Below are 278989 nucleotides of genomic sequence, written 5' to 3'. Positions count from 1 at the left end.
TTTCTCTTAGTAACAGATTACACTGCGCCTCCACCTTATCAGAGGAGTTATCAGGATCTAATCCTTTATAAGCACTGAAGTTATTAGAGTTGTGAGACTATTTTCCTCCCTTCCATAAGTAGTGTGTTGTAAAGGGGAAAAAATTAATAAATTGAAAATAAAGGGGGGGGAACTACCTGCATATTTGTTCCCCCAGTCTATGGCCCTAAACACAAGGAGCAAACCTGCCTTACCCACTCCACCCAGTAGCTACAGAACCCAGTAGCAAGTAATCCCCTTGCCCTCCAGTAATGGAAATTAATATATATATATATATTTTCATATACAGAACTCACACCCTGTGAGAGAAACAGGAGCAAAGATTCGGGGCAAGCAAAGCAGCCCCACACAGGCAGCCCCTCGGGGTGATGTGAGTGCCCCACACCCTGGCAAGGGGCTGAGGATGGGGATTACACACCAATGTAGACTGAGGAGCAGGCTGCACCAGAGCAATGCTATGCAAAGCGAAGTGTTCCCACCAGAAAGCATAGTTTGCAAGGGAAACACCATTTTAAGCCGGTTTGTCTTTGGTTTGGTTTTGTTTGTGTTTTTCATTTTTCAAGCAGAATCTTCAGTGCAAATTAAAATTAAAAAGAAAAAAAAAGAAGGAGGGGTGGAATGTGTTAATGCTCCAGGTAAAGAGGAGTCTACTCATCCAAAAGGCAGTGCCCATGGGGATAAGGAGATGCAGGGAAGATGGGGGAAATTTGCTTCCCATTTTGCAATGGCTCCATCTCTTTCCACCCCACAGAAAACCACACCACTCCACCTGAGCTCCTGCACCTTGCAACTTCAGTCCCACTGCCTTCCGGGCAGCTCTGCCTATGGTGAAAGCTATTTCTGGATAGTTTGATAACAGGTAACAATCCTCCTCCCTGCTCTTCCCCTTCTCCATCTCTGCCCTATGAGCTTGCTGCTTCTCTGAGCAGCTCAACTTGGTCCTGGCACGGGATGGAGGCTGGAAAGGAGAAAACGGGGTGGGGAGATGGAGATGGGAAGGCAAAACCTCAACGTGCACAATAAGGTGGGCAAACACCATCTCCACTCTCCAGCATAGTGGGCTACTGGACAGCATCCCAAACACGTGCAAGGACATCTTCCTCCCTGGGTCTTCCCTGTTTCTCCACCCCTGCCTGGGCACTGAGATGCTGGAGCATCCCATCACCTCCCACAGCTGCAAAACATCCATGTTCTGAAGTCAACATCTCTCAGCGACGAAATGGCAATCCCTGAGCAGCAGGGAAACAATCCCTGCACTGGAACAAGGAAGTTTCTCCTGAGACACCCTCACTCCTCCGCTTCCCTGAAAAAAATGCGTTTGCAAAAGGCAGTGGGAAGGGCACGAACAACTCCCTGCAAACTCCTCACCAACTCTCATTTAGTCTCTGCAAAAGCTGCTACTCGCCTGCCCCCCGTCACTGCAAAAGAGATGCTCGTTGCAACTCATGCTTGTCAGCCCAAATTTCAGTGCACAGCAATTTGAGAGCATTTTTGCTGAACAACGAAGGGGGGGGGGAGCACATCCCTGTTGATTGTCGAGGGAAGGTTTGACAGCTCCAACAGGACATCTCATCCCACGACATGTCTACTGCTAATGCAAAATAAATCATCGCTACGTCTCTCGGCATTTCCCCCCCCCCCCCCCATCTCTCTTTCGTGGCACGTCTGCAATTTCGGCATCCAAAAGCAAACCGGCCTCGCTCCGAAGTCTGCGTGCTCCTTCTCGTGGTTTCCTTCCAGCACACACAAACCCCCTCTACTTCTCCCACCGCTGTGCCCTGCGGGGGGGGGGGAGGACCCCGAGGACGGATCCCATCCCTCTCCCTCCGCACTGAATTCCCCAGCGCACCTCTCCGAGCAACAAAAGAGAGTTGAACCAAACGTGCGGCACCTCGCTTCCCTCCTTTCCTCCCCTCAAAATGTTTATTTCCAGCTTTTAAAAGACACCTTAATCCGCCATGTTGAGCCGACAAGCTTTATAAATATTCATTTACCGCAGTTCGGGAGCGCTACGGGGAAACGCGTAGCGATCAGGGCTGCACATTTTGGCACAGCCGATTGCTTTCTTTCCTTTCTTTTCTTCCTCTTCCCCGCTATTTGCGGCAGCTTGGTTCCCCCCCCACTCCCCCCCTTTTGTAGATTCAGAAGAAAGCCACTCGCACACCCAAAATAACTCTTTCCGAAGCACGCACCAGCCTAGCAAATGCGAAAGGAGGTCGCGTGAGAACGCAGCAGGAAAGCACCACGAAGGCAGATGGTAGTTTCAAGAGGAAAAACAAAACGAGAGGAAGGAAAAACAAACGAGAAAAAAAAAGAGAAGAAAGAAAGAGACATGAGCGCATCCACAGCGCGACGGAAAAGAAAGAAAAAAGAGAAAAGAAAGAAAGAAGAAAGCTCCGCACGCCCGCGGTGCCGCGGAGGGAAGGCGGAGCGGAGCGGCAGCCGCAGCCCCGAGCGCAGGTACCGGCACGGCCGGGGCTGTGCCCCAGCGGCCCCGCAAACACTTTACAACAACTCCACCGCAAGCAAAATTCCACGCCCTACTGTCACCTCCCGTCCGCTTTTTCTTTCTCTTAAAAAAAATTAAAAAATAAAAATTTAATATACCTTGCAAAAGAAGAAGCGACTCCCTACACCCTCCCCCCTACACCCTCCCCCCCCCCCCCGCCACCAAGAAAAAAATAAATAAATAGAGAAATGCCAGCAGGGAGAGCGCAAAAGAGCTGCAGGGCGCGGTGCTTACCTGAGCAAGTTTGGGATTAATTTTTTTTTTTTTAATTATTTTTCTTTCTAGTTATTTTTTTTCCGCTGCGCGGAGCCGACCCGTCCCTCCGCCCGCACCCGCGGCAGACTCATTCCAATATGGCATCCGCGCAGTGCGCATGCCTGCCGCTCTTTTTAGGGCTTTCTTTTTTTTTTTTTTGAAGCAGCCAACTCCTTCAGTGACCTTTTTCAGCAGTTTCAAAAGAAAAAAAAAAAGAAAGAAAAGAAAAGAAAATTAAACAATAAATCCGCGCATCCTCCCCCTACGGTCGGCATCAGCGCGGTGCCGCCGGGGCAGCGGTGCGGGGCAGCGCGCAGCGCGGTCTCTCCGTTGCGCGCAATTTTGAGCGAGAAAATGCCGAAAAACCATCGAAACCTTCAGCGCAGTGGGAATTTCGCTCCGATTTTTCCTTCCCCGCCTCTTTCCCGCAATCTTTTCGCTAGGGTTTTATGGGCGTTTTTGCGTGGCAAAGAAACTTTCGGGGAGGATGGGGATTACGGAGATAGGGAGACATAAAAAAAAAGCACCGCGGCTCTTGCAGTCCCTTGTCCTGGCACCCCCTGGTTCCCTGCACTGCCGTATGATCTGCTTATTCCCCATTGTTGGAAAGAAAATATAAAGCACGAGACAGCACCAGAGCTGGCGAGGAGCAAGATGAGATGCGAAATCAACTGGTGCGCGCCCTCCCAGCGCACAGCGCACGCACAACTTTCATGCCGTCAACGACAGCACCTCAGATCATTCTCTTTTTGGTTTTTTTCTCCTTTTTTTTTTTGCTATTTTTTTTTTTCCTTTAGTGGCTGCAGGGGATGAACGGCAGAATCGCGACGTGCGGATGTGCCGGTGCGGGGGTTTGCGCTTTCAGCCACACTGCGGATTTTTTTAGGATTTGCGGGGTTGTATTTTTTCTTTCTTTCTTTTTCTTTCTTTCAAGCTGCTGAAATCGTCCCCGACGCAGTGCTGGAAACCGCCCCGTGCCCCTCGCACCGATGGGTTCTGCTTCCCTGCGGGGTGCCTGAAAAATCCCCAGGGGAAATAAAAAAACCCCTCTGTACCCGGGGTTATTTGGGATGCCCCGATTGGTGGTACCCGGCCAGCTTCCCCTGTACAGGTTTGCTCTGCAGCGGATGTATTTTGCAGGAATTTTGCTACCTGCCTTGCAGCCGTGGCCAGAAGCCGGGCAGTGCTCCTTTGCTTGGGGATTTTTGGACTCTTTGTAACCCCGCAAGCATTCCTGATAGGGCTGAGGATGCTTTGGAGCATCCCCTGGGATCAGTGCACACATTCAGCAGGAGAGCAGAGGGAAGAGGTTTCCTTGCTTCAGGGCTTTGTTCTTTCTGCACGGAAGATGTTCTGACACCTTGGGACATGTCAGAGCAGTGGCAGTGATTTCCCATAGTTAACCCCAGCCCTCCCCTGTCCCACTGCAATCACCAGCATCCTTTCACTGGTCCTTACCCAGAACTCAGCGCTGAGCTTCCCCATCCCCTTTCTCCTCCACCAACTCATCCCCTTTCCCTTCCACCATTTCATTCCCTTTTTCTCACACCTCTCATAGGTGCATCAGCACAGCATGGTGCGTTTGTGCCTCAAAACAACTGAGGCAATAGAGATGAAGAAAGGAGTGAATGATCTTAGTACTCTTCCCAACCTTAATAATTCTATAGAAAGTATGTGGTTGTTTTTTTGTTTGTTTCGTTTTTGGCATGTTTTTGTTGCTGTTGTTTTTTGTTTTGTTTTGTTTTTCTGGGATATATTCATGGAGAAAACAACAAATGCTTCAGACTGTGAGTTCCTTCACCACCTTCTTGCCATTTGTGGTCCATCTCCAAAAGGTCATGCTTTGGCCCCTCTGGCTCTGGCAGAGTTGCTGTGAAACAAACACATCAAGCAATTCATATTTTTCAGGCTTACAGGTTGGATGGGATTTCAAAATAGAAAGGAATGCTGTCAGAGCTTCAAGATAAGATGAAAACTCCAGCAGATGCCAGGAAAGCACTGAAGTCCCATTTCTCCAGATGACCATGGAAGTGGTTGACATTTTCAGCATGGTGACATTTTGTATTTTCAGCATATTTTTGAGAGGAAGATGCCCTGCAAACATGATACCTGTGCTCTTGCTCCTTTTAACCTGCTCTAAATTAGGTTACCCTGAGGCTTCTTTCAGTGTGGTGTATTTCATTATGGCTAAGGCCGTGGCATGTTCTGACACTGCAGTCATTCAAGGCAGGGACACAGCAGCAGATCTCATTGCATTTCAGAAGTTTTTTTCCACCTCCCTTCCATTAGATGCATCTGTCTTTTACTCCCATCCCCATTTAGAATCATAGAATCATTTTAGTTGGAAGGAACCCTTAAAGGTCATCTGTTCCAACTCCCCTGCAATGTACAGGGACACCTCCAGCTACACCAGGTTGCTCAGAGCCCCTTCCTGCTTGATCCTGAATGTCTCCAAGGGCAGGGCATTCACCACAGCTGATTTAAGGGCTCTTTGATTTCACGGAGCTCTCTGGAGTTTCTTTCTCCCTCTTGGCCCTCTCTTATTTTTACTTAGAGACCATTTCTGAACAGCTGACGGTATGTTTGGCCACGTACAGAGAGATGGAAAAGAAAGCATTATCCATGTACAAAGAATTTATTATCTAAATTAGCTCAGTGGAAGGTGCCTAAAATAAGATCAAGTCTGAGGGAGAAAATCCCTCTGAATTTTTTTCTAAGTGGCTGTTTCTATAAAACTTATGGATAAAAATGTCAAGCATGATCTGTAGATGACTGTAACAACTCCTGCTGGTGGCTGAGATGTTGGGTCTAGCTCATACCTGGGAACACAAATTGGTTTAGTGGGCATGAAGTACAGCGATATCTGAGTGATTTCATTTTAGTTCTACCTTTAGAGCACTACTAGGAAAAAAAAAAACAACTACCCAAAGAAATACTGAGTTGTCCCAGTGTAGTACTCTATAATTGTATGATAGTATCCCAAGATTTAGAATAGGTTTAATCTCTGGGGAAAAATCATACCAAACTTAGCTCCAGTTCTAGTCTCAGTAGCACTGTGTTCTCAGAGATGTATCTTCAACTATTAAGTTACATTAATTTTGCTGCTATTGATACTGCAGAGTGTCACACCTGTTGGCAGCCACCTAACACCCAAACTTGTATTTTAAGTTGAGAAGTTTTTCAATTTTTGTTTTGGTTGATGTTTTTAAGAAAAAAACTTTTATGCAGATAGTACTGATAAAACATTTACCTGAGCACTGAGTATCCAAGTTACAATTATCATCTAATTGTTCTTGTTTATGATATTTACCTTCTGAGAACATTCACACTCCCAAGTTTTCTCTCTGAACAAGAGAAACACGTACAACCCAGTGACATTCACAATCTCATTGTTTTAGATTAGGAAACAGTGGTTTCTGAGCTTCAGAATAAGCTATCAACACACAAAAATGCATCCACTTTCCAATCTGGAGCCTTTAGCAGGTCTAGGTTTTAGAGAACAGGTGGGGATGTAAAAAGACTCCCCTACAAAATGAGATGCAAGGACATGTGCATATAAACGTTATGGCATTAACGTTCCCAATTTGCAGAGTTGCAGTGGGGAGGGGCAATGATATGTAGCTCACAGTGATGAATTAATTGGGGATGCTTAGCAGCATCAAACCTGACTGAGTTGTTGGACTAGATGATCTCAATGGTCTCTTTGAACTTCAGTGATTCTATGATCCTATGAAGCATGGAGACTGCCCAGCAGGAGCTTGGTGTCAGAGGAGACCCGTGTCTGTTCAGTTCATTCTCACCACCATGTGCATCTTCTGCCACAGATACCTCCTCTCTGCAGGACTGCTTTTGGGTTCATGATGGAGCAGCTCTCCATTGGGGATTGGAACTGGATGATTCTTAAGGTCCCTTCCAATCTGTTCTATGATTCTATGATTTCCTCCCCTCCGTGCCTTCAGATGTAAGTTTTACAACACTCAACCCACTATATGCTCAATCTTTACACGAGCAAAAGACATCCCAAGGCTGTTACTTCGTGCCAGCTGATGCCCATGTTGTGCCGGGGACTGCTGGACTTACGTACACCTTTGTCTCCATGTTATTCATTGGCTTCAATTCAGAGAAGCGATCCCTGTTAGCTGGCGCCGGGATGCTCTAAGCCTAGTTTCGCAGTGCCACCTTCTGGAGAAAAACATCATGTTTCCACTGCATTTTGTGGACTCCTTTTTCACCTGACTTACCGTTGAATTTTGAAGGAAAATGAAATCCAAAATTGGCATCATCTAAGGAAGAGATTAGCATAAATGTGGTTAATCCAAAATTTAAACTCTCTCTTTATGCTTCACAGCAAAAGTCCTGCTGCTCAGATACCATGAGCTGCACTGAGATTTCCAGCTTGGGATTCGTAATATGTTCTCTTTGGAATGGGAAAAAATGTGGTTAATATCTCCCACCACTTTGCACCACTTCACTGACAGCACCAGCCCTGTCCGTGGTGGTTGCAGACTAGTCTCTACTTCAAAGCAAAAGCAGTCATCCTTGGAGGTTACTGGCCAAATTTTATTTTTGTACTGCTTTGTAGGTTCTGTGGCTGTTCTGCAGAGGGAAAAAGACTGTTTTTAACATTAACTGAAAAATCTGAGCCAGTGCAGCGTGTCTGCAGTTCAAGGGTGCTTTCAAAATGTGCTGAACAACAGCTCTTCCACCTCAGCAGTAAATGAAAAGGAAGCACATGTTATATCCAATAAATCACAGTGCTGAGGTTCAATACTGAGGCTCATAGCTATGTCTTATTGATTATACTTGTACTGCAGAAGAGATCCACTCCCACACCAAGAACTTGCTCGTTTGTACCATTTATAGCAGATTCCTTATTTATTTTGATTATTTACACAGCAAGAAAACACCTCTCAGTGTATTTAACCTCTAAGATGTGGTGCTGGTAAGACATTCTGGGGAAACTGAGACCGAATCATCTGACTGACAAGCATGACCAGGAGCTATGGCCTATAAACAAAGCTAAATTCTACCTCACATCTGCATTTCTCATCACTGCTGCTGTACCCCAGTGGGGATCAGAGCCTTATGCTGCAAGCTGAGTGCATTCTGTATCACAGTACGAGTTGTCCTAGCTCTCTGTGTTCTCAGCTTTGCTACTGAATCAAGTTTATGAACTTGTCAGTTGTGGGTATCTTTCCAAGCATGACATGCTTCATGCTGGACTGTTTTCCAGTGAGCAGCTCCCCTGTCCAGTTTTCAACGAGCTGGACAAAACCTGGAGGAGAGGATGCAGCATTCAGAGGGTTATGCCAGAAATCACACTCAAGTGTAACAAATACTCATTTTGCCATTACACAGCTGGTCTTTTCTTCCCTCTCTCCAGCCTCTATTTGCCACCCCTAAAATAACAATGAAGTGGCATGCTGGTGATTTTGTCGATCTACAACAGTAAGTTGAGAATGATACATTTAGAAGCATGTCTCTGAAGCTGACTGTGAAGCAGGCATGTCAATGGCTCTCACTGTTTTAACAGATCCTTCTGAATTAAGGAGAAAGATTAAGTGTAAAATGCTGCTAATTGCACATAAAGGCATCAGTTTCCACAGTAGGGTAAGTGTACGCTGTATCCAGCTTAATCTCCATCTGCCCCCTAAGAGCATAATTGATTTTTTATTTTAATTTGAAGAAGCTGACACTTCTATTTCTTCACTGCCAGGTTGCTAAGCGCATTTAATAAGAACACATACAAGTGGGGGAGTCTACAATATGCCATTAAAAGTAATAGGTAACATATTTAAGGTCATAATGAGCTTGGAACTAAGTACCTCAGTCCAGGGATCAGGAGGGAAGGCGTATAAATACTTTTCTTACTAGGATTCTGTTAAGCAAGATATGGCTGTTGGTTAATAAACAAAGAAGGGATTTCTTGTGGAAGTTTTTCAAAGGGATTTCCATCTCAAAAAGTGGATTTTCTGGTCTTTTTGACAAGAGATGGTCTCCATGTCTCTTTTTCTCCATCTCTAAAATAGAGAGAGAAATAGCGCTCTGACTTTACAAATTTCCTTGAGATTCATGGCTGAAAACCACCAGTGCTTTTCTTCTCTGTTCAAGATCTGTAGTTACTTTCCTCCTGTTAGGCCCACATCTGCATTAAATGTATTCTGACTTTTAACAGAAAATAAAACACATCCATTTTGAACAAGATGCTTTCTCATCATTTGAAGCCAGAAACACACAACAGGAAAAAAAAATACAACCAAAGAGATGATATTCCTTTCTCTGTTTTCTACCTCTTAATAAGCCTCACCAGGACACATCTAGTGATGTTACTCCAGGCTCACACTGAGCAAACAATTTGGTCAAAGCCTGAAGATGCAGTGAGATAGGACATGGTCTCTTTTCCCAGGTAACAGCAATAGGATGGGAGAGAACGGCCTCAAGTTGTGCCAGAGGAGGTTCAGGATGGATGTTAGGGAAAAAATTCTTCTCAGAAAGAGTGGTGAGACATTTGGAACAAGCTGACCAGGGAAGAAGCAGAGGCACCATCCCTAGAGGTGTTTAAATAAAGGGCAGATATGGCACTGAGGGACATGGTTTACTGGGCATGGTGGTGATGGGCTGATTATTGAGCTAGATCATCTTAGTGATCTTTTCCAACCTGAGCCATTCAATGATTCTATGAAAAAAAGCATCCTGGCCACAAGAAATAACTTTAAAGAGTGTGAACTACAACCTCAAGACTCCACTGTAGGCAGCCCCAAACATAGGCCTAAATCCTGCCCCAAAGCCAAGGAGCAGGGCACGAGCAACTTCTGGCATCCATGCTAGCCCTGCTTTTCAATGTGTTCAGCTCAACTGTGAAATAAGCTACTTGCAAGGCGTATTCCCATCTCTCTCTGATCAGCTACGCACCATAAATATTAATTCCCTACGGGGTTTTCTTTTGGATTGAACCATTCAGTTCCTATGAGATGAAACCTGGTGAGTTCATGGGTCACTTGAAGGATTTCCCTTTGCAGGCAATAAATTTCTCTCCCTCTGTCCTACACAGTCCTCTAAGTCTACCCCAGCACAACCCCCACCACAAATGCCCTTAGAATACTTCGCCAGTACTCCGTGGGAGGGATGTGCTACAAAAGTTCTGCATTTTCAGACTTGGTGTCCTGAAAATTAATTCTTATCTTAAGGCCAGAGAGATGTCACGTGAACCCCAGAGTAGACCACAGTCAAGTACCAAAATAGAATAGACATGACCAGCATCCCTGGGAAGAGGCCAGCCATAAATTAGATGTACATTGCTTCAACTGGAGGCTGGAGATCTCTCCTTATAGCAGATGACACTAGAAGGGTACACACAGTGAAGATTTCACCAGCACTGGAGGGGCCTTTTGTGGTCATTTGCAGGGTAGGTGCACTGCCAGAAGCAATTGACATTTTAATATGAAAAATTTCTTCTCCATCCTCACTTTTTGACCACCTCTCATTATAGATGTGAGGTACAAATCTGGAAGTTCTTTCAAGAAAAAATAGGTTTTAGTACTGTGAAGTTTTTCGCCGAAGGAACACATCTCTTTATACAGCACAAACAACTTCTCTATTCATGTTTCCATCTACAGTTGCACGTTGTAAAACAAGAGTTTTTAGTCTGACAAATCTTCTTAGTGCTTGTCTCAGAGTCCTTTAATTTGCCTCCTTACAAATAAAAGGATATCACCCTGTCCTGTCAAGAGGAGGTGTCTGCTGAGAAGCATTGGGTTTAAAGCAGTCTTTCAGTAAACAAATCATGTTCACAGTCCACAATTAATTATGTTACTGCTTATGAAATATCCTAATTCTTCAGGATCCACAAGAAAAAAGGAAAAAAGGAAAAAAGAAAAAAAAAAAAAACCAGCTCACCATGTTAGCACAAACACAGAATGAAAAGCAGGAACTATGGCAAAGCGTGGTAATGTAAGAGATGCCAACAGGACAAGGCTGGGGTAAACATCTTGCATTTGAAAAATGGAAAGATGGAAATGTCAGGGATGAAAGCTCATGTAACGGAGCCTTCTTAAACTGCCAAATGTAATGTCACTGTCACATAATTGGGATGCACTGTTTCCTGGCACTGGAAAGGTTTATTTGGGTGCATTGCAATTTCCTCCATCAGCACCATGCAGGCTTTATTGACATAGCTCTTGGCTCCCATTTGGCTTTACAGTAAGTATACCTACAAACTTCACCAGGGTTTATAATGATGTATTTTAACAAGATTTCTTCAAGCATAATTATGTGATAAGCAGCGAGTAAGTTTCATGCATGTAGAACCAATGGAGAAAGAGGTTTTTTAGCATGACCATCCCTAATTGCACTAAGAAAATCTTCTGGACAGGGAGGCAGAGTGGACAGAGAAGTAGAGGTGGTGATGCTGGGGTGTTCAGGGCCAGATTGGATGGGACACTGGGCAGCCTGGTCTAGTGCCTGATAACAGTGGTTAGCAATCCTGTCCACAGCAGGAGAGCTAGAACTAGATGATCTTTGAGGTCCCTTCCAACTCAGGTCATTCTGTGATTCTATCAACAGGTCATTCTGCACAGCCTGTCTCCTTCTGAGTCTGTTCAATTGACTCTTATGTTCTTCTGTTCCTATGAAATGACTAGGGAAGGTTCAGGTTGGATATCAGGAAGATATTCTTCATCAGAAGGCAGTGGGCATAGAACAGGCTTCCCAGGACAGTAATCACAGCCCCAAGCTGTCAGAGTTCAAGAAGCCTCTGCAAAGTGCTCTCAGAGATGGGGTTTGGATTTTGGGTGGTCTTTTGTGGAGCCAGGAGTTGGACTCAGTGATACTTACGAGTCCATTCCAACTAAGGATATTCTATAACTCTATGATGTGTGCTCAGCCAATCAGCATGATGAGATAGATGAGCTATATCCATGGAGACACATAGCAATCTGATCAACCTGACAGCACAGGGAAGAGAGGTAGATAATTAATTTGCTTTTCTACATGACAGGCTTTAAAATGGGCCTGATTTTCAGCACAAACATTAAAAAAAAATCTATCCGCTAGGAATACTTTCTAGCTACAAATGGGACTGCACCTCCTGGCAGGTATTCCTCCAGTTGTTTCAGAGCACTCTGCTTGAGCAAAAGACAGAATACACAATGATGACTGGAAAGACATGCCAAGTCATTCAAAGGCTGTGCAGCAAACTCGTACTTTTCAAAGGGGACAGAGCAAATTCGTACCCAGTGGGAAAGGAATAATATTTCCCTTGGTCTGCTTGGAAAATTCTCAGAAACGTGGTCCTTGTGAGGGCAAACCATGCATTTACAGATCAATTTCACAAAAGGGATAGCATCAGCACCTGCTGGTTTAAGACACAGAGAGGTGACTTTGCCATGTGACTGCTCACAGCCCAGTAATCCATCACTAGACCATTCTGCTTCCTCATTTTTCATTTCACCTGGTAGTTTTAATGCTAATCTTAAAATGCCTTTTTCTAGCCAGTAGCTGGAGGTTAGTTGAGTTCAAAAACCTTTACAGTTGTAAAGTTGTTTACAGGGCTGCTTTAAGACATTACATATATTATGAATGAGGCTTTAGAACAACCAGCTGTATCAGAGATGACAGAGAACATGAAAGCAATACAGCAATGCTCCTTCCTACAGCACTTTGTTAAGTGTGACAAGACATAGGAGATCCAAACCAAATTGTAATAGGAAACTATTTTCCCAAGAGTATCCTAAAGAATGTAATGGTAAATATGCTTTTTAAAATTATTGAGAGACTAAAAGCTCTTTAAAAGAAATGTGTAAAATGTTTTAAGTTATATTCATCTGTGTGAACTAGGATATACTTAGATATCTGCCTTTGAAGTATCAATCCCCTTTGTACCCAGTGGAGAAAATCAATGCAGGGAGTTGACTGGAAGGATCATATCACTCCTGGGTACATAGCAAATGTTATATCTATGCCTGAGACTTCCTAGCTTCAATGTCTGAGTATTCTCTGCCTCCTTGCAAGGAAATCTGGCCCCTAGGACCAGACCACTCTTCAAATCCCGTGGTCTTGACCCTCAAGTGAGAAGAATCCTAAACGTGAAAAGCACAGAAAATGTGAGAAGCTTCCTTTTATCAAGCAAAAACTAAGAAGTCTTGGCCCTATGGGAGCAGAAGTTCCTCACTAGGGTCATGACTCACATTATAGCCTATATCTATCAGTTTTTCTGTATTGGATCTATACTGCTTTCAGTCTTCTTAGATCAAGCCCTAAATTCCTGTCCATGGGGAGTTTTTCTCCCAGAAGACTCCAAAGAGCTTAAAAGAACTTCATGAGAAAGACATATGGTGTAATTGGAATTGGAGAATTGGAGAAACAAGAATTGGAGAGAATCTCCTGTGCCTTGATCCCAAGGACTTCCATATGTATCTCATGCAAGAGGAATTTCATGGCAGAGGCATGAATGTCATTGAATGGAAATGCAGTCTAAGCAACAAGCTTAAGGTAGCTCCTCAGCATCTCCTTGTTGATTCTCAGTAAGAATCCACCCGAGTCTCTACAGTGCCTTTGTGGTGAGGTTTTCTCTTGTGATGGCACTCTCTTCATGCTATAATCCTTTGTGGCGTGTTGGTATAGCATAGTCAGAATTTTCCACCTGAAATATCTGTAGGAAAAAAAGCCTTGTGAATGGTACTTATATACTTTATGAAAAATACATGGGCATCTTTCCATAGGTGTGGATATGCATGTTCACTTAATCATGTTTCTGAATGACCCATTCAGGCAGTAAGCCCTGATTTATCGACAGACAACTTTCAGCTTCAATGATCCATGTGTCAGATGAGTTCCTAAATACAACCACCTTTGCACAGCTTCCCCAAGGTATCAAACACTGGCTCAGAAAATCAATACCTATTTATCATCAATAATCAGAGCCTGGTTTGTGAGCTCTGCTTACCTGGCTGAGAATTGGGGTTCCCTGTAGACACTTTAGAGGATCCTTCTGTTCACTCCAGATGCTAAATTCAAGGGATGAGGAGACAAAATTTGAGCGACCTTAGAAAGCCATCTTTGAAATCAGTTAACTTTTCAGAGAGCTTAATCTGGTCGAGAGCAGTATACCTGATGCCCTGGACCATGCTCTTTGCCTGCTCTGTTCAATGACACCCCTGGGAGATGTGCTTCCTGAGAACAGGCTTTGTGTGTTTGGGGTCTGGCTGCCATCACTTCCAGCTCCATCCACAGCATAGGATTTTGGACACGGATGGGGCCAGAACCCAGCTCAGCATGGACTGGCCCAGGAGAAAGGTCTTGGAAAGTGCTGGGGAGAAAGCAACCCTATGGTCAACCTCTGCCCAGCTCAAGAAAAGCAGAAAAGAATGAAGTTGACAAATGAGTGTGAGGTCGCGCAGTTTTATTGTCTTTGGCTGCTGGGGACCAGGGTCAGCAGGTGGGACTGGCACATGGCTGCTCCTATGCAGAGTTTGGGGCAGGCTGTGGGGATGTTCACTCCGAAGATGGACTCAGGAGTGGCTTCATGCTCAGAATGGCTCCCACTGTCTGGACCAGCTCTCACGGTCTCCTCAGGGCCAGCTGTGGGAATCTGAAGCCTAATGACCCACTGGGGAACAGCTTCGTGTGTGGGACCGTCCTTGCTGGCTGGGCTGTAGTCTGCCTTCAGGCAGCTGGGACTCCATCGAGGGCATCTGCCTGCTGCCACTCTGTCTTCTGGGCCAGCTCTGTGAACTTGAGGCCCATGTGTGTAAGGGGGAGCAGTTTTGTTTCCAGTCTGACCCCCGCATTCTGTGAGCAGCTGCTGGGGAACCTGTGGAGGAGGACTCCTCATGCCCTCTGCCTGGTGGAGGTCTGGAAGCCACTCTGAGCTCTACCAGGCCTCACCTGGCCCCAGCCCAGGGACATAGGACTGTTTGCATCTTACCAGCACCCACAGCAGCACAGTGTTGTCTGCCAAGGAGGAGCAGTGCCAGTGTGTGCCTTGAGCAGCACAGGAGCTGCAGAGGAGCAGCTGCCAGGGCCTGGGGAAGCAAACAAGTTGTGGCTGTGAGGACAAAGGGAGACACGCCAGAGAGTACCCAGCACATCTCCAGTGCTCAGTCCTTGCTCCCTTGGGCTGTGATGAGGCTGAGATCCTCTGCAGAGCCCCAGAGAATTGCTGAGGTCACTCAGCCCTCTCCTGCCTGCTCCTTGCCTTGTGGGTTAAGGCACATGCTGACATTGCAGTGCCCATGCCTCTCTGGCAGCCATACAAATGCGTTAGTGTCCTCCCAGGGTGGTGGTCTGCCAGAGAAGGGGGAGAAAGTGATGAGCCCCCAGTGCCCCAGGCATAAGGCAGATCCAGGGCATCCTTGCTCATCCTCAATGAGCCTGCTTCCAGCTTCTCTGTGAAGCACTTCGGGACTGCAAAGGGCCAGGCCAGCCGGGACAGTCCCTGCGCAGGCCAAATGCTCGAGCTTTAGTGACCATAGAGCTGGGCAGAAAGACACCCACTGTGACAGGATTTGGATCCCCAGGATGGTCATTTCTGGGATGAATTGTTTCTTGTCCCTACACATGGGACACTAGAAGCACCTGGCATCGGCACTCATGGTGTATTGCTGCAGAAGCACAGGCAGTGTAAGTGTGAGCGGGGCTGCTCTCTGCACAGTAGATGGCGGCCCCCTTCTCATCACAAACAAAGCATTGCTGGAAAGAAAGGGCAGAGCAGGCCCATCAGCGGCAGGCTCAGGGCCTCCATGGCCAGCCCCACACTTCTGGACAGAGCACAGGTGTGGCTACTGCTGGGTCACATTCTGAAGAGGCTGCTGGCAAGCAAGACTTGTCTGCTTTGGGAGGACATTGTCTTGGAGCCATTTGGAAGGGCTGCGACTGCTTTCTTTGGGTCCAGACAGAGCTGGTGTGAGCCTCTCCTGGCACAAAGCTCTGCGCTCCATTCAGGTCCTCACCTTCTGCTTTGCCAGCTTGAGTCTGCGTCTGATGGCAGTAAGGGAGAGGTGCACATTTTCCTCCTGGGGTGGTCCTTCTTCAAAATGGATGGTGGCAAACATCTGTAGGAGAGAGAAGGGCGGATCTCATTGGGAGAGAAAGGAAAAGAGTATCCTTTTTTGGATGATTTTGATTGGTTTGTATCAGATCTCATCTAATGATCTGATCTAATGGCGGCTCGAGTCCATAAAATGCATCACCTGAATTCAGAAAGCATGGGTCTAATCTAAGCAACCTTGTCACAGAGTTCACTGACTGAAAAACTATGGGATATCATCATGAACGAGTGAATGAAAATTAGTAACGGCCAGTTGTATATGTTAGAGCAACTTGCTCTACTACCCACCACCAGATTTCGGGTTACCTGTCAGGGGTAATGAGTAATTCCCTTCTTGATATTTTCCTTGTGACTTTTGCTACTTGTCTAAACCGAGGAAGTCACTAAATAGGGGTTGAACCCAAATACCTAACCAAGATTCCAGCACTCATTACTCTAGGAGAAGATGTCTTGGGTTGTCAGAGTTCCAGCCCAATTCAGCCTGGCTCTGTGACTAAATAAGGCAGGGGAACCCAAGGACCCCTCTTTCAAGGGGAAAGGGGAAAGTGGAAAGGTAGGGAGATGGTCCTAAAAACAAAACAGTGGCAACAAGATAAGGGAGAAAAACTAATTTACTAAATATGATAGTGGAATGCAAAAGAACTCAACATAATACAATATAATTGGAATTGAAACTAATAAATCAAATAAATGGTAGACAGAGTGTCCAAAACTGAAGGCAGCATTTGTCTTCTTGTGTACAAAACTAATGTTCATTTGTTGGATGATGTACTGGTCTGGGACTCATAAAGATTCTAAGAAATGTAACACAGTTCTCATTGCATTTGTTCCTTCCACTCACTTTACTTCTAATATGATCATTATGGACTGTTCTGTGCTTCTCACAAGCCTTCTTGTGGCAGTCTCCACACATCATTTTAACCATAAAGAATGTGTATGCGTGTTTCTCATCAGAGACGACAGAGGGGTGTAACAAACACAACTTCTCAGACAGTCGATGGGTTTTTTAGCAATCCATGGGAAGATACTCTGGAAGTTAGCATGGGGTAGATTTCATGGATGTTTCCAGGCCGAAGTCAGGCTTCTTCGTGATTCCTAAGTTGCAGTATTTATTGCACCGGCCTGGAACAGATTGCCCAGGGATGTGGTGGAGTCACCATCCCTGGAGGTTTCCAAGAAAAGGATAGGTGGGACACTGAGGGACATGGTCTAGAGCAGTCAAAGGCATGGGTTGATGGTTGGACTAGATGATCTTAGTGGTCTTTTCCAACTTTAATGATTATATGATTCCATGACTTTCAATCCCAAGACCATGACCACCCCACTTCCTGCACACTCAAGTGTTTTTCTGGAAGGAAGCACCCCCACTAATCCAACAAGTGAAACCTAGCCAGGGAATCAAGCAATCTTCTGAAAGATTTTCTATATCTGTGTACTTACATCATGCTCCTAAACCCTACTTCTGTAGCTGAGATTGCACTGTAAATACAGATGGAGCCTTCTTGCAGGCTATTAGCTTAAAGTTAGGTAGCATTTGTTGCTTTAGAAATATCCCATGGGAGGTAACTGAGGTCTCTTCTCAGGATAAGAGTCTGCAGCCAAAGGTGTTCCAAGACACCTTTTAAAGCCAAAAGGTGTTCCAAGACACCTTTTAAAGCTTTTTCAAGAAGAGGGAAAAAAAAAAAAAGTACATTGTCTTCAAGGAATAGGGAGAGCCTTTTTCAGTAGATGGTTAAGTACCCAAAGTCAAGAAGAAAATAAATGTGTATTCAATATCCATAGGGTAAAATAGAGCAGGATCACGGAGAAACAGAAAACAAAATAATAAAATAAATAATATTGATATTAACAATTATAATTATAAACTTAATCTAGTTCAACACCAAGCACTTATTTTATGCATTTTCAGATCTGGCAGTCCAAAACACTTTAACTGAACCATGCTGCTGTATCCTCCTTTTGTTGATGTTGCTCACCCACTGCTGTGGGTGTAGATGTGTTCAGCCCACGTTATGCTCATGTAGCATGGGAATGGCATGGAAGGTGTCATGGCAGTCATAGAATGGCTTGGGTTGGAAGGGACCTCAAAGATCATATGATTCCAGCTCCCCTGCTACGAGTAGGGTTGCCAGCTGCTAAATCATGCACCGCAGCAGGCAGCTGTATCTTGGGAAGCAAGGTCTCAATACAAGTAACAATTGTATAGAGGAACAAACATTTTTATTGTGATAGCTGCCTTCTTCTTCCTCTTTCATCACTTTTATTGCTGAGTAGAACACCATACAGTATGGAATACCTCTTTGGTGGGTTTAGATCCCTCCCCTCCCCTCTTCTTCCCTTGTAAATGGGACCCTGCACCTATTTGCCTCTTCAGAGAGATAGAAATTCTTGGGGGACAAAAGGTGTAGGGACTGCTGTGGTACATCTTAGTTGCCAAAATAGTGTAACAGAATTTAGGAGCCAGAGCGCACAGATCTACCACTGGCACAGCCAAGCCTTAAGGGTTGTTTGCACAGGTTCAAAAAATCCAAGTATTTTGAAGTGCAAATCATGCTTTTGGTAAGCCAAGGCTGTGGTTTCACAGCGGAGTGTCGAGTACAAATAAACACTAAGGGATTGCTGCCTCTCTCTGCAATGAGGGGCAGGAAGGGGTGAAATCAGGATTTTCCTCTTTATCTCTTTTACAGCCTGTGTGTTTTCACACATAACTGGGCTCCCTTGTAAAAGCTGCAGCATTTGAAAATAAAGCTTCAGATAACTTTTCATTGCTGAGTGGAGCAGCAGGGAGAAACCACCACTACTGGTTGGCAGGAGGACAGGATGAGAGGGAGCCTTGGGAAAGCTTCCTTTGTACATATATACACAATCCACTGATGCATCCCAAATACCATCTTTGATGAATAATTAGCAGGATATCGATAGAGAATGACATTTTAAGAAATATCCATCTAATTCAAATGTCTGTGTATGTGTTCTCCAATTGTTGTGCAATACTTGGGCAAAGAGAGCCTGAGGCAATTCCCAGATGCAAAATTGTCATCCAGCAACCAGTTCTTGCAAATAGTTCTTTAAAAGCAGATGAGGAAATGTAAGTAAAAGTAAAACGTGTGAGCTAAAGTAAATCTGTGTTAAGATACATACTGCTTAATAGATGCCAGCGGGGTGTTCAGCTGGCTTATGTAATAATATCAGCTTTCATATTTAGTTTAGAATTTGATATAAAGGCAACTGATCACAAGACACAAATAGATCTACCAACCCAGGGGAATTAACCTTCTTATGAAACTACGTTGCACACATGAAATCAGCTGAAAATGACTTTGCAAGTTCAAACTTCCAGCTTGCTGATTGAACTCATGATTAAATCGTGATTAAAGCTGGTGACTTGAGCATCTGCCAGTCCACAGTTTGGTTCACCCTTGAAAAAAGGAGGGACTATTTCTAACAGAGGCTATTTCATCACGTTGGTACCAGGGGATGTGTTGACTCAGATGAGGAGCAGTTCTCATGATTTTCTTTAGTGTCCTGTAATGTTTACCATTGATTTTAAAGCTACTGCTTGGAGTCATATGATATGATGAGATTTGCAGCCAGCTTGGTTTTGTAGCTAAACGCAAGTTCCTAAGTCTTGAAGTCAAGGAGGAAAACTCAGGCGCGTGACCTCAGTGCTCTCAGAAGATGACGTGAGTGTACTGAAAAGAAAGAGAAAACGAAACCTGCCCTCAGGGGAGGAGGCTGCAGAGGGGGAGGGGAATGGTTAGGCAGAGCAGCAAGTTTGAGGCAACAGTTTAACATACTAACTCCATCAGTAGACCCTGCAGTGTAGCAGATCATCCTGCCACAGATTAAAATCCCCCCCCTCCTCAAAATCCTCCCCCCTCAATTCCTCCTGAGACCCCCACCTTCCTTCCTGATTTGGCACCAAAAAGTCCTCAAGGGTGCTCCATGTCCTTTCCATCCCTGTACCCCCCAAACCCATTAGGACCCTCATTCACTCTTCCCCAGCCCAGCCCCCCAAACCCCACAGGGGCCCCACCCCAAACTCCCCATCACTTCACCACAACATTTACTGGGACCCCCAGCCTAGCAGCTCAGTCCCCAAGGGGATACCCACACTCCCTCCCTATCCTGGCATCCCAAACTCTACCAGGATCTCCCCCAGCCTGGCACCCTGATCCCTAATAGCATTCCCCAGACAACTCACCCTATCCTATCCTATCCAACGTCACTGGGAACCCCTCAAACTGGCACCACTGGGACCCAGGTCCAATCTCCCCATCCCAGCACCCTAAACCCTGACAGGACTCCCACAACCTAGCACCGCAGTTCCCACTAGGATACTCAACTACCCTATCCATCCCAGCACCCTAAGCCCCATCCCCCCCCAAAAAGCCCCAATCCGCATTCCCAATCCCGACGCTCCAAGCCCCAGCGGAACATGCAAAACCTGGTACCTCTATTTCTACCCCTGCCCAAGCACTCCAACTCCCGCCAAGACACCGGCGTGAATTTTCCACCCCATCACCCCCAAACACCAACCGAGTCCCCTCTACTGGACCAAGCCTAACCCCACACCCACTCTCATCGCTATAACCCACGCCACTCCCCGTGCCCATCTCCATCCTTATGCCCCTCCCCCCACCCCACCCCACCCCACCCCCGGGTGTGGCCGCCGGCAGCGGATCCGCTTTTGTAGGCGTCGGGGGCGGCCGCGGTCCCATTCCTCGCTCCGCTCCGCTCCGCTATGGCCGCGTCCCGTCCCGCTCACGGCTGCGGCAGCGGAGCGCTGCTCGGCCGCTTCGGAGTGCTCCTGCAGGCACTGCTGGCACTGTGCGCCTTCAGCACGCTGATGTGTGAGTACCGCGCTGCCTCCGGGGCTCTTATTTGGGAATGGGGGAAGCCCTTTACCGGCACGGGCTGCCTGGGGAGGCTGCGGATGCTCCGTCCCTGGAGATGCTCGAGGTCAAGCTGTGCGGGCTTTTTCGCTTACCCTTCAGCTAGAGAGATGATCTTTAAGCCCTTTTCCAGCCCAAGCTATTCTGCGATGCTGTGCGATCGCAGCCCTTTTCTTTGGGCATCGCAGCCCGTCTGCCGGCGCTGCTCGGAGCTTCGTTGTCTCTTCTAATTCGTGAAGTTTTTCCTGTGAACCTATAAGGTTGGGGAAGGGTCGGCGGCGGCTCGCACCCGGCGGTTAGGACGCCAGATGCTCGCTCGTAAAACTGTTGTTCCGAGCCTTTATCTGATGGTAATGAGGCACCGCGGAGTCGCGGCTCTGGTGTGCGAGCTCAGTGGCTTAGAAAATTTTAATGAAGGATGGAAGCCAGCGGTGTAAGCAGGGCGAATGTGACAAAAAAATAAGATGGGCATCAGGTATAACAGCTCCTCTGTTGCGTTGTGGTGTTGTTTTGCTTAACTTTCCCTTAAAATGCGAAGTTTTCGGGTTGTGTGCCGCTTGCTGGGAAGGGATGGTAATGAGAGAAAGCAGTGAGAAGAGGTGGGGACACTGGTGCTGTGCTTGGAGCAGTGGGTGCTTCTCCTTGGGGTTAAGTGGTGTAACACTGTAAGGGGTGAAGTTACCATTTGATATTAATCATGTTATTATTGTTAGCTGATACGTTTTATAGATGGTGTAATTAGAAAGATTATTGGGATGGAAAAGAGACAACTGATAGAGAGATGCTCACCCGCCTCTGAGGATTGAGGCTCACAGGGAAAAACCCCACAAAGGAGGAATCTCCAACAAGAGATCCTTCCCCAGTGGTGGTCAGCCCTCACATGGAGTATAGGAGAGGTGGAGTTGGGCTCCACTCCTTCTGCTCACACAGGTGAGTTGTCTTCACCTGCACTCCTACAGCTGACTCAGTGTTCCCTTCAGTGGTTCAACAGTTCCCATACAAACACAAGATTTGATCTGTTGTCCTTGTTTTAATAACCTGCAGTGACAGTAACTGAAGATTTAAGTTAAGTTGAGGAGTCACAGATCTTGAATCTGTGCTTTCTGGGCTTAAGTGCTTAATGCCAGTCAGCTTGTGAAAGAGTTCTTCCTGTGATAGCTGATAGCATTTTTCAATGGGAGTAATGAAGTTGCAGTGCTTCACAGCCTTTATTTCACTGAATGTTAGCAGTAAGAACAGCCTCGTGGCCTCCCCTCAGCCTCCTGCTCTGGGCCAAACAAGCCCAGGGAGCTCAGCTGCTGTTCATGTCCTTGGACATGAGCATCCTCTCAGTTAATTAGGAAAAAAATTCAAAAGCTCTTCTTAAGTGGCTTTCTTGTGAATCTGTTCAGTGGCTGAAGCTGTGCCCCCGGGTATGAACAAGTTTCCAGCCCTAGGCTCCTGATTACAGCTCATCCCTTGGCTGCCTCTAATTCACATCAGGTGTCTGTTACCTATGCCCCACTTGCATGCTCTCAGATTTTTCTGTTGAGCAACTTTTTGCAGGGCCTGATAGTGACAGGACAATAGGAAACGGCTTTAAGTGGAAAGAGGGGAAACTGGCTAGATGTTAGGAAGAACTTCTTTATTTGGGAACTGTTCAGGCACCAGCATGGGTTGCCCTGAGAAGCTGTGGGTGCCCCATCCTTCAAAGGGCTCAAGGCTGTGCTGGATGGGTTCCTGGGCAGCCTGATCTGGTGGCTGGTGATCCTGTCCATAGCAGGGGGTTTGGAACTAGATGGTCTTTACCTTTTTAACCTAAGCCATTCTATGATTAGGATCACTACTCGGAAAGTATTCCTCTGACCTTACCAATGCTCTCAACTACTTACTCTATCCTGTCTTTAAGGTTGTAGTCAAACCCATCTGCAGTGTTGTCTGGGGTTTACTCTGATTTAGTAAATCAAATGAGAATCAGTTGTAATCCTTCCTGGCTGCCTATTGTGGTTTTGGTAGTGCCTGGGCTGGAAGGACTCTTGGTAAGAGAATTAAGATGTGAACGCTTGAAAAAAGCTGCAGAGCCTTGTAGCTGTGGTTGGCAATCTAGTTTCCCAAGCAAGAACTTGCCCTTGGGAAGGTCGTGATGTGATAATTGAGCAATTCCATCTGAAGTAGTTGTCAATGCTTAGCTTTTGTGTGGATTTTGCAGTTGCTGCATAGGGGTTGCCCAAACTTGTCACTTGGATGCCAAAACCCTCAGAGATAGAAGATAGAGGTCTTGCGTAGGTATCTTACTCGTGTCTTTATTTTTAGATTAAATGGGGCTCAAGTGAAATAGATCTGGGGAGTCACTGAAGAACGTTGCTTCTCTATTTCCTCTGTTTTTAGTAGCAACTGTGCTAGGGCAGTGTTTTGTGGTTCTGGCCCAAGTTGCTGGTCCTGAGGTAGGACTGTGGAATAGGAGCTTGATCATAAAAGCAAACAGTGCTTCTCAGTTGTGGAGGGAAGCTCTTGGAGAAATCATAAAGTGGCTTGGTTTGGAAGGGATCCCAAACAGGATGCCCAGGGCCTCCTCCCACCAAGCATGGGACATCCACATGTATGTCAGGAAAGAGAAGAACTAAATGATAGATCACTGGATCTATGTAGACTTGCATTCTCTTCTTTTTATACAAACCTGCCCAGGATATGAGAGCGTTACGCTATTGTGCCTGGGACAGGCTCTGCTGTCTTTGCTTCTTCCAACATGAGCATGTGACTTTGATTTGATTCATCATACTGAAGTGAGCACTTTACCACCCCTTCTTGTGGGAAAAGTAAAACCACAAAGATTTGCAGCCTAGGAGAGGTGTGATGCTTGGGGCTTTGACTCTGGTAGTCCAGATCTGCTTGTAGGTTAAGCAAGAAGCATATGGCAGAAGTCCTGAGACTTCTACTTCAATACGTTTGGGAACTGAGCTTGAAAATGCATGTTGTGCTTTCTAAGCTGTAAAAAAAAAAATGTGGCATTTAATGTGCTTTGTTAAGCAAAGCACAACTTTCTACTTTTGAACTTTTAAAGCTGTTATGTTCATCTCTTCTTGGAAGTCACCTTCTGAACTGCTAAACCAAGTGGTGTAAGCTGTGTGCTAAATGATGGGGAGAAGTAAAATTGAGGAGGTTCCTGCTTGCTGAAGGAACAAATGGGTTGGGTAGCAGATGAATTAGAGCTGCCTGAAGTTAAGCATAACCCAAGGGCTGTGAAGCGCTGTTGGACAAGTTCTGCTGCATCTGGTGGGTGACTGTTAAGCCTTCTTGCACAGAGTTCAGAACCACTTACAAGGAAGTTTGTCCTTACAAGGGGTGGAGGAGGTAAAGCTTTAGGGAGAAGTCTGTTAAGATTTCCAGTTGGTTTCTTTTTTGGTATTTGTGAGAGAACTGACAAACTTGAAGCTTAAAAAAAAATCTGTTACCTAACTTCATTTGTTAGGTGTTCTCTTAATTACATCATCTTAAGAGATAAAGCATTCCCATGTTTAAAGTGTGTTTAAAGGCGCTGACCTGGAACCTGGAGTTGCTTTGTGTGTAGAGCCTCTGCTGCCTCTCCCAGGCAGAGATAGAATGACACTTCAGCTGGAGTCCAGTCCAGGTTTCTTCTAAGACCTCCTGGTCAAATGGAGCCTGTTCCTAATATGTGCCTATCACTAATGGTTTTGTCAAAAATGGTTTTTGATCACTTGGCCCTTGAAGGCACTAACATGCATGTGTTTGACCCACAAGTTTTGCTGCTTTTTTTTTGTTTTAATGGAAATATAAAATCAGAAGCTTTATGTATCTACATTAACTATACTTATATGTGACTCAAGGCAGTTCTTCACTCAATGTGGTGGAAGGAAGCAGAGAGGATGGACACCCATGCTCTAGTGGCAGCCATAAAAATCCATGTAGGAATGGGTAATATTGCATGAAGTAGGACTTGAAACTGAGTACTGCATGACCTTTACCTGAGCAGTTCATGTTCCCTGTTAGTAGCCTGCTCCAGCTGAGCAGGGTGAATGATGGGCTGATGCTCCTGCTCTGAGTTTCAGAGCTTGTCCAGCAGTGTGCTTGTGGATGACTAGATTTGTATGAGGGATGGGAATAGGTGGGCTGAACAACACTACAACCAAAAGGGAAGAGTAGCTGTTAGGTACAGTTTTGGGGAGGAAAGATGTCTGAGTGATTTTGTTTTGGAAACTGCAGAATTATTCCTTTTTGTAAGATCTGTCTGCACTGATCCGAAAGCTCCAGTACGTGGCACTGTGCAGGATTTGGAAGGTTTGCTTAAGTCCATTGCTTTTGCAGAACTTTGAGTGCATGAGCCTGCTACTGATGAATGCTTCCCTTGCAATTCAGAGCACTCTGTGCCAGGAGAAGCTTTTTTCCTCTAGAGCAGCCTGGTAATATCCAGATATGTTCAGTAGCAGCTGGCACCATTTATTTCCCTGTTGTATCATGTCTTGCACTCCCAGAGGTAATCCAGAGCATATTTGCCCATTGTTGTGTATAGATTATTTAGCCTACTTTGTTGAAGGTATGCATGTTCTTGAAGCCTTCATACAACAGTGCTTGGGGAGGAAGCATATTATGCAAGTGGCAGAACATAGGTTTGTAGCATACCCCTTCTCAAACCAGTGATAGGTCCTCTGCTGCTGAGCCCTGCTCTGTGTTGAGGTGGAATGTGTTCTGAGTTTTTCTATCTTGCTGGCAGCATGTCTGTGAGCAGTGACTGCTGCTTCCTCCCATTGTGTCTGCAGTCTGAGTAGCTGCAAGCTCACGCTAAAAATAGTGCAGCCTCCATAGCTTTGGTCTCTGCGTCCTGCATGTTGGCTTCTTCCTGTCTCAGGCTTAGAAAAAGCCTGGGAAAGGGTGTGTCCTGCAAAATGGGTTGAAATGTGTTACTGGAGGCCCTAGTACCTATAAATAAAGTGGAGGATGGCAGAGGGAGAGTGTTTCCTGCGTAGTACAGTAGTTCTGAACCCTCTTCTGTGAGGCCAGAAATCAGGTGGTGTGATGCTGTTGCAAAAAAAGTAAGCTTCCAGATTTCCCTGGTAAAAATCCCTTAGCATGAGGTAAGCTTCCCCCTTTAGTTTTGTAGATACTTTACTTAGGAATCTCTTGATGTTCTACTTTGCTGCTACTCTACTTAAATCAGGGGTTTATTTCCACAAGGGGTAATAGGCAGATGTGTACCTGCACTGATGTTGTCTGAATGCAGTGTGTGGTCAGTGGGGATGTAGAGAAGGTGCTGCATAAGGGATTGCTCCACTGCATGGGCAAGGTGTGAGGAACAACAGAAGATAATCTGGAGCTGTGCAAGTCTTAATTAAAATTGGAAAATTAATTAAAATAAAAGTAGGCTGTAGGGGAGTACTGCTGCCATCCCATAGCTTCAAGGAGCTATACATATCCAGGGCAGACCAAGCTGCTCCCATTGCACTGCATCAAGAAAGCACCACGAATGCCCACCTTCTATTACTCTGCAAAAGAAAAATGTTTGGAAAAAAATCAAAAGGGATGAGGGATTACCTTACCTTGTTGTTTCCTGACTCTTTGCAAATCTATAACTAAATACTCTTCTCTCTTTTTTTTTTTACTTTTCATGGATTTCTATTTAGATGTCCAAATTCATCCTAGGGAATTTCAAGTGTCTGTGATCTTCATCCTCTTGACTGAAGAGGAAGGGTCTGGGAGCATTTTGTTTCCTGCCTTGCCCATTCTTGGCCATAGGCAAAAGGCATCTCTCTCAAGTTGCTGTTCATCTTCCTTTCCTCTTGCTGAACTTCAGGGATTTTTGTCTGCTGTAACTGGAGCCAAATAGGAGAGGATGTTAACTTGTAAGGGCACCAATTCAGGCTGTCACCTCAGTGACTTGATTCCTTTAAGGAGACAGATGGGGATCCTCTTTTCCTAACACTTCCTTTCCTACCTAATCTTTTCCTGTGATGCTTTAGACCATGTGGTGTAAACTCTGCTACAGTTCCTTGGAGTATCTTCAGAGTTAGGCTTTGTAAGGTGGCCTCTTATTCTAGAGGACTGTCTTCAAAAGCCTTTCTGAAGGAAATGTTTTTCCAGTGCAGCTTATGTCCTCTCATGTTACCATTTCAATGAAAACTTGTAAGGCATCATTAGGGATGTGGTTGAAGTACCTCCCAGTCAAGGGATAAGTCGCATAGGAAGAGTCTGGACAAGCAGACTTCATCTCCCTCTCTTTATGTCTATTACAAGGATCTCTAGCTGTGAGCATGGGGAGTTGGTTCTTTGTTTAGTATTGTCTTCAGTGAGCTGGCAATCCTCTCCCTTCTGTCTTGTGCACCTAGAGTTGTAGAGTTGCTCGAGTTGAAAGGGACATTCAGAAGACACCTAGTCCAACTGTAGGGTGAACAGGGACATCTGTATCTGAGCAACTTCAAAATGCTCAGCCTGGCCTCCTGCACTAAGTGATTTTAATTGGTTACAGGTGCCAAAATTCAGATCACAGTTTTGTTTGTATTTCCATGCATGAGCATGCATAACTTGTCCTATAAAAGATCAGTCCACTATCGAGATTTGCCAGAGCTGTGGTTGCAAACCCATGCCTTCAGCTGCTGGGGAAAACTCAGTGGCCTTGGTGAATAGAGATGTACTTAGATAAGAGCAAAAAGATACTTCAGTTGTTCCCAGAGCCAGTTGAGCTTGAACATCCATCTGAGGATCTGTGCATGCCCTGGCTCAGATCCCCTGCAGGAATACTTGGAGGATAAAGTATATCCAGGGATACTTGGATATACTTTGTCAACCCCTTGAGGTTTCAGAGACCTGCAGTCATTTGTACGTGGATTTAAAATCGTTCTTAACCTCTGGGTCATGGCTACTGAGCTACTCTGCCTGTTCAAGCTCCAGTGATCTTGGCTGGCTGAATTCAGAGACAAGATGATGCAGCTCTGAGCAGTTAATGCCCTATTAAGCAGTTAATTATTTCTCTATAATACTAGCTTTTATCTTTAATACAACAGTTTTACCGTCTCTGATAATTACATGGTCTCAGATAACTCTCTTAAATCTAATGAGGCATGACAATCCATGTTCAACAAAGCACCACGCCATTAACTTCTTACCTCTTACTTGTCATCTTATCTCACTGAATTACTGTATCTCTAGCCTGAGTGGCTGTAGATACGTATATGTCACTTATCATTAGGACAACAGTAAAAATCATCCCTGATGCTCTTGTGGTTGGGCTGCTGGTCAGCTTGGAGCTCTTCAACAGCTTCTCTGTGGCACTATACTCCTTGCCCCAAGTTAGTTCCAGCTTGAAGACTTCTGGCCTCTCAGCTTTGTTAGTCTATAGATTTTTTTTTTAGTTTGTGTGTGTGGAAGAGTGAGATTCTAGTGCTTGTTTGGATGTGCCTGAAGTCCTAGAGCTGAAGGATGTATTTCTTTTGTGTGTCACCTTGTCATTGTGCCAGTAAGAGGTACAAAATTCTACTTCACTGAGGATCCAAGCAGGGGAATGCCTAGGTCTTTTCAGGGTGGACCAGGCAGGAACTTCCCAGGGAAAGCAGCCCGGAATCATCCCTTGGGGGCAGATGGTTGGGCTCAAGCTGGCAGGTTGAATACTCAAGTACAGTGAGACTCAACCAATGCATCATTTAATTACCATCTAGATGCAAGACAGGAGAAAGCAGTTTATTTGGAAACAGCTGTTTCCAGCTATTGTGGTAATATTTTCTTGCCAGCCTTTGCTGAGCTTGTTGCTCTGTTGGTTGATCTTTCAGTTGATGAGTCTGTGGAGGAGCGTAATCTAGAGCTGGATACGGAATGTGTCTGTTCTGCTGTTTGGTTGACTTTTGAAGTCACAGAGTAAGCACAGAGCTCCAAGAGTAGAGACTTGATGATAAGCTAGATAGCTGGTGGTCCATTCGGGCTTCAGCAGCCTGTTTACTCTTAGCACTCATCATAATGACCTGCTTACTATTGAGCAAATCTGGGAGGTGTTGAAGGGCTTAGTCATTCATGATCACAATACCTTTGAGATAAACTCCCTAAAGAAGCTTTATGCTGATTCATACTCGTGTGTGCTGTGGCTTTCAGGTTCTAGGTTCCACTGGGTGGCACCTCCAAGCACTGCTGTGCTCATGTCCCAGGGTGGATTGTCAGGAGAGGAGGATGTATTGTGTTTTTTTTTCAACCTCTAGGAAGAAGTGACAGCTTAGTATTTTTAAACTCCAAGTTCTTGTTGGAGCTGGTTGTTTTTCAGGAATTGATCTCTTCTCCATTTACATGGAGTTTTGAGGCAGCAGCTGGAACTGGAGAGCCTCTAGACTTGTGAGATGGCTGCTTGCACCTACACCTAAAGCAAAATGATGCTACTGAATGCTCTTTTATTAATTATGTTGGGGGGGGGAAAACAATCTCACAGGTCTCCTGGCTACACGGCATTAATATCTTAAGATTAAGGGAAAAGGACTTGTCCTGGTAGGTGATGCTTTGTAATTACAAATTCTTAGCTGGATTGACAGCAAAGCAGTCAAAACTTCTGCACGTAGTATAGCACTAGGAACTTTCAGCTCCTATTTGGGCATGTAAAAGCAGGCTGAATCCAGAAAGAACATAAAATCTGTAGACCAAGCAACCTGGGACCTTTGAAGGTGCTTCTGCAATGCTCAGACCACTGTGAGCAGAACTGAGATTAAAAATGAGGAACTTAGTGTTATCTGCAAGCAGTAGCAATGATAGGCAGCATTGGAGGGTCCTGGAATAGAGGACCTGAGGGGCTCTGAAGAGGGAGCTGATCTATATGCAGAGAGACTTCATTTAAAGTATTCAGGTATCTCTTCAAGTCTTATGGTTGGTGGCACTGAAACCACATTTCTGACACAGCCAGTGGACATCCAGAATGCTGTGTAATAAATCAGTGTTTTCGTAGTCTCCAGTTTGTTGGCATGAACTTGGAGCCTCATCTGTTTGCAGTTTGGTCCTGGCACCTTTATGCTGGGAGTACTTCCTGACTTCTGGTCCTGTGAGCTGTAAGGAGGGATCACAGAACTGTAGGGGTTGGAAGGGACCTCTAGAGATCATTGAGTCCAACCCCCTGCCAAAGCACTCCCTTGCCCAGGCTGCTCAGGTAGATGTTTTAAGGGACATCTTGAACATCTCCAGAGAAGGAGACTCCACCACCTCTCTGTGCAGCCTGTGCCAGTGCTCCATCACTGCACTGTGAAGAAGTTGCCATGCACATTTGTGTGAAGCTTCCTGTGCATCATTTATGACCAGTTCCCCTTGTCCTGTCACCACACGCTGCTGAAAGATGTCTTTATTGTGCTTCTGGAATGCCAAAGCTCGATGGACTGACTACTGGGGTACATGGTTTGATGATTGCTACCATAACTTTGATTTGCCAGAAGAACTATGAGGGCTAGGAGATAGTGATGAACCCTTCCAGCTTCCCTGTGGCCCCTTGACAAGGTATGGAAATACATGTCTGTTCAGCTCTGCTGGTTAATATAATCTCTCTAATTTTCTTCACAGTAAAACGATTTAAGGAACCAAAAGAAGAGAGGCGTCCCTGGAGGATATGGTGAGATTTCTAAATTTGTATGTTAAGAAACCCATGTACTTCTAATATATTTTTTTCTACTATCAGTCTTCACGGCTCTGTGACTGTTCTGTTGGTATTTAGTCTTTAAAATGCTCTGCTGGTACTTCTCAAGACAAGCTTCCTAAAGCAGCTCGTACTCCCTAGAAATAATTCCCTCCCTAGCTCCTCCAAAAAAGCTTGTTTTCACTATAAATGACTGATGCAAAAGGTTATGGCCCTCTCATATCTGCTGACACAGCTGCACATGGGCTGTCTTTCAGACCAGGTCAAGCTTTGGTCCTAAATTCAATTAAACAGGTAATTACATCTGATGGGTTGGATGATCCCGTGGATTGGCTGCATGGTCAGGCTGGCTTGCCAGTGTTAGCAAAGAAAAGGAGAGCTGTCTCCTGACTTTGGTTCTTCCTCTAAAGTTATTTGGGGATAAATGGAATACATAATTCAATGGAATCCCCTTCTTGGGTATCAGAAATACCTCTTGGAGCAAAGCAGGTCTGTGCCCTGCCTTGGCCTGGCTGACCTCTGCTGATGCTCTAGGAAACTAATACTACCTTTTTTTTTTCTAGGTTCTTTGATACCTCTAAGCAAGCAATTGGTGCTCTCTTCATCCACTTTGCCAATGTTTTTCTGTCTGATATCACTGAGGAGGACCCTTGCTCTCTGTGAGTACTGAATGCGGGACAGGGATGGAAGTGCCTCTTCCATAAAGTTGACTTTGTGAATCCTCTCTAAGCTCCAAAATGCTGCTTAAAACTTCCTGGCCCATCCTCTTTATGTTAGAATGCTGCACTTCAGCCACAAGTTTGGCTGGGACTAAATATAACCACTAAAATGATTCATGATTGCTTTTAAACTGACGTTTGGAAACAACCCCATATGTGCTTATGCCTTGCCCTTCAGTTTCTCTTAATGTGCTTGGTGTTTCTGTGGCCTGATTGCCTTCAGTCCTGAACTGGGCAGCTTAGGACTCTGCAACCCTGTCCTTGGGCTCTGACACTCCTACACTGTGCATCCTGCCCAGTATGAACTACTGGAGTCCCCTGTTTGTATTGGGAGTGCTCTGGAAATTCTAAGAAGCTAGTTTGAGCATCTAGAAGTGGGAGATCCTAATGACTTTTTTAGTAGAGATCAAAAGCAGATTGTTTTCAGTATCTTTGTTCAGATTCAATATCAAACTCCGAAAGAGGAATTGTTCATTCCTGTAGCTCTGTGCTTGGTGGTGTTTTCTCACTGTAGAAGCATCAGACCTACTGTTGCAGAATGAGATGCCAATAACACAAATCTGGACAAAGAAAATGGTATGAGATTTTTTTTGAGAAGTTCATTAAAATACCAGGCCCTGAGTTAGAGATGGATCCTTGCAGTCCCCAGAAGGTTCCTTCAGGTCTGTCTCCCTCATTCTTTCCAGTGAGGCTTTAAACCTCCAAAGCTGCAGAGCAAACTTATCAGGCCTAAATCTTCTGATAGGGATTGATTCTGCTGCTGGACCTGCAGTGGAAGCCCCAAACCAGAAGCTGTCAGGGACCCCAGAGTGCCTTCTGTTGAGCCAGAGCTTATTGCCTCTCTTTAAATTTTCTGTGCTCAGAGGAGCATTTTACAGTTGCTCTATGAAAGTGACTTTCAGCCTTTTCAGTGGAGCACTTGTGATGTCCAGCAAGATTAAGTTTCTCTTGTGTAAAAATTCTGGAAACATTTAGAATTATTAAAGTTGAGAAGACCACTGCAATCACATAATCCAACTGCCAACCTATTACCACCATACCTACTAAACCATATCCCTCAGCTGCATCTACTCTTTTGTTGAACATCTCTAGAGATGGTGACTCCACCACAGCCCTGGGCAGCCTGTGCCAGTACCTCACCACTCTTTCTGATAAGAATTTTTTTCTAATATCCAACTTGATACTCCCCTGGTGTAGCTTCAAGACATTATATTGGTTTAGTTATGCTTCTCTGAAGCTTTGGTTTTAATCTGAGTAAGAAAAGAAAATGGTGTAAGTGGAATCCTCTCTTTTTGGGGAGTAAACCTTAAGCAACACTAACCCAAGAAGTGTTTGATGCTGTGTGAATAAACGAGCAATGCCAGGGAAATGATGGAGCCATCTTCTACTGCTGGCCAGGCTTGTAAGTTGAGGAACTGCTGATTAGGCTATAGGTAAATTCAGTAACTTGGAAAGGTAGGGAAGCTTGGATTACAAAGTAGATATTTAGATCATGGTTTTTGATGGATATCCATATTGAAGGTAAAGTATACTGATGCTTATTTTATACAGACTTGAACACATTTGAACCCTGTGTTTTGAAGCTGTACAGAGTGACTTTTTTTTCTTCTTAGCTACCTTATTAATTTCATCCTTGATGCCACACTGGGGATGCTGCTGATCTGGCTTGGTGTGAAGGTGGTCTCCTGGACTGTGCAGCGTTGGAAGTACACACACTTGGTCTTTGGAGAATATGGTATGTCTACAGCTTTGCATAAAGGTGACTTGTCTCTTCTCTGAAAGGAGAGAAGAAAATGGTGGGTTTAGGAGAGAAAGATGAACAGGCTACTTCTGTTATCTGTCAACAATCAGTACTGAATCATTAAGGCTGGGGGGAAAAATCATGAAGATCATCTAGTCCAATTGTCAAATCAGCCCTACCGTGACCACTAACCCATGCCTCTCAGTGCCATGGATGACCTTCCTTTGAACACTTTGAGAGATAGTGACTCCACCACCTTCATGGGCAGCCTGTTCCAACGCCTCACCACTCTTTCTGTGAAGGAATTTTTCCTATTCTCTAACCTTAGCCTCCCCTGAATGTTAGTTGTTGTTTTGGGACATGGCTAGGTTGTGGTAACTGCTGTTAGCCATGCTTGGGCACAGAAGATTGGTGATAAAAGGTTGACTATGTCCTGAGGTATATAGTCCTTCAATTACATGCGTATTAGAAATTATGGTGTTTGGATGTCATGCTGTTTTTAATTTAGGACTCTTTTGTGGATGTTTTGTTATTGCATCCTCTAGCCTCTGTTTGAAGTATGCAACTCTTGCAATTGTCTTGAGCGTGGGAGGCATCAACAGGGCAACAAGAGTGGGTTATCAAATGATGCAGGTTTTTTTTTCAAATGACTTCTGAAAATCACTTTTAAATGCACAAAGGCTTGTCAGCCTCTGCTTCAGTTCCTGTGTTGAGACTCAAGGAAAATGTTTCTGAAAAAGAAAGGCTTTCTCCAGTGGCTCCACTAGAGGGTAGCACTTCTCTTCAGAAGGAGGAGAGCAGCGCTGCTCTGACTGCAACGAAAAGAGGAGTTAACCCTTAAGGATATTTTTTATTTAGGAAGTACACATTATTCATACGAGTAATGTGAAGTCTATTTAAGTCTCACTCCTTTGTATTTTTAGAAGCTGGTGAAGCTTGGACTGAAGTGGGATTAGTGTGGAGACCACACTGATTTGTAAGCTTTAGCTGAGGCCTGTGTTTGCTGCATAAGAGAGGGAGTGCTACGTGTACATGAATACGTTTCAGCACAAGATGGAGGGGATGGTTGGGTCTGTGAGGTGGCTAAGGCTCCAATGTTCTAAAATCATTCAGATGAGACAGCAGAGGAGTAAGTATTCCTGATTCAGGCACTGGTGTTTATTCCCTTTTTGAGCAGTGAGTGCTCCAAGCCCAACTGCAGTCATCCCAGAGCACTGCTGCACATGCCACGTCTGCAGCTGAACAGAAGCAAGGAAATGTTAATGTGTATTGACAGCTTTAGCCTTGCAGAGCAGTAATGAACTTCTGCTGACGTTTCCTTCCTCAAAGTCTGGCTTAGACTACAGAAACAACTTGTTCCTCCAAGGAAATCTTGGTTTTGTTAACAAAAAAGTTTCTGCTGCTGATTGAATTTAGCTCTTGAACTGGTAGTGAAATCCCATCCACCTGGCACTGTTCTTAGTGCAGGTCTTTGGCTGGGATGACTGTGATGGAAAAGTAAAATAGGACTGAAATAGCACATCCAGTGCAATCCTGCTGCAGAGTAAGGAAACAGGACTCATCCTCGTCTCTGCTGTGAAGTAACTTCCAGACTAGTTTGGAAGATGCTGGCAAACTCTGCGTGGTTTGATATAGGCTTCATTTTCTGGACTAAATGCTGTACCAGACTTGCATTGCTTTCCTCAGTTATCTCAAGGAACAGAAGCTTGTGTGTTCCTGCAGAGGATGATGGGCAGGATATCACAAAAACACCAAATCCATGACGTAGCTAGAACCTACACTGTTTACTTGGGCAACCAGCTGTTCAAAACTGGTTGTTTAAAGTAGATTATTCTTATATTTCCAAAAAAAAAGACACCCATTCTGAGATCAGTCTCTTGAGTCCTAGCCAGAGGCTGCTGAGGCCCAAAATGACCTGTTTTTAGCTAGTAAGGAGTCAAAAGTTCCTACACCTTTATGCTTCTCCATCTTTGTTAAGCTCTTTGGATTGCCTTTAATGCTTGGCTGCCATGAATGAAGACTGGCAAGGTTCACTCTTTGTTTCTTTCAAGTAGGTTTTGGAAAATGGTGGTTGATAAACTCCAGTCTCCAATCTGCCAGCCCTTTATCCTCTTTCCAGTTCTCAAGCCTATAAGTAGCTTGCTAAAGGGAAATCTCTTGATGGCTGCAACATCCCAGCACTGTGGATGGACCAACTCAAATATTCAAGTACTTCTAAAATAGTACTTTAAGGCAAATAAACTCTATCGACTTGTATTAACAAGTGAGCCAAATGCTGAAGAGCAGCATCATGAAATGGTGAGAAGTGGATGTCATGGCTTGGAAAGCTGTGTTGGAGCATGGCTGTGGTCACTAAATAGTCTGCTTGATGCTCTGTGTTCATTTGCTGCCTGGAAGTAGGAAGACAATTGCTTGGAGGCCTCCAAAGTCTGTTCAGTGGCCTGTTGAACTCTGCTGGTCAAATTTAGTTATAGCAGAGTGTGCTGTGTGCCAGCTGCTGAGTTGAACTGAGGACCTGTGTAGGCTGCTCTTGGCCCTGCTGTGATGGCGTACAAAATTTCCATAATAAATATTCCCATGAACTGAAGCAGCCAAGGAAGCTGGCTGCTAATGCTTGAGGAAATATTGCTGAAAATAGCTCTAACCTAGGGGACTGTTTTGTCCTTAGCATGCAATTCAGATGCTTTACTGATATTTCTTACTTTGCTCGGTACCTGGTGTTGATAATGATGTAGATATCTTTGTCTTGGAGGTACAATTTAAGTACTCCTCACTAAGAGTTCCTATTGACTCCCTGTCCTCACCATCTAACCCATGCAACTTTCAGTGTGTCAGATACTCTCTTTCTCTCAGCCTCCCTGTGCAATCTGCTCTGGCTATGGTTAAGCATTTTTCCACCTGCTCAGTGCATGCATAGTCCCTGGAAGACCATAAATAAAGCTGTCTGGCACTAACACGTGGGCTCTGACAGCTTAGTACGTTAGACAGCTTGGATTAAAACTAATCCAGTTGTATGGTAACAACTCGCATACCTCGGGCAGTGCTGCTTTTGCGCTGCAGGCAGTTGGGCTCCCATGCACAAGCAGAACATGGGAGATGTGTCTGGGGTTGCTGCAGGCACTTGGGATCCTGGGTATGTGTCAAGGAGGTGATGGTGGGGTAGGGTGCTGGAGGAGAACAGTCAAAATGCAGTGTGCATCCTTTCCAGGGAGCTGCTCAAAGGGAGCGTGATATGTGGCTTTCTCTAGCACGTCTGCAGAGGTCTTTTGTGCTTGTTCTCTTCCTTGCACAGAAGGAGAAGCTTTGCTTGCAGCATAGGGGAGGGCACTGAGTTGGTTTCTGCCTCCAGGGGCAGATGAGGTTTTGTTGGTCAGCATCTTGTGTGGCAGGAACAGCCTTGGAGGCACTGTCCCAGATTTGCTAGTGGTAACATCTGATATAGAATCATAGTGGTCTTTCCAACCACAGTGAATTCAAGATCTTCTAGTCCAACCATCAACCCATCACCACCATATCAGGAGAATCTCTCACATCCATGGACTAAGGCATTTCTGGGCAGCACTTGGCTCACTGAAGACGTAGTGTGTCATCTATAGATGCTTCTGGCTGTAGGAATCTGACACCTAAATGAGCACCACTCTGTCACTGGGAGACCAGGATTCTGGGAAACAACTGCAGGGATGCCCTGTGATCTTCCTGCTGGATAATGGCAATGAAAACATTTAATACTGTGGTTCAGGATGCGTTCCTGTACAGAAGCATCCCATGTTCTGAAAACAAAGCTCTTTCTTAAGAGGAGAAAAAGGTTCCAAGACAGTAGCAGTGTGAGGCTGCTGAAGGTGATAGAGCAGATGGAAAAACATCTGACCCATAAGTCTGCAGGTCTCTGCAAATCCTTTTGCTGTTCATCCTAGCCATGTAAGAGTTGCCAATAACCCTCTGACTGCAGAGATGTGCAGCTGCTGCTTCAGGTGATGCAGGAAGGATCAGAGTGAGAAGCTGATATTTGATGCTCCGGAGGTGGGGGCACTTCTGACAAGGTGAGGTCTGGTGGGTAGCAAGGAAAGAAGTGTTTCTTTGAGACTGAAAGCGAGGGAGAAAGGGTTTAGGGGAAACAGAGGGTGAATCTGCCCTGTGCTGGGTTAGGAAGCAGGTGGTTTCTCTTACTGTTTGGATCTTGGCCTTGTTAGCCAAAGCCTGAGTTGTGGAGGGTGGGGACTGCGAAGTGTGTAGTATGCAGAACTAACCTCTATAGCTGCTTATGATAATGAATGGTAGTGACCCATTGCCAAAAGGGTGTGAGGGAGCAGGTATTTAGGAGGTATCTCAGGCTTGCTGCTGCTTTTGGGGAGGGCTGAGACTGTGCTGCAGGTGTCATTGCAAGCAGAGTGGGACAGCTGACACGCAAAGGGTGCTGTGTCTGTTGGTCCCTGTTTTCCTGTGTGGGATTGTCTGAAACAGCTGATGACACAAAGCAAAAGGCAAAGAGTTCAGCTGCAGGAAGGAGCCCATGGCTATGTTTGTTTTCTTGTTTTGTTTGTGTGAGCTCTGATAGATGATGGCAGCCTGGGAGCTTATTGATATGGGGGTATCAGGCAAAAAGCCCCACTAGGCTCAACCAGTGCTGAAAAACAGTAGGTACCAGAACTTATCAGGAGAGGCTGTGTGTGCTCCAGGAGCAGTAAAACCTCTCTGACCCCAGCCTTTAACTGCAGGCTGCCAGCAATGCTGCACAGGCCACCCATCCAGCTGCTGCCTGCCAGGGAATGCAGATGTGTACTTTCCAGAATCCTCAGTGCTGGTTGCACTTGCACGTAACCTTCCCAGCTTCTTCTCCGTGTAGTTCCTGCTGGTCTGGCTCTCAGCATCTTAAAACCACAGCTTCCACTTCCTTCTCTCCCCTCTTCAGTTGTGGTGTGGGCAATTATAAAGCTGGAATGCAAGGTGATCACATGCAGCTCTCTGGCTTGGAAACATGAGCTGGATGCCTCTGTTCTTAGCAGTGGCTTTTCAAATATTTTGGTACACTGCTAACAAATAACAGGAAGGACAAACATGCATGCAGACCTGTTTTTGGACTCCCTGGTAAGCACATTCTCCCAGTGCTGGACTTGGTCAGATAGCAGCTCTTAGTAAATCCTGGCCCGTGCTGCTGGTTTCTGTGACCAAAGGTATGCATGATGATTTGGATAGAGGTTTGCAAACTGCCTGTGTGGGCTGTCTCAGCAGCACTGTGCTGAGAAAAGCAGGGCAGAGCTCCCTGTCTGTTGCCATCCAAAAGTAGCTTGAGCATCCACCCCTCACAGTGAATTTCTTACACAAATGCAACTCCAAGTTCTGGCCCAATTCCTCTGCAAGCAAACGTTGCCAGGGATTATCTTCATCTTTGGATGGTAAGAGGAAGTGCTGCTTTTTTTTTTTTTGAGCCAGATCCTGCAGCTCAGTTTTGCAGACCCAAGATATTCTGATGACCTGGGAAGATGATAACCAGCTGGGAGGCTGCTTACAGAGGGCTGAAGTGAGCACATGTAATAGATACAGTGCCATTATCACTGCTAGCAATACAAATATGCTTTTTTATTATTACTTGGTAAGTACTCCATAGGAAGCATTCATATTTAATCAGCATTGATTATTTTTTTTAGCAGATCCCTGTAAAACTAAGGGGGATGGAGCCACTGTCTCTCACTCAGACAGTGTCACATAACCATTCGTTCACTCAATCAGCGAAAACCTAATTGAGTTTAGGACTGAAAGCTTTCACTTCTTGTGTCAGAATCAATGACCAGAAAGTTTTGGAAATCAGGCAGGTAAGATTTGGCAGGGGAGCAACTTGGAGGCGATGCATTTTAACTATTCTTAGCAGAGCATGCAGGGTATTGAGTGATCTTTGTGGAGAAGAGTTTTTGTCAACTGTTCCTATGAGGTTATTATTCCATAGAAAGGAATGGGGGTGCGAAATGATGTCTGTGAAGAAAAGTTTCAACCCACCAACTCTAGGTTTGCCAAGATGAAGAGAAATTAAGACTCTGATACCTTGGCAATATCTACTGGGGGTTGAGGGAGAAGGAAAAGATGCATCTCCAAGGCACTGTGCATTCAAGGCTCTCCCCAAGAGGAGGAGAATGTCACCCAAACCAGAATCCATCAGTTTAGCCAATCTCCTTGAAGTTATTGGGAATGCTTCTTTCAAGTGTGGTTCCTGAGTGTATGAGGGCTGCTGGATAAGCATGGGCAGATCTTGGACTGTCTCTCCTCATATGCATAAGGTGAACATGTGCATTGTAGGACACTTGTAGGGCTTCTGCTCCAGTGGAGCAGTTGACCTGAAAAGGAAAGGCAAGGGAGGGAGACATGAGGCAAGGAAGGTTTTAGTAGTTTTCTGCCCTTGGTGGATTTTGTGGGCAGGCTGATGGGGCATGGTTTAGTGGGAGTTAAAACTGGGTGATCTTAAAGGTTGAAAAAGACCTTTATGATTGTATTAATGGAGAACACAATGGGATGTGGATGGTCGTGGGCAGTGATAGCAACTGAGAGAGAATTTTCCATTGGAGTTTTGTGGTATCTCCTTCTCTGGAGATGTTTAAGACATGCCTGGATGCCTACCTGTGCAACCTGGCCTAGGGAGCTGCTTTGGCAGGGGGTTGGACTAAATGATCCCTTCCAATCCCTACGATTCTGTGAGATAAAGATATGAGGCTCTTTGAGTTTTTGGAAATGCCAACCAGAGTTTTGGTGAGCCATCTCAGAATCTGTTCTCAAATGAGTAGAAAGAAGTGGTTTCTAGAATGGAAGGCTGCTGGTGGTGTCTTGTGAGACAGCTCTCTTGCTTATAGCCAAGCTCAGATCAAAAGCATGAATGCAGTACAAAAGCCAGCTGTTGTATTATAGCAAACCTGCACAAATGGAGTGGAGTGCACTTCTCTTACTTCTTTGCATTAATTTGCAGAGGTTCAAAATGGGCTGCAAATAGAGATGGAAATCTACAGAAGCTTCTCTAATTCTTGGCATGTTTTGATCTTCAGAGGAGGAACGACCTTTAGATACAGCAGAGATGCAACCTTTTACCTTGAGTGTGCCTAGCAATGCATAACCTCTCTTCTAATTAGAATTGTTCTCTTTGCTGGTGAGCATTGGTAGCACCACAGAACTTTCAGTATGGGCACACTCTCCTTGTCCTGATGATCAACTTTCATGTCAAGCCTGAAGTAACTTATCTGCAAGGCTGTTTTGTCTTGTGTCTATGTACTGTGCTGTTTTTTTCCAGGTGAACCTCCACAAGCTGCTGCTTGGATTGGCCAGTGTGTCCTCTACCTGGTGATAGTTGCTGTGGAGAAGACTCTGATTAGCTTTGTTCTGCTGATCCCTGGTTGGACCAAGGTAGGCTCCTAAGCTGTGTTTTTTTTTCTTGTTGGTTTTGGCCTGCAAATAGTCCACATCACCACAGGTCTTTAATCCTTTTGACTTGTTGACAGTTCTTTGTGATAATTAGCTATTAAGTTTGAGGAAACATGATTTTTCAGAACAGCTTGGCTTCTGATATGTTCTCCTGCTCATCAAGATCTAGTGGAATATGACTGTATATCTTCAGCTTTCTTTTCCATTCTTGGAAGGATGAAATGGGCTGGGCTGGTGGCTCAGCTACTTCAGATCTGCCAGGGGATTTCCACATTATCTTGTCGAGTCAATGTGCTTGTGGTCTTGTGCCTAAATTAGAGAAACTGCTGGATCTTTCCAAATTAACCCCTACCAAAGTATTGCCCCACCCTTCTCCTCGTGGTTGTGTATGGTATCTGGAGGGAAATGTTAGTTTGTTGGGATTGTTTTAATTAAAGCATGTATCTTTTGGCAGTTGCCACCATTTATATGGTGGCAGGCAGGTGTCATGGGTAATTCACTGATATAAATGCTATTTAAGTAATTAAGGGTTCTTCCCAATATTGAGTGCATTTGAACTTGATGTCTTGTGCCCAACAGGCTGATGTGACCTAATTGTGTCATCACTTGGAGCAGTCTGGGAGCATTTATCTGTTCCTGTTCAAGGATTGTCTTTCAAATGCAGCAGCCTCCAGTGCTCAGACTTGGATGTGAACACTGATCTAGCGTGTGGCTGTGCAAATACATGGACTTTATTTTGTAGCTAGGCTCAATATGCCAAGAACAGTCCTACCAGCTGTTGTCACATCTAGTTTGTAAACAAAGTCTATCTGTACTCATTGATGAAAATAAAGTGCTTGGCAGCTGTGCTACAGGAATAGCCTAAGCCACCTCTGGTTTAAAGCAAGGGATGCAGGGCCTAGGACACAATGCATCCTGTTAGCAGCAGGCAGCTATTTGAGTAATGCTTCTAAATGCTTTTTCTTTTCTCTGCAGCTTCAGCAGATCCTCTTGAGTTACATCCCAAACCCTCAGCTGGAGCTCGTCCTGGTCATGTTTGTTGTGCCTTTTATTGTAAATGTAAGTAATGTCACTTCAAGTACAAAGTGAGCTGATTTGGGAAATGTGGTCCTTTTCTATGGGAGGAATGTACAGGACATGACTTGAGGCGGCCTTGAGTAATCAAAGTGGATGGACAAGGTAAAAGGGAGTGGAAGCAAAGACACATTACAAACACAAATCTGTAACTACAGCCTACCAAGGACTCTGTTCCTAACTCCCACTCCCTTATCCAAGCTGCTGTGTGGCTGATTTGAGGACAGTTGAAACATGTCAGCTGAGAACTGCATCTAAACAGCAAGTTGCAGGCACGAGGGTGCCCCAAAGTTAAAGTTCCTGTAGGAATGTGGGAACCTGCTGGGCTTTCAATTGCAAGTAGAAGTTAGTGGAAGGAGTATGTGTGTATGAGAAGAAAAAGACAAGATAATTTAGTGGCCTTTAAGGGCAAAAAAGGTCTCTTCTTGCAATGATCCATCTCAAGAAAGCTGTCCTTGATCAAGGGAGCTTTTTTTTTAAGTGTACTGTAGCTGAGGAAGGAAAAAACAACTTTGTCCTTTGTTGTATATGCCAAGTAAAGGGTCCCTGCAAACAGCACAAAGCTGCAAATATCTCAGATGCCTTATTTGTACTCCAACCTTGAAAGGAAAAAGACTTTCTTGATTACATTCACCAAGGCTACAAGAGTGAGCGGCCAAAAATGCATGTTTTCAGCAGAAGCAGAGACTACAGTCCCAATAGAGAAGGAATCTGTTTGTTCTAGGAGTGCATCAGTCCTGTTGCATGACAGATCTCTCTGCAGGTGTAACATGTATTTAATATGAGGGCACTGGATTGACCATATGTTGTACTTTTATACCCATGTTGCACTGCAAAAAAAAAAGCACTGCTAACTCAAGAGACTTGGGTCCTTTTGACAGTTGGGTGTTGTCAGTAGACCTTGAGCCAGGCATGGTCTTTGTTGATCTGCATCATTTAAAGCTGTGATGTTACTTAGATTGTCTGTCACTTAAATCTACAAGCATTCATGGAAACATGAACAGAAGTGCTGAAGCTCTAGCAATAGGTGTAGTTTCCAAATTCAAGCAGATTTGCCTTCAGTTGGTATTTTGGAGGTGAGGAGGTATGCATTTGTTCATTAACAGTGAAATTGTTGAAGAAGCACAAATGTGGTCTGTGACAGCTGTATCTGAGACACCATTCTTCCACTTTTTTGGTGGGAAGTGTTGATCCATTCCCAATGCCAACTGAGGGAGTGAACTCTTTACATGTCTTAATAAAGATGGAGCATTGGGAAGGATAGGTTTACCTTCCTGTGCTACCAACCTGTCCTCCTGCTCTCACCGCATGGTGCTCTTATTTGTAAGCAAGCTCTGGTTCTCTTAAAGTGACTGCAAGGCAGAGCAAGTGAACATTGGATGATGTTGGTTCAGAAACTTGGTCTATCGTGACCTGATTTCACTTGGTCTCCAGTGAGTAGGGGATCCTCAGAATTTGTGAGGAAGAGACCTTAGGAACTTGCCTCATCCACCCCAACAGATACATTAAACATGGGGTTAATTTGGATATTAGATTACTGGAAGACAGAGGTTTTGAGGATCCAAAAGGAGAAGAAAGCATTAAGCTTGGTTAGCATGACTTTGCATTTTGGTCCCTGCAGTCTATTCATGAAACTTCTTTCTCCCCAAGGCCATTATGTTCTGGGTTGTGGACAGCTTGATCATGAGGAAATACAAGCAGAAAGACACCCTGGTTATCAATGGATCCACAGAAACCCCACGGGCTAGGAGGAGTGAGGAATCTCGGGTAAGACCAAAGATGTTCTAAGTCAAAGACAGAACTGTGTGCTTGGGTATGGCTTTGGTTGTACCAGAACTGTGCTGTAGACCTGGACTGATGCTTCACGAATGTGTGGGTGTCTTCGTGCAGTCCAGATAACTTCCCTGTTTGCAGCTGAGGTCAGATGAGGTTCCCTGGGGGGATTTGATGTAGTATCACAACCCATATAGTAGTGCTAAAATACTGGTCTGAAGGATCACAGCAACTCATGAGGGTGGATCACAGGAGGGGCAGGCTGAAACTGGTGGGCACGTCTGCCCTGGCACTATTAACTTTAGTTTTATTAATTGTAATTGATCTTGGCTCAGGACTTGCTTTCCTTGCTGCAGCCTCCCTTCTTGGGGGACAAGGCCTAGCTGGGAATCCTGCTTTTTGGCAGTATTTTGAATCATTCAGTCTATAATCTCGTAGCTGTAGGAAGCTGTTCTGCATCATCTGAGCTTGACTTTTGAAGTTAAGGAGGGTGGGATGGGAGTGGAATGCTCCAGTACCAGCAGGCTTTGTTCTTATAGTTAATGGCACATGGACTGCCGGGCAGGTACTGCCTGTGTTCCCCATCAGGCTTTTGCAGGAGACACAATCTGATTCAGTGGGTTGAATTCCCTTCCTTCTCCTGGCTCCCAGCCCTTACTTGAGTGCTCAGTGCCTGACTCCAGGTATCAGGAGGCTCTGTGATTGTATCCTGCAGCTCACTGGCAAGAGTTAAGGTTAAATCACTTCTGGCAGTCGTAGGCTGGCTCCTGCAGTAGCTGAGGAATTTGGGATGAACAGGAATAGCTCTTGCTTTCTGAGTGCTATTTCACAGAGTAACTCTGTTCATTGTGATAATGAACAGGGCATTCAATTACTGTCAGTACTGTGATGTATGCATAGGTAGTGTTGTTCAGCAGCATCCTTGCTGGTCTGCCCAGTAGGGATGGCTTAAGGGTTCAGGAGGACATGGCATCTGCCCTTCTGGCAGGAAGGGCATGCAGATGCAAGCAACTGGTGAGACAAGTGAGTCATTCTTCTTGGCCCAGCATTCACATAAACAGTTGTGGCTTGGCAAGGCTGCTGAGAACACGTGAGCAATGTGTCCCATGGAGTTTCCTGAACTGTGGGGCATCCTGAAGGAATCTGTATTGATCTGGGGAGGGAAGAAGAGCTCAGCTAAGCAGTGCCAGCGTGTCTTAATAGTTGTACATTGAAACTAAGGACTGATACCTAAGACATAAAGGTAGTGTATTCTAGATTGTCTGTTCTAGATTGTCTAATTCTGGACAAGAGCTTAGCCCTGGCTGTAGCACAGTCCTGGTTTCTTGATGTGTTCAACAGTGGTGCATCCTGAGCAGGCCTCCAACCTAGCTCCACTTGTATAGAACTGATGGCGAATATCTGTTGTACTGATAGGATGTGCTGGAGTGTTCCTGAGGTTTAAATTCAGCTAATACTGTATTGCCTCCGTGCCCTTGTTTTGACTGGAGAGCAACTCTGAAGCTACAAGCTGTTTTCCAACCCACTGAAACCTATGCTTGGGTCGCTTGATCTCATAGATCTCATAAGCTTCAGGCTGGTGTAGATACACAGGTGGTGTTGAAGTTACTGAATCTCCATAGAAATAATGTTGTCCCCTCCAGTGGAGTGAGGCAGGAGACAAGTGTTCTGCAGCCTCTAGCTCAGTTTTTGGATAACCTAAAGGGAAGATGCCTGTTAATCTCCAGAAGCTGGGAAGGCTTTTCTGATAGCTTGACCTGGGTAGGGTGTTTCCAGTGGTGGATATGGACTCTGAGTCCTTCTGTCAAAGGCTTTTCCCATCCTCCAAGTATATGGCTCCTTCTCTCATAGAAGCTCTTGCTGAAACCTTCCTTGTGCAGGTTGTCTGTCTATCCTAAAAATCCTGCTCCATCACCATAGGTTAGCTATCAAGGTGATAGGTTTGTACCTGGAAATGTCTACAGGATCTGCTCAGATACACTCCCGTGCCTCTTGTCCAGCACTATACAAATAATTTGGGTGGGGAAGGTTGTTAATTACTAAAGACAGACATGAATGACGTTTTTTTTCCAATTCTGCTTCTTATCATGGGGCCTTGAAGTAGATTCCTGCGTTGTTACTTTAATTTCATGCTATTAAATACATTGTTGGATGGTTGAGTGCTAGAGCTGGGTTAGCTAGAATTTAGGCTCAAAAATCAGAAAACGAGGGTTTTCAGGGCTTGTGTTGGCTAAATTTCCCAACCTGAACAGGTTATTCTTCCCTCCCTGCTGCCTACTTGTCTAGGAAGAGCTGAGAAGCATCTATGTACAGAGCAGGGCTGACGGGAGCTAATGTGTCCTGTGGTTTATCAGAGTTCATCAGCACTGTCTAGCAGCAGGCGCCAGTAGCTCCCCATCATGCTGCCTCCTTGAATTTCAACCCTCTGTCTATCTCACCAGTAGTGTCATTATTTTCACTTGAACTTGCAGTCCCTCTGGAAAAGAAGGGGGAGAAAGGAAAGCAGTGGGCTGAAGTTAACCTGTTAAACACTGACCATAGGGATAGCAACATCAGGTTGGGTATAAGGGTAAACTTATTCTCAGAGTAGTAGTGCATTGGCACAGGCTGCCCAGAAAGGTGGTGGAGTCTCCTTCTATGGAGACATTCAAAACCCACCTGGATGTCTACCTGTGTGACATACTGTAGGGAACCTGTTTTGGCAGGGTGGTTGGACTTGATCTCTTGAGGTCCCTTCCAACCCCTGCAGTTCTGAACTCTGAAAGGCCCAGTCTTAGTGCAGAAGAATATCACTCTTGCTTCCAAGTGAACCTTAAACCTTTATTCTTTATAACTTGTGTCCTACCTTGGTAAATGTTCAGTCCATTTTTGCTTTTGTGAGGGATGGATAGGGGACTTCAGAGTGCCAGTCTGAATCTGGTGCTATTCAGGGTAGGGAAGAGCATTCATCTGCTTGGCCCTGATTTCTGCTTTGCATGTGTCCTGCCCTTGACCTGTCTGTTTTCCCTTGTTCAAAAGAAAAGTGTTGATAAACTTCAGATCTTATCTGTGGTTTCTTTGTTTTCACCATTTAAGAAAACAAGTCAGTTTTAATAATGTTGTATTTGATCTTTTTGGACTTGTTTTAGTTTTTTCCTCAAGGAGTAAGTGAGCTTCTGCTCTTTTTTTTTTTTTTCCTCTGCTCTTTGAAGGGTTACACTTTCAGAGGCAAATTATAGCGAAATTTGGTCTAATAGCAGTGGTTCTTTGCAGGGAAACTGGAGGTTAGCTTAAGGTTGAGAGGAGAGCTGATTTACTGCATGGACCTTCGTGGTTCTCGTGGAGTTCAGCACCAATTCTAATCCCTTCCATAGGAACTATAACTTCTGACAAAGTGGTCGATTGAAGGTGATAGTGAATTGTTGAACTGTTACCTCCTGCTTTAAGAGTTGAAGAGCACTCCAAGAGCAAGTTTGACTGACTTATTGGTTAGCTGAGCTGGTTTTCAGTAGCTCAAGGCAAAATCAAGTGTTTGCTCTTTAGGAGGAAGTTAAATGAAAAAGGGTGTAAAGGTGCTTCTGGAAGGAGACTGTCCCACCTGTCAGCTCTATTGGTATATGGGAACTCATCTGAACTCAGATGTGAGAGGAAGGTAGGATGGTTCCTGTCTCTGTATGTGACTGGTAGAGTTTCAGACCAAATTCCATGTCTTGTGTGGAAATAGCCCTTAAGCTTTTCTTCTCAACTTGTTCTTCCTGGTGTGAGGAGGAATGCATGAACTATTTGAGGGCTGAGAGGAGCAGTAGCACATTGTCCTGGGACTGGGAAATATGGTTAGTTCCAGCTGTACCACTAATCTGTTGTTGATTCTGACCTGGAAACATCTGTAGAGGAAATGCCTTGACCAGGGCTGTGCTGAAACATCCCAAAGTATTCTGTCTGGGGAAAATAATGGTCTGTACCATGACCCTCATAGCAGTGAGGTGCCTTCTTGTGATGAAGCTCACCAGGGAGTTGTGGAAAGGTTACCAGAGGACTGCTGGCTTGAGTGGTTTTGTATGAGCTGTAGAGTGGGCAGATAGCAGGCACCGAGTGCTGTGCATCCAGACCCACTTGGGCTGCTATGTCTGCCATGGGTGGCTGTGAGAAGGTCTGAGTTTGCAGCTGAAACCCACCTTAATAATCAGTTCATCAGACTCCAGAGTTGACTTGTTGCAGCCTGTCAGAGTCAGGCTTGTCATGATTTTCTTTTTTTTTATAATGCTGTGTGATTGATTGGCCATTTTTTCTGGTTCTGGAGTATCATAATATTTATATAATAAACAGGAAATCTTCACGTGGAAGAGATGGAAACTTTCCCATGTTGTCTGGAACAAAAAAAAAGTTGTGTAGGCTAACTTAAGGGGATAGAGGAGAATGAGATCTTAATCTGATCTACTGCTATCCTCTGAATATGTGATGTGCTGTTGTGAGGATAACAAAATCAGATGAGGTGTGTGTGAGTGGGGAGAATGTCTTGTCATGTGGCTGTTGAGCTTCTTTGAAGTCACTGACTCATTGCTGTTCGTTGTTCCTGTTTAGCTGTTTTGTTGCTGTGGTGACTGGCCTGGTGGTGCTGCCTTAAATAAAGAAGTGGAGGAGATATTCATAGCCATCTCCAGACACAGTTGTGAATGAATAGGGCTGTATTCTTGCTCTAGTTTCTTTTCCACCAAGGAATGCTAGGGTCTGGGGTCTGGCTGAGCTATTAGTGGGCCCATTGGGCTGAAAGTTTATAAGCTATCCTATAATTGGTGTTGTGGAGGTGGAAGGGTTTGTGGGATGGACACAGGAGACATCCCAGTTCATTGGTTCCAGTTCCATCACAAATTGATGAGGCGCTGTGGAACAGGCTGCTCAGGAAGGTGGCGGAGTCACCATCTCTGGAGGTGCTCAAGAAGAGGGTAGATATGGTACTAAGGGACATGTTTTAATGGGCATGGATGGATGTGTTGATGGTTGGACTAGGTGATCTTAGTGGTCTTTTCCATCCTTTATGGTTCTGTGAAATCAGGGTCAGATGGGGCTGAAACTTGAATGGGAAGCCTTTGCTGGGTGAAGCTGCTGCTTTTCTTCTTCATTGGATATGGGGGAAAGCTTTAGGTGGCTCTTTTCCCCTTATTGGACATGATCTAATGATGCTGACTGGGTACTGTGGGGCAAGTGAAGGAGAGGGAATGAGCTTCAGACATCACTCACCTAGAGAAACAAAACTGAAAGTGCTCGGCTGTGCTTCTAAACTTATGCCCATCCATAGCATAGAGTCACAGCCTTGAGTGTCAAAGACCTGGTTGTGCTTCTGACGTTGGAGACCAGTGCTGACCAGAAACCTTTGGCTCCCAGCTACTGCTGGGTTGACTGCACATCAACTGTGCTTAGATATTGTCCTTAGCTCCAGCAATAGGGCTGCTTTTGCTCGAAGCTAAGCTTTGAAGGAGCCGGATGGGGTTGAGCAAACAATCTGTCAAGCTGTGAATAGAATAACAATACTACCCATGCAAACAGCTTGTCTGGCTGGCATTAGGGTGCAGCTCTTCTGCAGGGCTGTGCAGCTCTAGCCTGAGTAAAATTCAGCCTTTTTCCTCTTCCAGATGATATGGCTAAAGGATGTCCCATCAGGATGGTTCCGTCTGCATCGAGCAAATGCTCCGGGCCGGTGGCACCCACTTAGCTCAGAACTGCCTCTTGGTAGCTTCAAGTCTGAGGTTAGCAGCTGAGAGCATAGGTGTTGTTCTGAAGGTGATGGGCAGCTTTGTGATTGTGCAGTGACCTGCTCTTATCAGGAGAGGTACTGGTGGGAGGTGTTGATGCTCTGTTCTGGCTCCTACAGTTCAGATTGTGCTGGCTAGAAATAATACAGTGCCAGACTAGCTCAGTATTTCTGAGCCTGCTGGCTATGGCTGAGCTCTGGAGATCACAAGCAGCTGGGGGCCTGGGAAAATGTCTCTTTATTACAGCTGTTTGCAAAATGTGGCCTAGTTTTTTGTGCCTCTCCTCAGAGGCTGCAGCCTGGACTGAATGTGAGTGTTTGCAAGTCCTGTCCTATGGTGAGCAGAGCTTTTAGCTGCCAGTTCCACTCCTGAGAGGGGTTGGGGGTATCAAAGGATCTGTGCTTGCATCCATACAGTCCTGGCAGTCATTGGAGTGGTCAGGGTGACCTTGAGACCTCTAAGCTGTGCCAAGGATGTTAGATCTTGCAACAGATCCTTCTACGAGTGCTTGTCCCCTCCAGCAATCCCCTGCTAGGGGATATTGCCTGTGGTATTAAGAGGAGAGAAGGAAATTTCAGCTGCATCTGGTTGAGGACTCTGATTCCGTGAACATCTGTCTGTTCTCCTCTCCAGGTGTTGCTCTCTCCAGACATGGATTTTGACCAGTCTGAAAGCGACCAGGATATCTCAGGACTCCAGGGAACAAACCAGAAGATGAAGCAGCCCAGCTACCACGTGGTCATCTGATGGCACTGAGACAAGGGAGGTGGAGGGAGGAAACAGGACTGTGATTCCTGAGCTGGCTGAGGAAGGATGCAGAGTGCAGCTGATCCCTAGGGATCTGTGCAGGCTTGCCTCATGTAGACCTCTCCTTCTGCAGTTACCTCTTTGGGATGGTGTCCATGCAGCCTGTATCTAAGCAGTATCTGCTTTATCTGCCTGACCCTGCCGTGGATGCATTGCAGACACACTGAGGTTAGGGTAAGGATGTGTACTTCCTCTGGCTGGCCAGCTGGGTGTAACTTTGTCAGGGCTAGAGTCTGCAATCAAAACGTTCTCTGCTTTTTATAGACCAAATCTGTAACACTTTTATATGCACAGATACACAACAGGACTGGTTTGTGATTATATATTTAAATGCCTTGAACTGAGAAGATTGTCTCAGTGGATCTGATGTTTGGGTTGGTTTTTTTTTACTATTTTATAAGGAATGCAATAAAGGTTTGACTTAAAGCTGCATCATATGTGAATTGTTTTCTTATGCCTTGTTTTATGAGATCCTAACACTGTAAAGGAAAGTGGGTGGGAGCTGTTGGGCCCTCCCAGATCCTTGCACCTTTTTGCTATGAGTTAGAGGTGCATGGCTTTTCCTGTTCTCTTGTTAATATTCTCTTGTTAACAGGCTCTGATAATCTACAAACAGCAAAAATGCAGAACAAGCTGCCCCTCTCAGGGGGCAGAACAGCTGCTTACTGTGTTCCCAGCCTGCTTGCAGATAGCTGTGCTGAAACTCAGTCCATGGTCTGAACAGGTAGACCCAGGCAAGCCTCACGTACTACTGAGGTCTCAAGAAGTGTTGGACAGGAGTTGTTTTAGTGTTTTCTGGGTGGGGTTGGTTTTCTGGGGTCCTCCCCTCCCTTGTTTTCATAGGGAAGCTATTCCTTAATCAGGCATGTAAGTAAAGGACTTGGATTTTCTGACTTGAGAGAGCTTTAGTCCTTTTAAAAACTAAGCTGAGCGGATGTGGATTTCCTTGGGTAGCTGTTTTTTCCAACTTCAAAGCAGTTTAGAAGTGTTAGATGCAAGTAAGTGTTGCATGCCCCTGAGTGAACTGGATATGCTTGGCTACATTTGCAGCTGTGCAGCCCTATGATGTATTTCTAGAGGTTAAGTCCCTTTTTGTTTCTTCATTCTTTAATGGTCAAAATCTTACTTGTGCTGGTATGCCAAATGGCTGTTGGAACAAATGACACACAGCTCTCTCTGAACAGCTCATTTATATTGCTTCATGACATCACTCATTGCCAGACAAGCAAAAGTTGCAGAGTCCTCTGCTGGTGAGGGCTGAAGCAACCCCTGTGCTGCTTAAGGTCTCAAATGAAAGCAGTTGGGAACAGGTTCCTGTTAGAAACTTGTCTGGGTGAAATGATATTTCAGTTTGTTCTTGCTGGAGCTGTGTAATGCCATACTAAGCCACAGCACAGCCTGCATTCTGAAATGGGAGCGATGCAATCTTGGAGAATAAACCTCACAGTGCTCAGCTGGCACAACGGTCCCTCATGAACACGAGGGGGGTGAAACATCCTTAATTTGAGGGGGGGCAGAGCACTGGAACAGGCTGCTAAGAGAGGTGGAGATGTTAAAATCCCACCTGGAAGTGATCACTTCCAGAGTGATTGCTCAGCCCTTGTTTCTGATGTTTGAGCAGTTTGTGAACTTCCAAGCACATCAATGCGAAGCAGAGGTGGAGGTGAGAATGAATGTATACTTGCACGTGCACTCAGCACAGTGTGTTTCCTGGGGGTATCTCAGCTATTGCAAGATCAAGCCTGGAAGATTCTCCTTCTGAGGGAGGAAAAGCATTAATACCCCTTTTTTAGATACTGGCTGCCCAGAGATGTGGTGGATGTGCTGCCCTTGGAGATGTTTGAGGCCAGGCTGGATCAGGCCCTGGTCAACCTGATCTAGCTGTAGGTATCCCTGTCTATTGCAGGGGAGTTGGATTAGACAGCCCTTATAAGAGTCCCTTCCAACTCAAATGATTCCACAGAAGGGGAAGCTGAAGTTTTCAGTCCACGACCTGCCTTTGCCCTTCCTGATCTTGGAGTATCAGGAACGTGAACTCTGTTTTGGAGTGGCTCTTTCAGCCATCTGGTAGCGTAAGCAGCATGAAGCATACCTATTCTTAGCTTCAAAGTTCATTTCATCTTTGGCAAATGAGAACTTCATGGTAGCGTTCACTGTAAAATATTTATTGTGAAATGGATAACTGGAACCTTAAGGAGAACTTGAGTACATTGCTCCAGGTGCTTCGCGTGGTTAGGAAGCTGGACTTGATCACTGTTCTTTTCAGACCCTGAAAGAAATATTTTCTTGGCTGGGGAAGAGGATCAACGATGCACCTGAAGCATTAGCAATGCATGCATCTATATGTACATACCTATATACAGGAGAGATGAGAGCCTAACCAAATCGCTCCCGCTAGCAATACACTTCAACAGCAAAATGTGGGAGGAGAGTGAAAACGTCAGAGAAAACCCTTTACTGCAAGGACAGCACAAAGACACCCACTGTCTTGAAGTCTGAGGTCACTCCCCTCTTCATCTAGTGAAACGGGATGTTATTTTGCAGTGGATGAGGTGATGTTTCCCCCATTTGCTTGGGTAGAGAAGTCAACCTCATGGACTCTCCTTTCATTCCTATCTTGCGAGCGTTCTGTCAAGTCTCTTTAGTTACTGCGTGCTCAGGACTGCCAAAGGTCTTGCCTTCATTTCTCCTTGTGGGACAGCTGTTTTCCAGGACAGCCAGGCTCAAAGCAGCAGTTTGGAAGAAAACATAGAGATAAAATCCTGACCCTTGGTAGAAGTTTTGCACTGGCCAAGCTCTTTGGAACGATCTTGCAGAGCGCAATTAATTCTAGTTGCTTTGGGCTGTTTCTCTCTCCCCATGTGGTGTAAAAAAAGCAGCCACGCTCACTACCTGCTCTGCTGCTGCAGTGCTCACTCATTGATCAAGCAACTAGAAAACAACCCCACCCAACCCACGCCAGCAGCTGGAGCTCCCACAGCAACAGTATGACTTTGTTTTTAAATATGCAAAAAATTAGTCAAGATTGAACCTATTTCTGTCCGCCTCTGGCAAGTACTTATTTTTCTCCTCACACATGGATATCATTTAGCTGCTGGGGATGCTTCCATCAGCCACCCGCCTTCCTTCCTCTAGAGAAGGCAGAGCGTGCATGAGTTCAATTTGGCCGTAAAGACTTCAACTTTGTGGTTGTCAAAGTCTTCTTTGGCCAAATCCTCTACCAGCAGACTCCCCTGTAGCATTGTTCAGTGGTGCCTCATTTTCAAATAGACCACAGCTTTGCTGTTTGGGTTTGGAGGTTTCTTCACAGAGCAGCAGCACCACCTGCAGTGGGGGTGGCTGGCAGACCCTCCCGTAAGCTTCTGCTGCCAAATTCCTGCTGCATACAAATTCCTGCAGGGCAAGGAAGGAGGAGCAGCCAGGGAAACTGGGATGAAAATTTTTAAAGATTTGGAATAAATAAATACTGCTCTTGATTAGAAAAGCAGCTACAACTGTCCGGTCTAGATCGAGGCACTTTTTGTAGGGTCACAAGCTATGGAGGGTGCAGGTTCATCATCTTTTAGCAAATTTAAATCTCTGTGAAGCAGAAGTGATATTCTGCTCAAGGAAGTGGGAGGTCTGTTGGAAGCCCTCAGTGGAACTTTGCTCTTCTCCCAGGGACTGATGAATCAGGATGAAATCACTACGTTTATAATGTCATTTAAATGGGATGCTTTCTGGAATGATTGCTGGCACCGACCCTGTTTCTGCTGAGGACCACAGGTTCAGCCTGTGCTCTAAGACAGCAATAAACTGTATAATGGCCTTCACCACTGTATTAAGAGTCTGTGGTGATTCAGGACACAGTATGTTCAGTGACAAATCCAGACCCTATCCCAACAGCCAAGAAAGCGATACCTTATTATGGCCTGTTGATTTAAAGTTTTTATTTCTTTCTTACCTTTTTGATGCTAATGGCTCTCTGAAGATGAATATCCACCTATCTCTCCTCTCCCTCTTCTCTCCCCAGGGACTGTGGCTGGAGCATGTACTCCACGTCACTTCCTTGCAAAGTATGGTCACCCAAGGTTGCCTCTCTATGTAGGCACTGTATGATTCGTGTCTTTCATGGGTAACCCACCACCCCCTGGAGTTATTGCACAGATCCCTGAATGGGCTTAAGGCTGGCAGCTCTGCATTGATAGGAATGCTACCCTCTTTCTCCCTCCTGACCCACTGGGAGAGCACCAATCACACCCTTAACTGTATCCTCAATCCTTTCCTCCCACCTCCTCGTCTTCAGGAATTTGAAGAACCCTGTTCATCTATCATGAAATAGAGACAGTTGATTTCCAAGGGCAACAAGACTTAGTTTCTTTGGCACCAAGAAGTATAGAAATATTCATACATTGCCTATCTCTAGAGGCTTCAGAAGGGACCCGCTGTCACACATGCTGCTGCAATGCATTGCTATGATCAGTCTTAAAGGCTGTTAGTCGTCCCAGGGCTGGTCCCAGTGTCAAAAGGATGAGAAGCCAAATAGTCTTTATAGCTGCCATCAATCAGTTTGTCTGCGTTGTTTTTGGCAAACCAGCAGTCAACTTGCTGCTGGCCATTGTAGATCCTCCTCTGCTTCCACACAACAGGAACAAGCCGGCCCTTCACTTTCAGAGTGTTTGTAAGGTTTGGCTGTAACACTTCAGTTTGGTTTTGGCCAACTTGCTGATGATTTGTGTTTAGAGATTCCCGAAGAAGTTTAACTTCATGGTTCAAGAACTGACCTGCAAGGCAATATGAAACAGACACCTTTAATAGCTGCTTTGTGCCTATGTATAAGTAAGTTTTTAAATAAGCTGTGTTTTAAGGGCTCTCAGAGTGTGGAGTTGTTTACAGCTTCTCAGTAATAACATAATGAGTCTAGGTCCTGAGATTCTTTAATAAAACTTGCGAAGACAGGCATTAGAATAAGACCTTAGTTCTCGTCCACATGTCAAAATATACTGTCTGAGCTGAAGAGATTCTTGAGCTGCTAGTAGTTTAAGTTCCCCTCTTTAAGGAGGGTAAAGTAAAGGAGGATGGCCTACACAAAGCCCATTAGCAAGTGGAAAGATGACCTAGGCCTGCAACCACAACTTCTCTTCTCTAAACTTCTTAGAGTCTTTTAGGTAGATGCAAGGGGCCTGAATCCAAAACTCCATACTTGAAAGATCATCTCCTGCTTTGCCTTAGAATGCCTGAATGTCATGGAAACTATGGCTTCAGCCTTAGCTCTGCACATGTGTACGTCCACAAACATCACAACTTGTCATCTGAAAGAGCCTAACTGTTCAGACATTCTCTGAACCTTCCTAAAGCCCAGTTGATCTCAGAATGTGGGGATGGTTCATATTCAAAAATTTGAAAGAAATACTAATGTTTCTTAATCTCAATCTGGCTTACATGTAAGCAGCTCAGTCCCACAAAGACAGACCTTCTGTAGTATGGAAGCACAGAACTTGAAGATTGTAAGCCAGTGATCTAACTCTGTGCACTAACTCTGTGACCAGAACTCTCTTTCGGAATCTGCAAGACCTCAGCTGACTCCTTTCTGCTTAGAGAGAGTCAGACCCAACTCTGTTAGGTTCCTGAGAACACGTAGCTGCTGATCTATTCTAATTTAGGACTATTATTGGAGAATGTTTTATCGATGCCATATTAGGGGTTCTTGTGAAATACTTGCTTTCTCTCTCTGTATTATTTATCTCTGGGAGCTTCTATTATGTGTATTCAAATGACAACTGCATTAAACAGTTGGTAATGCAGGGTGGTAATGGGAAATATAGGCACAGACATAGCTGGGATAGTGAGAGAGTGCTCATACAAAGAAAGATGGGAGAGGAGTTGGGAACGCCAGCAACAGAAGTCATTTTCAAGAAGGAGTAGAAGTCAGACCTGCTAACTCAAACTCCACATAACTTTTTCATCACCTCCTGTCTCTGTCCTTTACAACTGTTTGGAAGAATCATTTTTCCCTGGTTTACAGCTCTGAACCTGAGCACCTCTTACTTACCCAGTAACCCGTGGGAGTCAGAAGAGAGACCTTTACTGTTGGAGATGTAGAACCCCAGATGATCCTTCTGGTATGGAGCTGGCTTCTTGTAGTGGTGGATGAGGATGACAAAGCTGATAGTGTCTCGTATCGTCACAGTGATGTTGGAATTGGCAGAGATGGACACCTCCAGACTGCTGCTCCGCACAGCAACACTCCTGTCACAGGACAGAATAAGTCTTTCCCCATCATCCAGGATAATTCTGGTGGGTGTGATCTCCAGGTAAGATCTCTCTGGCTTATTGCTGAGGATAGTGATGGTGTTGAAGTAAGTCCTATGTTTCTTGTGGCCATTGGGTGGTGCAGGAGCTCCAATCAATTGCCCGTTCACAGTTACACCTTGGCAGGAATAGAATCAGTAAGTGAAAACTGGAACCAACAACAGGTCTATAGCCTCAAAGATATGAGCTTTATAACCAAAGACATGCAGATTCACCACCTCATGCTTTATTTATTTCACTATTCAGTGTTCAAAAGAGTTCTACCAGTGTGTTACAAGTTGATAAACTTATGTAGAGTACCTGAATTTATCCAAGATAAGAAATACTGGCTTGCTCTGAAGTCAAGTGACCCTTGCCTCTTTAGTCCCTACCATGTGTATATAATACCCAGGATAGGATAAGCTGCTTCTTGGCACAGCCACATCCTAAGCTCTATCCAACTTCAGGACAGCTTATAATCAGTACACTTACATGGGTTTTTTGACCTATATAAGACAAATATTTACCTTGCTGACTACTATAACTCCACTGGCCATGGTATGATTTAACTAAACTATTTATTTGTTGCTAAGATTTGGGCAAACATAGGGTAAACACAGATCCTAGAGAACTAAGGCAAGCTGCCGGCAGGCCTGCTTTTCCTCAAATCACCAGCTGGCATAGACTGAACTTCTTCCAGGAACAGGACCTGAACATATCCAAAAGTTGCTGTATCAAAGGATCTCATGGCAGTACAGGTTTTGAGACTGATGTCCCTCACTATCTGACTCTTAAGAAGAGATCAAACTTGGGTAGCTCCAGAGTAATGTCCACCACCTTGGCCACAACATTAAAGATGGAGTAGGACCTACAGAAAGAACAGCCTGAACTACAACAGTGTGATGTGCTAAACCTTTTCAGGTGCCAGTGTAAGAAATCCAGGCTCTCTTTGTGTGGCTGCAGAGGAGTACCCTGAACCTGCACTCTGCTTGGGTTATTTTCAGTTTGGCCAGCAGTGCCCTTCCAGCTTCCCTCAGATTTGACCCAAAAAAGACCACTTTCAAGCAGTCCAAGATGCAGATCGCACTGAGCCAATTGAAGCCTTGAGGTCCACAGCAAGATTCCCAATCATTTTAATTACCTTTGAGACTTCCTGTCTGTAAAAAGTGGCTTATTTCCCACAGATCTTTGCACATCTACTATACAGAATTGTGGAACTGTTAAAAGGGACCATTAAAGATCCTCTAGTCCAACTCTCCTGCAACAGGGAGATAACAGGGACATCTACGATATGGCAACAGTAAGGGGAGAAGCTTGTGGCTAATTCAGCCTAGACTCACGACATCAACATACAGATGAAATCTCTCTTCCTCTCATCATTCCTGAGGGATTTTATTGTTTGCATCCTTATAGACTCAATATGCTAGTTCTACAGAGTCTGCTTTCCTTAAACTCATTCTGGATTTCAGTCACAGAATCACTCATGTAGTAGCACATATATAGTCTGCAAAAGAAATCTATGGGGAACACTGCCAGGATCTGGATTTTATTTACCAAGGTAGGCATGGGTGCTATGGAGGGTAGGCCGCAGAAAAGAATTATTGTGACTTTATTGTTGAAGTTGTTTATCTCCTTTGTAAAACAAGTATGAGTTATCTCCGGTTTTGACAGCCCCTGCCTCCCACCATTTCCTTGCCTAGGACATAATCTGCTTATTAGCTGCCATGCTTAGAATTCCACATCAGATCAGACCACAGTTTGGGCCTCTGGTTATCAGAATGTCTCCTGCAAAATAGATCCTGAACTGTGGGGGTTTTCTCAAGGCTGTCCTGACTTGGTAACCAGTTTGGAAGTCCCCTCACTGAAAAAGCCTCACTGCTTGGTTAGCTTGTTTGGATACTTCACTCTGTCCTGGAGCAATCAATCAGTGCTTTAAGTAGAGAGTGAAGTTCCAATATACAAGGAATCTTGATCAGTCTATGCTGCTAAATCTTCCTTTTGCATATTGTGACCTCGTAACTACAGCGTTAGTGAAGCTGTGCTATCATAGGTTTATAGGTTCATAAGGTTGGAAAGGACCTACAAGATCATCTAGTCCAACCATCCTCCTATCACCCAAAGAAATACCCACTATCAAAGAAATGCACTGCCTCTGAACCAAATAGGTGAATCCCCTGTAGGACCTCTCAGCATTTGAGCATTCAAAATGCCTGTGGCTGTTTACTCAGCTGTGCCTCTTCTTGTTCTAGTGCTGGTCAAGTACAGTCCCCAGCCCTTACTGGATCCTCATCATCAGGACCTGAGCTCTCCAATCTAGCTGGAATGAAGCAGTACATACACTTGAAAGGGTCTCGGCTGTTTTGTACATGATTGCCACTCCCTTGCTTCTAGCCAATGAAGACCTTAACTTCCTTAGCTGCTCACCAGATTCCTTATGATCAGAGACCAGTCGAAGAATGTCTCCTGGTTCTCCATCAATATTGAAGCAGACAGAGAACTTGCTGGAGGGAAAATCAATGACAAAGTGAGGGTCTCCATCCGCTGGGAAGACATGGAATGGAGACACATGTGAGAGACATACACACAACTCCAGAGTTTAAGAGTATAACACAATTTCTTTTCAAAGAGCTTTTTTTCCTGTTGTTTTTTTGTTGTTGTTGTTTTTGTTTTTTGCTGTTTGTTTGTTTTCCTAAGGCCTGCTTCTTTATTGTTTTTAGACATTTTGCCAGGAAACACCAAGCTTTGCTTTGTTTTTCACAAAGATTGTTTTGTTTTTCTCACAGAAGGCATTGGGTATTCAATGAAAAATTGAAACCTGAAGTAGCCTAGGAGAAAAATAGGGTGTTTTCTTCCTGAAACAATATATCATATGGGAGTTACCATGCAAGTGTCTAATATTCCTGTTTTTCATTGGCTGTTCATGGGCATCATCCCTAACAGCATATATAAATATACCTTCTAACCAAAGATTGCTGGATGGGCACACCTCCCACTGAACCTGCCTGGCCACCATCAGATTGGAGCCAACAATAACAGATTTTAAATGGTCCCATGAACATCAACTTTAAAAAATCTTTTACCAGCCATCAAGTACCAGATAGGTGTGATTATAAGACAAGCAAGAACGCTCCTCTGTAAGGTAAATTTCATCTTATCCACTGAAATTCAAGTCTACATTACTGATCTGGGCTTTTTCTTCAGCATTTAATTATGACAAGAACGTTAAGTAGAGCTAAAGAAGCAACAGGAAAATGGCAGAACACTATAGAGTTTTCTTTTTTTCTTCTCCAGCAATACTGTTATGTTTCAACAGCATTATACTGCGAAAATCTAACATTCTTTGACCAATTCTGTTACAGAGAAAACACACTTCCTGTTCACTAACTTACAGTATTTTCAAACACAAGGATCAGATAGCGTAGAAAACTACCTTACTGTGTTTCCCAACACTTATCCTCATTCCTGATGCCCTTTGTTGTTTTGTTGTTTGTTTGTTTGTTTGGTTGGTTGTTTTCATTTTCCTCCCTGCTCAGCAGATCAGTAAATTGGGTTTTGGCTGATTTTATTGGGGTGGTTACACTGTGATGGTATGCAACTGAAGTTTCGATAAACCAACTGCTGTTATCATGGATTACAAAGATCAGGAAAACTGGCACTGACCTGAAGTTTTGGAGATTTTAATTCTTTGTTTATCTTGTTGTCTGCGTATACCTAGGAGTGAGGAGAGAAGGCTGTTACTTAACTGAGCATCAGAAAGAGCCATAGTATACTAATGCTCCCAAAAATTTACTCAAAGAAACTATGGGACATATTCCTGCAGCTACTTCAAGTTTCTTTCAGAGATCCAGATCTTCTTTTGCAGTTTCTAAAAAGCAGTATGTGCTTCCATGTGGTGAGTTGTATCTAAAAGGTCTTACTCATGGTTGCCCATCCCACAGTTATCAAAATCAATATGAAAACCCCAGTTTTCTGTTTACTGCTCCTCAGTTCATTGGCTAGATCATCCCTGCTATCAAAGTCAGCCATGAGAGATTAACCATGTGAAAAGAAACTCTTACCAGCACATGGTTACTTTTACCTCGTACCTGGTGGTGCCTTGTGTCCTTGCAAGCTCTGCAACTTTTCACCAATGCCATCAGTAGAAGGGCTGATAAGCTCCTCGTGAGGTGGTTCTGAATGGAGCCCAGCCTCTCTCATCTTCAGATAGGTGAAGGGAGTTACAAAATTGTAAGCCAGGGCCATTGACTTGGCTTTCTCAGTCAAATATTCTTTCTCCTGATTGTCATTACTCTTTAGCCGAGAGTTAAGCAGTTCCTTGATGGTGAGGTAACTCCATGCCCTCTCAATGTAGTTTTGATCACCTTTGCCATCTTCCAGACCAGGGACAGCTCTGATGTCATTCGTGCTTGGCAAGTCAATAGCCACATCTGTTTTGAGGAGGATGTACTTCTTGGAGTTGCTAGCAGTCACCTCCACATGGAGGCTCTCTGAGGTGCGGTTGATGAGTTTGCCAGCTATTATAATTTCAGAGCCATTGAAGTAGTTGGGGAAGAAATTCTGAGTGACTTGCTCCACGTTGTCTTCAGGGTAATCGATACGGATGTCAGAGAGGAGGGGTGTTTTTATCTCATCATAGAATCTGAAATAAAGGTATGTTTTTCACTGCAAGTACTACAAATTTAACCATCCACTGTGTAACTGGGCTCCCAGAGGTCGGGGAGTCTGTAACTTTAGGAGGTTTTTAAAGCTTGATGGACAAGGCCCTGAGAAACCTCACCTAAATTTGCAATTAGCTCCTCCCTGAGCAGGAAGCTGGATTACATGACCTCCACAGGTGCCTTTCAGCCAAAGTTATTGTTTACCCTTTTTTATTTTTCAGCATTGAACAAACATCTAAACAGAGTCACTCAAGTTTGTTCAGAAGAATCCAGCACAATCTGTCAGTCACCTAACTTCCTCTACAGTTCAAGAGCTCTGCAAGGAGATATCTCTGTCCACTTACATGCTTATTAAAAATAAATTCTTGGTTCCTCAGGTTCACAGAAAGCACTGCATTTATTTCAAAACATACACAGAAAACATACTACCTGTAGCTTTCCTGTGGTACTATGTGTGTTATTCCAGAGCCAGAAATAATAAGACCAAGATGCTAGGCCCTCAGAACTGTAGAGTATCTGAACTAAAACTTTTGCATTACTGGAAAGAGCCCTAGCTAATACATTTTGGGATGATCAGTGTGGGATAAACAGGAATACTATTTTAGCATCATAGAATCCTTAGAGTTGGAAGGTCATCTAGTCCAACTCCCCTGCAATGATCAGGGACATAGGCAGCTAGATCAAGTTGTCTCTGGGGATGAGACATCCATTCCTGTGCCTCACCACCCTCACTGTAAAATATTTTTTCCTTATATCTAACTCAAATCTACCCTCTTTCAGCTTGAAATCATTTCCCCTTTTTCTATCACCACAGACCCTGCTAAAGAGTCTGTCATGTTCTGAGGAGACAAAGGGAAATAAAAATCAAGAATATTTCAAAGGACTGTAGGAATCTTAACCACTAAATAAAGGAGAAAATAAAGATCGGTGCTACCTTACTGTTAATTTTGTTTTGGAGCAAGCAATGGCCTCCATGGAACCAGAGAGTTTAATCCTATAATGCTCTGTTAATGTGTCCCTATCCTGCTCCTAAGGCCAGAAAGCATTCTGGGGTCAAGGCTGATGTTTACAGTACTGTGTTTTTCCTGCAGCATTGTGCTTTTGATGGATCTTCCCAGGCTGCTCCAAGAATGCTAGATTTCCTATTTAAATATTAGCCTCCACATCTCTTGGCAAATCATTTCAGCCTGATTTTGTAAACAAACATGGAGCTGGCTTCAGCCCTTCTTTAGTTTGGTTTAGCATTTATTTTTCACATCTGCTTATACAGATTGTTGGAAGGCTGAGTTGCATTTTATATTCTGTTCTCTCCCAAAAGAAACCCAAAGCCTGAATCAGTTGGCTTTCTTTTAAAGTCTTTCTGAAAACTCAGTGTCTTCATTGTGTAGACCCTGACACATTTTAAAATATGACCAAATTAAAACTGAAAACATTCTGTGATATAGCTCCTAGAGTATAAAAAAATTGTGAAGGGCACAACCATTCTGATAATACAGTGCAAGGAAGTATATGCATGAAAATAGAAGCCACAGAAGTCAGAGCACAAAAGTCAGAGCTGATTTTGGTACTCACATAGATTTTCCCTCCATGAGTGAACTGGCCTCCAGTAAATTATTGTACTTCTTCTAATAAATTTGGCACCATCACTGAGCTTGATAAACAGTGAGCTGTTTATCAGATGGAGGTGTTTGAACAAGTACTTGCTATGCTGGGTTTCTGCAGCCCAGTCAGTCAGCAGATCCTTCATTTGCCAGGGAATGCCACTTGCTATCCAAAATACATATTTTGAGAAGCAAATGACACGGGTGGAATGGCAGATGGCTCTACACTGCCTGATGTTTCTGACAAAGCTATGATTCTATGAAATACCTTTGCAATTCCTCTCTAGGGTCTTCCCTTGGACTAAAACTGATGACAGGAGAAACACGATCTTTAGTCCTGCTAAATGTTGAGGATTACAAGAAGCCTGCTGGGAGTTTGAGTCACAAAGAAAAATGAAGGAATGAGATGACTACACAATCACATTGAGAATGACCCTTATGTTTTGTTTTGTTTTTTCCAAAGAAGAATATTCTGGACTTTGGACATGAGGTTAGATTTTTATAATATAAAGGAATCATTTTCTGACCCAAATTGGTATATCTCTATTCCTAAGCTCCTCTGTGCTTTTTATGTTGTCCATATAAAGTCATCAGTTCATCCTTGTCTCCCTCTATCCACCTGAGGAGAGATGACAATTGCCTTCTGTTTTTCCAGGCTTACGTCCCTAAATGAGTGTTCTAAATAAAGGGAATATTCTATGGAGCTAAGAAGCTCCAGTACACCTCAGAATTTCTGCTAAGAAACAATTTCTGGATAGAAAGAAACTTGCAATCTCAATTTCTAAGTATACTTTGCATCCTTTCATCCAGAATTGAGCCTGAGACAAATTCCTGTCTCTTGCTATGCCCCTTTAGAGCATTTTCTTCCCATAATGCCCCTAGAAACTGATGCAGACATCACTGAATCATAGAATCGTTAGAGTTGGGAGACCTTTAAAAGTCATCTAGTTGAACTCCTCTGCACTGAACATGGACACCTACACCTTTCTTTCTTGTAGCCTCCCTTCAGATGCTGAAAGGATGCTCTCAGGTCTTTCTGGAGCTCCCTCTTCTCCAGGCTGAACAGCCCCAGCTCTTTCAGCCTGTCCTTGTAGGAGAGGTGTTCCATCCCTTGGATCATCATAAAGGACAAATAAAACAGAACAAACCCTTTCAGGTGGCTGGCTGCATCTTCATCCTCCTGGAAGTGCCTCATCATGCCACAGTTCTCCAGTGCCATCCTCTCTAGCAGCTTGTAGTCCACATCATTTCCAATGCCAATGGTGAAGAGGCAGAATTTATCACGGATGGCATCCTTGGTGTTGCTGAGGATTTTGGATGACTGTGTTTCCCCAACAGTGGGCCTCCCATCCGTGAGGAAGATGATCAGAGAAACACTTCTGGCATCGATGTTGTTCTGAGCAGTGTAATCATTTAGCAGCTTTGCACCCGTCTGGAGAGCACTATTAATATTAGTCCCTGGGAAGGCACCAAAAAAATTACCTCATTTCCCCTTCTAAGAGCAGTGCAAATAATTTCCCTATGCTCCCTTTAATAGAATGGGAGCATCTCTGTTCAACAGGATGCTCTTTTTCTCAGCATGAGGTTGCACTAGCACTTTAACTCAGCTCAGCTCTTTTAGCTCCATTTTGGGTTAACTGCTTACACTCTTAAAAATCAGTTTACAAATTGCAGCTTACTATGAGAAATCACTGTATTTTAGAGTGTCTCAATGTACAACAGTCAATCAGCCATGGAAGCAGAGTCACAGTGCATACCACACCCTGCCAGTGCATACAAAAAACAGTTAAACTTAATTATGGGTCTCTCCCAGATGGTATCTGAACTAGGAAAACAAGTTCTGCCCACTTTGTCTGAAGGGCACGGGATTTGGAGAGACAGAGAAAAACCCTTCAAATGGGAACACAAAACTAGTGGTCAGTACAACTCTTCAAATGTAAGTGATCATCAAAGTTTAAAGAGAGGAGAAATGGCTTTGTTAGTCGAGGAGTGTATTTTCACCAGACAATTTCCTAGTGACGAATGGAGCTGCCTGAAGTGGAGAGAAGAGAAAATAGATGAGAGCACACAGGTATGTTATAGGAATAGCTGTGAAAAGCATTTGAGCCTAGTGCAGGCTCAGAAAAAAAAGAAAGCTGGAAAATGAGTAAAGGTGTCACCTTGCTCCAGGTATTTCCTGTGCTTGTCAATGCAAAGAGGGGTTGGTTGTGGAACGTTTGCAAGATCAGTATACCTGGGTTGAAACAGCTCTCAGAAATAAAGTAGCTGAAATGGCATAAGAGCTGAAAGCAACAGTCTGCTGTGTGTCCAGAGAGATCTGGGGAGGTTACCAGCAAAAAATGTGCTAGCAGGTCTGGCCATGCAACACACACAGAGAAACTTAGTGTTCACAACTGTAGTGACTGCACAAAGACAAAGAATAGGGATGGGTCTAAAACTTATAAAAAATCCTCAAAATCCAGGTGGTGTTTCTGCAAAATTACTGAACCAAAATCATTCACCTCAATGTTTTAATATTCTCACAGGTTCCCATCCAAATCCAAAATCTCAGAAATAATTACTAGAAACAAATGAAAAACCATCTCGTGGCAGAGAGTATAATTTCAAATGCAACCACAGAGCTACAGAGGACTGCCTCCTGCTACATGCACAAACACTGTGCCACAATCTTTTATTCCTACTTATTTGGCATGTGAGTATGACAGCAGTGTAAGCACAGTACATGCTTTGAGCCTTTGATCTGTGAGCCAAAGAGCATTCACGTTCACGGGAAGATACTCTAGCCACAAGCATATTTATAAGGAAAATGCAGAGTTAGCCAAAACTGAAGTACTGCTGGCCTGCAGTGGACTATCATTGCACGTTCCTCTTGAACCTCAGAGTTAATCATTTCCTTTTGCTTTTGTTCTCTGTTAGGTTCACGGGCAAACTCAGCCATCCCTGCACTTTGGCATTTCAGTAGTAGAAAGCTTTGTACTCTGAATTTAGTTCCACTATTGGTAATTGTTTAACTGGGCAGGTCCCTAGAGCACTTCCTAAACTCTTTTCCTCTTAATACAAACAGTGTGGCCAACCATCCTGTTTGCTGTGTTTTTCCATCAGAGTGTTTCCTTTGTTAGGAGTGGTCACTGCTAAAGGGCAACTATAGGAAGACCCTGTTCAGCCTTCAGCCATCTGTGATCCTTTGCATGAAATACAATTTGCACAAAGTCATTCTGTGTCTCTTTGTCTACAGGCAGAGTTCTCAGCCAGGATGGACACAATTGCCCAAGTAATCTTGATTATAAACACCTATCTTAAAATGGTTTGGGTTGGAAGGGAACTTAAAGATCATCTAGTTCCAATCTCCCTTCCATAGACAGGGTTGCCACCCACCAGACCAGGCTGCCCAGGGCCCTATTCAACCTGGCCTTGAGCACCTCCAGAGATGGGGCTTCTCTGGCCAGCCTGTGCCAGTGCCTTACTGCTTTCTGAATAAAATATTTCCTCCTAATATCTAATAATCTCTCCTCTTTTAGTTTAAAATCATTCCCCCTTGTCTATCACTATTAGATTGCATGAAAAGTTGGTCTCCCTCCTGCTTATAAGTTCCCTTCATGCACTGGAAGGCCACAGTAAGGTCTTCCTGGAACCTCCTCTTCTCCAAGATAAACAAGCTCAGCTCCCTCAACCTTTTGGGGTTTTTTTGTTTATTTGTTTTGTTGGTTGTTTTTTTTTTTTTTATACTGCTGTCCATAGAGGAGATTGAGGTTGACTGAGGAGACTACTGATTCTAATTCAAAATCATGCCTGCATTCCTCCATCACTCTGGAGCCTCCTGTTCTCTCTTCAATCCTGTCAGTAAGGCACAAGCAAGAAGGGACAAAAACTTCTTGAATGTTATTAGGGTGCTGTTTGTTAGAAGATAGAGAGACATGAAGGAGGTACTAGGAAGGAAGCCATCATTTGCAGAAGCCAATCTGACAGCACAAATTGGCTAGTGCAGTGCTGGGGTTCACATATCAGACAAAATCATGTGACTACTTATATACAGGTTTTCAGAAACTGTACAAGTACCAGTCCTGTATGTTCTTCATTGGGATATATTTTCTTTTTCCTTTGTTCTTAAGAAAAGATGTTGAGAGCTTTCCCCCTTACATATTTGAGGGAATGGGCCCAATTTGTCTATAAGAAGTATATGAGATCTTATAACCAGCTCTGGGGACAGCTGCCTATCATACAAACTGGTACAGGACACATAACCTGTCACCTAAATTTGAGTGACAGCAGGGAACAGGCTCCCTTGATGTCCCATGATTAAGTGCCAATTTTTTTTTTACTACTACATGCTACAGGAAGAGTGAATTCTGAATAGTAAAATGAATCTCGTTCCTACCTCCAGTAGGTGACATGTTATGAATGTATTTTTTGGCATCTCTTATATTATTTGGAGTAACTGGCACCAGCCGATCCTGCTGCCAGACCTTTATTCGGTTGGAAAAGCCAATGATATTGAAGTGGTCTTCGGGCCGTAGGTCCTGCAGGATTGTGAAGAGAGCCTCTTTGGTCTGGAAAGAGAAGAGAAAGGAGATCAGTAGGTGCAACATTCACTGCTCTAACAGGCAAGATTCAATTCTTAAGACGTTTACTGATCTTACAGATGCTTCTGTGTTTCCAGCTTGGCTCATGAAGACATTCCCCTTAGGCTAAAGGATACTGAATAATGTTAAGTAATGACAAAAACCTTCTGGATTTCTTCTAGAGCCCTCTAGAATTGAATAAAGCTCTAAGTGCCACTGCAGATAAGCCAATAGGAAGAGTGCAGGTGTGTTCAGTCTTCCCACTGTGATCAACTTTGATGCATCATCCAGCCAGCTGTGTCCATGTGGAGACAAACTTCAGCTTATTAAGACCAGCTGAGAGAAGATGCCCAAAACTGCTCCCTGTCTGTGCAAACATACCCTGTATTTATATGCAAAACACATGAGAGGAACATGAGGCAACAACTGTAAGCAGAGGGATCAGCAGCTTCTCAGCTCTGCCCATTTTTGGCCATCCATCACTAAGCCTTTGAAATTCCAAGGAAAGCTCTGTGAAGGATAATATGGTGGACCCATATTGGCATTTAAAGGTTTCTCTCATGCCTATCAGAGAAATGCATGAAGGATTTGTCCAGCATTAATAGAAAGGATAATCAGTATTGCTGGAAACCAGATGTTTTTAGGCCTGATGTTGCTATGCAAAGACAGTTTGGAAAAGTTCTCAAGGAGATGATCAAGCTGTGCCATCAGTATCCCTCTGGATTCTGCATGGAAGCTGATGATGCAACTGCAAACAAATTACCCACAACAGAGGAATCTTTAATCCTCCCAACTGGAGACTTGGCTTCCAGCCTGAGGTCCATCTGAAGTTAAAGAAAATATTTCCCCTAGCTTCCAGCATTTTGGAGCCAGGTCTGGATTCCTCCCTGCCTGCTTCTGTCCTCCATGTATGCTATTTTTCCTCTAGAGATTGCAGGACTCATCCTTCCATTTGGCTGGAACTTTGCCCCACATCTTACCACCATGCATTTCCTGCACATTTCATGGACAAGATTACTAAAACAGATCCTAGTAGAAGTTTTTTCAAAGAAGAGAGGAGAACCCCACCAGGTTCACATCATGATGTGCACCAAATAAACTTTCAAGATTAATGCCCACCTCAGACATAAAGGCTGCCTTTGGTCTATGCATTTGTCCCCCAAAAACTGAAAACAAAGTAAGCAGAAAGTGAAAATGAAGAAGCTTCTATCCTGCTCAGGTGTGATCAGGTCTTCATCTCAGCCTCTGCTGAGGAAAAGTTTGGGCATCATGGGGAAAAAATGAGACCACAGCAGCTCCCTGCATACAACCCCACAGTGTGGCCTAGAAGGAATAATTTAGTGGGAAACCCCCCAAATCTCATTAGCCATGCTGTAGCTCTGATTATAATTAACATCACTTGACATTTCCCATTTCAAAGATCCTTCTTTTGGTTGCTTTCAAATCTGTCAAATTGCTCTTTCCTCAGAGGGATTTATTGGGCCCCAAAAGCTTTGGGTTTTTTTAATTTTTTTTTCTGAGAACAAGGCAAGAGGAAAATAATCTTGCTTTGGCAAGGTGACTGCATCTCACTTCTAGCATGCACAGAAGTTCCTTTTGTCTGAATTCAGCCAAAAGAAATTGAAAAGGAGAAGCAATGCAGAGCAGCAGTGCAGTCTGTGTATGCACATCACCCAAGCTAGAACTGCTGAACTGAAGCAGACTTTCCTGGAAAATGCAGCCTGTCTCCACACCCTCACACAGCATCCAAATGTGGGGCTGAGACCATCTCTCTCTCCTTTCATATTCTCTTTCCTTTTTGTCTCTATTTTTGGTCACAGTTAAGCTGTTTCCATGGAGTTTGAGTCAGTTTTTCCCAGGAAAAAATTCTAACATGTATTAATGCAAACAGGCAACCCAGATTCTGGCATCTCAAACATTTGCTTGTTTCTGCAACTTCAATTAAAAACCCTTTGATTTCAACTAATATAGAGAGACACGTCTTCACAAACATACACATACAAGTGTTTATGCACATGGTTTTGCTCCAAAGCAAGGAGAACATGGATGAGGCCAAATGGTTCATTCTCCTGTAGCTTTTACCTCATCCTCAGTAAAAATGAAGGGTGGGATTCAATGTTCCTAACTCAGTCATCAGAAAGCTGGGCACTTCATCTAATTCCTCTCAAAGGCAGGGGGAGAAACCTCCAGAGAGTAATTCATCCCATCTGTTCTGGATAGGTTTTAGGATGGGCTGAGTCACTGTCTGGAAGTGCCTGTCCCCCAGCACTGCATCCAAGAGGCTGAGTAGCTCAGCTATAAAGAAGGTGAAACTCACCTCAAGACCTAATCCTGTCCAGTTCTGAGCACCACAGTGCTTCCTGGAGCTAGAAGGAGGTGAACTTGGCACTCCATCTTTCCCAAAGTGCTCTGAATTGCCTGGCTCATGCTGTTTGCTTCCATCTCTCCTCCCAGCCCATAATGATCATAGAATCGAGGAATGGCTTGGGTTGGGGAAAGGGACCTTAAAGATCTTCAAGCTGCAATCCCCTGCCGTGGGTAGGGTTGCCACCCACCAGATCAGGCTGCTCAGGGCCCCAACCAGTGTGGCCACGAACAGCTCTAGGGATGGTCTCCAGGTTTATCCTGAAAGCCCTTACAAGGTGGCAACAAGTGCTTTGCTGGCCATATCCCTCACACATTAGTGAACTGAAAGAGAGACGTGACTTCCTCCTGGAGGGCTGGATACGGTTCTGGAGCTGGCAGGCAAATCGAGCTTTAAACAGGGAGGATGTCGTGGTAAAATTGCTTGAAATCCTTAAGTGCATTGCAATGACTGAGTGCTCTGGAGGCCCTTTGCTCCAGTCTCCCCAGCCTCCAGGAGAGGATTTAGAGCTCTTCGTGCAAGGAGTGCCTGGCAGCGGCTTCACTCTGGACACGGCAGCAGGTTTCTTGTTCTGGCCTTGTATGGCCACAGCTGGAATCTCTCCTGTCTCCAAGCAGCCAAGGAGTGGGATTCCCAAGCTGCTCTATGGATGGGGTCTTTGCACTTCGCCGGCCCCAGTGAGTCATTGCACTGAAACGCATAACAAAGACACTCTCCTGCGAGGCAGAAAATTAACTATTTCTTCCCCGGTGAGGGTCAGATCATTCCCCCACCGCCGAGCAGACGACACTGATCTCATGATGGGGATAAGCTGAGCATAGATCCAACCCACTCACAACGAGGGTAACAGTCCTTCATTCTTGTACCAGGTGCTGTCAAGTGTAACTCTTCCCTCCAAGTGTTTGCCCGGCTACATGCATATTTGAATGGAGGATGGAGCAAGGATCAAAGAGTGACAGAAAATAGCAATACTGACCAGCTGAAAAAAGAAAAACAAACACTCTTTTTGCCAGCTGGGAATCGTTTCTAGCTAACATCAACATGTTTTGAATGGGGATTTAAAGAGGATAACATGGTCAGAGAGTTTCCTCTTATTCCCCCCCACAGATGAAACTGAGCAGAGAGGTGGAGACTGAATTGCCATACCAGTGCATTTGAGTTAAGAAACTGTGATGCTGAAAGAGCTGTTAGTAAAGCTTGAACTATGGGCTTGAAGCAGCCACCTACAGGGCTCTGTCTGGTCCAGATCTGGACCAGAAAAATGATAATGTAAAGACTGAATGACAGTGAGTAGCTGGAAATTGATCACAGTTCATTTCTGTGCTTCAGAAATGATGAGAACCTGAATATGGTCTCGCACTTATAAATTGTATGTGCAGGTAATGTCTTCTCAAGCACATGAGGTCAGAGATGAGCCAGCTCCCCGTCGCCATCCTAGCTGCCTCCATTCTGATGACTGGACATGCAACACAACTGCTGCTCTCTTAGTTTATTCTTGCTAAGGGTGAAGGATTATTTGTGGCTGAGATGACTCAAGACTGTCACAGGTTGCCCAGAGGTGTGGTAGATCCCCCATCCCTGGAGACATCCAAAGTCGGGCTGGATGAGCCTCTGAGCAACCTGATCTAGCTCTAGGTGTCCCTGTTCAGCGCAGGGGAGTTGGACTATGTGGCCTTTAAAGGTCTCTTCCAAATCAATCAGTTCTGATTCTATAACCCTCAACATCAGCAGGGTAGAGAACTCCCTGAGCTACACTCCAGTTCAGCTGCTGGTTGCTACCTTTCTGTCTAGTTCCTGGGGCTAGCTCCTCTTAGCTAAACACTGTTGGAACAAAGTATGGGAAAAGAAACACTCCCTTGGGGCAGCTGAGAGCCTTCAGTCCTTTCTTTGGTTAAACAGCTCCCTCAGAGACATCTGGGATGATGTCAGACCATCTGGGCACCTTTTAGGACGAATTTGAGCCTTGGTGACATTTCTTCCACAGTCTTTTGGTTGTTTGAGGAGCAGGGTGAGGGTGAAGTCTGGCTACCCTGGAAACTTGCAGTTCAAAGGGAGACAATGTATGGTTGTTTGGTGTCACAGCACTGACAGACACTGGCTCTGCGTTGAAGCAAGCACACAGTTCAAACACCTCATTATAATGCATGTCCCAGGCCCACATATTTAAATTTTCCATTGCCTAGGAGCACTTGTAAGTGTTCCATCCCAGTCCTACGTCCTCTATGCCAGCCCATAAAAATCAAAACACTTTCATTGAATGCGGAGTCCAATTCTGTGCAAATAACTCAGACCCTTCTGGAAATGACTTCCAGATGCAGAGAGAGCTCTTCCCAGCACCCACCAAGTCACTGCCTCTGAGATCACTTTGCAACACTCAGTCATACCCTGCATGCCCAAACACAGCTGGCATCTGTCCTCACAACAGTAGGACAATGCAACATCAGAATCGGTGATAGCCCTTTTCCAGATTTCCTGCCAACATTAGGGAACCACATGGGCTTGAGATCAAGAAGGTTGAAGAACACGGACAGCAGAGAGGAAGGCATTAACTGAGGCCAGGGACCATGTTCAGAGAAGGGCAGTGAATGTGTGAAGGGTCTGGAGCATAAATTTTATGGGGGATTGGCTGAGGGCACTGAGATTGTTCAGCCTGGAGAAGGGGAGGCTCAGGGGAGACCTTAACGCTCTCTACAACTCCCTGGAAGGAGGTTGTGGTGAGGTGAGGGTTGGTCTCTTCTCCCACATGACAGCAACAGGAAAAGAGGTGACAGCCTCAAGTTGTGCCGGGGGAGGTTCAGGTTGGATATTAGGAAAAAAATTCACAGAAAGAGCAGGGAGGCATTGGAAGAGGCTGCCCAGGGAGGTGGTGGAGTCATCGTCCCTGGATGTGTTCAAGAAAAAGTCAGAAACAGCACTGAGAGACATGGTTTATTGGGCATGGAGGGGATGAGTTGGTGGTTGGACTAGATGATCTTAGTGTTCCTTTCCAACCTTAATGACACTATGATCTGCAACCATATATTGAAAGAAGACACAAGTAGAGGACAATATTTTACAGTAATTTCCTGTATTTGGCCAAAGAGATCACAACTATCTAGGCACATCTGACTCCTATCTACCCATTACTTTGGGATCTGAGTGCATCATGACCTCTATGCTGTCCTTCTGGAAAGGACTCCTGAGAGGGTCTGTATTTGACAAGGAAGCTATGGCATAAGACATAAACTCAAAGGGAATTAGAAACCCACAGCTCTGCCCAGTAACTTGTCAGAGTGTAACAGATGAAGGACTCAGAAACCAGATCTCCTACAGTGAGAAGGGGAAAAGTACAAGTAAATATGTCATTTGGCAATGCACAGTAAGGAAGCGCAGGGAAAGAAAACATATCTGGCCTTTCCCACCCCAGCATCCTCCATGCTTTGGTTCATAATGTTCCCTTTCCAAACATGAACAGGCAGATGGTGAAGGGCTCCAGTGGTGGCTTTTCCAAGATGTTTCTAAATCAGAAATATCTGATCCATTTGCCGGTGATCTATCGGAGGGATTCATACTGTGAGATCAGGAAAGGCCAGCATTCAAGATATGCCTGAAGTTGAAGCCAGAGAAGGTACTGCTACATACTGGCTTTGGAATCCAGTTGATGATCCCAGTAGCCAAGGGAAAGGCAGTGGGAGCACTGTTGTCATTTTATAGGGAGGAGCTGATGTGCCCAGTGAGCAAAGTGCTTTTGGCAGTGTCACTCCTACTGACGTCTGATGCTGATTCTTAGGAGGCCTTCTTTCCTCTATGGTCCATTTTCTTTCTGCCTACATAATGCAAATCATGTGCCAGTTGTCAGCAACAAGGATTTTTGAACCAAAAATGGGTTTTAACCCAGAAGTGTATCCTTGGATTATTTTGCCCTCCTCCATCCCCCTCTTAGAGGAGGACAATCTGCCCTTTCTTTCTCTACAGGGAATGTCCTACAGTTCAGGGACTGAATCTCACCCCCTCCCCAACAATGTATCTTTGTGCTTTCTTCCTGGCAGACATTGATGGCGTAACCAAGGAAAACTCCTTCACAATTCTAGACAACAAGCATTTTGTTTTATGCTGTGTGAAAAGAGAAGAGTTTGGTTGTAGAGCTTTGGACAATAAATGACTGTCTCTAGTGCATGTACCAGTCTCTCACCCCAAATCATCATAGACCTTTGCTAATCAACTGACATTGCTGACTCCCTGTCTGACCTTAGAAAAGGTGCACTGCAGTTTCTCTCTGCAAAAGAATTTCTCCATCATTAAAAGGAACTGTCTCTATTGCCTATTCTACCAAGGAAATCACGTTGCACCAGCTCTGCCCAGGGTACTGAAAAATTCCTGTTCCGTGGGAACTGTACTCTAGGATGTGGACAAACTTAGCTATCATCTGGGGGTTCTGCATTTCTCTAGCACCCAATAGCATGGTGAAAAACGGCAAGATGATCTGATTTCTCAGGAACTGTCTTTGCAGCCTGGCAGCAGTGTTGAAGATATAAATAAATGTCTGCACAAAGATTTAAGGAGGCAAGCTCCTATCAGTATCATGCATCATTACTTCAAGCCCTTATCAACAATGCACTGTGGATTACACCTGGAGCAATTTCCAAGGAGACAGAAGCCAAAAGGTCAGTGTCAAGGGAACAGTACCTCATGCCCTCAATACAGAGTTTGATGCCTCTCCCTCTGCCTCTGTCCTCAGAAGTTGCATTAAAATCATTCCAAGAACTTGGGACTTTCATTCCCTGCCCCTGTCACAGAGATAAGCAGTGTTGGGAAGATCTGATATGTCCAAGAAGAGACTGACAACAGCACAGGCCCTGTGTTTCTGCAACAATTAGCTGTTAGCTTTCGTTTATCCATGAAAGAGCGTGCTGTACTTCCACAAAGATGAAGTTATCCCTCTAAAGAGATCCTAATTCTGCAACCACTTATAGACCTTGCCTTTTCCTTCAGCTGCGAAACTTCTTACTTTTTGATGCAACTTCCTCATTTTCAGCTCGAGTGACAATGATTGGTTGGTGAGTGGTTGATTGGAGCAAAATCCCTGTACTTTTGCTCAGGGTTAACACTGAACAATGTAAAAACACTAAACAGGTGTTAAAAATAAAAATAAGAATAGCAAATTAGCCTGCTTCCACCTCAGAATCTGCCATACAGCCCTCACAGTCCTCCAGCACCTTCTCTCCTCTCATTCCATTTCCAAATCTCCTCAGCATCTCTAGCTCCAGGATCCGCACTCTCCTAAGTCCTGCAGCTTTGTGTTTCCAACCCTTTCCCTGCCCACCTCTATCCCAAGCCACTGCATCAGAGATGAACTCAGGCCAAATTTTTGCCCCAAAACTCTGCAGAGCTGAGAAAAGAGCAGATACTTGGAAGAGTATCAAGTCACTGCATCAGGTATTAACTATTTAAGCAAAAGCTCTCTTCATATAACATAGATTGTATCACCCATCCCATCCAGAAGAAATCTCAGATTATAACATGTCTCCTGAATCAGAATCTGCCCGTGAACACTGCTTGGTGACTGTAGTACCTCTTACTGCAGTAGCTCAATAAGAAAGACCTTCTTATTGTAAGCTTCCCCAGAAGGTCCCAGGCAGTTATTTCAGAGCCTTGGCTGTTCTTTACAGTTAGAGACAGATGGTCCCAGTTGGGCAATGCATACATTATGCACTTTGTAATAGGGTAAAGGGGTATTGAGTAGGAAATAGTGTGTTCCAAGCAGTGTTGGACTAATAGCTCTTTGCCAGTTGTCTTTTAGTCTCTGAGGATCTTGTACAGCCATAAGCCCAGCCTGTACAAAACTCTGCAAGGAGACAAGCAGAGGCAAAGAAGATAACCCACCTAACTTCAAAGAGCATATTCATGATGAAAACATGAACGAAGCCAGCTCTGACTCACAGGTATTGCTCCAGCAAACAGAAAACAGTTCTGACTTGGAAAGGACTGTGAAAAGGAGATCTAGAGCTTCACAGCATGTAAATCCCAAGGTCTTGAGCTATTACTAGGCTTCAATGGTTCTGACCAGACTCCTGTGAGGCCTCCATCCAGACCTCTACCCATGGGCCAGGTGTCTCCATTTAAGCTCCAGCCTGGGCTTTCAGTCCTAGTCTGAGCTTCAGGTACCTGTCTTTAGCTCTGTCACAGCTAGTCTTGTGCCTGGTCATGGACCCCATTGATCCTGACCCACAGACTGACTTCCCAGCTTGATCACTGGGTGATCACTGGGCTGTGTGAGTCACTTCTGTGGGTTTGGCCTATTCTTTGATGAATTCAGCAAAGGGTCTGTAGAAACCTTGTGGAGAACTCTCACTGTCTTCACAGGGTTTCAGATCAAACCATAGCAGCACCTCCATGACAAACTCTGCACTAGCTATTGCTTCCTATTTGCTCTGAACCCTGAATTCCAGGACTTGATGTTTACAGGTGGGCTGGGGTCTTCTTAGAAAATTATGTCCCTACTTGTACTGCCTCAGTGTGGAGAAAATCAGCTAGTAGTTCTACGACCAGAAAATGATGCTTCCTGTCCTCAACACTGTTCAAGAAGTGTTTAGATGAGGTGCTAAGGGATTTGATTTAGTAGTTTAGTGGGTAGGGATGATGATAGGAGGATGGTTGGACTAGATGATCTTGTAGGTCCTTTCCAACCTAATGTACCTATGAACCTATGAACATCTGATGGCATCCTGCTCTGAAGCTTGATGGTTTCTTTGTGTGACCCTGTCATTCCAAGTTTTGGAGTTTTGGAAAAGTAGATTATTCTGCTGCATAACAAGTATTTGCACATTTTTGGAAGCTGGGAAGTCAAGGGCTATGTGGATCTGACAACCTATTTAGTGTAGTGGTTGTTACATTACATATCCACATCTAAAGAGAGGAGTGAGATAACACTGCTGTTGTGCATTCCTGAGTAAGTGGCAGCTGCATCAATTTAGCCTGTGCTGGATACAGTGCATAAAGTTCCTCTGCGTTAACTCAGATGGTTGCTTTCTAATGGAAGTGGAAAAGCTGACAAATCCTTTCTCTTCGCAGAGCTTTAAAATCACTAAAGGCTCTAATTAGGATTAGCATTTTTTCCAGAGTTCCCTGTTGGTTCAAGGTTGTTCTCCTGGACAGCAGCCATTATTTGGACTAGTAGTCAACAGGCCCACAGCCAGCTCTGAAGCAACCAGCAGAAATAAGTGGGGCCTGAAGTGAGAACATTATATGTCGAGGTGCTTGTCTGCTCTCTTTCCACCCTGAAACTACTCAGGAGAGCCTGGGTGTTGAGTCTGAGAAGGTTACATGCATGTACAAGTCATTCAGGCCTCTAAAAGGGGCTCAGATGGTGTAGGTCATGAATCAGGGGTACCAACAGTGTTCTTTGGTTGGATGCAAGCAAATAAACTAAAGTAGTTGCAAACACACAGCAGGTCCCAGCTTCAGTTGAGTTCCTCCTAGCACAATTAACCTCAAAGAGAATTACAGCCTGGCACGCTACCATTGACAAGCTGCCAGGCTCATGGTGCGGCCAACTGCTCAACTAAGTGTGTGGGCATTTGTTGCCTGTGGGAAAAGTAAGGTGAAATTAATCCATGGTTGAAACAACTTCATTTTACCAAGTCTTCAAAACATCTGCAAACTCATCCTCTCATGGGAACATTCATAGCTTAGAACATGCCTGATGTGTAGTGCTGGAATTCAGGCTGATAAAAGTCCTTTTTTCCATGCTGTCTGAAGTTTAGGATAACCATGACAGTCACAGGGAGGTGAACCTATGCCTGGCACATCTTTCTCCTAATTATACTGTTGTAAAAGTGAAATGTCCTCTAGAACAAAACAAACAAGCAAGCAAACAAGTGAACACACAAAAACCTCTAAAACAAAAGGTGTCCATAATAATCAGGTCAGGTTGCTCAAAGGATGAAACTATTTTGCTTCCTGGTAAAACTTTAAGATACAACTTGTTCCCCAGGCTCTTTGACTTCCATTAAAAGCAACTATTCCACACAGAGCTTACTTCCTCTCTGCAAAGGAAGGAACAAAGCTCTTGAGGACAGAAATAGTATTTTCCTTTCCAGTGGGACAGCAATAATGACATGCAGTCTTGAACCCATCAGCACTTTTTTCAGCATCATACTCATGAGTTTTCTCTTCCCTTCAGCTTCATCTCCCTACCAGTGCTATAAGGTGAATGTCATAAAGGCACAGATCCTCAGTGGGGGAGCTGTAGCATAGCTAAATTCACTAGACATTACCAGAGTTCAGAGGCTGTAAAAAACAAAGGAGAAATAGGCACATGACCTAGTCTTCCCCACAAAGCTAATATATACTCAGTGTTATGAGGAGGATGTCTCAGGAGTCTCAGTGTTTTCATTTAAGTTGATCGACCAGTCCCACTATGTGTATTTGCAATGAGGCCTGAACATCTTGTTGCTTCAAAGACTGAAATATCTGAGAAATAAAAGGATGGTGCAAACGCATTAAAAAATGACATAGGAACTGGAAAAGCTTGGGAGATGAAAAGAGGAAATTATTTTGTTTGTAGAACTGCAGGAAGCATGAAATACTGACCCATTTGAGTCACATTGCTGTTGATGTTATGAAGGGAGGTTAGTGAAGATTACAAAATCTTGAGTTGCTATGGAAAAGGGCGCACAGCTGATGTTTCTCACCCATGCTTTTACAGCCCTAAAAACTTTGCCACAGTTACCATAACTGACCTGAACAACTTCTCTTTACAAGAGCTGAGTGTATTTTTAGCTAATCATGCATGTGACTCAGCAGACAGAAATGAGGGAACACCATCCCACAGGGATTCCCAGCTCTCTATACAACTACTGCAGATTACCACCACAGCTGCAGGAGTGTGAGAGAAAAAGAGGCATTTCCCCTGCTCAGATTTATCTTGTCACCAGGGAACATGTCTGTAATATAACAAACATCTTGATACCAACAATTGGGTAAAAAGGCCATTGAGCAAACACAAATCAAGGCCGTAAATGGTTTACTAAAAGAGATCTATTATTCACTCAGTCCCAGATCTTGGGTATTCCTTAGTTAATCTGCAGTCTGAATTGTAGTATTTGTTTGGGTTTTCTTTTCTTTGTTTTCTTCGATTGATTATTTATGATTCAGGCCATAACTTGGTGAAGTTTGGGGTTTTGGAGCAGTTCAAGTCAGAGGAAGAAAAATGCTTACTGAACACAGCAGTCCTACATTACATACCCATAGCTGTCCGTAAAAAGAGTTTATCTGAGACAACAGGCAAAGTGTTGATGTTGAATACACCATTCGCAAAAGACCAGGCTAGACACATCTACTGCTTCAAGCTTAAGAGGCATTTATTTCTACTTAACTGTCCAGAGGTTTATGTATTTTTAGCAATAGAAGCTAGCTAGGCTATGAAGTAGGCCTTCAAGGGTTAATCCCTTGCCGTGTTGTTTCTAGTAAGTATATGAAAAGAAAAGCTAATTAGCTCAGGAGGAGAATAAAAGTTTTCATAGTACGGGGTTAATCTGCTGACCCAAGGAACAACTAGTACAGCTCACCCCTGCACCAAGCCCTCCAGAGTCCTAATCTCCATGGTTAAGTGTTGTACTCCTGATTGCTTACAATATGCAGAGCTGGGTGCATTTGGGAAATATCTGTTTATTCTTCAAGGGAAGGCTTGACATTTTTCAACAGGATAACAGAAAGCCAAAAGCCAGGCTCTGTCCAGAGGAATTTGTAATGATTCAAAGGTATCTTCATTCAAGACCTACTTCAGCACAGTGCTAGGTGTGTTTGTTACTATTTGCTACTCCAGTCACCACGTAATTAGGAGCCATAAAAGTCATTTTAGCTTAAAGTGGAGATAATTTAATTTAATAGAAGCTACAGCTTCTAAATGAAGATTTATGACCACCACTGAAACCAGATGGTAAAGATTTCAGCAGAGATGGAAAGGCATAAACACCCACTATGTCCTTGATCAAAGACAGAGAACTGTCAGGGAATTACCATAATTTGTGTTCATGAAGGACATTTAGGCTAGTGTTAATGGCCAAGGGAAAAAAAATACAAAAACCCCAACGCTTCCAAATGACCACAATTTCCTTATTTTTCCTATTCACTCCATGTTCTAGGAAGGTGACAAAGGAGCCTGAGTGGAATAATTAGAGCTAATTAGTGTCTTAGTATCATAGAATCATGGAATCACTTAGTTTGGAATAGACCTTCAAAATTGTTAAGTCCAACCATCAACCTGACCTGCCAAGTCCTATCACTAAACTATGACATTTATGCCACATCCACATGTCTCTTAAATACTTCCAGGGATGAGGACTCCATTATTTCCCTTGACAGCCTGCTTGACTACTCCCTCTGTGAAGAAATTCTTCTTAATATGTAATCTAAACCTCTCCTCGAGCAACTTTAGACCATCTTAACATATGTGAAAAGTGACACTTTCCACTGCATAAGTAGATAATAAAGTAGAAGGCAAAGATGTGAGCCTTTCAAAAGAAAGGAGACACCTAATGTCTCCATATCTCATAACTGTGGAGCAAGTCTTTAAGTGGAAAGAAACAGTACTAACTCTACCAGGGTTTTTGCACAGACTTATGTAAGCTTGGCTTGTGTCTGAAGTGTGAGTGCAGACATGAGATGTATCTGTCAGACCAGAATTGAAATACTGATGTCTCTCTGCTTCTTTGTCACTTCAATTCTTTACTGAAATGCAAAAATTTATTTTTAATTACAAGAATTCTCCTGACTGATGGGTAACAGGAATGATAGAAACTACAGATCAAAGGTTTATAAAGATTTAAAATGTTAAAAGCTTTAAATATTCTTTAATTATTTTTTCTAACTTCGTATATTAAGCATTTAGGAACTAAATAATAACCTAATAACCTCATGTAGTCCAGATAGGTGTGTCTATGTCTTGTGTAATACTTCATATTTTTTGCACCAGATTTAACTGTTACAGATTCCAATTAGATTAGATTTGATGGTTTGATGGTTGGATTAAATGATCTTAGTGGTCTTTTCAAATCTTAATGAGTCTATGATTCTGTGATTCTAGTTTGGACTGATAATATCATGTTGAGAGAAAGACTATATTCCCCCAGAAACAGTACTCCTTCCAAGCCAACTAGTTGGATCCTGGACTGGAGCTGGTTTCCATCTAACCCAGTTCAGACAAGGAACAAAAATGTTCAGACACCAGCCTGAATCCTCCACATCAAAAGCCAGTTTTAAGCACTGGTAATATGGCCTTCAGTTTATTATGTTGTCTTACGTCAAGATCTGTGTCCTGGAAAAACGTCTGAGATCTGCAGTGAAACAATCAGGTTCTCAAACAGGGCAAACTGACTTTTCTTCCAGAAGAACTCAGTGAGTCATACAGCATTTTTCCAAGGGTTTTGTAATGTAAAGACAGAATTGTATTCTCTCTGCTAAGACGGACACAGTGGTTTGCTGAATGCACTTTTCTGAGAGAGCTCTCTAATCTGCTTCCCTTCAAAATGCACAGAATAGAATTGACCAGCACAATGTTCTCTGTTCAGTTTTGACAGCACTGACCTATGCTGAGTGATATAGGACCCACCTGGTAAGATGAAGCCTGAAACAAGCCCCCTACAACATTAAAGTCAACCAGTCCATAACACAAGCAAGTACCTCACCTGCCTTAGTTTTGTTCCCACCATGGATGCACTGCTGTCAAGGACAAAGACCACGTTCTTTGGTAAGGGAGGCAGATCCATGGGTGCGAAGTAGTGTACGAAGTACCCATTAAGAATCTGTAGAAGAACAATGAATTTAGGAATGAAGGGAAGACTGTGATTCAGTATTCCAGACACATCATTACTGACTGATCACACCTGATCTTGCTTTCAGTCTGTGTGTCTGCACTGGAGGATGAGTTCTCTTTATTATCTCTCTTGTTCCTTGTCCCCTGTTCATTAACAGTGGGGGCCTATTGGAACTCTCTGCATCTCCTTCCATGGTGGACACTGGTTTTCTTCCAAATGCAGTAAGGATATAACATCCACCCAGGGATCAGAACCACTACATGCATGTGGATACCTGGCCCTATATCCAGATACATGCAGCCCATATACTGAAAAACTGAAAAGCAAGTACAACAAAGGAACTCAGTGAAGCATGCACTTTTTTTTAAGTCCATCTTGCTGTTGCAGACTTATTGGATTTATTTTGGATTGTTTTTACAAGCCTTCACTTAGAAAACACTTGCTAGGATATGTGGAGTGTGCAAGGCAGTCAAACAATTTCAGGCACAGCTAATAACATGGAAAAGATCAGCCACGTAAAGTACCTGGATGTCTCCAACACTCAGCTCCCGGTTGACATCGTATCTAACAATGAAGTCTCCCAGAATGCCATTTCGGGCAATCTTGGTTTGCTCAACAATGTTGGGGCTGAACGTAACTTTAGCTAAAGTTTTGGTTTGTCCAATTACAGTAGAAGGAGGAGGAGAGACATCACCTGTTGAGATAAAACCACAATATTGCAAGATTTTCCTATGTTTTTAATTATATCTAAGAACTGCACACAGTGTACTACAATGAAGTTAGGTCTACTGGCACAGTTATGTGCTGAGATTAAAGATTCATCTCACCAGTAATAAAATAAGAACTCAATAACCCCTATCCCAACATTGCCATGTTATCAGGAATAAAAACAGTATTCCTATGCTCACTGCTTTTTGGAAGTCACTGAACTCAAAGGCAAGATATTCTCTGTATGACTTCTAATCACTTTCACAGAATCACAACAGGGGTTGGAAGGGACTTCTAGAGATCATCGAGTCCAACCCCCTGCCAAAGCAGCTCCCTAGCCCAGGTTGCACAGGTAGGCATCCAGGCGGGTCTTGAACATCTCCAGAGAAGGAGACTCCACCACCTCTCTGTGCAGCTGTGCCAATGCTCCGTCACTGCACTGTGAAGAAGTTCCCACACACATTTGTGTGCAACTTGCTATGCTTCAGTTTGTGGCCATTTCTCCTCGTCCTATCACCAAACGCTGCTCAGAAGAGTCCAGCCTCATCCCTGTGCCTCTTGCTCCTTAGGTATTTATAGATGTGGATCAGATCCCCTCTGAGTCTTCTTTTCTCTAGGCTGAACAGACTCAGGTTTTGCAGCCTTTCTACATAAAAGAGGTGTTCCACGCCCTTTATAATCTTTTTAGCCCTCCGTAGGACTCTTTCAATGAGATCCCTGTCTTTTTTGTACCAGGAAGCCAGAACTGGACACAATACTCCAGGAGAGGCCTCACCAGGGCAGAGCAGAGGGGGAGGATCACCTCCCTTGACCTGCTGGCCACGCTCTTTTTAATGCACCCCAGGATCTCATTGGCCTTCTTGGCCAGCAGGGCACACTACTGACTCATGGCCAGCCTGTCATCCACCAGGACACCCAGGTCCCTCTCTACAGAGCTCATCACCAGCATCATCCCCCAATCTGTACCAGTGCAAGTAGTTATTCCTCCCTAGGTGCAAGACTCTACACTTGCTCTCGTTAAACCTCATCTGGTTCCTTTCTGCACAACTCTCCAGCCTGTCCAGGTCTCACTGAATGCAGCATAGCTTTCCAGCATGTCAGCCATTCCTTCCAGCTTTGTGTCATCAGCAAACTTGCTGAGAATGGATTCTATCCCCTCATCAATGTCAGTGATGAAGATGTTGAACAGAACCAGACCCAGCACCGACCCCTGAGGAACACCACCACGTACAGGCCTCCAACTGCACTCTGTGCCACCAATCACAACCCTCTGAGCTCTGCCAGTCAGCCAGTTCTCAACCCATCTTACCATCCACCCATCTATTCCACACTTTCTCATCTCCATTGTAAGGGTGCTCAAATGCTTTGCTGAAATCAAGGTAGACTACACCCAGTGCTCTCCCTCCAATCCACTCAGCCAGTAATTATGTCATAGAAGGCCACCAGGTTGATCGAGCATGACCGTCCCCTGGTGAACCCATGCTGACTACTCTTGATAACTCTTTTCTCTTCCAATTGCCTGGAAATGGCATCCAAAACAAACTGTTCTATCACCTTTCCAGGGACAGAGGTGAGGCTGACTGGCCTGTAGTTCCCTGGATCATCCTTCTTACACTTTTTGAAGACAGGAGTGACATTGGCTATCCTCCAGCCTTCAGGCACCTCTCCTATTCTCCGAGACCTCTGAAAGGTGATAGAAAGCGGTTCAGCGATCACTTTCTGTGAATAATACACATCCAGCTTCAGACATGTAGACGATCTTAATTCCAACCAACTCAAGACATCTAGAATTCAGATCCGATACCTGAGCTCCTTCCAGACAATATATGATTCACCTGACTTGTTCAAACATTCCTTCTAGGGTATGAATCATACTGTAGATTTGTCTCTGCAGATTATAAAGAGATCTTGAGGTGACTTGTTCAGATATTCTGTAAGCTTGTGAGGTGGGATTGATGTTCATAAGTTCATAAGTGTCTATGTAATGTCTGCATCTGAACAACTCGCCTTAGATCCCTTTATGTTCAGCAAAGAGTTGAGTATAGTCTCTGTAATTTCAATCTGACTTGCTGATCCAACACTTACTAGTGCAGTCATGCAATCTGCACCCCACATAATTCACACTAATCTCTTAGAGCCCTTCCGGGGTCAATGGAGACAGGCATGCCTTTCAGAGGGCATCTCAGAGAAAGACAATTTCATTTTCCAAAGTGATATGAAGACTATTTGCTGTCTTTTAGTGTGGGCCTTACTGTCTTTTTTCTATGCATGAACCTACTAAGTATATCTTTAAGTCCTGTATCCAGTATTCCTCTCCAGGGATTCCTATAATACTGTCCTGTAATGAGGAGTGGCACTTCTCCACCTTTTTAAAGTACCTTGAGCAGTATTAGAAGAACACGACGTGACAGCTGTATGCAAGACTAAACATCATCCACCTCACATCCAGATCCCACAGTGATTTACAAAATCGGATACATACGATTATGTCCATTTAACTAGTGGGAAAATGGAGGCATGAAGTGGTTACATAGCTCTTCTGACTTCTCACAGGTTGAAGTTTATAGAAATGACAAGAATAGGGTTCTCACGGGTTTATAGAGTGGTTAGTTAAAACTGTGACATTTACCCTCAAGTATTACATACAATCTAGACTTCTCCAAGCAAATAAATGAAAGTAAGAGCCATAAATCAGTAGCACTCTAACATTTCTTTTTCATGTTCATTTGGCTTTAGTTTTATAGCTGTCTTGTTTGAGAGCATACAAGAGCATACTACTGGGGTAGGAAGGGGTTTCCTCTTAAGACCAATTTCTACACAACTAAATTGTTGTTGGAGGACTATGATTTGGAAACAAACTCATCAGCCAAATTCTTGAAAAAAGGAAGCTGAATGGCAGATATTACTCAACTTCAGTAAAGGCAACAAGTAATTCTGCATCTTGGGGGTAGATTTAGCCTAGATATTCAAAATAAATTCTTTACTGTGAGGGTGATGAGGCACTGGAACAAGTTGCTCCGTGAAGCTGTGGATGCCTCCTCCCTGAAAGCACTCAAAGCCAGGCTGGATGGGGCTTTGAGCAACCTGGTCTAGTGGGAGATGTCCCTGCCTATGGCAGGGGGTTGGAAACTTAGATGATCTTAAAGGTCCCTTCCAACCCAAACCAGTCTGTAACTGTGTGATTTTATGGCATCTCTGACAAAGCCACTTCTAATTCATACATCCCAACAGAAACAGAGTTCTCAGCTAATGCATATAGATCACTTAAGGACTCGAGTGTCAAGTCTTAAAGGAGGCTTATGAAGTGACTGCCCAGAACTTTGACATTTACAGTACAGTCTGTGTACAGTTCACATTTCTCCCGACAAAGAAAAATCATAAATCACTACCACTACAGTATTTTATCTCCACCTGGATTTAGTTTTACTTTTCTAGCTGCCCTCTCATCTGATGAATCAACATGTGTGATATTTTTCTAATACACAATGCATCTGATTTGCTTGCATTGGCTTTCCTAGATTTTTAACCTGTCTTCTATCACTTTCAGGGTCCCATTTAACTGCCAGAGTGCAGGAAATGTCCAGAATTCATAAAAATAACTTAACTGTTCATTTACATTTTCTGATTTATTTGAGAGTTTCACATTACTTCTCCTCAATCACTGAAAAGCAATCATTGCCATCAGCTGGGCTGCCTGACCACATCAGGATTAGTGAAAAGCAGTCTTACACTGAAAACAGAAGCTCTTCCCTTTTATGAGCTGCACACAGATCTGTGTCTGTGACCTTTGGACTTCACTTCTGTTTTTATCTGCCATAAATACATTGGTGGGTTGAGCACACTATGCTTTGCATTATCACAATATGAGTTACAGTTCTAGCATCTCAATCTTTTTGACTGTCTGAAATTAGCTCCATGCTCTACATTTCCCCATCTTTTAAATGGGCATAATCATATGCATTCAGGTTTGTAAAGCACAATGGAATCTAGATGGGATTATGTGGATCACACTGCTTTCCTCAACTACTCTCAGAACACTGCTGATGAAAGTGAGAAGTGTCATTCCCTGCAACACAGACAGGTCTTTAGGAACTCTTAGTGAGGAGCTTGCCAAGGCTGCCTCACGCAGTGACAAGAATAGCTGGGAAACCATCTACCACCATCTTGACCATCACTCTTTTCCCATCTTTAGTATATTTATCTATCTGTATCTATATCTATATATCTGTATATCTATATCTATAAATCTCTATCTATATAATCTACATCTGTTTCTATAAATGGACTGACAAAAAAGATCCAAAATGTTTGGTTATTTTTTTCTTCTGGAATAGAATAACAGAAATCAGCTCTGGAAGACAGGCTATCTAATCCATTCCATGCTCCCAGGCTGAATCCCTTCCTACTTATTTTTATCATATGATCTGAAAATGCTACAGTAAGAAAAGCTCAATACCTGCCCTTGCCAGCCCTTGCTAAAACCTTAGTTTTTCACTCTTAGAAGATGTTTTCAGTGTCAAATTTACATTTTTATTTCTGTATTACAAACCTGTGTGGTTGTTTTTGTTTTTGGTTTTTTTGTCTTTTCTGTTGACATGGTAAGAATAGTATTTCTTTTCTGCTTGGAGCAGCCTTTTATGTCTTTGAATACAACTACTATGTCATCCCCCAGCTTTCTCTTTTAGGCAGCACTTGATATCTGAATCACAATTACTCTTCCCTGTTTACTGGCCAAATTCTTTTCAGTTAAGTGACTGGGAGGGAAAAATCTATGAAATACTGCAGAGTTCAAAGTATGGATGAGCTCCAAAGACCTACACTGATCTGTTCTCATGTTGAGGTAATTAATAGTCTTCAGGGAAATTTTCCATTAAATTCAGCTAAGTAAGCAATGCAAGTAAAAGCATTTTTCATGTGAAAATATATTCTCCACATGATGAAAAGTTAAACCCAAATTATTTTGGAAACTGGCAGGGTGATGAATAGAACTTAAATGCAAAGTGTATCCTCTGCTAACAAATGGTAGCTTCCAAACAACTGTGATAAGAAATAAAAACTGACTTGAAAGAGATATAGAGTCATTTTCAAGTAACTTGGTGTCTCCCTACCCAAGATAATGGCTAGTTTTCACATCACTGTTCTGGAGGAAGAGGATGAGAACAGTCAGCCCCAAGGATTCTGGGTAGGACATCATCCAGAAAATGGCTTCACCCTGAGGTGACCAGTGGTGGCCAGCATCACTGACCTCAACATCTCCTGTTTTGGGCTTTGTATGTAACAGAAGCAAACACCTGTGCATGCCAAAAGATTACTTGCCAAAACTCACATTTCTGTCATCTTCCTTTGGGGAAAATACAACTCCCAGATGGAGCTGTGTGTGAAGAAGTCACTGACAAAATAAATATCCTGGAAAGACCTGTTATCACCTTGTCTCTGCTCCATATTCAGAGAGGATATCACAGCACTTTCCTAGACCAAAGCTCAGCTGACTTTGCATAAATACTTGGAAAATGTGGAACCAAGTCCAATCTTTGTATCTTGGGCTCTACTGTCAGCGTGTAGAAAACACTACAAATCAAGGATGATTGGTCATTTCTCCACTTTGGACCATCAAAAAGGTTTTTTTTTACATTAGTTTTACCAATGGTCTTGGGTCTTTGGATGTCATACAAGCAGGTAGGCTTTGCAGGGACTAATGGCTCAGATGATTTGCGTTCTGGATCAAGCTAAAGAGATGAAAATAGACTGGAGTACAGTGGATTTTCAAATGAAGAGCTCCTTCCTTGAACTTGCCCTCTCCAGGAGTATTCTTGTGGTTCCACTTACATTCAGGAAGCAGGAAGTTCCTATTGTCTGCTCCAAATGTGGTTGATCTTGTTGGTCAGAAGAGGTCACACGCAATAAATCTCTCCTATTTAGAACTAGTTGTCCTTCTCTGAGACCTAGATGAGAACCTTCCGAGACCCTCTGTAAGGTCTTTTTGTTTTTGCTTATTGTTTTGGCTTTGTTTCGGTTTTGTCTGGCTGTTAGTAATGTCCTTATTTCCTTATTTTTCTTCAGATCAGAAAGGAGCTCTGCAAAATTACCAGTTTTGTAAACTTTACTCTTTCATCAAAGTGTCTCTCACCTGCATACCGATGGAGTCCAGTTCTAAGAGACTAAACCCTCTCCTGCCTGTTCACAGTGGACCCCAAAAGCATGTTTATCACTTCAATAACTTCCACAGCAGTGATTTCACCTCAGACAACACATTTCACAAACTATATATGCTGATTGCAGATATTCAGTTCTGAATAAGGATTAAGCAAAGCAATGTGAATTTCAGTTGCTTTATACTCATTTTGTAATGTCACATCTATTTATATACTTTTCACTGGATAGGGAGGATTTTAGAATCATAGAGCTTGGGACCATTTTAAAAGCATTGTTTTGAATCTCAAGCACAGTGCCAAGAATTATCAGTGCCAACAGATTGTCATTTGGAGAGCAAGTTACATAATTTTTCCCTGCATATCATTTACACAAGAACTTCCACACTGTGCTAGACCGACAGTGTGTCTGCTCTGCTTAGACTATCTGCAACACTGATCAGTGACAGATGTTTTGCAGGAAACTATATGCCACAATGCACTGTGATACAACCTGATAGGAGGAAAAGGATTCCTGTCCCTCCTGATGAGGTACAGAGCACATTTACTACACAATGCATGAATGTACAGAGGAGAGACTAATTAGCTGTATATAGCTTGACCTGAAGTCAGTTCAAGTCACCAGGGGCCTTGACTTCATAGAGTCATAGAATAATAGAACATCACAAGTTGGAAAGGATCCACAAGGGGCATCAAGTCCAACTCCTAGCTCCACACAGGACTACCCAAAATTCAAACTGTATTTCTAAGAGCATTGTCTAAATACTTATTTCAGTGCTATTTGGATGAAATCAGTAGTACCAGACTGAGTGATCAGTTTAACTCCATGACCACATGCTTTAGGGTCTTCACTTGGCAGACACAAACTGCTTCACTGATTTCACTGGTATTATGTCAGCTAGAGTAATGGAGGTCAAGTCTCACAAGCCTCTACATCCTGCTTCTATGTCAGACTCACTCTTTAAACTTTACCATTTATTTTTTGCCAACATGCATCAGTCACAGTATCCTGTGCTCCTCGCTGTTAGTTTACACTAGAAAATTGTTAATATATGCTTGACGTTTGGACAAGTCCAAGGATGGTTGGGGTACGAGTAGATACTTGGAAAGTGTTTTTACCTCATGGAATTTCCCATGTTCTAAAAAGCAGGATTTCCTATCCTTGCCTTGGCATGAGTGGATGGAAAAAACAATTCAGCTAATCAGTTCCCAGTAGATGTTGAGCCAGGGAAGAAGCTGCTCAAATACTGAACACAAGGCCTGAAGGCCCAGTTCCAAGCTTCTAAAGACAATAGAAAAAAAGTCCTATTGAAATGAATGGTATCTGCACTATAGTCAATAATCTTCAGAGTTCTTATGAGCTTATGCACAGATACAACACAGTCATCTCTAGAAAATATGACAAACGCCATCAGCCTTTGAGGTAAGCCTAAATTCTCACCTTCAAACTTCACAGAACTGATCATCCTGAAAACTCTTTCCTGTTGTAGTCATTATACCAAGTTTCTCGAAACTAGGGATCACTGTCAATATAATTGCTGATAGTCTGCAGTGTTTGGAGACTTGCTTGTCACAGAAATGCAGCCACCTCTGGGTACAATGTACCTGCCATACAGTGACTGCTGCAAGAGTTAAGAAGGGAAATTAATAATTAAAAAGAAGTCTCCTAAAAATTAGTTATAGTTGGAATTTTTCAGAAAAACACACATCTAATGAGTTCCTAGTGTTTATTTGCCATGTCGTCTTCATGTTCTTATGTGTTTCTTACAATAGTCCTGATCCTGGGCAATGAGGCTTTGATACAGTGTTGGGGTTTTGTTTAATGGCTCATTTGGAGCAGAAGGTAATTGAATGAAACCCTAGTCTATGCAGTTATTCAAGGATGCCCCAGGGAACTCCCAACACTGTCAGTCCAGTTCCTAAGAAATTATGAGGACCTCACAAGTAACAAAATCACAGATCATAAAATCGCGCCTTACCTTCAGCTTTGCCATTGCCTTTATGCTTGCTGTTTCGAAGGGGAGGCACTTCTAGTGAAATTATACCTGAGTTCTCCAGAATGTTCACCTCCACTCGTAACCTCCCCACCAGTTGCTGGGGCCGGATGCTGACCATATACTCATATTTTCCCCATCGTCTTTGCAAGAGCTCTTCGTAATGCAGTAGGAAGTTGGCTTGCATCTTGCGCGGAATGAAAACAGAAGCTTTGAATGTCTCATAGCCATTCTCTCTGGAAGAAAAGAGGAATATGACAAACATACAGCATAGAGTAGGACCAGAAGAAAGACTGACTCTTGGTTTCTAACCACAAGGACTTGTAAGACCCATATTTATTTATTTCCTTTGCCGCAGTGACTCATTGTAGTACCTGAGGCAAAGTACAAATGATTTTCTCTTCCCTAATATTAGCTATTTATCACTACATACTCAGTAGTGATAGGAAAATAGGACCCCAAAGACAACTCCATCTCTGGACACTTCTAAAATGACACTTCTAAATTCTGGCTCTTCTCTTCCAAGTGACTACAATGTGCCAGGTTCTGTCAGTTTGTGTCTGGATCTTGATCGTCCTTTGTTAAAAGCTCGTGACAGATTTTTTTTTACCATAAATTTGTGTAGTCACATTTTGAATCCACATTGAGTTTGACATTCATAATTCTTATTGGCAAGAAATATGATTTATGGGAAGAACACATTATTTTGTCTGTTTAGAACCTGATACCTGATCTTTTTTCTCTAGTTTTCCTATGAAAGACAAAAAACAAAGATGCTTATTCTCTTTTCACATCATCTATGAGTTCAGATCTCTGTCAGATTTCTCCCTCTCTACAACTCATCATTTTTCTGATACAAGAAGCAATGGTCTAGTTATGTGTTCTTGATCATGTTTTCACATTGGAGTAGTGTTACTATCACAGGTAATGAGAAGTAATGAAAGATTTTCTGAAACAGAAAAATCCATTCAGTCTTGCATCTCTTTGAGAGATATTTAGGGGACCTTGGGCACTTGTCAAATTAGAGGGGGAAAATAGCCTGCAGAGCTGCAAAAGTACCTTCAGATGAACACAGGATTTCAGATTGTTAAAGATATGAGACTGTCTGCCAACACACGGCAAAAAAATAAGACTACACACAGTCAAGCACTGAGAAAAGGCAAAAAAACATGACTTCAAAAGGGTACTTGTGGCTCTACTACTGAATATCTTTGCAGTCTTGAAGTTTTAAATTACTAAAGCTCAGTGTGCATTAATTTTACTGCCATTTATTCAGGAAGTAACAAGATTTCTTTCCTTCCCAAGTATATCAGTTTGATATCCTGGACCTCCTTGGAAGTGAAAAAGTTATGTAATGGAGCTGAAAAAGATCACATACAAATTTATGTTACTTGGAGCATGGGAATGACACCAGGAAGTGAAGATAACATTTTGTTTAGCTCCTTCCTCTTCCTGTAAATCCATACATGGGTATACCAAAGCAGACAAAAATAAATATGGGAGGAGAATACATTACTTCTCAGAACATAGTTGAATGCATGACACTTGCCTTCCATTCAAAGGGCTTGGAGGTTTCTTCATCTTTGCTTTGTCATCATTGCTGTGCTTCTTTTCTTTTCCTGTGACCTCCCCATAATAAGTCTTGTTGCCAATGCTCCTAGAAAGATCAGAGATGTCAGCATGACTAATCTATAGTGAGGTTCAAAGTTGTGGCAGTAATATCTACCCATAGTGGGGAATCTTAGCATGACCAAAGTAAACATTTTTAAAACCAAGAGCTTAATTTATTTCTTAGTGAGTTATTTGGGTGTGAGCTGGTTGCTCTTTGCTTGCCCTGCTTTCTGCAGAGAATGACTGGCACCTCCAGCAACAGGTCAGCCTGTCTTCTATTTTGATTTGACTCTTTTCCTCCATTGAGATTGTGGAGAACATGGAAAAAGAAGGAGCTTCTGAGGCACCACAGGCAGAATTAGGAGGTATAACTATGCTGTGATAGTGTTGTTGAAATTTTAATTGGAAAGGTTTCTGAAGGTTAGAAGAGTTCTTCTGGTCCAAATCTGAGAAAGAGGAGGAGAAGGAAAGCACTAAAGTGTACTTAGATGGGAAATAGAAGAATGCTCTTCTACACGTACAGTGAGGGCTTGAATCTTTGTATCCTGTCCTCCAAGCATTTGTTCTGTGCTGTGAGGCCATGATAAGTCTTGGATGCAGTATACCATGTGTGTGTTTTTCAAATGAAACTATTCTAAATGCAAAAAAAAAAAAAACATTGATAGAATCGAACAGCAGACAAGCCAGTTCTTAAAATCTCAGAGACCTGTCTGTGAGATGGAAAAAATGTTCACTTAGCTGTCAGAACTACTTACGTACATGGTAAAGTTGGAGATGAAAGCTGCAGCTGGGATCTGCATTTCAAACACAGCTTCTCGTGCCTCAGATCCACTGTTCACCATCGTGCAGAACACCGTGGTGAATGCATAGCGAGAAATGATCGTGGATTTCACAGAGAATTCAGACATCCGAGGCCTAGTTTCCTGTAGATATTAAAGGTTACCCATTAACAGCAACAGCTAGGTAACTCTCCCCTTCAATTTTACACTGGGTTTAATATTTAATATGCTCAAAGAATGAACCCTTTTACAACGAGTGTTTGACTCCTTGTGAGACAGCGAGCAAGGTGAAGATTGCCTCCAAAATATCAAGTGAGATGCAAAATTTAAACTAAACACGTGACAGTATTTTTGTTCACACACGTGGTCGAAACCCACAGTCATTCTCCAGTTCTCAGGAAGGGTCTGGGCAGCATGAGATCTCTAATTTTGCCAGTGTCTATCTTGTGAAATATGCTGATAAAATCCATCTGTATCCTAAGTCGCACCCTTCAACTCTGACTATTTGAGACAGTGAGGATTAGTGCCTTCTGGCCTGGAAGAGAAGCCCAAAATATCTCCCCATTGGGTCCAGAACTGATGTCAGAGGAACTGACTCTGTACAAGAGCAGATGTAAGACCTCTTGAAAGACTGAGATCACTGTGAGTTGAGAATCATCTTAAAACTGACAATCAGATCTGTAAGTTTTGTAAACAGAAAAACTGCTGTCAGTGGAGTGGGTTGAGTCCTCCTCTGCTGAGAATCAATCCTGGAAGCCTCAGCCAATGGGTGGAAGATATTTAATAAGAAACATTGACACAGTGACATCTCGAACAAAATATTTTAAGCCTTTTAGCCCATGTTGGATTCCTTCCAGCAGAGAAGCAGCAGAGACTTCAGAGAATGACACACGATGTAGCAATGGAAGCTGAAAGCCAATTTCTGCTGCATGGGAATGTGTCCTGGGTTGGAGCATTTCTCTAGTCTAAGATGAATTTTGACAGCAACATTTCCATGGAACTTAACAGTTTTCATCCTAGAAGACTTCAGTGTATTTAACTATAAGTAGCCCATTAAAAAAAAAAATCTATCTGCTGCCTTAAACCATTGAAGTCTGAAACTTCAAAAGCAGAAGGGAGCTAAAGGGTAAAAGACATTGCAAGTAAAGAGTAACTTTGCTAAACCAAATACACCAAGAACTTATTCCAATTGAGGCGAGTAAAAAGCCCCAGCCCCATGAAACTTGTGAAGACACAAACATTCTCTTCAGCTGCACTACCAGCCTTTTTTTTTCCCAATGAAAACAATTTTCCCAAATCGGTTTAACAAAGGGAGCAATTGTTGTATGAGTAAGTATGAAACAGAAAATATTCCGCAGTAGCTGATGGCATTAGAATAGCAATAAGTGAGCATCCAAGTAACAAAACTGCTGGGCTAGTGAATTCCAGGCAAATGAAAGGATGAGGATCCATTATAAAATAAGGACAAAACTATCAACAGGTTTGAAATTAAAGCCCCATCTGCCTACACTTTCAAGGCTTGGATATGTCTCAGTTGGACCTAATTGTGAGAGAGATCTTTAACAGCTGGAGAATGTCTGACGTGCTCTGACTCCGTGTACGTCCTCCTCAGCACAGGTTCAGCTCCCATGGAGCACAGTGAAAAAAAATATCATTTTTAGTGTGACCTGGTTTACTAATTGCAGACAGCTCAATGAGACAGAATTAGACTAGAATACATCTACTTAATGCAGACGTCCACTCTGAGGCCACAAGTGGCTTTTAGTCAATCGGTGGTGACTGGGACAATATTATGCTGTTCTTAGGACTTTCCCTCACTCATAGGCATGAATTTTCAGTTTCATTACACTGAAAGCGGAGAGGATGGGGAATTATGATCCGGAGTGATGTTGCAGGCACATTTCCAGACCTAATGGGGTAATGTTCAATTCGCCCTTTTGAACTATCAACTGCCTGTGGCCTGTCAAGTGTTAAAGAGGATTTAATTGCAGAAGTAAAAGAGAAAACATTAAAATGCAGCAAATTCCTTAACATGTCTTGCATTCACTCCCATTTTCTGCATTTCCTCACAAACTGTGGGTACAAACCTGGCTTGACAGCCCAACAGCAAATACCTGAGATACACACTGGTTTTGCAGTGACATCTTGTCTTGTTAAGAAGAACGTAGCCTGTCACTGGCAGAGATCAGTAGCACATGAACCAAGAACTTTCTCTCACCCTTCTCTAATGAGTGGCTGAAGGAATTCCTACACCCAGTGTGGTATTTGTGAACACCATTCCTGTGGTTGTTCAAGAGATGTGAAGATGTGGTTCTTAGTGGTGGGCAATAATGGTGGTAGGTGGGCAGTTGGACTAGATGATCTGTGAGGTGTTATCCAGTCTTCAGGATTGTATAATTCTATTTTATATGAAGAACAACATCCTTTAGATTTTTTTTCTACCAAGTCTATCTTCTACTAGTTTCAACTGATCTCTTTCAAATCTCTGTATCCAGTTCTAATATCCTCACAGACAAATGGCAAAAACAAATGGAAAAAAAAATTACATTCAGCACTTCTTCCTCCTTGTGGTGGAAGCAGACACCGCAGAAGGGCGTCATATACAACTGAGGATGAAAGAGCCTTACGGTGCTGGAAGGGATCTGCCATTTCTTGTGTACAGAAAATATAAATGCTGGGGGCAGAGGTGGTTTCCAAACAGGTTGCTAGGTTGGGCTTGGCGGGCAGCCCAAGTTCCAGTCTGTGATTCTCACACGTTCCCCGGAGCCCTTACACAATCCACCAGTGCTTGATTCTCTGACTTACAGCTGCACAACTGCCTGTTTGTTTCCTCACTTTTTATTAAGGTCTTCAGAAGATGAGAGACAGCACAAAGGAAAAACAAAACAAAACATAACAAACCGTTTGTTTAATATTATTATTGCTGCAATTTATTATTCCTATTAAAAATAAAGCTAGGGAATGCCAAGGCAGTGGATTAGCACTTTGCTACAATAAAGGTTGGCTGGAGGCTTTTTGAAGATGTCACGGTTATTATGCTGAAGTGGGAGCTGCAAATTTTCTGCCAAACATATTACTTTATGTTTGTTTATAACATATGTTTGAAAAGACAGAAAAGAGCAGGAGATAAATGAAATTCACTCCATGTTTTTGCCTCTATCAGTTGCTTTCATCAAAACATATTGACTGCATGTCAGATTAGAAGTTGTAAACTAGTAATAAGACTGAGGACTGCTCTCCCTTAGGGTGCTGATTCCAAAGTGTCACAGATCAAAGGAGCCAGAAGCTACCAATGGCTGTTCAGTGTGTGAAATGTGTTCTTCCAGTTCTCAACTGAGAAAAGAAACCAGGAAAATAACTGGCCATGAATAGCAGTTTTACTGGCTGCCTCTGTAGCCATATTTTTAACTAAGCCATGCCAATCTCAGTGTAGCAATATAGCCAGATCACAAAATTGTAGGGGTTGGAAGGGACCTCTGGAGATCATGAAGTCCAACCCCTTTGCCAAAGCAGCTCCCTAGACCATGTTGCACAGGTAGGCGTCCAGATCTGACAAATTTTCTGTATATCTTAAAGCTTAGATTTCCCTACCAAAAAGAAGATACTGGCTTCTTTGTTCCCTCTCTTTTTCAATAAACTCTGGCCTCTGTGTATACAGAGAACAACAAATTTCAAAAGGAACTCTGTCGCTTGAAATTCATTGAGATTTCATCAGTCTCATTCATGTTCATTGCATGGTTGATGATGATAGCACTGGATGCTACCCACATTTGTGTCTGAGAAGATGGACTGGAAAGAGTTAGAAGAACTTGTACCTGTTGGATGACTCAAAATTGAGATTTCTTTTCCATAGAATCTCACCCTGCCGTCACTGACTGATACAGTTTACTCTTGGGCACATATATACACACAGAGCAAGTGTAATTCTCATGAAATATTAGACAGTGTGATACATACCAGCCTCTGCAAAAATCTGGTCTGTCTTGGAACACGACGCACAACCTGCAAAGAGATAAAGGAGTTAATGGAGCCTACTCAGCTTACAGAAAACTTGTCATTTGTTTAAATCCAGACGTGAACTTGAATGACTGATCACCCATGGCCAGGTTCAAATGTTCCTCTGGTTAAAACTAAAACCTAAACCTCTTCTCTACCAGCACATCCATTCATCAAAGCTGAGCCATGGAATGCAGTTCTCATGAGTGAGAAGGTACTGTGTGTTTTGCAAATGCTACCTGTCCAGAGGATCTCTATTTAAAGGCAGGGACATCAGCCCTAGCTGTCAGTACTGTGTCTTCATCCTCAAGCATGTTCTCTGATGGCTTCCTATGGAGGTACACAAAGGCTCTGTACCACTGTTTTTCCAGTTGCATGGTATGCGATGCATGATCAGCTCTGCTAAATGGTTTCCCAGGAAAATAATGTCCATCTGTTTTTATGTTGGACATTATAAATGCACTGTTTTTATTAGAATTTTCCCAGCCCACATCCTCTAGTCTCTGTTAGGAAGAGAAGGCTGGAAGTTAACTGCAGGTCAGATGAACTGACTTCCTATGTGAGATATGGCTGTCAACACAAAGTTGGGCACCCTTCCTTCAATCCTTTCTGCCTTAGGATCTCAGGAGGCCCAGCAATTAATCAGACCAGAGCAGTGCAAACTAAGGCCTGCACTAGTTTCATTTGCTTATCAAATGACATTCTGAGCCCACTTAAGTCATCAGATAAAAGCCAAAGCCTGTTCCTCATCCTTACTTGGGGATTTCATTATTAAGCAAAGTGTCACCTATGGCAATGCAGTCATACTCATTTCATCACCCTTCATAACAGCCCCTCTGACTTTTTTCCCACATATGGTGTAAGTCTTGGCTTAACAACATGTCCAAATCCAATCCCTCCTCAAAACAGAGAGTACGAGCCTCTTGTCAATGAGGAACAATAAGAGAAACCAAGTGACTTTCTAAAATGTCAATGAAACTCTAGAGAATAGAAGAATGAAGTGATAATATTTTACCTGATTTGACCTTTCTATTGATTTGCAACAAAAAAACAAAGTTACTCCTTGCCAAATATATATTTTTTCTGTTTATTCATGCATTCCAAATCTCATAAAAACCCAGTAAATAAATTAAACAGTCTCCTCTGTTAGAATCTTCTTTTTCTTCTTTATTTTAGCCAACATCTTGTAAAATTAGAAACTAGGAAAAGCATCCCCCTTGGGAAATTCTAGAGGAGGGAGGAGGAGAGGAGAGGAGAGGAGAGGAGAGGAGAGGAGAGGAGAGGAGAGGAGAGGAGAGGAGAGGAGAGGAGAGGAGAGGAGAGGAGAGGAGAGGAGAGGAGAGGAGAGGAGAGGAGAGGAGAGGAGAGGAGAGGAGAGGAGAGGAGAGGAGAGGAGAGGAGAGGAGAGGAGAGGAGAGGAGAGGAGAGGAGAGGAGAGGAGAGGAGAGGAGAGGAGAGGAGAGGAGAGGAGAGGAGAGGAGAGGAGAGGAGAGGAGAGGAGAGGAGAGGAGAGGAGAGGAGAGGAGAGGAGAGGAGAGGAGAGGAGAGGAGAGGAGAGGAGAGGAGAGGAGAGGAGAGGAGAGGAGAGGAGAGGAGAATGATGCGATTCTACGAGAAAGATAGCTTCTGAAGTCTTGGGAACAACTGGCAGATAGAGGTCAGTAGCTAAGTTCTGTTGGTTAGGACTTCATGACTACTGCCAAAGCACTGCTGTAGGGTTTATGACACCAATCAGTCAGTCAGAGTATTTTTAAAACACCCTACTTCACTAACATCATCTAATGGAACAATTTCCAACTTTCCGTCAAATCTTCAGCTTTAAAGTCTTCCACTTCTGAAGCACTCATTGAAGCACTCATTAAAGCCCAATAATTGCTAGTAGGGACTCCTTTGCTGCTGACAACTTATCATGGCATACAAAGAATAAGCTAGGCAGTAGCAACCCAACTACCACTGAAGACCTGACCAGTTCTGCCTCTAGTGCAATGGCAATAAACAGTGATCTTGTCATCTGCCCTAGCTTCCCAACAATTTTCCCCATAAGCAGATGAACGAGTGCTCCCAGATACTAGCTTGTACAGCTGGGTGTGCAAGACAGTCCTGTTTTGTTGCTAATTTTCCCAGCAAGAAATATGTGTCCAGCAAAAAAAAAGTTGAGATCCTCCCAGTGGAGAAAGATAAACACTCTTGATGCTTCCCATGCTAGTATGAGAGGAATGGACAGCTGAATGCCTAATTCTAAGACAGGTACAGATACACATTCAAAGTTTCAGCCTTCCCGTATGTGACAGAAGATGCCAAATACAGACATCTAGTGATGTATACGGCACTCTAGAGTATCCCCCTTGGTGACCAGCAGGATCCATAGAGCCTGCATCACATCTGTAAGTCTTAGATACTACAGAGCTTCTCAGATCTGTCGAATTTAGGTAACTGCCTATTTAGGTAACTTATGAAAAGTCACCCATGATATCCACTACAGACCTGAAGGATGTGAGCACAGATTTGACATTCAGTTTTTTAAACCACAGCCTCCCAAACTACCACTGAGATGTTATTCTTAACTTGCAAAAAGTTCATTGCCCTTTTGGGCCCATTTCACCAAAACATCTAAGCTGCACAGCGGCAAAATACAACTGTCCTCGCTTGGGGAATTTATTTATTTTTTCTCCCCTGGTCAAGAGGCATTTTACAAGCTGAAATACACGGAAATTTCATTTCATCCAGTTTCAGTTAACTATCAAGTACAGTAAAATCGAGACCATAGGACAGGGCAGAAAAACCCTCCTCCGAGCCTGAAATACTCTGAATTACTCAGACTGGCGCAATTCCAGGGGGCTGCATTAACTCTCTTGTCCCTCAGCACATGCTTTTTAACACAGCTACCAGGATGCCAGCTTTCCAGAGGCAGTAAGACTGTGTCCCTTGGCAGCACAGGAGGGTGCTGGGGCTTTACCTCAAAGTACTGCCTGAGCACTCAGCTGTGGGGACAGCCGAGAGGTGTGCTGCACAGATAGGTGCAAGAAATTCACTTTTAGCAGCCTGCTGTGCATGTTAATGCCAAGCCCTGAAGAAAGTGACAGCAAACGAGTGACAAATTCAGCACATTTTTCACACTGTCATTTCTCTCTCACCACAGGGGCCGTCCAGGCAGTTTGTTCACCTGACAGCGCTTGACACACACCAATCCGACAGCTCTCCACCTGGCTGCTTTCAATTAATCCATGCCAATTAACAGGGCACGAGCCACCAGATGTCCCCAAATAACAACTGTCTTAACACCTACTTGCTCCACAACGCTGTAGTCTGCCATCAGCTTCTCCTCCAGGTACCTCGCCATCAGCTCCGAGTCGGGCTGCCCCAGGGCAACAGGGAAGCAGCAGCAGAGCCATAGCCAAAGGATCATGGTGGAGGGGCAGCAGGTAAAAGGAAAGCCCCGCTGCCTCCACTGCTGTTTGTGCTGCTTGTGCTGTGAGGAGGCTGACAGGAGGCGAGCCGATCCACCCTCTTCTCCTCCTTCCTAGCTCGGGACCGGCCCCTTTTCCACTCAGGGTTTCTCTGCCTGCCAGGGTTTTCTATCCTGCAGTCAGTTCCTCTCAGTCGGAGATTACAGGCACAATCTCCATGCCCTTCTCAGTGCTGCCCTCATCCCCCATCTCACCTCCAGTGGGCAGAGTGGGGGTCCCTGAGGTGCTGCCGCATGTCCTCATGCCACCCCAAGCATAGGGACAGTTGAGGAGGTTTCAAGAAACACGGGAGACGTGGCATTGAGGGCATGGTGGGGATGGCTTGATGGTTGGACAAGATGATCTTGTAAGTCTTCTCCAACCTTAATGATTCTGTGATTTCAGTGGCACAACACCCCAACCCTGCTGTGGCTCTGTGTGAAGTGCCACTTTTTTTTGCTGGGGCAGGACTTAAAATGGCTGCTGCCACAGCACACTCTCTGAGGTGCTGGTGGCAGCTGAAAGAGCCTCGATGTGTCTTATGCCGTTATGCCAGGCAGCCCTCAGTGACTTATGCCACAGTTTGTATATAAAAACATTCTTCTGCCCACCCTTTCGGGAGTGCGATCCAAGCACATACTTGAAGATTTGCCCAGGAGGAGTACAACTGTACATTTTCACCCTCTCTAAAGGGATTTTTATGTACCCTCTTCCCCTCCAGCCTCTACCGAAGAGGCAGTAGGGCGCTGAGGGAGGTACAGGCGAAGCACACCGTGAGGGCAGCCATGAGATGAGCTGAGCCCCACGTCACTGAGCCCATGGCATCCTCCTCCTTCTTGGTGCCAGGATCTCTGGTTGGTTGGTGAAAGCAGCCCCAGGGCCTGGTTTCCCATCGCAGGGCAGGGTTCTCTCCGCACCCTCACTTTGGCCCCCTGCCTGCTGCCTCGCCGCGGGCTGCCCAGGAAAGCTGTCAGCATGGTGTCAGCCTGGCACCTTATCTTGGCACCATCGTGCCCCAGAGCTGTGCTTTCATCCCTCTCTCTCATTGTCTCGTTGGTAGTTTCTCAGCACCAGCAGACCCCATTTTCCTCTCTTTTCTTTCACACACACAGTCCTTTCAAGATTCAGACCATTGTGTTCTCACTTTCCAGCTCTAGGACATCAGAGACTGAGGCCATTTTGCTTCTGCTCCAGTCCATGACAGTGGAAGTCCAGTGGGTGTCTCAGTAACAGAGGCTTGGCACCTTTCTTTGGTGAGGCCACACCTCAGTACTATGCTCAGTTCTGGGCCCCTCTCCACAAGAAGCTCTGGAGCGCGTCCGGAGAAGAGCAATGAAGCTGTGATGGGTCCGGAGCACAACTTTATGGGGAGTGGCTGAGGGAGCTGGGATTGCTCAGCATGGAGAAGAGAAGGCCCAGGGGAGACCTTATCGCTCTCTCTATCTCCCTTCAAGGAGGCAGCAGCAAGGTGAGAATTGGTTTCTTCTCCCAGGTAACAGCGATACAATGAGAGGGAAGGGCCTCAAGTTGTGCCAGGGAAAATTCAGGTTCGATATTAGGAAAGAACTGTATTCAAAAGGAGTGGTTAGGCACTGGAACAGGATGCTCAGGGAGGTGGGGGAATCAGCGTCCCTGGAGGTGTTCAAGAATCGTGGAGGTGTGGCACTGAGGGCATGGTGGGGTCGGGTTGACAGTTCAACTAGATGATCTTTTCCAGCCTTAATGATTCTGTGATTATCATGATATTACCAGCCTGATGCCAAAATGTCCTTCCAGCCCTTTCAGGCAGTATAAACACACTGCTGAGTCACTGGAATCCAGAAGTTTCTCCTTCTAGAGTTTCCCCTGAAACACACATGCACCTATCTGAAAGCATACGTCCTCTGAGAACATATATCCTGTGAACCTTCTATCCTTAAAATCCCTCATGTAATTGAAGAGCAGGAAGGTGTATAGACCCCATTCAGAAGGGATGAGGGGAGCTGGAGGTGGGCTAAAGGGAAGGAACAACAGTGACAATCCCTTTGAAGCTCCTCTTTAGCACATTGGTATGCACACAGCACAGAGGTAAGGAAAAATACATTACCCCAGGATGGCTAGCAAGCTTTAGGCTGGCACCATACTGTGTTCAAGAAACCAAAACTATGAGACCTTCTGTGAGAATCAGAAAAACAACTGAAGTAATTTGCATCTGGAATTCAGCTTATTTCAGCTTCTTCATCTCTTATCCAGCTCAGACATGGAAGAGCTGTGCTCAGGAGTAGGGTGAGAAGCAGGACTGTAGCATCTTGTGGCCTCACTGCTAACATTAGGGATGTTCCTAAGTCTCTCCTCTCCAAGTTTCACTGACCAGGAAATGTTAACATCCATCAATAGCTTATGCTGGGCACGTCTGATGAAAGGGAGAAGTTCAGAACAAAACAAAGCTATAGAGCAGGCATGGGGTAACCAACTGGCATGAGAGAATGAGCTGGGAAAAACACTGCCCTTCCCATAATGAAGCAGCCAGTTCTGCTCAGGCTCTCAGTAAGTGCACATAAGGATGCAGCACATAACTAAATAGGCCAAGGTGTGTTTTGTTAATCATGGTTCAGATGCTGTTAGGTTTGCACATGAATATTAAGCCCGAGGTCTTAATTGCTCACATTATCCCTTCTTCCCCCTCTGGAATATGATCTCCTGATTTTGGGAGGGAATGTGAAAGTCACTGTTCCAGGGATACTGTTGGCGATAGAGATAAGCAATTACTCATGTGTGCCTGTTTGCATTAGACCTATTTGATGCTGACTTTTGCCAGCTTAGCAAGATGAACAGCTGTTCTTTGGGTTGGACCTCAGCAAATTAAATCACCTGGCATACCTCCAGACACCACATTCAGAGGCAGTGGGGAAAAATACAACCTGGCAGGTGAGCTTCGATGCACAGTTCACCTGTGATGGATCATGTTATGTCAAGGAATCTCTCTGTGTTGACATACAAACACACATACCTCGGTGTTGCTCTGCCTTCACACGGTGCATCTCCATTTTTGCACACAGTGGCCATAGATAGGACTAGTCTTCCTCACTGTCACCATACCATCAGTTAAATTAATTCTGTAGGAAGTCGCTGAAGTTATAGAAAACATTGGTGCCTTTTAGTTCAAGAGAAGGGATAATCCAGGCTCCAGACTGAAGCTGAGGGAACCAGATCAGAGGCACATTTTGTCATTAGCCCTGTGCTTTGATGCACAGATTCATGGATGAAAGATTTGCAATTCTTATTTCTTCAGACAGAAGAATGGGACATCCGACACCCAACTCATACATTAAATGCCCAACTAGAAGTGTGCAACCGTGGAACTAAAACTATGTGAAGTATTAGTAAACCACAGTTTATTGACAATCAAAGCCAGCAACTTGATCGAGCAATTGTGAAGAGTCACAGAGGATTACACAAACAGAAGGTTGGATATTAGAAAAAATTTCTTCTCAGAGTGATAAGGTATCGGAGCAGGCTGCCCAGGGAGGTGGTGGAGTCATTGTCCATGAAGGTGCTTAAGAAAAGGGTAGATCAGGCATCGAGGGATATGGTCTAGAGTGGGCACAGGCTTGGGCTGATGCTTGGACTAGATGATCTTACTGGTCTTTCCAACCTTAATGATTCTATGATTCTATAACACAGGCGTCCAAAGTTAGAAATAGTTAAGGAGAAATTTGGAGTATTACATTAAATATTTTCTTTCAATTCTTAATCAGTCAAGGAAACACCCTCCTCTGAAACATCTGGATAGAACCTGGTGGCGCCTACTTCTGATCCAGTCTGGGAGGTGCCTGTGTTCCAGGTAGGACTTTTCTGGTGACACAGTGGCTGCTGTTCTCCCATTGCCATTAGCTGTGTGTACTATGGCCCAGATGAAAATTCAGAACTTCAAAATCTGGTATTACTCTGATCTGGGATGAAAATTTTAAAGATGCCAAAGTGCCTGCCAAAGGGCCTCAGTACAGGGGAAATATGAGTCTGCCTGGAGTGCTGCTGTGAAACCCTCTTTGAAAAGGTCATCCGGGCAGAAAAGCAACTTGCTGGGTGGTTTGGAATAATAATGCAAAAAGAAAAAAGCTGAAACAAGAAGCAAGACCGTTGTACATGTCTGCAATATCATTTCCCAGAATGGCAGATGAGTAGGGAGGTTAATGTCAGCAGCACCTCATGTTTGTGTGTTGCCTTTCAGGTATGCTTTTCTTACCTGGGCCACTGGATATTTTCAGATATGAAATTCAGTTAGGGAAGGGGAAACTGACTATCTCGTAAGAGAGAGAAATTGACAGCATTCCTTCCTTGTTGCAAGCCAAGTTAACACAATTTAATTATTCTGAGGAACTTCTCAGTGGTAGCTCCAAATGCTTCAATGGGAACAGCGCATGAAAACTTATTTCCAGAGGATCTTTGGCCATGGAGCTGGCAGCTGACACATACTGAGAATTGCCTCATCTGCCACATCTGCCTGGGATCCCATTCTCCCCAATAAATGCTGGGGAAGTCCACCTATTCCAAGAGTAAATGGTAGGGCTTAGGAATTGCTCTGAGCTGAGCCTCCTTGGCACTTGTTTCTCACATACTTTTTTTTTTTTTTGTATTTTTGCCTTCAGATATTTTGGGTTTTTGAACTCTTTTGGGCGGCATATTTAAGCACTTCATGCCATCTAGTGGTCACACGGTTTTCCAGCGTTGTTATTTTTACCTAAAAAGTAATTAAGCTCCACTTGGTGGTAATGGGAGGAATGAAATGAAGCATTAGCAAATTAATATTTTAATAAAATTCTGCTCCTTAGGACTACTTCATCTCTTCAGTGCATCAGTAATTAGCTTCCAGGTCTAGGGTCCTGGATACTGCTTTTCCTGCAATCCTGAATAGGCCCTGCCATAGTCACATAGGCTCTGACTGCAATTGTGGAGATGTTCCTCAGCTGTCTTTAAGGGAAGTAACTTAAATACCACCGAAGTACCATATAAGCACACAGTTCTGAGCAGAAAAGAGTCTGAGTTAGCACCGAGTCCAAGCTCTATTTGTTTAGCCCTTGACTACTTGATTTAAACCCAACATGGATGTTTTATGTATCACTCAGCTATAAGCCAACCTTCTTCTGAAGCAGTATGCATGAGATCTCAATGTTGAGGATCTCCTCTGCTCAGAAAGCCTATGAAGCACATGAATTCAGAGCAGCTTATTCCAGAGGGTAGGAATCTTATGACAATACGTTGACATGTCCAGAGCTGGTGTTCCATCTGAACTCTGACTGGGCTCTCAGTATTGTACGTAGCATGAATTAGGCCCAGCATGGGCAGTATTTATCCCATTTTATGGTGGAATCAGATAATCAAACTGTCAGGCACAATGTGGTCAGGAAAATCTGTTTCTTTACGTGGACTACAAAGGGACACAAAGACCTACAACAGGGCATTCCCATCCATCATTACACTACGTACTGAGAAAGCCTGATCCTGTCCTTCCCATTTGCCTCTGGATGTCTTCCCTTGATTCATGCACATCAATTCCCCTCACCTCCATGAAAAGACACAACACAGGAGACAACCTGCAGTGATGTCGAGCAGGAGAGGACTGCCCAGATCATGCTGTTTTGGCCTGAGGAATGCAAAACTGCCTAATGAGCAACTTCTGAGACCAGAAACTGTCTTTTCAAGAGAAGCAGCGTTGCAGACTCTACACATGCATCTCTGAGAGATTTAGGGATCAAGTAATAAACACTTCCATGGCAGCGGGTTGAAAGGCTGAAATTATGCTTGATTTCCTTGTAAATCTCTGAATGCACTTTCAGGTCTCAACCTGACAAGTGGTCTGTTGTAAAGATGGTGGGAGGAAGGAAAGATGTGTAATCACCAACTGATGCTGCAGAAAATTTTTACCAAAACATCAAAATGTGACATAGCATAGTGTATGGTGACAGAATACTGTAGGTACACTATACTATACTGTGCTATACTATACTGTAAGATATTATACTGTACTATCTATGCTGTACTATGCTGAACTACATTAGAGTCTGCTGTTCTGTCCCTGGATCCACGTAGTAATTCAATCTTACCCAGTGGGATTACTTAGATGTCTGCAAATTTCCTTTCTTTCCAAAAGAGTGAGTGAGGTATGCCAAGTCCTTATGCCAAAAAACCCCTTCCTCTCTTTCTTCCCCATTTTGACTTTATGGCTTGATTTATTCCATTTCTTTAAGTAACCAGAGAGGCAGAGAGGCCAAGACAGTTTCAAAAAACACAGGAGCTTTACAACATGCTTTTGAAAATATCATCAGATGCTTTATGATGACTAACTTCAATAAACCAGAGCTATCCTACCAGCAGCTATGATATTTCCCAGTCGGAGAGGAAAAAGGGTATTTGTGTGGGTCAGGATCCAGCCCAAAGGTCTCTGCCAACCACTGTGAGATGGCTGGATGGAAGAGTCCTTTAAGAAGCAAAATACTGCTGCCTCCATCACCCTGAGAGCCACGCTCCACCTCATTTACTATAAACAAACAGTCTGGGAGTGAGTTCTTGCTTTGATCCTTCCAAGTCCTGGATATCCAAGGTCTGTGCCTAGCAGGAAATTAGTCAAACATCATGGGAACCTACAAAAGCAAGAGATGAGCCTATCCAAGCCTGAGATGTTATCGAAGGCAGAGCCAAGTGAAGACACTGTTTGGATAACCCTTGCTCGGACACCACAGCTCTGACTTACTTTGCAAGGCAAATATTTACCTATGCCCTAAACAAAGTCAGTGTTTCAAAACTTGGTGCAAAATGCTACATAACCCCCATCAGTTTCCTTGAACTTGTCTCAGGGAAGGAAAGATCTTGTGTCCAGTCCCCGAGCTGGCTGTTCCCAGAAGGCAAGCAGGAGGAAAATGAAGTGTCTGATCTACTTCATGGTTTTGTTCCTCATTTCTGAAGTAGGAAGCTTTGATCTTGTCATCGATGGAATCCCAGATGTGAGTATTTCCACCACGGCCCAGGGCTGCTGTCCTTGCTGAAGTCCAGATTGGTGCTGTAACTGGCTTCTGTGAGAGCAGGACTGGGTCAGTGCTTTGTGTTCTGCTTATGTAGTACAGTTTCTCTTCTTCTTTGAGCTGAAATAGAATTGTTTAATTTGGTTTGCACCAAATTTCACCAAATGGTTTTCACCATTACTTTTTAATATTATTAAAGCTGGGATAAAATGAGCATTTCCAATTTCTTTTCAGATGGGATTTGTATTATTAACTCAGCTTTGCTTTTGCTGGTGATTTTAGCTTTTACATATTCAGCTAGGCTTCTACAGTCAGACTTGCAGTGTTTTAGATTCCATTCCCCAGATTAAGAAGAAACTCAGAACCTACATGTCTGTTCACGTGCCTTTTTGAATGGGGTCTTCTATGTGAACCACCATGAATTTCAGAGAAGTTTCATGTGAACTCAGATTACTGTTAACAGGAATTCAAGAACAAAGTTAAGATCCTATTGACTGTACATTCCTTGGCTTGAGGATGAGATAACTTATAGAAAAAAAACAACAACATGATTTTTAGGATGATATGATAATAAAAAGAGGTTTCTTTATAGTTTTGATTCAGAAGTTAAAATTTAAAGGCCTCAACCCAAGTGAGCTAGTATTTGAGCGTCTACACACATTTCCACGTGAATTAGAAACTGCTTGAAATTCAAATTTGCATCTTTAGTTGCAATCTTTCAGCTAAGTCAGTATGAATCATGAGAAGCTTTCTTTTCTTTTGCAAGGCTAACAGAAAGAACCAATGAGAGGGGTATTCTTTTTTTCTTTCTTCTTACAGCACCTTTCATGACATAGTGAGATTTTTATTCTGTGTTCTTGATTCTCATCAAAAATAGTCCAGAAAAATATTTCTGTGCTTCTCTGCAACCACAGTTATCATATCATGTTAGCATCAATGTGCTTAAGCAATTTAAGTTTATTTTGTGCAAACCTTTGTGTGTACGGTATCATTGAAGTTGGAGAGCAACTCATGAACCTTGACTTCTTAACTGCCATAAATAAAACTGCTAACAAACACAGAAGAATTTTGCTGTGGTATAAGAAGCCCATTTCTAATTTAGTCTGTGCAGATATGCACTTGGAAAAGATCTGATGTTCCTCTGTGTCATTTGGATACATTTAGTTTCCAAACATGAGACTGGAGATAATTTCTACTGGTTTGAGCAGAAATTCTCTGAACTTGATGGTTTAGGTGAGATCAATATCTGAAATGCCTGTGTTATCATACATTGACACATCCTGATGACCACCTGCCTCTTGCTTGTTATGGGCATTTCAGTCCATTAAATATTTCTTGTTTTGGAAGGAAAGGTTGTAAAATGATGGTAAAAGTCATGATGTTAAGAGTATATAGAGCTGGTTGTCCACAGAGGAAAACAGAATGTGTGAATACACAGGAGTTTGGTCTGAGGTGGTTCTCTACTCCACGCTGGTATATGGGGACATAAATTCCTTTTGGAAATGTATGAGAGTGCTAATCAGCAACAATTCAAGTGATAATCTAACTGCAAGACAGCAGCAGCAATCTTTGTTTCCTCCTCTTTCTCTTTTAGGAAGTGGAAAATCTGATTGACGTGGAAATTGATGGATTTCCTTCAAGCTCCAGGACAAGAAATGGCAGGTACCAGGTACAGTACCCTGCAATGCTTTGAGAAAAGAAAAACAAGAATCCCTGGGGGCTCCCCCCAGGCATTTAGTTCCATTTCAAGGGTTGTGAATGTGCAATCAGGTGGGACCAGCAGATCCTTGAATACATTGAGACCTTCACGAATCTAGTTGGGATAACTGATGCTACCCTTTCTGTAGCACCTAGCACAAGGCCTTGTTTCGTGTCTGACTTCCTAAGGTAGAACCTAACTTAGATGCCAAACAATGGATATACTTGTCTGTCTCATTTTGTCTGGGGGTCTGAAAAATAAATGAAAAAGAAGAACTTCTGACACTGGCAATGTATGTTGAAATTCTCTAGACCTGCAGATAGTCCACTCATTCATATCTAGTTCAGGTCAAAAGGGTGCAGCACAATGTAACACGGGAAATTAACTGGGGAAGTCCTGAGACCAGAGAAGAAAATTAATTTCCAGAGTGCTGATGTGTTGCAGATAATTGTACACTGTCAGCTTCTGAAACAGAAGCATTTAAAGCGACATTGCAAGTTTTTTGTGTGTTTTACAAAGTAGTAATTAATAGTAATAGCAATAGCAATAGCAATAGCAATAGCAATAGCAATAGTAATAGTAATAGTAATAGTAATAGTAATAGTAATAGTAATAGCGATAGTAATAGCGATAGTAATGAAGTCAGTTGTTTGAAGATGTTGATTTTTATTACACTGAATAAGAGAAATATTGTTCAGAGTGGATCTCATCTTCCATCAAAACTCTGGTGTTGCCTTTCTTGAGCTTGTTCAGTATAGTGAAAAACAAAAGATTGTCTTGAGTAAAGTTGGATTTCCCAGCATCTTTGAAGTTAAGAACAGGCAACTATGATTCATCTTTATCCTAAGGTGTTGGGTTTTTTTCTTCTCAAATGGGCCTCACACGGAGTCTAATTGTGGCTTATTGACACCTGAAGATCCTATTACACTGCCAAAAAGATGGAATATTTAAACATAAATATGAATCAGGCCAGTTCACATTTTGCCAGATTAGTATTTAAATAATCTAATGACTGTTCCAAGCAGAATTTTTCACTTCTTCAGGACATCATTGCTTTCCAACATATCTCTATTAACATATGGATTATGTTGTCTCTGTTCTCCAATTTTCTGGATACATAGTGATATAGACAAATGCATATAGCAGTGCAACTGTACTTGTGGTTCCTATTATACTAGATGATATATTCTATTCCCATTTATTACCCATACATTACTTATCAAATTTATCTTTGCAAATCAATAGAGTGAAGATCTCAGAATGACTTAGCCCTGTGTTAGTTGAGTCGCAATAAAAGGTTAATAAATGAGGTGAAAATAAAGCCAGAATATCTTAAGACGACAACATCTTGACCAAGAGCAGGCACACAGTTACTTACTGTCACACACTTTTGTTTTAGCACTACGTTTGTGCTCTGACTTTAGGGTGATCCTGTGTGGAACCACAAATTGGACTCAGTGATCCTTATAGATCCCATCCAACACGGGATATTCTGTGATTTTATGGTTTTCCTACAGCTAACTCATTAGGTCATTGGCAACAAGCCAACAAAACTCTTCTGCAGAACGTGCTGATTAGCTGTAAAGACAAATAATTGCCTTCTCTGTACTAATTGAGATATTTTAGTGAGAAAAAAAATTGACACTGAGAGATTCCAAAAACACTGTGCCTCAGGTGTGCAAATGGTCCTTGACGCCACAGATACAGAGTGGCCCATGGAGTGCAGGTAACCTTATGAACCTCTATTGAGACCATATCCCTGAGACAGTTCCTGAAGCACTTCTTTTCTGCAGCCCAACCCACACTGTGCTACTCATTAGAAGTTTCACAAGATATTGCATCTGTGCAGCACAACCATCAGCAGATCTGGATGTGGCTTAAAAGAAAGGATCAGCCACAAGTTTTCCTGCTAGAAATAGCACATCTCACATGCCACAGAAGTCTCTTAAAGGCCCATGTTTTCAATAACCACACCAACACTCAAACATAAAGTGTAATTATTTACAGCTCTGTCCACTTGACCTGTTGGAATAATTAATCTCTGCAACCTTTGGGATCCCAGGGGGATGGTTGGGCCAACCCATGTCTGACCAGTAACAGCAGTGGTGGGAGTCACTGGACATGCAAGCAATAACTCAGTGTCTCCATCAGGACCTCCCTCTGCCTTCACAAAAACAGTCAGGAAGGAAACCCAGGCATCCTGAAAGCTTTTTGCACTGTTTATACAGTGAGCTGGAAACCCAGTCCCTCACTGGGAAGCAGAAAAGTACTACAATAAATAAAGAAAAAATTCCTTTGTGCTAAGGTCTTGGTCTTAGTCTTTTCAAACCTCATTTGATGTTCATTTAATTTGTGTTCATAGTTTTAATGTTCCCCACCCTAAGGGTATGCCTGAGGACAAAAGTCATTCTTCACAGTCTGATTGTTCATCAGATGTGAAGGGCTCAGTTCACTGTACAGTTATATTTGTAGAGTTTCGTGATGGGCTCTGCAAGGATCAATCCATCATGCTTTGCAGGGGGTAAATACAGTGCCATAAACTTCCAGGTCCTGAAATCCCAGTCTGGATGCTTCACCTGGAACCTGTACAGCTGTGAAATAAAACCTCAGTTTGTTCTCAGTGAGATGGAAATCCTGCAGTCTGTCTCACTTCAAAGAATCCTTAAAATCCCTTCATTGAAATCAAACAAAATTACTGAATGTACAGCATGTCTTATATGCACCATTTGACTAAAATCAGTTGATGTAAGCAACTGGGTTTGGGTCCTTTAAGTGCTACTTACATCTGAGATAGGATTGGTCTGGTTTTGTACATATTTATAATTTATCCATCAGAATGTGAAGTAGCCTCCCTAGGCTCCCAGTCATCATTGGTGGAGTTGAAGAGTTTCATGTTGTGGTATATAGCAGTGTGTGAAGTAGTTCAGGGAGCCTATAACATCATAAAAATGTGAGAGCTATCAGAGCCTCGTGTCCTTCTAAAGACCCAGCTGAAGGCAAGACCATCATCTTCACAGCCTTCCTTTGGACACTTTCTAATAGTTTTATGTATACTGTGGCATATGAATTACACCCAGAGCTCAAGCTGAGGCCACACAATGTAGAGCAGAGGGAACAATCCCTTCCATCTCCCAGCTGGCAGTGCTGGGCCTGGTGCAACCCAGGGTATGGTTTGTGAACAGTCAGCGTGGTTTAGGGCATGACTCATCCAACCAAATGGAGGTATCTATTTCCAGATGACAGGAATCACTCCATTGACTCTGAAGAGCTGAGGTTGCACGGTTGTGACAAGCTGTAGAGCAGTTGTAGACAGCTGTATTAGGCAATCACATCTCCTCCTACAATCAGGGGAGCCAAATCCCACCCCAGGGATAGACTTGTGAGTTTCAGAGAATTAAGTAGAATATTTCAAATGGCCACAAGATGTCCCCACCTTTTCATAAAAATTTCCAAGTGTAACTACTTGTATGGCAGGAAATAAACCACTGATGAGCATTGATTCAGCTCATCTAAGCCGTGTGTACATAATTAAAACTGCATCTATGAAAGTGTACACATGCAATATCACTTATACAAGAGTTACATATGCATATTGCATAAAACATACTGATTCAATTCAGTAAAATAACACAGAAAGAATCTGCTAAGTCTGAGAACTGAATTCTGATCATTTGGGAAAGCAGCTTTTAGATAATTACCACTGATCTCTCAAAACACAATCCATGCTGCTAGTTTTGCTGAAATACTTTCTCCATATTTTTCTTTTCTAGAGAAGCACATCCGACTGGGGGTATGTTGGAGATCTGGTGAGTTTTTTTCCCTCCTCTGTGGAGAAAAATATTGAACAAAGTGATTTTGTAGTTAACCATTTTTTGGAAATCAATTCTTCTGTTTGTTCAGTCCCTTGTTTTTACTGCTGGTTGGGTATTAACCTAATTTCTTTAAACAGCCGACTGTTTGCACAGTGCTGTTTATACAACTGCTCTTCTGGGGAGAAGAGTATGGTAAATATGAAGAAATAAGCAACAAAAGTGATTAGGCAAAGGCAATATCTTAATATACCAGTTTAATACAGTTCTACAACTGCTATGATTTAACCATTTACAGTTCTAGGGCAGTATTCAATGTTTCAGGTCTTTTTAATTAGGGCCTTTATTGAAAAGAGTAGCTCCTTTCTCCTCAGTATGTGATGTTGAGGATTGCTACATAACCCTTCTATGCTAGATTATACCAGTAGAGGCTTTCCAAGCACTGATAACCTGGTGTAAAGGAAAGCATTCCAGTTTAATAACTTCTCTCTTTCAGATGAAATGTTATAATGAACTATATGTAGCCTACCACAGTACAGGTAAAATATGGAAGTGCCTTGAAATGGAGTTCATGATCCACCTGGCTGCCCTATTATAATAAAAAGTGGTCAAAAAAAAGGGTGCTGAGGTTATAAAAGGAGCTGAAATCACTAGGGCAATTTTCTAGCTATATCCTGAATTTATAGAGTCATTTTGTCAATTACAGGTGGAGGATGATGACAAGATAGGTCTTTACAGCTACAAAGTTCAATCCACTATAACATCACGGCTGGCCAACACAATGATCCAAGCCAAAATGGTGAATAATGCAAAACGGTCCCAGCACATAGTGTTTGATGTACAAGTTCCCAAAGGAGCTTTTATTGACAACTTTACCATGTAAGTAGTGGGCAGATATCAGCCTCGTGCTCTGGCAGGTTCAATAATAAGGGTGAATGTAGTGGGAGATTGGAATTCTTAAGAACAAGACACTTCCTATCATTTTCCAGCTTCAGTGTAATTTGAGTGTGCTTTCTCAACGAAAAAAAGAAGGCTTATGTCATTATATTATCTGTCTGTCCATCCCTTTGTCCCTAGTAATCAATGGAACATCAGCCAATGCCAACAAAAACTGACAAAAGGACAGGAGTCTCAAACAAACCACTTGTCTTTGGCAAATTGACACCAGATCACAGGAGAGAGACCCAAATAAGAGCCCTCGCTGAACAGCTATTTTCAGAGAGGCAGCATCCAGCTCACTGGTCATCAGACATGAATTGATCCATGTTTCAAAATGGCCATGACATGAGTAACTCCTTGTCTTGCCTAAAGCCCTGGGAAGTGTGAAGAAGGTGGAGAAGAGTGGTTTCTCCTCAGAATACAAGAGTGCCAGCTATGTGAAATAAAGAAGCAGCTAGGGGAAAAGATGAAGATCTGCTGGAAAACAAGCTTCATTCATTTGGTGTTAAACAAGAACTTTATGTTGTTGTTGTTGTTTTTTCCCACTGGGTTATAAAGGAATTAGATTTGACTGGGCTTTTTTAAAGTAAAATAATTATTACTGATTATGAAGTTTTTTTCTTTTGCAAATGGGCTGTCTTCTCTGTCCTAGGGATGTCAATGGTATAACATTTACCAGCTCAATTCGAGAAAAGTCTGAAGCCAGAAGAATGTACTCCCAAGCAAAAGCCAAAGGCAAAGCTGCTGGAATAGTGAGGTATAAGGATTTTGGTGTATGGATACTGCACTGAATTTATTCACAGGAGGACTGAGCTGACCCATCCCAGGAGGGGAGATATGACATGAGATCCTAGTAAGAAAAACGGGTTGGAAAAACAGGTTTTGCTTACTTACAGCAAATTTGATATTTAACTGTCAGGGACTTAACTTGTACTTCTGTTTTCAGCTCGATAAAACATACTGTGCTGACAGATAACTGCAGCTTGCTGGTATAGATCATGGTTAGAACTGGATTCGGGAAATGTATAAATCTAAAAATAATGCAAAGAAGCTCTCATTTTGCTTGTATTTTCTCAAAATAACTCCACAGCTAACTTTTCAGGAGCAATGCCTTGGATATGGAAAACTTCAAAACTGAAGTGAATGTGCCCCCAGGAACAAGGATCCAGTTTGAACTTCACTACCAGGAAATGATTCGAAGGAAACTGAGCTCCTATGAGCACGTTATCTCCTTGAAGCCAGGGCGCTTGGCAAAGCACATGGAGGTAAAGCAGAGCTGATGTGTGTAGGTGGCATCCCACAAGTGAATCCTCCTCGGGAAAGCAAAGTTTCTATGAGCCTCATGGCAGGCCATGTCTTCTACTGCTCCTTCCTTCTGTATGAGCTTGAAACAAATAGGCTCAAGGCCACTGAGCAGGCCATCAGGAGACACTTCAAACCAGGAGCTCTCATATTTATAGGAGTGATGAACAAATTTGTCCAGCCTAATCTCAATTCAGATTGGATATTAGGAAAAATTTCTTCTCAGAGAGAGAGTGGTGTGGCATTGGCACAGACTGCACAGGGAGGTGGTGGAGTCACCATCACTGGAGGTGTTCAAGAGACATGGGCATGTGGCACTGAGGGATGTGGATTAGTTGATATGGTGAGGGTGGGCTGAAGGTTGGAGTGGATGATCTCAGTGGTCTTTTCCATCATTAACAACACAGTTAGGCATTTCCTGGATTGTGACTAACTTATGTCAGAAACCCTTGGACAAATGAGATCTGGTCCACATGTACCCCTGTGTAAATTCACCTTGATAGAAGGAAAACAAATAAGACACGATGTTTATTTGAAGCAGGTCTTTTCACAATAATCCCAAATTCATAAGCTAGTGCCGTATTAGTGCAGATGTTCTCTGTATGACAGTTCCTCCACTCTTGGATGTCTAAAGGGGATTTGATTTAGTAGTTGGGTAGGGATAGTGATAGGAGGATGGTTGGACTAGATGATCTTGTAGGTCCTTTCCAACCTTATGAACCTATGAACCTATAAGGATTTGCCTTATTCATACCCTGTTTCCCATACTTTCCAAGAGTATCCTCTATCATCTGCTGAGAGACAGAAATCAGGGCTCACTGGACATGTCCATCTGTCCATTTTTATGTCTGTGTGTCATAAATGTTTTTCAGTTTTCCATAGCTTCAGCACAATCTACAAATCCTGTAAATCAGAATTTGCTGCTGACATTTCCTTGGTGCAGGCTGTACTCTGCTTCAAGCTGTCTAAAGGCCTGAGCCAGTCCTACAGAAAAGGACACTGTATCTTGCTTCCTAGTAAACTTACTACTGGAACTGCAACCAGGAAAAGCCTTTGAGGCCAGCAGGATAAAGCCTTTACTTTCCAAATCACCCTGGCCATCTAACCAAAAGTGAAAGTACTCTCTGTGCCATGCAGAGAGGAATAGGACTCATCATTCCGTGGTCTTCCTGGTCTCAGAACCCGAAGCAACACTCAGGCAGAGTCAACTCATCCCTTCCTGAAAGCATGAACTGAATTTGTGCCTTCGTGCCTTGACCCTGATTCCTATCCCAAGAGTTGCCATAAGGGGAGGCAGAAGGATAAAGAATGTTTCCACCAAATTATTCCTATTCTTCGGACATGTATTTTGTCTTTCCATCATAGTTCGGTTTTAGTATTACATAGACACCCATCCCAAGTGCAACTAGCCCTATAGAAGCATTCTCAAGAAATTCCCACTCTCCTGTGGGGGAGTGGCACTGCACTGTACCAAATGTCCTCCTTTCCTGCCTCCAGGTGGATGTACGCATTATTGAGCCACAGGGAATTCGCTATGTGCATGTTCCTAATTCACTCGGAGATCATTTCAATGGAATCACCACCATCTCCAAGGGAGAGAAAAAGGTAACAGTCACACAGTGGAAACAGCATGGAACTTCAGTTTCATATTTACTCCTATACAATTATGGTGCTTCCTCATATATCCTAAAAGCATTTAAAAATATGACAAGAATATATTCTTTTCATCTAACTGTACGTTCACGATGCTCAAATACTACAGTGACTGCAGTACAGAAGCAGTGTGTAGACCATCTTTGTGCAAATCTTTCAATTTGTAATTCTGAAAGAGCAGTGCACAGGAATTGGTGGACGTGAAAAAGGTGGATGACGAATGTCAGGTAGAACAACCATTCTGGAATGGCTCCACAATCTCAGTTCCATCTGAGAATGTCTACCTGGGAACCTTTTTTAGGACTGCTCTTTTCCCTGACATGCTTACCCTACTTTTCTCTAGCATAGCTCTCGTGCGTAGATAAACTTTCCAATAGTAGAAAGTTTTTCCTCAATAATCTTCTAGCAATGACTCTGGGAAAGTATAACTCTTCTCACTTTCTGATAGAGATCTGTAGAAGTGTGTGAATCAGACCCAGAAAGACTGTGTATATTACTATCATAATTTATCAGGCAGTACTGCTTGATATCCAGGCTCAGCTTCATATCTCATTCACTCACATTCCTTCTTCAGCAAACTAATTCAGAGGTAACGTAGGCAGATATCATCTGAGAGAGTTTAATCAAGAATTTGAAGGCAAATAGTGAACAGTAATTCAGAGCCCCATTCAGCTGTTTTTATGGCACATTCTTCTCAAGCCTGGAGGAGTTATTTGTTGCCATTATTCACCTTTATTGTCATGGCAATATTCTTAACAGCATATGTGATAGATATATAGCAAAATGTCCCCAGTATTAAAATAGTCCCAAGTATTCATAACATTAAAATAGAGAGAACGTTTCACGTTCCAAAGACCTTGCAGTATAAAGAAGATGTTGCAGAATAACTAAACTCTGTGAGGGTACAAGTAAGCTTGCCTGTGTTATAATTTAACTTCTCAAGAAACTTTGAGTTACCTGGTCAAAGCAGAGAGATGGCAACATAACATTTGCATAAACAGTCACAGGACTAATGAGAAAAAAATTCTACTGCTCAGTTTATGGGCAAATAACAAGCTCTCGTTTCTTCAGGGGAAAAAAGCAATAAACCTCCTTGGAAAGCTAACTCAAAATATTGATAAAGTTCAGGGTAGTCTCCACAAAGAAAATGGTAAATAAGCCAAAATATTGCTCAGTAGAAGAGAACTGCCCTACAGTGATGGAAATATTTGGTACTGCAGATTTGGTCACCATGCTTGTGTCACAATTGCTGCGACTGAATCAGCATATCCAGGCAAACCTCAGCACAGTTTTTGTTTTGAAGTGACAAAGCCCATTTTCCCTTTCAACTAGGTGTGTACATAAAGAGAGAAGAGAATCTTTTAATAAACAAAGATATTCTGTAAATAGATGATCTCTTAATTTCTGTGATTCTCCTTTCTCACAATGTCTAATGATGATCACTTCTCATTTCAAGGCTCATATTTCTTTCAAGCCAACAATGGCTCAGCAACGAAAATGCCCCACATGCTCATCCACAGCAGTAGATGGAAATTTTGTGGTGCAGTACGATGTGAACAGAGAAAGCACGGGTGGAGAATTAGAAGTAAGTATCTCTGTTTAACCAGGACCAGCGAATACAAGAATTGCTGTTATTAGGCAAACTGTGCTAAACCTCATCACTGCGTTACTTCTGCAGTTCACTAGGCAGAAATTAAGCTCTCCTGGTATGTACAGAGAGAACAAGCATCAGAAAGAGCTCTGTATCCAATTGAAAGAACAGAGAGATTTTAAGTGGGCAGAATGGATTTACTTAATTTATGACTAAGTCGTGGTTCTACACATAGTCAGGAGCAGATTTCTGTCTTGTCCACAAGCCAATGTATTTCACACCTAGCAGCTGTCTGGTGATTCAAAGGGCACTCACTGCAAGTTGTACCGATTTATTATGAGGCAACCAGATCACTATATTTATGTTAACATGAAGCAGAGATATGGGAGTTGAATTATTACATAGAGAATGGTCTTCTTAAAAAAGATGCTCATTCACTGCCATGCCAGCACATGGCAGTTGTTGAGAACCAGGCTTTGCTTTCCTTAATAAACAGTAAAGAGTGCTCTACAGCTGCAAACACACCTGAAGTAAGAACTGGCCCACTGAGGGTAATAGTATTTTCTGCTCTGTTATTATCTTGAATTTCCTGGCTTCTTTACCATTTTACAGCGAGGTTTTATTATTTGATTTTGCAGATTTTTAATGGCTATTTTATTCATTTCTTTGCTCCGGAAAATCTCGATCCTCTGCCCAAAAACATTTTGTTTGTTATAGACGTCAGTGGATCAATGTGGGGACTGAAAATGAAACAAGTAAGTGTTTGACTTAAAGAACCTCCTGCCAACTTTTCCCATGTGCTTTACCATACAATTCTATGGCAGGTTGCCACTCAGATTTACCGGGTTAGTTCTTTACACTTCGCTCTGTCAAATGCTCACTGCATTTGGTGAATATTTGATGAATCAAAGGGTTCGTCATTTTACTCCTTATTTGTAATGCTCCTTTCCATACTGTGAAGAAGTGGTGATGCTGTTAGAACACCGTTTTTAATTCTAAAGTGAAATGTTATTTGACAGATCATAAAGCATTTTCACAAAGACCTTAAATTCCTATTTTTTAAATCTCCCTCACTGTACCTTAGGAAAGTCTCGGTGCAGGTACCACAAACCCCACCTTCAAAAAGTTGTGCACAAGTTGATGGGTTGGTGGTTGGGCTAGATGATCTTCCAACCTTAATGACTCTATGATTCTAAGTTGCTGACTGCCCATCGAAGGGCAGTAAGAATGGATGAGAGAATATAACCCATGTGGAAGAAGAAATGTAAGAAATATGATTTATTCTGCAAAAAGGAGACCCAGAGAGACATAATCAGCTTTCAAATATGCAAAGAATTGTTCCAAAAGAAAAACCTACCGACTGACATTAATGCCCACCAAGGATAGAATAAGATGGAATCAGATGGATTAACAGCAGGAAAGATTTACATTAGATAATATAAAAAAGCTTTGTAGCGCTAAGGGGAAGTTTGTGAGATTGTAAATCATGTGTCACTGAAGGTTTTTAAGAGCTGGATATTAGTCTGGGATGATCTAAGGATGTTTGAATTTGCTTCAGAGTATAATACCAAGGCTTGGCAGATTTCTTCCTTGGGGAAATCAATGCTGCAAAACTGGGATGTAGGCTAATCATCACTTCTTTAAATCACATATCTTCAAACAGTTGTTACCCAGCCCAAAATGACAGCACTGCAGGCAGAGTTAAGTCTCCTGAGCTAGTACAAGTAATTCCTCTCCCCTGGACCACGATGTCTCACAGACTGCTTCTCTCTTTCTCACTCTTTGTAAGCAGCGTGTTAAGCAAGGATGGGTTGAGGCACATGGATTTGTTCCTGCTAATTGCATTTTTTCCCCTGCGTTTCTTTAGAGAAAAGCTCTACTCTGTGTTAGAAATATAAAGAGAGATCTCGAGAACAGATGCTGTTTTGGATTCCAGTACTCACATTCCTATTCATCACAGGCATCTGTTTACTTTGTAGTCATGTTAAGAAATTGCTTTCAAGAAGCTAAAACTTAAACCTGTTCTCTCTGGAATTTCCTCTTTTCAGACCATCGAGGCCATGAAGGCAATATTGAGCGAGCTCCGTGCTGCTGATCAGTTTTCTCTTATTGACTTCAACCACAACGTCCGATGTTGGAGGGATAATTTAGTCTCAGCCACCCCAGCACAGGTTGAGGACGCTAAGAAGTACATCCAGACAATCCATCCCAATGGGGGTATGAGGTTTTGATTGCAAGGTGCTCTTAATAGTTAGGTATCACAGGAATGGGTACCTCAGATTCACCTTCAGATTGCTCTTGGTAATCATACTCGTGTTGGAGTATTCTTAACAAAAACTCTGATTCCTGAGATGGGAAAAGCATGACCTGTGCTAAAGGAGATCAAACCTTATTGTGTTAGGGAACGGGATGGCATCTCCTTCCACTGAATACGCTGACAGATGTGAACTTAGGGAGAAAGTAAAAGAAATATAGACCCTTCTTCCTTATTAGCATCACCGCAACATCGTGCCCCAGCAATGAGATACGGCTGCATGTCACCTCTGCATTACTATGGCACCATAGTACAGCTGCTTCTAATCTATAGGGCCTAACTGCAGCCTCACAGACCCCAAGTATCCATGAAAGACCACCCTTATGAAGTGGGGTCTCACAAGCCCACCGCTAGGGTCTCTAAGGGCTGTAAGTTGTAGACTACACAGTGCTCTAGCAAGTGCCACCCTAGGCAAAATGTTCATCCTTTTTGTGTTTCGTTTCCTTGTCTGGTAAACAAGAACAGTTGCCTTTTTCAGACTTGTGAAGCTTCATTGTGGTCCCACTGGAATTACTGATAGTAGGAGGCATGAGGAGCCTCATATGGGAACAACAGCCCAGCTCAAAAGAGAGCATCAAGATCTGCTCTCTTAATGGAACTTAGGGCAAAATGTGTATATACAATGTGTGTGTATATACAAAAAAGGAAAATAACATGCTGGTGAACAAACTCAAGAGCAAATAGATGATAGGCTATTTCTACTCACAACAATACAAACCCTATGTGGTGCTCTCCATTTCAGTAAATGGTGTAACTCTAAACGAGGAAAATAGCAAAGGTCTATTTAACACAATGACCAACATGCCACAGTTTTCAGCTTCTGTTTCCTTAAGGAACCAGATTGGTAGCAGATGTACCATATAAATCACAGAGGAAGGGTTTTGCTGTCTTCATCTCAGGTCTTTGTCCATGCTGATTGATTCCACTGGAGTCTCAGAACTGATCTGTATTTGACAAGACACTTCACAAGATTCAAACCCTTTTTCTTCGTTATGTCTTTGACAGGCACAAATATCAATGAAGCTCTTCTCCGAGCAACATTCATCCTGAACGAAGCCCAAAATTTAGGCATGCTGGATCCTAACTCAGTCTCCATGATTGTATTGGTTTCTGATGGAGACCCAACAGTAGGTAAGAACTCTTCTTTAGATGAGAAGAAAGGACAGTGGAATTAGCTTCATAATGTAAGCAATACTTGGACACTTTGAGAGTAAGTTAAAAAATATATATTTATATTCCATTCTCTGTGTTGCTCTTTTACCAAATGCTATAGATGCCATGAGGCCATGCACATAAGCTTTCACAAAAGATGAGCTACTACAGAGATGCATAAGTCCTATAGGAGAGGCAATCACAGCAGCCTTAGAGAAAATTTCCTCCTCCAATGATTTCAGCTCTTAAAATCACTCAGTCCCAAACGTAGCAGCAAAATCAGGAAAATAAGGCAGAAAGCAAACTGATCTGGGTTGAAATTGGTAAAGGTCAGAAGCAATCCGTTAGTGTGAGATGCCAGCCCATAAGACAAACTGCCTTTTAAAATGAGTTTGTTAAAAAGATAGTTGCAGTGGTAGAACATCATAAATATGACAAACAAAGCCTGCATGGAAATGTATTATCCTGCAGAGAGCTTGAAGCAGAAATTCTAGAAGTCCAGGTGCATTGCAATCACAGACTCCCTGGGACATTAATAAGAGTTCTGCATACATAAAGAATGTGTATCATAAAGCAAAAAAGTTCAAAGGAATTGTCTTCAGTGGAAATAAATTGCTTTTCTCCATCCAGAAGTATCCAAAATGTCACTTTAGGCAGGGTTTATCTGATCAAATGGAGGTTTAGCATCTAAACTTTCCTTGTAATTAAGAGAGAACCAGAGACACTGCAAGGACACGAGTTCTCTCACCCTAATGGAGATCTCCATCATTGCTCAGATGAATGTCACTCTGTGTTTCTCAAAGGTGAGCTAAAGCTGACAACGATCCAGAAGAACGTGAAGCAGAGTATAAAGGATGAATTCTCTCTCTTCTGCCTCGGCATTGGGTTTGATGTAGATTATGATTTCCTGCAGAGAATTGCAACCGACAACCGTGGCATGGCCCAGAGGATTTTTGGCAATCAGGAGACCTCTGCCCAAATGAAGGTGCATTTCTAGCCCACTAACTGAGGATCCAGTTTTGCTCATAGCTGAAGAGTTAACTCTACTCCATTAACTAGAGTGGAGGGACTGTAGGTTCACAATTCAGAGAGAGGGAGTGACTAAAATCATTCTGTTTAGGAGAGTGGTGCAAGATGGCAACCACGCATTAGCTTGAGTGCAAAAATTAGGTGGGAAGCAACCATGTTACACAACTGCCAGGATCTGGCCAACCTGATGATCAGTCAGGCTCATCTGCACCTTTATTCAAGTCTTTTAGTTGTAGTATGAAGAGATCTTTAATAACAACCCATGGACCATCCCTCAGTTTCCAAAAGATTTGGGCCAGACCTCCTTTTTGTACCCACATTCAGATATTCTGAGGCTTAATTATAAAGCCTGCATTTATCTTGGGCAAGGAAAATCCCTCTTGTCCACTGATGCTCTCATTTTTCCACTTGATCTCCTTTCAGTAAGAGTGGCTTATGCAGGAGATTTGCTTTGAGTACAACAGGCTCACTTCTCTGTTTTCTGCCACCTCAGAGATTCTACAACCAAGTCTCCACCCCACTCCTGAAGAAGATACAGTTCAACTACCCCCAGGAATCAGTGTCAGATGTCACCCAGAGCAGCTTCCACAACTACTTTGGTGGCTCAGAAATAGTGGTGGCTGGGAAGGTCGACACAGCAAACCTGCAGCACTTGGAGAGCGTAGTCACAGCGACAGCAGTGAGTGGGGCTCTCTCCAGTGTACCTCCTCCTGGGGTTTGGGCTGGTTCATTCACTCACATGTACAGTATCCTTGCTGGTTATTGCCAGCAGTGTTATGCCTGCTTGGATCCTGGGTGGAAGTGTGGGGAACCTCACAGGGGTTTGTCCCACAGGGTTTCGTAATAGCTTCAAGCTACAGCCAAGAGCAGTCACTATCTAAAGCCTTCAGAAGAGCTTGCTTCTTATAAGAAGTGCCATATACAAAATTCAATTGCAAATCAGAATTTCCTCTAAGATGATGTTTGTGCCTTGTGGAGGGGCAGGGAGAATCCCTAATGTATCTCCTTTCGTGACTGAACCTTCTGCTGTTGGGGGACTTCAAGCTGGTGGCTCTACGTGGTGATAGGTCTTAGTATTGTCCTTTCGCCCTCTGCCTTGTGGCACGTTCCTCATGTTTAATGGCTGTTCTTACACACGGAGAAGAATGAGGTGAGGAAGGAATACATCTGGATCCTTCTTTCTGAGGACAACACTCAAAGGGCTTGGGAACTGCCATTGCCTCAGAAATCAAGCGTGTTCATTATTCCTCCCAGCCAAAACACAGCTCCCCCCCTCAATGGCAGTCAGGCCAACAGTTCTGGGGCTTTCTGATCTAGAAGTGACCACGGACAGAGCCAAAGTAGGTCCTTAGTGCCAAGCATCTCAAGAGTTGGACAAAAGTGGACCTCAGAGACACCCCATCCACCTGGCTCACCCTTCACTGTCCTTTTTTTTTCTCATTTATTGCACAGGCAAATGCAGAGCTTGTCATGGAAACTTTGCGAGATGTTGAAGAGCTGGATGGTTTCATGAAGAAAGACAAATATGCAGATCCTGAATTCACTAGGAAGCTGTGGGCCTATCTGACTGTCAACCAGATGCTGGCAGAGAGGTGAGGAGAAATGTCATCTGTGATTGGAAGGGAAGTGAATCGTGAGAGCAATCTGGTCCTTCCTGAGACCACAGGGTTTCAAATGAATATGGTAAATAAATGACAGTGAAGGTAGGTGGTATCTTCAGCCCTCACACTCCTATCTTAGCACTCATACGTATCAGGTAATAGTGTTTGGGAACAGTTAAATAGAGGAGGTCTATTACTTTGACGGGAAAAGAATTTGCCTTTCAGGGTGTAAGAGCTACAGAGTTTCAGGAAAAAGCCCTTTGATGCTGGGAAGTCTTATGAACCCCATGTGGAGGAGAATGAGGTCTTCTGCTGGGACCAGAAGATGAGACTGAGCTTCTATGAGTCCAAACCAACATCCAAATAAGCCTAGAATAGTCTGCCTGCACAGAGGGTGTTCGCATAGACCTTCAGCCTTGCCTTATCACAGCATCTGGATCCTACCACCTTGGCTCTATGACTGCTCTGTGGAGGCACAAACACAACAGTTGGTGTGCAGAGCTCCCAACTATGCTTTCTATTTTATCTTCCATCCAGAAACACAGCCCCCACTGCAGCTTTGAAGAGGAACATCACCAAATCCATCCTACAGATGTCCCTTGACCATCATATTGTTACTCCCTTCACTTCCATGCTGATAGAGAACTCTGAAAAAGATGAGATAATGCTGGCTGATCAGCCCAAAGACCCCAGAAGAGGATGCTGCTCAGGTCAGTATCTCAGTCTGTTACATTATCTATCTGTCATTTTGGATTTGTTATCTTTGTTTTTTAAAAACAAGTGATGTGTCCATTGTAGAGTCAGACTGCTTGTGCTTTTAGGACAACCTGAACTTTCAGAGAAAGCTGACCAAATCTTCAGCCACTTTGAGAGCATGAGATGATAGAGTCATTGTTCTGGCATCAGATGATAGAGTCAGTTGCAAAGCAATGGCTGTTTATGTCTGCGGGTCATCCCCATCCAGCCACGTGCTACCTATGGAATAACAGCAGCTGTTTTGCGCCCTCACCAGTCAGCACTTTAAAAAAGCACAACTGTTGCTGTTAGGAAAACATTACCAAAGCAATGTAATGAAAGCACTGAAAGTCTAAGATCAACTCTTTGGACAGCTGAGTCTGGTGATTTGCAATTTATTAATAAATTGGAGAGTTTACAAAGAAGCAGTCTGCATTAGGGCAATGGCCAACATCTGACATTTCACACTGGAAGTGATGGTGGCTTTGCTAAGAGCCCAAGCACATCCTGCAGACTCAGTTCTCACACTCTTGGTTAACTATAACCATGTCCTGGTGCTGCCTCAGTGAAATGAAATTTTCACGTCTGTCAACTGTCATTTTCTAGTTCAGTTATTTGTCTTTTCAATTTGAAAGCCTGCAGCTGAGATCCCAAGAGAAATGAAACGTTTGTTACTTACTGTGCTGTAGCTCATGACTATCAAACAGGTCAGCACAGGAATGGCACGTGTTACTGTGTGAGTTCACAGCCAGTGACACCAGAAGCCTAATCCAGACCGTGCTTCTTTTGTTCTAGACGACACAAAGGACTCAAGGGATTTTAACATTAGGTCCTGGTGTCTTTTGGTGTTGGATGGAATAGTCAAAGCTTGACAGCACTGAAATCAGGGTCAAAACATTTGTGGTTTTCAAGGGCAGTGGAACGTGACTTCTGAACCTTAGCAGAGGACAGAGGTTGTAGAGGTACTACCAAAGTAAATCTTTGCTTGTGATTGTGTAAAACATGAGGGCTGTACCAAAATGATTGTGTATACAAGGCATGGAATGAGTAATCTGAAGCAGCCTTCTCTGACTGTCCCTTTACAAATTTAATTAGAGCTCCACTGTCTGCACGAGCAGAGTCTCAGTCTCTTAAACTGAAATAACACAATTTTCAAGGATTGGAGAGCTGTTCTTTTATCAGAACAGACCTACTGCAGAACTGGACTAAGCCTTCCTGCCACATCTACCCTTCTCTTGAAAACTCTAGATTTGAAACACGCAGTTTTTCATTTGACAGAACACTTACAGCAGTGCTTTGAGGGTCTAGCTGAAGTGGGACCTATCCACATGAATGGGAGTTAAAATGTCAGGCTGTTTTTCACCAAGAGCTTACGGGTAGCTTAACTGAAATGGTAAGTGGATCACATTACTCTGATGGTGAGGCTGGAGCAAATGCTTCCCAACTGTACATAGTAAATAGTGCTGTGCCTCCTTTACATTGGTATAACAATATCAGGCTCTGATTCAACACGTTACTTTTAAAATTACACTATTAAAATGTCTTCACTAAAAAAATACTAATTATGACTGCCATTTCCCAGGTACTTTAGGATTGACTCCAAATGCACCTGATAATAATAAAGGTATCCCACCCTGGGCCAATGTCACTGCTGTACCAGTCAGCTTCATGCCTGAGCAAAGGAGCCCTCCTGTGTCTGCTGTCAGCATAAACAGAGGTAAAAGCTACAGCATGCCATAGGGTCATAGTATCTTACAGTTGGAAGAGACCACTAAGATCTTTCTTTGCAGAGATGCACCATGCAGCAACACCCGTTACCCTATAAACATAATCATAACTGTTGGGATTTTTAGCTTCATGAATGCTTTGAACCAGCACTGAAACTGTAGGGGGGCAAGTGGAATGAAGTAAAACTGAACACAACCATTTAGCAAAGGGTCCTACCTCAGACAGGATCACTATCAACTGTTCTGCTTTTTCTTATTGAAAAGAAAAAGAAAACTTCTGTGCTATATACAAGCTGTATCTCCATTCAAGATAGCTCACAAGAGAAAACTGCTGTGAGTAGCTGAAGGAACTGCTCCACATTGCAGAGGACATCTGTGTGAAAGGCCCTCAATGCAGCCCTTGTATTGCTGTGTTCATGGCACAACCATTGGCATCATAGATCACAGCCACCTCAAATCCCTGCAGATCCATCATGTGCCCAAGGGTTACACTTTCCTGCCACTTTACAGATTCACCTGTAAAAATATGCCCTAAGTTACAAGAGTAAGACTAGTTCAGACCCTAATAGGGTGTAACAGTCACCACTCTGCTGCTGTGTGCTCCCCCAGGCTGAGGCAGCTCACTGAGCTTCTTTGCAGTAGGAAAGCTACTGTGAAGTCACTGCCATTGTAAATGGCAGCAAGAATGCTCTGTGGAAGATAAAAATCTCTGAATGTGCTGATGACTGATGGGTCCTCTTAACAGTTGGCCCTTTGCCACTGCTCACACAGAGCAGCCAGGAGAGCCATTGCCTATAAAAGCAGAAAAACCACAATTACTCTGAGTGTGGCTGTGTGTGGATGTGTCTGTTTATACAGCTACCAAACAGAGAGATATCCAACACCTTCCCTGTACAGATCAGGGGTTAATTTATGAGAGAGATAGTCAAGAAACTGCCTGGAAAAGAAGAGAGTGAGGCAAAGTGACCTGTCCACCATATGTATGCATTTTGCACTGGAAATGCTTTGTGTTTTGAGCAATATTTATCAGAACAGCATCAAGCTGAAAAAGAGCAAGCAGTTAGTGAGAGTACAAAAAGAAGACTGAGGGCTATCTCCAAGATTCCACATATTCAAAAGGTTTCACATATTCAAAAAGCTTCTTCACTCTTTGGAATTTCATAGAATCACAGAATCTTTAAGGCCGGTAAAGATGACTGAGATCATTCAGCCCAACCACCAACCCATCCCCACTAAACCATGGCCCTCAGTGCCACATCTGCCCTTTTCTTGAACACCACCATGGTCGGCTCATCCACCACCTCTCTGGACAATCTGTTCCTCACTACCCATATTGTAAAAAGCTTTTTTCTATATCCAGTCTAAATCTCCTTTTAGTTTGAAACCATTTCTCCTTGTCCTATCACAACAGACCCTGCTAAAGAGCCTGTCCCCTTCTTTTTACAGCCTGCTTCTCACACCTGCATCTTTTCTCTGTGTTTCAGTTGACAATGACCCACATTTCATCATCTACCTGCCCAAGAGCCAGAGCAACATCTGTTTTAATATCAATTCAGATCCTGGACATATCCTAAACTTGGTTTCTGATCCTAGTACTGGTAAGAGAATAAAAAGTACAGTTTACATTACAGCATGGTTCTCCTCCCCTCAGGACTGAGAGGTGAGGAAAGAGAGCAGGTGAAGAGTCCAAAAGGAGAATGCATGGTGATCTGAGTGTGGCAGCACATGGAGGGAAGTGGTCATTTCCTCACACATCTGGAGTACTGTGTCCAGTTTGAGGCTTGCTGGTGCTTGTCCAACCTCATCTCCTTCTATGACTGGGTGACCAGACAGGTAGATGAGGGAAAGGCTGTTGATGTAGTCTACCTGGACTTCAGCAAGGCCTTTGACACGGTCTCCCACAGTATTCTCCTAAGGAAACTGGCAGCCCGTGGTGTGGACAGGTTCACTCTTCTCTGGGTGGAGAACTGGCTGGAGGGCCGTGCCCAGAGGGTAGTGGTTAATGGAGTTAAGTCCAGCTGGCGTCCTGTAACGAGTGGTGTCCCCCAAGGGTCAGTTTTGGGGCCCATCTTGTTTAATATCTTTATTGATGACCTAGACGAGGGAATTGAGTGTACCCTCAGTAAGTTTGCAGATGACACAAAGCTGGGAGGATGTGTCAAACTGCCTGAGGGTAGGGAGGCCCTTCAGAGGGATTTGGATAGGCTGAACAGCTGGGCTGAGCAAAATGGGATGAGGTTCAATAAGACCAAGTGCCGGGTCCTGCACTTTGGCCACAATAACCCCATGCAATGCTATAGGCTTGGGGCAGAATGGCTTGAAGAATGTAGAGAGGAAAAGGACCTGGGGGTGTTGGTTGATGCTCGGCTCAACATGAGCCGGCAGTGTGCCCAGGTGGCCAAGAAGGCCAACAGCATCCTGGCCTGTATTAGAAATAGTGTAGCCAGCAGGAGCAGGGAGGTGATCATCCCCCTGTACTCAGCTCTGGTACGGCCGCACCTCGAGTACTGTGTTCAGTTTTGGGCCCCTCACTACAAGAAGGACATTGAGGCCCTGGAGCGTGTTCAGAGAAGGGCAACAAAACTGGTGAGGGGCCTGGAGCACAAGTCTTATGAGGAGCGGCTGAGGGAGCTGGGATTGTTTAGTCTGGAGAAGAGGAGGCTCAGAGGAGACCTTATTGCACTCTACCACTTCCTGAAGGGGGGTTGTGGTGAGGAGGGGGTGGGCCTCTTCTCCCTGATAAGTAATGACAGGACGAGAGGGAATGGCCACAAGTTGCGCCAGGGAAGATTTAGATTAGACCTCAGGAAGCATTTCTTTTCTGAAAGAGTGGTCAGGCACTGGAATGGCCTGCCTAGGGAGGTGGTTGAGGCACCATCCCTAGCGCTGTTCAAGAAGCGTTTAGATGAGGTGCTAAAGGACTTAATTTAGTAGTTGGGTAGAGATAGTGATAGGAAGATGGTTGGACTAGATGATCTTATAGGTCCTTTCCAACCTTATGAACTTATGAACTTATGAACTTATGAGAAAGATGTTGATAAACTGGACCAAAATTAGTGGCAGCCACAGAGATGTTTGAGGCTGGAGCACAGGATGTGAAGAAAGACATTGAAAGAGCTGTGTTTCATCAGTCTTAAGAGACTCAAAGTGAATCTTGTTGCTGTCTACAACTGCCTACTCAGAAGAAAAATATAGCCAGGGAGCTCTTGGAGATGCATAGCAGAAGGAAAAGGAGGCAACAGAAATAAACTGATACATGCCCAATACAGATTAGGAATTAAATCCTAGGAAAAAAATTCTCACCCAAGATTTAGGCATCTCTGCTCTTCACAGGAGTCGTTGTGAATGGGCAGCTAATTGGGGCCAAGAAGGAGGAGAATAAGAAACTCAACACCTACTTTGGCAAATTTGGTTTTTATTTCAAAACCAAAGGCCTGAAAGTGGAGATCGACACAGAAACAATAACGCTGAAAGATGGATCTTATGGCATCACGTTGACCTGGTCTGACACAGGACACATCATTCGGAAACAGTAAGTTGCTGAGCATTTGTTGTCTGCCCTGTGCAACTCAACATTGGTCTTACCCAACGCTGGGTAGGGTTGCAAGGAGCCTACATCTGGGCATGTTCACCTTCGGTCTCATTATGAAGTTAATGAAGATGAGACAACAGGGCCAAGAAAAGTGCTTCAGTTGACCAAGCAGAATTAGGAAGAGCTGCATTTCTTTCTCTGCTGCTGATCACACTAAGAGCCAGCTGCTTAAACATAAGCATCTTGAGTTATTTGAGGTACCCGAGGCACTCCTGACATGACTCCAAACATCCACACCCTCACTGCAGATTAAGAGCGAGCAGCAAAACCGGACACCCTACAGCACCAGACCCTTATTTAGGGGATGGGATCACTTCCTCAATTTCCATCCTTCATAACAGGAGCTTACAAATGTAGGGCAGGATTTGGTTGTCTGAACATGAGCACCAAGTGTCCTATTAAACACCATCCTGCCAAACCTCTGGATGCTGCTCCCAAGGCTTTGAGTTCCTGTTGTCCTGTCTGCCAGCTCCATGCAGCTGATGTTTTAGAGCAACTCAAGGGGTCTGAGCGCTTACATGAGGCCAGCTGAACTGAACTTTCCTTTTGTTTTGCCTCTGCTAGGCTTCTCATATCAGTGAAGAAGGAAAGCAACGTTACTATCAGAGTGGGTGAGGAAATGTCCTTCATGGTTTTGCTGCACCGTGTGTGGAAGAATCACCCGGTTAATGTTGACTTCCTGGGCATCTACATCCCCCCTGGAAACCAGTTTTCTCCTGAAGCACTTGGACTGATAGGTAAGGGCAGCGTGCTGGGTGAAGGGAGAGAGTAAGAAGGGTTATTGCTGGGGTAAATCAGTTGCTCTGGGATTGCTGTTGTGACTGGGAAAGCTTCAAGAACACCATAGAGCATAAGCAGCCAGGAGGTTATTCTTCATCCCATGGCCTGCTAGCCTTGATGACTCAATCTATCTATCTGTGTTGTGACTTGGAAAAGAAAGTGAAACAAACCCCTCGAACCTTCTCCCTTTAAGATGTGGGAACCCTGTGCAGCAGATTTGTTTTCCCAAATACTCTTCACAGCCCCAGTCTGCTTTAAGTGGAAGTTTTCTGGCTCAGAAGCAGAGCTTTTTACCCTCCCTACGTGGTCAATCCTATAGTGCCAGAGAAAAGATGCCGTGATCCATGGGGGAGTGGTCTGCCTGCTGCATCTAGTTTGGATTTTAAAAGCACCTACCGTCAGCTTACAGTACAGCCACGGAGGTTAGGGCATGCAAAGAGCTTTACATCTCTTTGATCAGGTCAGTTTACATCTGAACCAGAAGTGTATATCCACAACCTCAGACCTGGGCAAACTCCAGAGAAACCACAAGCCACCATGGAAGTGAAAGGAAACAAACTCACTGTTACCAGGTAGGAATAACCTGCTTGATTGCTCTGACTTTCTTCTCCTTTTTAATGATCTCACTGACATTAGTGAGAATTCTCACAGGCTTAAGGATCACGGGCATCCCCTATTTTCCCTCTGCTAACAAACAATCTGTCTTTAGCTGCTGGCCAAACACTTGGATACCTTTGTATGTTTAACATTGCACGAGCAGTTCTGCTCACGCAGCTGCCCAACATCCGACCTCGGCTGTGTGGCAGTACCCGGGACCCCCACCAAAGGGCCCACGCAGTTCCAGAACTGCAAAATTCATCTCATTTTTGGGTGCCCTCTTCCTCACAGGGGACTGCAGAAGGACTACAGGACGAACCGCGTGTTTGGGACTGACGTGCAGTGCTGGTTTGTGCACAACAGTGGGAAAGGTTTCATAGATGGCCACTACAAGGATTACCTCGTCCCCCACCTGTACAGCTTTTTGAAGAAACCCTGAACAGCTCAAGCACCGAGCTGGTTTATTACAGAAGATTCTTCTCTGCTCCTTCCCACCCGTGGCTGTCAGCCCATCAAGCCACACTGACTGAAAGTGACACCACCGCTGTTTAAAAGCAATCAGCGTTTCAAATCTAACTCCCTCTCTCCCATTAAAAAATTAAACTTATAATAAAGTGGCACGCTGGATTGTAGGAGGCATCTTGTACTTACCCTGTGTGACTTCAGTGGATGTTGATCTCCGTTCGCAATTTCAAGTGTTTTGTAACTCACATCTCACAGCTGGCTTCTAACAGTAGCAGCAGTGTTGGTATCGTATACAATCAGATTTTAAATCCACGCTTTTCAACTCTTGTCTGTTCAGAGAGCAGGGAAAATGTAAGTTCATGCACTGCTGGACTGGGCAAAAAACAGTGGGGTTAAGAGCACAGCCAGGATGATGTGCATTACATACAAATCTAACACGAAAGGCAACAGAAGAGCCCCATGTCTTCACAGATGTGCTAACCAGTGGTCAGAAATGTCCTTGAAATAGCTCACGCTACCACACTGCAGCAAAATGAATTAGGTGAGCCCAGAATGTCTTTTCTTTGTTTGTTTTTTTTTGGTAAATATTTCAGCATCACAGTGAAATTCACACCCAGCTTCGGAACTGGGCAAGTAGGATAAAGAGCCTGGAATCCAGACTACATAGAAATCAGCAGCAGTACTAAAAGCTTCACTTCCAGGGGGATCAGCTCCCAGAAGACATCATACTCTTCAACAGTAACAAATGAGATCAGTACTGAAACAGCTATACACGTGTACATAACCTAGAGCTGGATTTAAAACTGCTTTCACAGTCAACCTTAGGGCCAGATTCTCCTCAGCAGCCCTAATGTAGGACAGGCACTCAAGTCACCCACTCAACACCAGTATCCTTTGCCTGGAAACCAAAGACTGGGATGGGATCCTCCTTTCAGTTGTCAGGAACACGTGGATTAATGTGTATCTTCAGATCTCTCCTCAGATATGCATGCATGCCTTCTGTCTTAAGTTCCTTTCTGCATAATTCTGCATTTTTTAGATACTGCATGACTGCTTGACTTGTATTTGTGCCTGGGATCCCTGGAAAGCCATTCAGAGATAATTCCAGACAGCAGCTGTTTCACTCAACCTCTGCAGTCTTTCAGTTCTCCTGCAGAGGTCCCCAGGAAACAACAAATCATGGTTCTCTGAGGCAAAGAAAGAGACAATCAGGAGTGACTTCGCCACTGGCAACCTCAACTTTTAGGCTGCACTATCCACAGCTGCATCATGCTCTGTGCAGCCCACTGAGGAAGGCACTGAGTACCTTTTCTATGAAAAAATTAATGAAGTATTTCAAAAGGATTTTTGCTCCACCATACAAAACTGCTGTGTTAGCAGGGAAATGGAACCCTATCCTTCCCAAATGAGCTTTAGTTACCTCTTCTCACCTTCCCCAGCTTCCTAGGTCTCAGCCTTCCCAAGCTGCTTCCAGTAGTGCCATAGCAGCCAACACAGCAGCTCTCCACAGCTAAGATCAGCTCTGGAAGGCACAGGGGTATCAGTTTTCTGGCCATCAGACTCCAGACACACACAGTAATAATCAAAGGGAGACTGAACCACAGGTGATGGTCTGTATTTGCCTTGGACTTGCACTTTTCCTCTACAAAAGTAAGGCACTTACATCAGCTGGACATTTTTACTGTGCTCTTCAGTGGTTATGAAACAACAGAGCGCTGCCCCATGAGTTTAAAAGGCTGATTAGGAATGCTCTGACCTAAGAAAAGTTTATGCTTATTCCTGAACTGTTTAAAGAATAAAATACTGTGTAAAATGTGACATTTTTAAAAACATTACAAAGTCATGTCTGTCGTTTGGCGTGCACAGCAGTGCAGGGAAAACAATGGCACTATGGGAAAAGGAAAAATGCTCTGGGAAACCAAAACAGCAATTGCCAGTTCATATCTGCACTGACTCAGGCTGGAATGCTAGAAGCCCCACAAGTAACACCCACCTCAGAGTACGTAAGCAGATAAATTGTGTATGAGTACTTTTAGGAGCCCTGAGAGCAAGGTGATGGAAGTACAGTTATGTGGTAACTACCACAGCTGATGAGGTAACTAAAAATAAATTGGTGACAATATTGAATAAAGCAGATCCTGCTTACAAAATCCTGCAGAGGAACCCTGTCACCTTCCTGCTGTTCTGTTAATCCTTTCTCTTGTGCCTTCAGCCAGAACTCAGTTTTGGCTGCAGATGGAGAAGTCTGATGTTTAAACTCCACTGGCCCCAGCACACACTGCCTCAAGCAGTTCTTGTGGGCAATTCTCTGTCCTACAAAACTTCACACATACTTCAGTAAAGAAAATACTCCAACTTGCAGCTCTCCGTTATATTTTGCAAAAGGAAACTGAAATATTACAAAATAACTCTGATAAAGAATCAGATGGAGTATTTCCACTGATAAGATTTCCACAAACATTTTACGTAACAAATCTATAGTGATCTTCAAATAAATTCAATTTGCTTATGGTTAATTCCTATATACATTATAGATATATATACACACAACATAAAAACCCTGACATGGTAGAGTCTCTTGTGTCTGCCTGCAAGAAGCCAGAAAGATGGTTTGAGGATCCAAAATCTTCTCTGATCCGTAATTAGCACCTCAGGCAAGTTTGGAAATGTCTTCATACTGGATACCTTCAACTCGGCGTCCTTTCAAAGGCCCCTGGAAAACAACAGATTGTAAAAAGTTAAGATCAAAATATAAACTTGTTTGTTGAATTTCCCAATAGAGGACTTAAAGCAACGTAGCTAAAGGGGCCGTATCAAATCCTGCCACACTGAGCATTCTTTACAGAGCACAAATGAAGTGAACAGCATTAGAGACCCCAGGCATTAGCAATTTCACACAGCGCTGTGCACAGTAAAAACACAACAGCTACTTTTCTGTTCAGGAGTTCTGTCCAAAAGCCACGTGTAAGCACACAGTGCCTATTGCACAGGGGATACGAAGCAGAATTCATTCAAAAAACTACAGATTTTTCAGACTTTGGGGTGTTTTCTCCTGTTTTTAATTTACAGATTTAGAGTTCATGAAGAAGAAGGTGATCTTTCTATCTACGCACATCAGAACTAGAGAAAAAGAGCCTCACTTTCAGGACCAATGAACCATGATTGCTGCCTCCAGCCAGAGCTCCTTCTGTGGTCAGGACACCTGCACAACCTCTCCTCAAGTAAATCCTCTGAGTTTCTGCAGCCCTTCTTTGAACGGGATCCTAACAGAGCCTCCCTGCAGCAAGCTGCACTTGAGAAATACATCTTTGAGGCAGTACTCTCCCTACTAATATCCGTGACTTTAAAGACAGCTCTGCAGAGGACAGCAAAAAAAGCCACACACACAGAGGTGATCATGTGGGCCAATTTTAGCCCAGAGAAAGGTGACAAACAAAATGAACCAAAAACTAACAAAAGTACACCCAAACCACCGATGTAATTGTTAGATACCAACAAGACAACAGATAAGAATACAGAACCCTATATTCAGCCTGGTAAAGGGAGGAGGAAAATCACCTCCGTGCATTTTTCACATTTTTTACCTTCCCACAAAATAATGCAACTACAACTATATTCAAAATAAACATACAGAATATTTTGCTAGTCTCTTTCAAGTTAAAAACCTGCCAAATTCAGCACCTTGGCGTATTTTTAAAGGCTAACAGCACAGCACTGGTCTGCAATGGAGAACAAGCAACTGTTTTCCTACTGGTTGGGAATAAGGGGCTGAGAACAGCATTTTGTACTATAAATCCCACCTGTAAAACAGGACTAATGATAGCATTTTTCTTTGTGAAAGCTCTCCAACATACAGATGAAAAGCACTCAATGCAAACTAAATCTTCCAGTATTTTATACTTACAGAGTCAATGATGATTGTTGCTGAAAACTTCTTTTCATTGATAGATTCCAAGATGCCTTCATTTCCCCTGTAACCACCATTTAACACCAGGACTTTCTTACCTGAAATGAGAAATAAGAAAAATTTCCTTTGATGGAGTTGTGTTCAGTTTCACTGAGAGCTGAGGGAAAAGTTTCTCCTCAAGGCCCAGCAACTGATTCCCAGCTCTGCCTCACAGCCTGCCCATTCACAGAGTGCACTAGTTTGCCACTATAGGCTATGCTGGTGCTATAGCAGAATCCACTCAAACTACATCAGGGAAAGAATCATAGAATGCTTTGGGTTGGAAGAGACCTTTAATCATCTAGTTCCAAACCCCTGCTATAGGCAGAGACACCTCCCACAAGACCAAATTGCTCAAAGCCCCACGCAGCCTGGTCTTGAAGGCTTCCTGGGAGGGGGCATCCACAACCTCACAGGGCAACCTGTTCCAGTGTCTCACCACAGTAAAGAATTTCTTCCTGATATCTCATCTAAATTTACACTCTTCAGTCATTTCCCCTCATTCTGTCACTGCCTGCCCTTACAAAAAGTTCCTCCCCATCTTTCCTGAAGACCCCCTTCAGATTCTGGAAGGCCACTAGAAGGTCCACCAGGAGCCTTCTCTTCTCCAGGCTGAAGAGCCCCAGCTCTCATCCTGACTCAATAGGAGAGGTGTTCCAACACTCCTGATCATCTCTGTGGCCCTCCTCTGAACCTGCTCCAACAGCTGTGTCCTTCTCGTGCTGGGGGCCCCAGAACTGGATGCAGTACTCCAGTGGGGTCTCAGGAGAGCTGAGGGGCAGAATCACCTCCCTTGACCTGCTGGTCACACTTCTCTTGATGGGCTCACCTCCCAAGCCTGTCCAGGTCCCTCTGAATAGCATCCCTTCCCTCCCACTCAGCTTGGTGTCGTGGGAGACCAAACTGTGTCAGAGATGTCAGTTACTTCCCTCACATCCCATTCCATATGCTAATTGCTCAGTGTGCCTTCTTTCTTCCTTCTGTCTCACATATGCAGTTCGACAGGGCAACAATTCTAGTATAAGTTATCACAGCATTGTAGGGGTTGAAAGGGACTCCTAGAGATCATCGAGTCCAACCCCTCTTCCAAAGCAGCTCCCTAGCCCAGGTTGCACAGGTAGGTGTCCAGGTGGGTCTTGAATGCCTCCAGAGGAGACTCCACCACCTCTCTGGGCAGTCTGTTCCACTGCTCCATCACCTGCACTGTGAAGGCAACCACCACCAACTGTCTATTTACCAGCTCAAGATGTAGAATGCAGCACGTCTGATGAGAAAGATCCTACATTGTGTTTCTCTCTATGCTGACAGTGCTGTGTTTATCACTACCCTGAACGTTCCCTGAAATAGTGATCAGATGCTACGCAAAAAAACTCAGTATGCCACAGGCAAAGAAATTCAAGTGAACCAAACAAGAGTTGAGGTGTGTTTTGCCAAGTACCTACAGCTATTTGAGGCATGATTTGGAAGGCAGATGCAGGACAGATGTGACTAAGAACTACAGAGTGCTCCCTGAGAAGCTTCCTGGCAGCTGAAGAGAGATGCCTTCACGTAGTCAAATAAATTGGTCCATGAAGCACTTCTGTCTTCTTAGAAGATAATCTTACAAGAAGAGATTGTGAAGACTCAAAGAAGAAACAATGCATTATTTCCCCAGGCAGTAGCCAGAATACACACGATAAGTGATCAGAGTAAGTTAAGAAATGCAGTCCCAAGAACCACACAGCTACTGTTAAGGTTGTGTCAAGTGGATGATTTATAGTTTAAAAGAACTGAAATTTGAGTCTTGTTGTGACAACTAAGCTGAAAAATAAACACCACCCACAGCCATACCTGGTGCTGGTATTACAGTTTCCAGATGTGTCTGATCAAGCTTCAGTTTGTCTCCAGAATCAATCATTTTCACAACTGCTGTATATTTGTCAATCACTTCCTGTTGTGAAAGGTAAGAGGCCAATCAGTGACTATAGCATACAAAATAACTCTCTATTTTCAAAATTAACAAGCTCTGGAACTTCAGTCAGCAGTTGTATGTTTTCAAAAGCAATGAGGACTTCTGAGCTGCCCTAAATGCATTCAGCTTCCACAAAGTGCTGTCTGACCCTACTCTGAAGCTAAGGCTGGATTCAAGGGGCTCCTCTTAAAAATCAGTGACTGATCCCCTTTGTAAACTTAAGACCACTGATGTTACTAGCATTGTCTGAGGTCTTGTCGACCCTCAGATCAGTTATCTTAGGCATCCTCTCAAATTTGGAGAGTACATTAGAGGCTTCTTTCCCCCACGGGAGGATGAACTGGCTTGAAGTCGTGCAGTGAGAAATGGAATAAGGCCTCTCAATGAGAAATGTCACTGACCTTCACACCTAGCACGTTCAAGCTCCTCAATATACAGCCCAGTGGAAGACAGTCACTGGGACACATAACCTTCTCAGATGCTTGCCAAAAAAGCTGTGGTTGTGAGTTCTATATGCTGCTGTCAATCACTCAAAACACACCTAGGTGTTGTCTTTGGCACTCTTGCCAAGAGACTGCTGAACCTTGGACTACAACATCAATACACTGACAGTGGCTAAAAAGAAACCACTTCTAACAACAGAACAAGGCTACAGACTGAAGATTTTGTACACAGATGGGATCTTGCTTCAAGGGCAGTGTGCAGTGTAAATATTTGTGCAACACTGACTAGTCTGAGATGAAAAAACTGCACTGCTTTTGGTCACATCACACTGAAAATGTTGTTGTTCTCTGTTATGGATATGTTAATAGGATAAGCTGTACAGGACAAAAACAGACAGAAAAAAAGCCCAAGTCAAGTTGACATTGCAGCTCTTAACAGTGTAAAATTAAGGTTGAGCACAGTTCTGACTCTGGAAGTCACCTGATACCAGAAAACCTAACCAAAGCCATGTGCTTCCATCTGCACACCTTACCTTAACAACTGCCTTTTTCTTGTGATACTTCTCTCCAAGCTTCTTGGTGATAATTTTTACAATGATATCCTAGAGGATTTAAAAAGGGGAAAAAAACAACAGATTAACATTCCAAAATAGGCAAGCAACACCACCATCTAAATTAACAACACGACAAAGTCACTCTAACCCCAACCACCACATTAATTCATTTTTCACATCTGGCAGCTTGGAAAATGAGTGAAATTAGCTTGGAATTTGCTTCTTCACCTTTACATAATTCAGTCACTAGCAACTTCAGAGATGCAGAACTGTCTGGACCTGTTAGTATTATAACTTTTAAGATACTTACTGGCTGCAACCAGTAGTCTGTTCGAGATGTTCTTTTCTTCTCTTCTTCAAGCTAGAAAACAACAACAAATAAGGACCATTTATTTCCTCCCTTCACTGCAGCCCTACCATGCCTTCAAAAATCTGAACAAACTCTCCAGACCCACACCAAGCTGGAGAAAAAAAAAACAGTGAGGATAGATTCCTATGCAGAAAACACACACTGACCTATCTGATGAGATTCAGGAATCCATGATAGTATGATGGGAGATTTGCATCTATTTCTGACAAGTGATTCTAGGTATTTTCTTCTCTTGCAAACTCTGTATTTCTTTACTTCTAATATCTGGATTGTTAAGGCAACAGGCACAGATGAGCAGCAGAAACCAGTTTTAATGGGACGTGATATAGTTTTGCCTGGTAAGGCTTGAAAGTCTGAGTTTCACAAGAACTGAAGGTCTGAGATCACTTCAAAGGGAGGCCCTGGAAAAGCAGACTCACTGCCACAGGCATGGGGTTATAAAGACAGAGATCACTGCACAACTGTTACCTCCATAATCTCATCCAGTGCAGATTTCTTCTTTTTCTCCTTGGACTGACCAGAGCTGCGAGCTGATTCTTTTCTTTTAACTGCTCCTTCTGCCACCTTCAGTGCACTTGGTCCAAGGATGCTGTTGGAAGAGTAAGATGGCGTTTTCACAGCAGACCTCAAATTGCCTCCTCTACAAAGATGCATCTGAAGAACTGGTTGCACAGAAAGGCTTGCTGATCTACTTGATTTCAGTCTTGCAAGTCACCTTCAAGACCTCACATGCCTCCTTTTCTAGGACTGTGCTTTGCAGCTAGAACTGATCTCCTTGAAGTGTGAACTCCATGTCCACTGGAGTTTGCTGTGAGCAGTCCAGCAGAACGAAAACAATCTGACGGTCAGTTCAGCAGTGCAAAAGAAGGGGAACCTGTAGACAAAGGCCTCACACCCAGAAGATAAATACTACCTTCACCATCACATGCAAAACAGGCAAATAGCCCATGAGTACAAAAGGAAAGAGCAATTAGTACAGAAGTTACATCTTATGGATTGGGGAACAGCTAGGTAAAGTGAGAACTGTCTAAAGGCAGTCTGAGTTTGGCAATTTTTATAAAAGCCATGTGGGTGCAGTAAAAAATGTAGGTGTTTTCTCATCCAGGAAGTTGTAGGCTGCTGTGAGGTGGACAGCGAGATGATCTCACTAAGGCACTAGAACAAATCTTGTGTTTTGACACTGGACATAGTAGCAAAGGGAGATGTATAATGGGAGTGAGTTAAAAAAAGGCAATAGAAACAAACCTGAGAGAAAAATTACTGTATTTCAGAGGAAGGTAGGATAATCTCTGTACAGAGTTACAGAAGAAACAGCATATTAAAACACAAATCCAATAGTAAAAGTATATAAAATAAAATCTCATGAAGGATATAATTAAAGCCTACATTAAAGAAGGAAAACATAGATAGCTGTGAGGTTACAAAGGGATTCCTAGTACTAAAACAGATCTTATTTAACGTATTCATTAAGGACCCTTGGAAAAAGAGTAAGAGACCACCAGCACAGTTCAGATGTGTCATCAGTGCAGAGGACACAAGAGAACTGGGGATAAGAAAGGACTGGTTTACCTTGAAATCCAACCACTAAGGAGTCAAACTCAACCCTAGCAGATACATCCTATGGTCTCTTGGTCCTATTTCTATACCCTGAACAAGAAATGCAAGTGATAATCCTGGCCAGGATTTTGCAACACCTGCAGTGAGCAGAGAGGATAGGAAACAAGGAAATCCTGCAGCACACTACAGTGTCTGATATCAGGTTGAACTCAAATGAGGCTCAGTAACAGCCATGGTGTCTCACAGTGGCAGAACACACTGAAACAGGGAAGCAGCTTCCAATATACAACACTGAAGTGACTCCTGTACCACCAATGAAGGAAAAACCACAGGCTGGTCACTTCAGCGTGAGGCAGATATCCAAATTTTGCTTCTACAGTACCAAACTTTATATACAAGTACCTATTATATGCTATGAAAAGGTTGGACTTCTTGATAGACGATTTTGCATTCAGCCAAATTTTTGCAAGCACTTTAAAAAGAGATATAAGTATTCCTCATTGAAACTATTCAAGTGAGTGTCTGTGCTAAGTTCAAGCTCATCTTAAGTGCAACTTCATGCTCAGGAGTAATTTACAAGTATTCCTCAAAGTCTGAAATCTGTCTCTCTTATTGCAAAGAACTACTTTATTGTCTCATTTTCTGCCTGGCATATATCCCATCAGATATCTTATCGAAAAGCTAAGCTTGTGATGAGAAGCAAGCTTTTGCTTTACTTGCAATGCATTTAATTACAATATTGCCTTACAAGAAAAGATGTACTGCTCATCAAACAGTTTCACTGACTTCTATGAGCATTGTTTGCATTACTGATCCCTTTTTCCTGTGTTGCTTGTAGTTATATGACAATTAAATTCATGAGCTTTGGAAAGATTTATATTTAGGTAGATTCACCCTCTTTAAAGATGATCAGAGAAAGTATTACCTCCAATTAGACAATGCAGTCAAACCTTTTAGGAACTGAAGTTAACAAGTCATGAATATCCATTGATAGCAGGTAGCTGGGACTTGATGGGATATGCTTTAAATGCTTCAGTTAAATCCCCTAGCCAACTTTTTACTTACCTACCTCTTCCCAGGGGAAACTATCACTGCCTATTAATTTCTGGGCATCTGTCATGAATGAACCATAGTGAATTCAGGAAGACTCCTGACAGCATACATTCATCCATTTCTAATACAAAAGGAACCATGAGGTCACCTCGGATCCATTCCTGAATAACATGATAGGATGAGACTTCAAATATTCCAGGACAAGATGCATCTTCCTGCCCATACAAATACCACTGGTATGTAATGGTTTTGCAAAAATAAGGGTTGCCCCTAAATTATTTTCTCACCTCGTTTTCGAAGACACTGCTACTGAAGTGCTTGCTCCTTTATTTAAATTAAATGCAACTAAAAAAAAAGAAAAAGTTCCAATTTAACAATCCGCTAATGGAAAAGATCATACGTTTAAAAATACTCATTACTTATGTTATAGTTCAGCTTTTAAAATAAACTATTTAAAAATGGTATGAAATTCTCTACATTTTCCTATTGTCATTGCTTTTTGAAACATCCAAAAGCACTCTATAAACACTGAGCAAGTCTCAGCACTCGCCTCATTTTCATTGTAAGATCAGCTTCAGTTCAAGAAAACTGCCTATATCAAAATCTGGTTACCTTTTTCTTCTTCATTTTCTCTGTTCAGTTCAGTATAGACTGGCTCATCCTGCCAAAAGAAAACCGAATAGATTTCAAGAGCAAAACAGAAAGCTCAGCCAGGATAACATTTTCCAGTGACTGCTGATGGCCTCAATTTTATCGACTACTGCAAGATTACCTAATAACTGTAATATTCAGTCTGGCCTGATTTATAAGATTGTAAATTGAAAACATTATCTCATTATAGGCTCCTGTGCAAAATTATCTAATTATCACCTTCTACAGAGATGTTGTCTGTACTTGTTTAATTTCAGCATCAAAGGAAAACGGCCTTACTGCAAGTTTTCTCATTTTGAACAAGCATGATTAGACTGGTTTTTGGACAGACTGATAATCTAAAAAAGGAAAAGTCGTGGAATCTTTCCAAATTTTTAGCACCAAAGGCTCAGACCATTTAAATTTCAATTAGTTTTAAATTAAGAAAAAGATAATAGTTTACAACGGCATTTAAATATATCTATCAATACCCAGAATCAAATGGGAGGTCCCAATCCTGGGCAACATCATCTATGGAAGTCAAAGGACAATGCCAAAGAAGTTCTCAAATCCTATGTTAGGACAATCAAAATAAAAACTTCTCACTGTGGGGATTTGATTATTTCAGCTTTCCTGCTAATCTCAGCCTCTCTACCACACTTGTTATTTGCAGCCCTTAAAGTTTGTGAAATATGATAAATGGAGACATCACACTGGTTACTGTTAAGTCTCCTAACTTAAATGCGGCATTTTTAAATTGCTAAAAAACTAATAGTCATTCAATTGCTAAGGAGGCTAATACTCATTCAGTAGTAAAGCAAGCCAGGTACAAAGCAGCTGCAAATTCTCCTCCAGAGTAGGTTATCATCTTTCATAGATGTTGAAATTCAAAATTCAAAACAAAAGTGAAGTAATGTGTAGATTTAAGCACGGGAGAACTGTCTAAATCAAAATCTGAAATGGCTTGGACCAGACAGTAGAGTCATAGGGAACAGTTTCAATAAATTTCAAAGCAAGATCAGATTTAAAAGGAGCTGAAACCTCCGCTTTCCTTTTCTGAAACCGATTCCAAAGGGGATCCTGATGTTTATCTGCCATAAAAAGCATCAGGTTGGCTATTTGATTCAAGAAGCAATTTCAACTGAAACAAGGAAGGCAAAGTGGGCATGAGAATTATCTGTGAGAAGAATATTTCTCAGTTCAGAAACAACCAACCACGCAGCCACATATACCCACTGTTCCCCAGTTTGAACCAGCCAGCAGCGTGCAACCTGCTGCACGAAGATTACTCATCACCTTCAAGCTGACTGCAGTGGAAACAGTAGCAGGAAGATCACAGCTGCATTAACTTAACTGAGGGAATTTCTGAGCTGAAGATTGATATCCAATTTTTCCTCACCAGTTCTTTCCCCTCCAGACCTCTTCTGACTTGCTGTTCAATGAATTTGGCTGTTTTTTCTTCATCGTCGAGGTCTTGTTTCTTTTTCCTCTCTTGCTCTTGTTGCCTGCGAATAGTCTCTGGGTCTCTATCAATATACTGAATATACCAGCCTTTTGGAGTCTCATCAACCTTACAAAGACCTAAAAACCCAACACAAGACAAAGATCAATACTAATGAAAACAAGAAAATAAAGAAAACACCAAGGCCATTTTCCTAGGCCACATTCACTAGAAGAATGTAAATACTTCACCAGAGACAATGCACCTCTTACCAATCTTGTAAAATTGACTTTAAATTACCTTTAGTAACTGTGTATGCAGTTCAGCTAGCTGGATCTCTTTGGAAATAGGCCAAAATACGTGGCAAAAGTGGATGGAATGTTTTGTATCATTTTCCTCAAGAAGAAAAAAATTCTTTCCCATTGTTTTAACAAGGAAGAAAACAGCACTGTAACATATATAAACACTACACAGTAATAGCACCAAACTATTGGAAACTTTACTGTGCTACACTATTGTTACTGGCACTCATTAGATTGGCTTTTCAAACACTCTGTGACTCATGAATGTATCCTGTAGCACACAGGCAACTGAAACCAATTTAAGCCTTACACAGCACTGTGGTATGACATAACCTCTGCTCCTCCCACGGAGCACAGAACTGCAGATCTCAGATCTGAACCCTTTCATTAGGACAAGAATGAAAACAATATACCACTTCTTGTCACCACAAACACTGAGGGATTCCACAGCTGTAAGAAATACCCTATCATAGTTTATACTTCTTAAACGACAACTGTCAGAAGTTGACTTAGAATTCAGCAATAGCTACAGTAACTACAGCTAAAACAAGGAAAGGTTTGTAAGTGATGCACTTATCCCAGATCTCTGTCACTTTTCATAAGGAAACTCCATTCCTTAGTACAGAAATCTGTGTGGATATGTGTTAGTATATGCAGGAGGGGAGGGTAAGGAAAGAAAGAAAACGGGAGAATTAACAGAAATGCTTACTGATCAGCAGTGCAATTACCCAATGATTTTAAGATGTCATAAACCAGAACAGAAACATTTACCTTCTCTCCCCAACCATTTTGTAAAATCAGTCAGTGTTTCCCACTGTGTTGCATTCATGTGGATGTGTTCTCGGTGACTGATATATTCATTGTACACGATATTATTGTGGACCCTCTTGGTTCCTGAAACAGAATTATTATTAAATTTAAGCATGGGACCGAGGAGAAACCAATCGAAGCTTTTTGCACAAAACCAGAAGACACTGAAAACAAAAAAGAAAACAAAGAAGAACAGTAAAATATTTACCAAATCGTCTCCTGAGCAGTTCTAGGAAATCATTTCGGAATTCCCTTAGGGGATATAAAGAAAAGTATTTTAGTGAATCTTTAACAATTACAAAGAAATGTTCTGCTCTCATTAACAAAGAAGTATCTGAAGTGTAAGTAGGAGTATTCTTTGGATGGTGAAACTCAGACACCTGTTTCCTGTCTACAGTAAGGCAGCGTGAAGTGCAGTCTGTGTGCACAAAGAAACACAGTGTGGTACATGCACATACAAGTTTAATCTTCAGAAGGATAATACCCTTTCAAAGGGATAAAATGGAAAGAACAAACTCCAAACACTTCCCACTAATTGCTGGTATTTCATTACCAGGGTTGACTAACACTGACACAAAACACGAGGCAGAACAAAAGGAAGCAGTGGTACACTGGGTAGATGGATCACTCATCTCCCTGCTAATTCAATGGCTTAAAGATAAAGCCTCCCTTCAGCCTCATGCTGAAGACAGTTCCAGTCAGCCCTGGTGTCAGGTAGGTCAGATGGACAAAGGAATCAGGGCAGCAGTGGGATGCTACTCACACTGCTGATTTCTTATCTCCATGCAATGGTTCTTTTAGCTCTTTGTAACTCCGCAGCTCTGACAGTCACTTAGCTGGGACACACGAGTGACATTACAGCAAAGAGCAAATTAAAACAGGATTCGGACACGGGATAAAATTAGCAACTTTGAGATAAAAAAATCTGGGATAAAAACTGTCCCATTTGGGATTTAAAAAAAAAAAGTTAAACAAAATAAAATTGTCAAATGTTCATGGCTCCCTTAAATCTCCTATGTGTTTTCAAAAGCAAACTTTTCAAATAGCCACTATACAGCAGACACTAAAATACATCAGAATAAAGTGTCTTCAATGGGACATGACTGATCTTCAGAGGCGTGGCCATGCAGATTTGACATGTGGATAACAATATATAGCAAACTTACTCAGAAAAGTAGTTCAAGAATTGCTGAGGATTTTCAGAAGCCAGCAGTAATTGCCTCTGGTGAGATTCAGACATGCAATGACATTTGAAGCCGTTCTAGAAAATAAGAATCAAAATCAATATTTTATTGGTAGTTGTCTCAGTTTGCAACACACAGCTTAGAGTAACTTAAAATGATGATTTATAAGTGAAACCTCTTGGAGGCTTCATATAAAACACTCCACCACAGTCCAGCAGCACAAGTTGGCTGCTCCTCCTGACTAGGATGTTACAGAAGTCCTTCTGGTCCCTTGTGGAATGGGATAGATGCGGCACCACCAGGTCCATCCAGGTACATGTGTGAAAGAAGTGGAAATACTTGCTGATTCCCCACCTGGCCGACAGTGACACCATACGTAACAAGGACAGTATCCTAGTAATGCTCAAGCTATGGATTACAAAAGCTTGGCCACCTCTGATACAGGGACAAAGTCATCAGAGCTTCCCAAAACGTACTTAGATGTTGGAGGTTTGGCCACGTCGTTTTTTTACACCTAATATAATACTCTCTCACTACAACATTATTAAATTTACAGCAAACCTCTTTCCAAGGGATCATCACAGTGTTACAAAAAGATGTGGCTGTAAAGCTTTGCTGCTCCAACCTCTGATAAAAGCTTTAGTCTTTTGGGGAGAAAGGTAACGGGCACCAGATGATGATTAAGAATACAACTAACGTCCTGCAGAGGTCACGTCTCTCTTCCAAAAGCACATTAAAAGCTTTATTCGTGCAGAATGAAAAACCAGCAGCACATTTATCCCGCATGGAGGTACTGCTGGAGCACAGCTCTGGGGAAAACAAGAAAGAATAGGACACACACATCCCACGGGCATCTAGGCTCAAGAGAATACCAAAAATGAAAACAGGGAAGCATCAGAGAAGAACAAGAGAAGCAGGGAAGAAACTGAGACAGAATCAGAAGGATGGCAAAGTGCCCTCGCTGTGCTCCAGACAGGCAAGCCTACTACTCCAAACTCACGATGGAATAACTCTTAACCCCACTGGACTTTCAAGGCTCATCAGTCATCCTAACGGGGCCGAACATCCCCAGAGAAAGCTCACGACCGTCATGTTTCCTTCAAAGCGTTTCAGCACTTCCACCCCACCCCCACCCCTCCCCCAAAAAGGCCTCACCTCATCTCGGCACTGCTTCTGGCACATCTGGCAGTACCAGCGCAGCTTCTGCAGCCCTTTGGACTTGATGCGGTTGGCGATAGCCTTCGGGCTGAGGAAATCCGACTTCCCCATGTTGTCCCTTGGCGTCGCCCCTCCCCCCTCTTTCCTCACACTTCCTCCCCTCACAGCTGCTCGGCCCGGATGCAGTCGCCGCGGCGTTGCGCGCGTGCGCGGTGCGGGCGCGCTGACCTTCAGCGGAGCTGTGCCGGAGGCGCCGCCATGTTCGCGCGGGGCTCCGCCGTGCTGCTGTATCAGCCGCAATGGTAACGGGCGGGGGCGAGCGGGATGCGGGCTCGGCTCGTGGAGGGCTGAGCGGGGTCAGGACGGGTGGGGGTGGAAGGAGAGCCGAGGGGAAGGGTGCCCTTCGGGTGCCCTTTGCTTGGGTCAGTCGCGCTGGTGGGTTTGAAGCGTCCCTACTGAGGATTGGTTGTCCTGCTGTCCCGTTGGTTGTCCTGTTAGTTGTCCTTGACTAGGTGTCATTAGCTGGAGAGCTGATGAGCCATCCTAATTTCTCCTGCTTTCGTTTTCAGGGGCCAAGTCAGGAACATGGCGACTCTGAAAGACAGTAAGTGCTGCTTTGGGTTGCCTTTCACAGAGGGGAAGTGTAGGAAGGCTTTGAGGCGTGATTCCGGTTGGATGGAGTGGTTGCTGGAGAGCAGAACAGTGACACAGGAGCCTCCAGCGTTTGTACAAAACAAATGTCCCTCATAAAAGGCATTTCTTAAGTGTTAAGCACAGCTTTGATGCCAGGAAGCAAGCCAAGTCCTGCTCAAACGTGTTTTAAAATTGACCTTATCAAGTGTGCTGAAACATCTTTTTGTTCATTTTTAAATGAACGAGGCTTAGATCACACTTACTTTCTCACGTTTACCAGTACTGGAGAATAAAAAATTTGCCTGAATAGTTCTGCTCTGATAATGCTTCTTTAAGTACCTCTTACGCAGGGATGCTGTTCTGTGTTTGTCTTTAAGACATAAGTTCATAAGTTCATAAGGTTGGAAAGGACCTATAAGATCATCTAGTCCAACCATGTTGGACAAGATGCAAGACACCTGTTTTGTTTCCTTTTTGCATTACTGTGCATGGGAGTCTCATTTTACCACTATGTAAACGTTTATTCTGTCTCTTTATAGCACTGGGTCTGGTTTTGTTTTGTTTTTCTGTCCTTTGTCATCCAGGAGAAGCTGACAGTGTACCTCAAATCATATATATTTGAGAAATAGGTAGAAGTGGGAGAGAATAGTAAATAGATGATAGGTTAACGTGAATATTAAATAAAATGTATGGTGAAAAAAGATATACTGTAAAGATGCATTTGGGTTGTTGTAAAGATACACTTGTGCAATTTTGGTAGTATTGGTACTAAGCATCATTTGCTCATTCTCTTTGAGGAAGTTTGGGAGGCAGTTGTGGATAGCTGTTGCTAATGCTTTATAGCTTGTTTTCAATGTCTTATGCCCAATGTAGCCCAATTTTGACCTTTAGCTTTTAACCTTGTTAGTTACCAGGCGTTTGAAGTCCATCAAGAACATTCAGAAAATTACCAAGTCCATGAAGATGGTTTCTGCAGCAAAGTATGCAAGAGCTGAGAGGGAGCTGAAGCCTGCTAGGATATATGGAACAGGAGCACTGGGTGAGGGAAGGCTCTTGCACTGTGTGGTGTGGAAGTAAAGGAGGGATGCTTTCATGGTGTTGACTTATAACCACTTAGCATATTTTTTTTCATAAGAGTTTGTATCCCTGGGCTGCTGTTAACCTTGACTATTCCTAAGAAGTAATTGATGGGAAGTTATTTATAAGAGTTCTTATGTGAAATTAATTATAATGTCTAGTTTTTTTTCTTCAGCTTCTTGTAAATGTGTGTGCTTGTATTTTTAGTCATAAAAGCAACATCACTTTTTGACCCTTCTTTCTGTTAATGAAATTATGCTGGGTTTCTGTGGAATCAGGTATCAGTGTTTAAAGGTACTGCCAAACCTTTTGAATGCTTGAGCTGCACATTGTTCTTAGACACTGGACTTGTGGTCAGTGTCTTTATTTAGATGAAGTTCACTATGTGTGATACCTGACACAGAGATGTAGGTGGCTTACATCTTTTTTTATCACCTCTGGTCAGCTAACCTGCAAATTTGAACGATTGTGAGGGAGATAAAAATTCATCTGATTGTGGAAATGATTTATTGAATTTGAAATGAGTCGAAGATGTTTTGATAAAACCAGTTTGCTTCCTGGCACCTATCTTGTTTGTTTTTTTCACAGCTCTGTATGAGAAAGCAGAAATTAAGGCACCTGAGGACAAGAAGAAGCACCTCCTTATTGGTGTGTCCTCTGACCGAGGTCTGTGTGGTGCTATCCATACATCTATTGCTAAAACCTTGAAGAATGAGATTACCAACCTCTCCAATGCAGGGAAGGAAGTTATGGTGGTTGGTGTAGGTGACAAGATTAGAGGCCTACTTCAAAGGTAAAAAAAGGAGAGGGGGTTGGTTTTGGTGATTCTGGTGTTATTTTTTCACGTAGTAGAAGTTTCAGCTCTGCTACAAGCTGTGTGGGGTTCAGAACTGTATTTTTCTGGAACTGTGCTTAAATCCAGGCTCCTTTAAAAAATAAAAATGTAAATATGCTGAACTGTTTTTTTGTGAAACTGCAGCACAGTTTGTTTTTGGAATAGTGGTCTGAACACTAGCAGTATGACCACTGGGTGCAAGTGTGTCTTTATCACGAAGCAGTTATTGTAATTTAACTGATTCTTATTCAGTGAAACGCTTAGTTCTTGAGCATTAGCAGTTACTGCTGCTTGCCTCTTGGTGCCACATCACTGTGCTTTAGAGTACCAACTTGATTCTGACACAGGTGTTGTGTTTCTGCAGGACACATGGCAATTACTTCCTGATGACATTCAAAGAAGTGGGGCGGAGACCTCCTAGTTTTGGAGATGCTTCAGTAATTGCTTCAGAGTTATTAAACTCTGGGTATGAATTTGATGAAGGCTCTGTCATCTACAATCGGTTCAGGTAGGATTAAACTGAAGCCACACTAGGAAGATGTTGAATAGAAGTGTTAAACCCAGCATGTTGCTTGAATTGAGTAAAATGTGAAACCTGAGTTTGTGTGTTCAGATTTTCTTGAAAAGTTGGTGCATTTTCTTATCATGTGTGAGTAACTGGTGCTTGCTGTGGGTATTTTTAATAGCTGTGGTTGAAATTCTTTCTGTAGTGTTTTTAAACAATGTCATTTCTAAACAGATTTTCTATAGTGTGTGCTGTTGTATTACAGTTGGTATGTTATTATATCCTTAGAGTATTTCATATCTCTCTATCAGGAGTATAACAAGACTTTGAGAATTTGGAAGGCCAGAAGTTGTCTGCATTCTAGTTTGTTATTAAATGCTCCATTTAGACTCTTTGGTCAGACAAACTCTATTATGCTATTTGATGCAGGTCTGTCATCTCCTACAAGACTGATGAAAAACCTATCTACTCTCTTGAAACAGTTGCTGGTTCTGGTAAGTAGTGAGCTAGAAAAGACCAGATAAGTGAAGTAATAAATCACAGAGAAGGTATTCTGCATGTGGGAATATGATTCTAAATCATTATTGTGCATATATTACAAGTTTAAAAGATGATTTTATCTTGGTAGTTTGAGGCTGACATATCATCAAGCTGTGTTGAAGGACAGCTTGTACTAATTCAGAGGTTTTCTCTCAGTCAATAATAATACCTATATTACAAAATACATGATCTCTGGTATTAAAAAGATTATGAAAGTACACATAAGGAGTGTGGAGTGGAAAAAGAGCTCACTTAGTATTTTTCTGTATGACATTGTATTGTTAGAATTAGTACAGCCTGCAGTTCTGACTCTGCTCATTCATATTTTTCAGAAAGCCTAAGCATCTACGATGACATTGATGCTGATGTGCTGAGAAACTACCAGGAATTTACACTAGCAAATATTCTGTACTACTCTCTGAAAGAATCTACCACCAGTGAGCAGAGTGCTAGGATGACTGCTATGGACAACGCCAGCAAAAATGCTTGTAAGTCTACTCTGGATTTTCTAGGATTTCATCTGCTGATGTCTGTCGTGTTGCTGGTCTGAGGATTTTGAGGTTTCTTTCTTTCTTTTTACACCTCTATGTACTGATTACACCAAAGTGAGAAATGTTGCATCAATTTAAAAGTGGAGAAACTCATACTGGTTAAATACTCAACAACCTGTAGTGCAAGCAAGCTGAGAATATGCTAGTATATCTTGTAAGGTGTCCAGACTCAGTGCACTGCAGTGAATACGTGGTTGGTATTGGTGGGTGACAGCTAGTAGTGTTCAATGTGGCATAGTGATATGACTTCAATCTCATAGTGATGGTTAAAAGATATGGTGGCTGAATGAAGCTGAGGTGTTATGCAGTGGGGCTGCCTCGTACTTGTGGGTCTCTGCTGATTTCTTTATTGTCAATGTAGTGATAATGTCTCAATTGAAAAATACAAAGTTGAAGAATGGCTAGTATTTTCAGTAGGGAAAACTGAATAGTGCAGTAAGCTGCTTGAACATTCATATGGATCTACAAGTCTGTGTGGTATTTTGTTCACAGAACTTCCTTTACTTGTATTTGAATGCTTAAATTCCAACTTTAACTTTTTTTCCTAGCTGAGATGATCGACAAACTGACTTTGACATTCAACCGTACCCGTCAGGCTGTTATTACTAAGGAGCTTATTGAGATCATCTCTGGTGCTGCTGCTCTGTGAGTACCTGTATAAACATGAAACAGGAGTGGCTGCAGTGTCATGTAATGCTTGTGCCCTGCTTCAGACAGGTTAACAGGGAAGGTTAAGGCATGTAAAAAGCAAGACAATCCATGGCATATCTCTCATGCTTTCATAGTTTGTGGCAGTACTACTAACAAGTGTGAAAGTTTGACCAGGTATGCTTTAAAAGCTGGTAGTTTGTATCTCTAGCCTTGACACACATCCTTGTCTGAGCAGGGAGAGTGTTTTCTGCTCCTCCTTATTTGCTTTGAACGGATATCCCATCTGCCCCCTCTGTCTGGGTTCTTCATGCTTTGCTCAGACAGCCCAGTTCATTGCTGTAGAACAGTTCTGGATGTGGAGGGAGCAATTGGGGTGACTGAAAAGGCTTTGGAGAAATCAGTCTGTGATGGTGTGCAGGACTTCGGGGTTGGGTTTGGAAGGAGAAATACAGCTGGCATCAGTGGATTCTGGAAATTCATATGATAAATGTTGAAGCCGAGTATATTGCTTCATTCCCTGAGAGTGAAGTTTTGCAACTGTGTGTGCTGTAGGTTACAAAATGTGTGGGCTTAGACCACAATTTGTAACCGCATGCAGATAATGTGTATTCCATCTAACGGTTACGAATGTTATGCTGTACCCAAAGATGTAAATATGTGTGATAATAATATTCTGTACATTTACAAAATGTCTGGAATACATAACAGATTGCAGTTATGAGCTGTATTATGATCCTCACAATACAGTTATAAATACGTGCATAATTTTACTCTAATGTGCATGAGTTACTTCTTAACCTGCTTGTTCTGTTTTTTTTTCCTCATAACATCTTAACCAGGGATTAATCGACAAAAGAGGTTTGACCAAATCCAAGAGGTAAAGTTATGGAATAGAAACTAGATTGTCTGTATACATCCATTTTTAAATGCAATGTAGAAGTCAGATGAGGAAGTTGGAATTCAGTGATAGGGGTCAGACCCATTTCTTCTCCTTGGCATGTAGGGAACAGCCCGTTGCTAGCTTAACTTTCTGTTTAGACAGATTCAAGCACCAGTAAATCTTCAACAAAATATATCCGTGATAGCATGCATCTGCATTTGACAGTTTTCTGTGGGTTTTTTAATCTCTGAGTTATTGGATTCTTTTGAAGGCGTTGTTTAATTTTTTCATAGTGCTCTGACATTGGGCAGTGACTTAAAAATGTCCTTCTGTAAAACGTTACACCTCAGGAGGATTCTGTAGCAAAACAAACATTTAAAGTTTGAAATAAAAATAGTCTTGTGAGAGAGAGTTTGAGGGGAGGAGGGAGTAAGGAAGAGGAGTGAGTTGGTAAAAGCACTTAAAATCAGAGGTGATGCGTTTTAAAAAGTAGTAATGGAAAGATTTTAATTTGCTTCAATTTTCCTTACAGGTAAAGAAGAATTTTGAGCATATGATTTCACTTGCCTGTGTTGGTCAGTAAAGTAAGACTGCTCTGCTATTTTGTCAAGAAGTGGCAAAGCCCCAGAACATTCTTATAATAAACCCCTTTGTGAAACACATGTGCTTGGTTGTCAGTAACTCTGGGTTTGACTTGGTTACTCTTTGAAACGTGCTTTTTTTTTTTTTTTTAAGGCTATGCTCTGTATTTTGTAATTCCTGGCACAGAAAACGTGTCCGTGGGAGCTTCTTTTGAAGAGTGAAAGATACTGTCTTCGTTGTGTTATCAGTGTTTAAAAGTGGTTTGTTGCATACACTGTATTGTGTGCTGAAGAGGAGAAGGGAGAACAATCTTTCTCCATCGTGCAGTTGGAACACTTACCTCTCTACCGTACTTGAAATCAACACTATGCTGCTTCTAGAAGTTTGCATTCTAAAAAGAACAAGACAGAAATAGGAAGAAAAATGGATATGGTGTTAAACATCAAAGCTATCTGCGAGTTTTGACACCAGGACAGGTAGAAGCAGCCACCTGCTTACCCAGGCTGCTCTTCGATTGAGTGGTACACCTACGTCAGCTGGCGTAGAAACTGTAGCTTCAAGTGCTGCCTGATGAGTGTAGTTCCAAGTTCGTAACTGTGAGCCTGAAATTCCTTAAGCATAATTTTCTTAGGAAACTTAACTCAAGCATTTGATTTTTCAGCAATTCAGGTGCTTTTTGGCCCTAATGTTCTCTGGTTTTGGAGTCAGTGGGGTAGATAAGGCAAAGAATACACTTCTGTCCTAAGAAATGATGAACTGTGGGATTTTGTCATGGGTCCAGCTCCCTGCCCTACAGCAGGCTTGGGATGTAACTGATCCAAGAGACTCAACTGTTTATTGACTGATCAGCACTCCGCTAATGATCTAATAAATCAAGGAGCTAACTTGTCAAGTAATCAGCTTCTATTAAGACATCACTGTTATTTAGTTCTGTGCTTCACATTCCAATTACACACAGTGACTGAGTTACAGTTCAGCAGTTGCACTATTGGTGTCCATGTAGCCATTATTGTATGGCAGTTCTGTTGCTCCTCCGTGTGCCCCCCACACCACTAAGTGTTACTTTTGTTTCTGGATCCTTCTTTTTACCATCCTTGTTTCAGCCTCTGCCTGCACAGTTTTTTGTTGTTTTTTTTTCTCAACTCATCCATAAACACTTCTTGTTCCAATCTTGCTACATCTGTTCCCAAAGATGGTATTTCTGACATGGTTACTAAGGCAATTGTAGTCTTGCATGCATTTATTTATATACTTGTCTGCATAGAGGCAGTTCTACTCCCCCTACCCCCAAAAAATCCCTGACGACACCTTGAATTATTTAGCTTATTTTGGGGTGGTTTAGACACTTATTACTGCAGTCTTCGTTTCTCCATGTAGTTCCAGTGAAATTGTAAGCAAGAATCCACATACCACAGCAGGGTTGCACAGTTCTTCATGCTGAGTTGTGCTCATCCTGCTCTTTGAAGTCTGCTTAATTAAAAGTCATTGGTCTTAATATGTTTGGGTTTTCTGTGGAGTGAAAATGGGGGAATCTCCTGCCCAAAATGCCCTGTCTTGTTACCAGGGATGGCACTAGAGTGGAACCTCTTACCTGCAGATGAGTGTATGTGAGCAGGCTCTCACGGATCTATTTATTTATTTTTGTGGTTCCACCATCTGCAACAAACTCCAAAACAGATTCCTAAAAGCATTTTCCCTGGAGAAATATCCTCTACCAGTCTTCTTAAATCAAGCTCCTTCCTGTGTCCTTGAGAATTCTCTTTGCTATCAAAGGATTCTCTCAATCAGTTTCCTCTCAGATTCGTGTTTCTCACAGCGTGTGAATGCTGCAGCTTGCACGAGTGCAGGAAATTGCTCCAATCTAACACTATGCAGTGTTAGCAACAGCTGTGCCACGTGGTGCTCCATGTAGTCTGCACATGAGTAATGAGGTGGGACATGACAGCCCTAAATCACGATCTCCAAACCAAGTGACAGACTAACAGGGTTAGCAGGTTGAGAAACTAAAAGGGCTTCACCTGTAAGTGAAGGTTGAGCAGCAAAGTCAGGAGAGCAAACATCAGATGCATGGAGGTATGAACCACCCAAGGGTGCATTTGGTCCTGCAGTGGAGGGAAAACGCAGTGATGCAGAAGACCAGAGAGGATGGACATCAGCAGTCACTGCCCAGCTGGAAAGAAAAACAACAACAAATAAACCTTCAGATAAACTTGATCAAGAACATCTTGCTTTCTAGTGGTCTTTCTGTTCAGATGGGCTTTGGTTCAGCAGTGCGGTGGTGATGGGCTGATGGTTGGACTAGATGATATCAGTGGTCTTTTCAAACCTTAAAGCAGCTGTGATCGTATGATCTTTGCCCTCTGGTGACAGCGTCAGGGCCCAAGGGAGCAGCATGGAGCTGTCAGGAGGGGCAGGTGGGCATTAGGGAAAGGTTCTGCACCAGAGGACAGTGGCCATGAAACAGGCTGCCCAGGGCAGTGGGCACAGCTCTGAGCTGTAGTTTTGAGATGCATCCAATGCCCTCAGATGCAGGGTTGGGATTTGCTGTGTGGAGCCAGGAGCTGGACTCTAAAGATCAAGGTACATTTAGACATGTTGAAGAACGTGGTTTAGTGAGAACTATTGGTGATAGGTGGGCAGTTGGGCTGGATGATCTTGGAGGTCTTTACCAACTTTGGTGATTATGTGATTCTGTGATCCCTGTGGGTCACTTCCAGCTCAGGATATCCTGATTCCATGATCACAGAATTGTAGGGCTTAGAAGGGACCCCTAGAGATTTTCAAGTCCTGCCAGAGCAGCTCCCTAGCATAGGTTGCACAGGTAGGTGTCCAGGTGGGTCTTGAACATCTCCAGAGAAGGAGACTCCACCACCTCTCTGTGCAGCCTGTGCCAGTGCTCCGTCACTGCACTGTGAAGAAGTTTCCATGCACATCTGTGCAGAACTTTCTATGCCTCAGTTTGTGTCCATTTCCCCTCCTCCTATTGCTAAACACTGCTGAGAAGAGCCCGGCCTCGTCCTTTTGCCTCCCGCTCCTTAGATACTTATAGACATGGATCAGATCCCTTCTGAGTTTTCTTTTTTCAGGGCTGGACAGCCCCAGGTCTCTCAACCTATCTTCATAAGGGAGGTGTTCCACGTCCTTTATCATCTCTGTAGCCATTTGCTGGACTCGTTCAAGGAGATCCCTGTCTTTCTGGTACTGGGAGCCCAGAACTGGACACAGCACTCCAGATGAGACCTCACCGGGGCAGAGCAGAGTGGAAGGATCACCTCCCTCGCCCCGCCGGCCACGCTCTTCTCAATGGGCATCCCACTGTCCTTCCACAACACCTCCTCAAGTCCTCCCGGTCCTTCACTGCTCCCAACGCTCAGCCCCCGGCGCTCAACCGCGCTCCGCTCGATGCGATCGGCGTTGGAGCGGCGCTGCCTGGCGCGGGGCGGGGGGAGGCGCGGCGCCAAGATGGCGGCGGCGGCGGTGGGTCCTGCGTGAGCCTTCCCGCGGCCCTCCCGGCTCGGGGCGGGCTCGGGCTGAGCGGAGCCGAGCCCAGGCGGCATGTGCGAGACGTACTCGCGGTGGCTGCTGCGAGTATCGGTGGCTCAGATCTGTCAGGCTCTGGGTTGGGACTCGGTGCAGGTTTCGGCCTGCGATCTCCTCACCGATGTGCTGCAGCGGTACCTGCAGGGATTGGGCCGGGGATGTCACCGCTACTGCGAGCTGTGTGAGTGAGGGGCGGGACGCGGTGTGGGGGAGGGGAGAGAAATTCCGAGGGCACGAGGGATCCGTTTGGAGCAGAGGGAGGGTGGGTTGCGTGGGGCAACGAGGGGAGCTGCGGTGGTGTGTGAGGGCGGGCCTGTTGTCAGGGTTGCGGGTAGGAAAGCTGTAGGGCAGAGTGGGAACGATGCTTTGGAGGCACTGGGATGTGGGGTGGCTGCCTGCAGGGCGGTGATGGGGGCTGTAAAGCTAGGAGCAGCGCTGTGGGGTCACAGGAAGGGCAGCTCTGGGTTTGGAGGCTGTGGGGATGTACTGGGGGCTGTGGGGAGGAAGGCTGTAGGGTGATGGGGGGGATGTAGGAATTAAACAATACTTTGGGGGCGTAGAAAGGGCAGCTCTTGGTTTGGAGGATGCGGTGCACTGCTGAGGGTGGTCGGGAGGAAGGCAACGTGTGGGTCTGTAAGAGCAGGCTTACACAAAAGGTAAATGTGTGATTGGATGCTCAGGGGAAGTGCTGCGGACCGTGGGGAGGAATTTTGTAGGGTGGTGTTGTGGGATGTGGCAGCAGGAGCATAGAAAGCATCCAAACCCACGTCTGCCCTATTGAGCAGTGCTGGGGGCTATGAGGAGTAAAGCATAAGGAAGTGCTGGGAGCTGTAGGGCCAAGAGTGATTGTTTGGGGATATAGGAAGAGGATATACATGGTTGGAGGTTGTAAGGCACTAACGGGGACCACGGGATGGGAAACTGTTAGGCACTGACGATGGCCAGAGGACTAGGAGTGAACTTTGGGCTCACAGGAAGCACAGCTGTGAGTTTGGAGGCTGTGGGCTGGAAGGCTGTGGGGCAGTGTTGAAGGCTGTGTAGATAGGAACAATACTTTGTGGTCACAGAAAGGGCAGCTGTGGTTAGGAAAGCTGTAGGACAGTGTTGGGGGCTGCAGGATGAGGACCAGTACTTGAGGAGGGTAGTTATGGTATGGGGCAGCACTGGGGAAGAAAGCTGTAGAACAATGTTTGAGACTGAGGAGGTGGGAGCAATGTTGTGGAGACATAAAAAAGGCAGTTGTGCAATTGGAGGCTGAGAGGTAGTGCTGGGAGACACTGAGATGAAGGTTTTAGGGCAATGTTTTTTCTCTGAAAGAGTGGTCAGGCACTGGAATGGCCTGCCTAGGGAGGTGGTTGAGGCACCATCCCTAGCGCTGTTCAAGAAGCGTTTAGATGAGGTGCTAAGGGATTTGATTTAGTGGTTCAGTGGGTAGGGATGGTGATAGGAGGATGGCTGGACTAGATGATCTTGTAGGTCCTTTCCAACCTAATGTATCTATGAATCTATGAATGGTGGGACTATGGAGGTATGTGCCATACTTCGGGGGTATAGGAAAGGCAGATATGCAGTTGGAGGCCAAGAAGTTGTACTTGGGGCTGTGAGGAGGAAGACTGTAAAGCCAAGTTTTTGTGTATGGGAGTAGGAACAATACTTTGGAGGCATTAGGCAGCTGTGGAGTAGAAGGCTGTAGGGCAGTGTTGGGGACTGTGAGGATAGAAGTGACACTTTGGAACACAGAAGGGCTGGCTGTGGGGTTGGAAGATGTAAGGCAATGCTGAGAGTTGTGAGTAGGAAAGCTGTAGGGCAGTGTTGGGGGCTGTGGTACTAGGAACAATACTTAAGAAGGGCAGCTGCTAGGGGCCATGGGGAGGAAAGCATTCAGACAGCAAGATTGTGGGGTTATGAGCAATGCTTTGGTGGCATAAGAAAGGCAGCTATGGTGTAGGAGTCTGTAGCCCAGTGTTGGGGGACTGTTGGGCTAGAAGCAGTGCTTTGGGACTTAGAAAAGATGGCTGTGGGGTGGAGTTAGGACTACAGGATTGCGGATATGGGGGTAATGAAGCTTTGAAGTAGCAGAGAGATAGGGCTGCAGCCTCCCTTTCTCTGTATGCTTTTCCTAGTGTTGGGGTGTGTGCGTACAGGAGAGGATGTGGAGGATTTGCTGTTGGGGTGGATGTGCAAAGATATGGGATGTATGTATAGGGTGACATGCAGCTTGGGGTGAGGGATTCATGTGTACCAAGGCAGTGTGGGGCCTTGCTGGATTTGGGATTAGGAGAACTGGGCTGCTGGGGGCATTGCTGGGGCAGAGACATGGGTCAGGATGCTCACATCAAGTGGGAGGAGAGAGAAAGGAGATTCAGGAGTTCACATGGGCACGCAGCAGCACGGTGTCGAATTTGGGGAGGAGAGCAGCAAATATTGCCCTGGTAGTGGGATGGAGGATGACACTGTGGGTCCCTCGGGCTGAGTCCCTGCAGAGCCCACAGGGAATGTGTATAGGGAGGCAGATGGCCCTGCAGAGTTTGGGAATGCTGGAGGGTCTGCAAGGTGTGTGAGAGATTAATGAGAACAGGGCAGGGGGACTGCCTGTGCTGCAGGGTGTGAGTGTGAAGCACAGAGTGGCAGTGTCCTGATGGGTGTGGGAGGGCTTGATGAGATGTCATTAAACTATGGAGCCCCAAGAGCAGGGCTGGGGTTGCTGCACTGCTTTGCAGGAGGGGATGTGTGGGAGGGATGACAAGTGGCAACTCTGATCTGTGTGAGCTGAATGTTGTCCTGGCACTTCTGCTCAACTTATGACGATGCAAGAACCACAAAATGAGGGTGGCACAAACACCTCTTCAGCAAGTTTGCAGGTGACACCAAGCTGAGTGGTGCAGATGACACCAGAGAAGGACATCCAGAGGGACCTGGACAGGCTTGAAAAGTAGGTGCACAAGAACCTAATGAGGTTCACCAAGGCCAAGTGCAAAGTATTGCACTTGGGTCGGGACAATCCCAGGTATGTCTGCAGACTGGGAAAAACCATTGAGAGCAGCCCTGCAGAGGATAACTTGGAGTACTGTGTCAAGGTCTGGACCCCTCAACACAAGAAAGACGTGGAGCTGTTGGAGCAGGGCCAAAGGAGGGCAACAAAGATGATCAGAAGAGCACATCTTCACAGAAGAGGTTGAGGGAGGTGGGTTTGTTTAGCTTAGAGAAGGCTCTGAGGACACCAAATTGGGATCTTCCAGTGCTTGAAGGGAGCTTACAAGCAGGAGAGGGACCAAGTTCTTGTATGGTCTGACAGTGGTAGGGCAAGGGGGGAATGACTTCAAATTAAAAGGCAGTAGATGTTAGGATGGAGTTCTTTACTCAGAGGGTGGTGAAGCATTGTCACGGACTGCCCAGAGAGGCAGTGGATGTCCCATCCCTGGAGGTGTTCAAGGCCAGGCTGCGTGGGTCGCAGGGCAGTGTGATCTGGTGGGTGGCAACCAGCCCATGGCAGGGGTTGGAACTGGATGTGCTTTAAGGTCCCATCCAGCCTTAGCCATTCTGTGGTTCTGTGTCCCTGGGGACAGAAAGTACCCTCACAAGATGAGGCTCAGCTTCGTCAGGAGAGGAGCAGGCTTGGCCTGAAGATGCTGTGCTAGTGGTCATGCTGCCTTCCCAGAGGCAGAAGTTCTCATTGCATCATTGATCCCTAGTAAAGCAATCTATAGTGATCTGAAGCGATACCCAGTACTTAGTGTTTGCAGGTCTGGAAGGAAAAGGTGCAGTGGTGGTGAAAATACAAGTTGTGCCTTTCCTTGCTGAAGGAATTGGAAGTATGCGGTGGGATTCGGAAATGAGATATCCTTCTATACTTTAGGTGCCCTAAAAAAGGGACAGAAAGGGAATCTTTTCTTCCCTTCTGTGAATGGAGAAGGAGGAGATATAGTTCTGGTCTGTTTTGCTTTTTGTTTTTTTCTTCAATGGAGAAAGGGAATGTGCTGTTTTCTTGTCAGCAACGTGGTATTTCCTAATTTCTCTCTTAAAATGATTCCTATATTTATTACTCTGCAAGGTTTGTGGAAGGGCATCTCAACGCTCAGTGATGTCTCCCTGATTTTCCAAAATCATTTCTTTTTGCTCCAAAAAGAAGTGGCTGTACAAACCCAGCTCTGGATGAACGAGTTGAATTTCACCATGGTTTTGCATAAGTAGAATTAATTAAATGCCAATTATAGCGTCTTCATTGTCAGTGTGTTATCTCAGAGTCGGACCAGTTGGGGTTGAGTTAGCAGGGCTGTCAGCTGGAGGGACATAATCTTTGTATTCAAAACTGAATGGATTTACTCTGACGTAATTGAGGCAGTGTGGTATTGCTTTGAAAAGCATGTCATTGCCGCTCACGTATTTTCTCAGTTGCAAAAGAAAATGATGGCTTTCCCAGCTGTGTTAGATCTTTGTTCCAGCTGTTACATCCCATTAGGAGAGCCACATTCACGATTTTCATTACTTTTCTGCTGTTGTTCCTTTGCATTTGCAGTAGCTGTGGTTGATGGGAGCGAACAGAAGACAAAACGATTGGCAAAGCGGTCTTGAGATGTGTTTGATGCTGTGAAATGCTTCGGAATGCTGTGTTGGGGTGGAGGAGAGGGTGAACTTACAGGGGAGAAAGTGAGGGTTTGCTTGTTAAAGTAAACCGTGTTATGCTGTTCGTGTCTGTGGAAAGCTCACGAGCGTAAATCTATCTGGTGTGCAGTGTGCTTCACACGTGTTTTTATGCTAAAATGTTTGAAAACCAGTGTTGGAGAATGTAATTAAGGTATTGGAACTAGAAAGCAAATGGCATTGTGCAGTGTCTGAGAGCCCAGGTCTAGGGAGCCTGCTTTGGCAGGGGGTTTGGACTAGATGATCTATAGAGGTCCCTTCCAACCCCTACACTTCTGTGATTCTGTGTGATTTTTTGTTATTTTAGGGAGGTGTTTCCCATCCTGTGCTGTGTCAATCTGTGCTCACTTTTCATGTGGCATTGCAAGCCATAGAATTTATCTCAATAGTCTTTCTTAGAATTTCCCTTGTTGAACATATGCTTGGATATGCTGTGATTGTGCATTTTTGTTTTTCTGCTGAAAGTAACAGTGAGGAAGCAAAGATGAAAAGTTGCTGTCTCATGTTCTGTGAACGTATTTTGGTTTTAAAGATTAATGTTATATGAATGTGTAATAATTGATGAATATCTTCCCCCTCTATTTTAAAACATTGAAGTTTTGTATAAATAATCCAAGTAAATTTATATAGAAAGAGGCAGGAGTTGATCTGATGAGCACAACATTGCAATTAGAAAGGAAAATCACAGATCTGGCAAAATGTTTTGCCAGACAGAGCTGGCTTGGAAACTGCACTAATGTCACTGTACGATCTCCTCTCAGGGAAAGCAACTTCAGTGCTGCAGACCTCTGCTTTGGAGAACACTGACAGCAAACCATCCAACGTGGAGTGAATTAACCTGGAATCAACCCAGTTGACCTTGTAGATTTTTATTTTCATTTCTTAATGTCACTCTTATCGATATGTGATGGTAATCCCCATAGCATTGAGATGTGATGCTGAGTTTGAATGAGCTAATTCCCTGCACTGTGGGGTTTTTTTGAACACTGTGACTGGTATCTTTCTGGGGTCTGTACATTCCATAACTTTTGTTCCAGTAGGTGTGCCTCTTGATGCCTGATAACCCTGAGTTTTGTTGATTTTTAAACTAATTAACTTCTTACTGGCTGACTTAAGAAGGGCAATTTGATATTTTTGGTTTTGCTCAACTTTTATAAGTTTACCAGGGAATGGAGCAGACTGAGCAGCTGTTGCTTGTCTGGTAACTATATTAACAGGACAGGCTGCACAGAGAGGTGGTGGTGTCTCCTCTGGAGATGTTCAAGACCCACCTGGGCACCTACCTGTGCAACCTGGTCTAGGGAGCTGCTCTGGCAGGGGTTTGGACTCGATGATCTCTAGAGGTCCCTTCCAACCCCTATAATTCTGTGATTCTTTTTCTCCTAGTTAAGTGCACTCAAATAAGGTATATGTGTATACCTATGGAGCATGCTTCCAATTGTTCCTGTGGTTACTGCATGGAAGTCGTGCGTTGTATACTTGAGTTATTCTGGAGTAGCTACTTGGTGCACATTCAGTGTATGGCAGGGCAGTGTGACTTACTGGTGCACAGGGAATCTGTGACAGAGCTGAGGAGCCAGACCTAATAACTTGCTGCTTAAAAAAGAAAATTCTTTTCTCCAAACGTGAGGGTGAACACTGAGCTATTTATAATAGACTGCACATGTTGCATGGGTAGTGACTCAGTGTTTTTTTCTCAATATATTTGTATTGAGAGCTGCAGTTGCTCCCTGGAAGCTTTCTGTTCTGTGCTTGTTAGTTTTTCATCGACTCCCATGATCTTTGGGCCTGAATAAGGGAGGTGAGAGGATGTCGGGGGGATCGACAAAAATCATTCATTCATCAACCAGTCCTGAGACTGAGAGTTTAGGGAGAGGATGGGAGTTTTTCCCAGTGACATCCCCCAGCCCTGCAGTCTCTTTGGATAATGTGAATATTTGTCAGCTGGTGACATGGAGCAGCAGTTAGATGCTGGACAGCTTCTCACTGCACTTCTTTTTTTCTTTTTAATCCACTTCTGCATGCAGGTTCTTCCTTACCCTTACACAACAAGGCTGGGTGAAATGGCTGCGTTGCCATTCTGCTACTTTCTGGTGAATTAGTTTGGACTCAGCTCTGCTGGTTACTGTAGTTCTATCAGTTTTAGAGCATCGTTGCTTTGCAGGGAGATAGTACAGCTTAAAACTTGCGAGGAGAAATATTCTCCACTGGTTTAAGATCAGCAGGAGAGTTGTAACTTGCTGGATGAATCATCCCACTGTCTTGTATCTCTTCCCAGTCCCAGAAAACAAATGTCCTAGACACATCCAAGGTCTGTCTGCTCGGGGCTCTGAGCATCCTGACTGCTGATGTCCCTGTTCATTGCAGGAGAGTTGGACTGGGAGACCTTTAAAGGTCCCTTCCAACTCAAACAATTCTATGAATCTGTGATAGTATTTGAAGTGTTATGATACAGGGAACAGCTTGAGACTGGAACCCCAAACCTCCAAAGCTGTAATTTGGCACTTGCTGTGCAACATTGGATTACTTATTTTACTGGAAAGTGCCAGCATATGAATTTTTAAACTCAAGTTAGTACAAATACCTGAAGAATATCAAGACAAGTTCGGTACACATAAAATTATTACTTTTCTTTTTCTGGTGTGTGTGTGTGTGTGTTTGAAACACCAGGAGAGTTGCATGTTTGTCAGCATTCTCTTTAATGTGTTTGGCTTCTGTTATTTAAGTGAATTTCTATTGAACAAGATAGGGAAGAGAAATGTTAAACCATTAAAATAAAAGTATAAAGGCCCAAGCTTGAGGTTGTTTGGTTTTTTTTCAAATTTGATCAACTGAAATTGCATATTAAACATTTTTGTGCTATATTTCCAGTTAATAAGTATTTTGAAAGCCATTTTTTTAAATGCTTTTCTCATTGGGGTGGTGTTTCTAGAAAAGGTGAGCTGATCAGTGCTTTCATTGCTGTGATGGTTGCAGGTTGTAAACACTTAGTGTTTTCAGTCAGTTTTATCATAGAAGTTGGAACAGACTCTAATTCCAACCCCCTGCCATGGTCTGGTTGCCCACAGTAGTTCAGGCTGCCCAGAGCCCTACCCAGCCTGGCCTTGATCACCTCTAGGGATGGGATTTCCACAGCCTCTCTTGGCAGCTGTGCCAGTACCTCACCAACCTCCGAGTAAAGAATTTCTTCCTAACATATCTACCCTTTTTTAGTGTGAAGTCATTCCCCCTTGTTCTATCACTATTAGATCATATAAAAACTTGGTCCTCCTCCTTCTTGTAAAGCTCCTTTTGAGTACTGGAAGGTCCCAGCGAGGTGTCCCCAGCCTTCACATTTCAGTTGCTTCTCTGCCACGTGTCCTTAATAAACACTTGTAGGAAGAAACCCTTTTTAGCATTTATCACTTGCTTATGATGTCAGTACATCTGCAGGAGGTGCAGCACAAGAAAAGACATTTCTTATTGCAGCGATGAAGTGCTCTAAAGCACCCTAAGCATATGTCAGTAGTGGTGGCAGGAGGCTCTTCATAGAGCAAGACTCTCATAACACCCTTGTGCAGCCCCAGGAGTGGGGCAGATGGTGTGTCCTGCAGCCTTAGAAACCTGGCTGTGTGTTTTGTTTTTCCTTCCAAGGCAGCATTGACATACTGGCCTTGAAGTACCCGAAGTGGCCTACAGGAAAGCTGGGGAGGGACATTTTATAAGCATACATAGCAACTGGACAAGGGGAAATGGTTTTCAACTGGAAGAGAGTAGATTTAAATAAATATCAGAAAGAAGTTATATTACTATGAGGTGGTAAGACACTAGAATAAGTTGCCCAGTGAAGTTGTGGATGCCCCCTCCCTGGAAGCATTCAAGACCAGATTGCATAGGGCTTTTTAACAGCCTGGTGTAGTGGGAGGTGTCCCTGCCTGTAGCAGGGGGCTTGAAATGAGGTAGTGTGAAAGGTGCCTTCCAACCCGACCCATTCTTTGGTAAGCATGGTGTGTCCTTATCTGTTGGTAGAGTTTTGTGTCTCGGTGATGTCTGTAGTGGGGATGAGAGTTGAGCTCCTCGTGGATTGTCTCTGAGCACAGTACAGACAGGAATTTTGAGAGTATCCAGGGAATAAATGTGCTCTACTCTGGGGCTTGTTGAAGAGTTTTCCTCAGGCTTTGTGCTTTAACTGGTGGTTCAGCTTGACCTTAGCAAGTGGTGCAGTAAGTGCAGAGGTACCTGCGTAGTCAACAGAATGGCTAAAAATGACTTAGAAAATTTCTTACCTGTGTCAACTAAGTTCAGTTTTTTAATGGTAAAACACTTCTATCAAATGCACGATAACTGTAGGGATCTCAAAACTGCCCTAAAATTGTGATGGCCATAATTACGTTTGTGTAAGCCTCCGATTTATCTATCCCTGGAATCTGCAGGGGAAATAATTGGCGCTTGTACTAAATATTGTATGAACACAAAGTAAGAGAAGGTTCTCATCGTACGGAGTTCACATTCTTAATACAGACAAAAGAGGTGAGAGAATTAAAACACAAGTGCCTTGCCCACAGTCCCACAAGAGGCCTGTGTTACAGAGCTGAGAATCAAAGCCATAATCTGAGCATTACTCTTATCTTCACCGCAAGACTGCGAAGAGAAATTCTAGAACAAAATTCTTATTTTCTAAACGTACCTGCAGGCAGAAGTTGGCTGGGGGTTTGAATTCATCCAGTGATGTGAGAACCAGCCTGCTCAGCTGCTTTGGCTTCAAGATAAATCAAGAGGAGATTAGGTTCAGAAAAAGAACAAAAGGGCTTCCCCCCCCAACCCTCCCCCCGACCCAGTTCTCCAGAGCTGAGGCTTCTGACTCTAAATTAAGAGTGGTGATTGTGTTCCTTCAATAAGCACGGACTGTTTTCCCATTATTACTTCTAACAACCAAGTTGCAACTTACCATTTAGGGTTATACTATCTTCATGAGCCATAGTGTTTATAATGCAGTATAATTTTATAGAATAAATAAATAATAAAAAAACCAGTAGGTGTTTGTAGTTTAAGGCATCTATTTGTTGATGATGATAAGTTAGGATGAGACTCAAAGCAGTGCCTTAGGTCTGAAACCAGGTGCCCCGTTCTCCCTCTGGAGGCATTTGGGGGAACTGCTCTCTGTCTGCTTGGGGAAACTGAGGCAGTCAGGGGATTTCTGTGCTGTATAATTTCCATCTCAGTCCCAAGTTACACGTGTGGAATGAAGTACATTGTCTCTTAGTCTGTGTCCTTCTGTAGAGTGTGTAAATGCAAAATCCCGATTGCTTGGCGTGCAGGCTTCATTATACTTTAAGGTTTTTGCTGTAAAGCCTAACTTAGAGTTGAAGCACAGGAAATGGTTCCCTGAAATTTAGAATAAAATATTCCTTTGTCATCAGAGTACTGTTGGTATTTCATCCAGGAGGTATATCAAGCTGGTAGGTAAAGTGACTCATAGCTTATGAAGCCTGTAGCTTCCATCTGATGGAAAGATAGCACGTAAAGAATTTTTGTTATCAACAGATATGCAAGTTATCCTTTTTTTTTTTTTTTGCTCCCGATGAACTACTTTAATTCAACAAATAGAATTATTAATTTTCTAAATTGAAAAATAATCTCTGGTTGATTATGTGCTCAGAAAGGGACACTTTCAGCATATTGAGGGCTTGTTTTGCTCGTTTTAATGTACTTTATGAAATCAGAGTACTTTGAGTGGTGTTGTATGGTGTTAATTTTCTGTTGCCAGGGAAAGCTGCTTGTTAGGCTTCCTTGGTTTTCCTTGCTGTGCTGTTGATGTACAGCTCTTTAAAATGGTGTAGATCGAAATAAAACATTGTTTAACAGAAGTGCTTAACTTGGAACTTGGTTACAGCCTGGTGGGCAGTAAACCCAACAGAACTGTGGATCAGTAATCTCCATTACTGGTACTGAGAGCTGGCCAATTGTGGTCTCTGCAGGTTAGTTTTTTCTAACTGGATTTTTGCAAAAATGTCACTGTTTTTTTGTTACAGACGGCCGCACAGATCCAATTTTGGATGACGTAGGGGATGCCTTCAAGCTCATGGGGGTTAATCTACATGAACTGGAAGATTATATACACAATATTGAACCTGTGACTTTCGCACATCAGATCCCTTCGTTTCCTGTCAGCAAGAACAATGTCCTACAGTTCCCTCAGCCTGGGAGTAAAGATGCAGAAGAAAGGAAAGAATACATCCCGGACTATATGCCACCTATTGTCTCTTCTCAGGAAGGTGCGAAATTAATCATTTGGCTTTTCAGTTTTGGTCCTTGTGTGTTTGCATATTTGTGTACATCCCTGTGCTGTGTAGTCACTGAAAATTACACAGGCAAAGGTGATATTAAAGTGTGGTGTCAAATCAGGTGACGGTGCTATGGCAGAAGCTAGCTTTTCACTATTATTTTGCATGCTTCAGAGATTATCTGGAATCAAAATACGCTATGTCAATACACGTTTCTATAGCGTGCTTAAGTTCCAGGATGACAAGAAGTATTCCTTACTGTGCCTTGTACATGGTAGCCTCCTTCTCTTGCACGTAGTGCAAGGTATTGCAAATTTGGTGTCAGAAAAAGGAGGGGTGTTCAGATGGGCACAGCATTCTCAGCTCCTGGCACTTCTGTTGAACAAATTTAACAGGAGAAAAAAAAGATTAAAAAAAAAAAGAAAAATGCCAAACTAACGTCATCTTCCAGTTATGTCTGATTATTTATATAAAGAAATGAGACTTGTTTAGAGGCACAGTGCTTGCTTCTAATTTTCTTTACTCACTGTGAATGGCATTTCTGGTATTTTATTATCACTATTCCAAGTGCTCTCCTTTCCTTTTCTGTATGGAAGTCCCACAGAGGCAGGAGCTAAGGCTGTAACAGTGAAACCAACTGCAGAAATGCTGCAGACAAGCTACAGTTAACCAGAGGATTTTAACAGTGGCATTGAAAAAGGCAAGACTGTTGTTTTCCTTTGTTTGGTTGGTTGGGTTTTTTATCTTCTTTTTTTTTTTTTTTTCAACATGAAATTTGATTGTTACCTAATGAGGTCAGTGTTTAAGAAATGTGCCCTTGCCTAAATTTCTCTTTGAACAGTGAACGTCCTGCATGTGTACTTTGGGAGGAAACCAGCATATATAAGCTTGTGGCTTGCAAAAATTCCAGATGATGGGATCTTTCTTTCCCAAAAGAGTGAAGCAAACTGACACAATTCCCCAAATATTTATTTCATTGAAAATTTTGGAGGGGACTGAATTGTTCTGTTGTCTCTCTTGTTCTTTTTGAAGAAGTTCAATCTCAAACACTGAAATACGTGCAAAAATTCTGCCCACTGTAACAGCGAATAAATGATGTTGGTAAGGTGAAATCCATTACTGTGCTGCTACAAATGTTGGATGGGGCAATTTTTCAATAATTTAGGAAGCAGTAGTAAGTGTATCTTCAGTCTTTCATATAGGGTGTTCAGGTAGATAGCGTTACTATGTGCTTGAACTTGTCTAAGAGAAACTAGAGTTGGAAACAGCTAGCTACTTGAAAATGAATGTCAGATACAGCTGGAGGACGTGCTCAAGCTGAGAAGTATTTCCTGATGCTTTGTAGACATGACTTCTTTACTGTCTTTAATTGCATAGAATAGGTAGTTATTAAAATGCTTTTGCTCTGTAAAGTCTCTTACCTTCATATAACCCGGGAATCGTAAGCGTTGTTCAGTGCAGAAGTATTTTCTTGAATTGATGAGAAGATACTGGCAGCTCCTCTATATGGAGGTTGTTAGAAGTATTGTTCAAAGCCTAGCAGTGAACTCTTGAGCTGGGAAGAAAAGGCAAAACCTAAATCACATATATGTATGCTACAACAGTATCACTTAGAGAAAAGCATAGAAGAGAACTCTGGAAAGTGAATAGGGATTTTGGCTGTGCTGTTCTGGCAACTTTCTTGCTACTCTTTAGTCTGATTTTTCAGGAGGTAAACAAACACCATTCTGTCAGAGAAGTCCCACTCCTTTGATGTGTAACACGCTACCCGACAGTACTTTTGGGTTTTGTTTTTTTTGCTCGGAAAATCAAACTTTAAAAACACTCGGGCAAGATCAAATCCGAAAGAGCTCAAAGCAGTTGTAGAAGATATCAGACTGTGGGGAGGGAGAGGTGAGGGTATTACAGACTCAGTCTGGCTCTATGTGACATACAAAGAGAGAGCAAAAATTGAAATGGGGACAGTTGTACTTTTTTTTGTATGTAACTTTTTATACTCTCTCTCTTGCAAGTTAGATCCAGGAGTTAGATTTTAGCAGTCCTTATAAATAATGTATGAATCCTTTTAACACCCGAAGCAAGAAGATATTATTTCCAAAGTTGGATGGGAACCAGGAAAACTTCTAATGCTTAAGGCTAGTGTATCAGAGGACCTGTAGACACAACTTCACAAATAGTACATTTTTTTTTCTCTTTTTAATAGCAATTTAAAGCGAACATTAAATATGACAGCTGAATATAGGTCTGTTATAGTTGATATCAAATAATTAGAATTGAGAACATTTTAATGTTGAGAAAATGCTTGCTGAAAATACTATTTGTAGTTGTGTGCCTGATGTGTTTTCATTTTGTTTTTGTTTGTTTTTTTTGAGGAGAGGAGCTAGAACAAGAAACTGTCTTAGATGCTTTGATGTTTTGGAAGAAGGTTTACTTTTGCAGATTTGAAGAATGTGTTATAGAAATTCTGAAGAATTGCAAAAACTTTGAATAGGTTGGAGATCTTTATAAGTTTAACAAGACTGCCTGATTGCTAGGGTTACACGGTTTGTAGTAGTTGAGTTGCTTCGAGTGTGTAGTAATTAGCCAGCAATGAAGGAAGGCTTCGTGCACGTTGTGACGGGCAGTGTCAATCTTTCAGTCATGCAAAGGAACTGTCAGGAAAAATAGTTATGTCCCATTTTATACTGAAGCCTGGAGCTCAGCTCCTGTGATGAATATTTATTTACTGATAATGATTCAGATATTACTAGTGCTGATACAGTTTAGCAATAATGCGACCGTAATGGTCTAAGGGTAGGAGCAAAAAAGAAGGTTTATTAGGTGAGGTGGTATCTTTTAATTTTATCAGCTGATCCAATTAAAAGTATTATCTCTAGTGTCAGAGTGACTTCACAGGTAATCCTAAATCAGTGCTTTAGTAGTAAAAAGATTTTTTTTGAATTGTTCATTTAGATAAACTCAGTGTTCAGTATTCACCGTGACCAGTAGGTGCTGCTAACCCCCTTCTCAACACTCCCTGTGTTCCGTGTGTGCAACTAGCTGCTTATATCCACTCCTCTACAACTGCTGGTTTTCTGTTTGGAGTATGCACACTACCCAGCAGTTTTTGAGATATCTTAGTTATCGTTGTGCTGTTACCGAGTTTTTGGCAGAGTTCTGTCCAGCCTGATCAAAAGCATTTCCTTCGTGTACACACCTAATAGTGAGAAGTGCTGAAACAGCCTCTGAATTTCCAAAGTTGCGGGGGAAGGGGGTGACAGCAAATAGATTTTCACAGTCTGTAGTTTGTGTCAGTTGGGAGTTTAGTTCAGGGCTGGAAGTTTTGTTCCAAGAAAACACCCGAGTGTTTTCTTTCCTAAAACTAAAAGTGCCTCATTTCAGTAGGGTGCACTAACTAAATGATCTGGTGCACATCCAAATGCTTGCGCTGCAAGGATCTGCATATGAAATTATATATTTTATAAACCCATCTGATTCAGTATTGCCGTAGCGAATGCTGTTTTTTAGCAGTATTTTTACAAAGGCCACTGAAGGGATAATTTTATGCCAATGTATCGTGATGTTCACTGTCTCCCTATTTTTAATTAGTCTTCTTTTTTTGTTGTTTTTGTTTTTAGAGTTATTTTAGCACTGTTGTCAGTAAAATGTCATGGTAAACTTGTAAGACAGATTAAAGAAGGAGAAGAAAATAAATTAGTTGCAAAACATGATGGTCATGCTTTATTTCTTGCTCTTTAATGTAGAAGAACATAGTTTTGCAATAATACATCAACTTCATAGAATTTATTGATTTCATTTGAAGCAAAACAGTACTGAGTTGAAACTAGGCCAATTGAGAAAGCATAGCTACTTTTCCATAGCTAATAATAATCATTGTTACATTTATTCTGTGATACTGTTTGAAAGCCCTGGCTCCTGATGTTTTAAGAACACGTGTCGTTCTCCATTAGCTAAACAAAGCCAAGTGTGCCTGGTAAGCAATGGTAAGCTCAGTTTTAAGCTTCCTTTCCTACCTGTACTGGATGCATTGCCACACTTCTTTAATAGTAGGTATTTCTTCAAATAACCACTTTGTCATCTTTCTTTTTCTGGGTTTGTGTAGTCCTTCCCTGCTTCTGTGGCTGGGAGGCTGAAGAAAGCATGTTGCTTTTGTGCTTGTAATGCTGGTCGTGACAATTCATGTTAGACCCTAATTCCTCTCTTGCCTTTGTGTTGGGGTGCGTCAGAAAGATACGAGGGAAGAAACACGAGAGTCTCTTCCCAATGCTTGAGATTTTCTGCAGGGAGAGGTGGGTGGTTTTTAGGGAGTGAAACAGTCTTTTTTAATCCTTGGTTTCTTTTTCTGTCTTTCTGTCATCTGCTTCATATCTCTTCACTTCCCACTCATAGAGGTTCAGCTCCTTTTCCTCAAAGACCACCTGGAAACTAATACAATTTGTACTGGGCATTACGTTTTGTTGTCTTCCATTCTTGATAATATGTGTTCAAGTGCTGGCATTGTATTCCTGATCATTGCAATCGGGACCAGTTCTTGGCACCTTGTACAAATTCAGATTTATTTATAACCTTTTCTGTCAAAGCATTTTATTTCCCCAGCAGATCAAAGCATAAAATTGTTGATCTCCTTAACAGTCCTGCTTTCTGCCCCCTTTGCTGTTGATGTGATATTGGAACCCATTACCCACCAGAGCCTGATGCATGCAGCCACCTGGTAGTGTTGAAACTCAGCTGTCAAATTACAGAACATCTCTAGTTTTTATATAACGTTGGTTGCTGAAAATCCCAGTTGAAATGATGAGAATGGGTGGGGATGAAGCAAGGTTGGTGATGAAAATTAACATTTTTGCATCTGATGTCTAGGACCTCCCGGTGCTAGAATTGTAACTGCGTTAAGCATTACATTAAGTATCACAGTGGCATAAAGCATTAGTGTCTAGCTCTGGTGGCTGGATATATCAGATTTTAAAACTGTCACTGGCCCCTCAGTCTTGCAGTGCTTTTTTTTTTTTTTGGCTGTGATCCAGAACTGAATGTAGCAAGGATCTCAGAGCAGCCTAATTTCAGGCTCTGGTTTCCTCAAGGGTTAAACAAAGGCAATACCTCTTTCTAAATTAGCATGCAATGGGCTTTAAAAAGAATACAGGGATATCAGCTTTGCCATTTTGATAACGCAGTTCTCACTGTTGCTGTTTCTAAGCCTTTCTGCCTTTCCCCTGATCTACTTTTACTCCACGGACTAACTCCTCTCTGTTCTAACCACCGCACCGGTGGTTTAAAAGCAGCAGTGATCTTTTTCAGCAGAGCTTTCCCACTGTATTTGGCTAGGAAACCACCACCCATCAACAAACAGGTACTGTGTAGTCAACCAGTTTGAAGTGTTAAACCCCTGCTAGACTGTGAGCTCTCTGCTCCTGGGGGCTAACCATGCCCAGGCACTGAGCATTTGCAAGCTTCCTTTAGCCAGCCGTGTGCTGTGCTCAGTGTTAGACGCTGATTGCTTTTGTGCGAATCAACCTTCACGTATGCATCAGTCTAGCAGGGGAGAAGCAACAGGAAAAAAAAAACAGACAAAATGAGAAAGGCAGCCAAGCTTGAGATGCAGGCAGAAGAAAGGTGTTGGGAAAGAGCCAATAGGAGAGGCAGGTTTCAAAGAAAAAGGAAAATATGAGGCAGGAACAAAAAGTATACAGAAAATGTGCCCGGTTTAAATCTTGCCATTAGACAGCAGAATAACTCTTTTATAGAGTGCGTGCTGATAAAGCTGTAATTGGGAAGACAGCTGCATCTTTACCTTTTCTTGAGCAGTAGTATCATAATCTAAAGCATAATTTCCAGTGAAATACTGCAAGAAAGGATTTAACGTGGAAGTTTTTTTTATAGGCTTAAAATGTGAAGCTAAATAGGTTTTCACTGAAGAGCTTCAGTTAATTTGCAGCTTTTTTGGGGGGAAAAAGGAAAAATCAATGTAATGAGCACTGTAGTAAAACTTTAACCATGACAGAAGCCCAATGACATCGCTGGGATCTATAAACTATGTGGACAGGGTCATACACTATTTTAAATTCTGAGGGGGTTAGCACCTTGCTTTCCTTAATCATTCATGTCTTTGGAAAAAAAAGAAAAAATCCCTGACTGCTTTTGCAAGGAGAATGGCTGCTTGGAAGTAGGGAAGTGAGGAGCTGAATTAAAAGCATTTGCATGGGATTTTTTTTTGGAGAGGAGAGGGCAAATCTTCATCTTAGCTTGTGAGGATTTTTGTGGCTTTGTCGTGCCTTTTCTTATACCTTAATGTCCTATCCTTGAAAGCAGGTGAATCAACCTGGAGGCACAAAATACACGAAAAGCAAAATTAGGAAATATATTTTATAGAGAAGCTGAGTCCAGTATTTGTAAAGTACTAACAAAAAGTTAGTGCTACTAACAGTAAAAAATCAGCATTGTGAAAATGCATTGTTTAGTTTCTTGAGCTATCAGAGTTTTACAGCAAACGAAATGCAGTTAATGTGACTTTTCTCCAAGGGGATGCCATCCCTTCAGAGCCATCCCACAAAGATTTTTCTGTTCTTTTTTTTTTTTTTTTTCCAGACCTGTTTAGATAGCTTACAAGTTGTTAAGTGATTTCTTAGGGATTCAAAATAAAAACTGCACAATGCAGAAGTTGCTTAGAAGCCAGTGTGTTACAGTAAATTATTTACATTGAATGGGAATGAAAGTCATGGATTCTTTCAGTGCATTATGATGTGCAAATTGCAAGTCTGTCTATAATAAAACTGGAGGAAAAAAATGGGACTTTATGATAAAAGGATTCTATTGTCTTGTGTGTTTTGAACAGAAACGCTGTCATGATTTTAATTTCCTAGTGATCCCTTTTCAGCAAAACTTTTGTCACTTGTCTTAACTTGTCACGTCAGATCAGTTTTTTCCCTTTTCTGACAATGTGTGACTTTGTTTGCAGCCCGCGTTGCTTTCTGCACTGTCTACTGCTACTCGAGGCTTTTATTTCATCTGGATCATCAGACACCTATGCACCTTTGAAAGCATAAGTTTCAGATTAGGTTATCATCTCATAGCTATGTGTTACTGTTCTCAAGCCTCTCAGACTTTCCCTTACTACACAGAGTATTTTTGGTGGCTCTCGGGGGGGGAGGGGGATGAAAAGCTTATCCACTGTTTAAAGCAGACTGAAAGAGAAGAGTAACATGCTTGCCTCACACCCATAAACATGATTGTTACCCCCTGCCCTGGTATTTGCAGCCAGCTTTCAGGGAAGCTGTTCAGAACCCAAGCAAGCCTCAATTTCGTACCATATTGGGAAGGATGTAGAAATACAGCATGGTGAGTTGAGGTGTTGAAACCCCACATTATCTCTGGTTTTGTGAAAGGTCACCCTAAGTTTTCCCAGCAATGTCAACGTTCTCATGCTGGTGATTAACAGCTGTGGTATTTGCATGGACGTGGGGCAGGATCCACACCTGGAGTTCAGGAGCTGTCCTTCCAGGTGATTCTTCCAAATAACTCCTCTCCAGAATAGTTACTTGCAAAGTAACTGGTCTCAGTTTTAGACACTTTTGAAGTGCCTGAAACGTTTCTTTTGTCTTGTGAAACTATCCGCGCTTAAATCTATTCAGGAATAGACACTGTACTTTGTTTAGATGCTTGTTTTCAAGTCTAGCTGAGCCTGACCTTGATCTTAGCATCAGAACAAGCTGCTGTCTAGACAAAGATCACGCGTGGATTACGGGACCCGTATCTCCCTCGCATCAATCAGGTGAATGATTCATTCCAAGCTTCTGCAGACAAGTATGTGGTAAAGTCCAGGTTAAGACCATGGAACTCTGCCTTCTAATTTTTAAAATTATGACTAAGAAAGCTCATTTGAATTATTTGTCTTTTGCCACACACAGATAAGCATTATAACTTTACCGTACAGCACTTAACTTCAGTGCCTTCTTCAAGTCTTCACCTTTGAGTACGTGATCCTGTTTTCTCCAACTCTCCACCAAAGGGAATATTAGTGAGTGGGTAAGTCATTAGGAAAGGATAACTCATTTTTGTGTGTAGGCAGTTCCACTTGATTCTGCAAGAGCTTGAGAAATTTCAAGTTGGATAACATGGAGAGTTCAAATTAGAAGGCAGCTGGAGACATGACCCTGGTTCATGTAGCAAGACACTTGGATAATTAGAGTTCAGCTGCAAAGAGTGTTTTTTGTAGAATCTTTCATTTTCATTTTTTTAATTGCAATCATTAGATACGTTAATGGCTTTCTGATGTCTTGACAAGACAGTGTTTTTATAGGTTTCTTTAGTTTTGACTTTGTTGCTTTGAAAGGCTGTGTGTTGCGTGACTGGGTTAAATGTGATTCTGTCTGCATGTTGTATATAAATGCATATTGTTAAGTAAATGCTGCTGTAGCATACCTGTGTTTTTGAAAAGCAGTGTCAAACTTGAACAGGGCTGGATTTGGCTTGCATTTAGCCCAAGGCTGGAAAACATAGGGTCTTCAGGTGGTAACACAAGAAGTCGCAAATTTCTCTTTCTTGGTTTAGATTAATGTTTCAATCATGGTTATAAGTGATGACGCCACGCTGCCAGAGGTGATATTTTATATGGAGAGATAAATTTAAGTTCAACTCCGTGTGTATATATTTAAAACAGCCCAACAACAACTTAAATGGCCTTTATTCTGGCCACTTTACAATCTGCATCCTTCAACTTAATTTATTTTCTTTGGTGAACTTGTTTGCCCTCTGCATTCATACTGTTGATGTCTGCTGCTTTCCCGTTCCAAAGAGCTGTGTTCAAGGAAGACTATGCATTTCATGTATATTCCTACAGTTGGGATGAAGCATACTTTTCTTCAAACGTTATGAGCTCTCTCCCCTGAGGGGAGGAGGATGGTACTGATTCTGTGTGTCTGAGAGGTACGGCTTAACAGATTGGCCAAATAATCCATTCTGAATTGGAGAGTGAATAATTTTAATACCCCTTATCTTGCATAGATTTTTGTGGATACTCATCTCAGCAAATGAACTTTGCATTTCTAAATGTTTAGAGCAGCATGTTCGTTCAGGCATAGCATACTTGAATCTTAATATTCTCCAAGTTTCTCCACGTTTCTCCAAGTTTCTGGGGATGGGGAACTTTTGTTCCTGGCGTATATAACAAAACGTTTTGTGCTTGTGTGCGGACAACGTTAATGATGTCTGACAGTCACAACTGGGAATAGCATGGAGGAAATAATAGTTCTTGACCAATCACTAAAGCACAGGAAGTGCTGGTGCCATAGGAAGGGAGAGAAACTCACTTTTCATTTCCTTTCGAGTCCAGTGTGTTCAGATTAACTTTCAAGGGAACTGAGATGTAGCTCTAAGGATTTGGTCTTCAATCGAGTGTTACCTATGCGTGGAGCCCATCTCAGCAGGCAGTTAGTCAGCAGCCAGGAAAGCTCTCATAGCTCAGCTGCTGGGTATCCTATTGCAAATTAAATATGAAACAAGGATACATTTGGTTTTGCATGGGAAACTTTAACACATGCATTAGAGAGGCTTTCTTTCTGTTCTGAATATTTTAAATCACAATATTGCTGAAGGTGATAGCTCATCTGTAATCTGTCAGGGATATCTCGTTTCTTTTGCTGTTTTAAAAAGGACTGATGGATTTTTACCATTCCTTTGTGCAACAGTTTTAATTTTAACACAAGTTTTTCATGTTCAAATCAGCAAGAGTGAATTGCAAGACTTATAGTAGTAGTGTTTTGTTTTCAATACGTGTGTAAATGTAAATAAATATTTGCAATGTGATTGCAACATACATGTATATTAATGTCTTTTTAAGACGAAAGCTGTGGTTAAAATCACCTTGTCCAGAGAGCTTGAGCTGGGATTTTTTTAGGCAGCTTCAGAATTACAAGCGAGATCCATTTCAATTTTAATGAGATCTAGCCATTCATTTATCACCCTTTAACATCAGACCGTGTATTTTTCATAAGCGAAGAAGCTTTCTTTAAGAAAATGTTTTAAATTCATATTGATTGTGATGAACTGAAAAATCAAAGTGGAATTTTATAGCCATGATATTCCGGACAGTTCGTATGCTGCTCAGTTACATTTGCAGACTGCTGCACACTAAGGTTCCTGCAGCTCATGCTGACTGTCGGTACTGAGACAATTCAAAACTTTTAGGACAGTTAAGGAAAGTAAACTTTGCACAAATTAGAAAGCAGTAGCACCTTAATCTTTATGCTGCCTTTTCTTAGATGTGCTGATTGTCATGGACAGTGACGTGTTGATGTGTATGTAACCTGTCTTCTACACACAAGACAGTGCTGCTTGGTGAAAGCCAAAATAGAGGTCTTGTATGGGGCTGGGAGTTGGATTTGGTGCTTACAGGTCCTTTCCAAATTGGGATATTCTATGAGAAATGCTTCCACAGTTGTAGAAAGTGAACAGTGGGAAGTATTTGATTCTTAAACCTACGTTTTGCAGTATTTGTCACTGGTAGAATCTGATTTTGCGTGCAGGACGTGTGTCCTGTCCTCTGTCACGGCGGGTGACTTTCCTAGGCTAAACCAAGCAGGGTTGCTGCAGTGTTCATACAGGAAACGTGCACAGAAAAACACCGGAGCAGGAAATAGTGTTGATGAGTAGATGGCATTTTATAACAAGCTTGCTCTGCTGCTGAGACGGGCATATTTCAAATGAGATGAAAAATTAAGCCCTTGGCCACTTGTGGCGATTAAAGCCTTCGTGGCTCACTTTTCAAGAGTAGCACGTTAACCCTCCTGGCATGGCTCCAGTTGGGTTATAGAGTTCTGCCAACCTAAATGCCCCAAGCAGTTTCAAATTCGTTGGGTAAAAACCACTCGGCACTGAGTAGCCACTGCATCCTCCCACCACGATTACCGTGTTTCAGGAGTAATTCAACTAATTCTGAGTTGAAGCCAGATCCTTTCAACTAAAAGGGTTTTTTTTTCACTGCAAGCATTTTTTCCTTTTTTTATTTTTTCATGGCAAATCCAGCAGTGCATGCATGTTTTCTAGGCTGGCATTAGACCTGTTTAACATGGATAATACCTTCCATATGGTATTTTTCTATGAGGATAGGTGTGTGGGCTTTTAGAGTAATTATAAGCAAGTTAGAGGGACAGATGGTTATAATGTGCTGCGACAGAAAGGTGTGTGATGTGGGGAGGTGATGCTGGCTGTGGTATATTCACCACCAGAAGAATGCGTGTCGGGGTTAAATAACTTCCAGTAGCATTGTGTGAAATGGAGTAATTCTTATCAGCCCCCAGTAGAACGGCAAACACTTGTGCTTTCAGACTGCAGTGTTACACATGTGCTTATTCTATGCAGCAGCTATTGGCCTTATCTAAATGGAAAACCCTTTCCAGCTTGAGAACAACTTAGCAACTTTTTAATATCAAAAAGGGCACATTATATCCAACACATGTACAAGACTCAAAGGAACATGTATGCTGCCTAAAGTTTTTGGAGTTACAGCGTGTGTATGCTAATCTCCTGAGAGTTCATTGCTCCATGCTTTTATCCAGAGCAAAGGGAGCCGAGCTGGAGGACTTCTGTACACAGCCACACCATCTGAAAGAACCAGCTCCTTCTTTCTCCATTCAAGGCAGTGTGCCCAGAAGTATGTGCACATCGCTCCTATCAATGCAGTCACAGGACTCTGGGTTCCTTTTTAAGTGAAAATAAATGAAAATGTTCAAATTCCTTATGGTCGCACAGCAGAGGAGGTTTCTGCTGCTGTCTAATTGGCTTAGATCTGTTTCTCTGTGCAGTGCATCTTTGCATTAAGCTGCTGTTACCTTTAATGCTGCATGGAAGAGATGAAATGTGTTGGTAGTGTCTCAAGAGGAAAAACTTTATATTTTCTTTTTACAAAGAAAAGCATAGAAGTGGCTTAAAAAAAGAAATGCTGCTTTTGCTTATCACAGATTACTCCAAGGTGACAGCAGTTGAAACTGCTTGGCTTTGCTGCAGCCTCTCTGTGTCCAGTTTTGCAGTTTCTTTGCCTTAATTGGTGTAGGTTTTGCTTTCCCCGATAATCTTTTATGAAAGGGCAGCGAGATGAGGGAATGAGTGAGCTTCAGAGTGAGAGATCCCATCCAGAAGTCATGTCCATGCAGTATCACATGAACATGGAGAGAACACGGCAGCTATCAGATAACTCGCTGAACACGATTCTCCAGAATTAGGTGACTTTGTTTCCTTTCCTGTATTTAGTGTCCTGACGTCTAGCAGAGGTCAGGGTTACTTTTTGAACAGTCAGAGCTGCATTAGTTCCATTCTTTTGCTGAACAGTAGTTCATTTCTTTCGCTAGCATTAAGACAGCAGCTGTAACCTTTTCATTTTAATGAGCCAAAGCTTTGTTCAGCCAGGAGCTTCCCCTGGTCACAGGTAGAATGGTACATGAACATATTTAAGGCAATCAGTTGCTGTAAGAAGCATCACGCAAAGAATAGTCTTGCTTCTTCATCCAGACAACCAAATTCCTAATTACAGCAGAGTTTACTAGAAATGACATCTGGCAAAAATCCAGAGCAATACTCAGCCTCGTTGCCTCTTGTTTTAGAGGCAAGTTAGCTTGTTCTGTCATCACACCTTCTGATTTAATAGATGGCAAGGTAGGAACACGTGGAGATGTTTTTACTTCAATCTGAAAGTGTGTTAATCCTGTACTCACCAAGGATTTGTATTTCTTAAATGTTAACTGTCTGTACTGAGTTGTGTAACACATACCTTCACTCTGCTGATGCAACATCAAGTTCGGTTCTCTCAAGCTTTAGTTTTGCTTTTTCTGTGCATATCTCATTTATAACATTCATAGTATATGGTCTTAAAACAGAAGCAGCATGTTTACCTACAGCAGATGAAATAATACGAAAGCTAGAAGCTTTCCCTAATCCAAATCTACATAGTATTTTATATTGCTATATGTTATGTGGCTATAAAATACACTTCACAAGTAGGATATTTTGAGCTTTGTGTCAAAACTTTTTTTTTCTAATTAGCATCACTAAAAGACCAGTAATAATGTTTACAACATTTTAGTTAAAATTAATTCAATGCTTTTTTTTCTGTTTACTTGAAATTGTTAATAGATCTTTCTCCCGCCGCCTCCCTTCTTGCTTGAAAACAAAATGAAGGGGTTTATACCCAGTGAGTGGTTTTTATATGCCACATAACTTTCAGAGTGGAAACTTTGGGATGGAAGCCGAGAAGAGTGAAACAAGCACATGCAAAGAAAATTAAATGTTTAAGGCTGATCTGAGCACTGGAGATCAGATAACTATACTCGTAGTGTGTCTTCTTGGGAGGTTGTGTAAGTACCTACTATGCAGTAATCTCTGTTAAACAGTAAGAGCTCAGTGTATGATACACCTGGCACAGTTCTGAGCACTACGTCCAGCAGTTTGATCCTGGTAATCTCTGTCCTTGGGAGACCAAAAAAAAGAGCCACAAAAGGCAGCAAAAATAGTCTGGGTGTTGCAGTTGCTAGAGCTGGGGTGAAAGGGAAAGCTAAAACATCTGTGTTGGTGAAGAGCACACTGCAGCTGACTGCATGCAACCAAAGCTATCAGAGCACACCAAACTCTTGGCAGTGTCACTGCCATCCCAGTTACAGCCCTGGGAAAATCACCGCACCATAACCCATTTCCATTTCATCCTGCCTTGGTTTGAGGTAATGAGGATGTGTTGGCATTTGGGGAAGGGGAATGATGGCTTGGAGGGAGCCAAACCCTTCCTGCAGCTGTGATATGGTGGTGTAGTTCCAGCACACAGCTCTACAAGGGTGGGTTTTGTTTTGTGATGGGAATGGGACAGAAGTCTTGTACAAGAGAAACTGGGGCAGTTGACTGTCATTGACATTGGGGCAGACATTGACAAGAGACGATGAGGGACTTCATTCAGAGACTGCTTCTATACCTCCCTGTCTGATATTCTGTGTTGAATCCATCTAATGACAAGTAGGAATCCCTGCAGAGAACAGGAATCCCTCAGTCCAGGCTAAGGGATTACAGTTGCACTGCTTCATGAGCAAAATGTGCAGGCTGATTCCAGGCTGTTCTTTTCCTCCGAGAAGCAATGGAGCTATGTGTCTGCAGACTGCTGGTCAATATTTGGACCTTGTTAATGAGCCAACTGTATGGAAAATACACATTCCAATGTTTTTTCTCTTTATCAGTCTAGATATCTAAAAATATACCTTGGAAAATGAGGTATTTTTTCTTCCTTCTTAAAACTCCATCAGATGAGATCTGGTGTTTTCAAATAACACAGCTGTGGTCTTTCACCACAGCTATCGAATCTCGTTTTCTGCTTAATGCAAATTCAATAATCATATAGGTTCAGACTTCTGTTTATTACATCCCTGTTTTTTAGCAGAAACGTTTTACAAATCGCAGCAGAACTACTTGGGTAGCACTCTTTTTTCAGAGGAATTTCCCAGCGTGAAAGTGCACTAAACTTTGTCAGCTTGAAAATCCTGAGGTGTAAAAGCCCAAAAAGTCTATATCACTCTTCTCCCTTCAGATACCACACGTGCAAAAATTTTATAGCATTGTTCCAAGCCTCAAGTAGAGAGAAGTTATGACTTAAGGCTATTGAACACGTAGCTTTCAGACAGCTGCAGGTTCTGCTATTTTTAAATGCTTCTTCACATTCAACCAAGAGCTCAAACTGTTCGATGTGATAATGTATTCAGTGTGCTTTGATTTAAAGCATTTTTCATGTTTTAGCAGCATTCTGCTAATAAAAAAGTTGTGTGCAGGGAAATACTTCTGTGAGCTGACATAGCTGAAATCTTAGGGCACCTTTCCCCAAGAAAATGAGCTTCTTTGCAGATTCCACGTGTGAGAAGTTGTATTTTTAACAGATATAATTGCTTGGGTTTGTTTTTTTTTTTCCTGAGAATTACCAGTGTTTGAGGCGTGATTTAAAATGGAAATAGCATTGTAATTTCCAGTATAGTGTCACTATCAAAATAGCTGGAGAGAGAAAGTAGATACAGAAGAACTATCTGATGATATCTCTTAGCCTTTTACATTCAGCGCGCTTCACTTTTAATGCCAAATGAAGTGTGCATAGATGTGCCTATGGATGTTTCCAAAAGCAGCTGTACCTGCGTGCTGTGTGAGTTTTGGTTATCTTTAGCTAGTTTGTTTCTTTATTTTTTTAAAACCTCATACATTCTTCCCCCACCTTCACTTTTACACATGTATTACTTTGCTAAACCAAGTTGTTCAGCAATTATTTATTTATTCTTCTGAAAGCTCAATCTCTCCAACATTCTGGAATCTTCCTTTTTTCCAAAGTCCCTCCTAATGAGTGTGCAATTTTTCAAGCTGGTGTGTCCTGCCAGGATTGGCACTTGGTTTTGGTGTACAGCTCTGCGTCGCTCCCATGCCGTGCTGTGTGTCTTTTGTCTACAGCAAAGGCTGCCCTAAGTGCTGCGGTCAGATTTGCAGTATTGCATTCCATCTGCCTCTTCCTAATTAGTAGATTTCTTGAAATTAATAGTGTTTCCTGCGTGCTGAGATCAGCTTACTTTTTCTAGCCATAGTAGCTTATTTATGCATGTATTTCTAATAGCTGTCATTTTCCATTAGTGTTTGCTCCACACTCTCACTATTGCACCTTCTGACAAGGTTCATTTAATGGTATCGCCCCTGTTTTAAGAGTTTGCTGCTACAGAAATGTGCCTAAATGGGACTCGTACTATACAGCTCTCTATTCATTCTCTCTTGTCTGAATTTATTCAGCATGTTTAATTTTTTGTCCCAAGACTTTTCAAGTAAGATTTTGTGATGCTGTCAGATATCGAACTTTAAAGCTTCTATTATAGTCTCCAGTTATTTTTGTAGTTCTTTCAGAAGAATCTCAAAATTGATCAAGTTAAATTTTTTTTTATTTTTAATTCCCCTGTCTAATCTTGTAATGTTTTTTGAGTACATCCTAATTCTGTTATGGGTTGAAGTGGTGGCTGTTAGGGTCATTCTTCTGAAGTGCGTGTATATTCTGGACTTACTGATAATATTAATTAGATACATGTAATAACAAGCAGCTTTAGTAATTAGCAAACCCCTGATAGAGACAGCACAATAGTTGGAGACATGAATTTTCTCAAGCAGCAAGACAAAACAATTCAGATGCTCTTCGTGTCAGTGTCAAAACAATGTTGTCTGCTACGTGCAGGCTTCTTGGTAGTGTCTACAGGATACACACTGTTTGGTACCCAGTGTTTGTAATTCTGCAGCTTGGTAGTGATGGGTGCTGCCTGGGACTGCTGAGAAAGGGGAAGACAAATGCCATGTGTTGGTTTTTACATGACTAAAAATCTATTTGTTCTATCAGAATCTTCTTACAGAAACGTGAAGTTGTTATTAAGGAAGCAGAAGCAGCTGGAAATGGAAACCACTGCAACAAGTTTAAAATAAATAAATAATAATAATAAAGGCAGATGCAAAAAAAAAAATAAAAAGCCACTCAGTGTAAATTGCAGATAGAGAGGGGCAGGTTTGATGTGCTTATCGTTTTTCTTTCCAGCTCTTATTTTCTTGAGACTTGTAAGGTCGTTGTTCACCGTGGCTTAGATGTTAATTCTGTTTTACTGGATGATGTGGTCATAAAGACACAAAACCAAGGGGAGAGTTCAGTGGAGCAGGGCTGACAGCCCCAGGTTGTAACCCCTGTAGCTCACAGACTCAGCACTGCAGCCCTTTACCTGCTCACCTGGCCCTGGGCTCCTGTTTGGGATAGGAATGTGACTGTAACCCAGGACAATCCTTACAACAGTTTCTTCTAGAGTTCTTGCACAGGGCCCCTCAAAAAGGGTGTGCTGGCATTGGGCTGTTTGGGGACTGCTCTAGTCCAGGTCTCTTGATCACTGAATTCCAATTCTATGCAATTGTTTTTCCCTATTAAACATACTTATCATGGTTTACATACCCCTTATTCTCAAATTTTAATTCAAATTCCCATGCCTTTTCTTACAAGTAAAGGCAGGTATGAGATATTGATACGGGACAGAAATAACAAGGAAGAATGACTTAAAATTCCATGAGCTGGACTCGGTGATCCAGGTGGGTCCCTTCCAGCTCTGTCTGCTCTGTGATTCTGAAATTCACTGCTTTTACAGAGTGGCTGTTCTGTGTGCCCTGATGAGCAGGCTGTGTCATTAATAGCATTTTGTGTATGAGAAAGGAACAAACCCTGAACAGTCCAAAGGTACCAGAAAGGAATGATGTTCCCTATAGGTGTCTCTTAGCAAAGCCCTTGCAGTTTGTTTCTTACAGTCTCACAATTTGTTTCCCTTCTTCAGATTACGTTGGGCATTTGCAGTACTTTTTCTTTGCTTCCATAACTTTCAGAAGTTTTTTGTGAATCGACACTGTTCAGAAGAGGATGGTTCTGATCTGTTCAGCAGCTGCTGCTGTTTGGCTCGAGTCTGCTACCTACATACACCAGTCACTTCTGAAGTAGGAGTTTTCTAGGGTTACATTTTTTTCTTGAATCCAGTGAGCAGTTTAGCTTGGGAGTAATGTGCCGTTCTTGTTCCTTTTCATTAGATTTCCTCTTTATATTTTTATTTGATTTGATTTTTCAGTCCGTTTTGATAAATAGTAAACCCTTAAACTAAAGCTGCTCTGTGGGCTAATACTGTAACTGTACAGAGTGTGTTGCTGCCCTCAGAACCAAGTATAAAAGCTCTGACTCCATTAACTTTTACAGGAGTGATCTGTGGAAAAAGTTCTCCCTTTACTGCTTTGATAGTGTTATGCTGTTCTGGAAAATGTTTCTTGTGTTTGCTTTCTTATATGTAAAAAAGGTGTGCCTATAACATCTGATCTCATGGGCTATTACTTATTTTCACGTTGTGGAAAATATAACTGCAAAAAATCAATTAGAGGCATGAATATATAGCGAAATGATAAATATGCTCTTGGAAAAAATCTGCTTTGTGTATTTCTGCCTGAGTTCACTGCTGTAATAAATCGTAATCATCAAGGCTGCTGCATGCATCCCAGCTATTGGCAGCTCCCTGTATATCACTGTATTTTAGTACACAGAAATTAAGGCTTTCTTTCTTGTTTTCTTTCAGCAGAGAGCAAAACATACGTAGAACAAGTGCTGGAAAAATACTTCTAAGACAAAAAGCACGGGTTGTGGTTCGAGGAAGGCTGCTCTAAAAAGTTATAGTGTAAAATGCATGTTGCAGGAATAACAGTGTGCAGAGGGGGTAGTTTATACGCTCTGTTGTTAGCTGTTTATCCTCACTCCCTTTCCAAATGAACTGTGGAAAGACTTGTGAATTAAATTCTTGTTTTATCTCTAACAGAAGAAAAAAAAAAATCCCACAGATCTGTTTTCAGGGAGAAGAAAAAGATTTTCTCTCCCTCCCTCGGCCAGTGCCTATCTTTGTCCACCCGTGCTGCAGAGACTGGCAGCAGTCAGAGAGTGGGGAGAGGGCAGGCAGCGTGGCTGGGCTGGACTCAACCATCAGGGGAAACTCGCAGCTCTGCTAAAGGTATTGGTGCTCAAACCCCAGGTGGGGAATTGACATGAGGGGCTGCTGTGTACTGTGTCACCTGGATGGGGAACTTCTGGCCATCTGAGTTTTGAGATGAGTGAGCAGACAGACCCCCTATTAATTAGGGATTTTTTAATCATTATTTATATATATTTGATTACACTAACCTGCAGATTTGCTCCTTCTGCACCTTCCTTATTTCTTTAAAAAGCCTCAGTTTTACAGGAGGGAAATGTTTTTCCCTTTAATTGCTTGCTGGGCATTTTGCACACTGAACTGTCAAACCTTTGACAATTCATTATCGTGTTATTCACAAGAACGTGCCACGTTTTGTGTTTTGCTGACCGTATGAGAACTCTCGTGGATCACAGCCTGCTGCATTTATTCAGCAGTACACACTCAATTGAAGAATATTTCTTTTAGGAATAAAATACAACAGCGTCGTGCAGCCTGAAACAAATGGGGAGCAACAGATGCCAGATTTCAGATTGCACAACTCTGTAACACAAAGCTCAAACTCCCTTCAGAAAGCTGAAAAGCAAGCTGCCTACGAGCTTGCACTTATTTCAGGTCTGCACATTTAAACACTCAGCAAATGGACCTTTAGCATTCAGCAGTAACAGTGATTCTTCCACTGGTTGTACATCATTTTTAGTAAGCCAGTAGTTAGTTTGGTCTAGCTTGAGCATATGATATTATTGCACATTGTTGATGCTGCATCATAGATACACTTTTTTGTTGTTGTTGCACTGATGTGGTTTAAGGGACTTGTAGCACCTCGACTTAGCCTGTGGTGTACACATGTTCATATACGTGTCCAGTGGAAGCTCACCTGGGGAAAAAAGTTCAGGGGAAACTTGTCAAAATTAGGTTTACAACGCAGATTTGAAATGTAAATAGCTGGTATGTGAGGAAGGATGCCTGACTCTTCAAAAAGAAACAGTTTTGAACTCAGCCTTTTCTGTACTACTGTGTAAGCAACTTCTATTTCAGGACACAATTAACCAAAAGCACCAGATGCAAAACAGAGGTGAATCAGGATGCAGAAAGCCCAGGGCTTGTAACAGTACACAGTAAATAAAAAGGCTGTAGGGATTGTTAGGAGTTCCTCATTCTTTGAAATTAGCAGCACCTGTAGGTACTCCCAGCCCTGAAGGTTTCTACCTACTTCTAGCATCTAGGTTTCAATCCATTGTACTCGATAAAGATCACAGAAGTCGGTGTCCATATCAAAGTGAGCGAGCATCCTGCACTGGCTTGCTAGCAGTGCCATCTAGATGAGCATCTGCTAGATTGCCACCTTGCAGGAGACTTGCAAGGCACTGGAAAAGTTACACCATTCTACACTGCATGCAAAAAGCATGCTCGTGTTTTACACAGTGTTCTCTCTCGTTTCAAACCACAAAAAGAAAAAATCAGAATTCTCAAGAATATTCAAAGCAAACTAACTTTGTTTCTTATTATTTGATCTATTTGAATAGCTTTAGGACTGCCATCTAAAACACTTTTTTTTTTTTTGTGGGTGACAAAATCTCTGTGAGTTATTTGTTACAGAACTGTACAATTGTGGGAAAAGACAATGCTGAATGTTGAAATGGTGGGTAATTTACAGTAGCTGAAATTCTTAAAACTTTTGTTAGAGGAAAAAGCACAGAAGTGGAAGGCACTACCTTGGCTCCTCTTGGTTGCTCCTCTTATTCTCATTAAGGGAATGTCTATGGATATGGTCAGACTTGAACTTTGGTTTTTCAACTGTTAAACTGTGCTGATTAAATACATAGATTGTTCTGGAAGTAATGCCTCCTATTTATTTCCATAAATACTAAGAACACAATAGCACTATTTGATAGAGCAAATTCTCATCCACAAAATGTTTTTCAACACAGTCACCAGCATTACCTATGGTTTTTCACCAGCAATGAACAGCCTGCATGCTGTGCTCATGAAAATCTTTTCCAGTAGTGGTGACCTGCTGCTTCCACTGCTGAAACGCAGCACCCAGAACCTCACGGTGCTCACATCCAATGTTTCTTCTCCATGAACAGCAATGCAGATAAATGTCAGGGAGTACTATTTTATTTTTGCACATGGAGGAGTTAGCTTCCACGTCAGGTGGGAATGTTCAAATTCTACTGCCAGACCACCGCCCAATGTCAGTGGGCTGACTTCATAAAATAGGAGGCATTACTTTTGGAGCAGCACCCATATCTTCCCCCCCAAACACGTGTAATTAGGGCAGCAGCACTGAAACCAGACTGTGCCAATCTGCTCACTCAGGGCAAGTTTCTTTTACTCAGCCCTTTCAAAATCCCCCTCTTAACCACAGTGGTGATGATGGAGCGGTCATTTGATTTAATTTTCGGGAGCAAGGAATGATAGGGAAGCTGTCAGAAATTACCATGCTACTACACTTTTTGGTTGTGCTCACATCCTTTTCTCCCCATTTCTGCTTTCCCCTTTCCCACTTGGTCGTCGAATGCAACTTCTGATTCTTGAATCTATTCAATCTATTGAATAGATTGGATAATAAATCATTTTTCCCCTTGAAATTTGTTTTAGCTTATTTCGTGGCTTTTTAAATTACGATTTTAAAGGCGCTTCCTGCTATCACCTCATCAGTCTGTCCATAATGACACGCAGTCTAAGTTCAGTCCTACAAAAACTAGCAGGGGATCGTGCATGCCTTAGTCCTTGGTGACATCCTCACAAGCTGGATGCTCTGGGTGAGAACCAAATCACCCAGACCTCAGACACTGATGTCTAAGTTTCTTTGAACTACACGTGTCCTCCAAAAGCTCGCTCACACGTGTGTTTTTCAAGGAGATTGTGTCATAATGCCGTGCTTTGCCCATTCATCCTGCAGAAAGTTGGCTTCATTCAGTTTTGCAGTGGTGCAGAGCAGTCCCAAAGTGCAAAGATGCCTGGCTGCTCCCGTGCAGTTGCTGAGCATTATTGTGATACATCAGTAGAGGGCACTGTTGTTGCATTAAAAGCGCTTGGAAGTCTTGTCTCCAGCTTTTCTTGTTATAAACACATATATATATTCTATTTTGGAAAGTGTTTAATGTTCTCCATGTAATTAAATTCAGTTCCCTGTATAATTAGCAATGGAGCCTTATTTGTGCCACTGCTGTGGATAGTATTATTTTTGTCTCTATTTGCCTTCAGTCAATGCAAAAAAAAAAAAGCCAAACCCGTTGCCTATCAGAATGAAGAAAGTTTTATTGCTCTCTCTCGAACCTGAGCAATATTTAAAGGTGGAAATATCAAGCTGTTTAGTTAGTTTCGTTTAGTTACTCAGTGTAAATAGGAAACCTTTAAAATTCCTGCTCATGGCTCAGGAAGTAGCAGAATTAATGCGCTGTAATAATTTTACTTTTGTATGTGAATACTGCATTATAGCATTGTCAGGCTGTCGGTACTTGCAGGTTATTACAGATACATATGTAACCCCCCGGTGTTTAATTAGGTGAGAGACCTATTGATTTTATTTTGCAGGTATTTTTTTCCCTTAAATTGCTTTCCTCTGTATCTTTGCGAGAAGTTGTTCTGCATTGGTGCTGTTTAGCATATTGAAATATTAAATACAGAGTGATCAGGCGTGGTTATTTTTCATTAATCGCAAATGCGAAGTAATTACTATGACCTCCAAATAGTTTACTTGTCCAAATACCTGTAAACATCCTACTGTTTTTCTGATTTATGAAGCCTAGCTACAAAACACCGTGTTAGAGAGAAATAATTTTCTGAGGAACCGGAGATCTTAAATCTTAATGCTTTCATTACCTTCGGAAGCTCTTAGCGCTCGTAAGGAGATGATATTTGGAAGATGGAGGTCTATTAATATTCTGTTACGTTCGGCCCTTAAATTGGCAAGTACACACAGAATTAATGATAAAAGCCGTGTTTGAGTTTTCTTGCAGAAAGCAACTCTTTGTCTGCGACTGCCTGAGTTACACGAACAACCTGGAGAAGTTTGCGTTAGAGATCGAGGGATACGTTCTGCCGCAGACTGCCCGGGTACTCTTACATTCCTTTAAAAACCAACCACAAAGGACATCTTCCCCCAAATCTCCGTTGCCTTAGAAATAGTGGGGATTTTTATTTCTTTTTTTTCCCTCCCTGTGGTTGAAAAATGGTAATTAAGTTCTCGTCAGCTAAAGGCGTAGGGAAGGAGCGCCAAGGAGTTGGAATCGAAAGCGGCCGATTCCGTGCAGCTCTGCAGGAAACGCCAGGCTCGGGGCTGGGTCCTGCCGTGGCCCTGCTGCTTCTGGAGGCTGTAGGGTCTCCCTTAGGGTCACGGGGTCTCTGGGAAGCGAGGATCCCACCCGCCGGAGTGCTGTCTCAAGGCCAATGCCGTGTCCGAAGTCGCCGCTAGGATTGGGGCTAAGAGCGGCAACTTTAAATAACAAAGGCCAAAGTTGATTGTGTTGCTTTTTATTTCCCATGTAGCGCTATGCAGCTGGCTTTTGCCTCCCCCAGAAAAGCACACTTACAGCTTGCTCCGCAGCAACATTATTAACAATCCAGCTGTAAATATTTTCTAAGGGGACTAATATTATGCCCAGGAAAACTCTTAATTCGGTGTACGGTGCTGTTCTTTAAAGCTTTCCCCCGTGTGGTTTCCTACTTATTAATGCCTCCTTACATCTGTACAGTACGCTAATGCTAACGCAAATTCTTGTTTCATCTGAAACATTAATAGTGATGTACTGCTCCTGTATCATCTCTGTAGCTGTTATCTTTTGTATGTTTTCCCCATGAGAGGCTATCGCAGGTTTTTAGCCCAGACTGTTTGGATTCGACAAGGTCAAGATAAGTTTTATCTCTAATAGATAAGTCAAGTGCATTGGGATCGATACACTTACAGTAAAATACATTGGCAATATTTATTGCCAAGATCCTAATGAATTTTTAAAGCTTGTAAGAATCCGGCGGTGTAGTGGAGATGCCTTAAGTGGTTGTTTCTAACAGGACCTGTGCAATTACAGACAGAGGGATGTTTTAAATATAAGAAGTGGGCAACTTCATGTTTTTAATGGGGATGGAGCCTTGAGCTCACCTTTCCCCAGGTCCCAGCAGATTCTTAGGGCACGGTCAGAATAGGTGTTGGCCTTCTGTTAACTTACGTGTATCGGCTTTTAGGAGGCCTGTTCCCAAATTACCTCCTGGCATTGTGAAGTTGTTCTGTTTTTAGCACAGTAGTAGATTTTTTTTTAAGTTTTACCTTCCATTTGTATTGACAAGATAATTGTCTTTGTTTTGGCTTTGGCGGAGTAGCTTAGGCCACTTTCATTCGTGATATAAATTTCCCAGGGTGCATATTTATGCGGTTAAATCAATAAGTGTTTCATAATCTCTCTAAATACTTATGTAACTTAATAATTCCATCCATTATGGTGCAGCTACTTAAATATGTATTTTATGTAGGGGCATTTAAAAATGCAAATTATAGGGATTATTTTCCTTCAGGCTTTGTATTTTTCTGTTGCATCAGATAGAGAGTAAGAAAATTAACCCACGAAAAATCCTACCAAAGTAATACTGAAGATCTGACTTATATCCGGTGAAGATAATTTGTTGATAAGGCCGCTGACTCATTCAAACTCATTTTGCTTTCTGTGTTTTCTGCTGTTGATCCATACGACATTGCCTCGGTTCTTTAGCATTAAGAACTAAGTCAGGGAGAGAGTTCCCACCTTTGCCCCCATCCCCAACTTCAGAGCCTTTTAGTAATGCGTGGCGATATTTTTGCGGATGTGTTTTCTACCCTTCTGTCTCAAGAGCACCCGAAGATGGTTTCGCTTTGAAATTCACAATCGGGATTGATAATGCTGTGTTGGGAAGCTGCTGCGTAGCTTCTCTTCGTCTTTACCACGAAGGTTTGATACCTGACACATTTAATTTAATTTAATTAGGGAGGCAGAACCCCATCTTGGTGTTCATTAAGGGGATTATTCATCAAAGTTATTGCTTCCTTGATGGAGAATAACAATATCACTCGCAATGGCTGATGTTGCTCTCATAATTATATTACTTTCTACTATTTTTCTCTCCAGGGCTTTGTACTTAGCCTCTTTATTTAAAAAATTCAAATTGAGGGAAGCATAAACTTCTGCTATAGCAAATTCGCGAGGGCCACGTCTATTTTATCCTAGCAGCTTTATGTCATGTAAATGCTTCGTTGGAAATTTTTTCAGCTTTTTATTGGTTCTCTGAGCTGCCTTTAAAATATTTGTATTTCTTTCAAGCTTAGCTGCGTGTCAGCTCGGGGCTGGGGTTCCTGGCTGCCTGTTTGCTGATGGAGCTGAACTCCGCCGCGCTGAAATCCTGCAGATCACTGTGGCAAGGAAACCTCCACGGAGCGGGAAGTCACCGTGGGGTTTTCTGCAGCAGAGGCACAACCGAATGTAAAATTAATAAGGGAGGGGAGAGCAGGCTGTTTGCCGAAGTTATCTTTCGTAACGCAGCCCTAATCAAATATTCAGCAAATGCCAGCTTTAAAAATAGAGCAGTTGTCTTTTAAAAAACACGACCACTTTGGTTAATTTACCCCCAAGTTATCCGGTGTCTGTGACTCAGAAAAACCCTTATCTACTGAGGGTTGGGGGAGGAAAAGCACTGCAGAAAAGGTGACAAGTTTTCACCTCTTTCCTCAGAGAACATTTTAATTTCACTTTAATCAGCCTGCCAATAAAAGAGTGCTTGGCTTTCAAGGGGAAACAAATCAGAATACGCATTTATCAGTCATGAGGCAGGATTCAATCGCTCACAACTGATGAACTCCAAAAGGAACGAAACCAGTACCATCACGCTGCCTTGGTGGTTTGCTTTGTACCATCAAAGACCCGGTACTATCTTTTGCTGCCACATCCCCTGTTTGTCTGTCATCCCTAATTATGGCCTTTCAAAAGAAACGCTTCATCATTGCTCTTAATAGTTAAAACAAAAAAAAAATTCAGAATCTAGATAACCGAGCGAGCATTCTGCTGCGTGCAGATTTGTGTGCTCTGCAGCTGCCAAAATAACTGGAAAAGTACTTGGCCAGAGATGAGGCAGAGGAAAGAGAAATAGGTTGCGAAGTGGTACTGCCAGTGTTACAACACAGGACTCCTGGAAGGGCATGCCACCGGCCTGTCTTATTCAAATAGACTTTATTTTCCATTAGGAAAGGAGACTTGAGGGTCATGCTGCACTGCACAGGTGGGCTCTCATTTCAGTTCTGCTGCTCCAGTTAGGAGTGAAAAGCCTGAAATGGAGAAAAAAAAATAAGATGTGGGTTGGTTTTTTTTATTTTATTTGAGCGAGGTTGGATGCTGTTTCATGTATGGGTGTTTCTAGGTGGTGGGAATTTGTTGTTCCAGCTTTTGTGCTTGTTTAGCGTGAGGCAAACACGTTTCTCACTTTATTGATATTAAACAGAGTCATCCTGATGGTTACAGTAGTTAAACTACAGCGTTGTACACAAAGCTGAATCTTTCTGGTGAGAGAAACTGCATTCTTTGGGCTTATCTTGCTCCTTGCACTGGAATTTACATGCATAACTACCAGTGCATCAAGATGAATTTTTTTGCCTTTGTGTGGTTTGCATCTCAATGAGGGCGGAGAGGTGCAGTCTGTTTAGCTTTCATTCTCCTTACCCTGAGAAATGGTTAAAGCTCACCTCACACTTTATTTACGCTTTGTTCCATCCAACTTCTCTTCTGGTAGCAAGGATTTACGAGGCCAGAAAGCGAGAGGCATGCTGTTCTTCAGTTGCATTTTTCCTCCTCCTCATCCTTTTTGCTTTCTTGCTGTGCTGTGCTGGATGATGTCAGGGCAGGGACCGTGCCCAGCGTGAGATGCTGGTGTCCCAGGTTTGTAGCTTGTGTGTTGAGCTGGAAACACTAAACACCAACCATAGCGTGGGTTTCATGTGCAAAGCCACTAGGATCTGACCTCTAATCTCTCATTTTCCCCTTCCTGCAGTTCCACAGTATCTCACTTGTGCTGCCCCAGCCTGGGGTGCTTTCTGCTCTCCTCCATCCCACTGAGCTCCATCCTCTCCTCAGATCTCACCTCCTGACCTCCTTTCCCCCCTCCTCTGGAGCTGATTAGACAAAGGAGGCACGTTGTTACATGGGCAGCACATATAAATAAGTTGCATTTTATTTTCCTCATTTATGGTTGACGTTAATCTCGCGATTCAAAAGTGTGCTAACACTGTTTGCAGGTAAAAGAAATAGAAAGTGGGATTGTTAAAAAGCCTGCTGGGGTGGATGTTGCTTGAATAGACAGTACAACTTGTGCTAAGCTGAAATCTAAAAAGTGGAGAGAAACAAATACAGACACAGCGATGGGGAAGCAACTTTGATCTCTTCTCCTCATCAGTGAGGAGGGAACAGGAGTGACAGAAGGGTTTGTTTTCAGCTGTTAAGTTCAGGTCTGCTTATGTTTAATGGAAGTTTGAGTGTGCTTGATCCAAAAAGCATGCTGCACTTCGGGAAATGGCATTTGGAAAATCCAAGCAGAATGGTAAATAATAATAACTCAGCAAAAAACACTCTTATGGCTGAGAATAAATGATGTAGGTGTGTATCTTATTATTTAAACAAGCAATTAACTCTGCAAACAATAGATATTCCTGAGCTCTCAAAGTAGCCTTATCTTTAAAGGAGAGCTAAGAGAGGACTGAGAAGCTTGCGTGAAGCTTCTTGCATTTCACATAAGCATTTGCATTCATGCTTTTGTCATGTAGACCTTTGCAAACTTCGTGCTCTTAGAAGTGTTTCTTCACCTCTTGCCTCCATTTCCCAATTTTTTTGTCATGTGGGGTACTCAAACACATTCACTCTGGCAAAAACATGGAGATACCTGTCTGCTGTGTATTGTCTGAGTACTAAGGTCTGAAATAAAATGTCCCTACTTCTTTGTGTGAATAAAGATATCTCTGAGTTTTCCAGAGAGCTGATGATTAAAAGAAGATAAATCTTTAGGCAGCATTAAGGAAGGTATGTCACACAGAGGTCAGAGGAGGAGGAGGAAAATGACTGTAACCTATAGGATGAGTCAGAAGCAGACACAGTTCTTCAGAATTTGGTAATTAACAGAAAATAGGAGTCAGCAGGAGCTGGAGTGACAAAGATTTCCAAATTCTTTTGAGAATGTAGGCATTCAGGTGTGGCAACATTGAGTCTATATCCCAAAAGGGGATTTGATGTGCTGTTTTGTGGGTGATTGGTAAATTCCATCTATATCCCAGAAAAATGGGACTTTCTTTGGAGGACAATTGGGAAAACACAAGGAAAACAAAGACTCTTCACTTCCCTCTCCCTGCCAGGCTTGTGTACTGATCCAATAGAGCTGTGGCCAGTCCAGTAAGTTGTGCCCAATTTTTTCAAGCTTCTCATGAACTTATCAGCTGTCTCTCAATACATTTCCTGCATTAGATAGTGTAAGGGGGGAGGAAGGGAAAAAAAAGATGCATTTCATATTTTTGTCTTTAGGTACTAAACGTCTCATTCATCTTCACCTTCCCTGTAACTCTTCCTATTTTTTTCTTGACTCTCCTATGAAAGTGAAACCACAAAAATAGAAGGGGCTTCTGATTTTGTAGACCTTTGGCTATGATATTTCAGTGCTCTCAAGCAGTTGTTAGCAGGCTTCTCCTGGCCAAACCTTGGTCTCCACGAGATCAGTGAGAAATGTCTCTGTTATTTCTTTGGGGGCAGATTTTGCTACTGTGCGTTTACCACTTCAAAGCCAGCAATAAATAGCTGCTCCCTGTCATAGGAGCAAAACATGTTTGAGTGAAAGGTCAGAAGGAGGTGGCAATGCTAAGCAGTGTAACTGAATGTCAAAATCAATTAAAATATTGCTTTATTTCAGTTAGGGATTTGATGGCGTTATTCTAATTCACGGAGCCTTTTAAAGACAGTTTTACTTGGATATACTAATGCTAAAAAGTATTGAGTACCTGTAAGCTGTGGGCTTGGGGCTTTTCTTTTTCTATTTGTTTTAGATGAGGAGAAACTTTTGATTCCGTCTGGCTTCCAAAAGGAGAGATGAAAGATGTAAGGAATTGAAATATGAGGGAAAAATTAAGCCTGTAGGTAGATGAAGTTGGAAACTCAGCTACCCTTTAATAAAAAAAGACAAAGAAAGAAGAAAAAAAAAGAGAAGGGAAAAAAAAACCTCTTGGCTGCATTGGGTTTCAGAAAAAGATGCCACGGCCATAGCCTGCAGTGTGGTGGTAACCCAAGGGTCAGCTGAACTTGAACTGCAGCATTAGGGCTGTCATTACATCGATCAAGCTTTTCCTGTGAGCTGGCCTGGGCTGCCGCTGCCGTGAAGGCTTCCAAGCAGCTCCTTCCTGGTGTCCCTGCTGCAGAGCTCAGAAGTTGGTGTCCGTGTACTGGTGTGATCTGTGGGTTTTGCATCTCCTCTGCCTGAATCAGGAGGAGCTTTTACCTCTTCATTTTGCTTAGCTGCTGGGAGCTTGGCCTGAACTATTGAGAAGTCGTAGGGTTTAAAGAAAAAACGTGTTGGCATACCCTGTGTATCTTTATGATAGCAGCTGAGCGTTGAATGCTTGGCTTTTTTTTTTTTTTTTGCCATGGTGAGCTACAGTTGACAAAAGAAACCAACCTTGAGTCTTTTTGTGTCTTATTTGATCCAGCATACACGCTTTTCATGCTCAATTAGTGTTCAAATCACTAACAGTGCATCAGTAACTGCTGGCTGTTAGCCTCCTTTTTTTGGAGTACTCCGTACACTTTAAAATATGATGTAATGGCTCTCTTAGAAGTGTCCCGTATCCTAAAACCTTTCTGTTTCAAAGGGAGTTTTAGAAATGTAGGTGATAGCCTACCTGCAGTACAGGTAAATTGCCTTTTTAAGACTTAAACCCATCAGTAGTGTTCTTGATTTACTTAAAACTTTGTACTTGAGAGAAATTAGACAAGAGGATTACTGGTGAAACATGGGAGTGTGACTTCTGGGTCTGAGTCCTGCGGACCCAGGAGCCTCTTACACCATTGTGATGCCCAAAGTGATTCACCAGGCTCCAGTCATCTTAATGTATTCATAGTTTTCGTTTAAGCCACTGGAATCACTGTATCATTTACTTAAACCTTCAGTAGAAAGGGCAGTACATTTTTCACCCCCTTGCTTTCTATAGAGTCCAGACATAGAGAATTGTAAGCTTTATTTTCTCCTCTGGTACTGCAGATGCTTTGAGTGGGGGACCGATCTAAAGAAAACTGACTGATAAGGAAAAGTGACAGTGAACTTCAAAAGAAACAAAACAAAAAGACCCTAAAGCACACTTTGTGTGCGAGCGTGACCCGTGCTGACATGACCCCGTGTCTTGGGGCACTTGGTGTGTTTGATCAGGGGGGTGGCTGCACGTCCTCTGCTTCTCTGCAGCAGGCAAGCAACAAACCCACTAAGCAAGAACTTAAAAGTTGTGGTTATTGGAATAGCCTGGTTATATCCTGATATATTTTTGTTAATCTTTACGTATTTTTTTTTCTCCTTGTTTTTGTAACTTCTGGATGTGCATTCATAACTACAGGCACTAGAAAGCTGGGTTGGCTCCTGCAGACAGACCTGCACGTAGTCCTGAGTAAAAGACAAAATGCCTCTTTAAAAAAGGGTGGAATTTAGTGTGCTTATGACACACTTCCTTCCCTCTGCTGTCCCCCTTTTCCCTTTGCTTGTTGTGCTGTCTAGCGAATTTCATTTGTATGAACTGACAGAGCTCTGTATGGTTTGTGTTTTTAATACTTTCCCGGACCCTTTCACATCTGTGCAGAGATTTCTCAGGTGTAACAAGGGGAGCAAAGACAGAGGCTGTCCTGCTCTTGCTGCCTTGGTGAGTTGGGGAAGAACCAAAGAAGAGGACACCTGACAGCCCCTGGTGCTGGAGAGGCACTGTGAGATGCACAAAATATTGGGACCATAGAGAAGCATTGGTATCAAAGCAGCAAACTCTGAATGTCTGCGCTGGTCTGTTGATTCTGCTGACTCCTGTATACCAGAGGACTTTGTGCCACTGTTTAAATGAAGAGAAACCTTTCTGTAAGACCAGAGGAGAGAGGTAGCTTGGTAGTGCAGGATACAGGAATGGACTTCAAACACAGCAGATGAAGGAAGTGCTGGGAGTGCAGCGAAGCTAGCACAAGTTATGTTTGGCTTTGTGTTTGTGTATATATTCCCTGCATTGTTAGATGTTTCTGTGTCTGACAGAGTGGGAGCTGCTGCAGGAGGTTTCAGGAGGTATGAAAAACATTCCTTTTAAAAATACTGGGAAGCTCCCTCCACCCCCATTGTTTATTGGAAACTTTTCCCCCCTCTTAAGATATTTGATTATGGTGTAATGCAGCTAATTTAAGCATCTGTTTATCACTGCCTGGCTAGACTGAATGTGAAATTTCAATTGAATTACCTCCCAAGAGAGCTTTGAGCTCTCAGGGTAAAACAAATCATTTTCTCTTCATTCCCCTGGGATTGTCAATAAAAAGAATTCATCTAAATAGTTTACATGCATTTTGAAATGTTGCATCTACTAGACTTGGTTTTGTTGTTAGTGGAAAATTGCCAGTGTGAGTGGAATATCAGCTTGAACTTGACTACAGCAGTGCTACAGAATGTAACACCATGCAGTGCCTGGAAAGACAACAGCCATTAAAGCATTTGCAGCTAAGTCATTCGTATTTGATCAATAAATGTGTGTGTTTTATTTTAGAGCAGCAAATAACATATGAACCTGAGCTTCCTTCAGCCTTAGGACGAGCAGCTTTTCTGTCTCTTCCAGGTGACACTATAATGAAGCATGCTACTGCTGTGGGCTCCTGATGGGATCCCGTAAGCACCTCCTAATCATTGCAGCTGTCACTGCTCCCATACGTGCGTGATCATGTATTTAATATTTATTAAGTACATATTAATAATAATTATTATTTTTATTGTGTCACCAAAGCAGTGCGCAGGTTCTTCTTGCTGCTTTCTGAATAAATTAATTGCCAGGTCGACATCATCTCCATCGTTTTGGTAGGTTGGAAAGAGTAGGCATGCCTTGGGATTTGTAGTGAAATCTGCAGAAAAACAGCAGGTGGGATCTGTAAGTGCTTTGACTCTGCTGGGAGCTGTAATCCAAGTGGTGAAACTCAAGCTGCAGCATGTGGACCTGTCTGAGCTGCGGGCAGCAAGCCATGTCCTGCTGGTGCCCCGATGTCTCCCCACTGTTCTTCCCACAGGACAAGCAAGTTCTCCTCCCCTTGGGTTCACCCAGTGGCAGGGAGCCCTAGACTGTCTCAGCACAAATAACTGGGGGCTATGTTTCCAGATGCAAGTGAGGACAAAAAAAAAAACACATCAGCTGTGATTATAGGAATATCCAGCCTCACCTTTGTGCCCCTCACCTGAGCCTCGCCCATGTGGCATGGTTGTGCTCCATAGTTCTGGGCTTCTTGCTTACATGGAGCTGCATTGTAAAGGCTGAGGATACTTTCCATCAGTCTGGAAAATCCCAGCTTCTTCCCAGAAAGATGGAGCACCTCCTGGAAAGCCTCTAAGGGGACAGCAGGTTGGGCTGACTGCATCACCAGAGTTGGGAGATGCTACGGAAGCCCTGAGGCAGTGACAGAGGGGACAAGAGTGGTGACAGTGGTGTCACAGTACTGTGAGTGCTTGTACCCCAAACCAGAGGGCGGCAAACCCAGACAAAAAGCAGAGTGGAGGAAGGTGGATGGCAGTGTTTGCTTTGCTGACAGCTCTGCTGTTGCCAGCACAGATTCCAGCTGAGTGTTGGACCAAGGTTCTGTGCATGGAAGCTGAATGCCTGCTTGGAGAACACCTTCACACCAGTTTGCCTTTTATGATGTGGTTAGGTAAAATTTGCTGTCGTACATTCAGGTGGAGGAGAAAATCTTTATAGATCACCTACTAACGATAGCACTAAGAAGACTGGAGCTACCTGTGCAGAGCTGTTGATATTGAGGAGTGATGTGTTCAGACCTGTAGGAGCTTTGCCTAGGTTTGCAGTTAAACTCGTGTCATCTCCCTGTTGCTGTTTTGTGACCTAGTTCTGTTTTAATTGATTGTAAAACAATCCCATTGTTTTTAACTGGGATAACTCTAGACGACCCAGCAGGTTGGAGGACAATCAAGAATAAGGCTAAAAACTGCAAACTTTGGGGTGAAACGGATGAAATCTTAAAAAAAACATAGAGCTCACTTGTTGGAGGAGTTCAGTTTTTTCTGTGGTAATTCTAATAACTCATCTTGTTTAGTGGCAAAGCCTGAGGAAGTTAAATGCCAAGCACTTCACTACTGTATTTTCATGACAATTAAAATCATCAGTGGTTTCAAAGGTTGTCTTGAAGGGTTTTAAGGGAGAGACAGTAATGCTCGTTTACTTATTGATATTTCTTTTGTATGGGAAATTGATCATTTGCTGAAGCAATAAAGGTTGTTCAAAGATTGCAACCGTCTATGAATAATTGCTTCTAAATGTAACCTTCTGTATCCTATAGCAGTGTTCATCTTCAGCAGCAAGGGCATAACTGGTAAAAATCATTGGATTTTCAATCCAAAATGGTGGCAGATGAAGTGCCTGTGGTATATTGTTGCTCTGTCACATGTTGTGAGGTGCTAATAGTCTGTTTCCTTCCTGACTCTAAATACGGAGATGTCAATTTTGACAGTTTGGAGTACAAAATAATTTTTTTACAAAGCAATTAATCTTGACAGGGTCGACTGTAACCCAAATAAATGATAGATAAATAAATAAATGACAGCACTGCAGTTTGTTTTGATGAATAACTGACACTGTCAACAGCAAAGCTCAACTCGTATGTGATAGCATGATGAGAAAGGACAAAGCTGCCCAGAGAAGTTGTGGTCGTTTTGGATGGGGCTGTAAGCAACCTGATCTAGTGGTTGGCATCCCTGCCCATGGCAAGGTGTTGAAACTGGATGGGTTTTCAGTCTCTTCCAACCCAAGATATTCTATGATTCTATGACAGGTCTTGTGATTTTAAAGTCCATTGCTATAAGGAGGGAGAGCTCCTTCTCCATTGCCCTCCATTGTCTTCCCCTGTGCCTTGGGCCTCTGTGCCTCTGTCGCTTTGTTTGTAAAACAACGTGAAGAACAAATCTATTTTTTCAGTGCTCGAGCTGAGACGGTGTTCCTCTAGGAGAGGTGTACGAAGATAGAAGCACCTTGAGGTAAAATGGATGCAAGAGTTTGTGTAATGCTAAAAGCAAGCACCTGCACAAGAATAAACTTCAGGAGTTTCCAAGCCACCACTAAGTCACCAAAAGTCAGAAGTCTCCCTTGAGTGGAGATGGTTACCCTCGGGCCGCATGTTGGTCACTCTTTAAAATTCCTATAAAAACAAAGAAATTAATTAACTGGTATAAAAACGGGGCATACGTCTCCTGGCAAACATTCAATTAACTTTTTAGTGCTTGCTACTTAATGTTGTGTTTGACCGGCGGAGCATTGCGAACGACTTTCCTTTGAGAGGGAGCTGGGGTGGAACGTGGCGTTGCGCCGGAGTTGGGCTGGTCATCAACATTTTTCCCATGATCTTTGAGTGTGGAGCTGGTTATATTTTACTTATGCATGTGAGATGGAGTTTGTTTTGGGATAGGTCTTTTGTAGGCTGGGGGATGTTTTATTGAGAATATAATTTAGTTAGTTTTGCAATCCTAGGCTAGGTTGCAGTGGTTTAGCATGAACTGCCAATTAAAAGCAACTGTATAATACTTGTAATTCCCATGACTAATGGGCTGAAAATATGGAGCTCTTTGACCTGGTTAGAATCCAAGCTAAAGATGAAATATGCCTTCTCCTGTTAATTTGTGTGCTGAGTACATCAAGATCACATGTTCTACTGTTAAAACGACAAACTGCACGAGTGTAAACCCCAAATTTCCAGAAAAATTGACTCCCTAACTGTGAGCTGATGTGATGACAGATGCATCTTGAATCATGTGAGAAATACTTAAATAATAACAATATACCATATCCTGCAGAACTTGGTTTTACCTATTTTTCTGTACAGATTCCCTCTATAATCTCCCTTAGCCATCAACCTCTTGCAGTTTTACCAACAAGTGACCACTTACAGAAACAACGGGAAGGGAAAGTTTCTCTGGATTTTTTTTTACTGGTCGTTTTGTGTCCTTTAAGTTGGCAGTACAAATCTCACCAGATGCATCCTGAACGTGAAGGTTCTCACGCTGACCTTTGATTGCTGCGTATAATTTTATATATATATTATTTTTTCCACAAAGGGATCATTACTTTTTGTTTTTAAATAGCTGTGTTTTGTTGTTCCTGTAGCAGAACAAAATTAAATATCTCTAGGTTAAACTTGAGGCCAGTTGGACTGTTAAAATGTGTATAAATATGCAAGGCACCTGAGCTTCTATGAAGGAAAGTGCTCGGCTCGTCAAACGCGGGAGTGATTACGTTGCAGGGCAGCAGGAGTCCTCCTGGAAACGGGAAATTATCAGAGTACCAGGACAGAATGCAAAGGTCGATCTGCTGAATACAAATAAAGTATTGAGCACCAGGTTCTGCCTCATGGAGCTGGCGCTTTTGGAAATGTTGTGATAAATGCACTGATAAATTCAAGGGAATGAGTGCTATTGCGAAAGCTTGATGAAGGCTAGAGAGTGTCCAGCTAGTAGGAATTGCATTGCTTGGTCAGGCACAATGAAAAGAAATAGAATTTGCTTTAGTGAAATTGCATCAAGGATGATTAAGGGTGCTTCTGGGAAAAGGTGGTGATCATTTTTCACTGAAGTCACTTGAGTGACTTCATTGCCCACCCCGCAGGTCTGCTGTTTTGTTTTTTTCTTCTTCGCTCTTTTCCTCTACCTTCAGGCTCCTCTCCTGATCCCTGTTCTCTCTGTGGAGTGCATCTGCAAAATCTCCCTGGGATAGGAGGAAACAGGGCTGCTTTGACTGACCAGAGCTCATCAGCAATGCTCTGAGACATGGAGCGGCCCTCTGCTCCATCCACAGTTGAGATCTGAGTCTGCATTCTATTTTCAACCACGTTATAGAATCGTTGAGGTTGGAAAAGACAGTCGAGATCATGTAGTTGAACCATCAGCCCATCCCCACCATGCCCACCAACCATGTCCCTCAGTGCCACATCTACCCTTCTCTTGGACACCTCCAGGGTTGGTGACTCCACCACGTCCCTGGGCAGCCTGTGCCAACGCCTCACCACACAGCCTCCCAGATGCTAAATCCACCTTTGGTGCAGTATCACAGGTGACAGGATTCGCAGCTTGATTTGGCTGTTCCTTAACTCTTCTCTTGATGCAGAAGGGAGTGCTGAAGGTTAGCCGCCACATTCCCAAGTGTTGTTCTTCTTCGTCAGGAAAAAAAACAACTTCCCTGGAGTGACAAAGCAGCATGAGCACACAAACCATGGGGCCTCAGAGCTTCCCCTGGGAGGCTCATGTTTTTCTCATTAACAGAACCACTATATCCAGCAAATGATTTTCTAGTGGGTTACAGCAAACTGCACTAGAGAAGCAGTGTCAAAGGGAGGCAGAGCTGTCTGTTGGTCTTGCTTTAATATTTTTGCATTACTTCAAGGGGCCTCATGGGTGTAGAGCGTTGAATTGTAGGATAATTGGACTCCTTCCAGTTGATTTGCATTACGTTTTGAAAACTGCTCCAGCCCAGCAGTGCCCAGCTGTGCTCGCCCTGGACGTGCTGCCAGTGCAGCCATCCTTTATGGCAACACAGAACATGCACAGAAATGGACGTGTGCAGCCAAATGTAACACCCATGGGTTACCACCATGGTGGAGCTGCCCCATGACTTTTCTGCTTCCATCTGATTCTTTGGCAGATATTTAAATGATGCTTTGGCAGTGGGAACAGTGGTACTCTAAACAAAACAAAACAAAAAAAAAAAGACATTTTCAAACTCATGCAAGAACCTCTTGACGCCGTAATGGAGTCTGTTTCTTGATGTGTATATATTTTCTTGACATTTTACCTCTTCTGCTGGTGGTTAATATTAGACTGAGAAGTGTCAGGAATATTTTTCATGCCTACATTTGTTAGAGCAGTGCATGTGCAGAGCTCTGTCCAGTCATTTATTCCCTCTTCGTTTTTGTAAGAATTGTACTATGAACTAATTATTTTCCCAGCTTGAAATGCATTAGAGTTGTGTTTGATAACTGTTTATTTTATAGCTGCTTTTCGGAAGCACGACCCTAAGCTGAAACTTCTGCATTCCCATGCTCTGCTCCCTTCAAAGGCACAGGGAAAATGAAGGCTTCTGCGAGGGAAGGAAAGCTGGGTGTGCTTCCTCCTTCTACATGTGAACAGGTTGCCCAGAGAAGTGATGAATGCCCTGTCTCTGGGAACATGCAGGGTCAGGCTGGACGGGGCTCTGAGCAACCTGATCTAGCTGTAGGTGTCCCTGTTCAGTGCAGGGGAGTTGGACTAGATGACCTTTAAAGGTCTCTTCCAACTCAGGATATCCAGGTAAATAGCAAATGCTCCCACTAACAGGACTATCCATGCTCTGTGCTGGCTGGCATGTCCTTTGTATTGCCCAGGTGGCATTGGGGCAGGGTGAGGAGAGAAGGAGCAGTTTTTGGCCAAGCAATCAGGTTGGCTGCACACATTTCTCCCTGCTTATCCCTGGAATCGGAGCCCCTGCAATGCTACCTTCTCCATGCCATTGACTCCCTTCCAAAGGATTTGCTGTTGGCCAGCACAGAGTAACCTCAAATCACCGCAGAGCTGGAAGCTTGAAGAAAGGAGTTCCAGTTTCTGACATTTAAATTGGCTCTCTAAATTTAACTCTGAGTTTAGCTTCTGAGGTGATAATGAATCAGATTACACTGTGAGGTTGTGTGCTAGTGTGGTTTGGTTTCTTTTTGTGATGTGTCAGTAAAGCAGAAACTAATATTCTATACTGGCATTTCAGAAGATGTTTCTTTTAGAAGGTGAAGCTTCCAAAGAAGGTTTAAAGGCCCTGGGTGTAAACATGATGTGTGAGTTAGTTTTCAATTTAGGCAGATATATTTTGCTATAGAAAAAATGTCAGCGTAATATTTTGATTTAAAGTTACGCATTAGATTTGTAGAACATAAGTAGATGCTCTGTATGGGGAAAAATTAAAACTGAACTTGAAAAGTTCATTATCTTCACATTCCCTTATCTTCATTAATTCCCTGACTTACTCAGGGCTTGCTTGAGCAGTGTTTTCTGAGTGCTTCGTATGCACACAGAGGGGCAGTTGTTACCCTACAGTTTTGTTTTGGGACATCAGACAGAGGATTTGATAGTGCAGGAAGCACTAAACCTTGACATATTGGCACAGGTGGCCTAGGGAGGTGGTGGAGTCACTGTCCCCAGAGGTGTTCAAGAAAAGGCTAAATGTGGCACTAAGGGATATGGTTTAGTGAGCATGGTGGGAATGGTTTGGTGGTTGGATTAGTTGACCTTAGTGGTCTTTTCCAACCTTAATGATTCCGTGATCAGTTTTATGCAGTAAGGCATAAAAGCAAGGCTCTCAGTTGAACTAATACTTCTTTGGAAAGGGAGTTTGTTTTCTGTAGAAAACTGCCTTATTGTGGTAAACCAGAACACTTTTTTTTTTTTTCTTGTAGGGAAGAGTTCTTCACAGGAAACCATTTTCAGCCCATTTATAAAATATACAGATAGTGAAGACCACTTGCAGGGTTTTTTTTTCTCATCATTCGTAAGGAAACTAAATGCTAAACCATCACCATGATGTGATGTTTACTGAGAGCAGAGAAGATCCTTGCCTTTTAATCCTCTGCCGATACCCCAGAAGAGGAAGAAAAGAAATGAAAATATAAATACTGGGGTATTTTTGCCCAAAAGATTGTAATGTAGAGCTTCAGCTCTTCACTGCCTGTCTTCTCTCTGAAATTCTGCGTGCTCATCCCACCTGCATCAGCTTAAAACATTTAAAAGCATTTAGGACAAGAGGAGAGGAAGTTACATTGACTTCTTCATGGAAAACTTCTCCAAACATTGATAAAACAGCTTTTCAAGAAAGAAAGCATAGTTTTCATTTGGAAATGCTGCTCTAATACCTACTGCCTGACTTGTGCACGTCTTCCTCCTGGTCCAGGTGAACTTCAGTTTCTTCATCTGAACGGCTGTGCCTTTTCATGTCGGTAAGCCAGAGGAAACAACCTGGGTTGCAAGCTGCATGTAGAGAGAGCAGCAGGAAGAATGTAGAGGCACTGAGCTGCAGTGCCTGTGAGATACAACAGCAGTGTCTCTAGGATGGTACATTCGGGTTTTCTTCTTCTTGACAAAAACCATCCTTGTGTTCCCTGTGGTGCCAGCTAGTGAACAGAGTTTGCTATATTGTATGCTTGCCCTCTAAGCTGCCGTTCAGTATATGTGCAACCTCAGCATTTATTGGTGTTAAAGCAAAATGGTGTCAGCAGGTCCTTTGTCAGTGTGATGATGGATCCTTTTGGATTGCCCTGTAAATATTTGTCTCTGCTGAAGGTGGGCGCAAGAGCTACCAGGTAGCATTCCCAGACTCTGCTGAAGCAGATTAGCTCAATTTATATAGCAAATCAATAGCTGGGCTGGTGTAGGATTTCCTGATTCCTTGCCTTTTACCTGAATCTCAAGAGCATGATGATTTTCAGATAATTAGTACTTCTAATTAAAAAAAATAGAAGTATTTTGCATTTCTTTTATTTTGACAACCATCTGTTCAGCAGTCTTAACCCAAACAAGCAAAATCACATTTCTAATAGGTGAATAAACAATGTTGTTGATGTTGTTGGTTATTGGCAGTTGCTATAGCAATCGGCTGCTGTAGATTCCCGTATGATGATTCTGGTGTGCGGCTGCTCACCACATCAGTCACATCAGAGATGCATCCTCCCTGCTAATGGAGATGATAAAACTATCTCAGCTACATGTGTACCATACAGCTGGGTTTTCTTAGTAGTAGGAATGGTAAAAGTCCTCGTGGTTTTCCTTTCTGTAGCAGTACAAAGCAGGACTCGAATCCCAGAAGGCAGTTCGATGGGATAAGTCCAGGTCAATAATTTTTTGCTGTAGCATCCATGTTCTTGGTCTAGTTGGTGCTGAAACAACACGGCCGTGTAACTGTGGTGAAGGAAACCCATTTTGTAGAGTACTTCTAAGGCCATAAAACTGTAATTGAATGACAGAAGAAAAACGTTAGGAGTGCACTTCCATATTCTTAACCTGAAAATTACAACTCTTTGTGTGGGTTGTGGTTTTCTTTTATTGGAGTGGGGCTCTCAGTAGTGTTTTTTTCCTGGATTCCAGGAAGTTTTCCACTAATTCTATGTAGTGTGTTTACAGTCTACCAGTGCTGTACGTTTACCTCTTTATCAAATGGTGACTTTGCGTGTAGTGAGATCTTCACCTTCACTACGATGACTGTGCAGAGAAGTTGTGGATGCCCCACCCGTGGAGGTGTTCATGGCCAGGCTGAACGGGGCCCCGGGAAGCCTGATCTGGTGCCCGATTCAGTGACTGGTAACTCTGCTTATGGAAGGGGGAGGTGGAGCCAGATAATCTTTGAGGTCCCTCCCAGCCCAAGCCATTCTATGATTTCTGGAGTGCTTCGCCCATCCAAATCTGGGCCAGTTGTGTATTTCACCGTGGGTGAAATACACATGTCTTACAGACATGTGAGGACATTCAGGCATAGCTGGTGCCTTGATTCAGACTTCTTCCTTCAAATAAACCATGCCATGACTGATCAATAGCAAGTCAGTCTTCCTTAGGCAAGAGGAAATCCTACTAAAAACTCAATTATTAACATGACACAGTAGAAATTCAGGGATAAGACAGGAAATTAAGCTTAGGGGTTTTTTGGTTGCTGTTTTAATTTGGTTATGTACTTTATAAAATGCCCACAGAGTAAACTGTGGGCTTTGGCTGGAACATGAATATGGATTTCGGTTGCTGAACTCTGCATAGATGGGAGACCTGCTTTTGGCTATGCACAGAGGGTAGAATGGTTTGGGTTGGACAGGTGAGGAAGTGCTGCCTGTGGAGGAGACTTTGTGTTGAAATACACATTTGGAGAAAGAAAAAGAGCAAAGTAAATCCAGGTACAAAGTGAATTACAAGGCCTTTGTATGATTGCTTGGCTATAATCTCATTAACTCTTATTTTAATTGAATATGGGCGCAGACTTAAGCTCTCCAATTTAGGCCTAAATGTTTAAAAAATAATAATCAAAACTGCTCCCATTGAGGGATTTAGTTCTTCAGGATCCACTATGGGAGTATTGGATATTAGGAACAATTTCTTCTCAGAAAGTGGTGAGGCACTGGGACAGGCTGAGGAATCACCAGCCCTGGGGTGTTCAAGAACTGTGAGGATGTGGCACTGAAAGACATGATTAGTGGGCATGGTGGAGATGGGTTGGCATTTGGATTATTGGGTGATCTTGGTGGTCGTTTCCAACCTCAATGATTCTGTATTTCTGTGGTTCTATTCAATGTGGCCATTACGGGCTAGATGAGTTTGACACGCAGCACCTAATGGAAACCAAACACCCCTAGGAAACCATTGCACAGAGGGACACCTCCAGGAAGGTGGTTGAGAACTTTAGATATCCGAATTAGTTGTCGAAGGAAAACTATTGAAGTACTTCCGATTCAGCCTTTTTCCTCCCCACCCTGATCTTCCCGCAGAGATTCATACAAATCTGCTAACGAAAAGCAGTCATCTTCAGTGTTTGTTTTGCTGATTGCTTTGGCCTTAAATAGAAGACATTCTACCAAAATGCAGTGATTTAAGTTTTTATTTTTTAATGTGGCTCTTGGTGTATAAGCTGGGATTGAAAAACACGTAATGTGAATGAAATGCAGTGGTAAGTGTTCGTGTTACAGCAACAGCATCACAGATTCATTTCCTCTGTATATGTTACTGCAATTCTGCAAACTGGGATGGGATTTTTCCAGGTTTTTCTGTATACTTTTCCTGAAGCTTTTGTTTCCAAAGATGTAAATTGAACGGGATGACGTTTCCATGCAAAGAGAAGGAATGTTTATTTTAAGAACACACAAGTACCAGTTACAATATCGCTTGTTGACTCCATGTTGCCAGAAAGGCTTTGCTTGGAAGATGAATGTGAATTTGAAAAGGATGCTGTCAGGGTAATTGGGCTTTGCAACTTTGCTTCTGTGATCCAAATCTTTGCTTCAGCCTCCTCTGTTTTGCCTTTTTAAACATGCGGTAGCAGCATTTAAAGAAAGGAAATTTGAGGAAATTTGCAGTGCCTTGTTGCCTGCAGGAAGGAATTTTCATTGGGTTCGTACCCAGTGTACGATTTTATTTGTTGCACAGACAGCGTGCCTGTAGAAAAATCAGAAGTGGAAATTCCATATTGTACTACCAGATGTTATGACAATGCTGAGTTTTTCCTGCAGCTGCTGCCATGTCCTGCTTTCCACCAGGCTTTTGTTCAGTGTTTAGAAACGTAAGATTTGTGGTCCTTCTTGTAATATGCTTTTAAGACTTCTGTGCTTCTTGAACTCTGCTTTCCCATTGGGTTTGCTGTGTTTCTAAATACTACATGTACGTACAAAGGTTCATAAATAAATATGTTTCGTGTCAGTTTCTCTTCCTGCATGCTGATATGAATGTATATTGTTCAGTGGAGTTTCAGTTCTGCAGAAGATGCAGTGGGTTTCTCCCACTTTAAAACCAGCAGGGACATCGGTGATCAAGATACAGTCTAACCCATGAAAAGGTGCTGTGTGTAGTAAAGAGAGCTGTAATGGAGTCAAAATGATGTTTTCCTTGCTGCTTTTTTTTAGGATACTTCATGAGCTATTCATTCATTATGTATCCTGTAAAAGTAGAAATTTCTTCAAGCCTGTGCAACCTCGGCTAGGGAGCTGCTTTGGCAGGGGGTTGGACTGGATCATCTCTAGAGGTCCCTTCCAACCTCTACAGCTCTGTGATAAAGATGGTTTTAGGATGCTTAAACAATGGACATGAAAGTTACCATTTGTCCTTTCTGAAAATGTTTAACAATATATCAGAAGTTTGTAGAAGGGGAAATGTGACTCTCTAAGGAAATTTCGAATCAGTGACATCTTTTTGCCTTATTGTATTCTACTTTGCATTGCTGTTTATAGACATGGAATGAGACTTCATGGTTTATAAATAGGAATAATAATAATAAAAAAAAGCTTTCCCCAGACATTGGATTTACGTTTTAAAAAGAAAACGTGCTATAAAGACCCTACTGTTAGCTGTGCAGAAATGAGCATTTGATGATGAGTTTCAAAGGAAGCAGATTAAGTGGTTAGCACACACTGTGGCATTTGGCTGTGTGCGGATTCAAGCAGCAAGTCACAAAGACACAGATGAAATGTTGTCAGTGAACCAGCTTTGTTGCATCTGTTTTGATGGCAGAGATCTAATTTTGAATTACTCTGACAAATTAGGAATGTGGTTTAATATTCTAGAGTGGCAGGAAGGCACAACTACTTGCCTCCACCATCTCTTTTCCAATCCTTGTTTTCATAACCAAGTTCCAGAGTCAACTCCAGAAACTAATTTACTTTTCTTTCTAAAATGCATTTGAAAGACCAAAAGTGACCTGTGTTCATGTCATCAGTCACCATGATTATCAAAATGTGTACAGTCTGTTTGCAGACGGGGGGAGGCGGTCATGCAGCACCAGGAGACAAAAGTTGTTTCCTAAAATATCAGCTGTCAGAACGTGATCACTGGGAGGATATTTTGAAGCAAGAAAACTCTTTTTCATATCAAATCCATTTTATTAGCACATTCTGTCATTGATGCTGCCTTCCTTACTTGACTGAGTGGATGTTATTAGTTTTCACTGTAAGTTAGCACATGTATGGCTCAGATTTTTCCCAATTTTTTTCCCTTGTTAATTCTTTTCCATTCCCATCCCAAGTACTTCTTCACAACCCGTGCCCATTGTTTTTGCACTGTTCTTTGTAGGAGGGTGATATTATAGAGGTATTACTGCAGCCCTAAGAAATGCAGAGCCTATATGTATGATTATATGGCATCTGTGATTGTAGATTATATATATGTATGTGTGTATCTATGTGTGTGTATATATTATATATATGTGTGTGTGTGTGTGTGTGTACAGATAGACACAAATAGTTGCATGTCTTTGGCCTGTTTACCTCTCTACTGATGAACATGAATATCGCTGTGACAAATTCAGACAACTGCTTTTTTCTTAATCACTTTTCTGGAAGCAGAAGGAACCCTCTGTCCATGCTTACTCAGGTTTTGAGGGGTCTTTGCAGCTCCTCTTGCACTACACATCTGTTCTTTCAGCTGTGTTCAAGTTCTGTGTATCATACAGGACCTTGCCCCAGCCACTTCAAGGAGTGCAGGGCACCAAATATCAGCATAAGTAGCTCAAGATTACATTTCTGTTTTCTCATCGTTCAGGAAAATGGTTTCACTTCCTTTTTTATGGTGATAGTTGGAATAAACATGACGGTGCTTCAAGAAGCATGGTAATGCATTGTTCTTAGGGGGCAGCAAAGCTCCTGAGGATACGACGGTTTGATTTTGTGCATATTTTGTGCAGTAAACATTTTCAGCATTCCTGTTTTTATTTTTTTCCCTAATGTATTTTTCTCGCTTGGTTTAATGCAGCATGACTCCCTTTAAATTTAGTGGGAAGTGTAAACGTATGTAATGGTTTTTCTGTGGTTAGAAAATACATGTAGCATTAAGTTATTAAAGCTTGACTTTAAACTATGTCTTGGGCTAATGATTTTACAGTATAATTGCTTTAGTTAATTTGAAGGCAGGTATACATACAGCTTATTCCATTTTGGCACTATAAAGTTTGCCATTGGTATTATACCTCATTTTTTATATGATTTACATAATTTGTGAAACAGATTTAATATTTTGTGTGTGAGCTAATTAGTTTCTGGTTTAGAGCCTGCATTGTATGTTCATTGGTTTTTTGAACACCTTTTACAGTAGCACAGAAGGTCATTGTCGGATCTAAATTCTTTGTAGAGCAATCAATCCCGATTTAATAAAATAAGTTGCATAGTTTTTAATGTAATTAAATTGGGTTCCATGCAATTGTTTTCAGCTGTAAATTTGCTGAATTGGAAGAAATAGAGTAGTGATGTGTTAATTACTGCGATGGGCTCTTTCCCTTGCTGTGGTGTAGTTCTAGATGAAGGGACTTCGGATGGGCACAGTTTTATTTGCACCTTGGAGGAGCTCTTCAGGCACGTCCTTCTTTTCCTGCTGGAGGTAGCAGAAGAAAATGAGCATTTGTAGGGGAATTAAAAGAATCTGCTTCACTTTCAGAAGATTCAGTGTTAACCCATCACTTTGACACCGTTCACCAGATGACAGCAACGCCAGCAGCAATTTCTTGACAATCTCTTGCCCTAAAACCACAGCAGGTGAGGGTGAGTTTGGGTGGTGGGCTAAAAGCTGAAGCAGGGGCACGTTAGGGAAGTCCAACTCCTTCGTGCACAATAAGCAACTTACAGTCACATTGCACACCAGCCAAAAAAAAAAAAAAAAACTTCTTTTCCTCTGGTATGTGGTTCCTACACGAGGGCACATGCTGGTTGTTTTCCTCTCAAAGGAATTGTTTTCTTGGCTGCCGCCATCCCGTGTTTAATAGCACTGTGTAGCTTTAGTGGCTCCTGTCTTATTAGGAGTCTAAACAGTCTCCTGTATCCTTTGTGTCAAAATGAGTGAAAGCTTTGGAAATCAGTTTGGTATTCATTGGGCAGGAAAAGGAGTTCCTCCAAAGAGGCAGCCCCCGCAGAAGGGGTACTTCTCAAGTGAACAATCTGCATGCACAGTTCCTTGCTGGAACTTTTGTATTCATTCCTTGCACTAACTGAAATTGTAAATCTGCATGCAGATTTATCTCCATGCACAAATATTTTCAGATCTGGGTTTGACTTGTCTTTTGTACCCCTCTTTTTACCTGTGTAATACATGCCCATGCGTTTTATTTTCCTTCGTAGAATAACTGTACTTAAGATAATGAGACAGAACCAGAATGCAGGGGAGGTATTTCCCTTCCCTCGTGTCTGTGCACTGTTAGCAACTAGTTCTGAGGTTAAAAATAAGAATTAAATCAGCCATGAAGTGAATCTGTATCTTGCAGACCATTAGTAAAATAGAGGGAAAAAACCTGAGCTTTTATTGTTACTTGCAATCATCGCTTCTCAGCGTAGCATTGGTAGACCTCTGTGATACAATTATACTAGTGGAAGCCTTTAAAGCATTTATTTCAGAGTGGAAATCCTGTTTCTGCTACTTTAAACAATTAGATGAAGTGTAATCTCACTTTCTTCCTGTGGAATGCCACACTTTTATTGCTGTCATTTATCAGTTGCAAGATGTAAATAAGACATAAGCTTAGGAGTCGGGCTCGAATAAAACCAGATTGTATTGATTCTAACGTGGTGCAGAACGAAACAGAAAATCATCTGCCATCTGCTTGCTGGTCATCGAAGCAATTTTTGGAGAATAAAGAGTGAATATGTACAATATAAATTCCTTATCTTGTTTACTTGAAATACACTGGCATTTTGAAAGTCTGAAACCCGATAAAAATCTCAGCTAATTTTGCAAGATAGTACCTGTTATTTTTGTGATGGCCTTAAAAACGTGGGATGTTGTGGCTTAGGCTGAAGTAAGCAGAAACTTCACAGATGTTCCGACGATTTATTGATGGGTGCTTCACAACAGGCAAAAAAAAAAAAGCCCAAAAAACAAACAGAACACAACTTTCACATCACTGACAGCGAATTAAAACTGAGTGAAAAACTGCAGTATGGGCCACGTAGCAAGTTAATGATTTTCTTTACACACACAAAAAAAAAAGAAGATTCCCATCCCCCACCACTGTTGGGGAGACAAGACGGCTGCTGATTTCTTAAAGTCTTAAAGTTAGCTGACCTCCTCGCTGAACCCGACTTTAATGTAAACATTTTCTTGAGATGGTTCGTAGCAGGGCCAGCAAATCTGGAGAATATTAGTGGTGCTGTGTTTGCGGGAAGCGGGAATCCCTTGGTAATTCTCAGCAGCTCTTTTCCAAGCCGTGGCAGCCTGAGACACAGTCGTGTTTTCAGTTTTGCAGGATTCGTTGGTAATGCCCTGTGTATCTTTTTAAAATGTAATTAGTAGGACACATAATTAGTTTTTGCTTTGAAGTAGAGTTTTTTTACTTGCTTTAGCTCCGTTCAAACTCTTATCTCCCTCCCACCATAGGTAAATAACATGATAGTGTAATATTCCTGTTGCTTTAATAGTTGGCGTTTTAGCATTGGAATACGAATCCAAACAAGAGCAGAATCAGAGCACGACTTCCTTCAGGTCACCTCTGTGCAGGAATATCAAGTTCCTTTCACGTTCCACATTGCAGTGCAGTGCATGGCTGCTGACTTGACCCCAGTATTTCAAAGAGAAGTCATTGCCTGTTGAGGTGTTTGTATTTTGGGATGTTCTCATGTGCTCGTTCTGTTCCGCGTGAATTGATTGTAAGTATTCGTTGTCGTTCACTTTAAGTATTCTGCAGATAGCAAGTTGGGAATTAATCTTAAGTTTTGCTTACCTGCCTGCCATTTACCCTTTTATAGGTGAACTGTGCTTCTGATGGACTTGGTGCACATGAGCAGTGACGTGCTGAAACAGAATACAGTCCTTAACACTTAGCTCTTTCTGACTTCAGAGCACTTTTCACCCATGACTTGGTCCTGCCAACATCCTGGTGTGCTAGTGGGTGTCAATCATATGTGCTTATTGCACCCTAGCACACTGTAAAAGATTCATCTTACGTGCACAAAAAAAGTGTGTTTACCCATAATGAACTTCAGGTTCCTGTGCTGTCTGGTAGTTGTTTGCTGTCACTGCATGTGTTAACCTGTACTCTGAAAGCAGTGTTCCATCTGTTGACTTACTGGGGGGAAATCTTGCTAGAATAGGCAGATTGGTAGAGGGAAACTGTGTTTGCAGTTGGTTTTTTTTCTATGCAAGAAAATTTCACGGTTCTTCCATTGCAGAGTGTCTGAATTCCATTTTTCACTTCCAACAGAAAGCCCAAGTGATGGAAGACTCTATTTAGAGCTTTCATTTAAAATATTCTTGTTCCAGGTTTGCTCAATACAAATATATTAAAAATAAAAAATAGAGAGCCCTCAATACCAACAACTGCTGCTTTCTGCTTTCATTTCTGTTTTACCAGTAGGTGCCATTGGCATGAGCAGAACTTCCATGAACATAACCAAACTGGAACTTTGGCAGAGTCAGAGCAAAACACGAGCAGAGCATTAATTGATCTTTGTTGGGTTTTTGAGATGAGTTGCACCAATTAATTGTTTTTCTCTTGTCCTTCTACCCCAGCTCTCCTTATTCATTTACTTTGTCATACAGTCCTGGGCTCTGGAACAAGGAGTCTCTTCATCTGAACAAGCTGGATGCTAGTTGGAGCATGTGTGACTTCCCAAAATATAAATAATAACATGAAGGGTTTGTGTTATTGCATAATAATTGGATTGACATGTCTGGCTGTACTTTTTCAGGTTTAGATTGCAGGTATGTTTAATTGGTGTTAAAATTGGCTGTTGTCTATGTTCTTTGTCACGGCTTGTTTAATACCTCGTGTTTGCAGTTGTCCTAGTTTTACCATCTTGAAAGATGGTTTCTATTTAGTTCCTTCCATGTTTTCCGCAGTTTGTTTTAAAACCCACAAATTTAGCTGAAGTGTTTGCTTTTTTACTTAAGAATGTTAACTTTAGAAATAAAATATTTCCTGTTTATCAGCAGAAGTGTTTCTTCCCACTCACTGGCATGATTTCGAAGATGGATTTTTTATTTCCTTCTCTTACACTGCCTTTCTTGTGCTAAACATAATAAAACCTGAGCGATGATAAAGCTTATTTAACCTAAATATACCTGCCTCACCTCAAATAAATACAAAATAAATTGGGCAAAAGAAAGAGATAATATTTTTGAATCGGTATACAAACATTGCTCTCTGTAAGATATTCATTGTACTGCAGTAAATGGGGAAAATATATTGAATTTATGCACACATGATTGACTTTTCATACAGTGAACCCAGGTTAAACATCTTGAATATGGAATATGAATAGAGCTAACATTTTCATATGAAGCAATAATGAAAATGAACAGAGCTCCATTTCGACTGATAGCAAAGAACATTTGATACTCCAAGGCATAAAATGTGTTTAGTACTTGGGTTTTGTTAAGCTTGACAGAAGCCAGGAAATGGGACAGTACAACCGCAGCATAAAGGCTTCTTCTGTACCCGATGACAGACTCGAGGATGTGACTTGGTAAAAACAATAATGCCACCCGACCGCTCTCCATTCCCTACAGTAAAAGGAGAAGGCATTCAGGGCTGCCTGTCGTCAATGGGTCCGCGTCTGAAAATATCAATCCTTGGGACGTGTGTTTTGTTCCCTGTTCGGAGCCTGGCGCCAGGCTGCAGGGAGAGGGAGGGAGGAGAGAGATGAGAAAAACCTTTTTCCCTGCAATTTGCAGGGGGGACGATGTGACACATGAAAAGGGGTTTCGTGTGGGTAGCAGGGAGGATGTCCTGGTGTTTTCAGACTGAAGCACACGTGGTTTGCAAACCAGCAGCATGACATCCTCTGGGTTCCTATCCATGGTGGCCCTCTCCTCTCCCCTGTTCCCTGCAACGCGCTGCCTTGAGTCTCTGACAGAGGATAACAAGGGCTGTGTTTCAGGAGCTCCTTCCTGCAGTGCTTTTGGTCCCTAATGAGCTGTCTGTGTTACCGTTTGATAGGCAGAAAATCAGAAGTCAAAATACACAGGTCAGAGGAAAACTGCCTGAAGCTTTCTTTTCCCTGAACACCCACCCTTCTCACTTCGAGCAGAAGTTCATATTGCTTTCTCCTTACAGCCCCATAAATGCGTTTTTCTTCCTTTTGTTCCCATAAATGCTTTTATTTACCTTTGACTGTCACTGAAGAGTTCACCTCTTAGGTGTTCTTAGCATTTTAAATTAAACATTTCAAGGTACCTAAAAATTAACTTAGAGAAAACCTTGGCACAGCAATTAGGGTTTGACATATGAGTCTCTCCAGTCTGTGTACAGGCAGCAAAACTTTCCTGAAGAGTCAGAAAGCCATCTGATCAGCCCACAGAGCTCTGAAGGAAAGTTTGGCTTCCATTCAATTAAAATAGGCTCTTAATTGATCCTGTGCAAACCCAGATTGGGCACTTGGTTGTTTTTTTTTTCAAGGAGATAGAGACAATTGTAAACAAACAGAAACGTGTTGGCTTCCAAGCTCCAGGTGTTTTGGGGCTGCCTTTGCTAAAGGGGCATTGTGATGCATTTGGTTTCATCATCACAATGAGGATTTCTGTGATATACGTAGAACTTCCCAACTGAACCATAACTAGCCCCGTATTTAAGTCCTTAGGAATGACCTAAAATCCCTTGATGTTGTGTATTTGAAATGCAGACATTTTATCAGCATTCTAGAGAGTGCCCACTTCTGCTCTTGACTAAAGGGGATTCATCACCTTCAGTTACTGAGGATGAAGGTCCTGGGTCACTTGTCTTTGTGGTGACTGTTTTTTGTATTTTGACTTGCAGGTTTCTCTGTATATTTTGCAAGTTGGTTGTTTTAAATAAGGATTCTCCATCCAAGATCCCTTTGAATTTCTGTCAAGTGTCTGGTTGGCAAGCAAGCAAGCAAGCAAACCTTCCTGGATCTTTCTGTCTTAGTTTCTTCACCTGTAAAATGGGTCTTTTAGCAGCTTAAAAAATGAACCCCACATACTAATATGTTCTGCAAATAAATAGGATATTCTGAATAGAATCATAGGATGACTTGGGTTGGGAGGGACCTCAAAGCTCATCTTGTTTCAACCCCCCAGCCTCGGGCAGGATTGCCAACCACTAAATCAGGCACTAGATGAGGCTGCCCATGGCTGCAATATAGAGAACGTGCTGTTGTGAGGTGGGAATGTATGTTAAATTTCCATTTACACATTTCATGTGTAACAGACAGTACAGCTGCGGGTCTTGAATGGAATGAAACTCTTAGTGCACCAAGATCCAGAACCTCGCTTAGAAAGTCCTTTGAGAATGCACGTGGATTTAAGTAAGAAAGTGCAGTAATGGGAGAAGGCAACCAAAGATTCTGTCTTGCCATCCTTAAACTGATCTCTGTTGCCTGCAGCTGTACAGCTGTGTTGTTGCCCAGGAGCAGGACCCCACGCAGCAGCAGCAGCCTTGCTGTGCCCTTTCCTGGTTGCAGAAGGAAGATGAAGAACAGTTTTGCAATTAGTGCAGTGGACTGGGATTCGGCATATCAGGGTCAGGCTTGCTTTGTGACCTTAGGTAGGTCACTTCTGCCATAAATCAGGATTATTACAGTAATATTTCCTTTCCTTCATCTCAGGTATGCCTTCTGTATTTGATTTGTAAACTCTTCTGACTTAGGGCTTTTCAGATTAAGTCTGGACATCATCCACCACAATGGAGGTCTGTGGTAAGCTGGGGTCTCTGAGATGCTGCTTTAATAAAAACAGTCATAAATTCAAAGCTGTTATTATGTGATCTTATTCTTTTAAATGTTCAGAAGCATGAGGTTGTACTTGTTAAGCTCTGTGAAGTCAGGAAATACCAGTGGTAAGGTTGGGCGTACGATATTAAGATGTCATTGCACAAGTGAGCTACAGTCACAACTTATTTCTCAAGTATCATAGATATTTCATTTATCAGACCTCTCTAAATAGAAAAGGATGCAGCATAATGCTCATTCAGAACAGGGATTTGCTTGTTCTCAACCCTGCAATGCTGTGATTTTACTTGATATTTACATCCATGCGCCTTATTTAGTCCTTCATGTCCTTTTACAGCTGCTCACTATCTTGTGTATGAGATTTTTTCTGCTTTAATGTAAATGTTTTCACTCATAGTATTATATTTTAAACTGAATATTTCAGAGTTTCTGTTTTAGATGAACAGTAACATTTAATCAGCATCTGTCATATGAAGGAACCCACTGCTGAGACTCAGTACACCCACTCTGCTCAGTGTTCCCAGTTTAATGCTGACTGTGCTTTTGCAACTCATTCCTGAGCAGACCTAGGAAAAGAAAACAATAGGACGAGATGCCTTTGCTGGCAGAAGGCTTTCAGCCTGCTCTGATTTGCCCAGTATTCCCCCAGCATGCAGGTTTTTCTGTTCTGACAGGGCACATACAGGACCGTCAGCTGGGGCCATGTCCACTACTAAAGATGTGTAATTCAATTCAGACTGCTTCCAGTTTTTTCAGACTTAGCAGGCATCCCTGTCATCGTCTCAGGATGATTTTACACAAAATTTGTTAGATATTTAAAGGACAAATATATAAACATATTTAATTTTGGCTGCACATGCAGATGACCAGAGTTGTGCCCTACATCAAAGCTTGCGTGCATAGAATAGGAGGTTTAATGCTGTAGAAAAGTCCCTGAGCAAAAAATTGAGGCACAGAAGATTCTGCTCTAGGTTTTCTGTAGAGAGCAGTTTTGTTCACTTTTACTTGCTCTGTTTGATGAGGGGTGAGGCTAAAAGCTAAAAGCCCTGACTTGTTTCCAAAGGGAACTCTGCTTGTATTTGTGGAAATAGGGTTAATTAATCCACATGTGCACCTGGCAGAGCATAGCTTTGACAGTCATGTAAATTCTCACTTCCATTATTTTGTACTTCATTGAATTTACGTAGGTGAGTTCAGTGATACCACACCTAGTTTGAACCAGAAACAAACTCCAGAGCACCATTAAGAGAGGTTGCACGAGGAGTTTCTCTCTCTGCTCTGTCACTGATGGGCTTTGCATTTTCTTCTGGTTTTGTTCTACTTCACCATGATTTCAGCAGGAGTGAACAATATTGCTAGACTTCGTTGTGGTTGTTTTAAGGCAGTGACAGACCAGACCTGATAAATTTTAACATGATAGGGGAAGCTATAACCTGCTGAAAACGGGGGTTATAATTAAAATGTGTAGGCATCCTGAATTACAGCTGTTGTGAGTGTTCCAGCTATAGCAATAATTGAAGACCTTTTAACAATTTTATATGTTCTTTTCTAGCTTGGCCTTGAGCTTAGGCAGGACTTCAGTTTCAAGATAATTTTCTTGTCCTCAAAAGTTAAATTGCTTTCTTTAATATAAAGCATACAATAAGGAGTGCAATTGAAAAGCTGCATGCCCACTGAACCTGCTCTTTCAGCCTGAGACTCCACTGGTTAGGAGCAGATCCAGAGGAACAAACACTCTTTTATTATTAGATGATAAATCCCTGATGCTGTATCGCTGTTTTGGCTTTCAACCTTATTGAGCTTTCAAGAGAAATGCCTTTGTTTATACCATCAACTTCCCAGTAGCATCCAAATATCTGTCACTGTACCACGGACTTGAATTTTTATTTGGTAAATACAGCGTGCTGTGTTGTTAATGGCATGTGTGATGCTGTACAACCAGGATCTGGTTTATATCCTGATGAAAAACTGTAGAAGCAGATGTGGTTTTTGCTGTTTTTATTGCAGAATTCTGCTTGCAAGCTGCAGCTTCTAATAAACTTTAATTTAAGGAGCTGGCAAGTTAAGGTGGGTGCCTAAGAAATTGAAAGTATTATTTCTGCTGAAAGTTACTGAGATTGTTATTTCTAGATTACTAGATTATTGTTGGTTAGCAGGAGCCTTGCTTTCAACGTGGAGCTGGGATATTATGCTAACAGATGTTTTTATAACATTGATCCGCTAGCCCACAATGCTTGTTTGATATTTGTTGAGTTCTTGACTGTGACCAACTAGCAAAAGCTTTCTTCTGATGGGAGCTTTCTAACTACATTCAGCACGGAGTCAACACTCAGTATACTGTATTGCCAGGAAATGTCATTAAAAGGCTTTATAAGCTATCAGGCTTTAGGCAGTGTTTTCTGCTGTGGAGTATCAAATTGGTGGTGTACCATAATTTGGTTTTTAAGTTTGTCTGTTGAATGAGTACCAATTTGTATAGATAATATATTGTGTGTTAAAGTGAGTGCTCTGCTTTTGTACCTTCCCTTCCATTAAGAAGATGAGACCTCGGATAACTACAAGTTTCAGATAATGTGGAATCAAATACGTTAGCGAGTCGTACTGTAACGAATCAGCACAATGACTATTTTATGTTTGAAGTGGAGATCATGTTTTGCGTGCCTGTAAATGCCTTGTTGGAAAAATCAATTCTGAGCATCCCCTTTCTCCGTGTTTTTATTCGTCTTACCTTGACTGTATTTTGACACTGAAAGTTTCAGTCTGCTCGCACGCTGGGCTTAACTCTTGACTTCTTTCAAAACCACTCCAGATTTTCATCAGGGTTGCTGAGACCAACGTGTGTTTTCCAAGGATGTGCACTGTTAAAGAGTGCTTAGTTAGACTGGTAAAGCATCATAGGAAAAGCATGCACAGAAGACATCCGAAAAAATGAATTGTGTCCTCGAGCCTCAAAGTCCTAACGTTTTTGGACACCTCCAGGTTTTTGGCAGAGCCATGCAGTAACGCTATAGCATCTCACTCAATAGGATTGACACCGTGTTTCAGCTGGGGCAGGCACACACATGAACACTTGAACCTCAGGGCTCATGGGGAGATTGTCAGTAATCCCCATTTGATGGAGGGATGCTGGGCAGAAGCTGGGTCTTGCCTAGTACTGCTGAGCTGCTCACCGGCAGAGTGGGCTCTTCTTCTTGAAACAGGAAAATTGATTAGGAAAGAAGATAGAGGAGGGCTTTTCCAAACTGTAGAACTGGAGAAAGAGGTTTTATAGAGAGATGTAGCATGTTCCTTGGTTTGATTTATTAGTATTTCCTCGCTAAGGAGACAGTCAGTTCTATTCCATGTTAGATAGTCCTTGCCCTGGGTGCAATAAGCCTTTGCATTTTATGAAGGGATGTATTGGTAGCCTTGTGAAATGTGACTGTGACCTATTTAGATGGGTTAGAGTAGGGTGCAAATCTCTGCACTGGGAAAAAGTATCATTTTCCAGCTGGGCAGAAAATCACATTTCTTCTGTAATAGAACACAAGAGCTCATTGAACACCGGAGTGGGGTGGCTGAGCCGCTCGGGGAATGAAGTCTCCGCTTCAGTATTCCATCAGATAGCAGAAATCCTGGGAGTCCAAGGAGCAAAATTACTGGCTTCAGCAGAGGACCAAAAAGTTCTTCTTTGTCAGAAGCCAGACTGCTCGGCTGCAGTGGAAGACTGTTTTTTGGTGGGGTTTTTTTTTTTGAGAAACTGCAAGTTGCTTTCTGCGTATATTGTCTGGGTTAGTTGCCCAGTCCTGAAAGTAAAAGGTATTATATGTGAGCATAGCCCTGTGCTGGCAAGGAGATAACATTCGGAGATTCATGCGTCATAATTCAGGAAGTCTGTCTTAGAAACTACATTTTTTGAATTAGAGGCATCTGCTTCTTAGGAAATCAACTCTGACCGCTCAGAGCTGGGCAGGGAAACTGCTCCAAATCATTAGCAGTGACACAGTACAATATTTGTGTCAATACTTTTGCAGCCAGGATCAGAAGCAGTTTGCAGGGGGGCTGTAATATCTTTTCTTAGACCTAATGTTGTGGTCGAAGAGTCGTGTGCACTTGTGTGCATCCTAAAATATATTGTGCTTTTCCATGTGTTCTTCGTAGCCTGACAGGAGATTGTGTCTTCTTAGGCAAACATTCTTTTGTCGATGTAATACTTAGAGATGATGGATATTTGAGGCATCATTTAAGATTTCAGTAAGCTTTGAGAAGTCATCTTGTATGAAAATTATGAACAGAATGTGGGTGATGCTGCATCACTGGGTTCACACGGGTGCTTTTTAAGTGCATCAGTTACTAAACTGCGTTGTGCAGGACGGGCAGATCTTGTCTTGGCCTCATGCTAGCACCACAGCAGCAAACTTGTTGAATTCCCCTGTTATGGAAATACCTAGTGTAGAACCTAAACTCCGTATTACAAGTTTGGACACAACTCCCTTTCAACCAATGGGGAACATATATTATTTTCTATCCTTCAAAGCTGCTTTTCTGTAGAGATAACATTGGCAAGGATAGCTTCGAAGATACGCGCTCACTCAGCGGAGGAACATTTCTGTATTACTCGCAAAGATAAGGCTGTATTAAGAACTTCCTTGGAGTTCTTACCCAAAAATCAATTCTATCTTTTATAGTTCTCCAGAGATAATTTGTCGCTCTCCCCATCCTAATCCCCAGTGGGAGGGGGGGTCAGGGGAAGGAAGGTTGTGGTAGACAAGTGTATGTTAGAGTTTCACAGTTCTCTTGCTGTTAATTTTGTAGTTGAAAACAATACCTTTTCTGAACGGTGAGTCAAGCACAAGTTGATGCTCATTCCCACCAAATTGTTTGTGCCAATTCTTCACAATCTGTAGATGAAGAGCCTGTAAAAATACATGGCGATGGCATGAGCAGGTTATCCTGAAGTGTCAGGGTTTGGTAATGGAAAATATCCAAAGCAATGGGTTGGCAAAAATATCATTCCTAAGCCAAGAATGAATTTAGACTTTTATTCTGAGTCAAGTATCCTTTGTTTCTAAATACGTGCAATTCTTGAGCAGTCATAAAACTTATTAATCATATTGCTTGTGATAAATGGTATTTTTTGCTATTCTGTCATTCAGCTCATCTGGTTTATGTCAAGGACAATATCCTCTCGCATTTGCTTAGTGTGTCAAAAATGGAAATAATGTTCTTCAGGTGGCCAGACTAAAATTGTTCCCTGTTTTTTCTCCTCCCAGTTCCTAACACTTACCATGATGAGTGACTTTTTATTTCTTTCCTCCTTTGTGCAAGGTGTATGTGCAAGTCCTGGCAACACCTTTCTCTCTGAGAGGGCTAAGAAGGTGTCCCCTTGTTCTTGCTCACAAACTATATGGTTAGATTTCTTTCTCCCTATAAAGCACATAGATTTTGAAGACAGCTTTCTGTGCAGATAGCTGAGTAAATCTTAGATTTTTGGAGGAAACTTCAATAGAGAACTGGATATTTATGCATGGTAACAGATGCGAGTTAGAGAACCATGAAGAATTTATGGCAAAGGGAAACAAGCTGTTTTTGTATTAAAATTCCTAGTGCTTTTTTTTTTGTTGTTACTTCATCCCACAGTTCTGAAGGTCATTTTAATGAACTTAATGAGTTCCTGGGTGCACACAAATTACGCCGCTGCTCTGCGTTTGTTTCTCCAGCCTAGAAATGGTGGAGGCAGAGGGGGAATTCAGAAATAGAGTGAGGGTCTGATGTTTTCTAGGGTCTCATCAAGCCCTTGAAACAAATTCAAATATATGTGGATCTGAAATTATGCATTAAAAGGACTGCAATTCCCTCCAAAAAGAAGTGTTGGCAGGTCTTCTTTATGTCTCAGTGGCATTTCATCTCTGAGAGAGATGCTTAGCCATTATTTGAGGTTCTTGTCCTGCTGTCTGTCCACCAGCTCAGAGCATGACAGCCCTTGATGGGCAGGGAGAGAAGGAGGAACTTTCCTTCTGCCCCCTTATTATGGAATAATACAGAGTAAAGAAGAGGGGAAAAAAAAATGAAATTAGAAGACAAACAGAGAAGTGATCTCTGCTGAGTCAAAGATGTCATTAAGGAATAATAAATAAATCTCCAGCCCCACCTGAACAGTAGGATCCTGTCTTAACTGTGCAGTGGGAACTCCGAATAAATCTTCCTACTTTTCTCTGTGTCCAACAAAAGGCTGAATGCATGTGTCTGAATTTGCCTTTGAGAGAAGAAGAAGGAAGTATCATCTTATCTGAAAGGACTCATAAAATACAAAATGTGCTAAAATGTAAAAATCAAAGTTAGCAACAGAAGTCCTGTATGTATATTGTGATATGCAGAACCTTGTTTTTTTCACTTTATGTTGTTTCTTTAAACCAGAGGACAGATGCTTCCGTGTCACATTCCAGTGGTTTGGGATGATGGTGCTGACCATTGTTTTAAGCAGGAAAATCTACGACTTGGTGACTGAACTGATTCTTTGGATATTCCTGGTTTCTACCATAATTTATAAATAACAAAGCAGGGCTGGTGAAAGTATCTTTGTAAGTGTTTTCTAAAAGGAATGAGCGCTTCATGAGAATATGAGGTGTAATTACTTCTTAAAAACTGCTGAGATGCGCTGTGCCTCAGCGGCTTCTTATCTCTAAGGATACCCTTGGGCATGTTTTATTTTTATGGATATACCAAAGAAATGGAGCCACAGTATCTGCTATGGTGAGCGTGAGAACAAGGAACACAGGAGTGGGGATACTCCTGTGCCCAGCAACAGGTTGCCCAGAGAGATGGTGGATGCCCTATCCCTGGAGACATTCAAAGTCATGCTGGGCTGAGCTCTGAGCACCCTGATCTGAATTAAGGTGTCCCTGTTCATTGCAGGGGGCTTGGACTAGGTGACCTTTAAGGGTCCTTTTGAACTCAAACAATTCTATGACTCTGCCTAGATGAATATTAGGGGTGCAAAGCCTGCGGGACGTGCACCATGTATTGTAATAACCAACTCAGCAAGCAATTCTCCTCATTCTCTCTCTTGATTGTTCCTCAGTTCCTTTGACCATATGTCCACATTCCTGTCAGTCCCTTCTTCCTGCCTTAGCTTTGCTTTATCATTTCTTCTTCTCTTTACTACTTCTTACAGTAGTTTCATCAGATTCCTGCATTTTTTGTCCTTTGCGCAAGGCTTCACTCTTGTCTAGCCACCAATTTCCTTCAACACTTCAAGAAAATATCACAAATGACACAAAAAGCAAACGTGTTCTTGCCTTTTCCAGTTTTTATTTTTCTGCTAAGTGTTAGCAGCAGATCAAGCTTAGGACGAGGGAGAGGAGGAAGGAGGAATTTTAACGTTTTATGGGTTTGGGAAGGTGCAGGCAAGGAAAACCGAACAAAAGGAAGGAAATCCAAAGATGAGAGAACACAGAGAGTCAGAACAAAAAGAAGAAACAGTAAAATGGGGAAGAAAATGATTGTTGTTTTTCATAATTTATTCGTGGAGCAGTGTGGGTGTCTGCAGTAATTTACAAATGAAAGTCAGGTCCCTGCCCCACAGATTTACAGTTTGAACTGGGAGGTGGGAGAAATTAATGCACAGAACCTCCCTCATTTCAATTTATTTCTCTGTAACGCATCCTAGAGCATATTTCATTTTGGGGAGAGGAGGTAATGACAGATTGTTGTTGCTAATAGGATTTGGGTCAAACTCCTGCTTACTGTTTGGCACCTAACTAGATTAATAGGGTGGGTGTTCTTCAAAATTACATGCTACAGCGGGAGGATAATCCCCTCCCCACCGAATTTCGAGTCCCGTTCAGCAGCGAAGGAGTTTGGCTGAGCGTGCTCTGCAACAATTTATCCATTAAAACCCAAGCTTCCCCACCAGTGCCTTTAATCCTAGCTCGGAAGGAGCTGCCTCGCCACGGCTGAGCACACCTCATTCTGCCTGAATCCTGAGACTACCTTGGTAAATACTTTTGGTAAATAGTTTGTTCTCACTCCCATAGATAAATCTCTCCTCTGTCTCCCAAGACTCATAGAATCATAGAATATCCCATGTTGGAAGGGACCCTCAAGAATCATCAAGTCCAACTTCTGGCTTGTAAATTGCACAGCTGAAAGGTGGTTAAAATGGTTGTTTTTGAAAGCCGTGCGAGAGCTTTGTCTGCATCAGCCAAGATCTGGAAGGTACTTGAGCAACTTACGTTGAAAGTCACCAAAGTACCACGCTGGGTGCTCACAAGTTATTTCTATCTCAGAATTACAGTCAGGCTATGTCTATAAAATAGCTTGTAGAAGGTACTGCATGAGATCTGCTGGAGATAGATCCTGGATGGACTTATGAAAAGAGAGGCTGTAGATTTTGTTTGGTGACAGTGGCTTTAGAGCACAGGTTAAGAAAGCATGACAAAATGGTCAAGTAAATAGTTGTGGATTCATTTCCCATCGGTTGTAAATGCTGTTGCAGTGAATGATAATTAGGGGAAGTTTTGTATCTTGAGATGAAGAAGTTGTAGCTTCTTTAGTCCTTGTAGGGCATCTTCTGGCTCCCCTGAGCATCTTGGTTCCCTCTCAGCGTGGAGGCACCTGGGAGAGTGCAGTTGTGAGTCCACGAAACGGGAAGATTACATGGGAACCTGACAACTCTGAAATGAGGGATTTCTTTTTTAATATCTGAGTGGAAAGTTAATGTTATGTAAAACTGCCTACTGAAGCCAATTTCTTTGCTAAATTTGTTTTCATAAGGTTTTTTCATTTCTCCCATGCGTCCAAGAAAAACATTAGTTAGCTAAAAGACATTAATTCAGTTTAAATCAGGATATCAAGCCCTCTGAGTCTAGTGCTGATGTGTGTGCATTTCTTGTTTAAATTGAGCCTACTGGTTAGTGTCTCTTTGGTCTCATTGTTTTTCCACTATCCTTGCTTTCCTGTGTAGAGGATGCTTATCTTGTAAACTGCTAGAAACCTAATTGCCACGTACCTCTTTTTAAATAATTTAGGTGGAAAGCAGTATCCTGCAGAATTTCTGTATAGCATATGCATACAACCCAACTTGTGTGGAAACCTGATCAAAAGAGATCCTTAACTTCTAGTTAAGGCTAATTAGGTTTTTTTAAAAAGCAGAGTTCAATACAAACCACTTTCCTTTTTCCTTTGTAATCAGAGCATCATTTTGTGTTGGGTTTTTTTTGTTGTTGTTGTTTTGTTTTTTTAAAGGACAGAAGTTGCATCTCTTAGATACGCAGCTCGGGCAAGCTTTACAAAACAATTAGTCCATCTTTCACATGGCCTAAACTTGATTGAGTAATTACTCAAATAATGGTCAGTAATGGAATACATAGGGTTATCTCTTGGCTAATCCTCAGGTAATGGAGTTGGTGTATCTCTGATTTTTCCCTTAGCAGTTCCCAGCGAACACAAGACTGAGACAAAAGTGATTATGGGAAGTAGAGGGAGTCACTGGAGGCCAGCAAGGAAAAATAGGCCTTATCTTATGCAATTAATCAAGAAAAATCCTATTGTGGGACAATTATTCAAAGTTGATTCTAAAATAGCTTTAGAGCTCGAGGTCCTGTTTTTTTGTGTGTGTGTTTTGGTTTTGTTTTGTTTTAAGAATTTTGCCAAGGTCGTTCAGAGTACCAGGGCAGACCTTGCCTCAATACGAAGTCTGCTGCATACGTTAGAGTGGGCTGAGCATAAAGTGCAGCCTTACTGTTGGCTTTTGGTGGGTGTCAGAACGTGATTTTTTATTTAAAAGCGAAATATTTCTGAAATCAGACAATATTTTGAAACTCACTTCATCTCACCTTCATGCAGCCATCAGCCCAGCTCTCCTCGTGTACATGCAAGGCTCTGGGATCTCTGAATGGCTCTCCAGTTCTTTTACTCTGTTTTCTGCACTACTTTTTGCTTAGCTTAAGTGCTTTACAGAGGCTTGCAGCAACTGCAGAACTGCTGGATTGTTTTGCGATTGCAGCGATGGCAAAAAAGCTTTTGCCTTTCGTGCTGTCCCCCCAAAAGCTCTCATTCTGGAAGAGCCCCTGGCAGCCTGCTTTGCTGAGTGTTAAGCCTCCGAGCTCCCTCGCAAGTGAGATTTATTTGAAGATGTTGCTGTGATCCATGAGGTCCTGCAGAAAGAAGCAATAGATTTTAGCAGCTGTCCCTGAAAAATTATAAGGTCACCGTAAAAAACAGAGGTTTTAAATTGGCTGTGGTTTAAATTTTCCTCCAGCCTTCTGCACTGGTTTCTGTGCTGGAGGGGGGAAGCTGCCTGCAGAGTTATTACTCAGCACGCTCACCCCATGGTCTCCCGGCACTTTTTTCTTTTCCAGCAGTGCTGACAGCAGCATTTTGAACCTGATTTCAGCAAGGGCTGCTGGGTGCCATTGAGAAGTACTGCCACATAGATGTATAGGTGATCGTGCTGCCTGATGAGGTTTCTCCCTTCCGATGGGCACCTTTTGCAGGGCGGGTTACAGAGGGAGGTAGGCACTTAACACGTGTTCCCATACAGAATAAAGCAGAGAGGCTGAGAGACAAAGAGAGTCACTAATGGGATTTGTAGCTGAAAGGAAAAACTCTTAAAGTAAACATTTTCCTCTCTTTAAGTCTTGAAAGTATCTGTTTCGGGGGTGAACCCTTCCCAGCAAATTTAATTTTGAGGCTTGTCAAGCTTTATTAAAGCCTTATCATCAGTGATTTCCTTCTCTGCTAGATCAAGAAGATTGTGTTTGTTATGGGATTCGTATTGTATCTCAGAATTCTCTCCAGCAAATGTGGAGTTTTGTGCTTGTACTGAGACACATCCCTGCCAGTGCAGAGCACTGGGATCCTGGGCTGTGCATTGTCAGCACAAACTTCCAAGATTTTGGATGCTGTTCAGACAAAGCCAAGTTCTTCTGAAAGTTTCAATGATACATGTTCAGCTGTATCCTGATGGATAGATTCTGCAGGTCAGGGTTTTGCCAAACAGTGTGGACGGACTTCTCATTTATTCTAGAGCACAGCATCTGATTGATGCTTTTATTCATCTCAATTTGTGTTTTGAAAGTAAACTTCTCCCTCTCCCCATCTTTCTCAGCTTTATAAAGTATTTCCCAGTAAGCTTGGGAAATATGCCCTTTCTTAGCCAGTAAAGACAATCTAATATAATGAAGTGTCTGAAAAAATAGTCTGTATTTTTTTTCCCAGTGCCCAGAAGTAACCAGAGCACCTTGAAGAACACAGATAGAGTTCTCGCCTTGAGCAGCTTATCATTTAGTTTTGAATGTGCCCTTGCAATTGCAAGGAATGCATGATAGAAAGAGGACTGGAAAGACAATTAGTGGCCAAATGAGTTGTTGAACAAAGTTATTTGAAGGTGGTGTAAACACTGCTTACCTTTCAGTGGTTGCAAGGTTGCTTTTTGTGCTTCATAGCAAGCGTGCTGGTTGTCTTCGATTTGTGTTGAGCCAAAAAATGTGGTCACGCATTTTTTGCAGAATCACAGAATCATTAAGGTTGGAAAAGACCACTGAAATGTAATTTGGCCATCAACCCATCCCCACCGTGCCCACTAACCATGTCTCTCAATGCTCTCTTTTAGTGGGGACTTCTTTCCCGTGCTGATGCACATTGCCACCATCCCTTCCCTCTGCTGCAAAATAAGTTATTAAATAACCACAGTATTTTATTCATTCATCATCTGAGCACATAGATGCACATGTAGGCTGCAAATGTGTGAAGGGCTCAAGGAAATTCAGCAAGGCCTGGTGGAAGATACTAGGGTGGATCAAGTACAGGTGGGCCCAATGTAATAAATATTGACAATGTTCTTTTTCTAGTAGTTGGAAATAGCTGCTTCCTAACGTATTTTCTAGCATGTAGGGATTTCTTTAGCACAGAAATTTATTAAAGGCAGAACAGTATATTTTCTTACACAGGTCAGTAATACAGAAGAGGAAAAGCACTGTAAAATTCTTCAAAACATTTATACATATGTTCAGTGTGTTTGTTTTTACTAACATTTGTGGCACTTGAAAAGCTGATTTGGAAAGCTCAGCCAGGACGATAAGATATGTGGGTACAAAGTGAAAAGGCTGCCTGTCTGCTTCCCTTTTGTCAAGAAAAAAATACATATAAAGCCCTGCCATTACATTTGAGAGTTATTAGATACCGATAATGCTACGTGGATTTGGGGTCTTTAGATCACAAATTTGATCTTTGCAAAAGGAATGGTGCAGAATCTCAGTTCTAGCTGAAATCTTGTCCAGAAATACTTGCAGGAAGATTATTAAAATACTATAGGTATTGACATTGGCTACAAAGATCTACTTGTGCATATTTCTTTAAAGGAGGGGGAAAACCCCTTAATACTATGTATTACCATAGCTAGTCCCCATTATACTATTGTAATCATAGCTGAAGCAAGAACGGTGATTAACGATGGCAATTTATTGTATCTGACGAGAGGAGAAAATAGGAGATGTTGTCGTTATCATAAATCATATCATAAATAACCAAAGAGAAGCACTCGGAAAGCTTGTGTGGTGTCAGCAGCAAGGCCTTTCAGGCACGTTAGCCCAGGATGTAGCCATAGAAACCCCAAAGTCATATTGTTATCTTAGTCTTGCTGCAGTTATGTGATACAACAGTATTAACATATAGATTAGGCCATTTATAATACTAGGTGTCATTTCAGGTTGGCTTGCTTATATAGCATTTTAGTTTTTTATTGTGCCGAATGTTAGGGAAACGCTGCATTTTTCCTGGTCAGTCCATAGCCATTTATAACAGATCAGCTTCACACCTCTGTCAGTCTCACTAATGTACTGTGTTATTGATTGGTTGTACTGTATGAATTGTCATTGCCTAATTACCTTGTCTTTGCTAATAATTTCATTTTTTGGAAGTCAAATGTTCCTTTAAAGAGAAAATCTCTCTATGCTCGCATTCATACACCTGGGCAAGTTCCCCACTCTGTTAAGGACTGGACACCCTAGAGGGAGTGGAAGGGACAATAAAAAGCATCCAGGTTGGTCCAAATTGTGTTGTGGAGGTTCGCTGTCTCCAGCTGTACATTTGGATCAGATGGTGGTGGTGCTCACATCACACTGTTCTGCAGGTGTCCTGGGAAAGGCTTCATTGCAGGTAACACCAAGGTGACTAAACACAACAAAATAAAGCCTGCCCTGCAGCACAGAGGGAACTGGCTGGTTCTCACGCGTGGTCTTGCTCGATCACTTGCTAAAGATGCTTCTGTGGTTGTTTTTGCTTTACATCCAACGTCTTCACAACAGCTCCAGATATATTAGCATAACCCTGCTATGCACATGCATTTATTTGTATACGTATTTGCAATCTGCAAAAACTGTTGATTTGCAATGAAAAAGGCATACAGAAAGTAAAGTCTCCCTTTTTGAATACGGACACAATTTTGCTTGCTGTATGCAGCACGAATGCAGGACTGATATTTTGTCAGGTCAGAGAGACTGTGAGTGCAGCTGATAACAATCTGCCAACTGTGTTTTTCTGTCTTCAGCAGGAAGTTGGGTGTGTCATTTCAAGAATCCTGGGTAGTTTGGCTTGATAAACATTGCATATTCTAAAAAAATATTATAATGAGGACCGCCGCTTGTAAGTATTTAAAGCTGTTTTTCTCATGGCATCCAGTATCCTAGAGCAGCACTGGGAGCTAAAGCAGCACATTATGCTGTACCTTAAGCCAAGATCTGATGCCCGATGAGGGATGCTCTGCACCTCTCTCCTCTTCTTTCCCACACCTTTAGGTTTGTGTGAGCCTGAGACGGGCTTTGCCAGCTGAACAGAAATAAAACACCCATTATCTCTCTAATCCCCCCACACCAGATAGATTTCTTTCTGAGTTAGCCATTTCAGTCAGTTCTCTGTGGAGAAAGGTGATGATAGGAGAAAGGAGGTGCAGGACTTTTCTCTGCACTCTGCTGGCCCAGGAGTTTACAAGTAGCATCACAGACCAGACCGATGGTTAGAATTCAAGCCAACATGTGATCTCTCTTATTTTAGCCTTATTTTAGTCTCGTTTTAGTTCCACTTTTTCCTGCATTAATGTTTGAACCAGGACAAAAGAAAGAATGGGACTTTACATCTGTAAAGTTGTGATGTGGAACTACAGCTTTAGTGGTTGTGGTTTGGTTCTGGTGAACTGTGCATTTTTTAAAACATGCATCTCTCTGTTGATTTCATACCAAGAAATGCCTTACCAGGAATGCCAAGCAACCGTTGAGCAGAGTGGAGAGGTAACTGCTTTGTAAATGAGCAGGTCTGGAAATACGTGAGGCCTCAACTGGATAATTGCCATCATGTGTATTTTAAAATTTCATCATGGAGGGGAGTTTTCATCATTTCTAGCTTCTTGACAGGTTAAGAACTACTTTTGGAGTGACTGATAAAAGTATGTATCAGCTCTGTCAGTGCTGTTCAGTCCAGGCTGGTACGGATTGTAAAAGGCACCACCCATTCATTTGGGCCAAATTTTCTCAAGCATTACCAATGTGTATGGATGCTTACCTTAAGGCACCTTTCACATCTTCTTTACAGTGTTTCAGTTATGTCTACAGAATCACTAGCTGATCCAGATGCTCCTTATTTTTAAAATACATTTGTGCTTTCACCATTTTAGGAATTACTGAGAATGCACTGGAACGAACTCAGTGGCAATTTCAGTGATCAAGTCACAGATACATAGAAAATGAGCCTCTGTGATGGTGCAGTACCACCAGCATTCTTCCCCAGAAAGTGTTTTTAAAATGTCAGTGTTTGGTAATTGGTTAGTTGGTCTCCTTTATATGGTAGGTGGTGCATCCGTTTGGTAAACAGTTCACATCAGTGATTGGTTTTCTCTTCACACAGTGGAGAAATTGTATGTATAAATCTGTCATTTTAAGCTCTGGATGTATCAAGGGTTTCTTAGTGTGTTCATTTTGCATTAGGGTATCAGAATACTGGCCTGTAGGATATCAGGATTGAATTTTCTTGCTCTTCCATCAATTTCCTTTACGGACTAAAAGCACGCTTTCTGTTTGTTTTGGGGAAAAGCCATTGTTATTATAAGTTGAAGAGATAAAACCTATTATGGCATAAGAAAAAGGTCTTTCACTTTTAACAGAAGTCAATAGCTGCTACTTATTAGGATATGATAAATATATTAAGCTCTTGACTTAGTGACTTAAATTTTCCCAAAAGGTATCTTCAGCTTAATCTCGTGCTTTGTCTAGACAATAGGAAAATGATTTTGGAAGTCTGCATGAAAATTGTTGGTATTTTTTCATTTGAAAGTTTCGTGTGTTGGGGTGGGAACAGTCACTTTCTTGCATTTGAGAAGCTGAGGTGGCTGGTGTATAAAACCTTCAGCTTGATATCCGTGCTGTCTTGAGAAGCATGTGCTTGGAATGAAAGATGAGTTGAAGATTTCAGTGCAGGCACTGCCGCATTATTTCCTTTCCTGAGTCTGAATTTTTGTTACAAACCCAGAGACTTTCAACTTTCATACTTAAGTACTTGATACCACACAGTGCGAAAGAGCTCAGAGAGCTGATATAAGCAGAACTGTCTGTGAAAGAAATGCATGATCTACTGATAGGTCTTTTTTTTTTACCCTATTTTCTAAAAGAAAAAGAAATTATAGAGGATGAAACTTTCATTTTAGAAAATGAAAGTTCAAGTTAAGTTTTTTTTAAAAAAGAACAGGTTATGCAAGAGATGTGTAAGATACATAAGAGATTTAGTTGTTGAAAATAAGCATGTTTGAGTTGCATGGAAGTAACAGCTCATTCAGAGCCTTATCCTTGTGGGTTTTTTATGACAGCTGACACTAATACTAAAGTTATTATGAAATACAAAATCCAAAACCTTGCATTACTTAATAAATATGGTTGGCTTTCACAGGAACTGCTACCTGCCAGAACTTTATGTATTTAATAATTAGCCATTTCATTGGAGCTAAGGGGTTGCTGTATGCTTTCTTCTGCAGACTCATAGGTCTGACCACTTCACCTCATCCCTTAGAGGTATTGATTTATTCTTAGATCTCCAGGTCTTAGCAAGATGGTTTTATGCTATCACCACCCCATAAAATAGGGAAATATTAACCAGTTTCCAAAAAAGAAGCTAAAACATTCCTTAAATGCAATACCACCCAACAGACAAGGTATCAGTTGGGCTGTAGGCTGAGGAGAGATCTCCTGTCTCTGTGACACGTTCTTTAGGACATCCTCTAGATGTAAGTACTTGTGCTGCTGTTTAAATGATACCCCAAAAAACACTGACCAAGATAATGGCAATTCAGGATGGATACTGGGAAAAGGTTCTTCACTGAGAAAGCAGTCGTAGAGTCATAGAATCTCCAAGGTTGGAGAGGACCTCCAAGAAGATCTAGTCCAACCATCCATCTGCCACCAGTGTGTTCAGACACTGGAACAGCCTCTCCAGAGGAGTGGTCTTGGCACCAAGCTTGCCATAGTTCAGGAATATGGACAGCTGTCTCAGACATGTTCTGATTTTTGAGTGGTTCTGGATGGAGCCAGGAGTTGCACTTGAGGATCCATATGAGTCCCTTCCAACTTTTCAATGAATTTAAATTTGTCTTATATGTATACATGTCGTAGTTTTTCTTGCTTAAAGAATGCTTGTCCATAGGTGCTTTTTTCTTCAACTGGAATAATTTTGCTTAGATTTTTTCCCTGCCTTTACTTTAATCTAACCTGTTGTTGAAAGAGCAACAAGCCTTCTCTAACAGGGCAGCCAGAAGAGCACCATAGCATGGTATGGTTCGTTGCACTTCTTTTATGCAATAAAGAGTATTTCTGTTCCTGTACCTCTGTCTCAGATGTAAGGACAGACAGACCCTAGAGCATCATGAACTTGGAACTTCATTACTGAAGTGTTGAGTATTGCTGTCCTGAAACTAAGCTGTGGCCAAATTAAGAGGGTATACATTCAATAAGCCTTTGGTTTTGGAGTCCCTGCTGTGCTACAGGAACATGGTGTACAAAGAAAGAAATGTGCTTCTGTAGTAGTTTTTCGTTAGAAAGGTGAAGGAGTTTTGGTTTCTTGCCTAAACTGTTCACCTTAAGAATTTTTCTAGCATTGGAAGCGGTGACAGATCCCTACTGCTTGCATTTTCATTCTAGTGCCCTCTCTCCTGCAGTCCTGAGGAGGTTCATATTTATCAAGTTCAGATTTTACAGCACACCGTGAGATGAAATTATCATTAGCTGTCAAATGGGAAGATGGCAGAACACAGCGTGACCTGCCCAAGATCATGCTGCAGACCTGCGTCAAGAGAGGGGTGGAGTGTTTGTTCCTTGACTTCAAAACTGTCCTTCACTGGAAGTGGAAGTCTTGCTCCACTTTTACAACCAGTGTTATAACGTCCTGCACATTGCCTCTGATGTGCTCGAGGAAGAAATGCTTTTTTAAAACACTGCGCTCATCAACAGAGTGCTAACAGCTGTCAGCTTGTCACTTCTGGGTCCTTTGAACTCGGGCTCTGCGCATGGGGATGGCTGACATAATAAACAATTGCTCTGTGAGAGCTTTAGTAATGTGAGCATTAATATTGATTCAGCACTGACTTCTCTAACAAATATATATATATATATCTGTTATCTTGAGAAACCTCCCAAACAGCTCTCGTCTTCTTTCATTACGGGAGAGAGTTATTAGGGCAGATGGCTGAGGTGATATCCATTTGACCTATAGATGCTAACTCAGAGGAGTATCATTAATAAGGTGGTTGGAAATAAGGAGACATCACAGCAAAGAGAGTTCAAAAGCAATCTGGTGCACAAAGGATTGCCCGTCGAGAAGTGCCTGGTAGCGAATGAGATGGGCAAAGGTAAAAAGGAGACACACAGGTTTAAATGCTCATCACTAAGTCAGGCAGATTGCCTTTAAAGGCTCAAGCTTTCCTGCATTTGGTTCCTGCTCCAATGTAAATCCTTCTGAAGGAGAACAGGGCCCAAAAGCTCTTAAATATAAGGCAGAGATTTCACTTTCTCTAATTAAAAAAAAAAAAAAAGAAAAACAAAAAAGTGCTTTATTGTGTTCTGCCATGGGCACAGCTGCAATGGCTCAGGTTTGAAAGCTGCTGTCTGGCAGAAAACCAGTCCTTGCTGAGGATCAGACCATGGCCTTGTTCCAAAAGAAATTTGGGTTTCATTTGACCAAGATAGGATTCCAGATTGTCATCTGAGCATGTCTGAAAAGTGGTGAATGTGTGTCAGTAGTTAAGTGCTCGTGAGCTTCCTTAGTCCCTGGATTGTTCAGGACTGACCCAGGCAATTTTTTCCAGATGTGTGGGGGAATCCAAGTCCTTATAAAAGGGATGGTAATGCTTCTGCTTCCTTGCTAAGTTGTCTTTGTGGCTTGCAGGAATGTGCATGAAAGCTGGAGCCAAGATACCCCAATTTCTGGTCTCACCTCTACAAACTGCACTTTAACCTCTTCTGCCCTTCCCCGGCATCTCCACACGAGATCATAGAAACTTCTTGGGCCCGGTGCAAACTTTACTTGGCCTTCTATAAAAAAAAATAAGCATCGTTCCTTTTTGTTGCACAAAACTCCGGTTCCTGTTCTCCAAACCTCCTCTGAAACTGTTTTTTTGCCTTTGATCCAGCAGCTGCTCATTTTCAGCAACCCCGAGTAGGTAAAACATGAGAAGCACCTTGGGATGGGAAGGAGTTACACAAATATGAAATATTGCCGTGCACTTTTGTGAACCACGGTGGAAGAGAGTGGCTGCTGAAGCAGGCACCGGGCGGAAATCTTTAGCAAAAATTACTCTGATTTTTCTATTAAATGTATTTTATTTTACTGTTAGTTGCAGTAATTCTTCCACTTCATTGACTATGATGTACAGCTTTTTATCCTTGTGGTTTTGTATGAAGATACGTTTCCAGCCTGTATGTACAAACGTTCTCTTCCCTGATGTCTGAATTTGGCTACACTTTTTGCCTTGTGGCCAGGGCAGAAGACTTCTGTAAATCCCAGTTTGGATATACTCTGTTTGCTTTAAATTTTATCACTCTTTAAAATTTTTAAAGGAAAACAAACTCTCAGCGGCAAAATGGGCTGAAAGGGGTTGGGAGGGAATTGCTCAGTAGCAACCGGTGCTGGATGACATCTGATGAATGCTAATTCTTCATCCCCAAAACAATTTTGAGCAGATGAAGGGAGCTGATTTCTGCAACAGCTTAAACAGAGATTGAAATGACTTCCACGATCTGGCAGCAGATTTTTTCCCACATAGCAGGTGCAGGCTTGGCCCACAGTGATTTCTCAGTTATACTCTAACTTTGCTGTTTCGAAAATGTAATGTCAGTGCCCAGCCAGGCAAAACCTAACTCACTAACATTTCTGTTTTTCACGGAAGGCTAAGACTTTATCCTCAGGCAAAGTCTCCTCTCTGGGCTGGCTGCTGTAAATCCTCTGGGCCCTGGCAAAAGCCAGAGTTGCTAGCTCATTTTACTTAATTTGTGATGCTGGCAAGATTTGTGCTGCAGCCCAGGGCTCTTGACTGAACTCTCCTAAATTAGAGCATTGACACATTAAAGAAACCCTAGCATAGGAAACCTGAAAATAAACGCCTCAAAAATAGATATTTCAGGAAGATGCTGTTTTACAAAGCTTCAAACAGGGTTAATATTTGCTTCCTTAAAACCTCCTGCTCATTAAGAAGTTGGGTTTTTCCTGCTCTCATGATAAATGTTTTTTACCACGTATTTCATTTGAGAACCTTAGGGCACTTGATATCTTTCTGCTGGACAAAATTCACCCATTTTCGCAGGTGGGTTAACACAGCCACAGGGTGAAGTGAGTTGAGGTTGTCTGCATAGGAATGTAACTGGCATGGATGTAATGACGTAATTACAAGCAATGTAAATGTGTCAGTTTAACTCCGGTACGGAAGTTCTTATTCCAGACTTAGAATCCTTTTTCCTGCTTAAATAATTCCATTTTGAAAGTGAGGAAGTGTAGCCAAGAGGATAAAGTGCTTGGCTGTGGTTCAGGAGATCAGAGGTTCTCTTATTCTCAAACTTGCCATGGATTTTCTGGGAGATATCAAGTGAATTTTCTCCTTTCTCTGCACCCTGATGTCACACACATGAGACTGAAGATGGTAGTATATGTAGGAAAAATTAAGTGATTGCAATTGCAAAACAAAAAAAAAAAATATCAAAAGCAGAGCAACCATACAGGAGATGTCAGTGCTGGCTTGTAGTAGTCGCTGCCTGATGTTCATAACTCTTTGTGTTTCAGGATTTGTTTTATTTTCAAAAGTTGGCTTTTTTGGTCCCATAGTCTGAGTGCCTACTTGCTACTCGAGCATTAGGTATATTGCTCTGGCAGCGTAGCTTTCATTTCACTTTCATTAAAGCAGAAATTCAGCTTATGTTCTCCAGAATTGCTCCATGATGTAAAAAACACCAGTAGGTGGGGTGATGGGGAGATGGCATTTCAAAGTTGTGCTCCTGATCCAACCCAGCACACAGTACACTCAGTGACACAGGGGTGTTCCCGTATAACAGTTAATGTCCACATGCAGCAAGCTCTTAAGGTGAATCAGAAACAGGACCTGGCAGGTAGAGCAAAACTCAGTCCACTACTTCATCCTTCAGCTGTGCTGCTTCAAGAAAAACAAACCCAGTTTAGGAAGACATCTTCATAGTAGTTAATCCACCATCAAAATTCTGTGATATTTAAACAAGACAGCTAATTCCAGTGGATTTTACTTAAATGTATACTTTGCAGTCCACTTTGTTACAGAATAAAAAACCACTTTGGCTTCTGTAGTTTAAAATGGATCAAGCGGGTCCATGTAATCCAAACTAATGCAGTTAAAAATAATCAGAGTGTTTTTGTACGGTACCTGCTTCAGAAGATCTACCACTGTGACTGAGGACTACCCTCATGTTTGTGTGCTTGATGTTACACTGGGATGAGGGAACCTGCCAGTTGTGACAGTGGGTAACGTGAGCCAAAAGAAGCACCTCACTTTACTTCCAAATAAACTGGTATGAAGTGGTTTGATGGTTATTTACCGTAAGAAGTAACATAAGAGGGCTAAAAAACACGTTAACTTTTGAGGCTTATTTGTTTCTGTAAGACACATTTTGAATTATCCCTAATGCTTTTTTAAAATGTTCTTGGTTACAGAAGAGGAAGAGGAACAAGTACCAACTGATGGAGGTACATCTGCAGAAGCCATGCAGGTGCCACTGGAAGAAGAGGGAGATATGGAAGAAGATGAGGCAATTAATGATGAAAATTACTTGAGCAAAAGACCATTAGAAAGTCCTGATGCTGAAGAATTTCCACCCATGAAACGACCAAAACTATCTGTTTCTAAAGGAGACAGTCTAGATGGAGCTTTGGAGCCACGTGAGCCTCTTAGCTCAATAAACACTCAAAAAGTACCTCCTATGCTTTCTCCAGTTCATGTTCAGGACAGTACAGACTTAGCCCCTCCTTCTCCAGAACCACCAATGTTGGCTCCTATTGCAAAATCACAAGTGCCAACCCCCAAGACAGTAGAGTCAAAGCCGGTTGCACCCAAAACGAAGTCCAAAACAAGTTCTCCGGGACAAAAGACAAAATCACCTAAAACTACTCCCTCACCAGTGGTTGCTGGAAGTCCCATACGTTCACCAAAAACTGGATCCAAAGAAAAAAAGTCACCAGGTCGCGCCAAGAGCCCAAAAAGTCCCAAAAGTCCAAAGGCTCCTGTTCATGTTCCCCAACCACCTGTTAAGCCCGAAACACCGAGTAGAACCCCTCTGGCTGCATTAAGTGACAAAATAGGAAAGGAAAACATTCAAGTAAAACAAGGACAGACACCGCCTGAACCTGTGACCAAGCCAAATATTGAAAACCAGACTAAGAAATTACCAGTGATGGACAAGACTATTGATGATTCAATAGATGCTGTGATTGCTCGTGCATGTGCAGAACGAGAACCTGATCCCTTTGAGTTTTCCTCTGGTTCTGAGTCAGAAGGGGAAATTTTTACCAGTCCTAAAAGACTTTCTGTTTCAGAGACTACAACTCCTAAACCTTCTGTTTCTGCTAATTGTTCTAATAAGCCAGGAGCAACTCCGGTTCCTCCATCAGGTGGGACTTCAAGTTCAGACATTTCATGGACAATGGATGACTCGATTGATGAGGTCATTCGAAAGGCAAACATGGGGACACCTTCTAATCCACCTGCCAACTTCACTTACTTCTCTTCTCCCTCTGCTTCACCGCCAACTCCAGAACCTCTTCTCAAAGTCTATGAGGAGAAAACCAAGTTGGCTACATCTGTAGAAGTGAAAAAGAAACTGAAAAAGGAGCTGAAGACAAAAATGAAGAAGAAAGAGAAACAAAAGGAAAAAGATAAAGAGAAAAACAAGGAGAAAAACAAGGAGAAGGAAAAGAACAAGGAGAAGGAGAAGGACAAGGAAGGAAACAAGGAGGCAAAATTTCAGTGGAAGGAACTTCTCAAAGATGATGATCTTGATCCCTATAAATTCAAACTAAAAGACTTTGAGGATGCTGACACAAAAGTAAAGTTGAAAGATGGGAATACCAAAAAAGAGAAAGAAAAACATAAAGATAAGAAGAAAGAGAAGGAGAAAGGCAAAAAAGACAAGGATAAGAAAGACAAAGAGAAAGTTAAAGATAAGAGTAAGGAAGATAAGATAAAGCCTCCATCAGCACCTCTTGTGTTACCTCCCAAAGAAATGTCTTTGCCCTTGTTCAGCACACCAACTGCCATGAGGCTTCCCAGCATGCTACCTTCCTTGTCTCCAATGCTTCCTGAAAAGTTGTTTGAGGACAAAGAAAAACCAAAAGAGAAGAAGAAAGACAAAAAAGAGAAGAAGAAAAAGAAAGAAAGGGAGAAAGACAAAGAAAAGGAGAAGAAGGATAAAGAAAAGGAGAGGAAGGAAAGGGAAAAGAAGGAGAAAGAAAAAGAGAAACATAAACATGAAAAGGTGAGTTGTTTAGAAGAGTTGAAATGGCATACTTGTTTGAATAGTGCATGGGGATTCCTTCATTTGCTGCTGAAAAGCATATGTGATTACAGAAGATACGTGACCACAGACTTGATACTTGAATAGATAAATAAATAAATAACAGCCCAAAGGAAGAAGTACCACCAAAAAAAAAAAAAATCAGGTATTGTCCCACTTCTTTGGGAGGCAAAAGAATGGAAGCTTAATTTTGTGAATTTGAAATATGAGATTATCTTGCCTTGTTGTTTTTTTTTTTTTGTTTCTTTGTTTGTTCTTTTGTTTTGGTTCGGTTTTACCTGAGATCTCTGGTTTTCCTGACTCACTTTTCACTTTGAAAAGCTGAGACTGAGGCTCACTGGCAAAATGCAGAACAAACGTATGCTTCATTGCAACGCTCAAATTTTGTTCTGTAGATTTCCTCTAGTAGGGCCAACAGCCTTTCATATAAAATGTAAATTTAGTTTCTAGGAGTCGACTGTTTCAAAGCTTGTAGAAGTCTGCAGGTTACCAGATGTCCAAAAATGAGAAGCAGACCACCTTAGAATAAGCCAGTAGAGCTACTGAATCCTCTCTGTTAGGAAGACCACAGCCTTCATGCTCCAATTAGGTGCGAGTAAGAAAATTGTTTTCAAACTGTAGTCTGAATGCATACTCCAAATGCTCAAATATCACCTTTCATTTTGAGTTTCAAGCTTGAGATGGGGAAGGGGGACCTGACTTTCAAATGGACTGAGCTACTTCTCCTGTAGCTCTTACTGATTTATATCAGCCAAAGACAGCTCCTTCCTTCCAATATCACCTAATCTTGAGAATATCTTTAATATATAAGAAATGAAACCAGCATATTTGCATGTTATCTGATTTAAAATCCCATTAGAAGTGGCTTCCCTAATTCAAGGTTTGCTGTACTTTTTGTCACTTAAACTTATATTGCGCATTAAATTGTTAATACCTAAAAAAAAAAAAAGAAAGAAAGAAAAAAGAGAGAGAGAGAAGCTGAAAAGAAAGAGATTGTCTTGGATGCTGATAACCTTGGATACAGGATTTCCTAAATCTCTATCCTTAGCATTAGGAAGCCCTACTTATGTTCTGGTTTTACAAAGATTCTCTTTACGACCTGCTTTGAGAGTAATACTCACTTTGTACAAGCCCAGACTTGGGATATTCCTTGCTGTCCATTTTTGGGTGCTGTAAGATAATGTATCCTGGTGTGCTACCTGGCAGACATGAAACAAACTGCTCATTTCAAAACTTAAACTATTTTTTTAAGTTGAAAAACGAATTTTCAGTGCAGAATCCGGGTGATCTGGAAAACTAACATTTGTCTGCCATGGATGAATCAGTGATTGACAGGGTGGTGCTCCAGCTGTCCCCATTAACTTAACGTCTGGGTTTTGGCTTGTAGCAAAACTGCTGCACAGTTTCCTCCTTTTGTCTACATGGCAGCTTCCTCCCTGCCCCTCGTGCTTGAGGCATTTTGTCAGTGTCTCACTGAGAATTTCTGGAAACATTTCTCTTTAAGTTAAGTACACATATATAAAATAAAGATGTTGCTTCTTTTTCATATATTTTGCATTTCTTCTCCAAATCTCTCTATCTAATTTGCTTTAGAGCAATATAAAATCTACACAAACAAATATAAACTGGAAAAGCTTCAATAGAGACCAAACATGTATGTATTAGGAAAAGGACTCCAACAGCAATAAAAACTTGGACAAATTTAATTGACAAAGCTGCCCATTACCTTGGCAAAAAGTCCCTGTCAAAAGATAAACTTTAAAGCTAGAATGCATGAAAGAGTCCCCAGATAGAATTAAAATTTAAACTGATTCTTGATAGATAAGCTCTTTTAAAATCCACCTCTTTGCTGCAAGTCGTCAGGATTTTAAAAATAAATTTCCCCTTTAAATCTCTTGAACGATTTTCATTTTTTGCAAGGCCGCACTGCTGGTGTCCTGGAAAAATGGAGAGTTAGAGCTTTATCAGTTGGTGCCCTGAGGTATGTGGCAAAGAAGCTAAATCCTTGAAGATTAGCAAAAAAAATGCAGCACATGGCAATAAGGGGCTTATATGACTACTAGTATTAGTTCAGGTGAAAGAAGTATTGCTTATACATAAAACTGGACAAATCCACTGACAATGTATTTTTAGTTAGCTACAAAGGAGTCTTATATTGCTGGACTTTACCTCTTTGGTGATTTGGGAAGCTTAGTAATCCACTGTAAATGCTCTTCTGCTGGCCCCAATTCCCAGTATTACTCCAGAATGCTGCTCTTTCGTTTTAACCCCTAAAAGTACATGTTTCCTTAATTTAGCTTTTAGATCACACAATGACTTATTTAGCCAGCGGTCGTGCTGTAGGAGCAAACGATCAGGTTACTGCTCGGACGCTGAGCTTCGGAGACGGAAGCACAACCTGGAAGATGGATTTGTGGGCTGACAGCAGCTGATGGCCATTACAGAATCTCAGTCATTACCTAACTCAGTAATTAACAAGTACTGGTACTTTTAAACAAAAGAGCTAACTCAGTGTAAGAATGAATGGTCTGTATATTTTTTGCATAGTTACAGTTATTATGTAGCATGCATCCCATCCTGTTGGGGAATTTAAGGGTTGTGCACAATTTTCCCTAATTAATTTTGCCCTAATTTGTTGTATGGGAAGACTCAGAGCAGCACCAAGTACCTTACTGAAAACAAGCTAAGTGTGTGCTGCAGGAGGTCAGGCTGATGGCTGAAGAAGAGGAAATTTGGGTGAGGCTTGCAGAGGAGCCTGGGAGCAAGGGTGCTGTCTTGCACATGGTACCAAATTAAAAGCAGACAATTGAAGCAATTACACCCTGCTTCTGTGATGGAGATTATCAGGCATGCTGTAGAAATGACTGAGCAGCTCGTGAGGCAGCTGCTGACCCAGTTGCAGCTAAACTTAATGCTCTGAGCCATAAACTAAGGTAGTCGAGGAACTGCTGCATGAGGAATGGAGCTATCCTAGCATCAGGACTTGCCAGTGTGGTCCCCAGATAAACTCCTCTGACTTGCAAGTAAAAATCTAACAGGTGTACAGGACAGCCAGGGTATCCACAATACACCAGTCAGTGTTCCTTAATTTTCCCTCCACTCCAACCATGCAAACCCATCCTCTCCTCTTTTTATCAAAAGATAAGAGTTTGGATTGTCACGGGGCACAGTTTTCTCTCAAGGCAGATGATGTTAGTATCTGGCATAAGGAAGTCCTTTATGTGCTTTTCTTTTGTCACCATTGCTTAGAACCTCTTCCTCATATGCAAATAAGAATGAAACGACCTTAATGCAAAATACTAATGAGGTGGGTGGGTGTCTTTCGGTGCTAAGCAGCAGTGCCTGTCATAGGAAGTTTCACATTTGGAATAGCCACTAGAGAAAAGGAGGTAGAGAAACCTATGGGACAATATGTGGAATAATCAGTGCAAAGCCATATTCCTGAGCCTCTTGTACCCATAATTCATCTCCTCTGGGTGATGCTACCGTTCAAGGTGCTGGGAAAGCAGTTAAAAGGCTTACCTGTGGAAAGTAGCAGGGAAATGACACCACAAAGAAAATGGTGCTGTATAAACAAAAGAGTAAAGTAGCCTGTGAAACAGGACAATACATATCCATGGAGTGCTCTTAGAGTAACTCCATGTCCTGAGTCCTTCCACTCCGGGCTGCTGTCTCCTGCACTGCTTTCTGTGCTTTGACCATCCATACTACAGCACAAAGTGTGAGAACGTTGATCAGTCAGTCAAAAGTCTGTCTCATTAAGCTGGTACTCTCTGGTTAACTCTATCAGCGTTGCCATGTAATTAGTATTCTTTGGGAATCTCTTTACAGTCCTTGATTGGTGATTTTATTCCCTTGCACAGATAAAGGTGGAACCAGTTGTTCCGGCTCCATCACCAGTTATTCCTCGGCTGACACTAAGAGTGGGTGCAGGCCAAGACAAGATGTAAGTACAAAATAAGTCATCTGCAATATGCCTTACACAGCTCTTCATCTGTCATGTGTAGCAGCTCTTACTTTCGGTTGGAAACATTTTAATGTTAGTGGTAAATGACATTCACATAGCCATGCCCAGGTTGGATGGGATCCTGGGCAACCTGATTTAGTGTTTGGCAAACCTGCCCATGTCAGGGGAGTTGGGACTAGATGATTCCTTTCAGAGTGAGCCATTCTATCATTCTGTGACATCTTTTGACCATTCTGATGAAAACTCAAGCAGAACATTTACCAGTAGAAAGCTTTAGTCATCTTGACCTTTTTGTTCTTCTCTTCAAGTGGAGCCCATCATCTTCCACTCATCCTACCGTATTTCCCAGTAGTGATTAGAAGACTGCATCTAAACTCATGTGCTGCCTCCAGTGACAATTTAGTCAGGCTTCTATAATGGCTAGGTATCCCTAGTGTAACCTACAGCTAAATTTCATAATGCATTTCAGCTAACTGTTGTTTCATGCTTTGAAACATAACAATTGAAATAGCTTTGTACACATCTGTTTTATTATAATTGTTGATTATTTCTGAGTGTACCTAACACACTATAAATGTTTGTTCATTAGCCCCTTAATTATTGGGTGTTGTCATTCAAATAAGAGTTATTTAGTACTTGATGACCATAAATAGGTTGATCCCTGTGCTCAGATCATACAGCTGCCTGCTTGTGCTATAGAGGCTGAAGAAATGAAGCATCACTGGGTTTTATAGGCTGCTCCTGCCTTGCGTTTTCCTTTAATTGAGGTTTTCAATGTTTTTTTAATTGCACAGAGTACACTTTCATGTCTGATGGCAAACATGAGCACCAAACAGATGTTTTCTTTCCCTTCATCCCATTAAGTATTGCTAATCTAGTTGCTTCTCTTTTAAAGCCATTCTGAACTAAATCTCCTAATCACTAACTTTCCTGCTTTCCAAGTTCAGTGGCATCTTTGATTATTATTCTGTTTTTCTCTGCTATCCTATTCCCCACTCTTGCCCACTAGGTAACTTGTGAGTTACGCTGGTGTGAAGTTGCCATGGGACTTCTTGGTTTCTATGGGAAACGACCCCAACCATCAGGACTTTTTCCTGTTAACCATTCCTATATTTTCCCTTTCACAGTATCTGAGTATGGTCAAAAATTTCTGTGCTTCAGATTGTATGAAGGAATTCCACTTTTTGGAAGTTATCTGTCCTGCATTTAAAACCTGTAAATCCATTTTCCTTCTTGAGGAGCTATGAATGCTTTCAAACTCTTCTATTCAAGGATTGTAGTAGTGTTCATATCAGGAAAAAAAAAAAGGTCACATTTTCAAGGTAGAGCTTCTAAGTTATGGCTCTGAAGCCATATTTTAGCACCAAAAAGTTGATTTTGCATCTCCCCTTATCTCTCCCCGATCATCCTTACACCCACACACATTTTGAGAAGAGATTTCAGGCTTTATCTGCTTGCTGCAAATCGTATGGGCACATCATTTTCAGCTGTGCTATCCTGCAGTGGTCAGAGAGACTGACATCTAGGTTTTTAGTCTTCTGAAAAACCCACTTCTATCTCTGTTTCCTATGTGCATCTTTACTGACATAGGAGGGAAGCTTCACCTCCACTTGACACTTGTCCTTGCTACTGCTTTAGGCTACCTAATCAAATGACTCTTCAGCCCTTAGTATTCCATCTCTAGTTCCATACTTGTGTCCCTTTCCTACCTGAAATGTCTCCCCTCTACGCCTACCATTTGGGCCCTCTTACCATTGTCTGACTGTGATGGCTGTATCACCCACTTGCATTTTCTGAACAATGGCAAACTAGAACTGTTGGAGCTTTGCTATGGCTTGTAGGAATGCTCCTAGTTTTCCCAAGCAGAAGTTTATGCCACGTGGCTATGGGTCTGAAAACTGTTTTGTGTTGCGTGTCGATCCAGTGTCTAATGAGCTCTCAGGGGAGCTCTCCTACTCTAAATCTTTTTACTTTTGTCCTAAATAATTAATATTTAGCTTGGACTCAGGGCATTTTTTCATATGTGGTGGTCATTATTAGGAGCAGTTATTATGTTAAGCCCTAAGACAAAGCATTGCATATCTGACTGGAGCTGCTGAAGCAATACCAGAAATCTCTGCTATCTGGATAGTCACTAGTTGCCAGACCGTAGTAGGTTGATAAACCTTTTACATAGCTGGTAAAAGACAGAAACAAGAGCTATGCTTTTGTGAGATGTTATGTTAGGGGAAAGTTAAACTTACATTTCATCTGTGTTGACGATAAATATCAGGTAGTTGTTGTGTGTCAATTGAGATGTCTCTGGAGCTTAAACACTGAGATTATTTTAAATTACTGTGAATGCCTGTAGAAAGGTGTCAGGATGTTAAGTTTTTTAAGATTGATAGAAATCGATGAGTAAAAACTAGATAGACTAATGAATTATTTCAGTTTCCTCTGTTTGAAGGAAAAGCTGTTGGGGGGGCTTGGGAGCTACTTAAATACCTTTATCAGTTGGAAGTTGGTTTCTCTTGGGGAATTTCATGCAAAAAATTGTACTTGTGGATCTTGGTGAGTCCAAAATGTATCATTGAAAAGTAGAATCATTTCAGTTGGAGAAGACCCTGAAGATCATCAAATCCAATCATCACCTAAGACTACCAAGACCAATTCTAAACCATGTCCCTTAGTGCTACATCCTCTTAACTACCTCCATGTACTCCACCACTCCCCTGGGCAGCCTGATCCAATGCCTGACCATCCATTGCGTGAAGTCATTCTTCCTAATATCAAATATCTGAAGATGTCAGATTGAATGACACTTAAAATGGAAATTCAGGTCTCTGATGATGGCAGCACAAGTTTACTTAAATACTGCAGTGCTGAGGAAAATGACATTGCAGTGGTGCAATTTCTTTATGTTGCTTCTGCTCTCCTCTGCTTGGACCAGTGTACAAAGCAATGCTCATTGTGGCTAGGGAGTCTCCTTCTTTTTGTTTCTGTGAATACAAGTGCCTACTGGCCAGTCAAGCTTGTCCAGCATTCTTCCAGCACACATCAGTTCTAAAGAGATAGCTATTATTAATGTCAGCTTAATAGACATGAAGATGTAGCTGTTGCTTAAGGATGAAGGGACCAATATAGGAAAAAATGTTACAATTCATTGTTTTTTCTGGAAGTGTTTTAACTGTGCAGTAAAACAAGAAGAAAGTAGATTATAATCAAAGCATTTCCATCTTAGTTGTAAACAATTACAGCAATACTTGCATGGATGCCACATTAGAAGAAATTTACTGGATTCCATTCTAATGCAATTAGAGCTAATTTTGTTCTTTAAATGAATAAAGGGTCAGCTAGTAAATCTAGTTTATCTCAAGTCCAGGCTTCAATAAATTGTTTTATTTAATTTGTTGTAAAAGATCTTATCCTTAATGGGTCTAACTCTTATTAGTTTGCTTGGGTTCTAAAATATTTATGACCACCTTTTTAGATATGATTTGAATGATATGTTGGAAGGGTTTTTTACTGTTTTTTTCCACTGCAGTGTTATCAGGGTAGAAGATTGCTAACTGAGTTAGTATAGGAAGGAACTAGAGATGCTATCTTTTTTTAAGAAAAAAAAAAATTTAAAAGCACAAGGCTAATATACATGTTTCAATTTAAAATCATCTGCGAATGGTGAGCAGAATTCTTTTATTCAGTTGCATCACGGTTTCTTTTTGTCTAGTTATTTTTCCTAAGAATAAATCATAGACGTAACTCTTAAAAACTTTCACACACACAGGTTTCATACACATAAGGTCTCAAAAAGCATATCTGTTGATGAGGTACTGGCATTCCAGTTACTACCACAGTTGATATATACTAAAGCAAAAATATGCGTTGTAATTTCTGATATTTCAGATAAATTCTACATTTAAATATGATTTTTAAGAAAAAACACGTGACTTTGGACAATACCAGACAACAAGGCAGGGTACCATTCATTAGTCATTGTCTCTGTGCTTCTGTGTCTTTATATATATCTATATATGCATTTATAAAGAGAAGGAAATGCATATATATATGTACTTGTGAAATCAAGTTTCTGAACTTAATACTAAAATATCATGCTCTTGCTCCAGACTCTTACTGCATTGTATCATAGCTCTGCAATCAGCAGAGAAGCTGGAAAACAGACATGTATGGGGAAAAGATAGGTATTATAACAGTGTTTAACTTAAAAATCTGGCCTGCTCCTCGTAGGAAATTACCCTTTGTCTTGCATAAAGACAGTATATATATAACCTCCAAAAAATTGCACATGTACTCAGATATGTGTGTCTATAAAAATGGTATTAAATAACTTGTGGACTTTAAAATAAAATCCTAAAAGGATTAAGAGAGAAAAGCTTTTTATCCATAATTAATTGACTCCACTAAAGATTTTTATCACTTGGTAGGATGTTATCAGTCCAAGGCCTAACTTAGGTTCTTTTGAGGCTCACTCAATGGTATGATATTCCCGTGACAAAAATGTCACCAACATAACTGGCTGACATCTTTTATAGAACATCTGAAAGCCAAGTGGCAGTATAAACCAAATTATTCTGTGAGATCTAGATGTGGTCTCTCTGCGTGATATTGCTGACCCAGAGGTACTCTTTGAGGACGAAGAGGGGAGCCTGTCCAGTTGCTTTCTGTTTTGTTATGGTGAGTTTCTGTGATTGATCCATCTGTAGACTTCCACCACAATAAGGTGCAAAAATAATGTATTTTTTATAAGTTGGCAAAATGATATGTGTCTGACAGCATAGGAGCCTGAAGGGAAATGCAGCTTTAGAAATGCCATGATGCTGACGCTAAAACCCTACTTGAAACACAGCTGGACTGCTAGTGGTGCTTATTTTTCATACATTGGTGGCTTGGGTAATCATTACTACCTGTTCAAGAACTGATTATTTTAAGTGCAGCCATGGTGGGGCAACAAAATTGCAGTAAAACAGTTCTTTATTCATTCTTTTTGAAAATGTGTAAACTTTTACTAGCTCACCTGCAGCAAAGTGCCACCAAGTTTGTTACAGGGTAATGTCATCCTAAAACACTTGTCTAAAATACGGATCTCCTATCTGCAGCAAGTTTAATTTACAGAAGAATTGGATCACAGAATCACAGAATGGCTTGGGTTCGAAGGGACCTTAACAGTCATCTAGTTCCAGCATCCCTGCCATGCTCAAGGTTGTATTTGTGCTGCAAGTTCTCTAGAGGTTAAATCTCTTGGGAACACTGCCCACACACATAGAAAACCAGACTTGAAAGAAGTTGGACAAAAAGAGGAGAGAAGAAATATTAGCAGTTCCATGGATACACCCTTTATTGAGCTGGTTGAAGACAAGAAATTAGACGAAGACTGTGTTGGTATTCCCCAGAGGGAATCACTGGGGATCTGTAATTGCTGCAGTCACATGAATATGCATTTTGGGGGAAGTACTCCAAACACTCTGGGAGATGTGAAAAAAGCTATATGTCTAAGATATTACTTTGCTCTTAGCTTCAATTAAACCAGAATTCTGCCATATGTAGTTTTTAAGAATGCATCTGATTTTTACAGTATCATCTTTGGTGGATATTCATGAGCTCCCATTTTTAATAAGGTTGTTCTCTTTCGGATAAGCAAGACCTTATGAAAAAAACTTTTGAACTTCAGGTCTATTTAGTAGAAAGCCATTCAGATGTTGATAATTTAGATTACTGTCTTCATAGTGTTTGCCTACAATAGCTGAATAACGGGGTTCATTAAACTCCCTTTGTAGACATATCCAAATTGTTTGCCTCTAGCTGTGGCTCCCAATGTGTGGCTAGAAAGGAAAGGATTGGCTTTTTATTGACTTGTCAAGCCTTAGGTTTGCATTACCAGCCAAGTAGCTCATGACCCATTCCATTTATTTCACTGTTTTGTGGTGGGGAAACAGGTAAAGGAATCCTGCTGGAAGCCCCTCCTTCCGCACGTTTTTATGAATAAGAGCAGTGTTTGTAGCAATTAAGGCACCGTGACCAAATCCTCCAAAAGATGTAATGCAAGCAGCATGGGGCTATTGTGGGACACAGCTGTGGGTGGTGTTGGTTACCCTGCAAGACACTGCTTATTCAACAGAGAGCTCTGGAGGAGAACTTACTGCAGAATTAAATAGGAGGGAAGAAGTGATACTTCAGGGAGAAAAATGTAGAAGGGTAAACTACTGTTTGGGAACATTTAACAATAGGGTCCAGGCAGTGAAAGTCTTTTGTTTATTGCAGTACTAATGGGTATCCAAATTATTTTACAAATTAGCACTAAGCAGTGAAAGACTGAGTTAACTGTGTTAACAGTATTAATGCTCTGGGTGCCAATCCAGCTTTTGCTGTAAGATGGAACAGAGTGTGTAATGGTTAAAGCATTTTGATATGATCAATAGACCACCTAAGTGAGCAGTCAGAGTGATGACAAATGATCTCACTCCTCTCCGAGAGATGTTCTTTAGGAATTCCAGTGATCTTTGCAGCTCTCATAAATCTTCGTACATGTGTGTTTGTGTGTGTGTATACAGACACATTTTTCTGTTCTATAATTATTAAATTATAAGAGCTGGAGGACTGATTTTTCAGTGCCTTTTTAAATTCTGAATGGATATGCATTTTAATGGTGATTCTCTTCTGGGTATGATTCATATCCCTTTCCTGATCATTCTGTTTGAGTGCAACATATTGGCCCCAGTCCTGCAGTGAAATCCCCATGTGTGGTCTTGTATCCATCCAAAAGTCTTGTTCACTGCAGTGGAGGTTCCTCAGTCTCTCCCTTGCTGCAGGATTGCAACTTTTAAATGAAAAAAATGAAGAGTATATCCCTATTACCGAACAAAAAAATAATCGGTTTATATTTCTAAAGTTGAACTGAATTTGAGTATGAGTTATTTCCAACATCAGATTTAGTCTGTATCTTTTTCTTTTTTTTTTTTTCTTCTAATTTCGGAAGCCACCCCAACTAATTATTCCTCTATAAGCTTATGGTAGGTGGTAGGCTGTGGCAAATAAATTATTTCCATTTTGCTGCTGGCCACACTGGGTGGTGACTCCAGAAGTGAGTCCTTAAAAAGGCTTGAGTCATTAGGAGACAAAACAACTTACTTGGAGATTCTTTGATTTTTGTGCTTGTTGCTCAAGAGTAAAAAAAAATGTATACTGTATACCTCAATTAATGCAAAAGATATTTCAGGCAAGTTTAGACACATAAGCGAATTGCTTGTGTAAATGGTCATGCCCTTATAAAGCACAACAAAAACTGATCAAATGTGTGTGAATGAATTGAAAGGCAGATGGGGATTTGTTAAAAAAAAAAAAAAAGGCTTTGCCTGGATAGAGAGTTACTGCAGGAACCAATACTGCTTTGTTATTGTCTTAGTCTTTATACTGAAGTTTTTACACAAGACTGAGTAGTCTATATAGACTAAAGAATACATATTTTAGTTCTGGAGAGTAGGACATTGACAGGAGGTCTATGGAGAAATTACCTTCTACTTGCCTACTAAATTCCTACCTGAATTTAGTAGAGCTGTTCTCTGAGAATCTTGAGTTGTAGCTGTACAGAGCCTGCAAGGTAACAAGCTGGAAATTACCATTGTAGAGGTTTCTGTGTCCATTGATGGCATAGTTTCCTAGTAGTTAATGAAATTTCATATTCTACCGACTCCCAGTGAAGAAAGTAGATGTGCAACTAATTTAAGCTGTCTCTAGATCATACATTCCGTAACACTTCCCAGAACAAATGGCAATAAAGGGCAGTTTGCAATGAACATGTAAGAGAAAGCTTGCAAAGAACACGTTATAAAGAGCATGTTTTACCAGCTTCTGGTTTTGCTGCTGAGAGCTCAGCACAAGGGGATAATGCTAGGTGGTTTTCCCATCAAAGATCTGGGCAGCTTGTTATTGATGATAAGAGAGAAATGAAGATGAGAGATACCAAGACGCCACGCTACCAGCTCCATTTTGTTTTGTCAGACTGGTGATGAACCATCCAGAGCTGTAGATCAGGATGGTGAGAAGAATAGGAGGGAGATGTGGGAGTCATTTGCAGAAGGGCGTTTGTGGTTTTGGAGAGAGATAGCTTGCTATAGCAGATACAGAGGATGGCAGCCAAAGGCAGAACTCTGTTTCACTTAAAGTAATGGAAAAATAAACAGTAGAAAACCTGTAATTCAGTTTCAAGAGTGCAAACGTCCGTAAACCAAAAGAGATAAAGTCAGCTGGACTGAAGGCCTAATGGATTCAGAAGTGGTGATGTCTGCTTATGGAAAGGGAAGGCTTGCAGGAAATGAATACATTTATCAGTAACTCCTTCAAAATGGGTTTTGGGAATAAGCATCTTAACCTCTAGGAGAAAAGGACTGTTAGCAAAGAGGTCACATCTTCAAAGCAAAAGAATGCGGGTGTGAAGGCAGGCTTGCTGTTCGTCAAGCTGAATTAAATGTCGCAAGGGATATTGAACAAATAGGAAAAGAAGGGAGAACCATGGAAGTGAAGACAGGGAGGAGGTGAAGGGTAATGCAAAGTAATGAGCCACGAACAGAATCACAGAATATCCCAAGTTGGAAGGGACCCACAAAGTTGATCAAGTCCAACTTCTGTCTCTGTGCAGGACCACCCATGATTCAAACCCTGTTTCTGAGGGTGCTGTCCAAATCAAGTTCCTTGAACTTTGTCAGCTTGGGGCCATGTTTGTCCCCAGGCTTCCTGGGGAGCCTGTTCCAGCATCTTCAGTCTTATGTTCATTCTCCCCTATACTGAGAATTAGGACAAGAGGAATAGTGACAGGAGATTGAGAGTGGTGAAAGTTAACTTTAACAGATTAAGAAGCGACATAGAGGGGTGTTTGCACACTGATGTCAAAAAAGGGGATAATCTTCCTTCTAAGTTACAAAATAGCTGGCCTGTGAGTTTACAGACTAGGGGACAAGTAATTTTTGAAAACTTTTAGTTTTATTTTAAAAATTATTGTTGGTTATATCTGTTTTAATAAATAATATAAAAGTAGAAATGCTGAAAAAGAAAAGTGTTCTAGACAGCTGATGGCAGCAATACAAATAATTACAAGTTTTGAAGGAAGAGCGATTTAAAAGCTTGGAAATAAATGAAGTAAAACACAAAATGTAAGAAAACCATGCCAAACCAACTTGATATCAATCTTGGATAGAACAGCTGATTTTCTAGCTTAGTGTGGTCCATTTGGCAGTCCCCATGAGAGCTGGAAAATAAGGGCTGATATTTTTGCCATGCATCTCAGTGCCTAGTGTGACTGCTTCCACCTCACAGTCGTGCAGTACGTGACTTAAGTAGTTGCTGAGTGCTTGATCAGGTCGCATCCCCTCCAAGGGAAAGTCTCAGCTGCAGTGAAGAAGAATTGGAACACTCGTATGTGCATGGGTGGAATAAAATTGACAGCTGTCCTGTCTTCAGGTGAAGGGATGCTGTCTTCTGGGTGAATGATGGCAAATCCGAGCTCCTTGGATTTTAGGAGGAAGTCTAATACTCTCATAGTGAAGCTGGCAAAGATGAGGATTAGTAGAGGAACTGTTCAGTTGAAAGGAACTAGCTCAAAGAAAGATAGCAACTGAGAGTTACAAGAGAGCTTATCTAACCAGAGAGGAGGTTACTAGTAAACATGCTCTAGAATATGTTTCAGCACTGATCTGATTTAATAATTTCATTAAAAATTTAGTCACAGTAGGATGCAGAGCACTGAGGACATTTTTTGTCAGTGAGGTCGAAGGAACACTGAGGTACAGCTGGGGACATGATGGTTGTCTAGAAGGAGTGGGGAAGGAAAAAAAAATCCTTTTTAATTCAATTAAAAACTAATTGCAGTTTAGGCTTCGTATTTGAAGAGTGCCAAAAGAAATTTCAGCCAGAAGCAAAGAGCTGGTCAGTAGGTCTATCAGTACAGTCGGTGAATTAAGTGGGTGAGAGATCGTTAGTTGACTGCAGAATGACATTTACCAACGTGATGCAAGCGTGACCATAGAATGCATTGCAAGTGGTAATTTTAGCTGAGATAGTGGAAGTGTGTGACCCGTCACACAAGAGCCTATTGATATTTCATCTGAAATGTTATATTCAATTCTTGAACACTGCTTGTGTTCAGGAACAGTGAATTGTAGAGAGCAGATGTAAAGAGGACCTTGGAGCACTGTTAAGAGTGAGCATGGGGCTGCCTGTGTTATGACAGGAGAACAACTTTGTGTGTTTTGCCTTGCATGTGAAGAGGGGATATGATTGCTGGCTACAAGTACAGCAGGCAAATAAACATTTTGGAAGGAGAAAGCTATTTAAGTAAAGAATAATGTTGGCACAAAAACAAATGGGAATTAATTGGCTATGAATGGAGGCTGGAAATTAGAAGAGGTTTCTGTGCCACCAGAGCAGGGTGATCCTGAAACAGGGTAATAGTGGGGACAAAAAGATTAACTGGTTTTAAGATGAGGCTCAGTAAACTTGTGAATGGGATTAGGTGACACGCTGCCTTTGAAATTGCTAGATTCATTTGTCCAGGAAGGGGTGTTTGCAGGATTTTGCCATAGTGTTGAAATGAAGAATGAGCTGTTGAGCTCCATGGGCACCATCTAAGCTCTGTACACTTACACAGACCCTCTGCCACCTACATTAGGCCAGAGAAAGTCCACGGGAGTGGATGATATTTTGAACACACATTCCCTTTGGTAGAGAAGAATGTAACATTGCAAGCAATTAATCACATGAAAATGTGTTTTTATAAGTATTTCAAGGTTACATATTGAAGTCTTTTCACTTGCAAAATTGCTAGAGGCTTGGCTGGAGGTTTGATGCATTTTGGCACTCTGCAAGCACGCGAGCTGGTCATAGCACATATTTGTGGAGCTTCTATTTGCCAATACGACTTGTTTGCACAGAATAAAATATTCAGGAGGGCATAAGAGAGATAAAAACTAAATTTCCCTTTCTAAAAGTAATATGGGAATTAGCTTACATTACAGAGCTTAAATTACACCGATTCTCCTCCAGGGTTGGAATAAAATTTTCAAAATCGCTTCTAATCTGTGAGGAATCTAAACCATATGGAAATGTTCCTAATTCCCCTGGGTGCTTTTGACACTTTTACCCATAGGTCTTTGAGTTTTTCTTGCATTTCTTTTTCTCTAGTGAAACAATCTCAGTCACAAGTGTGAGATTTCTCAGTAATCAAAGTAGTTAACATCACCTCATTTTCTAGCATTGAGGAACTTGTATCAATAAGGGAATATCAACACTAATAGATAAAAATATCACCCATAATAATGTGAATGGCAGTTGTGCTTGTTATAATTACATTGGTGTAGTTGTTGGTGATGTTTTCCTGCATACAAAGGTCCTCGAGCTCCTGTTCCTTGCTTAGAAATAGATCCTGGCTTTGGAAAACAATTAGAGCTTTAACAATGTTGTTCCTCTTCTAGGCAGAGCCTGTGTGATTCTGGATCATACCTTTCTCAGTACTGATACAGCATATTTTTGGAGCCTATCACCCATAGCAATCATTCAGCTCTGTGGCTCATATCCTATTTTTGAAAAGCCATTTCCTTTGGATGCACATGTCTTTTCCCACTGTTTATGTGAGGCAGTCAATGGGGCTTTCAGCCGTAAGGGTCAAAATGAAATCAAATAAATTACTTCCAAAGATAGGAAACTATTTCACACCTTGGAGCCTCATTTTGCTCCAGATGTAGCATGTTACAGCTCATGCCAGTTAGAAGCGATTATAAACTGACTGACCTGTCATGACACTAAAGATCTCAGTTGAGATCTTGTGAGCCAACACAGTTTTCTTACCATTTGGGTTTGGATCTGTCTTATGTGAACAGAGTGATTGCCCTGGAGTAATGACAAAAATGGGATTTCATTAACTCTGCCATTGTTAAGAGGTTTACTTTAAACTGGTTATCAGCACATGTGTTCAATTATAAATACACTGAGGTTCTGTATGAAATACAGTCCTGTTAGCATTTAAGGAGAAATCCAAAGAGAATTTAGGTTGGACACAACCAGATACACGGTATTTACATTAATTCATTTTTTTTCTCTTTTTTTTAAGGGAGTGGTAGCCTTTAGTTATGATTTATGAAGGCTCTTGTTACCACATCTATTCCAAGGGTTTTCTCACACCTCTTCATTCTGGGGCAACTGTTTTGATTCAAAAACAGCTTTGATTTTTATCTTTCAGTGCAGAATATGCATGTGATACATTGCCAGGCAAGCAGCATGCAGAGAAGTGTAATTCTGATCTTGGGACTCCACGTGTGTAGATGGTGATTGGTGTTCATTTGTGTTTGATTACCATGAAAACTATGAATCCAGCCTTGGTTTTAGAGTTTTTGGACCTTGAGCAATGAGGAGGGGAGGGGAGGGGTGTTTTCATCTTACTTGGCATCATACTTACAGATTTGTAAACTACAAGCCTTGACTTTGTAGGCACATTTGGAAGGAATGTAGCAGTGTAGCTATGGTGATGTCCAAATGTGCAGTTTAAATCCGAGCATGGGCCTCAGTAGCAGTAGTACTGAAGCTTTTCTGTAGCGAGTACCGCCTACTTGCAGTGTGCTCTGTGCCTCACTTTTCTTGTCTGTAAAATAGATCTCATAAATCTAGCCATCATTTACATACTGTTTTGATATCAGGTTTCTCTCCAAGTCTGAAGTAACATTAATTATTAGTCGTGGGACTGCTATTTCCCTTTGATTTCTTCCCACCTCTCTGTTACTGTGTGTGCAAGCCCCTTTTTTGGGAAGGAGGACAGGCCCAACCACCCTCTCTGAGATTACCCCATCATCTCTAATGGTGTAGCACAAAGCCATTCATTTCTCCACTCCAGAGTCTTAAGTCTCAGAACTTTATTAGCCCAAGGGAGTGGTAGGGCCAAGCGTGCTCCAAAATGCCGATCTCCCGTTTTGATAACTGAGTTCTAAAAATCAAGATAAACAAGCTGCCCTATATACTGAGCATGTCTTAATTGCATGCTTCAAGCAAACCAGCCAATCAATGAGTATGTGTCACCCGCTAATGAATATTTGTAGTTTTTGAAGATTTCATTTGTGATGTTCCCTACAGTTTCTGCAGTTATTATCAGAGTGGCTTTCGAAGACCCTATATCAGGTGGGGAACCTGGCTTTATCTGACCAGGAAACTCTGTAATTTAATTTAATACTTAAGTTGGGCTTGGTCACTCTTATTCAAATTGTATTAGCTAATTCTTCTTTTAAACTGTTTACATTGTCTGTAAAGTTGTGTTTAAAATTCTTTTAGCTTATATGTTTCCTAGTCCAGACTAGGGAAGGGTTGACTTCCTGAAGAACTCATAGCAGGACTTTGTTTACTTGGAGTGGGGTAAAAATGGGGGTTGAAGAAAGAATTATGATGTCTGAATGACTTTGACTGGGCCACATATTTTGCTTTTCATCCCTCCCCTCCCTCATTAATGTCAAGAGTTTGTTGGTTTTTTTTTCTTTTCTTTTTTAATAAGAGGTGGCTTGCAAGTCACAAGTTGGCTTTGCAAGCCATGGGAGCATTGCCCACCCTCAAGGTCTTAGGCATTCAGCTTTGGAAACAGTGAATGACTGAAGGCACCAAAGAACTGGAGTATGAGCCAGCAGCATGCCCTGGCAGCCCAGAGGACTGTTAGGGAAAGGTTCTGCACCAGAGGGGGCAGTGGGCACAGCCCCGAGTTGCCAGAGTTCAAGGAGCATTTGGACAATGCTCTCAGACATAGGGTTTGAATTTTGGATGGTCCTGTGTGGAGTCTGCAGTTGAACTCAATTATATGTGTGGTTGCCTTCCAACTTGGGTTCTTCAGTGATTTTGTGCATCGTAACCTTGGTGGCCAGTCTCTAAGGAGCCCCATTGAGCCAAGTGCTAAGATTTTCATTGATCCAGAAGTGCATCATAGACATTCAAGAGCCAAAGAGAAAACTTTCCTGGTGGAAGGTAAGTGACTTTTCCAATGTACTCTACCAGGAGAAGGTTTGCTGGAGTTGATGTATAGGTTGCTTCTGGAGTGACATGGTCCTTCTGTAAGTCACATACAGTGCATTAGGAGTGCTGTATTTTGACTCAGACTGTCACCTTACTGACGCATGTGAAGAAACCTGAGCTCCCAAATTAGGTATCTGAAGCAACAACTGGAACATCGAGTGGTATGCATGTCTTCAGCTGATGGCCAGGAAATTCATCAGATGGCTTTTAGATTCTGCTCCTGTGTACGTTTCTAAACGTGCTCAGTTTTGTTTTTCTTCCAATGGTCATTTCTGTGAGGTCTCAGAAGGTTGATGTGTTGACAGAGTTAGCAGACTAGTCAAGAGTCCCAAACCCATTGCTCTGTTTTCTCTTTATTTTTCCTAAAACCTTCCATTGTTCTGATTTAGTTAGTATAAGTAGCATATCTTGGGAGAAAACACTTTCTCTCAGCCACACTTTAAATGTTGTGTAGTTCCAACTTTTTCTCAATTGATGACTTGGATTATTGACTTGAATGTCTCTGATTCTATCAATACTACATTTTGAATGGCAGTAACTTCTGATGTTGCCTGCAAGATTATCACTGACAGTGGAGCTTGGCTTTTCTCCTCTGGTTCTCAGGACTGGTTCCAACTTGATTTTCATCATGGTTTTCCTCTTTCCTATTTTTTTTTTCTTTCTTAGATGTCCTCCTCTCTGGAATGTGTAACCTTTCTTTAATTTTCCTTCTTCATCTGGTCCCTACACAAATTAATTGTACTCCCACAGTTACCATTCAAATGTAAATAAGTTAAATGATTTACCAAAATGTGGTAAAAACAAATAGTCCTAACCAGTGTTTTGTTTGGGGTTTTTCTGTTTTGTTTTCTAAAATGTCCTGCTTCTCCCTGTGTTTCTAGTCTGGAGTTTTATAGTACGGGCCTTGTCTGTTAAATGTATGCACATCAATAACACTATATACTAACATTTGTTAAGAAATACTGGGTCCTCCATGTATCCCCCTTCCTGGGTAAGATTATTCTATACTTTGTATTTACTAGAGCTACATCCTGTCTACTTCAGCTACTCGAGTAAGTAGCAATATTTTAACTGCAGAGTATATAGTGTGCGTCATTTATTTGTCCTGACTAGATCTACTGCTGATTACGTAAACATTTGAGGAAAGAAATACCAAACTAGCAAATATTTGCAGAACCCCCTAATGTAGAATCTTAAGAGGATGATATCGTCTCGCAGTTTGAAGATTACAATCAGTGCTGTTCACAGCTGATTAACTTTCCTTTCTTATATTTCCCACAAATTGAGCTAATGTAATAAAACTTAACGAAACAAGGTTTAGTAAAGCCACAGAGAATATTTATATGACAGCAGGCTGCAGAGTGGTTCAGGCTGTCCTGGCATTCACTTTGTAATAGCTCTGTACTTTATCCTGTCCAGTAGTCAGGATCTGTGGATGGATGTGGCAATAAGAGCAATCCTTGTGTTGGCTTGAAACAGCCTCTGCGCTGACTTAAACGTGATGTGAATTAGCTGTACTATATTTTCTTTATATCTACCCAGTGATCAATCGTTGCTTTCTTTTCCACCAACTCTTAACGATCCCCATTTTCGGTCCTACAGAGTCATCAGCAAAGTGGTGCCAGCCCCAGAAGCCAAACCTGCTACTCCTGTGAGCCGACCCAAGACACCTCCACCCGTGCCATCACCAGTACCAGCTCCTGTGCACGTCACCCCTCCTCCTGCTCCAGCTCCTGCTCCTCCACAGCCTACAGTCTCACCCGCCCTACTTCCACCAGCATCCCCAGCTGTCACTGCAGCTGGAGGCTCCAAAGCTCCCGTCAGGAGCGTGGTAACTGAGACCGTCAGTACTTACGTGGTAGGTAGCACGTGCTGCCATTCGTTGTCCCAGTGACATTCATCTCCTGAACTCTTGAGCTTCGTGGTGACTCATCACTTCAGACTGGTGGCACTGAACTTGTGATGTTGCTCTCTTCTCTGTCCGCTGCTTCCTCACACTTGCTAGGAAGGGTTAATCACTCTATTGCTTGAGTTAATTTTTTTTCTGTGCTCTCAGCCCAACATTTACATTTCTTCCAGCAAGTCCAGTTGTATCCCGCTTGGTATTTTCACCTAGAGCATTTATGTTTGGAGGCGATGCTTTTTTATAGATACTTTCGTAAGCCCTGAATTGAAACCTCAGATGTCAGACTCACCATAGATTTTGCTGTCAGTCAGAAGAATCTGACTTAGCCCTCATTTGAAGTGTGCAGAGTGCACTGTTCTCTATCCTGCTTTCTCCAACATACAGAAATTGCATGTGTTTGTGCATCTGAGTTTGTGGACATGCTCTGAGCTTGACCTCTCTCTGGTACCATTAAAACTTCTTAATTACTATAGAAAATCATAGAATGGCTTAGGTTGGAAAGGGCCTTAAAAGCCCTTTCAGTTCCAACCCCCCTGCCATGGATGGGGTTACCAGCCACTAGTTCAGGCTGCCGAGGGCCCCTTCCAAGTCTCCCATCCAACACAATGAAGGGACTGAACTCTCTAAACAAGCATAGACACAACTCTGGGCAGGGCTAGGACTGTTCTGCTGTGGAAAATTTCTACTCTAGATGCAGTGTAAGGTGGTAGTCCTATAGCCCTACCATTTCTAATCGCTGAAGAGCAGCAGATACCACCAACAATAGCAGCAGTGTTGTAATCCTCCCTGCCCTGGCTAAGTTCCAGCTTGGATGGTGACACCTTGCTTATCTATAGCGGGTACCAGTTTAAAACTCTCACCATTTAAAACACCTGAAACTTGCTTTTCTTACAGAGCTTTCTGTACTTCAATTGCAATACGTGCATGATTTTTTTTTTCTCTTCCTGTTTTTATAACGATTCCTAGTGTAAATCTACCCTGTTGTTTCTAATGGAGAAGGTGCTCTTCCCTGCTTGACTTCAACTGCTGTATTGTGTTACTGGTCTCTATTTAAACAGCTGCTACATTTCACTCCAGAGTTGGTTACAGTATTCAACTACCTCACATAGGCTGTGCATATCTTTGGGATGAAGGATATGCATCCTTACCTTCCTTATCACACCCTAAGAGCAATGTCACACTTACGTGTTACAACAGTGTCCAGGAGCTTTGCAATTCACTCCAGGAGAGAAACGTTTTCAAAATACTGTACTACATCCAATTTTCCCCAGTAAGCATTCTAGGCAAATAATTTAGAGGTGATGGGCATTCAAGGAAGGAAAAGCTGTAACTTTTCCTAAGGCAGTGTTTTAGTGGTAACACTTTAGTGCCTTAGGGAGAATTCAGAGAATTCTACTATGTAGGCTCTGTGTTATTTGTTTTTGTTTTTATAGTTGAAACCAGGGCTTTACTGTGCTAGAATCCAAGTACCTGTGCAGACAGAGAGTCTCCTGGTGTGAGAAGTTTCTAAGTTAAAAAGCTGAAAGAGAGGTTAGGGGGATAAAAAAAAAAAGGAGTAATTAATAATTTTAATAGCCTCTACTATGAAGGGAAATCGGGACACAAAATGTTGAAACAGCTTTCCCAAGGTTGCATGGGAAAGCTCTTCTAGAGATAGGATTGGAGTCAGTGTGACAGAGGTACACAACTCCCTTCTGCAGGGAAGGACAGAAGGACGATGTTACAGTTGAAATATATGATGTGGGATTTCCTTGCAGGATAGCATCTCAGTAAATGTTTTCTGATCATTAACTCCAAATGGTTTGTACTAAAATAGCATTCAGCAATCACATACTGTCCCTTCTTCCACGACCCATTAAGGAAAAAGAACTTAGGCAATATTTTGACATCCTCATTCGGCAGCCCAAGTTCTTGTTTAACAAATCCAGATAGGTTTCAGTGGATGTAAACCACCCTGCCCCTCTCCAGCTCTTCGTCTTCTGAAAGCCCAAGATAGCATTCTGCAGAAAACCATCCCCCTGGAAAGTTAAGTTTGGAAAAGTTAGGAAATCCATCTTCTGATGGAGCAACATCAGGCAGCATTGTCTGATGCTGGCAGCACCCAGACGGGGCACCTGCCCGGCGTCAGTGCCCACAGACAGAGAGCAGATGTGTAGAAAGGAATGATCATTGCAATGAGCTTTGCAATTCAGTTTGTTATATGACATTGCCTGCTGCACACTGCTGCTAGAAAGGGATTGTTCCCTACTTAATATTCCTGAGCTTTGTATCTTCTAGTTTTAGATCACAAAAAAAATTCAGGGCTTTAAGAGGAGGCAGTCAAGAGTGATGTGTTGGTTACAGCTTTGGTATATTCCTATTGATTTTCCTGGCAGTGGTGTAAGATGTACAGACCACCATGTAGTGGCTTTTTTTCTTCTTTTCTTTTTTTTCTCTAAGAGTATTTGGGGATTTTTATCTGCTGCTTTCTAATGCCACGTTTGTAAGCTCTGCAGATAGCAAAAAGTTATTGTCTTAGATATGTGTAACTGCACTAATGCACAAAAGCTGAGAACAAAATGATTCATATTTGTGAGGTTCGGTTATAATGTGCAAATCTCCATAAAGAAATGATGAAATCAGGGTAATACCCTAGACATTTTGTACTCTATATTCTTAATTTACACTTCTTTGAATGGACTTTCTGATGGCTTTTCATGTGTGTAACACCAAAAAATGTATATATATGTATATATATGTATATATAAAAGAAAGCATTTGAAATTTAAAAATACAAATACAGCTCTAGCACGATCTGAATGTTAAATTTTTTTTATAAACTTCTGAATATGATAAATCCTGTGCTCAGCCATCTAATGCTGTAAATGATCTGCCTCTCCAGTTTCATTTACCCTTTAGTAAATTGTACTGTGGCATAAATGTCATAAGGGGAATGGAAAGTTACTCAGTAACAACTTTTTTTTTATATCCTGATCTTATCAGCTAGTTGAGTTGAAGACTTTGGCTAATAAGTAATAAAGCAATATATACACATTGCACTGTATACGTTACATGCATATAAGACTGTTATCTTATGCAGGAGCCTGCTGTAGCTCGTTCTTGCCATTAACAGGGGAGAATTTTAAAGGTCTCCTGGTCGTGGTAGTACAGACAGAGAAGGAATTGTGTCACTAAACCCTGGCTGCTATATGTGAATGACTGTGCATAGGTCGGGTGGTATAACTGGCTTTGCTGGTTTACAGGACAATGCAGAAAAATGCATGCTTTTGCTGTCCAGTGCAGTATAGGGAAAATCAATGTGAGCATAATTCTGAATGCATACAACGAGAGAATTCATAAGTGAGAGTGGCGAGCGTTGGTGGATAAACAACAAACTTCTTTTCTTTAAAAAAGGAGATTGATTTTGCTGCCTGCTTAGCCCTGAAAACCAACTAACTTTCCTTTTCTTTGCATCAGATCCGAGATGAATGGGGTAACCAGATCTGGTTCTGTCCTGGCTGTAACAAGCCAGATGATGGCAGTCCAATGATAGGTTGTGATGACTGCGATGATTGGTATCACTGGTAAGTTGTTCTCATCCATCCTGTTCTGCCGTTCCCTTGCAGATTGTGGCTATATTATTAAAACCTTTTTGTTGTTGTTGTTGTTCATGAGACTGGGAGTATTTGAATGGCTTTGCTGTGTCCAATTTAATCATCCGGATGATACTTTTATCTCTGTTTCCCTGGAATTTGAAAAAGCAGATTTTAAACTGTGAAGGAGCATTACTTTAATTAATGGGAATTGGTGATAAGAGTTGTTTTTGAAATGGCCAGGAAATATTGCTGATTCTGGTAATTTGTGAGAAGTGCAGGACTGTGAGCACAGAGTGTACAGACAGACATTTCAAGTTACGGAGCGTTGTATGAACAGTAATATAAATGTCAGCTCTTATAAAAGGTTTGAGGGAATTAATCACTCTTTAGACTTTTTTTTTTAACAGCGACGTAAAATCGTGAGCTTTTTTTTTTCAGATGCATTAAATAAGCATTTGAAATGATTTTAAATCTAGCATATTATGTCATGTTTTCTATTAATGTGATTTCTTATCAGAGGGTCCTTTCAATACATTGTCTCGTTCCAAGGCAATGTGGTTTTGTTGTGGTTTTTTTTTTTTTGCATTTCTTCTACATCATTATATTCATCAGCAGAATGATAGTTGCTGGAGTAGGTGGGGGGACGTGTAGAAGGCCAGATCCCATCTCTCACTGAAAAGTTTAATTTGTTTGGGTTAGAAATAACAGTGGCATTAAGAGGACACGGTGTTTTCCTGTCCTCCACAGGCCCTGCGTCGGAATTACGGCTGCGCCCCCAGAAGAGATGCAATGGTTCTGCTCCAAGTGTGCCAACAAGAAGAAGGATAAAAAACACAAGAAAAGGAAGCACAGGGCACACTGAAGACTGGGCCGTGGATTGAAGTCGTGCAGTCGTTTCAGCACTTCTGCCCTGGCTCCGTTGCAGAGGGATGCGGTGTGCTCGCGTCTCACCCTCCATCACCGGGTGTTATGGGTTTGACTCTGGAGTGAATCAAGGAGCTATTGTCTGTTTGGGAGCTGTTGCATTTCTCAGGCTGTGTGAGCCCAGGGGGGTGGATTTGGGTACATTCTGATGCTGTCTCTCACCTACGGAGGGCCGTTTTTGCACAGAGTGATGTGAGGACTTTGGTAGTTAATGGTACCGCTCCTGCGGCTCGGCAGCAACAAAGACGAATGTTGTAAATACAGATAGCTGTCCTATTCCTTCTTGATTTGTTTTTTCTTTTTATTCCTCTGAAACCTTTGCAGTAAGGTGCTGAGAGGAGAAGAAAATATAAATTGCAGTAAGTTGTAAGCCTAGAAGACGTTCCGGAATGATTTCTTTAGTCTGGGTGCAGTTCAGTCTCTACTCCTGCTGAGCCAGATAATCATGACGTGGAAATAAAAAGTGGCTGGTGAATATTTTTGTGACAAGAATATAAGAAGCTTTTTTCCCTTGATTTTTAGTACTAACATAAAATAAACATGTTCAAGCTTTTGTGATATACCTTCTATTTTTTAAAAAGAAAAGTTTCTATTGTGTCGATTTTTTTTCTTCCGTGTGAATTTATTTCGGTGGACCTGTAATATATTTTATACTTTGGTTTTTTGTTTTTTGGTCTTCGTCAGTGTACCGTTTCATGGCTTGTACATTTCAAGGGTGTGCAAAACCACCTCCCACTGAAAGAGTTTCACACGTGTAAATACCTGATATTTATAAAGTACCTTTTTATTTTTCAGGGCATGAGGCTTTTTATTTTTGTTTGCCTCAGAAGACAAACCTAGCAGCTATTAAAAGCCTGTGTGACACACGCTTGTCCTTGTGGCTTTAAGGGATTGGCGAGATCTGCCCCAGTGGTGCGCGCACGAGAAGTCAACCAGCACCATAATTAGGCCTTGATTCAGATACTTAAACATGTGGTAACTTCTTAAGAAGTGAGTAATCCTATTGCCTTCAAGGAGACTGTTCCCACACTTAGTTATACATGTGCTTAAATGCCTTCTGAATTGAGGGCTTAGGCCAGGGGCTCTGCACTTTTAATGGTAGCTCCAGTGTGTTAATCTGTAGCTGGAGCTCAGCTTTTTTTTTTTTTTTTCCTTTTTTATTTTTTTTAACAAGTGGTATTGAGTTTGCCAAAACGTCCAGGCCTGGCATTGGGGTGGAGAATATGCCAGCTGCTGTTAAGACCTAGGGACACGTTGCTGTGCTTTGTGCGTCCCCTTGGAAAGACCAATAGAGTGAATATGAGTTGTATTTTCAATGATGGGGGGAAATTGCAGAGAGGAAAAAAATAAAAAATCAGTATTAGATATTGTGGAACAGTGGGTCTCAGAGCTAAACAAAATATAAGAATAAATTGAGAAAAAGGAAAAAAAAATAGAAATAAAAAACAACACATCCTTTGTTTCTGATGCCATAAGGAGCATTTAGACTTCATAGGTTCATTTGGGGATATTTCTACTTCAGATTGCACAGTGAGAAACATCTGAGGTTTGAGCATACAGCCCTTTAACCTGTTGCACGGATATTAAGGGTTATTTTTTAAATGCATCCAAATTGATATTAATGAGAGTGAATTAGTCATGTTTTTAAAAGTACCGGTCTAGTTAGGGAAATGAGGCTTTGCTGATAGAACTGTTAAATTGCAAATCGGTGGTGATATGGATGAAATTGGTTTATTAAAAGTGCACTGTTACCTTCTTTGTTCAATGCCACTTCATTTACATTCTGTCCCTGGTAATTATCAGCCCGCGTTTTAGTCAAGGAAGTTCTTGGGTTTGCTATTTTTCCTTTTGAATTGTTGAATGTTTCAAACCCGATCCTTGTTTTCCTCCACATGTAATACGCAGACATACAAAATATGCAGTCTTTGGTCATTTCTGGTTGCAATAATAAAGAACTAGCTTTTGGTAAGTTGTTTATCCATTTCCTCCTCCGCTCAGTTAATCAAAACTTCTCACATTTTAACCAGCTGAATTATTCAAGGTGCTTGGAAGAGGGGCAGAACTTGTAGCACTTCTACCGTGGGACAGAGATCTCTGTGAGTGTGCACTGCTGCCGGGTTGGTTTCCTACCCAGGGTTTTATGATTTCATAAATGACCCTCGGTGGTAATAAAACCAAAGAATCATTTTCAGGAGGCTTGTGTGGCTCACGGGATTAGTAACAGGAGAAGGGGCCTTTCACCTCCGGGTCATCGCTTCGGAGCAACCTCGGTCAGCAGCCGTGAAGAGCCTGACTCCTCTTTCACTTACGCTGGTGTAGATCTGGAATTGGGGGGCATAAAAGAACAATCAGCTTCCAAAAATGGTTGTCCTCTGAGTGCTGGGTGGCTAAGGACCTTCTTTCCTCTGAAAATGAAAGACCGAGATCCACGTGTTTGCTTCCATAATCTCGTGGCTCATATTTCTTTTGCATTTTTATAAGCTCTGCCGGAATTAGGGCTGTTCAGTTTGTTTGTTCATTTTGAGTTCGGGCGTTTTTGTTCCTCTGAGTCCAGTTGTGATTTAGATTTTAGCCTACAGCATCCTCCTCCCATGAGAGGATGGCACTTCGGGTGGTTAGGTTGGGGTTGCTTTGCTCACTGGTCTGAGTGGAAGAGCGTCGGGGGTCTGCGTGCTTTCCCTGTCTCAGAGAGTGGCCTTGTGGAAAAGGATGCAAGCACTGCCTCTGGAAAGCATCTATTTTCACAGCCAGTTGGACGTTCATGAACAAAGCTGTTTCAAAGAGTTTTAGGAAGTGAAGTATTAGAGATTTCAGTGAGAGGATAGCTCACTGCCATGGTGTTCATATAAAGAGAAGGAGAATGCAACACTCCCCTTTACCAGCGCATGGAACGCAGCGGTTCTAAGTGACACGGCGAGTGTTGGTAGGAAATACTCCAGAAAACAGTGCAAAAGCTATTCCGTGAGAAAAGCTTGTTGAATCCTGCCTTTACTCCAGGGCCAGATTTCTATCTGGAGTCAGTTGGGAGTCAGCTGGAGCTGTGTCAGCTTACAGCGGCTGAGCAGCACCCGCTCATGCTCCACCAGCTTCGGGGATGGGGAGCAGCTTCATCTATCAGGAAACAGCTCTTTTATTATTATCCCAACTGGTTTCTAAGTCTTCCTTAGGGCAGCCTGTGCCTGCAGGTTGCTGGAGAAAACAGCAAGGCCAGGTCCTCGCTGCAAAATGCCATAATCCTTGAGCAAAATCACTGTTAATGAGGTTTTTCCCCCCTCTGAAAAATCAATGATGTTAATACGGAGACAGGAAGCAAAAAGCCCAGAAATGGAAAAATATATATATCTTGACTACAGATTTTATTGGAGGGCAGAGATATAAATGCAGAACATCCATCCCCAGAGTAATGGAGATGCACTTTTCTGGAGATAATCTTCCTTCGGGGCTGTATGTCGTGCTCAAAGCATAATTTCTCTGCTTGACAAGTTGTTTCTCTTCTGAAGGTGTCCGCAGCTCAGTACAGTGAGGATCTTTATGCTCCACAACTGATTTGTGATTTCGAATGTCCTGGAAGAGGGGGAAAAAAAACCAACAACGAATCAGAGGGTATCAGAGCCTGCTGACTTTGTCTGGGCTTTCCAGAGATAAAATATAGTGTATTACTTCACTGTATCACCTAAACCTTCTTTGTTCTCCTTTCAATAGGACGATTAAACAAAGACCTACTAACCAAATTAAAGTATAAAATGAACGCTGAGATATGGAAACCTTGCCAGGAAGAATGTTAATGAATGAAGTTCACTAAAGGCGTGCTGGCTAAGTTTTCAATACAAATAGTTTTATGGCCAATCTCTTTAGATCATAGCAGTTTTCTTTAGAAGTTTAAGTCTCAAAAGTAGATGAGTTTCCTTGGCCAAAGAATGAGTTAGATAATGCTCTGAATAAACTCCCTCTTCACAGTCTTGTCAGTCATGCTATTTAGGAATCTCTCCCTTTCTCTTGGGCCCTCTTGGATCAGCTCTAACCTAAAAAGCAGAAAGCTGCTATTAATCCCTGCGTGCAGGATGGCAGAGGACACTGTAACGGGAGATTTGTGACCAGCAAGTGGCTCCTACCTGGACGATGCAAGCCAAAGTGTTTAAATGCCAGCTACTGCAGCCTTTCCCTGAGTCGTGTGGCCAGTTCACACCATTTAAACCAATAAAATGTCAGCTGAACCCACAATAGGTGGAAGACCTTCAGATGTATTTTTTTTAGCACAGAGAGAAAGCTTTCTGCAGTGAATACAAAGTTCCTTGTTTCTGTTGGGAAGGGAAGGGAAGGGAAGGGAAGGGAAGGGAAGGGAAGGGAAGGGAAGGGAAGGGAAGGGAAGGGAAGGGAAGGGAAGGGAAGGGAAGGGAAGGGAAGGGAAGGGAAGGGAAGGGAAGGGAAGGGAAGGGAAGGGAAGGGAAGGGAAGGGAAGGGAAGGGAAGGGAAGGGAAGGGAAGGGAAGGGAAGGGAAGGGAAGGGAAGGGAAGGGAAGGGAAGGGAGAAGGAGAGGAGAGGAGAGGAGAGGAGAGGAGAGGAGAGGAGAGGAGAGGAGAGGAGAGGAGAGGAGAGGAGAGGAGAGGAGAGGAGAGGAGAGGAGAGGAGAGGAGAGGAGAGGAGAGGAGAGGAGAGGAGAGGAGAGGAGAGGAGAGGAGAGGAGAGGAGAGGAGAGGAGAGGAGAGGAGAGGAGAGGAGAGGAGAGGAGAGGAGAGGAGAGGAGAGGAGGAGAGAGAAATTAGCAATCACAATTAGATTATTATTTTATTGCCTAAACAAATGAGGAAGATATTAAAAACAAAATAAAGCAAAAGCCTGAAGAAGTGTAGGTTTAATCATCCCTCAGGAGTGGGAATGTGTTTCATAAATGAGACTCCACTGATTCTTCCCTCAACCAGCGTAGTTTTGATACCTGACTGTGACGTGGTATCTTTGACACCCATCATTTCTGACTAAGGATAATTCTGGCAGGATGCCACCTGCCCATGCCCCGATGTCCCCCCATGGCCTCCAGCATGGGCACAGGAGACCTTTGGGACTGGGCATTATTTGCTGTAGCATCTGAAAATTTGTCATTCCAGTTATGTGTGAGTCAGCTCAGGTGTCACCACTGCGTATTTATTTTCCTTATGCAGAAGCAAATTAAGAAATAGGGGCAGGAAGTTGTGTGCAATTGCTTATTTTTAATTGAGATGTCATTTACAGTACTTATTAGAACGAATGCTGTAAGAATAGTCATGTTATGTGTACACATCTGCTCCAAGATGTTCTCTGCATGATAGCCATTGCATGTATTCAAAGGGAGAAACACACTCTTGTTATTAAGAAGCTCAGCTCAAGTGTGGCTTTGTTGAAGGCTTTGGGCACAGGATCTGTGCATGCCCCAGTTTCTATCCCCAGGAGCTGGATAATGTTTCCTGCTCTGCAGCTCAGCTTCAGCCCTGGACTAAGGCTGATGTGAAGCTCATAAAGAGAGACCAGAACTTCCCATGGGTTCAATCACCCATAGCTCTATAAACACCCAGTGCTCACAACATCAGGGCTATTGGGAGCTACTTCAGTGAGGGATTTGTCCCTGGAGCTCCTCCACAGTTGGACCTTTCTCTGCACTTGTGTTTTCATTGGGGTTGAAGTGCTGGAAACCATCTACTGCACTACTGAACCAGACAGGTCCCTCAGCTTTACAGGATGTAGCTGACCCTCTTCCAAGTTTTCCAACATGAATCCATCCTTCTACTCATGGACTGATTTTGAGCCTGGCTTGCTTCACATTAAAACCTTATTTTCACCAAGTCATAGAATCATTAAGATTGGATAAGACCACTGAGATCATCTAGTCCAACAGTCAACCCATCACCACCATGCCCACTAACCACGTCCCTCGGTGCCACATTTACACTTTTTCTTGAACACCCCCAGGTACAGCAAGTCCTTCAGTTCCCTGGGCAGCCTGTTCAAATGCCTCACCTATTGCCTTTTGCTATTACTGGCCTTTTTTTTTTTTTTAACGTCCAGGGTTATCTGGTAGGATTTATCTGAGAAACAGCTTCTTGGTTAAAGTTACTTTGGGGACACCAAAATCTACCTCTCATAACTGATACAATAGCTGCCTTCTCTGGGCTTTGTGGGCTGTGAAATGCCTGAGTTAGTGCTTGGAGCTGGCATGTATTAAGATGCTGAGAATGAAGTGATGCTGTTGTTCTCTATATTTTCTGCAAAGACAGATGCTCAGTCAACCCCAAAATCCATTTTTTTGCCTCAGTATCTAATAACCCAGCTCAGACATTGACTTCTAGTGCTACCTGCTCTCTAAAAGGCTGGATTTGTAGTGCTATATCCCTTCAAACCTCCCAGTTGCTAGTGGTCAAATGCTGCATTTCTTTGGTTTCAGAGTTGTTTTAGGCTGATGAAAAAAGAATTCCACTAAGTATATTCACCATTTTTATTCTGACAATAATGCTGGAAGTGCTATATCTAATACATGAGATGCTATTCAGGGAACTTAACCATGAGCTGTACAAAGTCTTGAGCTGAAGCAGCAGCAGTGTCCTTCAGAAAGACGTGATCTGTGGAGGGCACAAGGATGGGCAAGTTCTACTCAATGATTCTATTCCAGATGCTCTTACGGTAACTATTTTGCTATCCTAAGAATGATATATATGAATAGTGGATGGTGAGATGGACATGAGCCAGCAATGCATCCTTGCAGCCCTGAACGCCAACCAGCTATATTCTGATTACCCCTAAGACCGTGGACTTATTTTTTCAATGCGACTTCTGCAACTCTTATTCCAAAACTAAGGTTCTTTTGTCTCAAATGAATCTAATCAGCAATTGTAAATATTTTAGGGGCCTGGATGGAAAAAGGGTGGGCAGTCGCACAGAGTGAAATGTTATGAGTGACTGAAAAAAGGCATAGTTCAGTAAATGTATTTGTCCAGCTTAGGAACTGCTCAGTTCCATCTTCACCTCTCGTCACCTGCACTGCAGTTTTGGAGTCCATCTCCAACTTGTCTCTATTCCCAGGATCTTTGGAAAAAAGTTAATTCCTCAGAGTTAGAGCAGGTGCAGCTTGTAACTTCTTGCAAACACTTCCAAGGGCAGATCTGCTGTTACTAACGATGATTAGGCCCAAGGTAAGCTTTTGGCAAGTATCAAATCCTCCTTTCAAGCTGAGGAGTTCCCACTACTAGAGAGTAACGCTATGGTCTACTTAAGTTTTGTAAGCCGTTAATGAGTCACTCGATATCAGCTGGATCAGTTTGCTTACATGGAAAGGGCTCTTATTTCTCCTGGTGGCGTTGACTTCAGCATGTAGAGCAGGGCAGCGCCGAGCTCCAGTGACTGATCCTTCCTACACTCGGTTGCACAAGGGTACAGCGGTGCGATGGGCTCATCTCAGATTCCTTCGGGAGGTGGTGACAGAGCTCCACCTTAATGAGTTCATCGCCCTGCCAGCATTCTTCCCACACCCAGGTGCCCGTGTTGGCAAAGCCACACTCTACCAGCTTGCTGGAAAATGTTCCCTGGGATTTTAACAGGTTACAGATCTTGGGACGCCTGTCTGATTTCTAGTTTTCAGTTGGCCTTGGTTGATGGTCTGGCTGTGTTTACAAGCACAGCCAAGCATGTTGGTTTGGTCTTGTGGAAGGAGGGTGGTGGACGATAAATGCAAGAGGACCAGCTTAAATGCTGGGGCTCCCACTGGGCTAAGTTTTGTACAAGGCATTCAGTGTGCAGGTGGGTGGAGGGAGGAGCCAGTGCCTTAGCCCCTGCCTGAGGCTCCTGTGAGTATTAAACCAGCTTTGTTTACCAAAGCCATGCTTAAATGGCTGCAGAGCTCCATCACGTCTTTGTTTTTCTTCTTGCTGCTGGATCATGTACGCTGGTCACAGAGTTAACACTTACCAAATAGTATTCTTGGACTTCTGGTATGAAACCAGCCTTAGATGCACCCATTGCAAAATAGTTTCAGAACTAAGCACGCTCTTGGCATTGCCTCCCCCAGAGTAGTCTCATTTTCTGCACAGACTTAGTAATTCATCAGTTTATCTCCATTTTGAGTTATCTCAATCAGAAGCGTCGTGCTGCTTGCCCTGGATCTCTCACTTTTACTCACCTGATGCTGCACATTCCCACTCTGTGCAAGACAACTACTGTTGTCATCTGCTGGAGGTTTCCCTTCCATATCTTCACTGTCCAGAAGCATGGGAGCTAGTAGAGACCAGACCTCGGCAGGTAGCAACCTGTCTCTTTCCTGCTGGCAACACACTCATCAGCCAGAGAATGCAATTGAACAATTTATAGGAATTTAGGACATAGGTGGACCTCCTGAAACATCTAGTCAGACTTTGCCATCACAGCACAATGTGTCCCACCATGTCATGCTTACACCTGTGTGAGTTTTGGGCGAGGTGGGTGTATAGATGTGGTCCCACCAGCCACCAATTGAGAGTAATAAGAAATAGCCATTCAGCATGGGTACTAATTTAATGGCCAAAGGACTTGAAAGCTGTGGTAGCTCCCGTCATGTGCAGGGACAAAGACCAACTGGAGTTAGTTGGTTGATGAGAACAAAGTTGGATTTGTTTTATGCTGGCACTGAAAACAGTGAAACCAAGGCAGGGAGGAGAAGTGATCTGTGGCAGGTCACAGTGTGTGGAAGGGGCAAAGATGAGTGCTTCCAAGCTCTCACCTCTGCTCAACTTGACGCAGATGACACCAGTCACACCAGTGCCTGCTCCCAGCCAACAGCACCAGAAGAATCACTAAGCAATACAAGAAGAAACTTCGTTCTGCTTTCTAAGCTTCAGGTCCCTTCTAACAGCTAATCCTTGTTTTAATTGTCACATCTGTTGAAAGATACAACTCCAGGCCTTGTTCATCCTTGAGTAGCTCTCCAGATACTTCTCCAAACATCTCTATATGAACCTATCACCAGGGTCATCAGCTTACATTGCATTTTTATTACAGAAGTGAGTCTTAGCTATGAAGACCTCCGCGTAATAGTCATCAGGAATTCAGAATCCCTCTGCAAGGTCCTCCCAGACCAAAAGCACAGGGAGATACTTGCACATTGGCTCCTCCAAGAGTGCTTGATGCTCCTCCCAGCAACAACTGGGATACCATTCAAAGTGATTGCAGGACAGCCCTTGCAAGAATTTGACAGAACCTGTTGATTTGGGGATAAAATCAGGTTAATTTCCCCTTGAACAAAAAGAACTGACTCTGTAGAAACCCCAGTTACTTTGCCACGGAGTGTATGTCCTGTCAGAGCTATGGCATGGTGAGCAAACTGGAAATAAGGATCTCCCATCCGGTTGTGATAAGCTCTATCAGCCAACACACATCTGTGAAAGGCATTTCCATTCCTGTGGTCTCAGGTCAGGATACCATATTTATAAATCCACATTCATTTTTCCTTTCCCATGTGCTGCATCTCCAAGTGGAGAGTATTCAGCTGCCTCCACTGTAATTTTCCACACTTATCTTCTTTGGATTTCTTTTTTTACGTCTCACCTTAACTCTAAATTTATTCAGGTTTGTTTTTGTTCGTATGCTAATGACAACATTCTTTTGAAATATATTTTTTAAGCCTTGATTTGGTGAGATTTGCTTGCAACCTTCATTCCAGTTTACCATTTTTTAATGCGTGGGGATATTTTAAATGAATATAATTATATTTAATAGCTTTTGCAGGTACTAAAGCATCTTTTGATTTGAGTCCTAACTTTCGTTACTACCCCCCACACACATACACACCTTTTTAGATATTCCCTACTTAACATATGCCTAGAGATTAATTAAAGTGCCATTAAAATGCCTTTAGTACGTTTTGTGTCCTACATGCCTGGAAATATTTTTTTTCCCACAGTCAGAATTGTTGTGCTTGTACCAACAATAACCGGCATGTGGCTTGTTTTGTAGATTGCCACGAGATATAACGAACGCTCCTAATTAGAAGAAAACACATTCATTTTTTGGACGTGTGTTCAAAGATTTCTGAGGAAGACCCACTAGCTTTTCATTTGCATCTCTCCATCGCTCTTGGCCAGCAATGGAGCTGGGGCACAGAGGATCATGCAATGGAAACTCTGCATCCAAGCAAATCTTCTCAACCAGATATAGGGCGGAATTTCTACTTCGTCTAGAAGGTTTCAAGCGCTGCGTGTTTAATTGCATACAGTCCAGACTTGGGTGTAAGCTCTCCCTCCTCTTAATATTTCCGCTTGGGGAGAACCCACAGTTGGAAAGGAGCTAGTTTTGATATTCCAGGCTAAGAGTATGAATTCCAGGAGTCAGTTTACCTTCTGCCAAATCTTACAGGTGCCCTTGCAAAAACTGAACTGGTCAGAAGATGGGAACGTGTATGCTCACTGTTACTGATGATGATAGAAAAAAAAAACAAAAAAAACCTAAAGAATGGGAAAAAAAATTAAAAAGTTCTTCATCCCCTTTCTTTTCTCTGCATTGCTTCCAGCCCAATCACTTTGTGAGAGCTGAGTTACTCAGCCAGAGCCTCACAATGGCACTGCTGCCCATTCCATCAGGAACTCCATGTCCATGCATGCATCCAGCCAACACACGACCATCATGAAAAATGATGTGGTGTGAAGGTGAGATGATCTCACCTCCATAGGCAAAACAGCTGAGACACCCAACATCCAAGGAAGTTTTAGCCAGAGCTGATGCCCTCCCTGTCCCCTTTCTGGGTAGATGCACCAAGAAGACACTGTGCTGGAGTTTAGCATCATTCCAATTCAGTACTCTCAGTCTCCTCTGTCCCTGTCCTAAAAGGGACAAGAGGAATGAAACTACAAAAAAATCTGAGCAAATTACCAACTTCTGGGGGAAGATTGTACTAGAGATAGAGCTGTAATTACAATTCCTTTCAACAACTGAGAGTTTTGCTGTTTCGTGGCCTTGCTTCCAAAGCCTGTTGAGTTTCTCGGCTTTGGTTGTGTCGAGAATCTCTCCCCCTGCTGGTAATCTGTTGTTGGCTTCAGATCAACCTTGGCCTTGCCATCGTCTGGTGTTTTGGTGAGGACACCTCGGGGGCCATCAGTGGAAGTGTGGCAGGCTGTGCCCCTCTCCTCCCCTTCACCATGAATCAGGGACCACGTTGCCTCTCAATAACAAGTCTTGCTGATGTAAGAGGGCTGACAGCGACCCACCTTGCAATTAGTGGCGTGTTTTGGGTGAAATGCTAATAAGCACTCTGGTGAGGAGAAGCAGGGGAGGGAGGCGTGTACTACCTTGACTCAGCTTCTGCTGGGGTGAAGGGAGAAGAAGGGTGATTCTCAGTATCCACTGGATACGTTTGCATGGCTATGCTCACCTCTCCATGGGTGAAGACCGTTTTCCTTGGCTTGGGGCATCCTGTAATGGTTGAGCTGGTGTAGAGTCCTGGAGAAGTGGTCTCCACCAATGTGATGCATTAGAACAGGCTACCCATGAAGAGTGGGAGTCACCATAGACGTGCAGGTGTTCAAGAACCATGTAGATGTGACACCAAGGGACATGTTTAGTGGGCATTGTGGGGGTGAATTGACAGTTGAAATAAATTATCTTAGTGGTCTTTTCCAACCTATGTGACTCTATGATTCTTGGTGCTTTGCCACCCCTCTCCTCAATATTTTTACAGCTTCCATGCCTCCCTCCTTCCACAAGCATCTTATTACCAATGTCCTTTTCTTCACTTACTTTTCTGATGGGTACTGCTTTGCAGCCTGCCATGGCAGGCCACTATTTCTTCAGTAGCAGGAGCCACCACCAAAAATAACCACGGGTCCTCATTCCTGTAACCCTCAACCCCTCTGTCCCCCCTCACAGGTCAGTTCCATGGGTTATAATTTGTACTTCAGTAGCTTCAATCAGGATCTGGGGTATTACTTATCGCATTTAGTACCTGCCATCAGTCATGAAAACTTAACAAAGACCCCATTGGGTTTATCTATAGGCAGCTAAACAAACGTATCTTGCTCTCCGTTATCTTCTTGTTAACAAAACACTATCAGGATGTTCTAAACATCAGCATTTACTGCCACAAGAACCCTTTATCTGGCATGATATATAGAGAGCCATCAATTAGTGCAGGGGGCTTGGAATACCTGCACGCTTTGCTCAAAAGTCCCAGCACCATCCCAGCAAGCAAATATCATTGGTGGCTTCCTGATTTCAGGTACACCTCTGTGAGCTGAAAGAGCTCAGTATGAGCAGAAATTGTATGAAAATGTTTTTATATCTTTTTTTTTTTTGAGTATCAGACAGGCAAGATGGAGTATTTCCATGACAAGGAGCTGTGCCAGAGCAGCAGCAGTAAGCTGGGTGGTGCAGGGGATGGGGAATATCTCTGTTTTGTCATCACTTCCTTACTCTAATAGGAAACCCTTATTTTTTCAGGAAGTGTCTCCATAATTCCTAAAAATCTGTGTCCAGTTCTGAGCTCCCTGGGTACAAAAAAGACAGGGATCTCCTGGAAAGAGTCCGGACGATATGGGTGTGGAACACCCCCCTTATGAGGAAAGACTGGGCGACTTGGGTCTGTTCAGCCTTGAAAAATAAGACTCAGAGGAGACCTGATCCATGTCTATAAATACCTAAGGAGCAGGAGGCAAAAGGATGAGGCTGGATTCTTCTCTGCAGTGTGTGCTGATAGGACGAGGGGAAATGGCCACAAACTGAAGCACAGGAAGTTCCGCACAGATGTGAGTGGGAGCTTCTTTACAGTGCAGTGACAGAGCACTGGCACAGCTGCACAGAGAGGTGGTGGAGTCTCCTTCTCTGGAGATGTTCAAGACCCAACTGGACACCTACCT

General features: G+C 42.5%; 6 protein-coding genes across 10 annotated transcripts; 4 read left to right on the top strand and 2 right to left on the bottom strand.

The window, feature by feature from the left end:
• Window positions 1-20592: 20592 nt before the first annotated feature.
• Window positions 20593-49828, top strand: LOC136053136 (store-operated calcium entry regulator STIMATE-like). Of its 2 annotated transcripts, XM_065743798.1 has the most exons (9): window positions 20593-20701; window positions 30251-30299; window positions 30887-30982; window positions 32656-32777; window positions 40051-40163; window positions 41157-41240; window positions 42906-43022; window positions 48638-48751; window positions 49391-49828. In XM_065743798.1, the coding sequence occupies exons 1-9, from the start codon at window positions 20593-20595 to the stop codon at window positions 49502-49504; spliced, it is 918 nt and encodes a 305-aa protein (XP_065599870.1). In that variant the 3' UTR covers window positions 49505-49828. The 2 variants fall into 2 exon arrangements, with proteins under 2 accessions (XP_065599870.1, XP_065599869.1); XM_065743797.1 differs by lacking the exon at window positions 48638-48751.
• A 2574-nt stretch (window positions 49829-52402) lies between these two features.
• On the bottom strand, window positions 52403-99479 carry ITIH5 (inter-alpha-trypsin inhibitor heavy chain 5). The gene is made up of 14 exons (XM_065743770.1): window positions 99336-99479; window positions 96011-96055; window positions 92034-92197; window positions 91209-91320; window positions 89649-89895; window positions 81337-81506; window positions 80684-80800; window positions 66469-66640; window positions 63242-63551; window positions 59920-60473; window positions 59495-59545; window positions 58259-58375; window positions 55596-55973; window positions 52403-54327 (listed from the first exon to the last, which is right to left on the bottom strand). The coding sequence occupies exons 1-14, from the start codon at window positions 99453-99455 to the stop codon at window positions 54029-54031; spliced, it is 2856 nt and encodes a 951-aa protein (XP_065599842.1). The 5' UTR covers window positions 99456-99479; the 3' UTR covers window positions 52403-54028.
• Window positions 99480-106318: 6839 nt separating this feature from the next.
• ITIH2 (inter-alpha-trypsin inhibitor heavy chain 2) lies at window positions 106319-131640 on the top strand. The gene is made up of 21 exons (XM_065743773.1): window positions 106319-106475; window positions 108088-108162; window positions 111963-111998; window positions 112708-112880; window positions 113593-113697; window positions 114043-114205; window positions 115740-115847; window positions 117352-117480; window positions 118125-118241; window positions 119535-119703; window positions 120806-120931; window positions 121756-121937; window positions 122475-122660; window positions 123434-123573; window positions 124120-124292; window positions 125900-126034; window positions 127529-127642; window positions 129378-129576; window positions 130201-130373; window positions 130877-130988; window positions 131305-131640. Exons 1-21 carry the CDS (start codon window positions 106392-106394, stop codon window positions 131450-131452), a joined length of 2847 nt encoding a protein of 948 aa, XP_065599845.1. The 5' UTR covers window positions 106319-106391; the 3' UTR covers window positions 131453-131640.
• Window positions 131641-133585: 1945 nt separating this feature from the next.
• Window positions 133586-147027, bottom strand: KIN (Kin17 DNA and RNA binding protein). Its single transcript, XM_065743790.1, has 13 exons — window positions 146875-147027; window positions 145702-145796; window positions 144744-144787; window positions 144497-144619; window positions 143382-143563; window positions 141965-142013; window positions 141640-141697; window positions 139211-139331; window positions 138683-138733; window positions 138352-138420; window positions 137255-137354; window positions 135383-135483; window positions 133586-134191 (listed from the first exon to the last, which is right to left on the bottom strand). Exons 1-13 carry the CDS (start codon window positions 146986-146988, stop codon window positions 134129-134131), a joined length of 1170 nt encoding a protein of 389 aa, XP_065599862.1. The 5' UTR covers window positions 146989-147027; the 3' UTR covers window positions 133586-134128.
• A 69-nt stretch (window positions 147028-147096) lies between these two features.
• ATP5F1C (ATP synthase F1 subunit gamma) lies at window positions 147097-153211 on the top strand. 3 transcript variants are annotated; one of them, XM_065743791.1, is made up of 10 exons: window positions 147099-147179; window positions 147447-147481; window positions 148418-148549; window positions 149176-149380; window positions 149787-149930; window positions 150357-150421; window positions 150800-150955; window positions 151567-151663; window positions 152509-152546; window positions 153082-153211. In XM_065743791.1, exons 1-9 carry the CDS (start codon window positions 147136-147138, stop codon window positions 152513-152515), a joined length of 885 nt encoding a protein of 294 aa, XP_065599863.1. In that variant the 5' UTR covers window positions 147099-147135; the 3' UTR covers window positions 152516-152546; window positions 153082-153211. The 3 variants fall into 3 exon arrangements, with proteins under 3 accessions (XP_065599864.1, XP_065599865.1, XP_065599863.1); XM_065743792.1 differs by lacking the exon at window positions 152509-152546 and having other exon boundaries at window positions 147097-147179; XM_065743793.1 differs by lacking the exons at window positions 152509-152546; window positions 153082-153211 and having other exon boundaries at window positions 147098-147179; window positions 151567-151667.
• Window positions 153212-156599: 3388 nt separating this feature from the next.
• On the top strand, window positions 156600-268119 carry TAF3 (TATA-box binding protein associated factor 3). Of its 2 annotated transcripts, XM_065743774.1 has the most exons (7): window positions 156600-156852; window positions 167324-167566; window positions 239898-241714; window positions 245617-245699; window positions 261348-261603; window positions 265108-265214; window positions 265974-268119. In XM_065743774.1, exons 1-7 carry the CDS (start codon window positions 156687-156689, stop codon window positions 266086-266088), a joined length of 2787 nt encoding a protein of 928 aa, XP_065599846.1. In that variant the 5' UTR covers window positions 156600-156686; the 3' UTR covers window positions 266089-268119. The 2 variants fall into 2 exon arrangements, with proteins under 2 accessions (XP_065599846.1, XP_065599848.1); XM_065743776.1 differs by lacking the exons at window positions 156600-156852; window positions 167324-167566 and adding an exon at window positions 175499-175597.
• The last annotated feature ends 10870 nt before the right edge of the window (window positions 268120-278989 follow it).

This window comes from Cyrtonyx montezumae, unplaced genomic scaffold (genome assembly GCF_038088225.1).
Source record: "Cyrtonyx montezumae isolate F1298 unplaced genomic scaffold, pur_monq_1.0 scaffold_3, whole genome shotgun sequence".
Lineage (NCBI taxonomy): Eukaryota > Metazoa > Chordata > Aves > Galliformes > Odontophoridae > Cyrtonyx > Cyrtonyx montezumae.
This window is presented reverse-complemented; position numbering and strand designations above follow the sequence as displayed.

Coding starts and splice junctions, on each gene's coding strand:
- LOC136053136 (XM_065743798.1), top strand. CDS start 20,593: ATGGCCGCGTCCCGTCCCGCTCACGGCTGCGGCAGCGGAGCGCTGCTC. Junction 30,300..30,886: donor AGGCGTCCCTGGAGGATATG/GTGAGATTTCTA, acceptor TTTTTTTTCTAG/GTTCTTTGATACCTCTAAGC. Junction 30,983..32,655: donor GAGGAGGACCCTTGCTCTCT/GTGAGTACTGAA, acceptor TTTTCTTCTTAG/CTACCTTATTAATTTCATCC.
- ITIH5 (XM_065743770.1), bottom strand. CDS start 99,455: ATGATCCTTTGGCTATGGCTCTGCTGCTGCTTCCCTGTTGCCCTGGGG. Junction 96,056..99,335: donor ACTACAGCGTTGTGGAGCAA/GTAGGTGTTAAG, acceptor ATCTCTTTGCAG/GTTGTGCGTCGTGTTCCAAG. Junction 91,321..92,033: donor TTCATCTCCAACTTTACCAT/GTACGTAAGTAG, acceptor TGATCTTTCTAG/GAGCATTGGCAACAAGACTT.
- ITIH2 (XM_065743773.1), top strand. CDS start 106,392: ATGAAGTGTCTGATCTACTTCATGGTTTTGTTCCTCATTTCTGAAGTA. Junction 113,698..114,042: donor AAAGCTGCTGGAATAGTGAG/GTATAAGGATTT, acceptor CTAACTTTTCAG/GAGCAATGCCTTGGATATGG. Junction 130,989..131,304: donor AACAAACTCACTGTTACCAG/GTAGGAATAACC, acceptor TCTTCCTCACAG/GGGACTGCAGAAGGACTACA.
- KIN (XM_065743790.1), bottom strand. CDS start 146,988: ATGGGGAAGTCGGATTTCCTCAGCCCGAAGGCTATCGCCAACCGCATC. Junction 144,788..145,701: donor TTCTTGAACTACTTTTCTGA/GTAAGTTTGCTA, acceptor ATATCCCCTAAG/GGAATTCCGAAATGATTTCC. Junction 134,192..135,382: donor CAACAATCATCATTGACTCT/GTAAGTATAAAA, acceptor GTTGTTTTCCAG/GGGCCTTTGAAAGGACGCCG.
- ATP5F1C (XM_065743791.1), top strand. CDS start 147,136: ATGTTCGCGCGGGGCTCCGCCGTGCTGCTGTATCAGCCGCAATG. Junction 149,931..150,356: donor GTCATCTACAATCGGTTCAG/GTAGGATTAAAC, acceptor TATTTGATGCAG/GTCTGTCATCTCCTACAAGA. Junction 150,956..151,566: donor CAACGCCAGCAAAAATGCTT/GTAAGTCTACTC, acceptor TTTTTTTCCTAG/CTGAGATGATCGACAAACTG.
- TAF3 (XM_065743774.1), top strand. CDS start 156,687: ATGTGCGAGACGTACTCGCGGTGGCTGCTGCGAGTATCGGTGGCTCAG. Junction 261,604..265,107: donor AGACCGTCAGTACTTACGTG/GTAGGTAGCACG, acceptor TCTTTGCATCAG/ATCCGAGATGAATGGGGTAA. Junction 265,215..265,973: donor TGCGATGATTGGTATCACTG/GTAAGTTGTTCT, acceptor TGTCCTCCACAG/GCCCTGCGTCGGAATTACGG.